The sequence below is a fragment of the Monodelphis domestica genome, chromosome 4 (assembly GCF_027887165.1).
Source record: "Monodelphis domestica isolate mMonDom1 chromosome 4, mMonDom1.pri, whole genome shotgun sequence".
In the NCBI taxonomy this organism is placed as follows: domain Eukaryota; kingdom Metazoa; phylum Chordata; class Mammalia; order Didelphimorphia; family Didelphidae; genus Monodelphis; species Monodelphis domestica.
Genome location: NC_077230.1, coordinates 314,266,408 through 314,554,765, shown reverse-complemented (window position 1 = coordinate 314,554,765; position 288,358 = coordinate 314,266,408). Strand labels below are relative to the sequence as shown.

At 35.3% G+C, this 288,358-nt stretch overlaps 1 protein-coding gene across 2 annotated transcripts; it reads right to left on the bottom strand.

The window, feature by feature from the left end:
• Positions 1-115,938: 115,938 nt before the first annotated feature.
• On the bottom strand, positions 115,939-269,924 carry COG6 (component of oligomeric golgi complex 6). 2 transcript variants are annotated; one of them, XM_016421917.2, is made up of 19 exons: positions 269,670-269,922; positions 265,572-265,715; positions 261,496-261,567; positions 244,084-244,142; positions 236,567-236,678; positions 230,660-230,742; positions 230,206-230,276; positions 228,377-228,470; positions 189,919-190,047; positions 189,742-189,833; positions 186,984-187,048; positions 178,609-178,700; positions 174,496-174,613; positions 154,863-154,994; positions 151,310-151,477; positions 147,594-147,701; positions 143,488-143,541; positions 138,783-138,862; positions 115,939-117,099 (listed from the first exon to the last, which is right to left on the bottom strand). In XM_016421917.2, the coding sequence occupies exons 1-19, from the start codon at positions 269,826-269,828 to the stop codon at positions 117,030-117,032; spliced, it is 1,902 nt and encodes a 633-aa protein (XP_016277403.1). In that variant the 5' UTR covers positions 269,829-269,922; the 3' UTR covers positions 115,939-117,029. The 2 variants fall into 2 exon arrangements, with proteins under 2 accessions (XP_016277403.1, XP_001368233.1); XM_001368196.3 differs by lacking the exon at positions 115,939-117,099 and adding an exon at positions 126,583-127,732 and having other exon boundaries at positions 269,670-269,924.
• Positions 269,925-288,358: the final 18,434 nt, after the last annotated feature.

Here is a 288,358-nt window from a genome sequence, read left to right as displayed (position 1 = left end):
GAAATCCCAGCAAATTGCATACAGGCTTTGGAAGAACTCAAAATGCAATTCAAAACACAATTAAAAGAGGCTGAAGACAATTGGGAAACTAATTTAAAAACTAAGATAAGTCATCTAGAAAAGAAAAATAGTGTCTTCAAAGCCAAAATCAACCAGCTGGAAAATGAGTCAAAGAAGATTAAAGATGAGGCAAAGGAGATGAGAGATGAGGTAAAGAGAATGAAAGATGACCTCCAAAGAAAATCAAACCAGAAGGAAAAGGATGACCAAAAAGCCAAGGATGAAATCCAGTCTTTAAGAACCAAAATACAACTAGAATTAAGTGACCTCACAAGGCATCAGGACACTATAAAACAAAACCAAAAGAATGAAAAAAATTGAGGAAAATATGAAGTATCTCATTCACAAAACAGAGGATTTAGAAAATCATTCCAGGAGAGACAATTTAAGAATCATTGATTTACCAGAAGACCATGACAAAAGAAAAAGCCTGGACATCATACTACAGGAAATTATTCAAGAAAACTGCGCTGATATTCTAGAACAATAGGGGAAAGTGGAGATTGAAAGAGTCCAGAGATCACCTCCTGTACTTAATCCCCAACTGACAACACCCAGGACTATGTTATAGACAAATTCAAAAACTATCAGACCAAAGAAAAGATATTACAAGGTGCCAAGAAGAAGTCATTCAGATACCATGGAACCACAGTGAGGATAACACAGGATCTGGCTGCATCCACACTGAAGGAACAAAAGGCATGGAATATGATATTCCAGAAAGCAAAGGAACTAGGTCTACAACCAAGAATCAACTGACTATATTCTTACAGGGGAAAGTATGGTCATTCAACAAAATAGAAGAATTCCAAGAATTTGTAAAGAAAAGACCAGACCTGAAAAGAAATTTTGATCCCCAAGCACAGAACTCAAGAAAATCATCAAAAGGTAATTTTAAAAGAGGGGGGGGGGGGAGAAAAACAAAACAAAACAAAACAAAAAAGAAACTCTTTTTTTAAGAGAGTCAATAAGTTAAAATGATATGTATCCTTATAAGAAAAGAGGTCATTGATAACTCTTAAAAACTGTTATTTTCAACTGGGCATTAGAGGGAACAGTGACAAACTATAGGATGAAATGAGAAGACATAAATAGGTATATAGATATATGTATGCACAAATACATATACATGTGTGCATATATATATATATGTATATATACAACTAGCCTTTAAAAAAAGAGGTTAATACTAAAAGAAATGGGGAAAGAAACAAAAGAGGGTAAATTCATATGTCATAAAGAAGCTCATGGCCGGAAGGGGGAGAACATCAACACATGGGAAGGGTAAAGAGTTTGGAGATAGGAAATATTTAACTCTTATGTGCATTGAAATTGACCCAAAGAGGGAAGAACAATCTAATCCATTGGGGCAGATTATAGATTTGTGCCTTATAGGGGAGTAGAAGGATAACCAAAGGACTGGTGGGGAGGGAAACAGTACAAGGGAGGGAGAGGGTGTGGGGTAGTTTTAGAAAGACTCCAAAACAAATAAGGGGGGGAATAAGAAGGGAGGGGTGTAGAAAGAGAAGTAATATAAGGGTGGGAACTAGGGGGATTGACTAAAAACAAACATTGGTGTAGAAGGAAATAGTGAAAGAAGAAAAGGCAGGAGCAGGAGTAGAAATCAAAATGCTGGGAAATACACAGCTAGTAATCCACATGATTCCACATGATTATCTCAATATATGCAGAAAAAGCCTTTGATAAAATACAACACCCATTCCTATTGAAAACACTAGAAAGTATAGGAATAGAAGGGCCTTTCCTAAAAATAATAAACTGTATATATCTAAAACCATCAGCAAACATCATCTGCAATGGGGATAAACTCAAAGCCTTCCCAATAAGATCAGGAGTGAAACAAGGATGCCCATTATCACCTCTTATTATTTAACATTGTACTAGAAACACTAGCAGTAGCAATTAGAGAAGAAAAAGAAATTGAAGGTATTAAAATTGGCAATGAAGAGACCAAGCTATCACTCTTTGCAAATGATATGATGGTCTACTTAAAGAATTCTAGAGAATCAACCAAAAAGCTAGTGGAAATAATCAACAACTTTAGCAAAGTTACATGACACAAAATAAACTCGCATAAGTCATCAGCATTTCTATATATCTACACTCATTTCAGCAGCAGGGACTAGAAAGAGAAATTCCATTTAAAACCACCCTAGACAATATAAAATACTTAGGAACCTATCTGTCCAGACAAACACAGGAACTATATGAACACAACTACAAAACACTCTCCACACAACTAAAACTAGATCTAAACAATTGGAAAAACACTGATTGCTCATGGATGGGATGAGCTAATATAATAAAAATGACAATCCTACCCAACTTAATTTACCTATTTAGAGCCATACCCATTGAACTACCAAAGAACTTTTTTACTGAATTAGGGAAAAAAAAAAACATAACAAAATTGATTTGGAAGAACAAAAGATCAAGGATATTCAAGGAAATCATGAAAAAAAAATGCAAAGGAAGGCAGACTTGCAGTCCCAGATCTCAACCTATACTATAAAAGAGTGGTCATCAAAACAATTTGGTACTGGCAAAGAGACAGAAAGGAGGATCAGTGGAATAGACTTGGGGTAAATGACCTCAGCAAGACAATCTATGATAAGACTAAAGATCCCAGTTTTGGGTACCCAAACCCACTATTTGATAAAAACTACTGGGAAAATTGGAAGACAGTATGGGAGAGATTAGGTTTGGATCAATATCTCACACCCTATACCAAGATAAACTCAGAATAGGTGAATGACCTGAATATAAAGAAGGAAACTATAAGCAAATTAGGCAAACACAGAATAGTATACTTGTCAGATCTATGGGAAAGGAAAGACTTTAAAACCAAGCAAGAGCTAGAAAAAATCACAAAATGTAAAATCAATAATTTTGAGTACATCAAATTAAAAAGGTTTTGTACAAACAAAATTAATGCATCCAAAATTAGAAGGGAAACAACAAATTGGGAAACAATCTTCATTACAAAAACCTCTGACAAAGGTCTAATTACTCAAATTTATAAAGAGCTAAATCAGTTGTACAAAAAATCAGGTCATTCTCCAATTGATAAATGGGCAAGGGACATGAATAGGCAATTTTCAGTTAAAGAAACCAAAACTATTAAAAAGCACATAAAAAAGTGTTTGAAATCTCTTAAAATCTTATAATCTCTTATAATCATAGAAATGCAAATCAAAACAACTCTGAGGTATCACCTCACACCTAGCAGATTGGCTAACATGACAGCAAAGGAAAGTAATGAATGTTGGAGGGGATGTGGCAAAGTTGGGACATTAATGCATTGCTGGTGGAGTTGTCAACCATTCTGGAGGGCAATTTGGAACTATGCCCAAAGGGTGCTAAAAGACTGTCTGCCCTTTGATCCAACCATAGCACTGCTGGGTTTGTATCCCCAAAGAGTTAATAAGGAAAAAGACATGTACAAAAATATTCATAGCTGCGCTGTTTGTGGTGGTAAAAATTGGAAAATGACGGGATGCCCTTCAATTGGGGAATGGCTGAACAAATTGTGGTATATGCTGGTGATGGAATACTATTTCTCTCAAAGGAATAATAAAGTGGAGGAATTCCATGGGGACTGGAACAACCTCCAGGAATTGATGCAGAGTGAGAGGAGCAGAAACAGGAAAACATTGTTCACAGAGATTGATACACTGTGGTACAATTGAATGTAATGAACTTCTCCATTAGTGGCAATGCAGTGACTCTGAACAACTAGGAGGAATCTATAAGAAAAGCCACTAACCACTTTCAGAGGAAACACTATGGGAGTAAAAATACTGAAGAAAAGCAACTGCTTGAATACATGATTTGAAGGGATATAGTTGGGGATGTAGACTAAATGAACATCGTAGTGCAAACATCAACAACATGGAAATAGGTTCTGATCAAGGACACAAGTAATACCCAATGAAATTGCATGTGGTCTGTGGGAAGGGGAGGTGGAGGGGAGGGAGGGAAATAATGTGATTATTGTAACCAAGGTTAATGTTCTAAATTGACTAAATAAACTAATTCAAATGAAAAAGAGAGAGAGAGCAGACCAAAAAAAGAATAAAAAATGAAAAAGTAAACGATAGATATGACAGTTACTTTTTTTAATATTGATAGATATACAAGATAGCAAAATGTATAATTAGATAAAGCAGTAAGGGGGGTATTAATTTACATTCTTGAAAAAAATAATTCTAACTGAGCAGGTAGTTTGAGATTTTTTTAAAACCAATGAATAAATAATAGGATAACAAAAGAAATTTAAAAAATGAAATAAAGTGGGAGTAAATACTGTTGAAAATAAAATAATTGAAATCTTTAAAAATCCAGTATTAATAAATGATTAGTTATTGGATCTGAAAAGGAAGACTAGAACCAAATTAACCAAATCAAAAATGAAAACAAGAATTCAAAATGAATGGAGGGGAAATAAAGAAAACTATCAGATTATACAGATTTGTATACCAACAAAAGTAAAATTTGAAATAAGATGAAAAAATATGTGCAAGAATAAAATGTTTGAATGGCAAAAGTAAGAAATATGTAACTTCATTGTTGGTTTATTGGAAAAGAAATTAAGCAAGTTAAATTAATTCACACTGGAAATAAATTACAGAAATAAATTTATAAGCAAATTCAATAAATCTCCTAAATAAGAAGATCTAAATTATTTTTTTAAATAGAGAATGAAGTCACTTCACCAAACCTTTTCAACAAGATTAGTCCTCACTAACAGAACAAATCAGAGAAAAATAATTATAAATGAGCATCACTAATTAATACTGATTTTTAAAATATTAAATTAAATGCTAACAATGATTCTCCATCCAATACATTAAAAATATTCTCAATAACCAAGTTGGAAAACTATTCTTTATAATCCAGGCCTAGAATGTATGTATAATTTAAATATTAGGGACATAATTAGTATGATAAATTATGTTAACCCATTTCAATTCATTTAATAAATATCAATTATTTTCCAGTACTAAGTGCCATAATCTATTCTAGAAGCTGGGAATTTACATAAAAATGAAATTGTACTTGCCCTTAATGAGCTTATGTTCTCCTATGGGAAAATAACACATTTGTAAATAAATACAAAATCCAAGTCCGGTCAACCTCAATTCTCCATTCTTTCTTATCTCCCATATCCATTTTGTTGCCAAGTCATTTCCATTTTATCTTTACAATATTTCTCATATATGCATGATCCCTTTTCTCCTCTGACTGCCACTACCTTAGTGAAGGTCCTTATCACCTCATTCTTAAACTATTTCAATTGTCTACTAGTTGTTCTCTCTGCTTCAAGTCTCTCCACTCCACCATACACTCAAGTTACCAAAATGGTCTTCCTAAAACCAAGGTCTGTTTATATTATCCTCCCATTTGATAAATTCTAGTTGCTATATATTACCTCCAGCATCATATATGAAGTCCTCTGTCCAGTCTTCCTACACTTTATTGCTTTTAACATATTCCATAATCCATCAATATTGAACTCCCTTCTGTTCCTCTCAAATGCCATTCTAATTCCCAATTTCATTCTTTTAAATATGTATATATATTATATTTTTCTTTTTCAGATTATACATGTACATACAATTTTTAATAATCATTTTCTGATATTTTGTGATCCATTTTCCTCCCTTTCCCCCTCCATGAGATGTGAAATAGAATAGATAATCTGTGTGACTGTTTCTTGTTGTTACCAACTGAAGTGTACTCTGACTTGGCTAGAGAGCAGCTACTGGTATGGGGACACACCTGCCTATTTGCAGTGGTGGTAGAGGTACTACAGAGATAGAGAGATATGGAGCCACAGGGGATACTGCTAAAGGGGAATGCTCTAGGTAGATATTGAGGAATGCTCTGGGGTCTGCCTCCTGATTCCTACTGGTGGCTAGTGGATTAATATTTCTCCTAATCTCCTCCTACCCTATCTCCCTCCCTCCTTTATCCCCTCCTCCCTGCTTCTCTCACCTCCCAGTTCTTCTTGAACCCTGGAAGGTAATATGAAATAGTTATACATATGCTATTATATAATACACAATTTCATATTAGTTATATTGTAAAAGAAGACGTCATTTATATAAGAAAAAACTCATGAACAATATAAAGTGAAAAATTATACACTTAAATCTATATTGAGGTTCTATTAGCTTTTTCTATGACAAAGTGGAGAGCCTTTTACATCATGAGTCTTTTAGAGATGTCTTGGATCCTTGCATTGTTGATAATAGTTAAGTCATTCACAAGTGATCATCATATATTATTGCTGTTACTGTGTATAACATTCTCTTGGTTCTGCTCACTTCATTTTGCATCACTTCATAGAAGTCTTTCCAAATTTTTTTACAATTGTCCTGTTTGCCATTTTTACATCACAATAGCATTCCATTATAATTACATACCACAACTTATTGAGTCATTCCCCAATTGATAGACATCCCTCCGGTTTCTGATTCTGTTACCTCATAAATAGCTGCAACAAATATCTTTGTACAAGTAGGTCCTTTTCCCCTATCGCTGATCTTTTTGGGATACAGACCTGATATTGGTATTTCTAAGTCAATGGGTAGGTACAGTCTTATGACCCTTTGGGCAACTCAATGCCTTTTTACTTGACTGTCCTCCATGCTAGAATGCTCTCCTTCCTGTCTTATTTTGTTTACTTCAAGCCTCAACTAAATTAGCCTTGCTAATCCCCATTAATACAATGTCTTCACTCTGAGATCATCTGCCATTTATGCTATTTGTATCTTGTACATACATAATGGTTTGCTTGTAATTTCCTCCATTAGAAAATGAACTCCTTGACTCCAAAGACTGTTTTTGCCTTTTTTGCATCTCCAACACTTAGCACAGTTTCTGGCACAAAGTAAGTATATTTGTTGACTATTATATAAAGAAAATTTGGAATAAGAGAGAAATCATCACTCTGGGAGACAGGAAAAGCCCCTTGCAGAAACTAGCAATTGAACTTTGCCTTGAAGGGAGCCAAGGGTTCCTAGAAACAGAGGTAAGGATGGGAGAACATTTTAGGCATGAAGGACAACCCGTTCAAAGGAACAGAGATACTAAGGGAAAAGAAAGTAGATCAATTTGACTACAACTCAGGATGTTCATTGCTAAACACAGGGAGATCACATAAAGATCCATAAAATAGCACAGCTAAAGAGTGATGGGGATCTGAACTAGGCTAATAATTGGGCTAATGGAGAAGAAGGGAAGAATGGGATAAATGATTGGTAAATAGAAATCAATAAGTCATGATGATGAGAGGTGAGGGATAACGAATCTCAGATAATTTCCCTGGTGGTTAGAAAGATGATTGTGTTCTCAATAGAAATAAAGAAGTTTTTTTTTTTTAATTTTTAATTAATTTATTTTTATTTTTAAATATTTTTCCATGTTTACATGATTCATTTCTTTCCCTCTCCTCTTTCCTCCCCCCTCCCAGAACTAACAAGCAATTCCACTGGGTTGTACAAATTTTATCACTTGATATGTATTTCCATATTATTCATTTTTGCTATAGAAAGATTAAAGTAGTTTTTTTAAAGTGAGAAAGAAAGAATTCAGGAAGTTAGAAGGAGGAGTGAGTTTAGGAGAAATATTAAGTTCTATTTTAGATATGTTGAGTTGATATTTCCAAGTAACATCTAAGTAGGGATGCCCAAAAAGCAGTTGATGAAGCAGGAGAGAGATGGGAACTTGGTATAAAGATGTAGGGACCCTCAACAAAGAGATAATAACTGAACACACAGGAGTTAAAAAGATCCCTGAGAGAGTGCAAAAAAAGAATGAAGAGTGGTGCAGTGAGGAGAGTTGAAGAGGGAAGAGAATAGAATTAGAGCATAGATAGAAAGAGGTTGACCTTGACCAGTAGAATAATCACTTCTGGGAGATAATGTCAACAGGTTTTGAGATGTAGAGTAGGGTTGAAGAAGAATCTCACAGGGAATAGTCTTAGGTTACATGTAAGCAAATTCCCCCATGGAGAGATTAGAGGGAGAATATAGTATGGGAGGTTTAAGGAGAGAAAAGAAGTTTTGGAATTATCTCTGTTGGTTGTTTGATAAAGAATCAATTAAAGAAGAAAATAGAAAATAGAGGATAAAAGGGAAGTACTGCTTTGAGGGTCCAGAAGCAAATAGGGTTGAGTGATTTGCCCAGGATCACACAAATTATAGATGTTTAAAGCCAGATTTGAACTAAGGAAAGTGAATCTTCCTGAATCTAGACCTGGCACTCTATCCACTGTGCCATCTAGCTGTCCTAATATTAGCAACAGTGGTGGTAAATAAGCCAGTAATTTGTAAGAAATATGGACCTAGTGATCTTATTTGGGGAATTTCCTCCAGCACCATCTACCAGTATATTTGATTATTTATACATTTTAGGTGTTTTGTTGTTGTTGTTGTTCCTTCTCCAGATCATTTTATAGATGAGGGAACTGAGGCAAAGAGGATTAGGTGACTTGCTCAGGGTCACACAACTAGTATCTGGGGCGGTAGGGAAAAATCACTGTGGACTGAGAAAGATTCATAAGGTACTCCAACTGAGCACAGAAGAATGGGTGGAATCTGGTTCAATGGGAAGGAAGGAACACCATATCCAAGGTTGCAAGATGAGGTGGGGAGAAAAATAATTTAAAAAGCATAAGATGAAGTTTTTGGTTGTTTCATTTTGAGGGCTTGGGAACTGTGAGGGAAAAGAGATGCAGAATGAAATAGCCTAATGGAATCAAAAGTAGATGAGGAAAATAAATAATAGAAAAGTCTGGGAAAGCAGGATGGGGATAGAACATGAAGGACACTGACATTGACACAGCCCTAGGCATTAGACAAACTATATGAGGCTTGCCCCCAGAAATTTGCATCTGATGTAAATGATATCAAATTGGACACAAACAGGGATGGCTATATTTCAGAAAGGAGAGAATTACCCACAGGTTAAATTTGGCTTTAAAAAAAATATATATATATATATATCCCATGATTAGGAATATGGACTCTAAGTGATCACTCTATTGTAAATACTAATGATATGGAACTAGGTCTTGATCAATGATACATGTAAAACCCAGTTGAATGGCTCATTGACTATGGGAGGGAGGAGGGAGGAGGCAAGGGAAAGAACATGAATCATATAGTCATGGGAAAATATTCTAAATTAATTAATTTAGCTAATTAAAATAAAAAAGCATTCTCTTTATTTACCAAAAAAAAATATGTTTCCCCATGTTCTGTTTCTTAGAATACAGTGAATAAGATCATGCTTGAGAGATGACATGAAATATCTATGCCTTCTATCAAAAATACCTGTTATATATCTCACAGTTATGTTCTGGGAGAAATAAGATATTTATTAAATTCTCTAAGTTCTCTGAATAAATACTGTTGGAAAGCTCTTCAAAATGTAAAAAAAAACTGTCAGATAATAAAATGGAAATAATAATACTAACAATTTTATTGTTGTTCAGTCATATCTGCCTCTTCATGATTTCATTGGGGTTTTCTTGGCAAAGAGAATGGAGTGGTTTGCTATTTTCTTCTCTAGCTCATTTTACACATGAGGAAACTGAAGGGAAAAAGTTAAGTGACTTGTCCAGGGTCACAGATCTAGTAAATGTCTGAAGTCAGATTTGAACTCAGGAAGATGACTCTTCCTGACTCCAAGACTGGCACTCTATCCACTATCACCTAGCTGCTATAATACTAGCAATAGTTGCAGTAAATAAGCCAGTGATTTACTAGAAGTATGGAATTAGAGGCAAAAATCATCTAAGGACTTGTAAGTGTCCTTGAGGTTCCCTGAGGTCCCTCTTTAATTCTCTTAGTTTCTTATTTCTAATTTGGAACTTTAAAAAATAATGACAGAATACCCTCTCTGTTCAAAGTTGCCAGAGAGGAAATGAATTACAGTTCTTATGGCATATCTGATATTTGTCATAGGATCCCTAACTTCAGTCCAACATGATAATCCAGAAAGAAAGAGAGAGAAAAAAGGCCAGGTAGATTGGGCACAATTCTTGTATTCAACAATGAGTCAGGTTATAGCCAAGTTTTTGCTGTCTTTAGCAAGCTTTATCTCAGTGTCTGGGTGGATTGGCTGCTGGATGTTGGCCAGTAGAGGGAAAATGGGGTAAGGGTGTTTCCTTGGGCTGCTTACCCAGAAAGGAAAGAATTTGATTCAGGAAATGACAAGCTAACAATAAAATCGTATAGAAACCATCTTGACCTTTATCCTTAACAATAGGAAAGAGCTGGTCTGAGGAGATTTTGTTGCCTTTGTTACTCAAATGGACATTAAGCTCTTGAGGAGAGTAGGGTTGGAATTTTAAATATAGTATTGGGTAACTCTTTCACCTGTAGGAAGTAAGAAGCCAGTCAGTAGTAGAAGTATTCAGAAACATCAAAGTCCTTCACAAATTTCAGCTGATTCACAAAGAGAAAATATGATTCAGTACACTACACTTATGTATTAGTTCATCCAAATGTGGCAGGGGGGAGAAGGCAGCACAGAAGGAAGTCTATAGAGTATGTGGGAACTTAAGGGGCAACATCGTTTTCCTTAGTATAACATGGATTCGACAGAATAGAGAGATCTAGAAAAGGTATGTAAAATATGTTCTAAAAAAATCAAATATAAGAATAAAGTTAAAGATCTGAAAAATCTGGAGTCCTGTGCATCATCTAGAACCAAGGCAGGGAGAGAGTTCCAATGAGAATTGAGTGTAGCAGAACATGCAGATAGTTATATTTGATGTTTTGTGAGTCCCAACCACGGCCCAGAAGTTTGGGCACAAGATTAGTAGCTACCCCTTCCTCAATGCTCCTATTTCCAATTCAATAATCTTTGCACACCAATAACCGCTCAAAAGTGGAGTCGTTATTCATGTTATTTATTTCCTGGGATATCCTACAACTCATACCATGAAAACACTTTGTGTTTAGTGCCAACCTCCCTTATATGCCATTTCCATTCTTTGGGCTATGGAATCTCCAAAGTCAAAGTCCATGGTCAAGCAGCTGTTTCAGATTGACTCGATGGAAAGATAACCTCAGCTAGAGCACCACCTCTGATTATTCCATTGGCCTTAGCCCAGAAGATATGAATGAGTTAAATTCTATTCAATAAAACCAAATACCTCCCCTGTGCAATGACGTTCATACAGTCCTACTCTGAGGCTTTGTCATGATGTGAAAATAGATACCCTGGATTTCTCAAAGTCTACAGTAGAACATGAGCTCTGGAAGGTTCTACTAGGCTAGGAAGGGAGAAGGGGAAAACATTTACATCACATCTTCTGCATGCAAGGCACTGGGCTTAACGCTTTTGCAAATACTATCTTATTTAATCATCACAGCAACTCTGAGATGCAAGTGCTTTTATTATTCTCATTTTACAATGGAAGAAGAAATTGAGGCAAAAAAAGGTTAAATCACTTATCCAAGATCTCACAGCAAATAAAGCTTCAACTATGGTCCAGCAACAGAATGTATCTGTTGTCCATAGACAAGCCTAGTTAAACTATAGAGAAGCTCATCACAAATTGCCTGGCCACTTGAAGTTGAATTCTTTGACCATAATAACCCATGAGGAAAAAAAAAAAAAGATGCAAAACTGTCCCCAGTTCTTCAGGAAAAGAATAAGAACCATTAGCATTTTAAAACATTATCTTGCTATCATTACTCTAAATGTGAGATACTGGTACAGTGACTAATTAGTAGATAGATACCCTCACAGGGGAAAAAAATAGAATCAATCTTGATATTCTTATAATATATGAAACCAGGAGAAATGGAAAGAGAGTTCACATTGTCTTTAGAAAGACAACTCCCCCCAAAATGCCTGCATTATCTTGTGTTTGTCCAAAGGAAAAAGAAAATGTCATTTCATGAGACACTTGGTTATCTCATATTACAGACAGAGAGCAAAATATGTGAAAAATTCAACATAAATAGGTTAAAAATTATTATAAAGAATGCAAAAGAACTTTACATAATGATTAAATATATACTTTTAATATTAAATTACTTTAATGCAAAGGTAAATGTAGGGTAGGATAAAACAATATGTCTAAAAAGATGGCTCGGAAATAAGATGCTTGCAAACTGTAGAGAAGTTTCTTAATTAAAAATTATATATGTTTTCTTTTAAAAATCTGGATGTATTAGATATGACAAAATCCAGACAATGTTTGATAAAAATTAAACTCATAGTAGACTGGAAACAAGTAATTAACAATGTGGACATCATCTCCAAATCAATCATTTGTACAGCCAGATCATCAATTTTGTGGAGCAAAGATCAAAATTAATAGCAAATTAAAAGAATGAATAAAAATGAGAAGACAGCATACAAGTGAGGTAGCCTGATATATTTAAGAGAACTGTTGATGTTGAAAAATGGAAAATGGATAAAAGAATGGACATCAACACAGACTATTACCATTTCCTAGAAAATTTTGACAAATATAAATTAATCACCACAAAAATCCTAAAAATCACCTTAACCATTAAATAATCAATCTCTTTGGAGAGACTAGAGATAAACAGAAAGAGAAATACTGGTTCAAAATATAAACCTATAAGATCTTATTCAATTTATTTCAATTCATAATAGCTATGTTAAGGACCATATTATGCAAAATCCTAAATTAGGTGCTGGGAATGAATACAAAACCAAATATGAAAATGGACCTATAATCAAAGAGCTTCTTTCATACTGAGGAATATAAGAATACACTGGGTACCTTTTTCATGTATCTTTAACCCAATTTACTTGCTGTACATATAATACTCCAAGGGTATACCTCTCATACATGGGATCCCAGAAAAAAAAAAAACTACTCCAGGCACAAGATACTATATTGGTGAGTATCTACTCAAATTTTACCAGAGGTAGAACACATTAGTTCAAAATAAAAAATACTTCAACATTAAAGCAAACAAGAGGATAAGAAAGAGTCCCCTCTCTATAATGTGCACAGTGGCATAAACTATCCCGTGTGTTATCACACGATCTGTACAAGATGGTACCACAAAAAATATAAATGACAAGGGAATACAGATGGAAGTGTATACATATTAAAAAATACATTTAGCCAGAAAACATGTGTGAGCATCACCCAACTATCTAGTTAACCAGGATTTTATGAAAATGAAAAGAATATGCATGATGAATCTATTTGAAGGAAGGAGTTGTGCAGTCCATGGTTTTCTAACTTGTTTGCCTCCCAAATTAGCCTAATTTTTTTTTACCTATCACCAGCAATCAATTCTCTTAAGTTTATAGAGTAAAATTCTTCTGGGCTACTAGAGGAAGAGAGTCTCTATGGTTGGGGAAGGTCTATGAAAATTCTCTGGTTTCCTGACAGATTTTTTTTTTTTACTGTGAAGGCAGAAGACAAGAACCAGACATGATATATATTGGGGAGGAGGAGGTAGATCTATAGCACCGGTTTTTCACCGTGTTGATTTGGGTTTCATAAGTAAAGTAGGTTGACGTCAGTTTCCCATAATTGTAACAAGCCCTATAGGCATGCCTCATGATGTCTGGCTCTTTTTTCTTAGAACTGAAAGTGTCCAACAGCTGTGGTCTCCCTTTTTCCCATGAAGTCAAGTGATTCCTTTTCTTCCAGAATTCCTTCTACAATCAGTGAGGGTCTCCACATGTGAAAAGTTTCTCTGTTATGAATAGGAGGATGACAATTCCACCCTTGGGATCCAGAAATGTCTAAGAGCCAAAGTTTGAGAGCAACATAACACATGGAGTCTGTAGCATAGCCAAAAATAGAACTTCAACCCCTGGCATTTAGTCTGCTGATCTAACCACTAGACCACATTTTCGCCTTTAATTTCTACTCTGCCCTCCCCATAATCGTCAATACTTTGCTATGTTTATAGCACACAGCATGATTTAAAGAGCCGAACATAAAATCCTCTGTTAGGAGAGGCAGTGGCTTAAATTATTGTCACAGCTGCACTTAAAAGTGAAGTTATTTTGCACCTTCTTTACTGCCCACATCATCATGGGCCGATAGCTTCTCACCAGGACTTTGTGAGGGTGGAGACTTCCAAATAGAAGTGTATAAGCACCAAAGTACAGGAAAAATAACACCAGACTGCTGCTTAATAGTGTAACGCGGGGAAGTCACTTCCCTCCCTTCTCTGGGTCTCAGTATCAGTAAAAAATGAGGGGGGTTAGACTAGATGATCTTAAAGTCCCCCCTAGCTAAGAGCAAATACATGCTTCTGTTATCCTAAAATTACCATTTCCTAAGTGAATGGGGACTATTTGAAATAATGCATTTTAAAGCATGTGGCCAAGGGTTTCACATCTAGGATTGAAATTCAACAATAATCTCATCCTTTTTTTTTTGGAGTGAATGGAAATGACAACATAATTGAATGTGAAAAGCAGAAAATTACAAATTTACATCTTGTCTTATAAAGTAAACACTCTACAAGCTGAGTGACCTAATAAGAACCTGATCTCCTCCAGGAGTGAATGAATGATGAATGAGTAAAATAGCATTAAGCATTATACTAAGTGCTGGAGATAGTTTTTATCCTTAAGGAGCTCACATTCTGATGAAGAGAAGTAACACCTATAGAAAGATCCAGCTTCAGGGCAGATGGACGACCCAATGTTCTTCAGGTATGGTGGTGAGACAGATGAAAATACATCATCTTTAGTGTCATATACAGTGTTAAAAAAAAGTTATTTCCATTTCTGATGTGGTCACTTAATGATGCCTAGGAATTTAGTAGAGCAAGAACACTTTTCTGGATCTTCAGTGACTGCAGCTGATGAGGAGTTGGTCTCATTGCTCAGTAGAGACCAAGCTGTAAGCAGAAATCTGGGGTTGGAGCACTGCTATTCATGGAGCCCCTGAACTCAAGGTGGTGGGATGTCTCTACCAGAATCTGATGGAGATAGTGGTGGTGGTTTGATTTGGTCAAGTGTGAAAATAAGCAGAGCAAATATTGACTATTACCCTAGGCTTCTTGTAATTAATGACAATAAAGATTATATGAACTTTTATTATGACTTTTTATAAGCAATAGAAATACTTTATCATATTTAGCACTATATTCTGGGTGGGTTCACTTCCCTAATTCACACCAGAACTGGTGGGTTGAGTACCCAGAGACCCAGAGACCACTATTTTGGGGTTTCTAGTGGTAACTCTGTAGGAGTTCAAAAGTACCTAGCTATGCTTTTCCCCTAAATATTTAACCAGCAGACTAAATTCTCTTAAAAAAAAAAACAGATACTAATCCAAGGCACAAGAATGGCAGTTACAAAGCATTTTCCCCATTTCCAGAGGTACAGTCTCCCACAAATGTATGGAGAGTCAGAAGACTGAAGGTGCAGGGGAGGCGTAGATATAAGCATCAATTCTTTAGGTCATTGGAGTCTTAAATCAGGACACAAGGGCTTACTAGAAATAGATTCACCAGCTCTTCAGAAACCCCATAGAAAAGCTATATCATATCTAAAGGAAAACTCTTTAGAACTCTAGAAAAAAAGGACTTCCAGGAACTCTGTTTTATTATTTTTGCCATATTTACCCCCCTAAGATTGAGCCCACTTTCCTCTGGATGCTGAATGTATTAATGGTAGAACATGTGACAGATTTTGGAAGGAAGGGTGATTTTTGTACCAGTTCTTTGCCATCTTAGTAAATACACCTTTCTAAAAGCTGCCTTATATGGTTTAATAAATGATATCCAATGGACAATTATGGTAGAAATCATATTGGTAGGGAATCATGAACTATAGCATTAGGAAACTACTTTTCAAGGTTTCCACTAGAACCACCACGAGGGGAAGATGTAACTAGCTCTATAGGGATCTACTATGGGTTTTATCTTTAAATTTTCTTTATTCTGACATTAATTTTTTTTAATTTGAGTTCCAAATTCTTTTCCTTCTTCCCTTTTCCCACCTAGTGATAAAGCAAGCAATATGATACTGATTATACATGTGAAGTCATGCAAAACATATTTCAACATTAGCCATGTTGCCAAAAAAGAAGAAAAGTAAAGTGAAAAAATATGCTTCAGTATGAATTTAGAGTTCATCAGTTCTCTCTGTGGAGCTGGATAGCATTTTTTATCATGAGTCCTTTGGAATCATCATAGATCATTGTATTGATCAAAGTAGCTAAGTTTTTAATCCTTATTATATTGCTGTTGCTATGTACAATGCTCTCCTGGTTTCATTCACTTTGCATTAGTTCATGTAAGTCTTTCCCAGGTTTTTCTGAAATCATCCTGTTCATCATTTCTTATAGTACAATAGCATTCTATCATAACCATATATCACAGCTTGTTCAGTCTTCCTCAGTTAAAGATATCCCTTCCATTTCTAATTCTTTGCCACCATGAAAAGAGCTACTATAATATTTTTGTACAGCTAGGCCATTTTCCATTTTAAAAAAAATTTTTGGGATAAAAACCTAGTTATAGTTCCATTGTTCTTCAGAATGCTTGGAGCAGTTCACATGTGAAAATTAAATTTAATTCTCCCCTGAATGTGGAAATGAAATTAACTCTCCCCTGATTGTAAAGATTAAATTGTAACCCGTAGCCCATTTTTAGATTTAATCACCAAAAGTGTAAACACCGTATTTACAAACTGAGTGGGGAGATCTGCCCATTTTTAGATCTAATCGCCAAAAGTGTAAACATCCCACTTAATCATTAAGTGGGAGGTCTATGACCCACATGTGCAATAGTGGGTGATGAATTAGAATCGACTGACTGCCTCCTGGGCAGTCCTAAGCAAGGCTTTAGGCTATGATTTGTCCATGTAAAAAGTGGAGGAAGACACAGGAAGTAATACAAAAGAAAGTGTCTTTAAAAGGGAGTGACAACTTAATTTTTAATTAATTTTATTTAATTAATTTTAATTAATTTTTAATCAAATGGATCAAATGGGGTGTCTGGGGTGCTCAGGGAGGAGTAGTATCTCTGGTATGGAGGGCTTGTGGTGCCCTCCTAGGGCAGCTCTCCAACCTCTGACCCCCACCTGACACCCAGCTCTCACTTGTGGCTCCCAGTAGCTGCTAGCATGCGGCAGCGGCCACACCCCGGGCAACGGCTTCAACAGGCCGGCTAAACCTTGTGAGGGTAGCCATCAGGTCATCGACCCCTGGTGAACCAGGGCTTTGCTCACCCAGCATGTGAAGACTGCTTCGGCTGAACAGGCAGAAGAAACTAACAAGAAGGTTCACCGGCTGAGATGGCGATGTAGCAAGGCACTGTGGAGTGCTCAGGGCGTGTTGGAGCACAAAGGACAACACGGCCATCCAATGCAGCTGAAGAAGTCTCCAGGTGTAATGACTTTTTGTGCCACTGGACCCAGGCTTCCAACACTGAGAGAGTGGGACTGTCTCTGTGCATCGACTTTTCCACTTAAATCTTCATGCACAAGTGTCTTTGTGCACAAAAACGCACAAAGACAATCATCATCCTCGGTTACCAAGAGACTACTACTACTTTCCTTACAATTTTGGCAACATTGGTTTTATTTATACGTTTTGTACAAATTTTTTTTAATTTTAATTTTAATTTAATAGTCAAAATTATCCATTTTACTTCCTGTGATCCTCTCTATCACTGGCTTGATCATAAATTCTTCCTGTATCTGACAGGTAAATTTTTCCATAGTGTCCTAATGAGATGATAACTTGTGATATCACCCTTATTTATAAAACATTTACCATTTTGACTTTATTTTGGTATATTGTACAAGATATATCCCCAAATGATACAGCTTCTCAAGGTCCTTCATCTCTTGTAACTGAATCTGCTCCTCTTTATTTTAGAACTATGACCCTAGAACTATGGGTATGGGCAGTGGAGTTGCCACAGCACCCAGTCTCACATTCAGTGCTAGCAAAGTGATCTCCTATAGTCTATTTGACCAGTTGCCTTATCCCCTTACTATCTATGGCTTAAGAACTACCAAAGCTGCAGCTATCACTGTCTTCAAAACCCATAGTCAATATTATCAATGGGCCAGTCTCAACCTCAGAGTCACAGACTTCTTCCAATCTCCTAAATTGTCTTGGGCTAGGAAAATGTCTTATCCCAACCTCTTGCTGATTCTGCCAGTCCACCTCAGAATTCAATTTGAGACATTATTTTAAAGTTGTATGGAAAGGAATGTAGGGAGAGCATAGCTATATTGCTTCTTCTACTCTGCCATTTTGGCTCTTCCAGCAAGAGTCTAGGGACTCCATTTGTAAGTAATAGTGTGAGTTTTGATAAGAATCCCCATCCATTTATTTGCACTAGATTTCAAGTCAGAGAACCTGAGTCCCAGTTTACCACTTGCTAGTTGTTTGACATTGGGCAAGTTACTTCTCCTTTTTGATTTTCACTTATAAAATGACACAGTTAAATTCAAAGGTTTCTAAAATCTCTTTTAGATTGAAATTTATGATCCTATGTTGTTTTCCCTGTATATAATGGAGAATACTTGAAGTTGAGGACTATCTTCCTTATTTATTTGAATCTCAGGTCAAATAGAGTGCTGGGTACCTATGATGCTTAATAAATATGTGCTGTTTATAACAAAAACCTCTGAGAAAGATTTAATTTCTCAAATTTATAAGGAGTTAAGTCAATTTACAAGAAATCAAGCCATTCCCCAACTGAGGGATATGAATAGGTAGTTTTCAGATAAAGAAATCAAAACTATTAATAAGCACATGAAAAAGTCTTCTAAATCTCTCATAATTAGGTAATGCAAATCAAAACAACACTCAGATATCACATCACACATAGCAGATTGGCCAATATGACAGGAAAAGAAAATAATAAATGTTGGAGTTATTGGCAAAATTGGAACACTAATGCATTGCTGGTGGATTTGTGAATTAATCTAACCATTCTGAAAGGCAATTTGTAATTATGCCCAAAGGGCTTTAAAAGAATACATACCCTTTGATCCAGCTATACCACTGCTGGGTTTGTACCCCAAAGAGATCATAAAGAAAAGTACATGTACAAGAATATTCTTAGATGTGCTCTTTGTGGTGGCAAAAAATTAGAAAATGAGGGGGTGTCCCTCGGTAGGGAATGGCTAAAGAGACTGTGGTATCTAATGGTGATGAAATATTATTATGCTATGAGGAGTGATGAACTGGAGGATTTCTGTATGAACTGGAAAGACCTCAAAGAACTGATGCAGAGTGAAATGAAAAGAACCAAGAGAACACTGTACAATGAAAATGAAACCCTGTGGAGCTATACAATGTAATGGACTTTACTATTAGTAGCAATACAACAATTCTGAAGGACTTCTGTGAAAGAATACTATCCACATTGAGAGAAAAAAGTATGAGAGCAGAAACACAAAAGAAAAACTTATGACTTATTACTTATCACTGGTTTGTATGGATACATACTTTGGGGTTTTGGCTCTATGGTAAAAATGAATAATATGGAAATGGGTATCAAGTGATAATGTGTACAACCCAGTAGAATTGCTTATTGGCTCTGGGAGGAAGAGAGTGAATAAGGAAGGGAAAGAAAATGAATCATGTAAACATGGAAAAATGTTTTTAAAAATAAAATAATTTTTATATAAATAAGTGCAGTAAATAAATAAATATGTGCTGATTGAATTTTCCTCCTAAATACGTAGTTTTGTTTAGAAGAACTTTAGCACTGGAAAGAAAAGAATTGGAACACAAGTAAGAAAAATTCCTTGTTGGCAAATAATATTGCCAATGATTGAAAGAAATGTATAAAATCCAACTAGTTAACACCCTCACTAAGGTACCATCTTTCTGTTGTTCTTCCAACTGCCTTAAGAAGTGAAAAACCCCATCACCTCCCCTACTTCTGACATTGTGGCTGAAGCTGCCTGTGGATTTTCTGGTTGATTGGCTGCTTAATGTTTGTCCTCGTCCAGGGGCTGCAACCTCTATTGACTTTTCCTTTCCTTAATGATTGAAATAGGTCACAGCAAATTTCCACCTGGGAAAAAGCAAAAGCCATTTCATCATGATGTCATCACTGAAAGCCCTGGTTGTTATTTGCTTATTAGGGTGCTTTCTGCAATAACCCCCCCCCCAAGAGTGGGCTTTTGTTCAGTCATTACTGACTCAGGCATTCCAGATTGGTGCTGCATTATCCAATTAATTGGGGTTTTGTTAACAAGTATAGGCCCCCTACTAGAAGGGGAAGAAAATTAAGGCAAATCATCAGAAATGGCCCATGGCATTCTCCTACAGTGATCATCAGCAATTACCAAACCATTTGTTTCCAAGGGCAAGTTTTCTTCTCTCTCTCACACCCACTCCACCCTCTCTGTCTCCCCTCTTTTTTTTATTAATCTAAAATCTAAAGCAAGGTACATTGATTTACAGGAAATTGCTCCCTTACGTACTAATTCATCATTTACAAATACTACTCCAGGAAGCCTAAGTGCCGAGCTGCTTCTGCTGTTTGAGCCAAGTAAGTCATCAACCATGTCAGTATCTGTTTATAAACATTTTTCCCCCAATTCTGGGATCCAAAGTTCACAAAAATATTTGTTTTAAGTCTTTTCAAATGAGTGGTGTAAAATTCAGTCAGTAGGGCTCTTTTCCAAGAGAACCTGTATTCATTTATTATATTTCTTAGAAAAACATCAGAGCAGCATAAAGAACCAATTAGGAGGCTAGAGCCATTTTCCTAGGAAATGGCCCCAGTTCTTGGCAAATTGGAAAAGAACAAGCATTTTCCCATCTCTCCTTTCATGTGAGGGGTTTGAAAAGTCCCCAAAATTTTCCCAGTGCCACTCAGAACTTACAGACAGACAGCACCTTTTTATTCTCTGTGTGTATTTATTTGCAGATTTTTAAATGTCCATGTGTCATGGAAGAAATGAGCCTTTGGTGACAGGTAGGAAAGTGTGTCCAAAAACCACTTTGCTAAAACCGAGCCAGTGCATTCTTGATTTAAGGGTGATGTGCTCACTGAAGGAAACTCAGATCTTGAGCATTGCCAGTCTTTGCTGTCAGACCTCACCACCACCAGCTCCAAACAGAGACGGCACTACAGTGATGCCAAAACATTTTTCCATTTCTACATCCTGTGATCCAAAGACTCACTGCTTTGGAAATTTTCATTTCTTTCTATTTTATGCAGGGGGCAAGGAAAGAAAACACAGATGTGGTAGTCATTTCTAATTAGTACAGGATATGTCTACCTGCAGTAGTGCAACCAGGTATTCAGTATTGTTGGAGGTTCTTTTTTAGAGCATTTTTTTTTAAAAGGAAAGTGGTAGGGAAGCAGGGGAGCAGCCTTTCCAATCTTACTCAGTGACTTTCCACTTCATCAAGAAAAGCAAATCCAAATGTCGGAGTCTGAGTAGTTCACAGAGACTTAGTGCCTGCCTGGGAGACACAAATTATATAACTGTAGTGAGACTTGACAGAGCTTTGGAATTCTGTCAAAAGGGAAGACTAAGCAGAGAGAAACACTTTCTTGGTCAAAGGTCAAGGCTAGTAGTTTGGGGAATCCATTTATCTCTGCCTCTCTGATCTGATCAGTCCCCAGGATGGAAAGAAAAAGTTTTCCTGTTAGTAGTACCTCTAGTAGAAACTTCATTTTCATTCATAATTCTTTGAGAGTAAGATCTGACCTTGCTTCATTCCCTAATCAATAATTTACTATTTTGCACTCCCCTACACAAGTAACCCACAACAACGAAGAGTTAATGGAGCATGGTGGGCAGTGGAGAGACAATATCTTTACCATTCATTTGTTTAATTAAGAAAATATATTTAAAATGAAATATTAAGATAAGTCAGCAACAATTTATTATACATCTGTTATGTGCCTGTGACTAGTTGAATTGACCTATTTTTCTCAATTACATGATATCTGAACAGTATTTTAAAATACCAATGAACTAGGTATTATTGCAGCAATACCTTCAGTGTAGTTTTCAGAAGAAGAGGGAACGTACTATTTTCTGAAATCCATTGTAATAGCTTCCCAGGTTGACGAGCTCAGGTGCATTCTACTGAGACATTTCTGAAATTTCATCTGAGCAGATCAGATTTACAACTGGAGGTCGTCTAGTTCAAATCCTCTCCTTTTATAGTTAAACAAACTGATATCTAGAGAAGTTTAATGATTTACCCAGGATCACACAACTGGTGGAGGAGCTGAGTTTTAACCTAGATTCCCAGACTTCAAATTCAGTGCTATTTTCACTATTCCTTGATGCCTCCTTCCAAGACCAAATTCAAGTCAACTCGCTGACATGGTATCTCCATAGAGTTACCAGATAAACCAAATTGACTGAGAAAACGGATTCATTTAACTGTTTGATGTTTTCCATTCAGGTGAGCAGTCAGTTGACTAAATTTACCAACCAGTAGTTACTTACAGCTTAAAAGAAATGAGGAGATAGCATAACAGTACAGTGTTGGATTTGGCAATGGTAGGACTTCAACTCATCTCTTGGTTCTGCCACTTACTCATAATGGGGGAGAGGGAGGAGAGGAAAAGGTACATTTATTTCTTTTAAACCTTTCCTTTCCCTCTTAGAATCAAGACTGTGTATTGGTTCTAAGGTAAAAGAGTCGTAAGGGCTAGGCAATGGGGGTCAAGTGACTTGCTCAGGGTCACAACTAGCCTGGAACTTCGGTTAATGATTTCATTGGTCTGAGTCTCACATCTCTCATCTGTAAAGTGGGAGGATTAGACTAGACAAATTTTAATGTTCTATATAGCTCTAATGTGAATTTTTGTCTACTTAACATGTTCCTTCATCCTTTTTTCTCCATGCCCTTTAAGCCTACATCATCCATCTCACTAGAAAAAAAAAAACCTTGTTATCTCTTTTTTTATGTTGTCCCCCTTTTCTCTTTTTCTACATCTGAATAAATTGTGTTATTATTTCATCTTAAAATCTAGTTTTTAGGACATAGGTTTATCTCTGGAATGGATTCCAGGCTTCTTATTTCCCTATTTCCATATATCAACATCATCCTCCATACAGACCCTTTAACTAGTTTACATTTTCCATATTATATCAAATTTGTCTTTGTGAATTCACTTTCTGTTCTTTTTGCACTCACTCCACATTTCCTTTGATTTTAGCATTATTTAATTTCACATTCCTCAAATACACTAATGTGTCACATCATCTACCTTCACTTTAGCCTGAAGGGCTACCTATTTGCTATATTTTTCCTTTCTATCATTTTTCCTGCATCGTTATTCTACATTAAAAGCAAATTATTACTATTTCCCATATTTTACATGAGAAAACTGAAGACAGAAGGCATGATGCATTTTTAAGTGACTACTGTATTCTAGGCATTATATTAAATTATTTAAAAATATCTCATTTAATCTTCACATCAACTCTAGGAGGTAACTGCAACTATTCTCATTTTACAGTTGAAGAAACTGAGGTAGACAGTGTAGGTGTCTGAGACTGGACTTAAACTCAGTTCTTCCTGATTTCAGTCCAGTGCTCTGCCCACTATATCTACTCTCCAAGTTAAAGTGATGATGTGGTACTGTGGGCAGATGCTATTTTTTTTTTACAGTTACTTTTCCCATCTTTATTCTCTTTAGTTACATGTTTAGCTCTCCTGTATGGACATTTGAGGGAAAACAGTTTATGACATCTATACATTTATATTTGCAAATAGTCTTCCTTCTTGTGTTGTCCCACTTCCATGTTGGTCCATTTAAAGTCTTTGGGATGGCTTTTCTTGATTGGATGCTTCCCAACCTTTTTTTTGACATTTTTTTATTTGGTCAATTTCAAACATTATTCCTTGGTTACAAGAATCATTTTCTATTCCTCCCTCCCCTCCCCAGACCCCTTCAATAGCTGATGCACAATTCCACTGGGTATTGCATGTGTCCTTGATCAGAACCCATTTCTCTGTTGTCGATGTTTGCACTAGGATGATCATTTAGAATCTACATCCCCAATCATATCCCCTTCAACCCATGACATTAAGCAGTTATTTTTCTATGGTGTTTTTACTTCCACAGTTTTTCCTCTGAATGTGGATAGTTTTTTTTTTCTCCTATATCCCTCAGGGTTGTTCAGGATCAATGCATTCCAACTAAAGGAGGAGTCCATTGCATTCTATTGTACCACAGTGTCTCAGTCTCTGTGTATAATGTTTTCCTGGTTCTGCTCCTCTCACTCTGCATCACTTCCTGGAGGTTGTTCCAGTCTCCATGGAATTCCTCCACTTTATTATTCCTTTTAGCACAATAGTATTCATTTGTTTAGCCATTCCCCAATTTAATTCCCCTCATTTTCCAAATTTTTGCCACCACAAAGAGTACATCTAAGAATATTCTTGTACGTTTACTTTTCCTTAGGATCGCTTTGGGGTACAAACCCAGCAGTACTATGGCTAGGTCAAAAGGCAGACAGTCTTTTAGCACCCTTTGGGCATAGTTCCAAATTGCCCTACAGAATGATTAGAACAATTCACAACTCCACTAACAATGCATTAATGTCCGGACTTTGCCACATCCCCTCCAGCATTCATTACTTTCCATAGCTGTCATGTTAGTCAATCTGCTATGTGTGATGTGATACCTGAGTGTTGTTTTGATTTGCATTACCTAATTATGAGAGATTTAGAAGACTTTTTCATGTGCTTATTAATAGTTTTGATTTCTTTAACTGAAAATTGCCTATTCATGTCCCTTGCCCATTTTTCAATTGGAGAATGGCTTGATTTTTTGTACAATTGATTTAAATTTGAGTAATTAGACGTTTGTCAGAGATTTTTGTTATGAAGATTGTTTCCCAGTTTGTTATTTCCCTTCCAATTTTGGTTACATTGATTTTGTTTGTACAAAAACTTTTTAATTTGATGTAGTCAAAATTATTTATTTTACATTTTGTGACTTTCTAAGTCTTGCTTGGTTTTAAAATCTTTCCCTTCCCAAAGGTCTGACATGTATACTATTCTGTGTTCACCTAATTTACTTATAGTTTCCTTCTTTATGTTCAAGTCATTCACCCATTCTGAGTTTATCTTGGTGTAGGGTGTAAGATGTTGATCCAAACCTAATCTCTCCCATATTGTCTTCCAATTTTCCCAGTAGTTTTTGTCAAATAGTGGATTTTTGTTCCAAAAGCTGGAATCTTTGGGTTTTACATAGACTGTTTTGCTGAGGTCACCTACCCCAACTATATTCCTCTGGTCCTCCTTTCTGTTGCTTAGCCAATACCAAATTGTTTTGATGACCACTGCTTTATAATATAGTTTGAGATCTGGGACTGCAAGGCCAACTTCCTTTGTATTTTTTTTCATTATTTCCCTGGGTATCCTTGATCTTTTGCTCTTCCAAATGAATTTTGTAATGTTTTTTTCTAATTCAGTAAAAAAGTTTTTTGGAAGTTCAATGGGAATGTCACTAAATAAATAGATAATTTTGAGTAGGATGGTCATTTTTATTATGTTATCTCATCCTACTCATGAGCAGTTAATGTTTTTCCAATTGCTCTGATCTAGTTTTAGTTGTGTGGGAAGTGTTTTGTAGTTGTGTTCATATAGTTCCTGTGTTTGTCTCGGGAGATAGATTCCTACATATTTTATATTGTCTAAGGTGATTTTGAATGGAATTTCTCTTTCTAATTCCTGCTGCTGAGATGTGTTGGAGATATATAGAAATTCTGATGGCTTATGCGAGTTTATTTTGTATCCTACAACTTTACTAAAGTTGTTGATTTTTTTGACTAGCTTTTTGGTTGATTCTCTAGAATTCTTTAAGTAGACCATCATGTCATCCGCAAAGAGTGATAGCTTGGTCTCTTCATTGCCAATTTTAATACCTTGAATTTCTTTTTCTTCTCTAATTGCTACTGCTAGTGTTTCTAGTACATTGTTAAATAATAGAGGTGATAATGGGTATCCTTGTTCAACTCCTGATTTTTTGGGGAATGCATTTAGCTTTTTCTGCATCTATTGAGATAATCATGTGATTTTTGTTGGTTTGCTTGTTGATATGGTCAATTATGTGGATCGTTTTCCTGATATTGAACCATCCTTACATTCCTGGTATAAATCCTACCTGATCATAGTGAATAACCCTCCTGATCACTTGCTTGAGCCTTTTTGCTAGTACCCTTTTTAAGATTTTTGCAACTATGGTCATTAAGGGGATTGGTCTGTAGTTTTCTTTCTCTGTTTTTCACCTGCATGGCTTTGGAATCAGTACCATATTTGTGTCATAAAGGGAATTTGGTGGAACTCCCTCTTTGCTTATTATGTCAAATAGTTTGTATAGTATTGGGATTAGCTGTTCTTTGAATATTTGATAGAATTCATTTGTGAATTCACCAGGCCCTGGGAAATTTTTCTTAGGGAGTTCTTTGATAGCTTGTTTGATTTCTTTTTCTGATATGGGATTATTTAAGAAGTCTATTTCTTCTTCTGTTAATCTAGGCAATTTGTATTTTTGTAAATATTCATCCATATCACCTAAATTGGCATATTTATTGCCATATAATTGGGCAAAATAGTTTTTAATGATTGCCTTAATTTCCTCTTCATTGGAGGTGAGTTCTCCCTTTTTGGCTATCATACTGTTAATTTGGTTTTCTTCTTTCCTTTTTTTAATTAGAGTGACCAATTTTTTGTCTATTTTGGTTTTTTTTTCAGAATACCAGCTTTTAGATTTATTTATTTGCTCAATAGTTCTATCACTTTTGATTTTATTAATTTCTCACTTAATTTTTAGGTTCTCTAATTTGGTTTTCTTCTGGGGGGGGGTTAATTTGTTCTCTTTCAAGTTTTTTGATTTGCATGTCCAATTCATTGATCTCTGCCCTCCCTAATTTGTTAATATATGAACTCAAGGTTATAAATTTTCCCCTGAGTACTGCTTTGACTGCATCCCATAATGTTTGAAAGGATGTTTTATCATTGACATTTTCTTTAATGAAGTTATTAATTTTTTCTATGATTTGTTCTCTAACTGATTTTGGAGAATCATATTATTTAATTTCCAATTAATTTTTTATTTGGCTCTCCAGATATCCTTATTGATCATTATTTTTATTGCCTTATAATCTGAAAAGGTTACATTTATTATTTCTGCTTTTCTGCATTTGTATGCCATATTTTTATGACCTAGAATTGTAAAGGTTAAAGTTATGGTTGAGACTGAATGTAATAATTATATTTGGTTGCCAAGGATTTTATTTATAAAATCCTAATGAAACACCCAAACTCAGCTGGAAATTTTATGGTGATTTAATTGATATAGTGGAGAAGATTAAGAAGAAGGAAGAAGGAAGGTGCTAGTACCGGGTGGGAAGATTAGGAGATCTAGAAAGTAAGGTTTTGAGTGTAAAGGAGGAAAGAATCAGCCTGACCTCCAATGGGGCTCAGCTAAGATGCCTGAACATGAATCAGCTGAAGGGTAAAACTCACCACCAACACTCCAAGATGTAGAAATGCCTAGCACATTCTCAGCCAGAGTTGCCTCTCCAGGGAAAGAGGAAGAGAGAGGAAGTGATGTGCCTTACATGAACGGTTTTACATCACTTTCCTGCATTTACCTTCCCTATCCCTTTTAATCAGGTCTATTTTTACTTTGGCTTTGTCAGATATCATGATGGCAACTCCTGGCTTCTTTCTCTCAGTTGAGGCCCAATAGGTCTTGCTCCAATCTTTAATTCTGACCTTGTGAGTATCTACCCACCTCAGAAGTGTTTCTTGTAGACAACATATGGTAGGATTTTGGATTCTAATCTACTCTTCTATTCATCTACATTTTATGGGTGAGTTCATCCCATTCACATTGAAAGTTATGATTGTCACTTGTGAATTCCCTAGCATTTTGATATCCTCTCCTAGTTCTGTCCTTTCTTCTTTTGCTATATCCTTTTAAACCAGTGGTTTACTTTTAATCATTCCCCCTAATCCCCTCCCTTGATATGCTTCCTTTTCTGGTCCCTCCATTTTTGTTCCCTTCTTATTTTATTAGGGTCTGTTAAGTTCCTTCCCCCCTATCCTTCCCTCCCTTTTTGTACTCCCTTTCCCCTATCCCCCTTCTTTCCCCTTCTCCCTTACCCTGTAGGATAAGATAGAATTCAAGATCCCAATGGATGTAGTTGCTCTTACCTCTCAGAGTTGATTTCAATGAGAGTAAGGTTTAAGTATTACCTATTAGCACTCTCTTCCTCTCCTTCTTATAAGAATATTATTCCCCTCCTCTTCCCATGTGTATCTTTGTTTGAAAAAGATTATTCTATTTATTTTATTTCTTCAAGTATCCTTAGTACCATCATCTATTCCCCCCCACACCCTTTTTCTTTTTTTGCATGTCATTTTAGATCCCTTAAGGCCCCCAGTCTTTTCTTATGAGTGATTCTTCTAATTACTATTGTAACAAATATAATTTTTGAGTTACAAATAGCATTTCCCCATATATTAATATATATAATTTGATCTAATTATAGCCCTTAAAGAAGACAGTTTGAATTTTGAAAAAAACATTTTTCTCCTTTTCCCTCTCTTTCATATTTACCTTTTCATGTTTCTCTTGACCTTTGTGTTTGGATATCAAACTTTCCACTTAGTTCTGGTCTTTTCTTTGCCAATACTTGGGAATCTTCTATTTTATTGAATGTTCATACTTTCCCCTGGAAGTGCATAGTCAGTTTTGATGGATAGGTGATTCTTGGTTGAAGACCCAGTTCTCTTGCCTTTCTGAATATCATGTTCCAGGCCTTGTGGTCCTTTAGTGTGGAAGCTGCCAGGTCTTGTGTGATCCTGATGGGTGCTCCTTGGAATCTGAATTGTCTCTTTTTGGTTTCTTGTAGAATTCTCTCCTTAGCTTGAAAGCTCTGGAATTTGGCAATTACATTCCTGGGAGTTGTCTTTTGGGGATTTAGTATAGAGGGTTTTCTATGAACTCTTTCAATGTCTATTTTTCCCCCTTGTTCAAGAACATCGGGGCAGTTTTCTTGGATGATTTCTTATATTATGATGTCAAGATTTCTGGTTATTTCTGGCTTTTCAGGTAGACAAATGATTCTCAAATTGTCTCTCCTTCCTCTGTTTTCCTGATCTGTCACCTTGTCAATGAGATATTTTATGTTTTCTTCTATTTTGTCAGTCCTTTGACTTTGCTTTATTAATTCTTGCTGTTTTACAAGATCATTGTCTTCCAGTTGCCTAATTCTCGCCTTTAAAGACTGGTTTTCCTTTTCAGTTTGGTCTATCCTGCTTTTTGTGGCTTCCAACTATTTCTCCAATTGGGAATTCTTGTCCTTTAGACTGTTGTTTTCTCTTTGAATTATTTCCCACTTTTCTTGCCATCTTTTTGATAAGCTCCAATTTGAATTCTTCCAGAGCTTGTGGACAATTTCCATTTTTTTGTAATGTTTTGACTTTGTTTGAATTTCTTCCTCTATTTCCTCTGTAGCCTGGGTTTTCCCTCCATAAATATTTTCCAGGGTCAATTCCTTCTTCCTGTTTTTTCTTGTAGGGTGTTTGTTGGTCCTGGGCACAATTAGCCATCCCTGAGGTGATTTTTCCTTCCCTTTTTAGTCAGAAATCTGAGTAAGATGGACAGGTTCTCTGTCTATGGAGTTAAGAAGAAAGGTTTTTGCCTGAGGCAAGCTCTCGAATCTCTGCAGCCTCCACTGTTCACGAGAGTGCCCACGGTCTTTGCTCCCCAGCACACCGGGGTTTCGGGTGTAACTGTTCTCAGGGATAGGTCCCCGGTTCTCCTAGGTAGTTCCCAAGAACCTAGAGGTTCCCCTTGCTCACTCTAGAGGTGCCCCTCACTCACTCACTGATTCTGGCATGTGCTGGCTCTGACTCTGGCTCCATAGGTGGGGTGGGGGAAGGTAGATCAGCTTACATTTGGGTGGGAACTTTTTCACCATCTTATAGTGTGGAAATGCCCAAACCCCACATACCTTCAGTGCTGTGCCCTACTCTAGAGTTCCTCTGTTCTTCTGAAAATGGTTTTTATGTTCTTTTGAGGTAGTCTATTTTGGTGAGTGCTGGGGAGAGGAAACATCCAGAGTCTAGACTGCTGCCATGCTTACCCCCAGATGTTAAATTTAAAGGCAGAAGACATAGGTTCAAAATCTGACTTTGCTATTTACTATATGTATAATATTGGGCAACTAAGTGGAACAGTGGATAGGGTGCCAGATCTGGAGTGAGGAAAACCTGAGTTCAAATCCAACCTCAGTCACATATTAGCTATATGACCCTTGCCAAGTCACTTGATGATGTTAGCCTCGATTTCTTCATTTATAAATGAGCTAGAGAAGGAAATGGCATTCCACTCCAGTATCTTGGCCAAGAAAACTCTAAAATGGAGTTACAAAGAGCTGGACATGACTGAAACAACTGAACAATAACAACAACATGTATTTTTTCATCTTAAAATCTAGGTAAGGCATTTCTCCTCTATAGGCATTAATTTTCTCATGTATAAAATTCCAGAGTTGAACTAAATAGCCTCTAAAGTCCCTGACAGCTTAGAATTATGATAAATTCAAAAGAAAGAAGTGCATAATTAAAAGTTCCAAGCTTCATTCTCTTTGTTCAGAGCCACCAAACACTGTAAATGCTGCAGGCGTAATAGTCTGTGGGGGTGTTAACAATGGATACTCCTTGAAGCCTCATGAGAAATTTTCCCCTTTGACAACCCTAGCTCTTCCTCCATCCTTACCTAAAATCCCTATATTCTCCATTCCCTTTCCCCTGTTGCCCCTCCTTTGAGCCAAAAATGCATTCCATTTGGGGGGGGGGGGTTCCTCAACTGGCCTAAAAAGTTGTTTCTGAATGACATCCTGACCTCTTTCCTACCCCCTCCCTCAATCTTCCTCCCATCCCCAAGAGCCAAACAGGCCAGGGAATAGTTTTTTACATCCATACTGTTTCTTCATTTAACCTTTCTGTCAATCAAGCCCTAACAATCCATTTCAGGTAATAAGAGAAAATTTTGACTGTGGAGATCAGCCACTACTCATCAGTAGCTACAAGAGCCTGCTGGGATTTTGCTCAGAAATCAATTCATTCAGATGTGACGTGCTGATTGAGATAATGAGCTGAAAGATGAAAATTAAGGAAGAGTTGCACTGATCCCATTTCTTTTTCCCTTAAAAAAAAGGGAAAAAAAGCAGAACAGAAGCTCTTCACACTTTCTTTTTTAATTTTCCCCCACCTAAATTTGTGTTAAACTAATGACTGGCCACATGCTATTGGAACATCTCTCCCAGTTGTGGCTTTTATGCTGAAAAGAATGTGACTAGAAGAATGTAACTCAATTACATCTTACAATATTTGCATCTTAAAAGCCTCAGTGGCAACAGTTTTCTCCAAATTGCTTTTATTTTATTCTTCATCACTCCTCTCCCCTTTCTCTTCGATTTTAATGTCTGCTTTTGTTTGAATCTGACAACTCTTATTGGGTATCTGAGCTCTGGTCTTTGGCACACAGACTGTCCCAGTCTCCATTGTTCCCTGTAGAACCCAAAAGGCAACTTTACCACCTTGTCCTATTGCCTCAACTACAAAAGTGGCAGCATTGCCACCCACACCATCCCAAACATATTCCCATGGCTCCATATTCAAAGCACAGTATAGTGAATGGGAGAGGGGAGGCAAGGAGAATATGAAAGGCTTTCATCCTCTGAAGCAATCTCCATCTATTAGCCAGAGAGACATAAATGGTAATCCGAATATTGTTTGCTTTATCAACCAAACAAAGGAGATGTTCAATTACACTATTATAAGAATAAAATGAAGGTTTATTAACTATGAGGATACTGGTGTGCAGGTATGAATAAGGAGAAAACAGTAAACGGTATCCCAAAGCTATTTTGTGATTTCAGATTGGGTTCAAGAGATTTCAAACTCAAAGATGCCAAACACTTTTTTAATCTTTACTTCACCATGTACAGAATTAGGTTTCATCTTAAAGGACAACTTTACAGAAACGACCACAATTATTTTATTAACTGAATGAGTACATTTTGTGGTTTCTCTAAATACTATTAGCACTGTTAGGGGAGGGTGGGAGGTAGGGGTAATAGACTTTGCTTTTTGTCAATGACCAAAAGAAAATTATTCACAATGAGAGGTCTAATTTAAAATGGTAGTGTTAGGGAAACAAAGGGGGCTAGGTTCCTAATAAACTGCACAAAACAAACAACAACAACAAAAAGAGAAATAACAAAGAGAAGGGAAAAAAGATAAAATACAAACATCCAAAAAATAAGAATTAACCAAATTTTAAAATAAGCAAAGATTTAACTTTTAACTATATTAAACTATTATTAAATCAGTTATGACATCAGCAGATATTGATATGGAAAAAGATACCACCGAAGAAATCTTGAAAGATGTCCTATGGATAGTTGATGTCCATCCAAAGATGTTTACGAATTGGTAATGGTGTGAAATACCATATTGTCAAAAAAATGAAGCTACAATTTTTAAAAAACACAAAAATGGATTGAGAGGAAATAACAAAGAAAATGGCTAATAAAGTTTGTGAAATGAAAAACCTCAAAACATCTTGGAAGCAACCACCTAAAATTTTAACTATAGCAAAAAATGAAATTGCACAAAGTGAAACAGCTAGAAATATGAGTTCAAAAATAGCTTGATTATGCAAATTATTAAAAAACATAGATCCTAATGGCAAGCCCAAAAAATCATATAGAACCCAGAAATCTTAGTACTATAGTATTCCATCCCTGAATATTTAGAAAGATGAAAGACTCAAATTCTATATTTCAGAAAATGCTGTAAGAAAATCTCTTAGAGTTGGTAAAAGATAACTAGCAAAATATAAATGGAATCCAAAGGATCTTGATGAGAAAGACTCCAAGATTTAACATGCCTAGACCCCTTTGTTAAATTCAAACTATAATGACAAAGAAAAAATACAACTACCTTCTCCCACAACCCCTCCTCCCCCTTCTTCTTTCTTCTTCTTCCCCTAAAGTTCAGTATTAAGTGCAGGGTGGATTCTTTATGGATATTGCACTTAAATAGGGTATGTACACCTTCTGCGTGCTTTCAGGCAAAGATTGTGCCTTAACATTCTCAATGGTGTCCCTGGGTTCTCCTTCAAGGGTGATGGTTTTGCCAATCAAAATCTGCACCAAGATCTGCATCATTGAGCAATGGTGACAATCACATACACACAGTACTTTTCCACTTACATTTCAGTAGACTTGTCACACCAGAGATGCCCCTATTCCTATGACTTCCTCCTCCAACTGTTGAATTCCTTCCTAGAATCTCCATTTGAGAAAGTGCCCACCTGCCATCTTACTCCTAAGCCAGCTCAACCTCTGACACTCTAGACTACTTTTCCAGTCCCACTCCCTTTCAGCGTCCTTTTTTATGTGTTGTCTATTGCTGGTAGAATGGAGCTTCTTTTCTTTATGCTTCCAATTACATTCCCAATGCTTGGCACAGTGCCTGACCCATAGTAAATGCCTAATAAATGATCTATCTAACTATCATCCTTCATGTATGCAGAATTGATCTTACTGCTATCATTTTAGATTAAAGTTTTACTAATCATCTTGAACCCCAGGCACTATCAGCATTGGTGAAGACATGGCATGTGTGCAGAGCCCACACTGGGAGAGCTGCTCATTCCCCCTCTTCCAAGAGCTCCAGCACTTTTTTTGCAAGCCCCACTCCTCTGTCCAGCCACCCAAAGCAAGCACTTCCTTCCTCCACTCTCTTCTAGATAATCTGGGGGCTCACTGACAGCTTGGGCAATCAAACTGGGGTGGGGGAAGGTTCCCCAACGAGGTTAGATCAACAGCTAGCTAACAAGGAGCACTGAATTGTTATCTTGTCTTGTTTGATTTCCTATTTTGCCTGTGCATTCGTATTGTCGCCCCAACCAGACTGTAAGCTTTTGGAGACCAGGAACCATATCTTATAATCTTTATTTTTTAATCTATCTTTCCAAAAGTGCCTAAAACATGTTATATATAACGGGTTACAATGGTCATTTATTGGTTGGTCAAAGAAGTTAGAAACGTATCCATTTGGAGAGACCAAGAAAAGAAACTTTACAAAAATGTGAGGACTTATTTTAGAGATACTGAGGAAAACAAAGACTATAAAGAAACAAAGGTACCAAAGGACTTCCAAACAGAGCCAATCCAAGTTTTATCAAGAATCTAATTAGAGTTTTGTCATGAAATTCTAAAGCCAGATGAGCTTGATTTGGCTTGCTGTTTTACCAACACAGCTTCTATTTGCAGTAGACTTTAATGTTTATATTGTTTTGGAATTGCATGGATAAAAAGAAACCGACACACTTAAAAAAAAATAAAGAATGTTTTCATTCCTTTTTGAATTCATTTTCTGCGCTCTGATAGAAAAGTCTCCGATTTTCCAAGAGAGATGCAGACTCAAATCTCTCAAGTACTGGGTGTTCCGTTGTCTGTGTCAGCAATGTCATTGGCTCATATAGGGGAGTTGTAGGATCACTGACACCAGGACTGTGAAGGTCAGAAGGGAAGGCACTGACTTTGAAATATTATCTCTTAAACTATAAGAATTTCAGCAAAGCCATCAACAAATTGTTGTTCATAGCCTGGTAGACTGAAAGCACTGTGTATTTGGCAATATTTTTCCATTAACGTTTAAGATTGTTTGTCATCCATATCCACATGAAATGTATATTCATAATCTTTAAGTATAACGATGGAATCTATCCTGATAATAATTCTTAATTGACACTTTGGTTTCTCTGTTTCTTTGGAAGCCCACCTGATGCTATCTAGGAACTTGGATAGAATCTTTCTCACCTAAATCCAAAACACAAGAAATTTCAAATCTTCCTTTTAATTTTTTGTTCTTCTGAAGCTAAACAATAGCAGGGAGAGAGATAATATGAATAACTATGTATAAACATCTTAAGGAACTTTATATTGGACTAGCTGATAATACAAAAATTTTGAAAGATTGTCGGACCTGGGTTCAAATTCTGATTCTTGATATTTGCTATCTGTGTGAACATGGACAAATCATAGGATCAAAAATTCTCAGAGCTAAAAGCTATGAGCTGAACCCAAAGAGGAATCTTTCCTTCAGTGTTCCTGAGAAGGAATCATCAAGTATTCCCTTAAAGCCCTCTATGAAAGTCATTGGACTTGCTGAAGCAGCTCGTTTTACTTTTGGACATTTCAAATTCAAAATGTAGTTTTCTCTACAGTGACAAAGAATCTGCCTGTGGGCAACCTATTGCTTCTGGTTCTTCCCTTTAAGACAATGCAAAATAAATCAAGTCATTCTTTCATATGACAGCCCTTTAAATGTTGGACTTGAAGGCTTATAACACCTTGGGATGTCTTGTACATTAATTATTATTTAGCCATATCTCCTCAATCTTATAATGTAAAGTTGCATTTGTAACCCAGGTATAAATTTTTTATTTATTCTTAAATTAGCCTAATTAGCTTATCACTAAGTATAGGGCTTTATATTATATACTTCTCCTTGTTTATTAGATGGAATCCACATTTTTTCCCCTCTCAAAGTCTCTTTAAATACAGACTTTGTCTTCCAATGGGTTCACAATTCTACTTAGATTTATGTCATTTGGTGACATGAGTTTTAAAAGCAATTTACCTCTATACCTATACTTTCAACAAAGATATTCATGAAAATGGTAAATCAAGCAGAGATTCTTGGAATAATCCACTATCAATTAATCCACAAGTATTTATTAAACACTACTATCTACCGGCCATTACAACAGGCACTGGGGATATAAATACAAAGAATGAAACAAATCTTACCCTAAAGAGCTTACATTCAATCATCATCATCATCATGGTTAAGATTACTCTTTGAGTGTAATCATGCAGCCACTTTTTAATGATCTCAACACAATAAACCAAGCAAGGGAGAGGATAGTGATAATATTATATCCCTTCTTCTAAACATTACTCTTATTAGTATAACCATATCATGGCTTTTGGGAGGGGTATCACATTCCACTGTTAATTTTCATTAAATTCCAGTAAAATTCCCAGATCTCTTTCAGAGGCACTTATATCTAGCTCTGACTCCTCTATACTGCCCTTGCAACTACATAGTGTAGTAAATTGAGCCCTGAATCTGAAGTTAGAAATATTTGAGTTCAAATCCAACCTCAGATTCTTATTATCTTTGTGATCCTGGCCACATCACTTACCCTCTACCTACCTCTATTTCTTCCTCTGCAAAATGGAGATAATAAAAGCACTTACCACCCAGGATTCTTGGAGGAAAAAATGAGGAATTTGTAAAGTGCTTTGCAACTTTAAAGCACTATTCCTTGTGAATATTTTTCTATTCTCTTTTCAAATTCAAGTTATCTTTCATGGTACTGTATCAACTGCAAATTTAATAAGCATATACACTATGCCTTTATCTAAAACAAATAATAATATTAAAATGCACAAGGTCAAGAAGAGATCCCTGTGATGTGCCACTAAAGACCGTTTTCCATACTGATATTTAGCTATTTGTTGTTACTCTTTGGGTCTGGTTTCTTGGTCATTTCCAAACTCATTTAATTCCAAACTATGATCTAGTTCACATTTTTCCACTTATGTTAATAAGGATAATCAGAGGAGATTTGGTTAAATGCTTGCTGAAATTTAATTAAACTGCTCCCTGACCTTGTTAGAAAAGAAAAGAAAATGATTTGTTCTTAATGAAGCCAATAACATGGAATTTAAGCTAATTGACCTATGGTTTTCTAACTACTATTTTCCCAAAACCCTGTGAAAGATCAGAAGCTCAGCATCATCTGCCAGTTCTTTTTATACTTTAAGATGTCATTAATTTATGTAGATCTGGTGCCTAGAATTCATCAAAGAGTTTATGAAATGCTTATCATTTCTTTACTTACCTGGTTTCCATCAGTCATTTTGTTTTGATCTTCCCAGTCTTGTGTTTATGAATTAATTTATATAGTATACCTTGCAAACCTTAAATCACCATATATACGGTACCTACTACTATGACTACTACCACCACTATTACTACTACTACAACTGTTATCATTAACATCACCGTCTTCATTAAAACAAAAATTAAATCAAGAATTAAGCAGTTTTGCCCTTTTTTCCTTTGTCTGTTACCATCATTAAATTCACCCTGAGTAACCAATAAATTTTCTACCTTCTTTGGTCTTCTTTTCCACCTTAACAAAGTTTCCTTTTCCTTTCCAGACTCAGCTCATTCTGGATGTCTCCCCCCCTGATTTTTTTCCTTCTAGGACAAATCTATTGGCCTTCATAATCTGATATTTTTATGTGTATTCTTTTCTCCCCTTACTTGCTCCATAATTTTTATTTTATAGCCCTGGGTTCTCCAAGTGAATCTCTTGCCAGACACCTTCTCCCCAGTATCTCCTTTCACTTGCCAGGAATCTATTTTCTGATTTAAAGTATACTCTTGAACACCAAATCCTTTGGTTTTCATTTTGACATCACTGTGTGTCCAGCTTAGGTTAACACCTGTCCCTCTTACCCAGCCTACATTGCTCACAGCCAATCTCACTACTGTTCAGAATAGGATCTTCCATCTTTTCTTTTTCTGACTGGGGGGCATTTGTCCCTCCTTAAACAAACTGGTGGCCCTCCACTATTAGAAGCTCATCATATAGTGCAGACTTATAATAGATCTCCCATCTAAATGTCAAAGATTATTATTCCTATTTTCTGGACTGAGATAATGAAGGTTAGAGATATTAAGTAACTTTTTTCAGTCCCACAAATAGGAAATGTCAGTGCTAGAACTTGAATCCAGGTCTTTTATTTTCAGATTCTATAGCTCAGAATTCCTGAGCTCATCTGTAGCCTCTCTGCTATCAAGGATGACAAGCCAGCACCCCCTTCCTCAGCTTGCTGGTCACTCTCTGTGATCTCCCTCAGTGATGCCTGATATTTTGTGGATAAACCCTGTGCCAGTATTCTGAGGGAGAGTACTTATCTCAGTGCCTCGAATGTAGTAGGCATTCAATCAATGTGGATTGATTGGTTTCTGCAGTGGAGCAGTAGGGAGGAGAGATTTGTATATATGATGTGTTCTTATAGCCTAGGGCCCCAATAACTGCTTAGATTCTCAGTAGTTTCTTCAAAACAGAGAATACTTTCTTCTAGTAAGTGATCGACATTTGACAAAAGGTTGCTTTTTGAAGGAGAAAGACTGATTAATCCCCAATAATGCTTAAACCTTTTACTCCATAAACTGTACTACCTTATCTTGAGTGAAGGTTGGATATCACTAACTTTTTCATGGCAGGAACTTCCATTTTTACATTTTTAATTTTCCATTCATTTTTCTAGTGCATCCAATTTTGTAGGACTTCCCCAATTTTTTCCTTCAAATTGCACCTTGTTGATTTTCTAAGCACAGCACTGCAAGGCTATATCATCATACCTAGAATCTGAAAGGGCAAGGTTTCCCTGAAGATTTAGGAAATGTCATAGCTAGAATTCATATAGCACCAAGATCTTCTGAAGAATTCTACATATGTTATCTCATCTGATCCTCACAGCAATTTTTAGTGAGAGTACAGAGAGATAGGAGCTATCATTATTCCCTTTCTGCAGATATGGAAACTGAGATTTAAAGGTTAAATATCTGGGGTCACACAGCTAGTAAGTTTCTGAGTCAGAATTCAAACATAGTTGGTCTAATGCTGCTTGATTGGGGAATGAAAGATCCAAATTCAAAGCATTTCAACTCAGTTAAATTTGACAAGCATTGATTAAAACACAAAGCAGCACGCAAGGTGTTGGTGATAGGAACACAAAATTTTTACAAATTACTCCAGCTTTCCAGGTGCACATGTTCCACTGAAAAGATACAACATTTAAATAAATGCAATTAATTTGAAGAAGGTAAGAGCACAAATACTTAGAGAGGTTAGGAAAAGCTTCCTAAAAGTGATGGGAATTGGGTTGTGTCTTGGAGGAATCAAAGGCTTCTAAGAGGCAGGGATGAGAATGGAGAGTATTGTTTGAATGCTGAAGGTAAAAGGATGGAGGGGAAAAAGGGAATACCTATTTTAGAAAAAAATAAGAGGACCAGTATGTCCAGAATGGAGAATGCCCAAAGAAGGACTAATGTAGGCTTGTATCTTACTGAAGGGCTCTAAATGTCTTGATGTATGAATGCCTGAGCTTGTGTGACAACCTATGCATATGGTAGCACTCCTGATCATCAGCTTATTAGTGTCAAATTGTGACAAGTTCTTTCCTTTTCAAGAACAGTTAGAAATGGGTTGATAAATTTTGGATGTAGTGGTACTTATATACCTTATTCAAACATACTGACAGGTCTTAGGTCTCTCTTTTCATTTTTTATTTATGGACTCAAAGGGAACAGCCCCCTGGAGATCTATAATACCTTGCTTGAAAAAATGAGGTCCTCTTCAGTTTCTTCCTACCTCTGAAACTTCCAGTTCTTCAAGCTATACCAAAAATTCCTACCATCCTTGCAAATACTGACCCTGATTTGATGGGGTCCCAAAGAAATATTTTCCAGAGTTTCGATCTCCACAGTAACTGAATATCCTCCATCTCCCCAGCCCTAAAGATGGTTAATATCCCAGAAAAAAAGTGCATGTTGAGAGTGGAGGGAAAGGCATGAAACAACAATAAAGGAAAATCAAAGATTTAAAGATGTTTAGCCTAAAAAAGACTACATTGGGGGCAAGGATGTTAGCTGCATTCCATATAAGAAACTTTTTTAAACTCTGAAATCAGAGCTGTTTCAATGTAGAATCAGTGGGTGTGCATGTTCCATCACTGGAAATCCTCACAAGCAGAAGCTGAGTGACCATTTTCAAGGTATATTTTATAGATGATTCCTGTTCCTATATAATATATATGTATATATATATATATATATATATACATATAATATAGCCAGACTGGTCTACTTGCTATTTCTTTAATTTAGCATCCTCTTCTTTATTGTGTACATTTATACCCCTTTTTCTTTTGCCTGGAATGCATTCCAATTTTTTAATTGGGAAAAGAAAGCCCAGCATTAGGTAGAGAGGCTCCATCATCTAGTTTAGGATTCTAAGGCAGGCCCATACCTAAAAAATCTTCACTGGGGTCCAGGTACCAGGCAGGGCACTAAGGTAGTTGGACATGAGGATGAAACAAATGGATCCACTTACTGAAATTGGGATGCACGGTATTTGATCAGGGAGAAACAAAACAAAACAAAAGTCCAAGTAATAGCCAAGATTTAAAATAAAAGGTGAGAGTAGGACTGGCAATCATGATGGCTTCTTTTTTTTATATATATTCTCTGTTTTAGTTCTGTCATATATAGGTCTAAGTTTTGCAGGTCCTCATTGCCTAAGACTCGTAAACCTCCATCAGAGAAAATTGAGAATCAATGACTTTTTTTCATATTTAGAATTAACTATACAGTTGCTATCATGCTCCACTTGTATAGAAAAAGTCCAAAAATGAAAGGATGTGACATAGTAAGTCTTGATTTTTGGAGATCCTTAAGCAGGAGCTTCTAACCGTGGACTATAGTCTACCAGGAATGGACTTCTGTCGTTTGGGTAGGGAAGTAGAAAACTCAGTCCTCAGAATGCCCTCCTCTGTTCAGTCCTTGTCATTTCAACTAAGCAAAAGTCAGGGAGCCTCATCCTTCTCTGTTAATTGTACCAATTCTGCCCCCTGCCTAGGAATGGAACAGTTGGAAACTTTTGGCTTCCACACCCAGGAATCAGAAACCTTGAGACTCCAAGGCAGCAAAATAAAAAAATATGTAGATTCTATAAATAGCTGAGCTCAATGGATGTTAGAAGTTAAGACACCCCGTCATAAATATCAGCAAGAGCATTCTAAAAATATTTCTTGCCAACTTCTGGAACCTGACAGAAAGCCCATTGGATGGTTGATTTTACATACAAATAAGTGACCTCCACATATTCAAGGATAGACTGTTGACATGTCAGAACTTTCTATCAGAAAACATTTTTTTTAATTTAAATCCTTCCATTTTTAGTTTTTGGCTGCTATCCTTGTCATGCTTGGACTCCGTTGCACCAATGGACACTTATTTATTTCTTCTATTTTCTTTTCAAAATAACATAGGAATGAGACTTTTGTGGGGCATTCTGACCAGGAGTATTTGCCTATTTGCCTATTATCTGAATAATACCCTGTTCCTCCAACAACTGAAATCATGGCACTATGCAGGTTGTAATCAGAATAATTGTATACAAATATAAATAATTATACTGAGAGGAAAAACCACAGCCTTATTTTTTAACATGTGGCTACAGAAGTATCATGAAGCTAGAACAATAAGAAATTATAGAGATATGTATAGATGTGCATACAGAATTCTACTGGATTCTCTGTATTTATTTATTATATATTATCATTATATGTATTTATTATATAGCACTTTCAGATTTGTAAAGCAATGTATATATGTTATCTCATTTGATATTCCAAATTACCCTCGACATTTTACAATTTTAAAATGAGGTAAATGAAACACAGAAGCTCTGGTTAAGTGGCTTGTCCATGGTCCTACAACTAGTAAGTGTATCAGATAGGATTCAAACCCATCCTCCTGACACCAAGTCCAGTACTCTCTATACTACACTAATAGAGATTTATATATACATATAATAAGAGGGGAAAGGGGTTAATTTTTAAAGGGTTGGATTGGATTATTTAAGAGTATGGTGGTCAGGAATTTAATTTATTTCAAAGAGATTTATTTACAATTTATTTACAAAATGTAGGAAGAGTGAAATAAGAAAATTAGAGAGAGGATAAGGTAAGTCTCTCCTAAGGTAAGTTTTTTGTTTTTGTTTTTGTTTTGTTTTGTTTTTCAGAAAATCCAGAAGAGTCAGCTTTTCACTCACCACATATCAGTTCAAAGGAAGAGATTTTAGAACAGCCTCACCAAGAGCAGGGTCTCAAGTCCAGTCTCCACTTCCAAAGAATGAAGAACTGTCCTTCACAGGAAGTCACAGCTCCTTTTAAATGCCCTTCTTTTGCATCACTTCCTATGTCTTCCCCTAATGTTACATCTACTAATCACAGTTGATGCTTTGCTTTAAGACTGCCCAGGGACAGTTAGTTTAATTCTGATTTGTCACCCTTTATTGAACAGTGGGTCACAGACTTCCCACTTAATCATTAAGTGGGATGTTTATACTTTTGGTGATTAGATCTAAAAATGGGAAGATCTCCCCACTCAATTTGTAAGTAGGGTGTTTATACTTTTGGTGATTAAATCTAAAAATGGGCTAGGGGTTACAATTTAATCTTCACAATCAGGGGAGAGTTAATTAATTTCATTTCCACAATCAGGGGAGAATTAAATTTAATTTTCACATGTGAAATGCTCCAAGCATTCTGAAGAACAATGGAACCATAACTAGGCTTTTATCCCAAAAAGATAATGGCAGGGGTTACAATTTTAATCTTACACATATGCTTACACCGGACTCCTAGGTGGTACAGTGAATAGAGTGCCAAACCTGGATTCAGGAAGACTTCATACTCCACTGACTTTTTTAATCATTAACAAAAACAAAGTCTAAGTGAAAGGTCCTCAGTGTATTGGAAAAGGCACTGTATTAGGAGATGCAATGTAATATACCAGCAATAATACTGGAGTTAGAGTCAGAGATTCAAATACTCACTGTCACTTATTATCTATATGACCCTGAATAGGAGATTTCACCTTCCCAAGGCTCAGTTTCCCCATCTGAAAAATGAGGGGCTTGGACCAAATGTCTCTAAGCAGGCTTTCAGCTCTCAATCCATGATACTATAAATCAAAAGGCATGAAAATTAGTTGTAAGTATACTAGGTCTAATGGGATATGCAAAGTGAGGGAGAGGTAAGAATCATAGATAATTTCAAGATGGTATTGAGGTTTTCATGAGCATTGGCAGAACTATGAGATTAGAGACCCTTGAGATCTCGAAGTTGTGAAAAGGAGATTAAATGATACTGTCTGTAGAGAACCATAATCAACCTACCTCGATCCTTACTTGCTTTGCCTGTGGAAGACAACATCATCTTTCCAGACGCCTGGGTTCATAATTTCAATATCATCCTCAAATTCTTCATTCTCTCTCATATTTAATATTCATGCAATTTACAAGTATTGTCAAATCTACCTCCATAAAAATTCACATTCATCCTGTTTCCCTTAATCACAGCCAATACCCTAATTTAGGTCCTGATCACCTTTCTTCTATTCTTTTGCAATGGTGTCCTGACCATATCCTATTTTAAATTTTTTTATTTTTAGGTTTCTTTTTGTCAGATCACATGTTAGCATAATTTTCTTTTTTCTTTGATAACTTATTTTTTCTCTAGTTATATGTAAAATAAATTTTAACATTCACTTTTTAAAGATTTTGAATTCCAAACTCTCTCTTTCCTTTTCTCCCTAAATCTCTCTTATCTCCACCCCCCTTGCCCCCTTGCAGAGATGGTGAGTAATCTGATAAAGATTTTACATGTGCAATAATGTAAGACACTTTTCCATATTAGTCATTTTGAGAAAGAGATCTCAAATAGAAGAAAGTGAAATATAGTGTTTAACTATATTCTTAGCATCTGCCAAAGTGAAATTCTTAAAACACTGATCTATCTATCACTCCTATGCTTTAGAAGTTCAAGTAGCTCCCTCTTGCCTCCAGGATCAAATACAACCTCCTATATACAATCTTTATTTAAAGGACTTCCTTCATAATCTGATTCTATCATCCCCTTCCATATTCATTACACATTGTTCCCCTTCACATATTTTATGGTATAGTCAAGCTAGCTTTACTCTTCCCGGTGTAAAGTATTCCTTCTCTGTCTCTGTGACTTTGCATTAGATACGTCTTCTGCTTGGAATATATGCCCTCTCGCTCCACTTCTTAAAATCTCTAGTCTTCAAAATCAAATATCAGATGTCATCTTCTACATGAGACCTTTCATGATCCCCCTATGTATTATTACCTATCCTTCTCCCAAAATAATCCCTCAGCATCTTACTTTATAGCTGACTATCCCTTCTATGGTGCCCTCTGGAATGCCTGCTTCATAATTAAGTTTCCTTTCATATTGAACTTCTTCCTTTCATATCCCTTCCGTTTTCAGGCCTTGACACCAAGAAAACAGATTCTCCAGCATCCAGCACCATACCATCAAATAGCAACCATCAATTACAGCAAATGGTGAAATTTTGAATGCTGTGGATAAGTTCTCTTATCTTTGCAGTATACTTTTCAGGAATGTACACCTATAGGATGAGGTTGATGTATGCATCAGCAGAGCTAGCTCCATGTTTAAGAGTCTCCAAAGGAAAGTGTAGGAGAAACGAGGAATTAGGCTATAAACCAAACCGAAAGTCTTAGAGACCGTTGTGCTGACCTCATTGTTGTATGCCTATAAAACTTGTTCAGTCTACCAGTACCATACCAAGAAATTGAATCACTTCCATTTGAATTATTTTTGGAAGATTCTGAAGATCACCTGGCAAGATAAGTTACCAGATACTGAAGTCCTTTCTCAGGATGAACTATTTAAACTCTACTGCAGAGAGTAGCTCCTTTGTCCTATTGCCAGTCATTCTGTGCTAAGCTTCAAACCTTAGGAAATCATGAAACTATGCAGACTGAACCCACCTCATATTTATGTTATCTACTTCCAAATGGACTTATACTGCAGGAAGGCAAGTATTCTATTCCTTTCAAATTGATTTACTCTCTCACCCCTACTAATTGTTCCAAACTTTTTTGCCTCTCATGCTTCCTATAGCACTCTTCCTCGACTCATTCAGCCATGACCCTCAACCTGATATTCCACTGAAAAAAAAATTGAGGTAATTAATTAAAGGCTTCACATAATTGACATATGTCTCTGCTATTTCCACATTACTCCAGTGTCATATAAAGAAGTAGCCCATATTTTTGCCAGAACAAGTCATATTTCCCCTTCAGCAAATTGTTCATTCTATTATTCTTTATCATTTCTCTGGCTGTCTCTGTCTCTGTCTGACTCTCTCTTTGTCTGTCTCTGACTCTTTTTGACTGTCCCTGTGTTTCTCTGCCTCTCATCTTTAATATTTCCCTATCTACTGTCTCCTTCCATAATGCCTAAAAATGTCTATTTTTTTAAAAAAGTCCTTACTTTATCCAACCATTCTTATTAACTATCATCTCTCTCATTTCATTGCTAGACTACATGAGAAAGCAGTATGCAATATGTGCTTCCACTTTCTCTTCTCTTCTAAACTCTCTTCAATATTCTTCCAATGCCATTATTCAACTAAAACTACTTTCTTTCAGATTGCCAGGGATCATTTAATTGCCAAATCCAATGGCCATTTTTTAAAGCCAATCATGCTTGACTTTTCTGCAGCCTCTGACACAGTCAACTACCCTTTCCTTCTAGATACTTTAGGTCTTATGGTCTTATTCTCTTTAAGCTTTCCTTGTTATCACTGCTTCTTAATACTAACTGAATGTCTCCCATGGCTCTTTCCTGGGGCTCCCTTCTCTTTTTAATCTATGCTATTCCTATGATGAGAGAAATGTCATCAACTCTCATGCATTCAAATATAATTTTTCTGCAGATTATCCCCAAATTTATATATCCAACCCTAATTTCTCAGCTGAGCATAGTTATGCATCTGTCTCTTAACATTGAATTAGGTGTTTTGTAGTCATCTCAATCTCAATAAATCCAAAATAAAACTCATTATCTTTCACCTTGAGCCCACCCCATCTTCTAGATCTTTTTGATTACTATTAAAATCATCCAACATTCTCTAAGTAATATAGGCTCACAGTTTTGATATCATCCTTGACTCTTCATTCACTAACCCTATGTGTCCAATCCATTGCCACACCTGTCCATTTCTACTTTCCCAATATTTCATATATGTTATCTTCTCTCCTCATATATAGCCACAACTCTAAGTAAGGCATATGGTACCTCTCACCTTCGACTACTGTAATAGCCTTCTAATTACTCTCCTTAGCTCAAATCTCCCTCCATTCCACTGCCATCCATTCTCCACCCAGTTGCTCTGGTTATTTTTTCTATGTGTTAGTCTGATCACGTTGCCTTTATTCTTAATGATCTCAATGACTCCTTATTAGTTCCAAAAGCAAATATAACACTTTCATTGTTAAATCTCTTCTTAATACATTTCCTTCCTGATTTTCCAGAATACATCTTATTCTTTTTTGAGTTTATTTGTTACACTAAAATTCCAAAGTATCTACCACCCTCCCTTCCTTCCCTACACTAAAGAAGCCATCATTTAACAGAAATGTATATCTACATAAAACAGTATCTTATTTGTTTCTATTTATCAGTTCATTCACTAGATGCAGACACACAAGACATTCATCAAAGAATATTTCTATTCCTATATATAATGTTCTCTTGGTTCTTCTCATTTCATTCTTCAAATTTTCGTGTAGGCCTTTCCATGTTTTTTCTAAAATGAATCTTCTCATCAAATATTATCATATAATAATTTATCAAATCATATACTACAACTTGATTAGACAGTTGATGGACATCCCTTCAATTTCCATCAGAAAGAAAATTGTTATAAGTATTATAGAACATATGTAAACATTAGAACATATAGAACATATGTAAACATTAGAACATATAGAAAATTATTACAAGTATTGTAGAACATATGAGTTCTGTTCCTTTTTCCTTGATTACCTTAAGAAATAAACTTAACAGTGGTATTGCTAAATCAAAAGATTTGTAACTCTTTTAGCATAATCCAAGATTGCTCTCCAAAATGGTTGAATCATTTCCTGGTTCCACCAATAGTGACTTTTATTATCTGTTTTCCATATCAGTTGTTTTTTATATGCAAAATACCTTATATTTCCATCTTTTTAAGAAATTCTTTAACTTTGTTTTAATATTTCATGATAGCTTATGTAGTCATTAACTTCTGTTTGGTCCTTTCTAATTCCAAAGAGTCTGTTACTTAGATGAGGTTTTGCACCTCTTGTGCTAAGCTGTTAATTATCTTTCCAGCTCTTTCCTCCAAAATTCTTACTTTTTTTCCAAAATTTTCTCTCTACCACCCTTATTTAATTTATGATATAAATTAATTTCTCTCTTTCTAAAAATGCTTGCTTCATCTCTTCCAAGAATTAAAATTCATCTTGTGGGCAAGCATTATTTTTCTTTGAGATGTTTCTTATGGATGTTTTGGAGTTTTTGTTTTCTTGGCCTTCTTCTTTGGCCTCATAATAGCCCATTCTTTCAGCCTTACTTTTAGGGCTGGCAGGCTCTACATTCTTCTGGAAGTGTTTGTGGCCTTTTATGGTCCTCTGCTTTTTTTCCTAGTGTTTCTTCTACCACACTGTTAGAATGCCTAGTGCTAAATTCTTGAAGAATCACTGCTAGTCCTTTCCTGTGAGGGACTATCCATGATACTGACCCACTTCTATTCCATAGTTTTTGCCTTGATCAATTGTCTGTAGGTCAGGCAAAATTTAGACTAAAAAGATAATCCACTGTGGTTTCTCCTTAAATTTCCCAAACATTACTCAAGTTGACATTCTTTTCTTCTTCGATCTTTGTTGAAATACTTGTGGGAAGGATTTGGGCTCTACTTCTTCCTCCTACCCCACCTTGAATGGGCTTTCAACATAAATGGAAAACATGTTGAATCAAAAGTAGCAACTACAGAAGCTTTGCATTTAACAAAGTCAGCTGGATGATGAAAAAAGATGTCTTCTGGGTTCCTATTAAGGAAACAACTGTACAGTTTTATCTGAAAATGGCTTTGTTCTGTTTGTTCAAAGTGCCTTTAACGGTTCTGAAACTAGGTTTGAGAAATCTCCAGATGGTACAGAAGTGGTTTAATGTGTAGTAGTTATATGTAAAGCTCATATAAGCAGTGAGCTTCAAAGGATAGTGTAGTCATTCCGATAATCATTCTGGTTGTAAAAAAACAATCAAAAGTTTGGAAGCAAGACTTGGAAAAGAGATCCAGTATGATGTCTTTTCTCCCTCTGTCCTTTTTTATTAGTAAAAAAAAAGAAAAACCCTCATTGGAGAGTAAGAAACCATGTATACCAGCCAGATTTCTTAGGTAAATTATTAAAACTATCAGAATGAGACAGCTACCTGGTATAGTACATAGAGGGCTGCTAGATTTGAAGTCAGGACTCTAGGCAAGTCATTTCTCCTCTTATATCCTCATTTCCTAATTGGAAAAAAAGGGATAATAAGAAAACCTACCTCAAAGGGATGTTGTAAGACTCAGGCTATATATACACATAAATGTATGTATATACATAAACATATGTGTACTTATGTATATGTACACACACATATGTATAAAATGCTTCCATTTTTTCAAGAGCTATATAAATGTTGTTTAATCATTTTAGCTCCATCTGACACTTTGTGACCTCATTTGGGGTTTTGCTGGCAAAAATACTGGAGTGGTCTGCTATTTCCTTTTCAAAACATTTTCCACATGAGAAAACTGAGATAAACAGAGCTAAAGGACTTGTCCAAGTTCAGAGAGTTAGCAAGTGTCTGAGGCCAGATTTAACTCAGAGTGATGAATCTTCCTGGTTCTAGGTTTGGGATCTATCCAAGGAGCCATCTAGTTTCCTATATATAAATGTTAACTACTATTATTATCATATTTCTGATGATAGAACTAACAGATAAGAAAACTTTAATACTACCTGAAACCCTAACAATTGTAAGAGACTAGTCAGGAAGCAGAGGCGTTTCAATACCAAACCAACTTGTTCTATAGGTCCCAGTGGCAACAGAACTCTTGAGTAAATTAAGCCAAGATTAAGTAAAAGGCATGAAATTGTGTATATGAGTACATTAAGAATTTCTTTAAGTCTTGCTTCAAATGTGATTTTTTCATAATGCTTATATGTCAACACAAATAATTAGGGCTTAATAACTGTACTATTTTAATATAGAGGTTCTTATTCTTAATAACTCATGCAATTATATAGCTCATGAGCATAAATTTCTTATTAGTCTAGCCTGATAAAATCCACCATCTTGGGGGCAGCTGGGTAGCCTAGTAGATTGAGAGCCAGACCTAGAGATGGAAGGTCCTGGGTTCAAATGTGGCCTCAGATACTTTCTAACTGTGTGATCCTGGACAAGTCACTTAACCCCCATTTCCTAACCCTTACCACTCTTCTGCCTTGGAACCAAATGGAATCAAATAGTTTCAAGGCAGAAGGTAAGGGTTTAAAAAAAATCCACCATCTATATCATGCTTAGAAAGAACCAATCCACTTCTTTTGAAAGAAAGGAATCAACCCTATTTCATTTCAACAAATATTATAAAGTACATTTTTATCACTCATTGAACTAATTTCTTTATTACATTACATATTACATTAGCAAAATTCCAAGATTTATTTCTTTTATGCTTTCTAAAGTGGAATACTAATTCTAAAAAGAAACTTCAGAGGTAGCATGGAAATATCTTAAATTTCTGGCAATGTATCCCACAGAAGATAATTACTTTTAAAAATATCCCTCTCTTAGTTTCTACATTATTATTTCATCTGCATTCATTCTACATTACCATTTATTTCAGTTCAAAAATTCAAATGAAAAATTATCCCTTTACTTCACCAAAAAATTCATTGGAAATGACAATATCATATGGGATTCAATGCCTCCCACAGAGAAAATAAGATTGTTGACTAAATACAATAAAACATAAAGGGTAAATATTTCAGTGAAACATTTGGATTTTGCAAGTTGGGAAAGATATACAGGAAGGAAACAATCTCTCAGGAGTCTAAAGAGTACCCTGAGAATTTAACTACATGAATTTATCCAGGTTTTTTTGGTATGGGCTTAGAGCCAGAATGTTTAGGAAACTAGTTCTGTCGTAATTGTCTTTCTAAATTGCTATAGTATTTTCTCAGTCATGTCTTTCATGATCTTGTCTCTTTAAATGTATTCTATTTCCATTTTCTCTCTTTTTTCTTGTCCTTTTCAGGCATGGATTCTTCTCAAGTACCCACTACCCATCTCCCTATCTTGTTAGTCCTTACAACATCTGCTATTAGATAACTCAAGCACCTGTGGTCCACCTTCCTGGCTCTCTGGTTTCCATAGTACTGACTCATTTCCCATCTTTTTGTTTCTATAGCACTGTTTGTCTTCAAGTGGATCTATTTTGTTTGGGCAGATCTCTAAAGTCCTTTCTGGCTCAAAAAATCAATGTCACTATTTATTTATTATTTAGTATTATATGCCCTTATTTAATTGTGACTTGTCGTGCTGTGTTTTAGATGCTGTCAAGGGAATGACACATTGAGCCCTGGGTTTCTTCCCAGTATTATAATTGATATAATATGAATCCTTGGTCAAAGTATTTATCCTTTTTTGGTTGCTTAATTTCCCCATATTTAAAATAAGTATAATAATACCTCAAGGAAGTAAATAATAAGAATAATCTCTACTTAATGTAAGAATGGGAAAAAAAGGAAGTAGAATGGTTTTTGTATTTCAGATTTTTCTAAAGTCTGAAATGTTTGGGGTGAATAAATTGGTAGAGGAGCAGGAAGAAACAATGACCAAAATTATTGAAAAAATTTTAATATAAATGACAAATGAATTCATCCATTGAATCTCCAATGAAAAGTTCAAATCAAAGTTCACAAGTGACATAAGCACTCCAATTGACAATATAGTGCAGCAATTGTTTAATACAATAAGGACAGAGTCAAAATTGAGTTAGCACCTATAAAATCTCAAGCCAGTTCTACTGTCACCATCAGTCAGCACAGTCTCACAAAGCAGGTCAGTTTTATGGAGACACTGTTTCATGTATTTGATCATAAAACATGTGCATTAACTGAAAATTAAAGAATTTTTATGTGAAAATTTAATACCGTAACATCTCTTATAGTTCTTAAGGTTCTTTATTTGGAGAGTTAGGATATATTTCACTGGTTTCCAAAGGAAAGTACAAATTTTAAAATTTGAATAGATTAAGGACAATTGGAGATCAGTTAAAATATTCAATAATATTTAAATTTTTCTTAAATTTCCAATTTTTTTATTTTAAAAAATGAAATAATATTCCTTTGTGGTAAATGAATAGTTTCAAGAGAAAGTCATTGGAGCAGCTAAAGCTAGTAAAAGCAAAGTTAATAGAGATAGTTTATGTAGGAAAAACACAGAGACACAAAATGTACTTGTAGAATATGCTAGCAAGATAATAGAAATTTCAAAGCAACATATGCGTATACAAATTACGTCTTTCATGTTTCCATTCATCAGTTGTCTGGAGGTCGACATTTACCAGTTATTATTCAAGTATTGATTCTCTAGCTATATATAATGTTGTCTTTGTTTTCCTCATTTTCTTCTTCATAATTTCTAGTAGGTCTTTCCAAGTTTTTAAAAAACTAATCAGTTCATCATTTTTATGGTGCAGTAGTATTCCATCACAATCATATGCCACAACTTGTTCAGCTTTTCCGCAATTGGTGGACATCCCCTCAATGTCCAGTTCTTTGCCACCTTAAAGAGAGCTGTTATAAATATTTTGAAGAATATAGGTGCTTTCCTTTGATCTCCTTGAAAAACAGACCCCAAAGTGGTAGGTCTAAGGGTATACACAGTTTTATAACTCCCTGGACATAATCCCAAATTGCTTTCCAAAACTATTAGATAAGTTCACAGTTCCACCAACAATGTATTAGTGTCCCTATCTTTCCACATCCCCTTTAATATTTGTCATTTTGTCCTTTTATCATTTTAGCAAATCTGATGGATGTGAGATTTCAGAATTGTTTTGGTTTGCATTTCTCTAATCAGGAATGATTTTTAAAATAAGCTTTTTTGAAAAACATGTTTGTTTTTGACACCAAAGGTAATAATTACATTATACTATGAATTCTAAGTGTAAAAAATCTCAGGGGTAGGGGTGGCAGCTGGGTAGCTCAAACCTAGAGACAGATGGTCCTGGTTTCAAATCTGGCCTCAGACACTTCCCAGCTGTGTGACCCTGGACAAGTCACTTAACCACCATTGCCTAGTCTTTACTACTTTTCTGCCTTGGAACCAATACAAAGTATTGATTCTAAGGCAGAAAGTAAGGATTTTTTTAAAATTTCAATGGATCGGAAAATGCTATTATCTCTAGTTATTGATATGGTCCAAATGATGTTTAGTAAATCATAAGTAAAGCAGCTCCATTTGTAAGCAATATTTTAGAACAATAATTTTCCATATCTCTGAAGATTTTCAATTATTCAATAAACTAAAATATGTCTCTTTTGCATTGCAATTACATGAAGTGACAAAAACAGTTAAAGAAAACATTTTATTACTTGTATTTGTTACATTATTGAAACTCATGTTAAAGATTTATTTTGACAATTTATTAATGGCAATTTCATCAAAAGAAATTGGTGATGTAACCGATAGATTTTCAAAAATTAAAATAATATAATTTGAAAACTCATCCCATTAAAAGATAGAAAAGAACCAGATCAGAAAGGTGATACAAAAAAATAAAAATTTATTTCAGTTTCATTAAATTTGAAAGCTTTTCATAAACAAAATCAGTGCAATAAGAATAAAATGAGAAGTTTTCTTGAATGTTCAGAATTGTAAGATAGAGAGGAACAGAGTATAGGGCCTTTGGTAAATGAGAGTGGAAACCTAATTGAGGCCAATGAAGACACCCAAAGGTGAATGATGTATGTACCAGGAAAAGTGGAAAGATGAAAGGATCAAGAGAGAAAGCCTATACCATCTTGGGGAAGGGGGAGGAAAGGGAGGGAGACAATTTGGATCATATAACTTCAGAAAACTTATATGGTAAATTGTTATTACATGTAATTGGTACAATAAAATATTAGAGAGAGAGGGGGGGGAAGGGAGAGAGAGAGAGAGGAAGGGAGAGAGAGAGAGGGGGGAAGGGAGAGAGAGAGGGGGGAAGGGAGAGAGAGAGGGGGGGGAAGGGAGAGAGAGAGAGAGAGAGAGAGAGAGAGAGAGAGAGAGAGAGAGAGAGAGAGAGAGAGAGCGAGAGCTCTAAATTCCATAAGCTAAGAAACCAACAGAGAATCATAACTATAGGAAGAAATAAAACCTCAAGAAAGAAATCAAGGAACTTTGAAGAAATATAGCATGAAGGGAAATAAACAATGGTGGTAGAAGAAAAAGAGAAAATATTTAGAACAGAAGTAAAAGGCATCAACTTTATAAGAACATACATACACCCAAAACATGGGATACACAGAAATGACTTAAAGATTATAAGTCTCCTAGAAACATGATAAAGAAAGAAAAACTTGAATATCATAATATAGGAAAAAAATAAAAGAAAATTGTTCAGAATTTTTGAATGTCAACAACACAGCAATCAAGCAATCAATAAATACTTATTAAGTGATTATTATGTGCCAGAAATTATGCTAAATTGTGAGTATAAAAAGACCAAAGCAGAAATGATCTCTACTCATAGTTTATATTCTAAGGAGATGTTAAATACATATATAGGTATGTACAAGGTATAAAAACGTAAAATACAAAATAACCTTTGAGGGGAAGGCATTACCTTCTGGGAGACAAGGAAAATTAAGCACCTAAAAAAGCCCTAGTGTTTATTAAGTGTGTGCTGTGTTCCAGCTGTTAAATTCTTAAATCACAGAGTCACTGGAGTGAAGAAAACTGTTACAAGACTGGAAAGATAGAAGGAGACAAGTTGCAAAAAAAGACTTAAATGCCCAAAAAAGGAGTCCTGTTTGTTGAACAAAGGGAAAGGTGACAGACATAAATGTTAAGAAAATAATTTCTTGGGTCCAATAAGTCAGTCACTGGAAAGGTTTTTAATATTTTTGTTGTATTAAAAAAAAAAATCCTTCTAGACCTTATAGAAATTCTAGCATAAATATCTATTATACTTTCTTATAGGTTTTTTCTGCTGTGATTGAAGAATCATGTGGTTCTTAGTATGTTGAGTTTTGTATAAGTACACACATGTACATGCACACATGGCCATGGGCATATGAAAATGTGTGCACAAATGCACATAAATACACATGCTCAAACATGCACAGGTGGCAAATGCCAGCTCAGATATGCACACAAACATGGTCATGTTTATAAGTACATGCAAACAGGTATGCACAAATGTGCATATGCCAGCACAAACACAAACGTGCACACAATTGCATATACACACACTAACACTCACCTGCAAAACATACACAGATGTGCACAAACATGTGCAAATACACATACACACTTGCCAACCGAGCTGCTTATACTAAAGCACACACGAACATGAATACATATGTGTGCACATGCATAGAGATGCACACATGCACATACCTACAAACAGGCCCCCTATACAACCAAACAAGTACACATCCACTAGCACACATATGCACATACACACAAAAACACACTGGCATGGACAAACATGCAAACACATGCAAACACCCCTGTATATACATAATACTCAAGCAGATGCTAACATGTACACACAAGCATGCACTCAAAACATGCATATACAAACTCAAATTTGCACATGTGTACAGGTACATGCAAAGACACATGGGTGCCTGCACAAACACACATGACCATATGGGCATGCCAACATACATGCACACACATGTGTATGAATACATGTTTGTTACCTGCTTACAAACATGCACATGTGTATACACAGGCTCCTGCAAACACAAATATGCATTCATACCCACAAACACACACCCAGGCCCACTCAAACCAAGAAGAGATTACTGACAAGAAAATGAAAAACTAATGAAAAATACAGAGAGGAACACAAATATTTGTCAAAGAGTCATTTCTTGGTGCATAAAGAGTAAAAGGTTAGGAAAAATCAGTTCTCAAAAAAATTAAAAGCTTTAGACAACCATATGAAAGATGTCTCCATATCACTAAAAATAAAGGAGAAATAAATAAAAATAATTGCAATTAAGATTTCATGTCATTTACCAACAAACTGCCAGATGAAAAATGAGTCCTAGAGACTTTGGAAATATAGGCACACATAGATTTTAAGACTCCATTTAAATCCCACCTTCCATAAGAGGTCTTTCCTCACACTCCCTTCCACAAATCCGTCCCCAGTATGACTAGTGCCTACCTTGTGTATGTCCACTACTGTTTTCATGTTGTCTCTCCAAGTGCAATATAAATTCCTTTGGGGCAAGGATCATGTTTTTTAACCAATCAATCAATAACCATTTATTCAATGCCTACAACATGTCAGGCACTGTACTAAGAGGATACATAAAGAGGCAAAAGACAGTCTCTATCCTCAATAATCTCAATCAAATGGAGGAACTTGCAATCTTTGTATCCTTAGCACTTAGTAACACCACTGGCACAAAGTAAGTACTTAATATGAATAAATAAAATGATTTTTAACTGATCTGCTGAATTGAGTTAGCCATCCTGAAAAACAATTTGGAATTATAATAAGAATATATCTAAATGTCCATACCCTTGGATATACACCACAATAAGATCAAAGACAGAAATCTCTTGTTTAACATATATATTTATGTTATATAACATATACATTTATATATAACATATATATTTAATAATAATAAGTTATTATTTATAAATTATAAAATTATAATTATAAAATATAGAATAATGAATAATAATAACTATTTAATAATAATTAAGATATATAAATATATTTAACATATATATAACAAAATATTCATAGGAACTTTTTTTGTAATGACAAAAAAACCTGAAAAAAAAGAATTATCTTCCATAGGAGAGTAGCTAATTTAATTGTGGCATAGAAATATAAGGAAATTTTACTGTTCTGCAAAAAATTATGAATGGAAGAATTCAGAGAAATATGAGAAGACTAGTATAAATTCACACAAAGTGAAGTAAGCAGAACCAGAAACAGAAATGTAATAACAAAAGCTTTACAAATGGAAAGGACAACAATAAAAATAGAAAAAATCAAAACTGAATGTTAATTATAATAACCACACTTTTCCCATAAGAAGAATGGAGATTATTCATGCCTTCCCCTTCTTTGCAGAAGTGGAAGATTCTGGGCATGGAACATTGAATATGCTACTGGGTATGGTTGATATGTTAATTATTATTATCAAAAGGCTTTTTAATTTATTTTTATTTGTTATAAAGGATGGTTGACTGGTTTAGGGAGGAAAAAGTGATATATTTAGAAATGAAGACTGTAAAAATAAGAGATATCAACAAAAAAAAATTCAACTTTTTTCCTCTTTCTCCTTTCCCCTTCTTTTTTCCCTACTTGTCTTTGCATCAAAGGGGAGAACATTCTGAGGATTTAATGTTGTCTTTGCCCATCATATTCATTTGATGATTGACAAATCCCTTCATTGTTTGGAAAGTAGATATAGCCTAAAAGAGGAAGGAAGTATCTTCTTAACTTTGACAATCCAGGCCCCTTCCTGCGATTCTAAGAGAGGATTTAAGTCATTAGGTCACAGCTCTGTCTCCAAGAAGAACTATATCTAGACCTATGCTGGACAGATGAGTTTCTAATCTATAAACATCTCAGAAAAAGATAATTTTGAAACCTCCTTCCTATCATGATTTTTTGGTATCAAATTTTATAAAATAATAGATTTAAAAAACCCTTCAAGTTAAAAGGGGGCTAATAAAATGTGGTCAGCAAATGGTGTTTAAGGCTTGCCTTTCTCATTGTCATTTCATCCTTGTGGCTACTTTCCATTAATCCTAATTCTATTTAGAAATCTACTATACAAATCTACTATCCACCTCTAAAGGTGTGATCACACACTAGTGACTAGAATCTCTGTTTCATTCTGGCATATGTCTGTAAAACATGTGTTTTCCTAAATTAAGGATGGTCGTGTGACCATCACAGCTACTCCCTAACCCCAACAATACCTCCCTGTTGCTTCCAGAACAAAATATAAAATCCTCAGTCAAGTAATGGCTTTTGCCAACACTGCCTCCTACTTACTTTTTCAGGTTTACTTCATATTACTGCCCTTAATGTTCTATAATAAATGTTAGTTATTATTATTGCAAATGATAATAAACACTTCATTCCAGGAAAATCATCCTATTATTTGTCCTCACATATGACATTCATTGTCCTTTCTTCATACATTCACACAAGTGGCATCCCATGTCTAGAAGAGGCATTACCTTCTCATTTCTCCCTTGTAGAAACCTTAATTTCCTTCAAAGCACAAATCAGGTGTTACCCCTTACACAAAGCCATTTCTAATCAAAGGAATTCAGTTTTAGTTTCTCTCTGTATGTCTTCATCTCTTTGTATTTATATACCTATGCACAAATGATATCTCCACCCCACCCTCTTCTATTGAATCATAAGCTTTTTGGATAGAGAGATTGCTTCATTTTTATCTTCTAACACAGTTCCTTGGATGTAGTACTTATTTAAGAAATGACTGTTGGATTAAACGTTCTTGAATAGCAAACAAAGGGAGTGAACTGATAGCTAAACTGGGCAAATTTCTTTGATGTTGATCCTCTAGGTCAGGTTGCTGCTACTCTCTATCTCCATCTGGAAAAGTTAAAAAAAAAATATGTTACCTTACAGAGTACAAGCCAATACCTGATTGTCTTCAGGGACAACTTAAGTGGGTATCAAAAGCCAAAGGCACCGCTAAGAACAGGGACATTCTCTGTTTTGGACTCCCTTCAATTCAGCAGAATTACAGTCAAGACTTGGATGTGGGCATTTATCAGATACTGAGCTCTGAGTGGGTGTCCTGTTGAGTTGCACTTGGAAACTGCACACCCAACCTTTGATTGATTAGATTATAATGTCTTGCTCTGGTAGAGCATAAATTCCTTGAGAGCAAGGTGTTTCATTGTATCTGCAGAAGCAGCTAGTGCTATGATGTTGTGATACTTAATGATGTATGGAACTTAAAGAATATATGCCATCCGCAATACAATGATCCAGGACAATTCTGAGGGACTTGAGAAAAGGAATGCTATTCACATCTAGAGAAAGAATGGTTGGAGTAGAAAAGCAGAAGAAAATCTATGATTAATCTTGTTTCTATGGGTATACAATTTGGGGTTTTTATTTTATGAGATTATTCACTTACAAAAATAAATAATTTGGAAATAGGCTTTGAGTGATAATACATGTACAACACAGTGGAATTGCTTGTCAGCTCCGGGATGGGAGAGGGAAGAAGAGAGGGAGACAGCATGAATCGTGTAATCTTGGAAAACTTATGTGTACATTTGTCACTGGAAAAAAGAATATGTTATCTGATCAATTGAATGGAATTGATGATTTGCATGCAGACTTGGCTTTGTGTATAGGCAAACTAAGCAGACACACATTTGGTCTGAATTAAAAGACTCTGGGAAACAAAATAATTCTTCCATTAGATGAATGGTGGACTGAAACCTAAAATTCCATCGGCAACAACCTCAGTTCCTCCATATGTCACATTGCTCTCTGTCTGAGCCTCTGACTCATAAATACAAATGCCCCTGAAAGGGGAACACGTACTCACCAGTAACTTAGTGAAAATGAATATAATCAGATGCTTTTCTCTCAAATGGGATTATTCGAGTATTGTAAGATGAAATGGATCATTCTTAAAAAGAGGAATATAGAAGTGGAAAGTAGGAAGAATATAGAGATGAGGTAATAATAAACAACATTTATTATTATTGAAAGTAGGAGTATAGAAGTGGGGATGAAGGAGTCACCTCAACCAAACCATTTATCAGATCAATCCCTTTTGCCATCCATCCACTTTTGTTCACCTTTGTTAGTCCAGCCCATTGGACCTGTGCAAATTGTTCCCAGAATGGTTAAAGATATCCTAAATGAAAAACTTGGATTGTCTGCCTTTGAAATCAGTGGGCAAAGAACCAGCAGACTTGTGGTGCCTCATGTTTCCACATCTGCAAACTCAAAATACCTGCCAGCAAGCTACCTCAGAGGGATTAAGGTAAGATTAGTACAATTAGGTGTAGAGACCACCTTGTGTGCTTCAGAAGAAAGGTGTTTTAAGGACATAGTTTGTATTACAGATAAGGTCTGTCTTCTTTCAGTTCATGTGCATGCTGTCTTTGTGATGGGAGTAAGCCTGAGGCAGAAAAAGGCTTCAGAGACTTAAGCAGCCAGCCAACCAAAAAGGATTGCTCTGAGGCAGCTATGTGATATGAGCAGTAAGGAGAGTTGAACCTAATCTCAAATTTATAACTAAACACACGCATGCACGCACACACACACACACACACACACACACACACACACACACATATTCCAGGCTCTCCGAGGAAGAAATCCTTAAGGCACCTCTCCCACAATTTTGTGTGTCTCCCAAAAGTCTTTGATTTTAAACAAAAGCTTTCCTCATGAATTACTTTGGGAAAGGGAAAAAAAGTTGACTGAGTCCTCTGTCCTTAATACTAACCAGTTTCTTTATCACTTATCCTATCTGGGTGGTCATTTCCTGCAGATATTTATTAAACCACAGCCTGATCCTGTCAACTGTGAGCCTCTTTCCCCAGTGGGCCTCACAATAAACTCTTCCACCTCCTACTATCTCCAGAAACATGTGTCCTTCACCAGTCCTTTCCTTGTTCTTCCATTCAATGTCAGGATAATTGAAACAGTCAGAACCAGTATTATAACCACCCTTTTTATCTACTCTCACATTCTTTCCTCTGCCTATTCATCCTGCCACAGGGGTCTAGAACAGCTTCCTGTAACCTCAGGGGTAAAGCTTTTTCCCTTTTAACGTGTCCTCTGAGCATGGTTATTTTATGTAACTAGCTTCCTCATCCCTTCTCTCTTCAGCTTATATATCTTCCCTTGCCAGCATGGACTGCTACTGCCCCTCCTCCAATCCTATGGAATCTTTTCTGTCTGTGTCCTGTGATTTCAGGGTGCCTGGCAGCTTCCTGCTATCAGGATTCAGGATTTCTTGAGCCAGGGCTACAGGAAGCTGCTAAGGCAGTATTCATGAAACCTACCTCATTTGCAGCATCCAGTCCATTCTCTTGTACACTCTTTGGCATCCCATTAACCTACCCAGGGTATAGACCTCTGTCCTAGTTTTACTATCTTATCTCCTTTGCTCCCTGAATCTGAGCAAGAGGGAAAAGGGGTCTGAAATCCTCCACATGATGTTTTTCCTGGAATGCCACTTATAACTACTCCAAAAACAGTTGCTCTGCCTTCACCCCGAGTCTAAAGAAAATATGAAAAAAATAACATGCAAAATTTTATTGATGACTTTAGGCTGACTTTCCTGTAGGTCAAAATCTTGGACAAAAATTTTTAAAGTAAGGAAATGCCTTGTACAGGGTAATACTGGCATATTTGTAGTTAATGTTGTAGTCTACATATGTATATCTATTTTAACCTAAAGAATCAGGCTAGGGTAGAGTACACAGTCTTGCATTCAAAACTCAGAAAGGCTTTAATTCAAATTCAAATCCCACTTTATATTTAAACTCTGATGTTTATTAGCTATGTGAATGTGGGCAAGTCATTGTCCAGAGATCTCTCAATCTGTTTTCTCATTTCTAAAATGGGGATAATTTTAGTTATTTGCTATATGTCAGGCACATAACTAAACAAAAAAAGAGTTTATTCCTTAAAGAGGTTTACAATCTAATGGGAAAGACGATACACACACACGTATCTGTACATCTAGATATAAATGTACATGGAGGGATAGAGAGATAGATCTAGAGATGATAGATGATAAATGGAGAGATGGATAGATGGACAAATGGATGAATGGATGGATGGATAGATGATGGATACATAGATACACAGAAAGATAGACAGACATAAAAGATACATAAAGTTAATGGAAGATAACCTCAGAGGGTAAGACTCTGGTTAGAGAGATGGGGTGAGTGAAAGTGAGGATTCAGGAATGATTTAGAGGTTACAAATCTGGGTGAATAAGAGAAAAGTGGTCTCCTCAACAGTAATAGGAAGGAAGAGGGGAAGATTTGAGGGAATAGATATTGAGATCTGTTTGGGACATGTTGAGTTTGAGATTCCTACTGGCCACCCAGGTCAACCGGCAATTGGAGGATTAGAGTCCAGGAGAGAGTCCAGACCTATATATATATATATAAAGAGATCTGAAAGTAAACTAAATAGAGATGATATTTGAACCTAGGGGAACTGATGAGATCACCAAGTGAGATAATGTTCAGACAAAAGAAAACAGAGCCTAGGATAAATCTCAGGGATGCCTATAGTTAGTAACTGAGACACGAGTGAAAATTCAGCAAAGGAATCTGAAATGGAATGTTGAGAAAGGTAAGAAAAAGTGAACATTATCCAAGAAAGAGAGAATATGGTACAAGAAAAGTCAGAGACATGGGAGTCTTGGAGAAGGTGATCAACACTTTTAAATGCTATGGATAGGTTAAAAAGGATGAGGATTAAGAAAAGGCCATTAGATTTAGCATTTAAGAGATCATTTGGTAATATTTTACCTAAGAGGTAATAATAGTAAGGTGTTGAAGGATCTAGAGGAGGAAAGCGACATGATCAGATTTATACTTTAAGGAGATTATCTTGGCAGTCATGTGAAGGACAGATTGGAGACTCTGGTGGTCAAGAGTCTAACTAAGAGGCTATTGATCAGAAGAGACATAATGAGTGCCCAAATCAGAGAAATATTGCTAAGATTCCCAAAATGTTAATCAGTAAGATTTTTTTTTCAATACCTTTAAATGTAGTTCATTCAGTCAAGGTGGTTTGAACTCAGAGCCCAGATGCCCAGTTTGAATTAATACTTAGACCCTGACACAAGTTCAGACTTGTATATGAAGGAATTTTCCAACTATTCTCAAAATACAATAAGCTGTGTCATGAGATGGTGAGCTCTCCATCATTAAAAATATTCAAACAGAAGCTGTACAATCACTAGACATTGATATCATGGAAGAAATCTATGCTGAAGGATGGTCTCCATGATCTCCAAAGTCATTCCCTCCCTTAGGTTTTGAGACTCTAGAACCCCTTTCCATCTATCTTTATATTTTGTCTTTCTTTTGACAATTTCAGGGCTCATTTCCTTCTCTAATAGTGTGAGCGTAGGTGTCAGCAGACAAGAATTTCAAATCTGTTCATTTTAGTTGCTAGCAGCTTTGGTTTGGTTAGCAAGAAGAGGGTAATGACTTAAAGAGAGAATAATTATTTGGGTTTCATTCTCTGAAGTATTATGCTCCCTCTGTGGCCAAGGATCATGGAGACTTGGCTGTGGTTTATTCCCTAAGGGGTCAAGTTCAACCTATTTTGGAGTGTTTACCCACATTTAATACTTGGATGGCCCAGACAACATACTGTTCTGTTCCTTCCTGCCACTGCTCAGAGGACTCTGACTAAGTTTGTTTTATAAAGGAATGCGGCTGACTAGGATGCACAGGGGTTACATAAACACAGAATCTTAGGGTTAGAAGAGACCTCATAGGTCATAATAATAATGATGATGATGATACCTGGCATTTAAGGTCTCAAAGTGCACACTAGATACATCACTGTATTTAGACAACATAGCAATCCTTTCAGGGAAGCAATGATTTTATTTCCCTTGTATCAATGAGAAAACCAAGGCTCAGAGAAGATTTGAACTCAGATCTTCATGACTTCATGTCTTGAATTCTGTCCACTAAGCCATATTGCTTTTCTGACACATTTAGGAGCAGGTATGGTATCTCTGAGAAGTGATCATTCACCCTCTGCTCCCATAAGGAAGCATTCACTCCCTCTTAAAGTATCTCAACACTTTCTAATTTCTCTATTTTGCTTCAGGGCATTACTATATTTCTAATCTTGTCTCCCCTAGGAATTATAATGTCTAAGAATCAGGCTCCACTCTTCAATTTCTCTCCCTCCCAGACACCCATCAATCAAGTGTTATCTGTTCTGCTTCAGCATCTCATGCAACCACCCCACTTCTCCACTCACACAGCCACTGTCCATTCACACATCTCTTTCCTGAACTATTGCAATAAAAGTTCCCTTTCATCTAGTCTCCTTTCTCAAATTTATCCACATTGCAGCCAAGTAGATATTCCTAAAGCACAGATCTGAGCATATCACTCCTAGGACTAAAGAAACTTTGTTGTTTTGTTCAGACATTAAGTAATGTCTAACTCTTCATGATCTCATGGACCACCACTATCCACAGGGTTTTCTTAGCAAGGATACTAGAATAGTTTGCCATTTCCCTCTTCAGTGGATCCAGTGGATCCTTTTGACAGACAATCAGAGGTTAAATGACTTATCCAGGGTCACATAGCTAGGAAGTATCTAAGGCTGAAGTTGAACTCAGAACTTCTTGACTCTGGGCTCAATGATCTTAACCACTGAGCCAGAGCTGCTATCATTTCAATGATAAAATGCTAATGCTTCTGTTTGGCATTTAAAATTCATCACAGCCTGGCTCCAACCTATCCATCCAAACTAATTTTATATTATTTCCTCACATACACATATTAGCCAAATTAGCCTATTTGCTATTCCCTCCCTATACTAGTATCTTTGTACAAGTTTTCCACTATGCCTGGAATTCTCTCCTTCACCTTTGCCTTTAGGAATCTTTACCTCTCTCCAGTGTTTTCTTAACCCCATCACCACCCTATCCCCTCCAAAACAGTTATTTTGTGGACAATTGAATATGGATTACTAAAGAAAAGAACCTGCTTTGATTTTTTTTTATCTGCACAGTGCCTGGTATAAAGTTGGCATTCAATAATTGCATGCTGAACTAAATTAAACACTGTTTTTTCACAGCTTTAATTATTGGGAAACGTGTCCTTACATCAAGGCAAAATTCTTTGTCTGTAACTTCCATTTATTTCTCCTAGTTTTACTCTCTAGGGTAAAACAAAATAAAAATGATCCTTCCCTGTGTTAGCCCTACAAATACTTCCAAACAGCCATCATAGTCTATCTAATTCTTATTTTCTCCAAGGCTCAACATCCCCTGGTCTCTTAATTGATCCTTCAATTGTATATTCTCCCAACAGGCTGGAATTATCAAGGTTTGATTGACATCACCTCATCCAGCTTCCTCTCCCCTCTGATTTGTGGTTTAGAACCTGTAATACCAAACTCCTTTCACTACCTTCCTTTTGAGAGAGAACCTGGACTCATCTCGCTCCACTTTATATCTACTTCTCTTTCTGGTTTCAGCTCCATGGAACAAGATTCTCCCATCATGGTGTCTCCCTCTCCCCACTTTTCTAACTCATTTTGTATGTTGTCTTCCCCCATTAGATGGTAAGCTCCTTGAAAGTAGGGAAAGTTCTTATTAATTGCATCTCCGGCACTTAGCACAGCGCCTAAAACATAGTAGGCACTTAATAAATGTTTATTGGATCAGATTGGAATTTTTCAATGACCTTGCTAAGGTGCGACACTTAGAATCAAACACATCAAACACAATATTGCATCTATAGGTTGACCAGAGAATAGTACAGTAAATCTATCATTACCCAAAATCCTAAACCAAACCTTTTGCTTATCTTAATGCAACAAAAGGTCTCAGATTTATTTTAGATGCCACATGACATACTATTGACTCATACTAACCCTATAATCCATAAAATACCAAGTCTTTTTTTTTTCTTTCCCAAACTATCATCTGGCTAGATTTCTCCTATTTTATATTATAGAAGTTGATTTTCTTCAATCCATGTAGAATTTTACATTGATCAATACTAAATTTAGTCATATTCAATTTACCTCATTTGATCAAATTTTAGTTTGTTTGATGTCCTTTAGATTCTTGACTGTCAACCAATATGCTAACTGTCCTTTCTAATCCCAAAGTATCTGTGTATTTGAAAGCATGACATCTCTGCTTTCATCCAACTTGTGGTTTTAAAAAAAATTAGATTCCTAGGGTACTCTACTTAAGCCCTTATTCCAAGCTGGCATCAGCCCATTGATATGTTCTGTATCATGTATTCATGTATCAGCTCTTTGAATCAATCCTGAATCCACCCAGTATGGACTTATATCATTTACTAAGCATTTATTTACTTATTTTTATTAGCATTTATTAAGATCTTACTATGTGCTAGGCACTGTGAAAAGTGCTAGGGATATAATGAAAGACAAAGTCCTCACTCTCAAGGAGCTCGTGTTCTAATGGAGGAGACAACATGCAATTATGTATACACAAAGCATATAAAGTGTAAATGAAAGGTAATATCAAAGAGCTGCCACTAACAGTGGAGGGGGAGGAGGAAAAATACATTCTTTAGTATATATGTCTCTCTCTACCTTCTCTCAAAGTCTGAGGCTTTGTCAACTATTATCAATCTAGATATATTGTGTCTACAGCATTCTCCTCATCTAGCAAATCTGTCAAAAAAAGAAATGAGGTTTGTCTGATATGATCTCTTCTGATTTTGGTTTTTTAATTAAATTTTCTTTTCTAGATCTCATATTGATATAATTTTTAATAATCATTTCTGCCATTTTGTGACCATGCTCTCCTCCTCTCACTTTCTTTCCCCATTCCCTAAGACAGCAAGTAATATGATATAAATTATGTGAACCTTAAAAATTCTAAGACCCTAATTCATAAGGTTTGGTTAAGACCATTCCCCACTTTAAACAATGAAGGAACTTAGATCAGGAATGTGAAGACCTCTACTCCACCCCTACTTAAGCCTGCTTTAGGGGAAGAAACTCCTTGCTGAACAATGAAAAATACTTAAACCCATACTTATAGTAAGGCAAAAGTTATGAAGCTGTGCCTATTTTTAGATCTAATCAAAAGGGTGCTAAGTACCTATAAAGGTCAGGCAACTTGTGAATTTAAAAGGAGCAAAGAGGTGAGAACTTACTTAGAGGTTTTTCTGGTGTGAACTTAATCAAAAATTTAAGCCTTCTTAGGTGTGAATTAAGAATGGTCTGTCCTTTGAAAAACGTCTACTGTGATTGGTAGATGTGAGAACGTAGGGGAGGTGACATAGGAGAAAATTCCCTTTAAAAGGAGAGGCTCAAGACAGTCTCAAGGCGGACAGAAGAATCTCTGTCTGGAGATGGAGCTGGCTGAACTGGTGTCCCTCTGAACACTAAAATTTTGCATGGACAAATCTTGTGGTGAGTGGATAAAAGACTGACTGATCTCTCTCTCTTAAGGCTGGCCTAAGCTGGCCTAGCTCTTTTTTCTCATTATTCCCTTTTCTTTCTCTCTCTTTAATTCCTCATTTGCATTAATTAAAATCTCTATAAAACCCAGCTGACTTGGGTATATTTAATAATTGGGAATTTTTCCCTGGTGACCACCTTATAATTGATTTAAAAACAAGACACTGTCTTGAAACCATATTTTCTGCGGTCACAATTTAAGGCAACACTCTTTTAACTACCACAGTTTATGTCTTCCACTATTTTAATTATTACAGTTAGGCATGTGCTATCACACAATACATATTTCCATGTTCATCATGTTGTGAGAGAAGACATCTCATTTATACAAGAAAAACACTGATGAAGGAAATTAAGTGAAAATGGCATGTTTTAATCTATATTCAGAATCCATCTTTGGCAGTGGGTAGCCTTTTTCATCAAGAGTTTCTTGGGGATGTCTTAGATGTTTGCCTTGCTGATAATAGTTAAGCCATTCACAAGTGGATCATCCTACATTTTGCTGTTTCTGTGTATAGCATTCTCCTGGTTCTGTTCACTTCATTTTGTATCACTTTATATGTCTTTCTATATGTTTTTATGATTGTCCTGTTCATAATTTCTTATGGCACAATAGTATTCCATTACAATTATATACCACAACTTGTTCAGCCATTCCCTATTGGATGGAATCCCTTCAGTTTCCCATTCTTTGCCACTACAAAAAGAGCTGCTATAAATATCTTTGCACAAGGAGCTCCTTTTCCCCTATCTTTGATATCTTTGGGATGTAGACCTAGTGGCAGTGCTGGGTCAAAATGTATGCCCAGGTTTATGGCCTTTCATGCATGGTTCCAAATTGTTCTCCCCAATGGTTGTATCAATTCACAGCTCCACCAACAGTAATTAATGCTCCAACTTTCACACATCCCCTCCAATATTTTTCTTTTCTGTCATATTAGTCAATCTGATAGGTATGAGGTAGTACCTTAGAGTTGTTTTAATTTGCATTTCTCTAATTAATAGTGTTAAATTTAAAATTAGATCTCTAATAATAAAAATATTATATTTTATGAGGTTTATTAAGGATTATTAGAAATCAAGGATACAAAATAAAAACCATGTGCCCATGGCTGATTAGCCCATTCAAAATCCCTGCACTTAGCTTACCACTATGCTTACTACATCATTGCAATGGAAGAGAAGCAAGCATGGGAGGCATTACTGACAGTTAAATACCAATTGTGATCTTGCCAATGTGGAGACTCAGGTGAGATTATAGTGAATTCTGGGAAATACCAAGGACTTCTGGGGATTGAAGTCTAGGGTTCAAAATCTCCATTTTTACATCCCCCCAACCCCCCAAGGTCTGAGGACGACTAGTCTCTCTGATGGGTCTTGTAAACATACCAACTATGAAATTACAATATTTGAGGATAAGAGGAAAAGTGAACAAAACCAATAATTGCTAGGCACATTGACAAAAAGCCAGTTATCGGGCAGTCCCCTTCAGCATAAGAGTATACATACAAAACAAATGCATTTAAACCCACACAGTTCAAATCACCACATCCCAAAGTTCACTCTGGATCTTCTGGTACAGCTTGTGGTCTGTGGAGGCATCTTGATGGTGTCTTCTCCAAACAGTTCACTTTCTGGATTCAGAGAGGTAGAATGTTTCTTAACCTAAAATTACTCTCAAAAGGAATTTAAACTTTGCAAATTTAAAATAATAATTATTATACATTCCCCCTGAAGAGGGTGATTGAAAAACACAGAAATCACTCAGGGATGCATGGCTGAATTCTGAGGTACATGAATCAATTGGAAGAGAAATCAAAAACATCAAAAAAATCCAAATAGAAAAGATAATTTCTGGATGAAATATAGACTATCAACGTCTTATGTGTAAAAATCCCAAGTAAAGGAAAAATAAATCTATAACAGGCCCTTGAATCAGGGCCCAATTAAAATGATTTAAGCAATTATGCATTTTCCCAATCAGTAGCCCGGACTACAGAAAGTTTGTTACACTATGAAAGACAAAAAAGAGACTAGATTATAGGAACCAGGTAGGAGCCAAAATTGAGATATTTGGTAGAATGTGTAACAAGGAAGACCTGCCTTTAACATATGTTATTAAACAGCCACAACCTCGAACCCCAAACAAGTTCAAGTCCTCTGGTCTTGGCTCAAAATTACATCAATCCAACCAGGATTGGTTGGTCTCTTTGACTTTGTGCTCTATTGGCACTATGCAGTTTAGCTTTGTGCTTCTTTGGCACTGTGCAATGGCTCTTTTTTGTATTCTCTTGTCCTAGAATCAGACAGAATCATTAAACAAAGTCCCATAAATTTTTTTAAACAATGAGTGGCATCATTTTTATAGTCTCAAGCTTTGGGGCATGCATTGATATTATAGCAAATATATTTTAAACATATTATGACAAAATCAAAAAAAGTTAAAGAAAATCTTAATACTGGTGGCATGTGCTTGAAATATAAAAAGGAGAGAAAAAATAAAAACTGAAATAGTATATTTCACAGGCAAGAAAAATAAAATAATAAAAGAGTTTTAAAATTCAAAAATATAGATTATAATCATTGACACACTGTGTCAGCTAAGGAAATATAGAATACAAAGGTTTCTCACCAAAAATGAGATCCATTTCCTCTTCATACCTGGCCATGATCCACTGTGAGTGCAAAGCAAATGATTTTCATAAGGTAACAGTTTTTTTAATAAAGAATAGTTGTACAATAGGTAATGCACATTCAAAGGGTATCAATATCCCCAAAATTCACAATAGCCCAGTTAATTACAATAGCAAACAAACCACTATCATATTTCACATGAGTTGCTGTGTCAGATTTTTAAAAGTCTATGAACTGATGGATATTTGTCACAATTTTTACAGATGTAGCAAATCTTTTAACCTTGGAAAATACATTTTTAAACAAAGTAAAATTTATTTGGATCTAGAACATCATCAAGAAATCTAGATATCATTACAAAATGTGACAGAGGAGGCTAGGAAAAAAAAAAAGAAAACCAAACCTCTGTACTGTTGATGTTGGGTAAAATGAGCTGAGGAGTTACAAATGAGAGATGCCCCTCTTTTGGGAGCCATCCAGGGGTACCATGTCCTGGGATTAACTTCCCAGCTCCTTTGGTATGAGACTGTGATGTCCCATCTAGTCACATTTTTATAAATGTGGGAGGTGGAGATTATAATTGTATTTCACTTCAGTGACTAAAATGGACCTTATCTCTTGTTAGAGGCAGGCAAAAATAATCAGTTGTTGAAAAAGAATCTAAAAATCATGTCTAAAGACTCCTTAAATCAATTTGAGATATTTAGCTCATTAAATTTTTTAAAGGTTGTTATACAATTGTAACCAGTTTTGATGAAGTCCATTCATCTGCTCTATGTGACAATTTACAAAGCCAAAATGGGGGGGGGGGGGGGGAAGCTGTTTTTATATATGGGATTATTCAATAATGTTTGTTCAGTATAGTTATAGGGGAAAAGCAACAGAATATAACAGTAGTTAAAACCCAGTACATTAAAATGACTCAGTGTAACAGAATAGTATTGAATACATTAATATATGAACTTAAAACTAACAAAATTAAATCTTAAACAAAACATTCAGCAAAATGCAATAAAATATAGATTTTTATAAAACATTGGAGTCTGAAAAGTCTTCAAAATATAACCTCCAGTCTCTTTAAAGTTCATTTTTGTTTTGTTTTGTTTTGCTTTTATCCTTTGAGATTCCTTTTTTCAGTACTGTGGAATTCCCCACAGCAAGGAAGAGCATGGGTTTTAGGAATCTCAAATTGGGCAGGCCCAAATGGCAAAGAGTTGCAGGGAGATGAATTACTTCCCTGAATCTCATGTAAGATAAGTAAAAAATATTGTGCTAAAAGGAATAATAAAGTGGAAGAATTCCATGGAGACTGGAGTGACCCCCAGGAAGTGATGCAGAGCGAAAGGAGCAGAACCAGGAGAACATTGTACACAGAGACTAATACACTGTGGTACAATAGAATGTAATGGACTTCTCCATTAGGGTCAATGCAATGTCCCAGAACAACTTGCAGGGATCTAAAAAACACTATCCACAAGCAGAGGATAAACTGTGGGAGTAAAAACACCGATGAAAAGCAACTGCTTGACTACAGGGGCTGAGGGGAAATGACTGAGGAGAGACTAAGTGAACACTCTAGTGCAAATACCAACAACATGGAAATGGGTTCGAATCAAGAACACATGTGAAACCTAGTGGAATCATGCGTTGGCTATGGGGAGGGGGGGTGAGGAAAAGAAAATGATCTTTGTCTCTAATGAATAATGCTTGGAAATGATCAAATAAAAATTATTTTTAAAAAAGATAAGTAAAAGGATCAGTGCACTTAGAAAATCTCCTTTGAATTAGGAAATGCACTGCTCTCTCATAGAATATGCCATACTTGTAATCAACTTCCTGTTTGGAAAAGTCTCTTCCTTCTCCTCGTCCCTCCCCCCCATATCCCCAGCCATGTGGAGGCTAATTGTAGCCTAAGGAAAGAACACCCCAGATTTTACCAGTTGGTTTGTGATTCTGAAGACACAGGGGCAGACTACCAACAGCCTGGGTCCTGGGACTGGGACTGGGCCTGGGGCGATCTGGCTCGGAGGAGATCATTAGAATTGCTGGGTCTGGGACCGGGGCTTGGAGAGTGATCTGGGTCAAGAAGGTCGAGTGGATGGATGGAGACAGGAGCAGGCAGAAGCAGCTTGAGAGCTGAATCAAGAGAAGCATGCGAGGGGGGCCAAAAAGCCTTGGCAGGAGAAACATGGCTTAAAAAAAAAAAAAATATATATATATATATAGGCTATCTTTTAAAGAAAAATTGAGAAGTTCTCATTGACCAGTGGTTGCCATTAACTGTTAATTTTTAAATTATATCTCTAGTAATAAAAATATTATATTTTATGAGGTTAATTAAGATTTAATATAAATCAAGGATACAAAATAAAAACCACGTGCCCATAGCCCATTCAAAATCCCTCCATTATGCTTACTATATCATTGCAATGGAAGAGAAGTGAACATGGGAGGCATTACTGCCAATTAAATACCAATTGTGATCTCGCGTGGAGATTGAGCTGAGATTATAGGGAAGTCTGGGAAATAACCTAGAACTTCTGAGGTTTGAAGTCTAGGGTTCAAAATTTCCATTTTTACAATAGTGATCTGGATCATTTTTTCATATGACTAAATATAGTTTTAATTTCTGCAGCTGAGAACTGCTTGTTCATATCTTTTGACTATTTATCAGCCAGGGACTTGTGTTCTTATAAATTTGGTTAAGTTCTTTATATATTTGAGAAATGAGGTCTTTGTTAGAGATACTATAAAAAAATGTCCACAATTTGTTTTCCTTCTAATCTTAGTTGCATTGGTTTTGCTTGTGCAAAACCTTTTTGATTTAAGGTAGTGAAAGTTATCTGTTTTACATCTCACAATGTTTTCTAGGTCTTGTTTGGTCTGACATGATCCCTTCTTAATGGTTCTTTGTGATCATCACTTCCCTTTTTAAATGTTCACAGAGGAATATTTTTCTCTTTCATAATATGTAATGGAATTATTCCAGGAATGAAAATTCAGCTTACCAGTCCATATTTTTGTAGAGTTCATCCTTCTCTCTTCTGAGCAGGGGAAGTTGAAATATTTGCCCATTTGTTGTCCTGAAGCACCTCTTCCAATTTCTATTCTCCTTTATAATAGTATTAATTTGAATTCTCCATGATAATAGCTAGCATTTATATAAGTAGTTAAGTTTGGGAAAACATTTCCCATATATTATTTTGTTTAATCATCACAATAACCCTGAAAGGAAGGTGTTTTTTTTTTTTTACAGTTTAGAAAACTGAAGGAAATAGGGGTCAAATGATTTCCCCAGGGTCAGACAGTTATTAAGTGTCTGAGTCTGGATTTTAAAGTCTTCCGTACTTCAAAATCCAGAATCAGTTGTGTGTCAGGGCTAAGAGGTGTGGGAAAGAGGGTACCATTTCAGCTTCCTGGGTACTGACTAGCACCACCAATCCTGGAGTTGGTCCATACAGTCCTTCATTCTGAAGGAAGGGTTAACTTCACTTTTGCAATCCTGTTAACCAAATCTCCATGTCTCCATGAGCCAAAAAATGCACAGGTTATGCCGAGCCAATCACCACCCCCCATTCCCATCACCCTATTACTGGAAACATGGGGAGAATACATAATGGTGAGAAACTTCTGATGTTTTCTTATCCATAACCACAAAAGTTTAATGCCATAATCCTTGGGCTACTGTTTCAGCTAAGGTATCTGATTCAGAGCAAAGCATTTCTTAATCTAGTTCCCAGAATTATGCAGATCAAATGAGAGAATATTTGTAAAGTATTTAGCACATTGTCTGGCACATAGTAGGCTTAAGAAATGCTTGTAGACTTGTGGCATAAGCGCATTCATTACCCTCGTTTACAGAGGAGGAAACTGAGGCTGAGGGACATTAAGTGACTTCCTCAGGATCTCACCAATAATAGATTTGATCTTTCTCTCCAATTAGATGGCCCAAATAGAATCCACATTTGAGACTGGACTTCAGGATGTTTTGCTTTAACCCAACATTGTGGTCAATTTGCATCAGGTGCTCAGTCCTTTGGGGCTTTTTATAGCTTCTTCATCTGACGTCACTGTCTGCCAGCCCATTTTCATAGGCAGCCTAGAAGATTCTAAGGCCAGGTCCTGTCCTGGATCAACCCAGGAATGCCTCTGGGAAGTGACCAAGCCTGAGCCCTCTAAGGCTGAGCCAGCCAGCGTGGAGCTTGGAAACTCACCCATCCCAAGCTACTTTCTTTAACTACAAGACTCACTCGCTTCCATATTCCTGTCCTTGAGGCACGGTCCTCTGAGTTCTAGGTTGACTAAATTTGCTAATAAAAGAAGAGGGATTTTTTAACACTTTTATAGCTCTCTGGGCTCTTGAGATGAAAGAGGCTGCCTAAATCCAAAGTCTCCACTATTTTTTTTTTTGCCTCGTACAATGGATACTGTTGTTACATTGCTGTCTGGTAACAGTCATTCCAATCTCTCAGCCTTGGAAATGTTTTCTACTCAGAGGCTTGTCCCAGGAAGGGGTTAAGCTAGGCTGGCTGTGGGTATTTCCCCAAGCTGGGGACTCTGACAGGTGCCGAGGAGAAAAGGAGGTAACAATGTGTCTAGTACATGCATATTGTGGGCACACTTCAGCTATTCACAGCCCAGACAGAGGAAATGAAGGGGGGATGTGAGGGGGAAGCTTGAAGCTTAGGAACTGAATAAAAAGAAAAAAATGGCCCCCAACCCTCTGCTGTGAGTCCTCATGTGATGAAAGGCAGCCTTGTACTGAGCTGTGAGTCAGAAGGGGAAGGCTGTTAAACTATCGCACACTAGATCTAAAACATAAAATAAAAAGGGATTATTTCAGCCCTTTAGCTTCTCATACTACCCAAAAAATACCCAACACTACTCATTAGTAACCTATCTTTTTTTCCTTCTGCTGTCCACAGCTCTTTCACATTTTTGGAATGTATAATGAACATTTGGGGGGGATTTTCCCTCTAATTTTCCAACCTCTCTTTTCTAATTTATCATCTGAATTTTCATCTGCAGGTAAACAATATCTGTAATAGCTGAGTCTTAGTTTGATGTGTGCCAAAACAGGGCTCTAACCCTTTAATGAGAGCACATGTATTATGTAGGAACTTCCCCCTCTCCCCATTCCTCACTTTCCTTTCTTCTTTTTCCCTTTATCTCAGACTCCTAAGGTCTCCCACTTCTGGCTCTTCTTACCAGCTAGGAGATGCTGGGCCAATGGGAAACAGTTTGGGTTTTTTGTTTTTTAAGAGAGGAAAGAGGAGGAGAGATGCAGTTAGATTCCTAAGAGGCCCTTGGAGGAAAAGAATTGGGAACCACTGGTCTAGCTCAATGGCACTCAGTGTTGCAGAAATCAATGAACCTTTTACTTAGTTAGCAGTAGTTCACCTAATGTCCTACATTAATTTGGGGGCAACTTTCCAAGAAGAAATGAAGGGTATGCTCACAGAAGTCCATCTGTTTACTGTGATGAGAGTCATTCTCTTATGCAGTTGTATAGGAAAGGGCTCTGGCTCATCCTTGCTACACTGTCTGGCTCCTCTTTCAATATTATTTTGGCACTAATAAATGTGAACAAAGAATCGATGTTCTTCATCAGTTTTAAGAGCCAAATTGCACTCTGAGAACTAGTGTCAGTCTGACTACTATTCTCAGAAATCTCCTGGCACTTAAAGTGAGAATAAAATATCAAGACAGTGATTATTCACCTTAAAGCACAGGCTTTCTCTAAGTTAAAAGAACAAAGAACCTTCCTTTTTCTTTCATACCAACCTTCTGTGTCTTTCTTTCCTTTCTAACCCCTAAGGAATCCATGGAACTCCAAAGACTTCTCAATTCTCACTTAACACTGAAACTGGTCAGCAAATTGGTAGGATAACAGCTTCAAGGTTGGAGCATGGGTACCAGAAAGTGTCATGAACAACCATGCTTGTTCTTGGCATGTTTCACTTGAATAATTTTTAAAACTTTAAATTAGGAGAATGTCTCAAAATAAAATAGCATTGAAGAGAGAATCTAATTTTGTGTATGAAAATGGTAGTGGAGATTTGGTCATTAAGATTTTTTTTTATTATAGATTCAGAATCAGAAGTGAACTCCAACTTCCTATGACTTATATCCTTCCAATGAAGGGACATTTTACAGTGGACATTCTCCATTCATCTTCCTTTCATCACAAATTTCCCAAAAGAAAGCCAAGCCAATTGATGGAGTCTATGTGTGTGCACCAGATGCCCTCCCTCAAACAATTAAACTATTTTAAGAGATAGTCTATTGCTTTTGAATAGCTCTAATTCTCAAGAATCTTTTCATATGAGATCAGTTCTTCTACTTATGGTCTTGGCAGAAGTGTTAGAGGTAGAGTCAACGTACCTGAATTTGAAATATGACTCAACCTATTGACTCTATGTATGACCTTAGAAAAGTTCTCTGAATCACACATGATTCTCCAATCTTTCCCTCAAACCCAAGAGGGTCATTTTCTTTCTTTTGGACAACTGAACTCACATGGTATTACTCCAAAAACATCTTTAAATAAGATATGGGGGCAGGAAATGTGTGAAGAAATGCACCTTGGGTGTCTCCAAACAAAAGCCCAGCCCTTTCTATAATCAATTTGATTGGGATAATTAATTAGGTAGATAAGAGGCTCAGTGGATAGAATGTTGGGCCTGGAGTCAGGAAGACCCTGTATAACCCAGGGAAAGTCACTCAACCTCAGCTATAAAATGGGGATAATAACAGAACCTTGTGTGGATCAAATGAGGCAATATTTGTAAAGGACCTATAACATAATAGATATTATAGAAATGCTATCCATTATTGTTATTACCAACCACATCTACATTTATAAAATGAGAAGGTGGGACAAACTGTGTAAGATCTTTTCTAGCTCTTAATCTATGATCCTGTCTTTTTTTCTTCCCCTTCCTCTAGTCAATATTTTTTCTAAGTGAAATTCTTATTTCTGTTTATTTTCAAAAACAAATGTTTTAATGAATAGAGTAAAAATTTACTGTTAAAAGCAGCTAAGCCTATATAAACAAATAAAATAAAACTGCTGACTTGTTGACTATATGTATTTAGATATATTTATGTGTAATTTAATAACATTCACAAAATTAATTGAAATTGTAAAATGTCCTCTATACCTAATTTAGTAAGACACAAAGAATTAATAGAAACCTCAAAATATCCTGCAAAATGTTGGCATTAATTTTGGCCAAACTCACATTTCCTCATTTGCTTTAAGAGACTGGCTTACTGGTGTGAAAAAGAATAGAGGTGAAGAGTGGGTGCTTGAGTTTGTATGAGGGTTTTATGAAGCCAAAAGACTTTGGGTAATTAAAATGGATTTCACTATGCCTGTATTCTAAAACTTCCAAATTCAAAATAATTTTCCTGATCTTGGACAGGGAGATTATTGTGAATTTATCCTTTCAATAGTAATTTAGTCAGATCAAAATGGTTTATAATCTATTTTTTTAATCATGGATTTTTATTGATATATTTTTTCTCTTAGATTTCCCTCTGTATTCTTCTCCTTTTTACAGAGAACTATATCCTATTAGTTTCCTTTAATTTCATTAAATATTTCCCAATTAAATATACAAGACTTTTTAACAATATTTTTTTTTTTTAGTTATAAACCGAGAAGGCAAATACTTTGATTTCAGTTATACATGAGGTCATGGTGAACCGTATTAGCCATGCTGAAAAAGAAAACACAAAATAAGACAATAAAAAAGTTTTAAAGTGGGTTCAATCTACATTCAGAATTCATTCATTCTCTCTATGGAGGTAGATAGCATTTTTCGTCTTTCAAAGTTGATCATCCTTACATTATTGCTGCTACTGTGTACAATGTTTTGGCTCTGATCACATCACTTTACATCAATTAATACAAATCTTCTTAGGTTTTTCAAGGTCATGCTATTCATCATTTCTCATAGCACAATAGTATTTCCATCACAATCATATACCACAATTTGTTGAGCTATTCTCCAATTGATGAGTATCGTCTCAATTTCAAATTCTTTGCTATCACAAAAAGAGCTGCAATAAATATTTTTGTACAAATAGGTCCTTATCCTTCTCTTTGATATCTTTAGCATACAGGTCTAATAAGAGTATTGCTGGGCCAAATGGTTTTATAGGATCACTGATTTGTAACCCTAGTAGTTATAAATTGTTGTTCAGAATATTTGGACTAGTTCACAACTCCAATAACAGTGCATCAGTGTCCCAATTTTTTCACATCTCCTCCAGCATTTGTCATTTTCCATGCTCCCCTAATCTGCTTATGATATCACCCTTTATTTAAATCATTTATCCATTTTGGTCTTATCTTGTTTTGGTATATTATGTGAATATTGATCTATATCTAGTTTCTGTCAAATTGCTTTCCAGTTTTCCCAGAAATTTTTTGTCAAATTGTGAATTCTTACCTCAAAAGCTTGGCTCTTTGGATTTATCAAACACGAGATAATATGGTCATTGATTATTGTATATTATGTACCAAATCTACCAATGTACCATTGATAAACCACTCTATTTCTTAGCCAGTACCAGATTGTTTGGATGATTACTACTTTGTAGTATGGTTTAAAATCTGGAACTGTTATGCATTCTTCTTTAACAATTTTTTCCCTGTGATTCCCTTAATATTCTTAGTCTTTTGCTCATTCAGATGAATTTTCTTACTATTTTTTTCTAGCTTTACAAAATGACTCTTTGGTAGTTTGATTGGTATGGCACTGAATAAATAAATTAACTTAGATAGAATTGTCATTTTTATTATATTGGTTTAGCCTACCCCAGAGGAAATAATATTGCTCCATTTGTTTAGATATGTTTTTATTTGTGTGGACAAAGTTTTGCAATTGTGTTCATATAATCTTTGGGTTTCTCTTGACTGGTAGACTCCCGCGTATTTTATATTCTCCACAGTTATTTTAAATACAATTTCTCTTTCTATCTTTTCTTGCTGGATTTTTATTAAGAGCATATAGAAATGCTGATGATTTGTGTGGGTTTACTTTACATACTATAACTCTGCTGGTTATTAATTTGTTTAGACCAGATTTTTACTTGATTTTCTAGGGTTCTCTAAGTATACCATCACATCATCTGCAAAGGTGGCTAGCTTTGTCTTCCCAGTGCCTATTTTTATTCCTTTAATTTCATTTTCTTGCCTTATTGTTTTAGCTAGAATTTCTAGTATAATATTGAATACTAGTGGTGATAATGGCCATCCCTGCTCCATTTATCTTATTGGGTATGCTTCAAGTTTATCTCCATTATAAATAATGCTTGCTCTTGGTTTTAGTTAGATAATACTTATTTTAGGAAAGTTTCCATTCATTCTTTCTTTTAACCCTTACCTTCCACCTTGGAATCAATACTGTGTATTGGTTCCGAGGCAGAAGAGTGGTAAGGGCTAGGCAATGGGGGTTAAGTGACTTGCCCAGGGTCACACAGCTAGAAAGTGTCTGAGACCAGATTTGAACCTAGGACCTCCCATCTCTAGGCCTGGCTCTCAATCCACTGAGCTACCCAGCTGCCTCCTACATTTTTATTGCTTTTTAGGGTTTTTTAATAGGAATGGGTGTTGTACTTTATCAGAGGTTTTTTCTGCATCTATTGATATTATATGATTCTTTTGGCTGTGATTATTGATATTATCAATTATGCTGATAGTTTTCTAATGTTGAACCAGCCTAGTATTCCTAGTATAATTCCTACCTGATCGTGGTGTCTGATCTGTGTGATATGCTGCTATAATCTTCTTGATAGTATTTTATTTAAAATTTTTATATCAATATTCATTAAGAAAATTGGTATATAGTTTTCATTCTCTGTTTTTGCTCTCCCTGGTTTAGATATCAATACCACATTTGTTTCTTAAAAAGAATGTGGTAGGTTTTCCTCTTTTCCTATTTTTTCAAATAGTTTATATAGTATTGGGATCTTTCTTGCTCTAATGCAGATCATTCCTTAAATGTTTGGTAGAATTCACTTGTGAATCTCTCCGGTTCTAGGGATTTTTACTTAGCAAGCTCATTGATAGTTAGCTCTATTCATATTTCTAAGATATGTTTATGTAAGTATTCTGTTTCCTTTCCTGTTAATCTTGGTGGTTTATATTTTTATAACTTTTTTGTTTTGTTTTGTTTTTGTAAATATTTATCCATTTAACTTATATTCTCAGTTTTTCTGGCATATAATTGAGCAAAATAACTCCTAATAATTGCTTCCCTTTCATCTTCATTAGTGTTGTATTCACCTTTTTTCATTTTTTATATCAGTACTTTGGTTTTCTTCTTTCCCTTTGATAAATCAAATTAAGCAATGGTTTAACTATGTTAATGAATTTGTACATGAGACCAGTTTTCTAGTTTAATTTTTAGTTCAATGGTATTTTTACATTCAATTTTAATAATTTCTCCTTTGATATTCAAGCTTTCCCTGGGTTTCTCTTGGCAAGTAGACTTCTATGTATTTTATATTGTCTAAATTTATTTTAAAGGAATTTCTCTTTCTTTCTCTTCCTGATGGATTTTGTTGATAGCATATAAAAAGTTAGTGCTCAATTGTGCATTTTAAATTTTTTTTCTATTTTTTTTTTGGTTTGCATTTCCAATTCGTTGACCTGCTCTTTCTTTTATTTGATGTATGGATTTGGAGGTATATGTTTTCTCCAAAGTATTATTTTGGCTGCAGTCATACCACAAATTTTGGCATGTCTCATTGTTGTCATTGTCTTCAATAAAATATTGGATTATTTCTATGATTTGTTTTTTGACCCAATCATTCTTTAGGATTAGAATATTTATTACCCAATTAGTTTTTGTTTCTCTAATGCTTTATTAAATTAATTTTTGGGGAAAGGGTGTGTTTAATTTTTTTTTATTTTCTCCATTGGATCATGAGGTTTTCATACCCTCATATATGGTCAGTTTTTGTGAAGGTGCCATGTAGAGTTGAGAAAAAGGGATACTTCTTTCTATTCCCTTTCAGTTTTCTCCAGAGGCCCATCATATCTATCTTTTCTAAGATTCTATTCATCTCCTTAACTTCTTTCTTATTTATTTTATGGTTAGATTTATCTGGTTCTGAGAGGGGAAAGTTAAAGACCCCAACAGGTGTAGTTTTAATATTTCCTCCTGTAATTCATTTAACTTTTCCTTTAAGAATTTAGATGTTATCCCATTAGGAGTCTATGTGCTTTATTGATATTATTTCATAGTCTATGTTGCCTTTCAACAAGATGTAATTTTCCTGTTTATCCTTTTTAATTGGGCCTATTTTAGTTTTAACTTTGTCTGAGATTGTGATTGCTACTCTTATCATTTTTACTTCAGCTGAAGCATAATAAATTCTGCTCCAGTATGTTATTTTAACTCTGTGTATGTCTCTCTGTTTTAAGTGTATTTCTTGTAAACAACATATTGTTGGATTCTGGTTTCTAATACATTCTGTTCTTTATTTCCATGTTATGGGTGCATTCATGCCATTCACATTCACAGTTATGATTACTAACTGTAAAATTCCTTCTATACAGTTTTCTTCTGTTTATCTTTCTCTATTTCTTTTTATCTTGTCCATCTTCTAAAGTTTGTTTTATGTATGACCACTGCCTTTTTTTCCTACCCTCTCTTTAATTATCCCCACCATAGTTTCTCTTATTTATTCCCCTCCTACTTTCCTGTTGGGTAAGATAGATTTCCATTGCATATATATATATATATATATATATATATATATATATATATATATATAGTCCCTAGGTTCATGCCCTCCTCTCCATTTTTCCCTGGCAAAGGTCTTCCTTGCACATCTCCTTTATGGTAGATAATTTTTCAGATTCTTTCTTTTATTTCCCCCTTTCCCCAAGATATCTCTTTTTCTCACTAATCCATTTTTTTCTATCATTCCAACAAAACTACTGCCACACTTTTTTTTTTGCATAGAAAAGTTCTTAAAAGATATGTGCATTATCTTCCCATACAGGAAGATATAGTTCAAACTTATTGATTCCTTTATGATTTCTCTTTCATGTTTAACTTAAAAAAGTCCTTATCTTCCATCTTAGAATCAATATTTTGTATTGGTTTCAAGGCAAAAGAATGGTAAGGGTTAGGCAATGGGGATAAAATGACTTTGCCCAGGGTCGCACAACTGAGGTCAGATTTGAACCCAGGATCTCCTATCTCTAGGTCTGGCTTTAATCCACTGAGCCACCTAGCTATCCCCGACAGTTTACATTTATGTGTTTCCCTTGAATCTTGTATTTGAAAGTCAGATTTTTTATCCATCTCTGGTCTTTTATCATGAATATTCAAAAGTCCTCTATTTCATTAAATATCCATTTTTTTTTTGCTTCCAAGAATTATTCTCTGTTTTATGGGTAGATTATTCTTGACTGTTATCCCAGTTCTTTTACCTTCCAGAATATCATATTACAAGCCCTCTGCTCCTTTAACATTGGAGCCGTTAAATTTTGTGTGACACTCACCATGGCATAATATTTGAATTGTTTCTTTCTGATTGCCTGAAATATTTTCTTTTGATCTGGGAGCTCTGGAATTTGGGTTAAAATATTTCTAGGAGTTTTCATTTTGGGCTCTTTCTAATTTGCACTCCGGAGCGAAGATATTAGGGAAGTTTCCCTTGATAATTTCTTAAAATGGTTTAAGCTCTTTCTTTGATCTTGGCTTTCAGGTAGTCTAATAATTCTTAAATTTTCTCTCCTTGATCTATTTTCCAGGTTGTTTCCCCTGATGAGATACTTTACATTTTCTTCTATTTTTTCATTCTTTTTACTTTTTGTTGTTTCTTGATGTTTCATAAAATCATTAGATTTTTTGAGATTTTGTAGCATTTTTTTCCATTTCACCAGTTCTGCTTTTTAGGGAGTTCTTTTCTTTGGTGGATTTTTGTGGCTCTTTTACCATTTGGTCAATTCTATTCTTTAAAATGGTATTTTCCTTGGTATTTTTTTTGTTTCTTTTACCAAATTATTGCTTCCATTTTCATAATTTTCTTGTATCACTTTCATTTCTTTTCCCAACTTTTCTCTACCACTCTTATCTCTTTCTTTAACTCTCCTAGGAATTTTTATTAAGTTTGAGTCCAATTAGAATTTTTCTTTTAGGTTCTTTTTTGGAGGAGGATCTCTTTTCATCTTGTTGTCTTCTGAATTCATGTCTTTGTCTTCCCTTTCATCATAATAGCTTTTCATAGTCAAACTGTTTTGTTGTTATTGTTTGTTCATTTTCCTAGCACATTTCTTGATCTTGAACTTTATGTTAAAGTTGGGCTTTGCTTGTTTTGCATTGGAGACACCTTGTTCCAAGGTTCAATATTTTTCATATTAATGTTTTCACAGCTAATTTCTGGGGTCTGCAAGTTTTGCTGCTTCCAAGGTGGTATAATCGTGGAAGAGGTATAGCCACTGCTCTCCTGGTCTGAGCTTTGGTTTTTTTCCCAGGAAGGATCTCTGGTCTCCTGCAGCCACACATACTAGCATTCTTCTTTGCTATGGAACTGTGACCAAGGTCCTAGCTCCCTACTCTGCCCTGGAACTGTGACTTAGAACTACACATATACCATAGAGTTGCTAATCAACACCATCTGTACCTCGTGCCAGCAAAGGGACCTCTGAAATCTCTTTCTGATCATTTGTCTGACACCCTTACTATCTCTGGGCTAAGAACTCCTGAAGCATCTGCAGCAGTTATTGACACTGCTGCATGTGTGAACTCTGAACAGTCCTATACTCCAATGTCACAAACTTCTCTTGTGACCTCTTTAAGTTTTCTTAGATCATAAAAATGGCTTACCCTGACCCTTTGCTGGCTCTGACACTACAAAATTTAATTTGAGGCATTATCTTGAAGTTGTTTGGGGGGATGTTGGGAGAGTTCAGCTGGATAGATTCCCCTAATTTACCATCTTGACTCTTCCCACCTCAGGTCATATAAGAAGTTTGCTGATTACATCATAGGACTATCTCTGATCATTCCAGTGGTCAGTCAATCAACAAGCATTCACCATTTAAAATTATCTGCTAGCAGCTCATGACATGTTACCTCTGTTGTACCAAACCCTATTAGAATACCTCCATTTATTCTGTATGCATTTGGTATATGCCTATTTATTTATATGTTGTCACCTTCATTAGAATGTGAGCTCTTTGAAAGCTGGAACTGTTTATGTCTTTCTTTGTACCTTCAGTGTTTAGAACAATCCCTGACATATAGTAAATATTTAATAAATGTTTGTTAACTAACTGCTTAATATGGAACAAATCATCTTCAAGGGGCAGGAAGAGTTTATCAACAAGGAAACCTTAGACTCTTAGGGAAATGGAAGACAGTTTGAGTATTTTCTCAGGAAGAAGGGTCATAAGCCAAATAAAAAATGTTGGATCCCAAAGGTTATAGTTTCACCACAAGGGCTGAGTCAGGGGTTGAACATTGAAAATCTGGTCCATAAACATGACAATCATATAGCTTAAAATATTGACTAAAAAGCTAGTTTTAGAAATAAAGATTGAGTGAAATAGCATTACAATACTCTCTGTATCTTGTATCCTGATATAGAATCATCTTCTTTTGTACCTGAGGATCCATTTTAACAATGAGTTTCTCACTTGAATCTTGACTGATGGAAACAGTACCAGTCCAGCCCAATCTTCTCAAGTCAAAAAGGTGTAAACTTTAAATTACTCCACCCTACTTAAAACTTACTTTAGGGGAAGATAAAGTTGTAATCTCCTGACTGAACAATGAAGGTAGTTAGTTCTCACCTTATAGTGAAGCTGGACCATTTAAGCTAAGTCTATTTTTATATCTTAATACAAAAACGTGTTAAGTAACTATAGAGGTTAAATTAATCCCCAAAAGGTCAAGTAACTAACAAAAGGTGAACTTAACAAAGAAGTGTTAAGTAACTCAAAAATCTAATCAAAGAAGGTAAGGACTTGAAGTATGGGCAGTCCTGGAGAAAGCCTTTGATGTGATTGGTAGATGTGAAAATTTAGAGGAAACACAAGGGTGAAAGGTCTATATATTTGGCTCCCTTGCTCTCTCCAAGAAGTTCTTGATTGAGAACACTTTCTTTCCCTGGACAGGTGGATCTGGCTGATCACTTCCTGTGAGCAGCCTGGGCACCAGTTCAATCCTGGAACTCAACCTGGAGGAACTCACTCAGACAGTTTCCTTGAGATGGTCTCCTGGTGAGTGATAAGACTGACTTCCTTTTCTCTTGGGTTCAGAGAGGCCCCTTTGGCCAAGGCCTTTAACTCCTGCCTGGCTCAGTCTGATCTGGAGCAGTTTAAATTAACTCTTTCTTCTCCCTCTTTCTTCTCCTTAATTCCTTCTCTCTATATTAATTAAAATCACTATAATTTCCAGCTGACTTGGGTATTTTATTATTTGGGATATCCTATGGTGACCAATTAATTTCGATTTTAAGTCACAACACTAAAGTTAACCTTTACAAAGGTCCTTCTGTGTGCTCAGCACTGTGCTAAGCTTTGATGATACAAAGAAGGCTTGTCCTCAAGAATCTCACAGTCTAATGGAGAAGATAACACATAAACAATATATATTGTATATCAGGATATATCAGGATAAAATGCAGATAATTACAGACAGACAGACACCAGAAGGGAACTGGGAGATGCTTCTTGCAAAAGGTAAAATTTTAGCTCAGATTTGAAGAGAGCCAGTAAATCTAAGAGGAAAAGAGAACTTCAGATATGGGAGACAAGAAGGGACAACTGCTGAAAAAAGTACAGAGTTGGGAAATGAAGTTTCTCAAGTGAGGAACAGCAAAGAAGTAGTGTCATTGTGTCACAGAGTACAGATAAGGGAGTATAAGGTGTATTAAAATGGGAAAAAACAGGAGGCGCCAAGTTATCAAGGGCTTTAAAAGTCAAACAGGATTTTTTATTTAATTCTGAAGTTAATAGGGAACCATTAGAGTTTATTTATAGAGGCAACCAGGTGGTGAAATGGATAAAGGGTAGGATCTAGAGCCAGAAATACCTGAGTTCAAATCTCACTTCAGATGCTTACTAGCTATATGACTCTGGGCAAGTTACTAAACCTCTGCCAATCCCATTTTCCTTAACTATAAAATGTGGATAATAAAAGAACTTGTTTTATAATGATCATGGCATTGTGACAGTGACAGACAAGGGAGTAAAAGGTACTAAGAATCATGGTTTTTATACCATATAAAATTTAATTTGATCATTGGTATTCTAAATGTAAGATCCTTGTCCATTAACTAATGAGTAGACATATTACTATAAGAGTTGTATCTTGTCAATCTTGACATTATTGGTATAAACAAAACCAAAAAAAGAAAAAAGTTGCAGCCAAATAAAAGGATGTTTCATAGATACTCCTTGGAGAGGCAAAGAAAGGAATTAGTTTTATTGAACAAGAATCATTATTCCTTGATATATTTGATCATCCATTGCAGTGCTAGTAATGAGAATTTCAAAAATATTAACCATAAAAATAATTGCATTAAAATCAGTTGTAGCAGAGAAATTCTATGAACAATTCAATAAAACCAATAAGCATGTCTAGACACTCCATGATTTTGATGTGAACATGAAAGTAGGTGAAAATGAAGCCAGCTAGGTAGCTCAGTGGCTAGAGAGCCAGGCCTAGAGAGGTGATATCCTGGGTTCAAATCTGGTCTCAGACACTTCTGATCTGCGAGACTTTGGGAAAATCATTTAATCCCAACTGCCTAACCTTTACTGCTTTTCTGCCTTGAAACCAATAATTGGTATCCATTTGAAGGCATAATATAAGAGCTTTAAAAGAAAATAGATGAGAATGGAGAGAAATAAATTGGAAAGCATGAGGCAGAAAGAAGGAATGAGAGACACCAAAGACTTGTAGACTACATACAAGCTTCACACCTTTACATAAGAGTTGCTTTCTTTGAGAAAATAATTGATAAATTCTGGACATGGAAAGCAATGAATGCCATCATACAAAGTGAAGATGATTAACAAATTATTAATAGGAGATGATCCCTGAATTACCTGTCTGAGGACAGTCAGACCACAAACTCATAAGAGCAAAGATGATATTTAGTAAAAGCTAGAAGGAAGAATAGAAATAAAGACAAAATCTGTGATTTCACTGGTATGGCCAATTCCCCATGAAGAATCTCCTTTTGCTGCTACAGATCACAACTTGCTCTGCCATGCAAAATCTTGTAGAGTTTCCTGGGACACTAAGAGGTTAAAGTGATGTGCCCAAGGTATATATACAGACAGTGAATATCCAAGGAGGGGATGGCAGATTACTTCTGTATTAATATTTATAGATTTAAATTTTGGCTTTGTTTTAGGGAGCTTTGACAAGGAGATAATTAAATACACATCATAAAAGCAATGAAAACTATAAGGATGAAGTTCAGGGTGCCCCCAAAGAATTTAGTTCAATTTAAAGTTATTAAAGTGCTTTTTTGGTCATTAACATTTATTTAATATATAATATGTAACATAACAATAAAATATTCAATAAATGTTAATAAATATGCTTTTTCAAGAGAAATGAATTCTCATGATAACTATGTCTAAAAATCTATGACTCTTGAGGCAACTAGGTGGCTCAGTGGATTGAGAACCAGGCCTAGAGACTGGAGATCCTAGGTTCAAATCTGGCCTCTTCCCAGCTGTGTGACCCTGGGCAAGTCACTTAACCCCCAGTGCCTAGCTCTTACCACTCTTCTGCCTTTGAACCAATACACAGTATTGATTCTAAGATAAAGGTAAGGTTTTTTTTAATCTATATTTTATTCTTTTTTTTTTGCTCCTCTCCAAGAAGGCAGGTAGTATAATATAGATTTCCCTTTTTATCATGTTGTAAAACAGGATACATATTGCTTACACTAGAGAAAAAATCCATGGAGGAATAACACATAATGCATACATTTAAAAACATTATTTTGGGAAGGGTTCCATAGCCTTCACTAAATTGCCAAAAAGGTCCATGACACCCACAAAAAGTATAAAGAACCCCTGAGCTAGAAAAATACAAGGTATCCCAAAAGTTTTAGTGCAGTTTTAGTACAGTTTTCTAATAGCTTAAATCAGCACTAAGATTTTAGGGCACTCTACCTTTCTCTAATCAGGGGTCCTTAATGGTTTTTTTACCTCTTTTCTTTGAAGCCCTTACCTGCTGTCAATATCAAGAGTAGGCAATTGGTGTTAAGTGACTTGCCCAGGTCCACACAAGTAGGAAGTGTCTGAGGCCAAACTTGAACCCAGGTCCTCCTACTCCAGGCGTGGTGCTCTATCCACTGTGGGACCTAGCTGTCTTGTGTCATGGATCCTTTTGACAGTCTAGTGAAGGCTATGGAACCCTTCCCAGAATAATGTTTTAAATATACAATAAAATATATAAGATTACAAGGGAAATCAATCATATTAAACTACAATTACTGAAAAAAAAATTTAAACCAGGTCTAAAAGTCTCCTGTTTAAAGACTCCTGTACAAGTTCTACTTTCTTTCATTAACTTCTTTTTCTTCTAATTGTGTTTTTCTTTTTGTAAAGCAAAGATTGAGAAGACAGAGTTTAGCTCTCTGCTTCTCTTGCAGTATATTCATTTCTGTTCCTTCAAATGCAGGCATAGTTTTCTAACTATGTGTAAAGGAAGTCCCTGCTTAGAAAACAATTTTTTTTCCAGGCTGTTCTTTAGAAAGGCAAGTTATATTCTCATGCAGGAAGTTTGTTCTACTTTCACTTTGAGCTGTCTTTTGGCTACCTTGTCTCCTTGTGATCCTCTACATAAATCTTGACCCTAAATTTAAACGTGAAACAATGAAAGAAAAGAGACATTGAGGCAGGGACAAAAAAGTGAAGAATAAAATAACTAAGATGTCAAAAGCAATTAGACATTATCCTACAAATATGCAAATATGTAATATTCAAAATGGAAAACTACATCCTCCTCATCAACCCAATAGAGCTGAGTATTATAGACATTGAAGTAAAAGCCTTATCATGCCTCCCATTTTTATTTTTTGTTGTTATTACTCATAATAAGCATTTCAATATAATTTTATTACAAATCACTAAAAACTAACTAGCTAACTCACTTTCTGGGAGTTATCTCCCAATTTTAAGGGTTTAGACTAGTCAGGAAAAGAAAATTCTTGCTTTCTGGTGGCTTGTTATATACCTAAGTTCAATATATCTTTTATTTTCAATCACCTTCCAAATAATTCTGCTTAAAGCTAGTGTCTGTAAACATGGCATAGTTTCAGACAAAAGGCATATTTGCAAAATAAATAATGTGCATATAAAAATCTATGAAAAGTGCAGGATCTGACAATGCAAGTTAAAGTAATTTCCAAATATCCCAGAGAACAGGTTGGATTCCAACTCATTTTAAGTGTCTTTGAGCTTTTGAGCATGAAAGTGAGATACTAAATATGGTTCTTAGATCTTAAAATCCACACTTAATGAGTATCTTTTATTCCTTTCTTAACACCAGAAACTCAGCTAATTGGTCTAACAGTTATAACAAATGACTTTCCATTGGCAAAAAATAAAATAAAATAAAAGGTTTTGAAAAGTGTGCTACATTCATAATGGATTAAATTGCACTCCGTTTTTGAACACATGGATAGTAAGAATTACTTTGATAAATCATGACCGAGGTTATCTTTGGCAGATAAGAATTTGGTGCCTATTTGTGAGGGTTCTATAAATAGCGTTCTCTGAATTTTTCCCCCTAAATATAGTTAGTGATGCAGTCTGGCAGGCATTCTCCTGCAATTAAACAATTCCACATCTGTGAACTGGGCTGAGAATGAAAGCTCCATTGTCTCTGCACAGAATACACCCCAGATTCTAATGGGCTTTTCCACTCAACTACTTTATAATAATTCTATTCCAAACTTTTCCTAACTGTCTCTTGTTTGATCATTGCAGAGCCCAATTTAGCTAATATTTAGACAACACAAAGGATGCAGTGAAAGTAAATTAAGACAGCTTTATAATTTAATTTTCTACCTGGATTCACCAAAATAAGAGTTGCTCCCAAACTTTTAACAATCTATTCTGTTTCCAAAGTACATTTATTTTTATTTAGTAAATATCCAGACATTAGCGAGACCTTTTAAAAATAGGACTGGGGAAAAGACTGCACAAATATGCCAGTATTAAAACAACTCTGCACATGTCAGCCTGGCACCGAGTTTCTGCATTCCGATGAGTACCCATCTACTGCTAATGCAAAGTGTAATTTGGAGGGAACCTTTAGAGCCCAAGTGGCCCCTGTAGATCCTTACCCAGGTAAACCTGTCTCATGACAACAATCTAGAAAATTAGGCAAGTAAACTATTTCTATACTTAAATATTTGTAGGAAAGGAAATCGTACAGTTTTCCCAGTTTTTTGCTTGAATGTTTTAAGTCACTTTTAAGTCCATCCTTGTGTCTAATCTCAACTCTTCATACTGGGGTTAAGACCAGTTCCCTTTTGTGCTGGGATCACTGGAGGAAGACACAGCTCATCAGCTTCTGTCCACTGAATTTTGCTGTGCTTCTTCGTAGAATATTGCCAGCTTCTCCATAGAGCAAGATTCATTACTAGTAATGGGCCAAACATGGATCTTCTTGGCGAAGACAACATACATGTTATTCACACGTGTGTTACTCCCATACAAACATATCTGTACAAACATACATATTATGGCTATACCTATATATGCACAAGTAAATACTTGTGAAGTTCATGGATATACGCATACCTGCATATACACACCCAAAGTCTTCTCCTTCCTTAGCCCAAATCCTAAAGGTTCTGACATTGGTGGAAATCTCCTAGCATCTTCCGAGACTGGAAATTCCTCTTGCTAGAGTTGGATTAAAGTTTGCTATTTCTGTGTTAGTTAGTAGTGTTTATATTTGCACAATATATAATAGCACACATGCACATATGTATGCTCACACACTGACTAGATACCCAATTATTAAGCACATGTAAGTATATTCATGTACATGCTTACGGAGGATGGCTGATAAAGGATAATAGCCACCAGAGGTGCTGGTTAGAGCCCATTATTAGCCATTTAATTCAGTGTAATCATATTCTGTTCCTAGGATATGCAGATACTTCATAAAGTAAAGATGGTCTCCTAGTGTGACAATCAGGACGATTTGGAATCCAATGTCTCTGCTCTGCTCTGCAACCCTGAGCAAGTCAGCCCCTTTGAGCCTGTTTTAGCTTTTGTGAATGGGAATAATAATTAACATCTACCCTCCCCAGATTATTGTAGGGATCCAGAGATAATGGATACAAACTGCTTTGCAAGCCTTAAAAAGCTATGTAAATACTGGCTACTTGTTTTGTTATTTTAAACTGTGGAGGTCTATCTCTTTCCTGGGGCAATCAATGCAAAATGTGAGTGTTTGACCCATTCCTGTCAAACTGCACAGGAACCCATCCAGGTTAGAGACTGGAGAAGGACCCAAGAAAGATCTCAAATGTGTGAAATAAGTTGCTTAATATGAAGCCATATTGGAGGCAGCTGGGTGGCTCAGTGGATTGAGATCCAGGCCTAGAGATGAGAGGTCCTGGGTTCAAATCTGGCCTCAGACACTTCCTGGCTGTGTGACCCCGGGCAAGTCACTTAAGCCCCATTGCCTAGCCCTTACCTCTCTTCTGCCTTGGAACCAATGCACAGTATTGGTTCTAAGATGAAAGGTGAGGGTTTTAAATATATGCATGTATATATATATATATATATATATATATATATATATATATATATATGAAGTCATATCATGAATAGTTAGGGACTAGCCCTGAGAAAACTTCAGGAGTCCCCTAACTTTATACCTGTGTGTTTCAATCACGGACATTTGAAGATGCCTTCAGTGGATCATCACCCAGTCTTCCTTTGCCTGGGGTTCTTGAAAGTCCCTTTAGATAGGGGAGAAAAGGGGAGCAGGGGATGGATAGGGAGAATAACAACTGCTTTGTGCTTTTGTCACTAGTTTGGGGCTTTGCTTGTTTCATTGATTTTTAAATCCATCTCTCCATTGACTTTAAAAGTAGCACGGTGCACTCCGTAACTCAGGTCAGAGAGACAGAAGCTCATATCCTGCTTTGGCTTCTTTCTGAGACAGATAGACAGACGGAGAAGGGGGGGGAGAAGACAGAGAGACAGATGGAAAGAGAAAGGGAGAAACAGAGACAGAGGCAGAGAAACAGACACAAAGGGGGAGAGACAGAGACAGAGTCAGAGAGATTGAGAGAGAGAGACAGAGAGAGAGAGACAAAGAGAGAGAAAGAGAGAGTGGGGAAACAGAGAGAGAGATAGACAGGGAGAGAGACAAAGAGAGAGCAAGAGAGAAACAGAGAGACAGAGAGAGAGACAGACAGACAGAGAGAGAGAGAGTGAGAGAGCTAGAGACAGAAACAGAAAGTCAGAGAGATTGAGAGAGACAGAGAGACAAAGAGAGAAACAGAGAGAGACAGAGAGAGAGAGAGAGGGAGAGAGAGAGAGAGAGAGAGAAAGAGAGAGGAAGAGAGAGAGAGAGAGAGAGAGAGAGAGAGAGAGAGAGAGAGAGAGAGAGAGAGAGAGAGAGAGAGAGAGAGAGGGAGGGAGAGAAAGAGAGGGAAACAGAGACAGAGACAGAGACAAAGAGGGGGGTGGAAACAGAGACAGAGAGAGAGGGAGAGAAAGAGAGAGGGAGAGAGAGAGAGAGAGAGAGAGAGAGAGAGAGAGAGAGAGAGAGAGAGAGAGAGAGGAAGAGAGAGAGAGAGAGAGAGAGAGAGAGAGAGAGAGAGAGAGAGAGAGAGAGAGAGAGAGAGAGGGAGGGAGAGAAAGAGAGGGAAACAGAGACAGAGACAGAGACAAAGAGGGGGGGTGGAAACAGAGAGAGAGAGAGAGAGAGGGAGGGAGAGAGAGAGGGAGGGGGAGAGAGAGAGAGAGAGAGAGAGAGAGAGAGAGAGAGAGAGAGAGAGAGAGAGAGAGAGACTGAGAGATCACCCGATGAGTGAGAGAAGGGTGAAGTTGGCATTTGAACTCTCCTATAAAGGAAGGAAACAACGGTGAAAGGGATATGAAAAGAGGACGCCACTGGCGCCCCACAGGGAATGTGCTTCTCAGTAGCAGCAGCTACAACAGGGCAAAAAGCTTGCATGGATGGGACCTTAGTATGGATCCGGGACCAGCAAAGGCCTTGCCTGTTTTGAAGCACTGGCTGCAGGGTTGCTAGGAACCCTAGGCTAGGCGGCCACCTCCTCCTTGTGCCCTCCTCTCAGAGCACTTTCTTCTTGCTCTGGGTGTGTGGGTGGTAGTCACTCACAGCTGCACCACACCCATGTCTGCACCAATTTGAACTGGCACTTCTTAATGACACAAGTAATTGCTAAAAATGGAACCATGGGGTACTTATCATTTTTTTTTACTTTTAAATTAAAAGGGAAAGTTAAAGGGTGGATGAATATTCATTTCATGAAGTAAAACCTTGCAGAAACAATGAAAGAGAGCAGGGGAATATTGGGATTTCCTTTAAAAATTATATTCCAAGTCTAAAGAGTAGATTTCTATCATTGTTGATGGTTTAGTTACCACATGGCTCTGTAGCTGAGACAAATGAAAGGCTCCCATTGTAGAACCTATTGTCTTGACCTGTATTGCACTGACCCTATGGGATTATCTCTTGACCTCATAATTTTTTAAGGTGCCTTCTGTCTTAGACTCAACTAGTGTGTACTGGTTCCCAAGCTGAAGGGGTAAGGACTAAACAATGGAGGTTAAGTGATTTGCACAAGGTCAAAAAGCTTATGATCATCTGAGGCTGAATTTGAACCCAGGACCTCCCATCTCCTTATCCACTTAGCCACCTAGCTGTCCCACATAATTTTTTGACAAGTGTACTTGCTCAGTATTTTGCCTAATGGATATTACCAATCCTAGAGATACAAAAAGAGGGTTTTTGGTGTGGAGATTTCTTTTTCTTTGTTAAAAAATAATCACTTTAAAAGTTATATAAATGCAAAAAAAAAAGAAATTAATAAACAGAAGAAAATTAATTCTTGGGCAGACAGATTGTTATCTGAGATGCACTGGAACTCTCCAAGGCAAATAACCATAATGTGCAGCCCCACCATGTTTAATTCTGTACAGGCAGATCCCCAATAACGTCCCAACCAATGTAATTCTGCAATTATGTTGTTACTGAATTGTAACCAACCCTTGAAGTAAGGCTGTTCTGGAGAAGTTAGGAAAGGGAAAAAGGGAGAAGAGAGGAAAGAGAAAATTAAATATGAAGAGGGGGGAGTGAGGGAGGAAGAAAAAAGCTTTAAAGCATCAAGGGAAAATCAAGGAGAAGAGAGAAGGAAAAGAGAGAGAAGGTGATTTAACCTCTAGAAATTTTCCTCTTCTCTATTCACCCCTACCATTCCTTTTGTCTCTCCTCTCACTTCTTTAGAATATTATTCATTTCCCATACTTCTGTGTTTTTAGAGATCCAAGGAGATAGGATGTCTTGAAAGGCTCCAGCCTTGGATGCATCTCTACACAAATAAATGTGTGCGTGCATGAATATGTGTGTGTGTCATAAAGACCCTTGAGGACAGGTTTTTTCTTGATCCCTAAACCTAGCATCTAGCACAGTGTCTGATACAAAGGAGGCACCTAATAAATAAATAAAATACCTGTTGATTGATTCATCATTTGATTGACTGCGTTGTATGGTCAGCGTCTCAGAACAATACTGAATGTATAAGTGCCTGTTAAGTCGAAAGGAATTGAATTGTAAAGTTTCTAGATTAGCTTCCTTTAGACACTTTGAACAGGCACTCCTTATTCTCTTCTACCAGGTTTCTTTCTTTTTATTTAAATTTATTCATTCATTTGTTTTTTTAGTTACATGCTATGGGGTCTCCAATGGTCCAATGTCTGTTCTTAACTAAACAGTAGGGTCTTGAGGGGCAAGTAGGTGAGGAACTTTGGCAAAACATGGCATCTCTCTAAGGTTCAACAGTGTTCTTTAAGGGTCAGAGAGCGTCACAATTAACACCCTGTAAGGCAGAGAAGATCTAAAGTCCAACTTGTCTCCAGCTGGTATCAGTAGCCTCCTTAGCTTCACCAAAGTGTCACTAACAGGACAGAGAAATCTCCAGAGGGTTTCACTAGAGGTCCGAAGGCTTAGATGAGGAGCAAAGAAAGGAGGAAAAGAAGAGATGAGGGAGACAAAAGAAGTAGAAGATTAAGTGAGCTATAAAGAAAGACTCATAGGGTTGGGTGGTACCACTTGGTGGCGCCAGTGCCCCAGACTTCCAGCCCGAGCTCTAACCTGTGACTGCTATCCACAGTGATTACCACTAGGGTATTTTATGGCAGTTAGGTGGTGCAGTGCATAGAGTACCAAGCCTGATGTTAGGAAGACCCAAGTTCAAATCTGAACTCAGACAAATATTAGGCGTGTGACTCTGGGCAAATCACTTAATCCTATTTGCCTCACTTTCTTCATCTATTACACAGCCTGGAGAAGGACATGGCAAACCACTCCAGCATTTTTGCCAAGAAAACCCCAAATGGGGTCACAAACAGAGACCTTTAAAATGGCTGAAAAACACCAATATTTTAGAGCAGTGAGGTGGGGGGAGGAGAAGCTGAAAAAAACGAACTTCATACAGCAACCCAAGCCAGTCAGTTTGATTCAGGGTGGTATAAAAGTCAGCCAATTCAAAGGCAGCTTTTCCTTCATCTAGACAGAATTTTTTACCCTCCTTCAGTACATGATTAAATATTCTGTTGATTCCTTGGATAAGTTCACAGTGCAAAAGAAGGAGGTGGATAAGCTTTTTAATTACCATAATCCAGCCTGGCAAATAGATCTTTCCACTTTTCCAAGTTCTGGACGTCCAAACTCGGCCAAGCTCCCCATCTGCTTCTTCCATCCGAGTTGGGGGGATTTGATTCAAGTTCTCACAAAAAGAATAAGAGAAGGCTTGACGAAATGCTTCGCTTTGACGAAGAAAGAGGCACGGCTCTGAATCGGAGTCAAATTTCGACAAACCCTTACTATTCTGGTTTCAAGACTAAAAAAATGTAGACTGGAGGCTGGTCATGTATCTTTAAGAAATGGAGTCGTGACAAAAGCCGGCCTTGTTTCCTACAGGTGGTACAACGTCTTAGCAACCTGGGCTTTTTGGGTACAGTCCAGGAGTGCTCAAAATGTCCCTAATCCCTTGGAGTGGCATTCACACCAGGCTCTCCGGTGCTCTTCCCTCCCTTTCAGTCCCCACCTATTCCCAAGCCTGAGGAATTTCCAGAATGTAGATGAGCCAAGACACTCCCTGAGTTCCGGAATGGGGGGAAAGGGGGGAGGGAATAGAGGCTGAAATTTTATAAAACTAGAATTGGCAAAGTTCTCCCTTCAATGTGCCTGGCAGAGGGAGGGGGAGGCCCAGGAGAGGTGGAGAGGTTATGTCAGGCAGCTGCCATGACTCCATGTGAGAACACCCCCCCAATGTGCTCCTGCCACTCAAGTGCAAGGCAGATGGAGGGCAGGAGGAGGGAGAGCAGTGGGAAGCCCGAGACACAAGCAGCCTTGGGGAAAGGGTGGTAGGGAACCTGCATTTGCCTAGATGGCAGGCAGCAGTTGAGCAGAAGCCAGGGACTGGCATATCAGACAGGAAGGCTGGAGTGCCACCCTCTGGTATGGGTGCCAGGGGTTGCTTGCTAAACTCTGTTGGAGAACTTTCCCTACAGGCATTTGGCATTTGGACCACAAGGTTTTTGGCACCAGGCTCAAGTGATCAGACTGTGTGCCCTGTTAGACAATAATGCTCTCCTCACATTTAGCTCAGCAAATGTACTCAGCACATGAGCTGGATAACTATTTATTTAAAGAGATCCATCTCTCATTTCCCAATTTTAAGAAAACCTCCCTAAAATCATCTGATGGAAACTAAATTCATGGAGATTTGCCTTTTGTTCATTTTGTAGTTATTGGGGATTTTTAAAAAATCATGTGGAATGAATATCTTGTAAGGAAGCAAACTGTGACTTTCTTGCTGAGGAATCTCTTTGCTATGGTATGGTAGTCTGATCATAAAATAATTTACATTTATTCGCCTTAAAAATTGGAAGGTAGGCAAAGGAGCCATTTTTAGTTCCTTCCATAATACTTGAGGGGACTGAATATCACCCAAATAGCTCATTTTTATATAAATCTAAAACATCAAATGGAATGTCTACTTCTGTACTTCCAGTGTCTAGGTCTATTTAGGCTTAAGCCATCCTGTTAGGTTGCCATGTCGAGCTGATGATTAGAATGCAATTGACATAGGATCACGTGGAAAGGAAGTAGAAATCAGCATCGTCCTAGGTGTCTTTACTTATTTTTCATGAAATTAGTATTGGGACTAGAGACTCTTATTTTATTCTGCTCATTTGTTTATGTAAGTAAGTGGTACAGTGGATAAAGCCCTATGCCAAGTGCCAGGAAGACCTGAGTTTAAATTTTACTTTATACACTTATTAGCTGTGTGTCCTTGGGCAAGTCACTGAACTACTACTTCAGTATCCTCAGTTGTAAAATGGGAATAATAATAACACCCACTTGACATTGTTATAAGGACCAAATGAGATATTTGTAAAGCATTTATCACAGTGCCTAGCACATAAGAGGTGCTATATAGACGCTAGCTGTGATGATGATCATGATGATGATTAAAGAGAAATTTCACATTCTTCAGCATAAAATGTATTCTTGAGATATTTTTCATTCATCTTTTCATTATTAAGAGCATGAGTTGTGTATAATTGAAAATCTGTTACCCTAAAAAAAGAACTACATTTCCCAGGAAACCACTGACTTCCTGTCATTAGGTATTTCCTGTAGACAGGGAATAAATATTCAGTGGGTGGTCCTGCTCTCTCTTGCTTGAGTTTGAAGGCAAGGATGGTAAGCACCGGGTTTTGAAATGGCTGATTAGACATGGGCACGTGGTCTTTTGATTTTGTTACCTTTTTATTTCTTTATTTCTAATGATCATTTAATAAATCCTATAAATGTGGTATAATCAAATGTAATGAACTTCTCCATTACTGGTGATGCAATGACCCTGAACAACTCAAAGGAACCTATGAGAAAAACCACTATCCACATCCAGAGGAAACACTGCAGGAGTAAAACACCGAAGAAAAACAACTGCTTGAATACATGGGTTGAAGGCACATTGTTGGGGATGTAGACTCTAAATGAACATCCTAGTGTAAAAAACTACATGGAAATGGGTTCTAATCAAGGACACATGTAATACCCAATGAAATTGTGTGTTGGCTGTGGGAAGGATGGGTGGAGGGGAGGGAGGGAAATAATGTGATTATTGTACCAAGGAATAATGTTCTAAATTGACTAAATAAACTCATTCAAATGGAAAAAAATAAATTTAATATACTCAAAATTATTCATTAAAAAATAAATCCCTTAAAATATAGTATTTTTATTATTTGACATGAATTTTAATTTTTACAGTCGTCAAAATTAATTTTAAGAATTGAAAAAAAATAGTTTGCATTATATGGTAATTAGAGTTTACAAAACAATTTAAATGCATTGTTTCATCTGACCCTTACAACACTATGAGACAGGTATCACCCCCATTTTAAAGATAAGGAAAGTAAAGCTAGCAGATTAAGCAAAACCCAGTCACATACACACACACACACAGCATGTATCTGTTGGTCACTAAAGATGTATTAAGCATCTGCTATGTGCCAGGTTTCATGAATAGTGTTGAGGCTACAACAGAACAGTCCCTGTTCTCAAGGAACTCACAGTCTAATAAGAGATACAATATGCAAACAACTACATACAAACAACATATAGCCAGGATAAATTGGAGATAATGAACAGAGGGAAGGCACTACTATTAAGCAGGATTGGAAAAGGCTTCCTTAATGTAGGTAATATTTTTTAACTAGGACCTATAAGGAGCCAGGAAAGTCAGGAAGTAGAGATGAAGAGGGAGAAAATTCGAGCTAGGAGAAAACGCAAGGAGTCAGCTAACAGAGTATGTTGTGCAAGGATTAGTAAGGAAGCTAATGTTGCTGAATCTCAGGGTTTATGGGAGTAAGGAAGGTAGAAAAAGACTAAAAAAGTGGGGGCAGTGAGAGGAAGAAAGAGGATCTTATATTTGACCCTCGAGGTAGTAGATAGCCACTAGAGTTTATAGAATAACATTGTCAGACCTCCTCTTTGGAATATTACTTAGACAGCTGAGTGGATTGCCTAGAGGAGATGGAGATAAGTAGACCAACCAGTAAGCTTTTGCAATAGTACAAGAGTAAGGTGATGAATGGAGTGGCAAAGAAAAGGAGGTATGTAGCAAGAGACATTATAAAGTCAAAATTGGCAGGATTTGGCAATAGATTGAATATCAGAAATGTGAGAGAGAAAGAGTGAGGAATCAAATATAACATCTAGGTTGAGAACCTGGGTGATGGTAGTATCCTCAAAAGTAATAGAGAAGTTTGGAAGAAGAGAAGGTTTTGGGGGAAAAGATAATGAATTTAGTTTTGGACATGTTGAGTTTAAAATGTCTTCAGAAATAGTGACAAACTAAAAAAGAAACAGATATGCAGGGCACATATTGTCAAAGAAAACCAACAATTAACATTATCTACATAATTCTGTATTTTATTTTGTCAAACATTTCCCAATTATATTTTTACCTAGTTCTGGCTCTATGCCTGAATTTTGAGGCTGATTGCAGTAGTGGACCAGACATTTGAAACCTTTAGTCTACAAGTCATCCAATTTGAGATGTCCAGTAGGAAGTAGGAGATGTGAATGAAAGTACAGAGAGAGGTTAGATATGGATAACTATATTTGAAAATCATCAACATAGTGATAAATGAATCCACATAAATTGATGAGATTACCAAGTGAAATTGCATAAATGGAAAAGAAAAAAAAAGGATTCAGGACAGAGCCATGGGTGATATTTGCCATTAGTAAGACCCGTTTGGATGGAGATTCAACAAAGAAAACTGAAGAATAATCAAATAAGTAGAAAGAAGAGAACAACCAAAAAAAAAAGAGTAATACCATGAAAATCCAACAAAAAAGAGAGTACCTAGAAGAAGGTGATCCACAATGTCTAAACCTTCAGAGAGGTTAGAAAAGATAAAGATTGAGAAAAGGTCATCAGATTTGACAGTTAGGAGATCCTTGATAACTGAGGGATGCACTGATTCCAACTACCCCTAATTCTCTTAATTGGAGATTATTAAGAACAGTTTCAGAATTAATGATTCACCAAACTCAAATGGAATCTTTTTGCAAGCCATAGGAAAGAGGATATTGGTGCAATTTCACAGACTTTTCTGTAAATAACATCAGGAATGATTATATCACTTAATTACATTAGCCAATTAATGCTAAGAATATAACTTTTTTTCATAACTATTCAAATATGTATTTACAATATATGTATTAAAATTCTTGTACATTAATAGTTGTTTGTCTTTTTTCTCTCTTATTAAAATGTGAGTTCTTCGAGGGCAGGCACTATTCTTGCCTTTCTTTGTGTCTCCATACTAAGCACAGTGCTTGGCTTAATAAAAATCTTGTTGATTAATTATATAATAAAAAGGTCAGTGTGTAGCATTTTTTCAGTTTGACCACTATAGATAGTCATAGAGATAGACAAATGGACAGACAGACAGATACATAAAAATAGATATATAGGTAGATGATAGCTATGTAGACAGATAAATGGTAGAAGATAGATAAGTGATAGATATGTAGATCGATGATAGATATGCAGATAGATAAACAGATAGGATAGTTTAGATGATTGATAGACAAGAAAGGAAGGAAGAAGGAAGGAAGGAAGGAAGGAAGGAAGGAAGGAAGGAAGGAAGGAAGGAAGGAAGGAAGGAAGGAAGGAAGGAAGGAGGGAAGGAAGGAAGGAAGGAAGGAAGGAAGGAAGGAAGGAAGGAAGGAAGGAAGGAAGGAAGGAAGGAAGGAAGGAAGGAAGGAAGGAAGGAAGGAAGGAAGGAAGGAAGGAAGGAAGGAAGGAAGGAAGGAAGGAGGGAAGGAGGGAAGGAGGGAAGGAAGGGAGGGAGAAAGAAAGGAAGAAAGGAAGAAAGAAAGAAAGAAAGAAAGATAGAAAGAAAGAAAGAAAGAGAGAGAGAGAGAGAGAGAGAGAGAGAGAGAGAGAGAGAGAGAGAGAGAGAGAGAGAGAGAGAGAGAGAGACAGAAAGATAGAGACAGAAAGTAATAGAATTTTGTCATTTTGGTCATTTGCTTTTTCCACATATGTGTGTATGAAAAGGAACCAAATAGTTTTCAGTCAAAAAAAAAAACACTCAGTTGACCTCTAACTAGCTTCTATAATCATGTAGACTACTAATAAACTGTTCTTGAAAGATTTGGATTTCAAGACAAATACATTTCTGGCCCATCATAGGGACAGCTAAGTGGTGCAGTGGATAGAGTCCTGGTCCTGGTGTCAGGTAGACTTATGTTCAGATTTTATCTTAAACACATACTAACTATGTAGGTAATTCACTTAATTGTGCAAATCACTTAAGTCTGTTTGCCTCAGTTTTCTCACCTGTAAAAATGAGCTAGAGAAGTAAATCAGTTCCATATCTTTGCCAAAAAATAAAACTTCAAATGGGTTCAAGAAGAGTCACTCATGACTGAACCACAACAGTCCTCAATTATTATTTATCTCTCTATCTTCCTGAGGGTTAGGTCTGAGGACTGAATTACTGAGACCTGGATTTTCCAAATTGGTTTCAAGAAGATGGACTCCCAGAAAATAGAAAGATCTAAATCATAACATCATCTGAGAAGAAAAACTACTTGTTCCAAATGTTCTAATTTGAGACAAGTCCAATTTCATAGACAAAAATGAGCAAATTTTACTAGTTGTTATGTGGCATGACGTTACCAACATCAAAGATAAACCATGAACTGTAATTTATTTTATGATAGAAAAATGATAAATTATGAAAGTCCCAGTTGGGCTAGACTTTCAATGCTTTAGATGTTATTAAGAGATGGGGAAAGAATCCTTGTCAAGCCACCTTGGCATAATGGGAGATGCCACCCTATAAAGTAAGCAACATTCAAAGATATATTTGGATACAGTTTTATAAATTCACGACATTTTTATTTTGTTTAGTCATTTCAGTCATGTATAACTCTTCCTTCATTTTTAAGTTCTTAGACTTATTTCTTTCTCCTTCCTCTCTAAAAATGCTTACTTAAAATGTAGCAAAATTCATTATTTTTAGCATCCCCTATTTTTAAAGTTTGGTTGATTTTAACATAATACACCATTATTAGAATGATTGCTATATTAATTCTTGTCTAATTTATAGCAATTTCACATTTCAACCTGTAAAAACCTCAAGTTATATTTAAAATCTTTCTCTCTAAAAGTATTCTTCCACTGAATAAAAAAAATCATGCAATATGCCATGTAATTTCAGGATGACACATAGTTGTGGTTAAATACAATTACAGCCCACAAATGGCAATATGTAAACTTTCCTATTTATAATATCAATATCTAAAATGAAAATTTAGCAAAAAAATAGTCATTGCAACTATTCATCTTGCCTTACTTGATATTTTGAAGGATCTGTGATTTAGACAGCTTACGGAACTTCAAGAATGGGAAGTCTCTCCATCAATGCAAATTCCTACTCTCTATTGAACTAAAAAAGTAAGCCCTTGGGAGTTGCTTAAGGTTTACAGAGTAGAGTAGGGAATAGGGCATTAAACTTGGCAATAGGGAAACCTGAGTTCATATTCCACCTCTAATGTGCAATCGGGTTCAAATCACTTAATTTTTTTGTGCTAATCTAAAAAATGGGGTTGTTGAACTCATTAGCCTGAATCTTGCTCTAGACCTATAATCCTAGGATTTGCTTAAAGTCAAACAGCTAATAAATGTCAGAGGCTGAATTTTGAACCCTGGTATTCCTAATTCTAAGACCAGCACTTTATTATAATAGAACCAGGGAGCCACATAATTGGAGAATTAGAAGGGTGCTCAACATCCATCTAGTCTAACCTATTCATGACTATAACATCCCTGACAAGTGATTATCTAACCTCAGTTTGAGGACTTCCAAAGGAAGGGAAACTACTGCCTCTTGAGTCTAACCATTCTGGTCTTCATTTGTGTGGCATATGTTTGTGTGTGTGCGGTTTTTTGTTTTTGTTTTCTGTAATTTCATTTTTATAGGGAACTTTCGGGTGAGATAACTCCCTCCGCTAATGTAGGTAGAGAGTTTCTTAGAGCACTGAGAGATTGTTATTTGCTTTCATTCTACTTTTGGACATTTCTAATAGTTAGGGCCCAAAAGAATGTCTAATCCCACATCTGCATATCCTTGAAGGCTGTTATCATGTCTCTCCTTTTTTCTAGACAAAACAAATCTAGTTCCTTTCAATCAATCTCATATGACATAACTCAAAGCCTTTCATCTCTCTGTTTGTCCTAGTCTGGGCACTTTCAAGTTTACTAAAATCTTTTAATCACATCCTTTAAATAGAACTGATCACAGTGCTCCATATAAGATGCAATGAGGACAAAGGATAGTGAGACTATTGGCTTCCTGTTCCTAGAAGTCATTCCCATCTCCATGCAACCCAAGATCACATTAGCTTTCTTAGCTGCTATACCATACTGCTAAATTATATCAAGTTTGTCATCTGCTAAATCTCCAGATCTTTTATAGAGCAACTATCATCTATCCATTACTCCCCCATCTTATATTTCATTTTGCCCAAGTTCAAGACATCACATTTATGTACATAGAATTTCATCTTATGACATTCAGCCCAGCGCCCTTGTTTGCCAAGATTATTCTGGATTCTGATGGCCATTCATGGCATTAGCTGTGTTTTCCAGTTTTGTGTCATCTGTAAATTTGATGACTGTGTCCAAGATATTGATAGAAATGTTAAATAGCACAAGGCTAAAATGGATCTCCAGGGGTGACTTCTCTTCAACGTGATCATGAAACTAAATTGGATTTTTTTTAATGTTTATTATTCAAATTTAATTCATTCCAAAAAATATGGATTAGCCTCTTACCATGTTCTGGGTCCAGTGCCAGGTGGCGCTTAGTAGAGCGCCTGGCACAGAGAAAGTACTTAATAAATGCTTACTGACTTGAAAAGTAGTGCCTGTCCTCCAGAGACTTTCATTCAAATGAAGGGAAACAATATATGTACCAATAAGCACCTATAAAATTGAAAGAAAGGTGAAAACTGATACATGTGGGAAAACTGTGCATTTACATAATAGCACTCATGCCTGGCCAAATGAAATTTGGCTTTGGTTCCGAACGTACAGGAAAGGTTGTCAGTAATCAAATCTTTTTAATCCACAACAATCATTAAAAGATTTTAAAATCTTTCCAGAAAGCCCAAGGAGTACAAAGTCCTATACACATTGAAATTCCGCATTGAAGAAAAGCTGCTAAATGTAAAGCAAACATCTTGAAACATGTAAGCAGGATTTCTTTGGCTCCTTTTTGGCTTGCTTCTGTGCCCTTAGATTTTGAATCTCTGGGGCAATATTTCTATACCTAGGTTTTATAAGTAGCAAAAGGAGAATGAATATGAAGGAAGTAGCCCTTTACATGTCCTTGCCCTGGGATCTGTTTTTCCTACCTTTTCCGCCCTTTTGGTTAATTTGTCAAATTGCTAGTGTGTGTAGAACTTTACTTAAGAAAACATTCAAATCAGAGAAACAGTTATGATTACACAGACTCCTTTTTTTTTTTTCAGTCTACTTCACTAGGCAGTTTCTGAAGGATGCGATAAAGTAATGCAATCATTTCCAGCCAAGACATCTACTCCTTAAGCAGCTGGGTCGGGGCACTCCCTTCTGTAGAGCATTGGGGTATATGGGGTGTTTAGGGAGGACTAGCAAGGGAAAGAAGTGGATTGGATCACTTCTAAAGACGGTGAGTGATAAACTCAACGTATCTGTCTGTCTCGGGCTGAAAGGCCCCCCAAATGGTGCCCTCAGACCTGGAACTCTGAGTAACGCAATCTGACTGCTTTATCTATTTACCAAAAGGTTTGATATGAAAAATAAACAAGGAAAGGGTATGGGAAGAAGGGCCAAGGGAATTCCCTCGCTCTGGAAACTAATTTCTCCTCCCTCCAAATCTAAGGGCCTGTCTTCGGTTACTTGCTGCAATCTGCCAACCCACCCTCTCTGTCTGAACCCCCAAATCCCTTGCTCCAGCTATCCTGACTATGGACACTTCCAAAACAGTCTTTGGTAAAGGCAGCACACTTCAGCTTTGCTGGAAAAAGGGTTGCCTGAATGGCTGAGTTTCCAGAGCGAGGGAATTCCCTTGGCCCTTCTTCCCATACCCTGTCCTTGTTTATTTTTCCTATTAAACCTTCTGGCAAATAGATATAGCAGTCAGACGGCGTTACTCAGAGTTCCAGATCTGAGGCCACCATTTTGGGCCTGCCAGCCTGAGATGGACAGAGACGTTGAGTTTATCGCTTACCATCTTTGGAAGCGATCCAATCCACTTCCTTCACACCTCTGGAGTGAGAACCTTTTTCAGGGCTGCTCATTCCCATTTGCTATCTATTTTTCACCCAACCTCACCAGCTGTGACTCCAAAAAGCTGTAGTTTATGCAGTGGTCACATCCCAGTGAAACCATTTCAGCAGAAAAGCTAAATTCGGGGAATGCTCACCGCACGCACATCAAGGCTTCCGTCAGTGGAATGGGCAGATGAGAACGAGTTATTCCAGCAGGCCATGAATATGGCAGAATCAAGTGCTGGGCAGTGCCCAGAACGTGGTCGGGCATGGACGATGCTAAGGTCATCCACCACATCCCAGGCCGCTGCCAGTTATGCTGACTTTTGTCCTGCCACTGGACGTCAGTGACTCTGGAAGAGCTGATGACTTTGTACAACTCGGTCTCACTTAAATCTAGTTTGTGGACAAGTCAAGAAAAGTTATCTCAGTGTATGTAATGCCATATAGTCTATATTAGAAATTGAAGAGTTTATATGTTATGTTATAGAGCAGAGTGGTGGTCAGTCAGCCAGTCAGTATACATTTATTACTATGTAGATAGAACTAATATATAACTCTGAAAGAACAGCAGAAGACAGTCTGCCCTTGAGGAGTGCATAGTCTAATAGGGGAGACAGCATAAAATTATATAGTAGGCATTCAGGAGATGTTTTGTGGACTTGAAACGTATATTTGCTGAAATGGAGAGTCAAAGGATAGAAACCTATTTCCAAAAAAGCTATAAACAATATGGAAAAATGTTCCAAATTACTAATAAAAGAAATGCAAATTAAAACAACTCTGAGTTTCACCTCACACCCAGTGAATTGGCAAATAACAAATGACAGAAATAGTCAATGTTGAAGGGGCCGTGGGAAGACAGGCACATTATTGCACTGTTGGCGCAGCTGTGAATTGGCTAAACCGTTCTGGGAAAAAGAATCATGCAAGGGAAGTCAGTAAACTGTTTACACCCTTTGATAGAGTGATCCCGGTATTGGGTGAATGCCCTAAGGCAGTCAAAGACAGAAAGAAAGGTCCCCTATGGACACAACTCTATCCAGCTGCCTTTTTTGCCATGGCTAAAAATGAGAAACAGAAAAGGGTGCCTGTCATTTATACAATGCCTGAACAAAGTATATTGTATGAAGTTAATGTTTATTACTATGCTACAAGATAAATGGGGAAGGTGACTGGATAGGAATTGGACTTGTAATTTTATTAGTATAAGGAATTCCTGGGTAATTAATACAAGTCAGTCCCTATATTTGATTTTAATGAATTGCTGAGGGGGCAGCTGGGTGGCTCAGCGGATTGAGAGTCAGGCCTAGAGATGGGAGGTTCTGGGTTCAAAGTTGACCCCAGTCATGTCCTAGCTGTGTGACCCTGGGCAAGTCACTTAAACACCACCACCACCCCAATTGCCTAATCTTTACTGCTCTTCTGCCTTTAAACCAATACTTACTGCTGAGTCTAAAATAGAAAGCAAGAGTTTAAAAAAAATAAAGAATTGCTTTGAGCACTGAGAAATTAAATGATTTCTTCAGCATTCCATAACCAGGATCTGTCAGAAGTAGAACTTGAATACAGGTCAGCTTTGAGGCTAGCTCTCTCTAGAGTGCCATATCAAAAACAAAAAAGCCAAGGATTTGGAGAAGCATGAGAATGTGTATTGGACATCCAGGGCAGATTCAGCCATGTAGAAGATACTAGGGGAGCTTGCTTCTGGGAGAATCCTGATGACAACTAGGGAGGTGCCTGGGAGAGACCATGGGTTTATACCTTGTCCCCCTAAACCCACTCTATAGTCCATTTGGCTTCTTGGTATTTCTCTCTCAAAATACTCCATTACCCAACTCATGCATTTTCACTGATATTAGGGGCTATGCCCTGTGCCTAAAACTCTCCTTTCTCAGCTCTGAATTTTGGCTTCCTTCCAGGCTCAACTAAAAGCCCTCCTCCTGCAAGAGGCCTTTCCAATCCCCTTTTAGTGCTTTCCCTCTGAGCCTATCTCCTATTTATTCTGTATAGGTTTTATTTGTACATTGTTTTCCTGATTAGATAGTGAACCCCTTGAGGTCAGAATTATTTTTGCCTTCTTTTGTTATTCCCAAGGTATACCAGAGTGCTTGATACCTAGTAGGTGCTTCATAAATATAAACATAAACTCACACATGGCCATTCTGTGTCTGGTGTGCTCCTCAACTAGCTGGGTTGGGCCCTCCCTAGTGGGACCCTCACTTCTATTTATCCTGTAAACATAGTACAGGGGGCATTTAGGGAGGAACAGCACTTCTGGTGTGAGGGTCTGCTAAGCCCTTTGCAAGGCTGTTCATGGATACTAATGAACCAATTAGCCAACTTTGACAAAAAGTTATTTATTTCATCAGGATTCTCCCAGAAGCAAGTTCCCCTAGCATCTTCTGCATGGACAGATGACATCAGCTGAACCTGAGCCACAACAGAGATTCTCTCACTTCTCCAAATCCTTAGGGTTTTTTGTTTATTTTTAGTATGGCACCCTAGAGAGACCTTGCCTCAAATCAGAACAATCTGGTTCTTATGATCTAACCAAAGGGTAGAGAGGAACATCATTCTTTAATTGGCTACAGACATTCCAAAAGATCTCTCAGCTCTGGCTACTTGCTCTTTGATTTTCTTCATTTCATTCACTGAATCCTGTGTTTACAATAACTGGGGAAAGACCATGCTTTAAGGGGAAAGGCTTAATGGCCGTTCTATCTCCTCTGAGGCTGTATGCCCTACAAGAAATAAACCTTGGTCGTTAGCCTTTTGGTCCTCTCTTTTCTAATTTAGGTGAAGGAAGTATAGTCTCCAACCTTAGTAAGGAGAGTGAGCCACAGGAATCTAGGAGCTGGGATCTAGACTAAGTTTTGCAGCCAATGCAGCATCATTTAGGAGGAATTAGCTTTTGGAACTCTTCCCAGGGTAGCTAAAATAAATATGGACTCAGAGTAATGCTGCCTTTGGATGTAAGCTCAGAGGGAACGATATTTTATAGGAAGTGAGCTAAATTTTGAGCCTACTCCACATAGAGTAGGGGAGATTATAAGGTGCTTTGGGAAACGTTTATGCTTTATTCTTGCTTTAACTTTAAAGTAAATAACTTTTTGTCAAAGTTGATTAGTTGGTTAATCGATGTCAGGTGGTTATTGGCCTCTAACAATAGAAAGAATGCACTGGTGGAGGCTCAAGCCAATGGTAGTAGAGAAGAGAAATACTCCAACATCCCAATGTACTCTAAAATCCTGATGGTAGACATAGCTAATCTAGCTCTGAGAAAGAGGGTCAAAAAATACCTTTTACGTTTGTATGAACTGTTATGAAGTAAATAAAGTAGAACCACAACAATATGCATAAAGGATATCATAATATAAAGAAAACCATAAAACATAAGAGTACTCAGATTAATTGCAATGATGAACAATACTGCTCACTGAAAACAGATGATGAGATATACTTCTATACTCTTGGTAGAGATGGGGGGGGCATTAAAGGTATAGAATGTTGCATTCAATGTCAGGTATGATGATTTAGTTATTTTCCTTTGTTAAGAAAGAGGAATTAGTAAGAAGGGTGTATATTATGAAATGATTGCAATATAAAAAAGCAAATGGCATCCATAAAAACATTTATTAAAAGAAATAATTAATCTCTTTAGAGAAATCAAAAGTAAGTTTTAAGTGTGATGAAAAAAGAATATTTGTTAATAAATCATTTTCATTTTAAAAATTGACTACTGCTCAATAATTAGTTGTAGAAAGTAAGAAATACATATTTTAATAGAAATGTATTTCATACAGTATCTTCAAAGACAATAATTATTATGAAATAATATTAAAGTGGCCAAAAAGAAAAGCAAAGGCTCTGTAGTTCCTTCGACAATATGAATAGATCCACCATATATATCTACTATGGATTGATTTATGGGGTTTACAAATTAGATTTCAAGATTCCTACTGGTAGGAAATTGTATCTCAAATGCATCTGTATAATAGAAAGAAGCAAAGTTATTATCCCAAGATTTCAGAAATTCAATCAATGTTTGTGATTAACAATATTAAAAAGGCAAAAAGACTTGGATTATAGACCCTACTTAACATTTTTTTGTGATTTTGGGGGGGTTGTTTTTGTGATCCTGGCCACATCATTGTCTCCCTAATTAGTCAGTGAGCTCATATTTATTAAGTGGTTACCATGTGCCAGGCCTTCTACTTGCAGTTGACTCCTCTATAGTAAAAATGTAAAGAAAATATTTACAAATACATCCAAAGTAATCAAATACTCTGTAGTCTGTAGGGAGAGCACTAGCAGTTGGAAGGCAGGGGGCATAATTAAATGCAGAAGATGGGGATTGAGCTGCATATTAAAGGAGGAAAGAAAGAGGCAGAGGTAAGGGGGAGCAGTGCTTTCTAGATACTGGACACAGCCAGAAAAAAAAGGCACACAGATGGGAGGTGTGTTATATGAAGAAGAATAACAAAGAAGCTAGAAATGTAGGTTGGGGTCAGATTGTGTAGGATTTTACAAGCTAAACAGAACTGTTTCTATTCTATCCTAGAGCCAATTAGAAGTCCCTGGAGTTGGATGAGTGAGTCATATTATTAGATCTGAGGTTAAAGAAAATCACTTTGGCAGAAGCATAGAGCACATAGCGCAGTGGTGAGAGACAGGAGGCAGGGAGGCCATTTTGGAGACTGGGCATCTAATTTGGAGGTTGGGAGACCAATTTGGAATGATATAGGAGAGAGGTTCCATGGTAAAGTTGGTATCTGGGTGGTGTAAAAAATAGACTCGAATACAGGACTACAATCCCCATGAGCCTTTGCTCCACTTCCCCAGAATGCCTTGTAATCTCACCTGGGCCGAGATCAAGAAGAGATTTAAGCAAAGGCTTTTGAAGGCTTTGGGCCCTTTTGGACTTCCGTTTTGGAGCAGAGGCGTCTCTTCCATGATGTGAGGTTATTTTGTCTAGGCCTCTGGCCTAGGCACATGTTTCTTACTTGTATATTCTTAATCTTTAACCTTTAATAAACCTCTAAAAAATATAATACTCCTTGCAGAGAGAAACTAATTTCTACCTGCCTCAGTTTCCCCATATTCCATAAATTTTAATCTTTACAGTGGGTGATACAAAAATTCAGATTCAAGAGATGTGAGGAAAGAGATGATAAAATCTGGCCTTTTGGATCATGTATGTGAGGTGAGTGAGAAAGTGAGAAATTCAGGATCATACCAAGAGTACTAACTTGGGAGATTGGCAGGATAGCAATATCTTCATAAGAAATACGGAAATTTGGAAAAGGGAAGGATATTGAGAAGAGCATTTCAGTTTGGGGCTTATGGAGTTTGAGTTGTCTCTAGAATATCCAGGATGAAATATCCAAACGGAAATTGATAATATGGGATAGAAGCATATGGGGAAAAATTAGGACCACATACATAAAAAATATGTACATACATACATACATACATAATACAGTTATTGTTGTTCTGACTCCTTGTGATCCCATTTGGGGTTTTCTTGGCAAAGATACTGGAATGGTTTGTAATTTCCTTCTCAAGCTTATTTTACAAATGAGGAAACTGAGGCAGATGGGAGTAAGTGACTAAACCCAGGGTCACACAGCTAGTAGGTGTCTGAGGCCTGATTTGGACTCATGGAGATGAATCTTCCTGACTTCAAGCTTGCCACTGGACCACATAACTAACCCATATACACACGTATGTAAATATAAACACATATAGTTAAGTTATCTTTAAAGAACTCATGGTTACACCCTCGGAGCTGATGAGGTCATTGAGAAGGCGAGAGAGAGAGAAGGAAAGAGGGCCCAGAACTAGGGCATCACCTTGGAGAAGATGCTCAGCTTGGGAACATTACATATAGCAAATTGGATGGATGGAATGGCCATAGAGTAGGAAGAGAATAAGGAGAGTAGAGTCATAAAAACCCAGAGGCCAGAGAGGATCCCATAGGAGATTAAATTCCCCTTTAGAGACACTCCTAGAACCCAAGGTTGTAAGCCACCCTCTGGAAACCTGGCCCATTAATGTTAAATGTGAATTAAGTTAGTATCCTAGAGTGGGAAGCAGAGCTACAGAAGAAATTAAAAGATTTAAAAAGTTGGATGGTTCCATGAATGCTCCAGGTCCACTCTTTTAAAATTAAACTTTTGCTTTACAGTATATTTTATTTTCTAAATTTTGTTTATAACACATACTCAAATTGATGAGATGAAATCATTCCCTCCCAGATGACAGCTATTTTTAAAGCATTGTCAGCAACAAGTGTTTTACAAAAAAAAAAAAAAACCAAAAACCTCAAAACCCCAAAACAGATGGATAAACCATGGACTAAGATATTATGTTAGGATTTAGGATAGAATTAATCTCAGAGGTAAAAGGGATCTGAGGTATAAGTTCAACCCCTTAGTTTCCCAAGTGGGTGAGCTTAGGACCAGAGACTTGCTCAGAAATCACAGAACAGGTCAAGGACACTGAAATCACAAAGAAGGTTCTCTAATCTCCTGGTCTAGGGCTTTTTCCATTCTAATCTTGCTGGCCTTTTTATGTCCACCAGATAATTGTCAGTATAACATGAGAGGTTACTAGTGTCAGTAGTCTTATTAAGACAGTGTGAGTGGCTATATTAACTTAGCAAATGGAGGGCCAATAACTGCAGAGGACTGAAGGACAGTGGAGTGAAGACTGAGGACTCTTCACCAGGTGCTGGTGGTAGAAGAGTGGGAATGGGGAAATCAATATCCAGAGAAGAAGGGTAAGTAAGTAGGAAAGATTGGCAAGAAGATGGGGGGGGCGGGGGAAGGACTTCCTCAAACACCTGCTCTTTGGGGGTATTCTCATTGAGTGGGTAAGGGGGAGGGCACCCTATGGTGCTTGCTCCTTCTGGCCCTCAGGATGAAATCAGATTTAAGAAGGAACTTAGAAAGCATTTCTAGGGATTATTAAGTCTTGAATGAAAAACTGAAGACAGGTGTTGTTTTTAACACTACTGCCAAGTGAAGTACAGGCTTTGGGAGAGAAAAATGGATTTGGCAAGTAAATAGCTGAATAAGAAAATAAATGTGAAGAATGAGAATTATATTTCTGGACCTGGGCTTTATACATGGGAATAGACATGTAGAACAGATTGTTGTGAAGGGTATAGTTGACCAATGGATATTCATTACTCTTCTCTCTTCCCTATCATCCTTGTCTTTGGAGATTTAACCAGTCACACCTTGTTATAACAATTACCTCATTTTTTAGGTTAAGGGTAATATAATAGCCTCTCACTTATATTTGGTCTCCTCTACTGTTTTTTGGAAATTTTATTAAAAGTTAGAAGGATAGGAAGAGGATCTAAGATGACAGATTAGGAGCAGCCACCCAGCTGAACTCCCAACCTTTCTCTCCAAACAACCTTAAAATAATGTCTCAAGTCAAATTTTGGAGCAGCATAGTAAATTTAAAAAATCAAGGTAAATTATTTTTCCAGCTGAAGAAAACTCAAGAGGTAGGAAAGTCTGTCACAGAAGTGAGTGGAGGTCTGGTGGACATATGTTCAGAACCCACACATGTAATAGTGGCCACAGCTGTCACAGGAATAGCAGCAATAACAGTAGCAGTGGCTTTCAGAATTCTCTATCCTAAAATGGTGAGGGTATTGGACAGCTTTCAGAAAGGAATTACAAGGGACTATTTCCTGGCATTGGGTACAAATGGCACTGATTAGCAACTCTATTGTCCCACACAGCTCTAGGTTACAGGTCCAGGATAGAGAGGAGTTCTGGGAGTCAGCCACAAAGAAGCAGGGCCCCTTGTCACAGTAACAATGCATACAGGAGTACTAGCCCCTGCAACTTCATGGAACCAGAGATTCTTCCCAAGTAAAGACCAAAGCTCATACCAGAGGAGCAGTGATCATATCTCTTCCCAGATCACACCACCTTGGAAGCACCAAAACCTTGCAAATCTCAGGATCAAGATCTGAAAACAAATGAAAAAGTCGAAAGCTTGGGACATCAGGGAAACAAAACCCAACTTTAACAAAAAAAATTTAAGTCAAGAAGCAGGCTATGAAAGTAAACAACATTTTTAAATAATTTAATTATGAAAAGCTACTATGGTATCAGGGAAGACAAAGACACAAACTCTAAAACAAACACACACACACACACACACACACACAAATATGAAAACAGCTATAAAAAAAAGGCTTCCAAAAATACTAATTGGAGTCAAACTCAATTAGAATTCCTATCAGTGTTAAAGAAGGAAACAAGAATAGTAGAGGGAAAATTGGGGAAAGAAATGAGAGTGATATAAGAAAAAATAATTAATAGGTTGGTAAAAGAGGCACAAAAATACTAAAGAAAATAACAGTTCTAAAAACAGAATTGACCTAATGGTAAAAGAGAAACAAAAATTCACAGAAGAGAAGAACTCTTTGAAAAATGGAATAGGCCAAATGGAAAAAGAAATCCAAAAATTCACTTGGGAAAAGAACTTTTTAAAAAGCACAATTGGCCAAATGGAAAAAGAGATACAAAACCTCAATGAACAAAATAATTTCTTAAAAATTAGAATTGGGCAAGTAGAAGCTAATGACTCCATGGGACATCAAGAAACCATAAAACAAAATCAAAAGAAGAAAAAAATAGAATAAAATGGAAACTATCTCATTGGAAAAACAAATGACCTAGAAAACAGGTAGATACTATAATAATTAAAATAGTTGGATGTCATAAACTGTAGTGATTAAAATAGTGGAAGGGTTAATTTGTGGCCGCTAAAAGAGTGGATGAGTAAGTTGTGACCACAGAAAATATGTTTCACTACAGTGTCTTGTTTTAAATCAATATATAAGGTGGTCGCCAGGGAAATAGTCCCAATTATGAAATATACCCAAGTCAACTGGGTTTTATAGAGAATTTAATTAATTAATACAATGAGGAATTAAGAAAGAGAAAGAGTAAGAAAGGAATAATTATGAAGGGCCTTAAGCCAACATGGCCTAGACCTGAGTCTTAAGAGAGAGAGATCAGTCAGTCCTTAATCACTCACCACAAAATCTGTCCAAGCAAGAATCCTAGTGACACTAGTTCAGCCAGCCATCCTTCTCCAGAGAGAGATTCTTCTGACTGTCCTCAAGAGACTGTCCCAAGAGCCTGTTTCGAGAGCTCTCTCCAACAGCCTCCTTAGAGACTGTATTCAAGAGACTGTCCTTTTTTAGGAGACTGTCATCTCCATATATAGGGAATTTTCTCTTATGTCACCTCCCCTAAGTTCTCCCATCTACCAATCACAGTAGACATTTTTTCAAAGGACAGACCATTCTTAGTTCACACCTAAAAAGCTGTAAATTTTTGAGTAATTCACACCAGGAAAGCTCTGAGTAAGTTTCTCACCTCTTTGTTCCTTGTAAATTCACAAGCTGCTTGACCTTTATAGGTACTTAGTACCCTTTTGTATTAGTCCTAAAATAGGCATGGCTTAAAGAACTTTTTGTCTTACTATAAGTATGGGTTTAAGTACTTTTTATTGTTCAAAAAAGAGTTTACAACTTTATTTTCCCCTAGGGCAGACTTAAGTAGGGGTGGAGTAGAGGTCTCACATTCCTGATCTAAGAAGAGTTCTCACATTCCTGATCTAAGTAGCTTCACTGCCCAAATGGGGAATGGTCCCAATGGGGAATGGTCTTAACCCAACCTTATGAAGTAGGGTCTAGGAAATTTTTTAAGGTTCACAATACACAGTATAATAATTATTGGACTACCTGAAAGTCACAATCAAAGAAAGAGCCTATATATCATATTTCAAGAAATTATCAAGGAAAACTGCCCACATATCTCAGATAAATAATGTAAAATAGAAATTGAAAAAATTCACTAATCAGCTCCTGAAACAGATGTCAAAATGAAAACTTCCAGAAATATTATAACCAAATTTCAGAGCTTCCAGGTTAAAGAAAATACTTCAGGTGTCCAGAAAGTAATTCAAATATGATGGAGCTGCATAGGAACATGTAAGATTTAAAAGCTTCCACATTAGAGTGAAGGGCTCAGAATATGGTATTCTAGAAGGGAAAAGAGATTGAAATAGAATCAAAGATAATCTACTGATCAAAATTGAGTGTAATCCTTCAAGGGGGAAATGGATATTTAATGAAACAGAGGCCTTTAATGCACTTCTGATCAAAAAATCAGAGCTGAATAGAAATTTTAACATTCAAAAGAAGACTGAAGAGAAGCATAAAAAGGTAGTCTTGAAAGTGTAGTAATAAAGGACTCAATGAAACTAAACTTTGTACATTCCTACATGGAAAGATGATACCTATAACTCTTAAAAACTTTATCATTATCAAGGGTATGAGTTGATTATATTAGAATGATCCCTAAAGAACTAAAGGGGTGAGAAAAAGGGATGGTCTGAGAGAAGGAAGAAGGAAAAGGTAGAATGAAAAAAAAATGTTTTTAAATAAAAGAGTCATACAAGGAAGAGCTTTTACAATGGAGGTGGTGGCACACAGTGCTTAAATCTCACTCTTATTAGAATTGGTTCAAAGAAGAAAGAAAATACAAATATCACTCAGTTGTTTATAGAAATGTAACTTACTCAATAAAGAAACAGGAGGGGAAGGGAACAAAAGAAAAGGACAAATGATAAAGGGGAGGGAGAATTAAAAGAGGGAATGGTTAGAGGTAAAATATAATTTTTGGGGGGCAGAACAAAAAGGGAGTAAAAGAGATGAGGAAATAAAAGATAATGAGATGAAGGGAAATACACAACAGTCATAACTATGAATGTGATTAGGCTGAGGTCATCCATAAAACAAAAGCAGAGAGTAGAATGGATTAGACACCAATATTTGATAATATTTTGTTTACCAAAGATACACTTGAAATAGAAAGACATACACAGAGTTAAAATAAAGGCCTGTAGCAGAATCTAGTATGCTTCTGATGAAGTCAAAATGGCAGGGATAGTAATCATGATCTCAGACAAATCAGAAGCAAAAATAGGCGTAATTAAAGAGATAATTCGGGAAATTGTATTTTGCTAAAAAGTACTATAGAAAAAGAATATAATTTTTTATTCTTTCTTTGATAAAGATCTAATTTCTCAATTACATACTAAGTATAGAATTGAGTCAAATTAATAAAAAAATAAGTCATTCCCCAATTCATAAATGATCAAAGGATACAGTCAATTTTCAGAATAAGAAATCAAACCTATCTATAGTCATATGATAAAATGCTCTAAATCATGATTGCTTAGAGAAATACAAATTAAAACAACTTTGAAGTAGCATTTCACACCTATCAAAAATGACAATTGTTAGGAGTGAGAGAAAAATGAATACATTAACAAATAATTGGTAGAGTTGTGAACTGATCCAACCATTCTGGAAAACCATTTGCCTAAAGGTCTATAAAACTATGGATACCCTTTAAGTGAGCAATACCACTATTAAGTCTATATCCAAAAGAGATAAAAGGAAAAGGAAAAGTATGTATATGTACAAAAATATTAATACTAGCTCTTTTAGTGGTAGCAAAAAGAATTGAAATTGACAGAATCATCATTTTGGGAATGGGTGAACAAATTGTGGCATTTAATTGTAATGGAGTACTATTGTGCTATAAGAAATAAAAAAGGGAGTGGTGGCAGAAAAAAGTGGCAAGACCTATATTAACTGAGTCAAAGTGAAGTGAGAAGAGCTGAGAGATCATTGTGTACAGTAAAAGCAATATTATAATGATCATCAACTGTGAAAAAAATTGGCTATTCTGATCAATACAATGATCCAAGACAATTTCTCCAAAGGACTTCTGATGAAAACATGCTATCCTCCTCGAGAGAGATTGAAGTACAATTTTTTCATTATCTTTTTCTTGCCTTTGAAAAACTATGGCTAATATGGAAATGTTTTATATGATTTTACATATGTAATTGATATATTTTCTGTCTTTTCAATAGGTGGTGATAGGGTGAGGGAAAGGGAAAGAATTTGGGACTAAAATTTTAAAAAGAAAAGAATGCTAAGAATGAATAAATAATAATTTTTTCCCATTGGAGCATTTTATTTATATATATTTTACAGCCTTAGAAAAAGAATCCCAGGATTTTTCCTCCTGTGTGTTTTCATCTTGCTTCCTCATGGTTCATGATGTCAGCTGAGGTTGTAAGCACAATGAACTCAAATTGATGGGATGGTAGCAGATTATTTTAGCACTTTTCCAAATCTTTCAATTGAACATCAAATCTGGGGCTCTGCCCATGAGGTTCATAATAATTTTTCCTACTCTGTGATCATCAAGGATCTCAAATTTGTCAATATAACTGTGCTTCATCATCACAGTTAAGAACTGGACAATTACTTTAGAGCATGGCCTAATAAGAACCTGGAGTTTTCCTCACTTCTCAGTATTGTTGATGCTTTTGAGAGTATTTGCCAGGACATTCATGCACACCAAGGTCACGGAGCTGAAAGATAATGGAAAAGGCAACAATAATAGTTTTAAAGTTAGGATTGTAGTCACAATAATTCACTACTATTGTTTAGAAAAGTTATAAACATTTGGAAGTTTCATTCTCTGCACCAATTTAAATTGGTTTATTTCTAGTTAGTTAATCTCTGGGCAACTAGGTGGCAAAGTGGATAAAGTGCTAGGTCTGGAGTCAGGAAGACCTCAGTTCATATCTGACTACAGACACTGACTAGTTGGTGACCCCAGGCAAGTCACTCAATCTGGTTTGCCTCAGTGTTCTCATCTATAAAATGAGCTGGAGAAAAGACTAGCTAACCACTTTAATATCTTTGCCAAGAAAATCCCAAAACAGGTCATAAAGATTTAGGCATGACTGAAAAAGACTAAACAATAACAAAAACAACAAACCTCTCTCCTCTTTATGATGAGATGAAATTTAGGTTACTGGAAATTTGGGGACAAAGAAATGGGAGCAGAGTATGTCAGAACATCTGTTAATGTACAGGCAGAGGGAGGAAAGTGGGGGAAAAATAGAATTTTTTCTTGACCTTTCTTCAGTTCTTGAAGAGGTGAGTATAATCCAAGGCTTCGGTTAGTCTTCCGCTCCAAGATGAGTGTAGGAGCCAACAGTATTTGATCTTTCTCTTCCAGAAGGCAGACCAACCCTACCTTTTACTTCTCTTTTGCTTATTGCCCATATATTCAATTCTTTCAAGTTAAACTCAGTAAGTCTTGGGTGAGGCTAAGGAAATATACTCCCTTATTGCATCTATTCATTGGTTGAGTTCTCACTCCACCATCTTTGTTACTTGAATAGTATGTGTGTCTATTTAAGATCTCTGAGAAATAAATCAATTCTACTTTTTGGTTCAAAGATCTTCATAGTCCCTTATCCCTCTCAAAGCTAAGAAGCGGGAAATCTTTGTCTCCTTGAACTAAAAATTCCAAAATTCTATTCAGTTCTCAAACCCTTGTTACATCCTCCTCAGGGTTTAAAATTCTGCCCTCTCTTGCATAGTCTGTGCAGTACCAGTGACATATGAAATTATAAAGTATAACTTTAAATTGTATCAATATTAACTCAAGCTTTTCCTCTGAAAAAGCTTGATTTTCTTGACTTTTCCCAATTGTTTTGAAATGGAATAATGTGTTAAGTGACCAAGATAAAACTGGTAAAATTATGTCTGCTAAATTGTATCACCAGGTACTTGAAGTATGAAAGAATGTTAATCCTTAGATTTGTTTATGGATAAGGCCAGATAGTCTTTTCATTAGACTTTAGTTAAGACATTGAGTGTTTACAATGAAAAATACTGAATCTCCTTAAGTCAATAGAGAGCTATCTAATATTTGAAATACAGACTTTGTATAATGCATTTTAATTGATTTTCTAAGGACTGTAGTAGGAAGAAGTCTTAGAGATTTGTTTCATAACTCCACATCATTAATTCCAGATGACCCAAGTCTTCTCCATTCCTATAAGAATCATTAATTATGTATAAACAAGGCATATATGTATATATTTATTGATTTTTTCCATTAAAAACATATGAGTATGAAGTTAAACAGAAGAGGAACAAACTGCTTTTTAGTTATTAGATGAAAGGAAAAGATGGCACAGAAAACATCTTGGGATTTGTTGAGAAGAGTAAATCATCTCGTGAGGCTTAAACAAAAATAGCAAACAATCTTGGAATACAGCATTCATAGAGAAGGCAATCTCAATCCCTACCTAGCTTGCTTCACCAGAGACGTAAAGAACTTCCCCTTAGGTGAAATCTAGGATTCTCTTTGCCTCTCCCTCCGTCTGTCTGTCTCTCTTCCTCTTTCCCTCCCTTTCCCTCCCTCTCTCTCCCTTTGTCCCTCTTTCCCTTTCTCTCTGAGCCCTCCTTTTCTCCCTCCTTTTCTGTCTGTCTGCCTCTCTGTCACCCCCTATATTATATTATATTATATTATATATATATATATATATATATATATATATATATATCTTTCTGTCTCTGTCTCTTTCCCTCCCTCCGTCTCTGTCCTTTTTGTCCATCTGTCTGTCTCTCTCACCAAGTTACCTCTTCTAAGGGAGAGTTCCTTTCTTTCAGTACTGTCATATATATTTCTGATGTATACTTTTTCCCACTTCCATTTTGCTGGTAGGATAAATTCGTTTCTTGGCTACTATGTGTTTTCATTATAGAACCAGTATTTGGTGGGAAAGGGGTCATGCCTTTGCTATAAAGCCTGGATCCCCCAAAATGAAACAGAACTCAAAAGTCAGAATGGACCTGAAGATCGCATCCCCTAAACTAAAAATATTTAAGGGAATAGGTAGATGGTGCCAGTCTGATATCCTCTCTCTCTGAGGAGAGCAGAATGGTCAGCCTCTGTCCTCCACCTCCTGCTTTCCTTCCTGTTGACAATCAGTTTCCCTAGGAAAACGGTAGTGGGTGGAGAGGTTAGAGATAACTATTCTGCCTCTCTTTGAGTCAAACAATGACACCCCTGTACTATGCATGGCACAGCCCATGCCATATCATTACATTTATTTCACTTGTGAAGAAGAAAACATTTTTATTTTATCAAACAAAAAAAGATATTATTGGATAAAAATGTATTTAATATCAATAAGTATTAATAAGCTTTACTAATTCCTGTTATTTTTATATCACAATCCTTCTTACATGTAACTGCCCTCTCCTTTCCCTTACCATTGGAACCCACTTTTGTGATAGAATGTCATAATCTGTCAATCTATTCCCATCTGATACACCTCTTTCTGAGATTTATTACCATTTACACTGAAGATATCTTGTATATACAGACATAGTTGTTTTCAAGTTATCTCTCTTATTAGAATGTGAATTCCTTGAAGGAAGGGACTATTTGGACTTTCCTGACCCCAGAGCTTAACACGAGGAGTGGAACAGAGTTAGCAATAAATACTTATTGACTGACAGATCTACTTCGAAGTCTCAGTTTGGTTGGCTTATAAATAAAATGCACTTTCTGCTCTTTCTCTTTAATTCATTATGTACCTTCTTGCTCGTTTTTTATTTAGTTAATTTAATTTTTTTATTATTTATTGTTAAGTATTTGATTCTGTTCTTTTACAACATGTCATATGTTCGTTGTTAATTTCTATTGTTTTTCCCTAATTTTATCCATTTCTCTATTTTGTAATTTTTCCTTCTGCACCTTAAAAAAAGTGTTGACAATGATTTTCTATTTTTAATAAATCCTGTTAAGTTAATTGGGTTCCTTTGCTCTATGTGTGCCGAGATGTTTTTCTTCACATTGCTATTTCCCAATAACTGACCCCAATTGCCTTGTAATAAAGAAACATAATGAAGTAAACTAAGTTCATCAGCTGTCTTTGATAAGGTATGCTTTATTCTCCCCTATTTTCTTTCACTTCTTTGCAAGTAGAGGGGAAGTATATTTCACCATTAACTTCTTTAAGTCAATTGATCACTGCATTGATTAGAATTCTGATTTTTTAATGTTAAATTCTTTAACAATATTATAATTACAATGATCTATATTGAAAAAATGGTTGTCTTGTTTCTGTCTGCCTCACTTTCTATCGGTTCATATGTCTTCTTAAGTTTCTCTGTATTCTCAACATTTGTCATTTCTTTCAATGCAATGATATTTCGTTGTATCCATATACGCCACATTGTGTTTAGTCATTTATGCACAATTAGGCAGTTATACTCATTCCAGTGTTTTATTACCTCAAAAGTGCTGCTATAAATATTTTCACATGTATAGGACCTTTATCTAGCTTTCATTTCCCTATAGTGCTTAATTTATTGTTCAGCAATTTTAGTCATGTCCAACTCTTCAAGATCCCATTTTGGGTTTTCTTGGCAAATATACTGGAGTGGTTTGCTATCTCTTTCTCCAGTTCATTTTACAGATGAAGAAACTGCGGGAAACAAGGGTCAAGTGACTTGCCAAGGTCCATACAACTAGTAAGTACCTGAGGCCAGATTTGAACTCAGAACTTACTGTTATGAAAGTATATTCTCCCTAGCCATAAATCTGGAAGGCATTTTCCATCCTGCCATTATTTTATGTGAATTTTTGTATTGAGGTTTTATATAGATTTGGAACTTATTGTAGAATATGTTATACACTACTGGCTTAAATCTAACTTTTGCTAACCTTTGATTTTTTCCCCAGCAATTCATGTCAAATAGAGTTTGTGCTTCAGTACTTTGAATTTCTAGATTTATCAAATACTAGACTAATAGGTCTGATAGCTTTTGGACCTTGCTGGATCCACTGATCAATGTTTCTAATTTTAATCCAGCACCAGAGTTTTGATAATTATCATTTGATAGAGTGAAATCTTATTATGGTTCTCTCATTTATTCCCATTTTTTCATTCTTTCCCTTGAGATTTTTGAACTTTTGTTCCTCATGATTTTATGCTTTTGGAAATACAAACTAGCTTTGAAGATTGTTTTCACTACAGTCTATCAATTTTGGAATGTTGTCTCATTGTTACAATTTTATTTAGCAGATCTATTTTCTGTTTCTGTGATCTATTTCCTGGGCCTTCAATTCACATTCCTGTATTTATATTTTCCATTCAAATCTGTATTTTTGTTCATCCATCTTTCATTGATTATGGTTGGTTAAGGATGCATTTATTTCTGTCTTTTGAAATTTATTTCTTTAAGACCTCACATATCAATTTGTCAAGTTATCAAGTATTTATGAAAATTTTTATTTTTTCATATTCTCATTCAGAAATTGCAATAGGTCTTTCAAATGTAATTTAAACAATCTTGTTCAGCTATTTTATTTGGCTTCTCTGTTAGATTTATTTAACTTCAAGAAGATCGTGGATTTAGAACTAAAAGAACATTATTACTTTAAAAGTCAACTAATTCAAATTTTTTATTTTACATATAGGGAAACTGAGGCATGGTGAAATTAAAAGACATGCTCATGATCACAGCGGCAATGTGAAAGGTAAGATTTGAGATTGGGCCTTCCTGACTCCAAATCTAGCACTCTCCTCACTATGCTACACAAATCTCCTTTGAATCCTTTTATTGATGGTATCTTTTAATAGTTTAATTGGTTTTACCTTCCAGAATTTAGATGCTCCACCATTGGGAAGAAAGGAATATAGATAGATAGATAGATAGAGAGATAGATAGATAGATAGATAGATAGATAGATAGATAGATAGATAGATAGATAGATAGATAGATGGATGGATCGATAGATAAGATAGATAAAATAGACATAGACAGGTATAGAGACATATAAGATAGTTTAGATAGACAGACGGACAGACAAACAGGCAGACAGATAAATCAGGTAGTTGCCAATGATACTTTCAGGGATAATGCACTTTCCTTGTTTGTTTCTCTTAACATTATTGGTTTTTGTTATCTTATTTGGAACTGTCATAGCAACTCTGACTTTTTTTAGTCACCTTAAGTATAATTTTTGATCCAGCCCTTTCTCACTGCATTTCTATATACTTTAAATATGTTGTATAAAAATGCATCTTTATTCCCTTATTCACTTCTATATTCTCTTTCGTTTTCACTGGGGGATTTCACATTTAGATTATAATTTTAAAGTTTCTATTTCTCCATTGAACACATTTTTTCCTCTTTTAAATTAGCATTGAGTTTTCTGGTTTATTTTGTTTATAATTTGATTCTAGTCTTCTCCCAACAACCCCATTTCATTCTCTTTCCCAAGTCCAATAGAAAATTCCTTAATTTTGTTATTCTTGTGTTTTAAAGATAAAAATCTTTATCTCCCATCTCAAATAAAACTGCAAAATATAATCAAATTTGTTCTGTCCCATTCACCTAATTTGAATGTCACCAATTTTTGGTGTCCCTTTCCAAAAAATGTTATCTTAATTCTATCTACTCATTTCCTTTGTAGGAAATGGAATGGCACCTTTTTTTTTTAATAGTGTCCCAAAAGTTCTTAGTTCACTTATAGTTGCCTGAAAAAGCCAACACTGCTTCCTCAAAACCTAAGGCATGATAATAAACTTGAAATTTCACATCCATCTTTCATCTTGAAACCTGGCTAGGCTATTGTGCTTTTCCAAGTCACTCCCATCTCTCTTTTCCCTCCCTCTGCAAAGATTTTTCTTTATATTATTCCACCACCAAAAATGCTATTTTACTAATGAGGGTATTTTTAAAATTCTCTTTATATATCCTATTTTTCTACTCATAGTTTCTCCTTTGTTCTCTCAATTTTTCTCAGAAAATATAATATCATTTTTAAAAAAATTTATAACTATAGCCTCAGAGAGGTGAAAGGGTATATTTTCTTGTTTGGTCTTTTTATTGCTTACTGTATTAATTAGAATCTTGAAACCTAGAGATGACCTCTCCCACAATACCCTTTTCCCTTTCTTGTACATGTGTCATTATGTTGACTTCATATTTAGTTTCAGTTCTGCGTGGGCACGCTCTCTCATTTGTTTTTTCTTTCCACATGGGGAGCTTAAGCAGTTTGCTTGAGCCCTTGCACTTTTTCCCTTTTACTTCAAGTTAAGTAGTTAATAAATATTATTAAATATAATACTTGGAGTATTGGATGTTAATTTTCATCTTTACAATTGGCTACTCTGGTAGGACAGAAACCCACAAAAATATAATACTTGGGGTATTGGATATTATTTTTAATCTTTACAGTACTCATGAACTAATTTTTATTTTTATTTGACAAATTTGAATATCACATTCCTGGTTCACCTCAGGTATCTTTCCTTTCTTTCTTTCTCTTAACCCTTAACTCCCATTTTGGAATCAATACTGAGCATTGGTTCTAAGGGAGAACAGTGATATGAGCTAGGCAACGGGGGTTAAGTGACTTGCCCAGGGTCACACAGCTAGGCAGCATCTAAGGCCAGATTTGAACCTAGAACCTCCCATCTTAATTCACTGAGCCACCCAGCTGCCCCCTTATTTTCTTTTTAAATCCTTATCTTTTGCTTAAAATCACATATAAGACAGGAAAGCAGCAAGGCTTAGGCAACTGGGGCTAAGTGACTTACTCAGTCACCCAGCTACGAAGTGTCTGAGGCTAGGTTTGAATCCAGATCCTCTCAACCCTAGGGTGCCAGACCAAGTCCATTGTGCTACCTAGCTGCCTGTCACCTAAGGTTTCTTTTGAAGCAATGACTTGAATTCTTCCCTTTGGGTAAACAACACCTTTTTTTCATTAGTCACTGGCCTCAGTTTTGTAGGGTGTTATTTTGGAAGTACAAACTAAACTTTTTCTAAATAGTATATTGAAAAGGGTGCATTAATGTCTTGCAAACTAGTAATCGTCCTCTATCGTGTGTCTTTAGGTGTCACAGCGGAGCATTATACCTAAAGTCAGGAAGATGAGTTCAAGTATTGCTGCAGACATTTACTAACTATAACTTAGGACAAGTCACTCAACTTTTGTTTGCCTTAGATTCCTCATCTGTAAAATGGAGATTATAATAGTACCTACCTGACAGAGTTTTTGTGAGGATCAGTGTCTGGCACTGAGAAGGCATGATATAAATGTTTGCTGTTATTATTATTTTTATTTTCTTGTTATGTAAAAGGGTTTTTTTTTTTTGCTGTCCTTTTAATCATATAGTTTTTAAGTTTGACATGACATTTCTTGTTGAAGTTAACTTGGTTTCTTTTACAATGGCGTTCTGAAGATTCTCTGAAGTTCACGTGTGGTGTCGACATTCCTGGGAAAATTTTTTATTTTTTCGGAGAGGAAGGCCTATAATCTAGGTTATTTCTTCAAACCCTATCCTGAAATTCAATAGCCATGGTTTGTTGGACTTTCAGATTTTCTTATAATTTCTTTTTATATTTTGCCCAAGACTTTGACTTCTGTTCTGTATTTTTTACATTCAAATTCTGTCATTCTTTCAGAGAATCTAGTATTTGGCGGAAATGTGTTGTTTGTTTTAAATTCTCTACCTTATTGTTAGTTTAACTTATTCTTTAAAATTTCTACTTCTGGTGCCGATTTCTAATCTTTCCATGTTTTTGTTACTTCTTTAAATGATCCTATTACTCTTTTGAAGTATTCTAAGAGTTACTGGAGCTGTTCCATTGTCATTTTCTCCTTCACTTGTCTTCCTATTGGTTTTCCTATGGTGTCCTTTCTATAATGAGACTGCTAAACAACAAATCTTCTGCAACACATACACTGAAATGGACTCATTACTACTGTACTCATTCCCAAACCAGTACTGCTTGTTCTCTGTTCTTTTTAGGCTTTGGCCCATCAAGGGGTGGTGTGCACAGCTGTCCCTGTTAGAAACTAAAGGGTTTCTACCATGAAGCTTCTATCCCCTTTTGCCAGCAACCCAGTTCTTTCTATGTGTTAATGTTGTAGCCAGCTTTGAATTTCTGAGGTTCATCTTCCTCTTCTGAGGCCAACTTTCTTCTGCACTGTTCAGATTCATACACAACAAGCAATTAAGAGGGAATAGTGAAGACACTGAAGCAGGAAATTCCAAAGGGTTCTGCAGGTGAATCTATTCTCCACATTTTTCTTGACCCTCCCGGGAATATCCTCCTTCTTTTGTATTTTATGAGCATAATCAGTTCCAGATTCTTTTAACTTTCTCTCCTCCATCGTCACTAAATTTCTTCTGTGTCAAACAAACTCTACTGGGTCAGTATAGTGGAAGGAGTTGACAGGGTGGTCTTCTTTAAGAATTATCTCTTGATGATTTAATTTCTCCTGTTTATGTTGGCTTTCATTATATCATTAGGTTTAGTAAGATTAAGAGGGAGTAAAGTCTAGTTACCTGTTATTCAATCATCATGTAGCCACTTCAATGAAAATATATTCTAAAATAAAAAAACAATGAAGTTGGAGAAAGGAAAAAGAAGGGAGGAGAGGCAAGGAGAGAAACAGTGAGAAATAGTTGAGGAGAAGTCTTTAGCATATATATCTGAGGAAAATGTGACATCTGTAAGAATAATATCTCATATTAATAAAGAATTTTAATATTCACAAAATGCTTTCATAATAATACCTAAGAGAAACTTTTTTAAATTTACAAGAGTAATAACCATTTCTAAGTCATCAAAGTTAAAAGCTAATTTTGGTATTAATAAATTTGAAATTTTGGTCAAAAGGTCTAATTAAATACAACTTTAAGCAGCTCTAAGGTCTCATCTTTTGTCCTAATTAGTAAAGATTTTTAAATAATAAAAATTTTATGTTAGCAAGGCTACAGGTAAATCAGAACTCCATTACTACCTTTACTATTGGTCTTGCAAATTTGTTAAGTAAAGCTTAATAATTGATGACAATTTATTTATCATTAATATTACTATATTGTTTGTATATTGGTGGATTCTTTGAAGACAATCTAACAATCTGGAAATATAAGAATTAAAACCTTAATAATACCTTTTGATTCAATCATCCTTATGATGTCCCTCCTAGTATTATGACATGATGCAAAAAATTCATCATCTTTTTAAAATATTTGAAGTTCTTTTATTTAAATAATGAAAACTAGAAGCATTCCATAATGAATGAAGAAGAGTTAAGAAAATTGTGGTTTATCAATGTGTCAGAATGTTATTATACTCTTAAAATGATAAATATTAAGATAAAGAATGGAAAGATTTTTATACAGCAATGTACAGTGAAGAAAACAAAATTAGAAGAATAATATACACAATCTGTGACCACATAAAAATAATATTAGCAACAAAATTTTATTTGTACATAGATCAAGAAAAAGCTCAGAAGAAACAAAGAACAAATAAGGTGTTATTGTTATTACTTTCCTTGGAGTTTACATATTTTTTTTGTCAAAACATAAACTATTTACATTTCACAGTTAGGAGGAAATATTCTTCCTCATTTTCTTTGTTTAATTCAATTCAATAAGCACTTATGAAATACCCACTGAGTGCAAGGCACTACTGTATTAGGCAAAGAAGATACAAAATCGAAAGTGGAAAAACAGTTCCTGCCTTTAAGGAGCTTACATTCTGAGGTGGAATACAAACAGGTAAACAAATAACACAAGATCATTTGAGGAAAGATGGATTTGTTGAGGTTATTATTAAGTTTATAATAGAAATTATTAAAAATATCAACAACCAAGATTAATGTTTTCACTCACCTGGGTCTAGAAATAGAGGCTCAATGGCATTGAATTTGAAGGGAACAAGTAGGACTGTAAAACAAGGTCTAAAATCCTACCCCATCTTAGAACAATAGAGAGGTGGATAAGGGAACACCTTCCTATAAATATGTAAGGATGGCTCTAATATTAACAATCAAAGTGAAGTCAACTTTACATGTAATGGCATTAGCTGAAGTGTTATAAAGAACCTTTCTCCTAGATTTTAAATAATATTCAGATCAACAAAGTTCAAAGGGCATAAAAGAATTAGACTGAAGACAAAAAAGCCTTTAATATTAGGCTAATGAAAAATGTTGCCAAATTGTTCAAATAATTCACTCAGGAGAGAAGTGTCTGGACTTGCTGAGGAGATCGGTGCAGAATGGTCTCAGGATCTTTGTATTCATTGGTTGGATTCATCACAGCTGTATACAGTTCACTATAGGCTCTGCAAACTAATTCTGTGGATTGTTTTATGATCTGTTCTCTATAAATAAATAAGCATTATATCAGTAAACATTGCTATTTTAAAAATAAAATGTATGATGAAACGACAAGGTAAGAGGCATAAGCCTGAATCAAAATGCATATAATTCATTTTAATAGAAAATATTTTAAAGTATGGGTCACAGTGAATTTACAAAATTATACTTTAACATACACAAACATGAAATATAATTCATATTTATATTAATAGGACACATAAGAGCAACTACAAATTAATGTATAGTTACATACACATAGCTTCAAAAATAATTTCTAATTATCAGTACATAGGACTTGCCATAAAACAATCTGAATCTGAATTCCAATTCACTATTTTTACTCCCTACGTAACCACAGGCAAATCAATTCATTTCTCTAGGCCTGGGTTTCCACATCTAGAAAATAAGAGGGGGTTGGACTATAATTGATGTGATTCTAAATTTTATTATTTCTGTGATCATAAATATGCGGTAAGCATATAGAAACAATGATGTGACCATCTCAACGATAATGTAACAAATCAAAATAATAAATCTTTAGATTTTTCTACATACCAACATTTTTATGAGCTAAAAATATCTACATAAATCTGTCCATATCACAACCACTACTTCTTGATTCTTTAGCTCCTCTCTATAATTAAGGGTTAAAATAAATTTAGTACTTGCCTGTAACAAATAACTCAAAAGTTCACATGCAAATGAACATTTCTAAAAAAACTCACAACTTAAAAATAGGAAGGTCAGATAGAATTTTCTGCCTTCTTTTTTAGGTTGCTGTAATCTTGCAAATAGTTTAAAAATATACATTCTACTAGAAAAACTTGCTTTTGTTCAGAATATGCATCAACTCCCCCATCTTTATTAAAGACATTCCTTTCCTTCTCTCCTCCCAGTACTAAGAACAATAAACCCAGAAACTTCTAATTCCCGACAAGCTACAAATTACACAGCATAGCGGCTAGGTATTACCAGAGAGGTTTGCCATTTCCTTCTCCAGCTCACTTGACAAATGAGGAAACCAAGGCAAATAGGGCTGAGTGATTTGCACAGGGTCATACTACGAGTAAATGCCTAAGGCCATATTTGCACCATTCTATCCTCGGTGCCACCTAGCTGCCCTTACAGATATAGTCAAGTGCAAATGTGTCTAGGCTTGGTTATGTATGCTGACTTATAAGAGTAAGTTTTAAGAGAAGTTGAAGGTTGTCTTTAAGAGCCTAGCATGGGCACATGCTTAGGAACTCTGGAGAAAGGATTCTGGAATGCAGGGGGCAGAGGAGGAAGAGTTTTGAAGGTGCAACTGTCACTTCCTGTCCAAAGCTGGGAGAGGAAGGAGCCTGCTCTCTGCTGAGCTTTTCAACCCAAATCTGCTTTGTAGAAGAAGGGAAACCTCTCAATTATTCGTGGAGGTACCTTTTTCATGGAAGAACTCATCTAAAAAAGATCTCTCTATTTCTGCTGTTTCCATCAACCCTAACTTAGCAGAAGCTTATCTAAAAGACCTTTGGTGTGCAGTCTGAGGTGTCCACCTCAGAGCTGGGTCCAGCTCAGGATGAACTCAGTCAATTTGAGGTCATCCTTAATCAACTTGGAAAAACCTTTTACCAACCAACTAAACTAACAAGGGAGGATTTTAGTGTAAGGTAGAATAGCGAGTTTGGGGGATATCTAGTCAGAACAGGGAGCTGGTAGGGAGTCTCAAGATCTTAAAGACTCCATCTCACAGTGGTTGTAGGGGGAAGGGCAGAGTATTAGAACTTAGAAGTTAGGCCGTCCTAACCTCAGTTACCCCTTATTACTTCAGTTATCAGAAATTTTGTCCATGTGACTTGAATAATAATAACCCTATCCTAACCTTCACATTCCAAGTAGATGTCACTTGATCTATTATCCATGGAACATATACTTGTTATTTTTCTGGTGGTGGCAACAGATTTGAACACCCAATCATGATTAGACCAAGTAATGTGAAGGCAACAGAGTTAAATGAATGACACTGAGATAGAACCTATGATCATTTGGAAAATAAAAGCATGTAACAAATAGACTGAATTATTACTTTGTTCTAATACAAGAGTCTCCAGTAATTTTTTTAGAAGAGGAATGACTTCATGTCCATAAGCACTGAAACTAAAACTTTTTTAAAATTACACTTTTAAATAATAGTTAACTCCTAACCAAGACTGTTCTAAAACTTTGTAAGTACATTGTCTGCAACCAATAGGATCACAGGATTTCGACTGGGTGTGATTTTAATCATCATTTAGTTCAAACTAGTTCAAACTCCTTTTTTTCTAAAGAAGAAACTGTGGCCCACATTAGCCAAATGACAACCATGGTCAATAACTACTTATAAAGAGCCTATTATGTTCCAGGAACTGTACTACATACTTTGCAAATACTATCTCATTTAATCCTGACAATAACCCTGAAAGGTGGGTGCTATTATTATCCCCATTTTACAGATGAGGAAACTGAGGCAAACACAGGTTGTTACAATACTTAATTGCATCACACAAATGTCTGAGGCTAGATTTGAACTCGTCTTCCTAATGCTCAGCCCAGTTCTTTATCCACCCTGTCATTTTATCTGGTAGTTTACTAGATTAGCCCACAAAAGGGTATTTAATGAAAAATGGAAGTAAAAAAAAGCAAACACTAACATGCTATAATAGAAAATACTACTATTTCTGTACTGCAGTTAAGCAAAATAAAAACATAATAAAGTTGAGTTAAGATACGCACACAGTTAACCCTGTGTTCTCTAAGGTTAGGCTAGCAGCACACATAATCTGGTGAGTACTCTACCAAATGGGGAAAGTTTCCAATATGGCTAAGTATAGAGAAGCTCATTATTCCAAGAGAAGATGACAATTTTTACACTGTGTAATGACGTGGATCCATTTTTCTAAGGTTAATTTTCAGTGCTATCACTTTAGGATATATGGATTCCTCAAGTATTTCTATCAGTTTAAGGCGGAATGTTTTCTATCCAACAGAGGCCTATCTTTGTTACTCCACACACACACACATTTTCTGACTGCTTCCATTCTATGAGATGCAATATCAACATCATAAAGAGACCTAGATTCAAGGCCTAGGTTTCTCATTCACTAGGTTGTGCAACAATGGGCAAGTAACTAATATCTATTAGCCTCAGTTTTCTCATCTGTAAAACTGATGTGAGGATCAGATGATTTTATAATTGTGAAAGCACAAAGTCTACATAAATATATTTTCTTCTTGTTTTTGATCCTTTGCTCTCTTTTCTGGCTTTCTTTTTCCTCAAAATGGGAGCAGAAGGAAACCAAGAAAGCTTGGAAAATTGCTCTGCCAGGCACTATACTAGGTCAACAAACCCATTAAAATCAAGTAGAGAGCCCTTCTGTCCATAGTTGTCCTCAAGCGAGAATTGTCTCACTTCACTATGAAGTTCTCTCAGGGAAGAGAAGCAAGAGGGCTGAGAGACAAGAACTAAAGCTCACATCTCATGCCTAAAAACGTTGGTACCAGGTAGTCTGAAGTTTGGAAAGTTACCATCAGAATTAAGTAGTCTGCATAAGGGAACCAAAGGCAGATCGGTGCCTCCATGTCTGGGGGTGGAGGCTGTAGAAAGAAATGTTCCCAGGAATGGAGAATAGCTCCGCTGTGGAGGGAGGAAAGAAGTGCCATGTCACCGCTGAGTGGCAGGCAAGCTGCTGTCCACTCAGGCACACTCAAAACTCATCCAAGTCCAGATCCCAAGAATTTCTTTCAGGATGTATCCTGGCCTGGGAGGTTCCTGGGGCCATGGCTTCAGATGCTGAGGCAGTACACACTCTGGATAACTAGGGCATACACATCTTGCCACATTCTCAAACCTGCACATGGAACTGACCACATCACTGATATATTTTGATGTCTATTGCTGTCTTCAAATTAATTATGTAGTAAAAGACTTAAAAGCAACTGATGACACTCAGTTATATATATAAAGGGTTATATATGGGTATATATATAAATAAAGGCTAAAGAGAACTAAATTAAACAAATGTTATAAGGAGGAGTCTCTAGAGGAGATTAAATTTATTTGATGAAAGAGAATAATTTACAACTGTTACAATATAAATGGCTGTTTATATAGGAAGCAGCAGGAAGGACCAGTGAACAGTGTTGGACTGGGAGTCAAGGAGACTCAAGTTCAAATTCTGCCTCAGATCCTTATTATATGTTTGACCTTTGCAAAGTTATTTAGCCTGTTTCAGCCTCAGTTTCTTCATCTAGAAAACAGGGATAATACCATTACCTCACAGAGTTATTGTGGAGATCAAATATGATGATGTAGCACTTTGCCCTAAAGTGCTATATAAATGCTATCTATTTATCTAAAAGGCTTCAAGATTTTATGATTTTACATATTCTACTGTTTACATTATCAGTTTACTTCTGGGAACCTTTTCTTTATAGATATTATAAAGATGAATATTTTCTAGGCCTAGAATTATGAATTATTAGTCATTCCTAATCAATAGAGTTCCTAAAGATTTAATAGTTTATATTGCTAAGTTATTCTCATAATTAAGATATGATCTAACAACTAGCAGCAAACAGATGCCTTAGCTTAGTCATGTATTTCTAAAAAGAAGGAGTACATCTGTCCTCTTGTCACTTAATGGATGGGCAGAGAACACATTAAGTAGTTTTCCTTGAGTATTGACACCAACCTGCTTATACACCTCCAACTGTATCACAAGCCAGAAGGCAAATGTAGCTCAACAGTATGCCTCAAGCATTCTGAGCCTGTGTCTAGGATTTTAAATGCAGTGGCTAGTTGCTGTCTTTCAGACAGCTATTTTATTCAAAACTCCAGTGGAGATAGGAAAGTCTAGATATAAGCTAAGATTGCTTAGAGGTATATACTGAAATTCCACTAAAATACTCATTTAATAATTTCATATTTTGTTATATGGTCTCCTTCCTGTCCAGAAGGGGCTAAAATATCCTTATCCCTCCCATATCATATGGTACAGTAGCTACTATAGTAGCTTGATTTCTATACTATACTATACAACTATACAACTACTATAGTAGTTGATTCACTGTTTGAGAAAGGAGAAAAAATCTTTGAAAAGGTAGATCAGTTGCTACTACCCCATTAAAAAGGAGAAAAATTATTCAATCCACTATGAGCAAATTCCAGAACAGAGTGTTGGCAGATAAATTTATATATCCATCTAGTTAAAAAGATATAGATAGTTATAAAAAATGTACCAGTAAAAAGTATTAAGACTACATTATCAAGAAAACTGTTAAACATTTTATTCAATAATTAGTATGGAACTGAAATGGAGATAATATTATTTATATTTCAAATATGTTCATGGAAATTATTTTATTTTAAATTAATTTTTAAATCACTGAGCTGTGATGAGAAATGAACTCCCTTTTAGAACTAGTGTGCCTGTCATTAATCAGAACTTTAGCATTCAGTTGCCATAACAACATGATACAATCTTTATTATTATCATAAATCTAACATTTCTAAAAATAGTTTATTTCAACATTCAGTTTCTGTGATCTGAAAAATAGAGTTTTAGTACAGAATCACAGCTAAGAAGGTAACCATGGTAATAAGAAGGAAATAAAGAAGTCAAAAGACTTTGGTTCAAATCTACGATCTGCCATTTATTTTTGGGGTGATGTTGGCCATGTCGTTTAATGTCTTTGGGTACAATTTCTTCATCTATAAAATGAAGATGGATTATTATATCTTAAGGTCTCTCCTAGAATTAAATTCTATGCTTCTAAATGACTAACCTCTATGAAATTAACAAAGGTCATAACATAAAGTTGAAACACAATATCAAGGCAAGAAATCTCAGTAGATTTATTAAAGGTTATTATTAAAGGTTAAAGGTGATATTCCTATCTGTGTGAGAATACCCTCACTTCCTTGGAGAACTTTTTCCAAGTTCGAGTGCCTAGAGGACAAATCCAAGCTGTCTATGAGTCCCCAAATTACTAGAGAGAACTGAGGGATAAAGTGATCACTTTGAGGGGCTAGACAGAGGGGCAGGGCATGCAAAAAATATCCCTTGGGCACTGGGAAGAGTGGGAATGGAGCAGCTCCCCAAGTGCCAGCTCTGCACACATGCCACTTCTTTGCAACACTGCGTGAAACATTATGGTTAGTTCTTAGGCTCTAGATATTGTAAACCAAAGGGCAGTCATTACTTCATGAAGTAGCCTATGAATTAATGAGCATTTTTTAAAAATGTAATTAATTAATAAATTAATGAGCATTAAATGAGCAATTTACTAAGGCTTTGGTAACAAAGAAAGCACATGCCTTTTTATTTTCATATTATGAAAATTCTAATATTGGTTTAAACCAGTAGGTAGTTCATTTAGCCCAATCTTCCACCTTTTTCGATGAACAGAGGAATATTCTTGGAGAGACTTTGTCCATTGTGTCCTAAGCTTCAAAAGTTAATGCCATATTCTGAATATTTCTTACTTCCCTTTCTTAAAATTTTGTCTATTAAATACCACAGACCAAATGATGTGAGAAGAAAAGGAAGACAAACACAAAGCCATCACTGTTTGTAGTCCTTGAAGGAATCAGGGACAAACCTGGCATCATGACTACAAACTGAGACATTAGAGACCTTATTGACTTACACAAAGGTAAGGGGATAAAAGTCAAGAAGAGGGCAAAAGTTTTGCCTTAGGATCAGGAATCACAATCCTGTTCACAGCATTATTTTGGATAAACTGGTTTTCTCTTCCTTTTTTTCACAGTCTCTGGATTTTGCTTTCCTACTAGATCCACATAATTTCTGGACTTTTGCTTAACTGGATGCTTAGTACTAATACTTCTTGACCTACTTGTTTCAGTGGAATTTATGCCCCCAGTATGAAGATATTGGCCTCAATGAATGTATAATCTGATAAGAGAGACAAAAGTACAAATCATAGGATTAGAGTCATGAAGCTAAAGCCAGAAGGAACCTCCAACGCCATCTCACCTAAGGCCATTTTGACAATCATTTTTCTTTAATATGGCATAGTAGACTTTTTGAAAGAATAGAATATGACTCTTATTAAAAGGTAGAAAAAGAAGAGAAATATAGGAATAAATTTATATTCCCTTGAAAATGAAGAAAGCGCCTTATTTCTGGTAAAAATTATACTACAAGAACACTATAGGAAAGGGAAAGGCTTCTTATCTTTGCAAACTTGCTGAGAAATTTTATATTTTCTTTATGTATTAGAAGACATAAATAATATAGGTTTTATTCTACCAAGTCCTACTAAAAAGATAATGTGGTACAGTGGATAAAATAGCTGGCCACAAAACCAAGAAGACCTAGGTTTAAGACCTGCCTCTTACATATCCTGGCTGTGTGGCTCTGGATAAGTCATTTAATCAGTCTCTCAGTGCTCTAGGACAACTTTTTAATACTATAAGTTGCAGAGAAGATGCCATTCTACTTTGTTCCCTATGTGAAGGAAATCACAAGTTCGGTCCCCTATGAGTATCCGCAGGCTATCAAATTATGAAATTTTAAAAGTCAATTTCCCCCCTTTCTGCTCTAATTTCTGCAACTTTGAATCATGTCTCCCCCATTTACTTAATAATATTTACCAGGTGTGAGATTATCAATGATAGTTATGTGCTGTGGTGATCTTATCCCCTCCCCCTCCTGGGTTGCTGAACTGGTCCATCCACATTTTTCAGATACTAGAGTTACATCTGTGAACATGCTGTATATCAATAAAAGAAAGGGGCAGAGCTCACCTGAGCCTGCTGGTATGGACATGGGGCTGGAGAGAGAGGGCAGGGAGAAAAAAAAAAAGATGCAGACAGAATAGAGACACGTGCTCTGAGAACTTGGAGTAAAAGATGAGATCTAAATCTGTGCTGATCTACCCTTTCTATTAATAAACTTTATGAAAATTAATAACTGGGTAGATATATTAATTTTAGATATAACAGCTAATATACAGTAATTTGGGGCTAGGGCAGGGGGAGCTACAAGAATGATAGCATGCAGGAATCAAAACTAAGGAAATAAGCAGCATCAGAGAAACCAGAACTGAACTAAATTTTCAAGAGTACAACAGCTTTGCTGGGTTTGAAATGAAGAATAGACCTAGGTTTGAATACAACCTCATTCAACTACCTGTGTAACTATACAAATCATTTCATTTCTCTAAGCTTTGTTTCTCTCCTCTGTAAACTGGTGATAAGAAGAGTTCTATTTCACAAGGATTGTTCTGAAGATCTAAAGAGATAATAAATATAAAGCACTTTGCAAATCTTAAAGCATTAAATATAAGGTAATAATATATCTAGTACTTATAAAACACTTTAAATTCATATATAGTTTATATACATATATGTAGACACACATATTCCATTTCTAATTAAACTATTATTGGAAGGGAGGGCAATAATATATATTATATGAAAATATACAAAACTAATTTTCATTTACCAGTGAATAAATAATTAGAAATAGTTTTCAGTTAAAACTTTTCCTCCTTTTGTTTCAGATGGTAGGTAAAAAAATATATCCTGAGCTTATGAAAACAAGAATAAATTATTGTTTCAAAGTAAGAAAGGTTGTTGATCATAAAAATATATTACTAGAACAGAAAGATGGAAAAAATCCTGATTAAAATATTTTTTCCTAAAATGTTCCACATATCCAAATAAACTGAAATTCTCAATGTACTTCTAAAGTAACTATCACATTTGCTGTTCATTTAGGCGAAAAACTAGAGGAAAATCGAAATTATTAACTAAATTTCATTTTAGAATACTTTGAAAATGTCATTTTATTTAGCTGAATATAAAGGAAAAAGGTCAGTTTATTTGAAATTTAATAGGAAGCAATATACTGACAGATCTAAAGGCATTTTAATTTATATTATCCATTGATCTCAGTATTTAAATATTATGTTACAGGAATCTGTATTGGGCTATGAAGCACAAAGCAGAAGTCCATAAAACCAAGAAATTCAGAATTATAAAAATGTTTTGTTATCATTATAACTTCTTAGTTTTCATTTGTGAAATGGGCAACAACATAAATGTCTTCTCTTAATGATAATGAGGTAATATATTATTTTTGTAGAATACATTCATTCTAAATATTTTATGGCAAACAAAATCCTCACATGACATGGCTTTGAGTCTCCTCACTTTAATAACCTCACTAATGCCTCTTTTTCGCCTGCATTAGCTTGCTTGGTTTCACAAAATGTTAACACTCAGAGAACTAAACAGTCTAGGTACAGTCTGACAAATTTAGACTACTTTTCTTCAGATGACGGTAACTCACAAAATTTTGGCAAAGATATAAGTTTTAGAACTGCCAAAATCCTGTCAGCATAGAAGTGTATGGGCTTTAAGCCAATCTTAATGAGACCCCAGAGGTTAAGGAAATAAGCATAACCACTTAAAATGTCCCCTACTATTACTAGTCCCTTTAATTTATATTTAAGCATTGAATCATTATAATCAGTGGAAGAATTCCTTCTAGATAGACTTACTTACCAAGACAAAAGTTGTTCTGTTCTTTGGTTAGAGTAACTCAATAATTTTAAATAATCATTTAAAAATAAATTTATATAAGCCAAAACTTCTAATCATAGCACAACTTAATAAATATCACTAATCATATAATAATTTTATCTTGTTAGTTTGCTAAATTTAAATGTCATTTTAATAAACCTTTATATAAAAATTATTAAAAGTAGACCATTCTAAAAATTTTCCCCGTTCCAGATTATATCATGTTATGAAAGCTTGTCACAATAATACAGACAGTATAAAACAATTTAATATATTTAGTCCCAATACAGGTATTTTGAAAATCTAGTGCAACTAATTTAAAACTGTGGCATTAGGAGATAAAACATTGTTCTTTCTAGGTAGAACCAAGTTTTATCTGGTATAAATGGATGTAATTAAATCTGTGCTCTAGAATTAGAGAATCTTAACAATCAGAAGAGATATAATAGGTCACCCACTACAATAATTAAACTAATGAAAGAATCCCCTCAATATCATCCCTAAACAGATATTGGATATTCAGCCTCTATTTGAATCTATTTGAATCCTTCCAATGACTAGCAACTCTACTTATCAAATCAGCATATTCTATGATTTGACAGCTCTCATTATAATAAAATAGTTCCTTTTGATTTTCTGACCTTTTGCTTTTGTGATTGTCTTTTCTGGAAATATCTTGGTTTGTCAATGCCCCTATTAAAGTGTAATACCCAGAAATAAACACAATAATTCAGATGTGGTCTGATTAGTGCAAAGTACAAAGGGAATAATGCCTCTCTTTCAGGGGGATATCTTTAATCTGTAATGTATTTAAATTGTATAATATCAAATGTTTCATAATGAAGTTCTACAATGGATATACAAATGCACACAATCAAAATAATCTATAAAATATCATACTTAAGAGTATTCTAGTATGAACATAAGATTTGCTTCATTTCTGTCAAAATTTCCAAAAATTCCATTAGAATCTGTTTATGCATGACATCCTGGAATCATGGCTTCAGCAATAATACTTCTATCACTCTATCATCTATCTCTCCATCTAACATCTGTCTACCTATTATCTATCTATCTAGCCATCCAACCATCCATTCATCTAGTAGAGATCTCGAGTACTTGGAGAATAGCTCAGGCTACCAGAAAGCAGCATGGTACAGTAGAAAAAGCATGAATTTTTACTCAGAGAAACCTGGGTTCAATTTCCAGCTCTCCTTCTTATTATAGACTTGACCTTGGGCAAGTGATTTAATCTTTGGAAACCTCACTTTCCTCATCTAGAAACTGAATGGGGACTGAATTAGATAATTAGATAAATAGACTAAATTACTTCTAGCTCTAAATCTACGGTATGAGATGAAATTTAATTTCATAATACCTTTAATGCTAAATTTCTCACAGTTTTAGTAGAGATTATGCCAAAGTATAAATTAATTTGGGCCTAATTAATACTTCAGTGTTTACCCCTTAAATTATAAAATACTTACTTTACTGTGGCACTTAGAAGGAAATTCAGCTGTGGCATTAACAAATTATCTGGGGCAGAAAGATAGCGATCAAACTGAACCTGAAAAAAAGATAAATTATCAAGTGTGACTTCTGTGAAGTGCTCCAAATATATATATATATATATATATATATTCTAAATATTAATTTCTTAAAAGAAATACATTTCTTTTAAGAAATTAATATTTAGAAATATAAACCCCTGATCTGAATAACTTGTCTTTTTATCTTAATATAAGAATTTCTCAACAATGCATATTAAATTTGTTTAAATTCCCATTTTACAAATTATCATTGATATCAGAGATTAATCATCAGTTTCAACCTCCTCCTTCCCCATATCCCCTTTCTCCCCCAAAACTCAAATATTTTTCTGGTACTTTTAAACAAGAAACAAAACTATCAGGCTTCATCTCTATCTTCTGACTTTATAAGTGATATGTTCAATTCAACAAACATTTAATCTTATTTTTATTAATGTTGTATGATTTCATATCACATTCATTTTGAATTTATATCACTAGTACCTCTTGTACCAAATATTAAAAAAAAAGAAGAAAAAAACAATTCAGCAAAACCAATCAACAATTAAGTGGTGGTTCTCCAACCTAGCAGAAGCATTTTCTCAACTCTTCTCTGTAGTCAAATATAGTCACTATAATTACAAAAAATTATGAACTTTTTTTAGCTTCTAATTAACAATCTTGTAAAAGTTGTATATACTGTTTTCCTGACAATGCTTACTTCAATTTGCATTGGTTTATATCAGTCTTCCAATGATTCTCCATATTATTTAGATTCATCATTTCTCATAGTGTAGTAATAATATCTCATTACATTTAGGTATCACAATTTGTTTTTATTATTTCTCAATGAATAGAAAACTTACCAATTCTTTAAGAGATCATGACAAGATCTACTATAAATGTCTTAGAACTTTTACTTTACTTGGAACTTTTTTTTAAGCTTTTGCTTCACATCTTAAGAGTGGTGATTTCTGGATCTAAGGGTATGAACATTAGGTAACTACTTAGCCAAATTAAAATTATTTTCCAGAAAGGCTGAAATAATTTGCAGCTCTAATCACAGTGTATTACTGTACTTGCCTTACCCTAGTTTGCTAAATATTGACTATTACCATTTTTTGTCACCTTTGATAATTTGGGGGGTATATATGGGTGAAACTTCAAAGTTACTTGCATTTCTCTTTTTGGTGATTCAGGGAAAACTTTAATATGATTATTAGTATTATGAAGTTCTTTGGTAAAACCATTTGTTCATATCATTTGACCACGTTAGATGGCTCCAGGTCTTAAACATTTGTCACTTTTTGATGAAGAATGGATAACTAGATCTTTAAAACATTTGAAACAATGATTTTTTTGGTCAATTAGTACTTTCATTTGATATGCTAGCTATAAGGATTTTATTAATACAAAAGCTTTTTAATTTTATGTAATTCAAATTAGCTATTTAATCTTTTGTGATGAACTCTATCCCCTCTTTGGTTAATAATTCTCTCTAAAGCTATAAATGTTAAAGTCACATAATCTTGTTCTTTACTAATTTTATCTCTGTGTGATCTTTTACATTTAGGTTGAGAATGCATTTTGAGTTTGTTTTGATATATGATATAAAATACAGAATTAAAGCTAATTTCTGATAAGCTATTTTGCAGTTTTCCTCGCAGTGCTCATGCTCTCCTAGTTCTGCTCACTTCATTTTGCATCAGTTCATAGAAGTCTTTCTGGGTTTTTCTGAACTCATCTTGCTTATCAATTCCATTACAACCACATACCACAACTTGTTTCCTTCAGTTTCCAATTCTTTGCCACTACAAAAAGAGCTGCTAAAAATATTTTTTGTAAAAGTAGGTCCTTTTCCAAGATCTGTGATCTCTTTGAGATACAGACCCAGGACTACTATTGCCAGTTCAAAGGTTTATAGGTTTATGGCCCTTTGGGCATGGCTCCATTTTGCTCTCTGGAATGCTTGCATCAGTTTACAGTTCCACCAACAATGTACTAATGTCTCAGTTTTACCACATCCCCTCCAAATTTATCATTTTCCTTCACTGTCATAATAGCCAATCTATTGGTGGTGTATATGGTGGTGGCTCAGAATTGTTTTAGTTTTCATTTCTCAAATCTATTGGGATTTGGAGCATTTTTTCATATGACTATAGGTGGCTTTAATATCTTTATCTGAGAACTACCTGTTCATATCCTCTGACCATTTATCAATTAAGGAATGTTTTTATTCTCATAAATTTGAATCAGTTCTCAGAAGTAGAGCCATGTTGAGATACTTGCTATAAAACTTTCCCTCAATTTGTTGTTTCCCTTCTAACCTTGGTTGCATTTGTTTTATTTAAACAAAATCTTTTTAACTTAATGTAATCAAAATTATCCATTTTAGTTTTTGTTATATTCTCTATTTCTTACTTGATCACAAATTCTTCCCTTATCCATTAATCTGACAGGAAAACTTTTCTGTGTTTCCATAGCTGTTTAATGCTGTCAGTTCATTGCTTGATATTTGGAAGCATAACATGGCTTTCCCATTTATTTTTCTAGACATTAATTTTTCTTTTTCTTTTCTCTAATAGTATAACTATAACTCTTGGAGTTTTGGGGGGTATTAGTAAATTTTGTTCTAGCCTCTCATCATTTTGTATGTACATTTATGTTTTAATACCAATATTCTTCTGGTATTATCATATTTTACAAGTCACAAAACTTGAGACTCTGAAAACTGAAATTGAAAATCATTCAAAGAACAAGTCTTGGGAATAGTTTCATCACATTACAAATGAGAAATTATGAATAAGAAGCAGTATAGCAGTATAAAGGATATCATCAAAGAAATAGATGAGTTTAAGAGAGCATTTAGTCATATAGTAAAAGCAAAGGCTAACTACTAGACAGATATATATTTTACTGTCATAATAATAGCTAGAATTTATATCATATTTTATATGTATTATTTTACTTGAGTCTCATGATGTGATAAAACAAAGAAGGCCCCTTTTATATACTTAAAGGATCCCTTGAGGAAACTTCCAGAAAGCTATATACATAAGAGCTGCAGAGGATAGTCAGAGCTGCAGAGGATAGTCAGTCATGGATGGACTGGAGAATTGGAGGAAATACCCATACCAATGATTTAATAGATCTATATCTGAGTCGTTTCAATAGTACTGAGTTGCCAATGCCAATTTTAATATTCCTAAAATACATACAGATTATTGTTTATCTATAGTTGTTTTAAAAGAGAAAAGATATGTAAAAAGCTTTATTTATTCTTTTGTGTACTGCTAAGGAAATGAAAATTTAAGACTGCCTTTTTACCACACTATCATCTTATTATATGTTTCCAAGGAAAAAGAAGTTTTAGAGATCACAGAATCATAAACTTAAAGTTGGAAGAGTTTTTAATTTTTTTCCTTTTATAATTTTTTAACTGAATATTTTTATTTAATTAATTAACTTAGAATATGTTTCCATGGTTATACAATTCATTTTCTTTTGTAGCCAACACACAATTCCACTGGGTTTTACATGTGTCATTGGTAAAGACCTATTTCCATATTATTGATATTTGCACCAGGGTGATCATTTAGAGTCTATATCCCCAATCATATCCTCATCGACCCATGTGATCAAGCAGTTGTTTTTCTTCTGTGTTTTTGTTCCCACAGTTCTTCCTATGAATGTGGATAGTGTTCTTTCACATAAATCCCTCTGAATTGTCCTGGATCATTGCTTTGCTGCTAGTAGAGAAGTCCACTACATTCAATTGTACCACTGTGTATCTGTGTATAATGTCTCTGTGTATAATGTTCTCCTGGTTCTGCTCCTTTCACTCTGCATCAATTGGAAGAGTTCTTAAGAACCACATAAAGACCCTCATTTTTAAGATGAATAAATTGAGACCAAATGAAATTGACTTGCCCAAGGACTCATACAGCAAGAAGTAAGACTTGATCACTCTCCTTTTATTCCCAAGCCAATAATATCCCCTCTCTACTGCCAGGTTACCTCCTGGCCTTTAGTATACCCAATTCCCAAAGTCAGTTAGTATTACAAAGTTTGTAAATATCTTGATATTCTTAAGAATTAAAATATGCATGGTAATACAACTGAGGGTAACCATTAAAGTTATATAATTAGTGGTAACCTTTCAAATATATTTAACTTAAAATTTAAATTATACTAACTTAAAATTTTGAATGTTAAGTCATGTATATAAAGCTATATGCCTACATGTAGGTGAATAGCTATATGTATCTTTGAGTAATTATGCACATTCATGTAACAATTATTTAAGTAGGGCATTATAACTGTCATTGCATATGTCTGTATTGTATACATCTCTGATATATCCATCAGTATTCATTTTTGTTTTAGAAATATGTTTTGGAAATTAGGAGTATAATAGTAATGTATTAGATTTAATTATAACACTACAAAATATGTATATGTATAAGTGTGTATAGGATATAAAGGTGTAAAAACACATGACTCCAGGAAATATCAGCTAAATAAGCATCTTTAAATCAATATGTTATGTGTTATGGACAGACAAAAAAAATTACAAATTATATCACGGAGAGCATCATTAAACAGAAAGGCATTCAGGAACCACAAATGATAATGCTTTGCTATGAAATTATGGTTTTCTTACCATTGCTGCCTTCAGTGAGACTGAATCCAGGCTGGGCAAGTTAACTAAGGGACCCTAAAAAAAAAGCAAGCAAAGGCAATATGATTTAGGTGATATATATTATAGAACAGAGAAAACAAGATACAGTAGATAATGATATAGTGGTCTAAAATCCAGAACGACCTGCATTCCTATGTTTGACACATACTAGATGTTTGATTCTGAGCAAATCAATATACCTTTCTGGTGACTAAGGCAACTCTCTCACACTCTGAGTTGTCAGGGGCTGCTAGGTGGCTCAGTGGATTGAGCTGGTGGCCAGGACTAGAGATGGGAGGCCCTGTTTTCCAATCTTCTCTCTTAGTTGTATGACTCTGGGCAAGTCACTTAACCCTAATTGCTTAGCCCCTACACTCTTCTGCCTTGAAACCAATTTCTGGTATTGATTCTAAGATGGAAGGTAAATATTTTTATACAAATAAGTAAGCCCTCTTATTGCTAGGATTTACTAGTCTGCAGAGCTGTGTGAAGGTTCTAGCCAGGAGCTCCTCACACAGATGAAATCACAGGTCTTATCGAAAAAAATGTTATATAGAACTCTGCCATTTGCAAATTGATCCCTATTCTCTAATGTACAGAAAGAGTAATTTTGTTCAGATTTAAATTATGAGAAACATTACAAATAACAGACTTTGCTATATCACCTCACCTTACTATTCAATGACTCTCAATGATCCCTAAAATAAATTACAATACATGGTCTAACCTTACAACCCCTCCAAAATCTGACTCCTATCTATCTTGCTAGTCTGATTTCATATTATTTCCCATCCTGAACTCTTTGTTTCATCAAACTGTCCTAGTAGCTAGTCCTGTCCTCAATATGCCTTCTTTCTCCTCTCATATCTGTGCCCAAGTGGTTCCTCAAATCTGGAATGTATTCCTTCTTCAGCTCCTTAATTAATACATGCACCTCAGAGTTTCAAGCAGTGGATGGTAGATTGGACTTTATTCAAGTCTGTCCAGAAGCAAGCCATCCAAAGTGCCATATGCTCAAAGAATATAATTTTGAACTTAGGGAATTGAAACACCTTTTGTATGGTTCAGGGGTTCTAAATTGGAGTTCAAAGATAGATTTCAGAAGGTTCATAAACTTGGATGAGAAAAACATTATATTTCTGATTTCACTAACCTCTAACTGAAATTTAGCATTTTGTTTACTTATGAAGGTAAGCAACAGACAAAAGTACTAGTGATCGTCACCAATAGAAATTACAGATATTTTTATATTATTTATAGTTGTAGATATTGCAAATATATAATTAAAATTAATGACTAATACAAAATTATTATGGTTACTAGCCACATCAATATGTGATTGTAGTCTTCCTATCTATTGACTCTATTTCCAAAATAATTGGTTTCCCTTTAATTCCTTTGCATTTTATTTTATGCATTTAAAATATCCTTCTGAAAAGGGGCGAATAGGCTTCACCATACTGTCAAAGGGTCTGTTACATAAAAAGGTTAAGAATCCCTGATAGAGAGTAAAGATTTTAATTTATTTGAATTCAACATCAAATATAGTAAAAATGTAAAACAAGAAAGAATAATATTTTAAGCCAAGGCTTAGTAGGTGCCAAAAACACACAATCCCATTTATATATACATAAAGTTGTTTATCAAATTCCTTCATTATGTATTTTGTTTATTATTTTAAAAATTAATAATTTATATATTACTTATATAATTTAAATTTTTATTTTAAAAAATTATTATTAAAAGGAGTCATTTTAATATAACTCACATTGTAGAATAGCCTTAACTATTTATTTATCTTAGAATAAGTACACTTAATCAACTAAAGTATGTTGTAGGATAAGTAAGCTACCTATCATGAATTATATTTAACTATATAAATGTTATCTGTCACAAAATGCCACTTGTTTAAAATAATTTAAAATGAACATAAATGAGTAATTCAAGGAAACAAAGCTTTTAAGGAATCCAGAAAAAAAACAGACATATTTGTTTAAACTAACTTTAGACTGGTACAAATGTACCTCAATTAAAGCAATAGATGTGTTTCTCTAAAAAGTTGCAATTAAAATATATTTTGTAAATAATTATCACATTTTCCTATTTACATTGTTTTGGAACTGTTTTGTTTTTATTTCTGATTTTCAATTAGATGTAGCTCCACAAACCTTAGTTTTATTAATTTTTATGTCCCCGAGCTCTCTTTCAAGAAGATAATAATTTGTAAATGAACACAAAAATGCACTAGTGAGACTCCTAGTTAAAGAAATCTTGAACACTATAGTATCTTTAGTAAAATAAGAATAATATTGTAATTTAATTAGTCAATCTGTCAAGCATCAGCCAAAAATATTACTGAGTACTTTACTATATTTTCAGCATCAAGGGAGATATACGAGTTCAGAGAATAGGGATTACAGAATCACAGAATTAAAGCTGAAAGACTTTTTAGAATTCATTTACTCCAACCCATAATTTTACAGAGGCAAGCTAGGTGGTGCAGTGGATAGAGTAATGGCCTAGAATCAATAAGACTCATCTATGTGAGTTCAAATTTGGTCTCAGATTCTTCATATTTGTGTGACCCTGAGCAAGTCACTTAACCCTGTTTGGCTTACTTTGATCATCTATAAAAATAAGCTGGAGAAGGAAATGGCCAACCACTTTAATATCTTTGCCAAGAAAACTCCAATGGGGTCACAAAGAGTCAGACACAACTCAAACAACTGAACAATAACAACAAATTTTCAGAGAAGTAAAGTGACTTGCCCAATGATAGAGACAGTAAGTAGAATTGGAATTTAAACACAGTGCCCTTGTCTCTAAACATAGTGTCCTTTCACTGTACCATGTTACATGAAACATCTGAAGAGTCTATGTCAAAGAAAAGCTTTTTACACCTGTAATAAAAAATTAGATCTTCACAGGATTAATGTAATTGTCATATGCTGTATATCAATTTTAGAAGATATTAGAAATTTTTATAGTCTCAATGAAAATAAAGAAAAACTCATTTTTCACTAGAGAAAATATAAACAAAATAGCTGTAAGGATCACCAAATCTAAGGGAAAGTATTTCATAACATTCACAAAATCCAAAATAAAAGACTTTCAAAACTCCCAGACCAAATGATACTAATCATGTATGTTAAAAGTTTAAATAAATAATGCAAAGCCCAATAGGCCTTACTTCATTCATGAATTCATTTTTTAAAAACTCATACCTTCCATCTTAGAATCAATACTGTATATAGGTTCCAAAGCAGAAGAGTAGTAAGAGTTAAGCAATGGGAATTAAGTGATTTGTCCAAGATCACACAGCTAGGAAATGTCTGAGGCAAGATTTGAACTCAAAACCTCCTGTCTCTAGGCCTGGCCTACCTTGAGCTACCTAGCTGCACTCTCATTTTATGTATTCCTAAAATTTTTTCTGCAAAAACAAAATTTCATATACCAAATTCTATTTTCTTATTATTTTGCATTATAGAATTATTTCTACAGGAAAAAAAAATTCAATGAACTGGATTGTAAATTTGGGGTAAGGAGGGTTAAGATGGGAGTACATTATGTAACAGGTCTAACATGCAGTATTCTATAAAATCCTTATAAGTTGGTTGATTTGCTAATTTTGTAGTTGATGTCACTAGTTAATTGAACCATGATGTCCTAAACTAAAGAAGACTCAAACTCATCAAACATTCTGAGTCTAAGGGATGTAGAGGTTTTAAAACTGTTTTTTGATTCTAGGGATCCAGAGACTGAGAGTTGAGTATTTGCACTCTGTGCAGGGCATACTGACAGCAGAAACAACTACTACTACTGTTGCTGCTATTGACATTTATATGATGCATTATGGTTTGAAAAGTATTCCACATACATGATTTCCCTGCTGTCTCACAAGAACCCTGTGAACTGGGTCACAGAGGTATTATCAGATACTTTAAAGAGATGAAGAAATCCAGGTCAAATTGCATTTTACATAACTGGGTCACAGTTCCCACATTTCTAAAATGGTAAAAGTAGGAATAAAAAAAATCTCTAAAATTATGACACTAAATGACCCACTACAACCCTATGTATATTCTCACCTGTTCTGGTTTATGTTGCTGTACAGTGTTATAGATATAACTCAGACCTGCTCTGGTTAACACATAAGATGCTTGCTCATTTATAAGTGTATCCAAATGTGCTTCAATCTGAAATAGAACAAAAAGGACATCATTTTAAAGGATTAAGAGGTTGATGGTAATTGGCTTGATTATGATTCAATTCCAGTTAGTGGTCACTGATGTATCTCCAGGATGAAAATAGCAGGACAAAGTCAGTCTTCTTGCAGCACAAATAGAAATATTCTTACACTGAAAAATAGTGGAAATTTCTGTGCCCAAGATGGGTCTTGGTTGGGCACTCTGCAGAGAGGATTGCCTTGTTGGATTTCTCCAAATGGAAGTTCTCTGACTTCAAATACTACTGAGGATTGTTGATTCTACTTGTGGACAGATTTCATGTTTCCAATAAGAAGCAATATTTCTCCACAAAACCTGTCCCTCCCCATAACTTCTCTACTCCTAGTGATAGAACTATATCATCCTAATCGCTTAGGCAATATCTCTAATATTATCTTTGACTCCTTTTTTCCTTTCAAGTATTCTATCCAAACAACTATCAAACATTTCTAAACCTAGAAGAACTCTCCCATAAATGTCCTTCTTTCAATTTCCAGCACAACTACCTTAGTTTAGGCTCTCATCACTGGTGGCCCCAAAACTGTAATAATCTCCTAACCTGGTCTTCATGTTAACAGCCTCTTTTATCTTCAACTGATCCTTTATTGTGAGAAAGCTTCTTAATGCAAGGTTCTGACACCATATTTTCTCTGCTAAAACTACTTGTGGATATTGCTTCTTGGATAATAAATTCTTTATTTTAGCATTCAAAGTCTTTCAATATCTAATTCTAATCTACCTTTTCAGAGTATCTCATACTAGTTTCGGTCACATATTTTATATACAGTCAAACTAGATTAGACTCCATCCTTGCTCTCATTCTTTCCTTTTAATGTCTTCTATGATTAAAATGGACTTTCTGGTTTTTCTGACTACTGAGATTTCTCATTTCCCTCAGGGTACAACTTAGATTCCACCTCTTCTTCTGTCAGCATTCTTATTTGAAGCTGCTAACTGAAAATGAGAGTGTTTCTTTGTGAAATCTCCTATATCATTGAGACTATGCTTTTCCTTTGTATTTATCCTATTTTGCATTGTATATCAGTTACTTGTATAATCCTTGCTCCCTTATTAAACTGTAAACTCCTTAAGGACAGTCCTAAGTCTTTGTTCATCTTTGTATTCATAGGGTCTCCCTTGCATACAACAGTACTTACTAATTTTTAGATGAATTGGGTTGAGTTCCTATGGAAGGAAGGAAATAAATGAATGAAATTTTAAAGAACCAAAGACTATATTCAGCAACAACTTTGTCTAGACATAAGGAATGGGCTATTTCCCCTTCTTTAAAAGCAGGCAATAGCTCATGGAATTTGGAATTAAATTATTGTTATTTATGATAAAGCAAATGAAGAAAAATAAAATCTGAAACCATCTCATATGAAGATCAATTGAAGGAACCATAGGCATTTAACTCTTGACAAGAAATCTTAGGTTAGAAAATAATAACAGTGATTAAATATGTGAAGGAATGTCATGTAGAAGAGTTCCGCCTCTTCAGAACTAGGATTAGTGGCTGGAAGTGACATGGGAGCAAATTTTAGTTTAATATGAACTTTAAAAAAAATCCTTACCTTCCATCTTAGAATTAATACTTGTATTGATTCAAAAGCAGAAGAGGAGTAGAAGATAGGCAATAGGGGGTTAAGTAACTGACCCCAGTCACACTGCTAGTAACTGTCTGAAGCCAGACGTAAACCCAGGACCTCTTGCCTCTTAATCCACTGAGCTACTTAGCTGCCCCCGATATAAATTTTCTAATAAAAAGTTTCAACAAAAGAAAGGGATGTCTCAAAAGTAGTAAGCTCACAGCTAAGTAGACACTAGATGGCCACCTCTCACATGCCATAAATTCTGTACATAACATAGGAGAATAGAATGGGTGGTCTCTAAGTCCTTTTCCAATTTTAAGCTGTTATGAATTTATGACTAAAATACAAACAACAAGTGTCTGATATTAGAGTATATCAGAGTAAGATTTAAGAGAAAGAATAAAAGTAAGGGTATCCTTACTAAATATATATATATATTTTTAAATCTGGAATTTACATGTGGATATATCTATCTTTTTTGTGAATCTTAAAATTTCTCAGACTCTACCTTAAAACATTTGGTTAAGGTTATTCCCCATTTAAACAATGGAGGTACTTGATCAGGAATGTATTGAGAACTTAACCTTACTCCACCCATATTTAGGCATACCTCAAGGGGAAGATAAAGTAGTAAAACTCCTTACTGAACAATGAAAAAGTACTTAACTCAAACTTATAGTGAGGCCAAGCCCTTAAGTTATGTCTATTTTTAGATCTAATACAAAAGGGTGCTAAGTACCTATGAAGGTCAAATTAATCACTAAAAGGGCAAGCATAGCAAAGAGATGTGAAATACTCAGGAGTTTTAGTCTACCCAGAGAAGGTGATAACAAGATGTGAATTAAGAATGGTCAGTCCTTTGGAAAATATCTACTGTGATTGGTAGACGTGAAAACTTAGGGGAGGCGACATAGGAGAAAATTTCTCTTTAAAAGGAGCTGGACAATCTTGTGGTGAGTGATTAAAGACCAACTTAGTTTTCTCTCTTAAAAGAAAGGCCTAGGCCCTAGCCTTCCTATTATTTCTTCTTATTCTGTCTCTCTCCCTTTCTTTAATTCCTTCATTCGTATTAATTAAAATCTCCATAAAACCCAGCTAACTTGGGTATTTCATATTTGGGAATTTTTCCCATGGCAACCACTTATTTTTAACATAAAATCAAGACACTAAAAATTATCTTTATGCTTTTGGCAATTCAAAGTCTTGAACCCATATTTTCGCGGTCACAGTTTATGGCAACCACTCTTTTGTCTGTAACATTTCTGAAGATTTCAATCTGTTAGCACATATACACACACAGAAGTGCCTGAATAGTTTTGAAAATTTTTGAAAAATAAACCAAAAAATGGAATTTTAAAAAATACCTGAAAAATGTAAAAGATCTTTAACTCTGAAAGGATGAAACACTTTAATCAGGGGGGAAAAATGGACTCTAATTAATTCTTTCTTCTAAATTATTTGAATATATATGATAGCTTATGGCTTTATCAGCTCCTTAAAAATGTATTAACTACCATCAAAATAATCACTATTTCTAATTAGAATTTTTATAGCAGTTGCATTTTATAATTTCATTTGCTTTAAGCATCGCACAGAAGCTTAAATGATAACCATTTGGTTTATAGAACTAGTGTGAATGGTATAACAATTTCTAATGTTTTACCTAACACTAGTTTACACTTAGATAAAAATATATCTGCTCTCTCTAAACACTTCCTGTACAAGCTCCAGATTTTGAGAAGTATATTACATTATTTCCAGTTCAGAGAATGAAATCTACATACTTATTAATTCTATGAAATCAGAGAAGTTGTGTTACAGTTTCCCTAATAACATCCTGATCAAATGTTGTTAACATTTTTTAATCTGCTTATCATTATGCTTGTGTTAGAGAAAAGATTTATTAGCTTTAAAATATTTTAAAAACTCTTATTTTAAGGGAGAAAATTCAATCACATTAAGCAATAATTTTACATTAATACTTACCTGAAATTGTAACATTTCTAGGCGTTTGTCAGTAAATTCAAAGAGTGCTAGTGTTGTCTTCATCATATACAAAGAGTTGACCATGAAAGTAGCCATGTCAGCTGTGCCTAAATTACTAGCAGATACAGTACACATCTGGAGTAAAGGATCCAAAACACATGATAAAACCTAAAAATTGAAAAGGAAATGTAATTTATACATAATTGAGTTTGCAAGTAAGTTTCTCTGCTCCTAGGCTATGGGAATCTAGACACAATACTTCAGTTTCAATAAGCAGGAAATTTGCAAGTAAAACTTCTAAAGGCATGATCCATGAACCTTAATGTTTTTTAAAGTTAAATAGCTGTATGTTCAGTGAATGTGGTACCTTTTTTAAAAAACTAAAAGCATCTTGATCAGCACCAGATCTTAAAGTGTAGTATAAAGCAGTGGTCTTCAAAACAATATCGTACTGGATAAGAGACAGAAGGGTGAATCAATGGAATACACTAGGGGTAAATGACCTCAGCAAGCTAGTGTTCAATAAACTTAAAGATACCAGCTTTTGGGAAAAGAACTCACTATTTGACAAAAACCTGTTGGGAAAAATTGGAAAACAGTATGAGAAAAATTAGGTTTATATCAACATCTTAAACCTTATACCAAGATAAATTCAAAATGGGTAAATGATTTAAATATAAAGAGTGAAATCACAAATAAATCAAGTGAACATAGAATAGTACACCTGTCAGATATATGGGAAAGGAAGGAATTTAAGACCTAGCAAGAGATAGAGAACATTGCAGAATGTAAAATAAATGGCTTTGATTCTATCAAATGAAAAAGGTTTTGAACAAACAAAACCAATGCAATCAAAATTAGAAGAAATGCAACAAACTGGGAAAAAATTTATAACAAAAATCTCCGACAAAGGTTTAATTTCCCAAATATATAAGGAACTAAGTCAAATTTACAAAAAATCAAGCTATTCCCCAATCGACAAATGGTCAAGGGACATGAACAGGCAGTTTACACATGAAGAAATCAAAACTAACAATAAGCACATGAAAAAGTGTTCTAAATCCCTCCTGATTAGAAAAATGCAAATTAAAACAACTCTGAGGTACAGTCACTTTACACCTAGCAGCCCAGCCAATATGATAGCAAGGGAAAGTGATAAATGTTGAGGGGAATGTGGCAAAATTGGGACATTAATGCATTGCTGGTGGAGTTGTGAATTGATCCAACCATTCTGGAGGGCAATTTGGAATTATGCCCAAAGGGCGATAAAAGACTGCCTGCCCTTTGATCCAGCCACACCCCGGCTGGGTTTGTACCCCAAAAAGATAATAAGGAAAAAGTCTTGTACAAAAATATTCAAAACTGAGTTCTTTGTGATGGCAAAAAAATTGGAAAATGAGGGGGTGTCCCTCATTTGGGGAACAGCTGAACAAATTATGGCATATGTTGGTGATGGAATATTATTGTCCTGAAAGGAATAATAAACTGGAGGTATTCCATGGAAACTGGAACAACCTCCAGGAACTGATGCAAAGTGAAAGGAGCAGAACCAGGAGAATATTGAACACAGAGACTGATACACTGTGGCACTATCAAACATAATGGACTTCTCTACTAGCAGCAATGCAATGATCCAGGACAATCCACAGGAACTTATGAGAAAGAACATTATCCACACCCAGAGAAAGAACTATGGGAGTAGAAATGCCAAAGAAAAACATATGATTGATCATGTGTTCAATGGATATGATTAGGGTTTTGATGTTAAAGGATCACTCTACTGTAAATATGAATAACATGGAAATAGATATTGGACAATGATACATGTATAAACCAATGAAATTGCTTTTCAGTTCCAGGAGTGGGGAGGGATAAGGGTGGCAAAAATCATGAATCATGTAACCATGGAAAAATATTCTAAATAAATAAAAAATAAGCCAGTAGCATCTTTGATTTATTTATTTATTTCAAGGGTGCCCCCACATTACATGTAAAAACAATATTTAACAGTCATTACTTTTTTTAATTTAGTCCCAAATTCTCTTTCCTTTCTCCCTCTCTGAGACAGTAAAAACATTTTTCCACCATGTAAAAACATTTTTCCACATTAGTTATTATGTAAAAGAGAACTCAAACAACAACAAAAAAGCCAAAAGCCAAAAAAAAAAAAGAAAATACAGTATGTTTCCATTTTTATTCAGTCTCCATCAATTCTTTCTTTAGAGGTAGATGGAATTTTTCATCATGTCTTGCATTGCTGAGAATAGCTGAGTCATTCATAATTGTTCATCATACAATGTTCTCCTGGTTCTGCTCACTTCATTTAGCATCTGTTCATGTAAGTCTTTCCAGCTTTTCCAAAACCATCCTGCTCATCATTTCTTATGGTACAATAGTATTCTATTGCAATCATATATCACAATTTACTTACCCATTCTTCAACTGATGGCCATCCCTTAAATGTCTAATTCTTTGCTATCACAAAAAAAATCTAGTATTAATACTTTTATACAAATAGATCCTTTTCCTTTTTTTTTAAAATCCTTTTGGGATACAGGTTCAATGTATGGTAATGGTACTGATGGATCAATGGGTATCTATAGACAGTTTTAAAGCCCTTTGGGCATATTTCAAATTGCTCCCAAGAATGAATTAGTCAGTTAATAACTCTACCAATAGTCAATGTGTTCCAATTTTCCCACAACCCCACCAAAACTTATCATTTTCTTTTTCTGTCATATTAGTCAATCTGCTAGGTGTTAGGAAGTACTTCAGAGTTGTTTTAATTTTAATTTCTCTTATCAAGAGAGATTTAGAACATTTGTTTTTCATATGGCTATATTTAACCTTAATTTCTTTATCTGAAAACTATCTGTTCATATCCTTTGACTATTTCTCAATTGTAGAATGAATTGTATTGTTTCTTATAAATTTAATTCAGTTCTCTGATATATTTGATATAGTTTAGAAATGAGACCTTTATTGGAGATAACTGGTATAAACTTGTCTTCTCACCTTTCTTTCTTTTTTTTTAACCCCTTACACACTTTCACCTTAGAATCAATACTATGTACTGGTTTCAAGGCAGAAGAGTGGTAAAGCCTAGGCAATGGGGGTTAAGTGACTTACCCAGGGTCACAAGGAAGTGTCTGAGGCCAGATTTGAACCCATAATCTCTCATCTGTAGGGTTGGCTCTCAATCTATTGAGCTACTCAGCTGCCCCTTTTCCCAGCTTTCTTAAGTTTACCTTTTTTTGAATGAAGATAAAAATGGCTTACTTTTTTAGAAAGTGTCAAAGTACAAAATATAAGTTAAAAATGAATTGGAGGGGTAAGTGAACAGTTAAGTGATCAGTGGATTGAGAGCAAAGCATGGACAGGAGGGCCTGGGTTCAAATTTGCTTGAGACACTTCCTACCTATCATTTAACTCCCAGGTTCCTGGCCCTTTCTGCTCTTTTCTGCCTTAGAATTGATACTCAGCATCAGTTTTAATACAGAAGATAAGGATTTAAAAGAATTTTTTAATTAAAAAAAAATAATTAGAAACATACCTGTACAAAATCTGCTTGACGAGCATCTAGTGGCACAACTGAAGAGTCATGAGATGCCAAAACTTCACGCAATAATGCGAGTGTCTGGCTTAGTGCAGAGCTTGGTCCAAGATCAGGTGGTGGGAGTTCAACCTGAAATGTAAATTGCTCATCATTATAATTACTCAATAAACCTTAATGAACAAAAAAAGTTAGCTAATGAGAAAAATGCAAAAAGATTGGAAATCTTAACATATCAATTCTATTGTTTATCCAAAATTATATCAAAGCTGTATGTTTTGTTCTAAAATTTCCAAAAAATAAAATGCCAACTACTAGATAGTCTCCTTTTTTTTATAGATTACCATGGCCAAAGAAAATTTCATTATCAAGCAGTCAGCTTACTGGTTATATGATTCTCTGTGAATGGTTAGGCTTATACTAAGGAAATAGTCTCCATCTATTCCCAAGACCCTATAACCAACATGGAACTCTGAAGAAGAAAGAAGTAAAGGAAGACATCAAAGAATTGAGTTCCAGAAAGAAAAGATGGCCTGGCCACATGGCAAGAGTGAAGAATGATAGATGAAGACAGTCGTATTCCACAAGTATCTTTGTAATAACAGGAACTTGAGGAAGACCTCCATCATTTTTAAGTAAACTCTTTTGGTGAATCTTTGGAAGTAAAACACAGATGAAAGTCATATAGGATGGGCAAAGATGGATGAGTTGAAATGTGCGTCAGTGGCAAGAACTCCCAAACTGATGAGATCACAGATTCAATTGAGTCTTTCAGTACTATTAGGTTGATACAATAAAACTGTTTTGAATTCAACTGAAGCAATGAAGATTTTTATTACTCAGACTATCTGTTGAAGAATAAATTAAAACATGCTGAGTTCCATAAAAAAAATTATAAAAAAACAATTTATATAAATTGCAGGGTGACATCTTGGTTTCTCTTTTAGTGGGAAATGACATGATTGTGCTATTTTTTTTTTCTTTCTGCACAAAGCACAAGGATTCACACAGCAAGTCATTCATAAATCTGAAAGCCAATGAAATGCCAATAACTACTCATCAGGCTGCAATGTACTCCCACCCCAAACTTTAACTCAATTCACAGATTACAGGGTCTTCGAGGTTAAGGTGATAATTCTAGGACATAAGATACAGGCTAGTAGTATACAATTGGGTGTGTATGCATGGCAAGTCCATTGAATACAATCATTTGCTAGCTGACAGGATGTTAGGATATTCTAATGCCATTTGTGGAGGAAATCAGAATATATTAAAATCATGAATATTAATTGTGGAATGCCATCAGTCTAATATAACACAGACCTTGGAATTAGTTAAAATAGAGAAGATCTTAGATGAATTTACTGAAGAGCTGACAACCTTGATCCTATTAGTATAGGAATACACATTTTAAAAGATTAGGCATATTGAGAATACCTGAAAGAATTCAAGTTAATGCTCTAATCCAGGTACTAAAAATATGATACACAGTTGATTCCTACAAAGAAATTTACTCACAAGTAATGTTGATCAATGGTAGCAAAATTTACAATATAGGTTTTAAATGTCAAAGTATTAACACATATGCATTCGCTCTCCCTCTCTCTCTCCCCCCCTCCCTTTCCCTTTTCCCCCCTCTCTCCTTTCCTCCTTCCCCCTAATACTGGTTCTCTACTACTTTTAATAAATGAAAGTTTAAAAGTTTATCACCTAGATTAGCAATGAGGAGACATTTAGATAGGTAGGTAGTTATAATTTGTTACAAATACATAGTTTCAGCAATTAAGACCAAAAATTCAGTCTGTATCTTCTAAGTTACAAGATGTAAAATAGTGGTACTCAGAATAAAAAAAGGTAAGGGAAAACTTTCTGTTATTAACCAAATGAAAATAATCATAGACATTTTGTAGAGTGGTAGAGGAAAAATGTAAAAGAATTTTACTTTATTCTTTGACTTAAAATAAATTTTAAAAATCTTTTTACCCAAGAAAATAAATAAATAAATGATCAAGAAGACAATTATTACTGAAAGCAGCTCATTCAATAAAACTGTTACCCTATAGATTATCAGTACAGTTAAATTCACTTCTTATGTACCATTTTATACTATAGGTATCAAGAACCATGTCTTAAAACCCTGATATGCTGTTTAGAATGAAGTCAGAGACCATGTCTTATCCATATTCTTAATCTGCAAGTAAATGGCTCAGTGAAGACCTGAATTCAAATCCAGCCTCTCATATCTACCAATTCTATGATCCTAGGGCAAGTCATTCAATATGTTTGCCTTAGTTTCCTCATCTATAAGGTGGGAATAATAATTACCCAGTTCTAATAACTATGGGATAACCAAATCTGGTATTTGTAAAACACATTGAAAACCATAAAGCACTGCATAAATTATAAATAATTATAACTATAATAGCATAGTACTCTATACAACACAGGACCTTATAAGTATTAAATGGATTAATGAATTAATGATTGGGGAAAATATACATAGAAGGAAAGATGGTATTTGAATTGACTCTGATGCATGGCATAGTAGAATTCTCCTTCCTGGATCACTGCCTTGTGGTGGCAGAGGAGTCTGTGTAGCTCAATGAAACTATGACTTATGCCATGCAGGGTTATCCAAGATGGACAGGTCAGTATGGAAAGTTCTGACAAAAGGTGACCCACTGGAGGAGGAAATTGTAAACCACTCCAGTATCTTTGCCAAGAAAACCCCGCAGAGAGCATTAAAATGATAAAAGAGATAAATTGGAAGATAAGCCCCTCAGATCAGGTGTTCAATATGTCATTGGGAAAGAGTGAAGGACAACTAGATCAGGAAAGTTGAGAGCCATAGAATCAATGTTTTTGAACTCTGGTAATGAAGAACTTCTGAGAATCCCTTGGCTAGCAAGGAGATCAAATCAGTCAGTACTTTAAAAAAATTAATTCACAGTATTCAGTGGAAGGTCAAATATTGAAGCTGAAATACTTTGGCCTCATGAAAAGCAGAATTGATTTGAAAAGCCCCTGGCATTGGAAAAGACTGAAGGCAAAAGGAAAAGGGGACAGCAGAGAACAAGATGAATAGAAAATGCCATGGAAACAAGAATATAAACTTGCACAGACATCAAGAGATAGTGGAGGATGAAAGGCCTGGTGTGCCCTGGTCCATAGGGTCACAGAGTCCAATATGACTGAACAATCAAACAACAAAACCATAATAATGGAATTCCCCTTCTAGATCACTGTCTTGTCCTGATGAAGGGGCTTGTGTGTGTAGCTTAGTAAAACTATGAACATGCCAAGATAGATGGGTCCTAATGGAGAGTTCTAACCAAAGATGATCCATTGGAGAAGGAAAAGGCAAGCCATTCCAGTATCTCTGCCTTCATGCAAAGTATTAAAATGCTAAAAGATATTCCATCAGAAGACGAGTCCCTTGGATAAGAAGGTGTCCAACATGAAGTAGAAGACATAAGGGCCTGATGTGCTCTGGTCCACCCAGTTACAAAGAGTGGGATATGACTGAATCTATATAAAATAAAGACTGGAAAGAGTCTTAACCCTTTGACCTGGTCTTGTACTGGATTTACATCCTGGCTCTAACACACTAGAGTAGACAGACTCCACACAGTTCTCTTCCTCATTCAGACACTTGACTTTGACAACTATAAAATAAGAATACAAATATTTGGAAAATCTACCTCACAGTTATTTTGAAAAAAGTACTTTGTAAACCGTAAAATTCAATTCTGATAAGAAAAGAACTGGCAATGACTAACAAAATCAATGTGGATGCTTAGGAAATGCATCAACCAACTTAGTGATGGTTGTTTTTTGAAAGAAGAGAAAATGAGTAGAAAGGAGAGGATAGGTGTTTTGTTTTGTTTTTTTAACCCTTACTTTATGTCTTAGAAGCAATACCAAGTACTGGTTTTAAAGCAGAAGAGCAATAAGGGCTTAAGTGACTTGCCCAGGGTCACACAACTAAGAAGCGTCTGAGACCAGATTTGAACACAAGACCTTATATTTTGGCTGTCTTTCCACTAAGCCATGTAGATGCTCCCTACAGTGTACTTTTAAAAACAAAAATAACTATAATAAATAAACAACTCTCCTTGTTCCCCCACTATTACTTCCATGTACAAGGAAGCCAGCCTTTAGACAAGTACTTACTCAGATGCATTATCATGGGCAGTAAGATTACCTAGTGGATTTTTTAAAAAGTTCTTTTGATGCCTTTTGCCTTTATATTAGCCATTTCTAAACACATCTCTTCCCTTACATCTCCACTCAGTGATCCCACCAGTGTAACAAAGGGAATAGTTAAATAAAACTGACATATCAACCATCCTAACAGCATATGCAACATTCCACATCTATGGCCCACTACACCAACCAAAGGAGAGAAATGTATTTCTTTATCCCTTCTCTAGGGTAAAAAGTTAGCTGTTATAATTATATTGAGTTTAGTTTTGTTCTACTCTCCCTGTTTATACAGGTGTATGTTTAAAACATATTGTTTCCTTCATTCTGATTACATCTAAATAGCTTCATAAAAGTTTTCCCACATTTGTCTGGACATCTCATTGCAAATAGCATAATTTGTTTATCCATTTTCCAACAATGGGCCCCTATTTTGTTTCTCTGCTGTCACAAAAATAAAGGCTATGAATATCTAACCAAGACCTCACCTCAGGAGAGGTAGAGATGGCAGATGAGAGTTTTCAAGTTTACATCTTAAAGTGAACTTACACTGAGTGTGCATGTGTATGTAGAAACAGCAACAAAGATAGCTTTCCAGAATATTCTTTTTGTGCATGAAAAATCCTATCTCTGACAAGTATTGATGAGTTTCCACCACTTGTTCTGATAAGAAAAGAACTGGAGAAAATGAGTAGAAAGGAGAGGACGGGTTTTTCCCCCAGATTTCCCATTGTTTATAAGGCAATAGTGTGTGGAGAAGTTGTTACCTCTGTACCTGCAGCTATGTTTTAGCATCCCTGAATACTGTTACTGGTTGGGGGTGGGGGGAGAAGAAAAGGAGCAGAGAGGCTCACTCATGGTTTATGGTAATGAGCCAGTTCTCATAGAGACAGGGATGTGCTCTCAGAGCCTTAACTGAACTCTAAGAGACTTTTCTCAGAGCCCAGGCCCTCACTCTAGTGCACAAGTGGCCATTAGCTCCTAAAAGAAATGCTTGTTTATGTCCTGAGTTTCTATTTAACTCAAGTTTCCTGAGCCAGTCTCCAAACTCTAAAACATGTTTTAGGAATCAATAGAGTAAAAAGATTAACATTTACTTAGGGTTTTCTGCTCAGGGCTTCACATACTTGGGTATCTTGAATCTATGAGATGGGCAAGCAAGAAATTTCTGGACCACACCTGGAGCACAAGTATCAAATGGGAATTTTATATTCACATGGAAGTTTCAATAAACACAGTATAGAAAAAAATAAATCTTATAAGAAGGAATTATATTTTAATTTTTGTCACAATTTTCATTTTTTAAAGGCTATCCTTTTTAGTACTTTTCCAACCTATGTAAATGTTTTATATCAAAAGTACGTCTTCTGGTTTTTGCTAGAGTCCTAGATGTGCTTGCCTGTAATAAATGGCATTTTCTTGGTCCTTAATAAGGCTAGAATCCTTTAAGAAGAAGTAAAGTCATTTATAAGAAACAGGAAAAAAGAGAAGTAGATCATTTGGAACACTAAAATATCATAATCTGGAGAAAACAAAAAACAAGCCAAAAAAAATTGTTAAAAGAATTTGAAACTGGTATAGACATGAACTGGGTATATGCTAGAAATGATAAATGGTATCAAAATCTATTTTTTCAAATTAAAATCAAACTATCCTGAAACTGAGTTCAAATCAAACTGAGAGCAAGCTGTTCACAATATAATGAATACTACTAATAAGCCATTTCCCATTCACTTTTTATATACTGCTCCATGTTGCAATAATAATAAATTCTGAATAAATATTTACTTCCAGCTGCTATTCCTTTTCTCTGTATCTTTCTGGTTAATTCAATAATGTATCATATATTTGTTGTGCTTTGGTCATTTCATTTCTATGGAAAAAATGTTTATTGAGTGCACATTATGTTCCAAACACTGTATCAGCTGCTGTGGGAAACACAAAGATAAAAAAAAAGACAACCTTGCCTTCTAGAGACTTTACAAGTTAGTGGAGCAAAGGAGAATGAAAAAGGAGTTTGAAGAAGATACAGAGAGCTTTGGCAGTTTAGGAGAGTTTTTCTATAGAACAGAAATCAGAAAAATATAACATTTGGTATGAATCTTGCCAGATGGGTAAAATTTTCAAAAATCAGAGATGATGAGGGGAAGACAGGAGCATAAGAAAGCAGAGTATATCTTAGAAAAGGTGCAGTTAGTTCAGTCTGGTTATGAACAAAAGGATGTGAAAAGGAATGGGGTTATATGAAAGGAGGTGGAAACCTAGGTTTGTGTTAGGTTTGATGAAAGCTAACAACAGTGAATACCAACATGTGGCATTTATAAGATAAACTTTCATGGTTCTCATGGAGCAATAGTAAGTTTAGTGAGACTGAACTGGAGCTCAAGGACCAGATTAAAGATAAAAAAGAAAAGATTTTAGCTGGGATATGACAAGTTCCCATCATATTTGTTGTATTCTCATGGTTGCCAACTGCTTTTGTTTTGAGGGGGAGAATACAATGATGTTTTATCAAAAAGCAACTGGGAAAAATATTCCATTTTTGTATCACCAGCAAATAGCTGCTCACCTACATGTCGAAAGAGACTGCGCTTAATAGGTCTTATGTTTGCTGAATTTAAAACTTTTGGTTGGAATGATAATAAGCATTGTGTTTCATCCTGATCTAATTATTTTTAATTTACTATGAAGTAGCCTAAAGTGTACGTGCTCCAAAAATACTCATTTGGAAATGTAAGCTCAATGTGTGGGTTCCTTTTTTTCCTTTTCTAATATGGATTCTGTTTCATTTTTTTGTTTATTCATTCATTTTTCATTGTGTCAAGATAATTGGTTGGAGAAGCTGATCCATTTTATATTCATGTTAAGGCAAACAGTACAGGCCTAATAAATTTGTTTTGAATTTATATTTGAGCAGAAAGATAAATTCTATATCCATTAGGAAAAAAGAACACTCAGGAGTTCAGTTTAATTGAAGATGTTCCTTTTAACAATGGTATCTAAGGCACTTGAATATTCAAGAGCAAACATTGCCTAAACATAACATCTTTTACCTCTTTGTTAATGTACTATTAAACCAATCATAACTGCAAATTTACCAAAGTACAGATTTTATAGATCGGTAGTCATCTCATTTTAAGATAGGCAATATTTCACTAAATTTTTCCTCACTAAACAGTCTAGTAAGAATATATCTGTTATTTAACTTTGTCATTTACAGTAAAAGAACCCCTTAAAATTAACAGTAAATAGCCAGGAATCATTTTCTTAATCCTCTGGAATTTGGCAGCTGTGAGCAGCAACTAAAAAAATTGAGAGGCACTTTAAATAAATTGCAGTTTAGATTCCAGGGATCTCTTTTCTGTTTAAAGAATCCAAACAAATAGTTTTTAAGTATTATATATTATCTCTAACAGATGATTCTGTACAGGGAAAATATTAAAATATGTTCTATAGCCAAAATATTCCTTTTCTAATTTTTATAATAAAATGTTCTAAATGAAAAAAATGGCATGTTTAATAAATTACTTTAAATACACCACAGACAACTGAATTTTTATATTCATTTTAGTCATCTAAATATAGCATGCCAAAATAATGTAAATAACCATCTAATTAGGTTTAAAGATAAAATAACAGGACCTTACAATTAATGCATAGAAAATGACCAGACAGTGCTATTGAGCTGAGAAAGAAGCCTTCATAAAGGTAAACAAGATAGAACTAAAGGACTCAAATAAAGAGACTTAAGAAAGAGCCATTAAAATTAGCAGCCAGGAGTGAATTTAGAAGTAGCTAAAACTGGGTTTCTGTATTTCTGGTATATTTAAAGTTCCTTCCTTCAGAAAGATCAAATACCTCTACTGAGATATCTCAAAATAACAGAACTGTGGAGAAATATTCTGAATAATGTTTTCAGGGGTATAGTACTTTTTTGAAATAAGTATTTTGAAATAGGGACTCCAATATATATAGTTTAGAGTAGAATAAATGTTATTTAAATAAATATTTTGTGGCCCAATTTTCTCACTTGTAAAATGGTTGATGAATACTAAATGCATACTTCATAAAGGTAATGTATGTATTAACTAGTACATGATCATTTGTTAATGAATAGTAAAGAGGGTAATGGGATATCACATTTGTTAAAATTCCAGCAAAATCAGATATTACATATTTAGTAGTAAAGTTTACATAACTATAAACAAACTAAAAAATAGTCTTTTATAAAAACTTAAGTTGGATATTTCTGAATTGGATAAAATGTTCAAATACCATATAGATCTATTAAATTATTAAACTTAGTATTAACTATCCACCTTTATATTATCCATCAACTATTAAAAATTGCTGAAGAATATTTAGTTCTTTCTTTACTATGTTTGGAAATTATCCAAATGCTTGAGTTTAGGCAATGGCTTATAAAGAATTATATTCTATTTGATTTAGGAGCAAAATCATAATTCTGAGTTTATAGCACTACATTTTTTGTAGCAGTTGCTTGATGAAATGCAAAACACTGAATTTCATTGTACAATTATAAAAGCTAAATGAAAGTCCTGATTCATACTGATTATTACCATATGTGAAAGGAAAGATACAAAAAGCTGTTTTTCTCCACTACAAATTTACTATAGTGTTAAAATTAGCACAAGTTATGCCAAGTTTATGAGAAAACTTTAATAAAAGTAGGAAACACTTTATTCCTTCTTTTTCTTCCACATTAAAACAAATATACCTTCCATTTCCCTCTCTCTTTTTTTTTGGGGGGGGGGGGGTTCTTTTATAGTAGTCAAATGTGAGGTAGGTCAACATCACACCCAAAAGTACGATCAGGCCAATAAAAAGAAATCAAAGGGTAATAAGAGTCATAGTTTTCCAGCCAACAAATGAATTAATTTAGCTACAAATAATCAGGATGTGTGATTTTATCCAATATCCATACAACAAATAAAAATACCAGTGAAAGAATTAAACCATAGCCAGCTTCACTCAAAGGTTCACCTAGCAGAGGCAAATAAAAGAGCTTTCCTAAATGTTTGAAAAGCAACAAAAGCATCATTTCATCATTTCCTGAGGCACTTGGTCATCTTGTATTGGAATGTGCATAAGTATTTGCAGAAGACATTATAATAAATGTAGCTTATGCACCAACATCTTTTCCAAAGGAAGAATGGGGAAAATGTTGGAAAATAATAGATAAGGAATCAAAGACTTATTGACTGCACATTTTCCAACTATACATCATGAATATTTCTACTAAGAAAAAAAATTAGGTAGCACTAAATATGGTAAACACTAAATAAAATCACAGAAAATTTAAAAACATTCCAACATAAAAGAAATGATGACGTAGAAGTCATTTCTGAATCAGTTAGCAATCTTTGTAGATCATAGACTTGGAAGAAAATTTCGATTAACATAAAGCTAGAATAACTTTTTAAAAAGTTCAAAACAAATCTGACCTGACCTAATAAAACAAGTTATTAATGCCAAGAATGATACATTACCAATTTATTACAATTTCATAGAAAAATTTAACTGAGGCAAAGCAATAATAAATCAAAGACTAAAATGCCAAAAAAAAAATGCTTTGGTTCACAAACAACTTAATTACTTATTATGGGGAGAGCTATGCTAGCCATCTCCGGAGCATAAGTAATTTAGAAGTTAATGTTTGTAAAATCTTACAGAAAAGGAAAGTATAAGATTTTGAACAATATTGTGTCATAAAAGGGAGAGAAGTAGCCTCAGAGCAGAATTGACTAGTGCAAAGAAAACTTTGTGAAAGCCCCAAATAAGTAGTTATCCCCAAAGCATTTAAGGATGAAAGTGGAAAGTTGACAACAAATGGAAGATGGAAAAGATCTGCAAAGATTTTTATAACAAGCTTTAAAAAAAATCATCAAGGATGATAGTTATGCTTGGCCTTTAATATTAGTCTAAAATTTCATACTAATAAGGACAAAGATGGGAAAAGTATGCATAGAGGAAATTGGTGTTAGAGACCCCACTCTCTAGCCCAGGGAGACCCAGCTCCCTGGCCAGTACACACTACTGTGGTGCCATCTACAGGCAAGAAGTAAAACTGCAGGCCTTTTTTTAAGTATTAAAAAATTTAAATATAATTAAATAAATCAAACTGAATTTAATAAAATTGAATAAAATTAAATTAAAATTAATAATATTGAATTAAATTGAATAAATAAAACCAAATTAATAAAATTGAATAAAACCAATTTAAGCCAAGCTAATTCAATATAAAATTAATTGAATATACTAATTCAGGAATTATTTCAAACTTAATAATTTTTAAATAACTTATTATTATTACAAATATATATTTATTATTGGCCCTATTGCCTTGCAAATTACTATTGCCTTACATTGATTTCTTACTTAATTCTAATCTAGTTTGATTGCATTCTATAATAAAATTTTAAAAAGCTATGTCTCAAATTTTTTTACTAGGGTAGTTTTGGAATTCTTTAATTATTTAAATTTCTCAGCAGCAATACTTAGAACAGAACATTAATGAGCACTAGCAGTAATAGACTTGTACCACAGTTATTGAACTCCTCAACAACAGCAGTTAGAGCAGACGCCTCACTTAGGTAGAGAAAAAAGGTCCAGGAATTTCCCTAAACAGATTAGGAAAGAAAGGCTAGAAATTTTTCCTCTAAATTCGGGGTCAAAAGACTAGAAACTATGGGAAATAAATAGAATAAAACCAGTAAAGTACCTAAGGGTTCTCCATTGAATAAAGTACCTATGTAGTTGGGAAGAACATGGGTTCCCTAAAGAAAATTGGATGTCAAAAAACGAAATGAAAAAACTTTGCAAAGCCTGGGCACTAAAATCCTTTAACTGGCCAAGGTATGGTTCTTTTGATTTTGAAATTTTAAAAGAAATAAAACCGGCCATCAATAACAAGGAGTCAAAGAAGTACAGTTATTGGAGACTAAGGGCATATCATCTTGTCAAGTCAGCCAAATTCACTACCCCTGAAAATAGCCTGGTTGACTCTGAAAACCCTGACACACTATCTTCACTGTCCCCCAGCCAGTTTGTTCTCTAGATCCAGGCAATTCTGGCTTGACTTCTTCAGCTCCTCCTTTTAAACCCTGGGTTAAATCTAACAAGAAAGACACCCTATCTTCTTCCCAGTCTGCCTGCAAGAAGGCTCCTCCTCCTTTTGATTCAGGCCAGGATTTGACTACTTCCATGCCTCCCCCTTCCATGCCCGTCTCACCTCCCAGCCCACCTTTGGTGCCATCTCTCTATACCCCCCCCCCTTATTATTGTAAATCTTGAAATCTCTCAGACTTGTGAATGTTAAAAATTTCCCCATCAGGGAATTCTTAATTGGAACAAATTCCCTACTAAGAAACATTCCCCATTTTGATGTGAGAACTCGCCAGGATCAGAAACCGTACTTAAGACTGCTTTAGGGGAGAAAACTCCTTGCTAAACAAAGAAAGTACTTGGATCCATGCTTATGGTGGGGCAAGGAGTTCTTTGAGCCAGGCCTGTTTTTAGAATTGATACAATGGGATGCTAGGTACCTAAAAGGGTCGGGCAAGTTTTCTCTTGATGAGATTAGTTGACTCAGCTGTGTTTTCTCTCATTCAGACTTACTGAGGATCTTGGTCAACACAGCAACATTTTTTCTGATTCAGACTTACTGAGGAGATTGGTCGACTTAGCAGGAATTTTGATGGGCAGTCCTTTGGAAAGCGTCTACAGTGATTGGTAGATGTAGGGACTTAGGGGAGGTGACATGGGAGAAAAACCCCTATATAAGAAAAAGCAGAATATCTTGAGAAGAGATCCTTTTGGAGGATCTCTGATGAGGATCGCTTGGGAAGAATCTCTTGAGAGAGGCTCTGGAGAAAGGCCCTTTGGAACAGTCTCTGGCTGGAAGGCTCTCTGGTGAAGTCAGCTGAGATGGAGCTGGCCTGGTGTCACTAGAATCCTTGTTTAGTCAGACCTTGTGGTGAGTGTTAAAAAAACTGACTGATTTTATCTCTTAAGGCTCAGGTCTAGGCCATATTGGCTTGAGGCCCTTCATACTTATTCCTTTCTTACTCTCTCTCTTTCTTTGATTACTCATTGTATTGTTAATTAAAATCTCTATAAAATCCAATTGACTTGGGTATTTGAATAATTGGGAATATTTCCCTGGCGACCACCTTATATTTCATTTAAAAACCAAGACACTGTAGTGAAACATATTTCTGCGGTCAAATTTACTCACCCTCTCTTATATCTATCACAATTTATATCTTCCACCATTTTAACTCACTACAGTTTAAGACCTCAACCATTTTAAATCTCACATCATCTAAGCCTACCTATTCTCTGCCTCACCCCAACCATCTTTCCTCTTGCCTTGCCCGGCTTTTCCCTATCCACTGCCCAAACCCACCATTTCTTCTCCCTTGCTCAATTTCTCCTCCACCTTCCCCACCCCCTCTCCTTCCCTTACTGGCCCAGCCCCCCTCCCTTCTTCTCCCCACCCTTACTCTCCCTGCTTGCCTTCTCCTTCCCTTCCTTGCTCTTTTTATCCTCACCCTTCTTTCCCTGACCTGCCCCCCCATCCTGGCAAGTCTCCTTTCCTCCCCACTCCCCACCCTCATCCCCACTCAGTCCCTCTTCTCCCTGCCTTCTCCACTCGGGATCAGCTTCTCCTCCACCCACCCACTCAGCAACAATATGAGCAACAAGTTAGGCAATAGCAATCACAGAGAACTCAAATAGCAGGCCTTTTCCCTCTAAGGGATATTCCCAGTTATGGTAAACAAGGGAACTTAGTAAGTATTAGACATCATATACCTTTTTCTCCACAAGACATTGAGAGATTCAAAGAAAAAAAAATCCTTCCTTTGATGAAGAACCGATAGTGGTTATTAAAAAGTTTGAAAGCATTTATCAAATTTATAATTCAACCTAGGTTGACATTAATAAATTATTACACATGTTATTAACAGAAAAAAGAATGAAGCAAAGTCCTTTCTCTTGTCAACCAGGCAATTCACTGGCCAATAGAAAACTGATATTGGGACCCGAATTCAGCTAAAGATTGCATACATCTATGACAAGCTAGAAATGCATTACTAAAAGGAATGAGAGCTCATTCTGACAGGCCAAGTAATTGGATTAATATTGAAGATTTGAAACAAGGTGAAAATGAGAAACCACCTCAGTTCATGGATAGCCTTCTTGAACTAGGATGCAGGTATCTTAATCTAGATATTTCTAAGGGAAAAGATGTTAGACACATAAGACATTTTGTAAATAACTGTTCTAGGGATGTTAGGAAATAATTTATGACTAATTGCCCTTATTAGTCCACTATGGATATTGATGCATTAAGAGAGTAGCAGCATATGTCTTTGATGACCTTGAAAAGGAAAAAAGAAAGGAAGCTGAATTAGTAAAGACATTCATTAAAGAAGAAAAAAAGCTGAATTAGAGGAGAAATTAAGGAAAGAAATAGCTGAATTAAAGGAACAAGTAAATGAAGGAGCTATAAGACAGATAGAGGTCATAGCTCTTTTAAAGGAACATAAGAGGCAACCAATGACTTGCTTTTTTTGTGGGAAGGAAGGTCATGTGGCTATGGACTGTAGAAACAAGAACCAAAAAAATAGAAACAGAAGTTGGAGAAATAATAATAATAATAATAATAATAATAATAATAATAATAATAATAAATCCTCTAATAGTATCAGTGATTGTAATAGGGTAAATTATAACTCAGACCATAATGCACCATGCCAAGGAATCTGTCATCACTGTAAGGTACCACAAAGAAATGGTCAGAATGACCAGAGGGATGGCCAGAGGTGTGGCCAAGGATGTGGTCAAAGGAATCTAGATGAATGATGGTCCTCAGGAAGGGAAGGGACTTCAAAGAGTCTAGAGGTGAATTTTAAGCCTTTTCATACCCCACTGCTTTATTGATGTTAATTGTTTCAGTCTGTTACCCTCCCTATAGTGGAAAAGTCTCTGTAAATCAATCTTGAATATAGATCTACACTCAGGAGACGAGGTGTATGTAACTTCCAGTGAATTACTCTAAAAGCTATCAAAACTGGAGAAAAGGTCTTGTGGATTGATTGTTCACATGTAAAATGGGTACTCTCTGCTGACACTGAAGGACTGTATCCTGTCACAAATATTGTATTTATTGTTTGTTTTTAGATCTTATTTTGCTTTTAAATTTACATTTTAATCTAAGATATGATGTTCCATTATATGTTACCTTCAGTTAGTATGTTTTTGTTATTAGCTATATGTTCTGTTAAAATATTATATACACTCACACCATTGATCATGGCCAAGTTAGAAAGGAAATAGAGCTTGCTTTTGAGTGAGAAATCTTTGTCTTGTACCTCTGTTTGGCTGACCCACTGTCACATGAAATGTGAACTATGAATTTCTGAATCTTTTATTATTGTTTTTCTTTATATTTACAATAAGGTATTTGATTATTCTTTCTTATTTTTTGTACCTGAATACATGGAATCAGTATTAATGTTTTTGTTTTGAAGGATGTTTACAATATCTATTAGACCTAATACCAATGCATATCCAAAAGCTTTAGCCTATGGAAACCTGCCACTGGTTAAGTATTATGGGACTTGAACTAATAATTGTCTAATTTCAGAAGAAGGAATCACAAAAGAGCCACTGCAAGTGCAAAAAAGCAAAAGGTCAAGGAAACCAACAATCCCTATGGAATTGATACGGTTCTGCACCAAGACAGAGAACTTGTTTTGTAGTTCGAGGAAGTGGCTATTTGACAAATTCAGACACTGGACTTCCCTGTACCAGGTTCCTAAAAGTACCTCCATTTGACTTTCATTTTGGCTCTCCATTCCCTAAGATTGAAGGTAAAATCAGACAGTGAATCATGCTTCCCTTTTACCTCAGACTTTAGTCCCTTCTCTTTTATAGTATGGCAATTTTTCTATAGCCCTGGCTGTCAATGGGCAAGTGCAATATTGCATCAATTGTCCTGCAAGCTTGTAGGGCATAAGTCACTTTAATTGGGCCTTGCTAGTGATTCAAGGACATGTTATAAATTTATTCTTTTTTTTACTCATAATTTTATACACATAAGATTTTGGTATATATTTTTATCCTGATTTAATTTTTTCTCTTCTATTTGGTTTGTGGTTTTCTTTTGAGAATTGATTCATATACCTCATAACTTAGCCATATATCCCCAGGGTGATTCTAGTGTTGGTCAACACCCTCCTCTGGGAGGATTGTATAATTATCCTAAAATACAAGTTTTAAGACCTTTTAAAGCAATTTTAGGAAAAGAAAATCAACACCTGAATCATGAAAGTATATCTTTTGGAGAAGGTGCCATAATGATACCGATGGAAACCACACACTACATCAAAAGATCCAGAGTGAATTTTGGGATATAATGAATTGCACTGAAGGGGGTTGAACATATTTATTCTGAATGTAAAGTCTTATACCAAAGGAGAGTGCCCCCAATTGGCTTTTTCTCAATGCATCTATCAATCACTTTTTTCTTTCTCCTTTTTCTTTTCTTTCTCTCTTATCCCCAAATTGTTTTAATCCCCTCTATGTAAAATGCGATATTCTATACATCTCTAGTAAGAGAATCTTTAGATGTATAAGCTGGATATGTGGAATGATTCACTGGGGAGTCTTGGCATGTTAATCTCTGAGAAACCTCAAGTGAGGAGATTTTGGCATGTTTATCTCCCAATATAATCACCAGGGGAATTGTTGAAAGTGAATTTCTCTATCTCCATTGTCATTTTTTTTATGTCATCTCTCAGTGACCTGGAGGTCAAATACCACTGAGTAAATCCAGGTATAAATAAGCCTCTGAAAAAAGAAGTTAAAGAACCAACAAACCAACAAGATAGGAAACAATGATTCCATAGGCATTGATCCCCTGGGTGGCCCAGGCAAAGTAAAAAACTATGATTGGTTCCAGAGATGTGACATGTAAGACTTAGTGAGTGGAGAAAAATCTTATAAATTCAGACCAGGAGCAAGTTTGGGTTTTTTGGCATGCACGTGGAGGAACAAAGTGGACCCTTGGTGGACTCTAGCTAGAGGCCCATAATGGTGGCTGCAGATTACAAAGGTTAAGTACCTCTCTACCTCTCTCCTACCTTTTCTTCTCTTTACTACTACTACTACTTTTGATAATGGGAGGGCTTCCTCTCTCCCATCTGGGGTAAGGGGGTGGGCTCACATGTGTGTGAGGGTCATAGTTTTGGCACTTGGCCTCTAAAGGTTCACCATCACTGTTCTAGAGAATATTCTATTGCTCTAGTAAGTCAGCTGACTCAGCTTCTGCCCATGAATCACTTCCTATGTAGATGTCATTCGGAATACAAGGATTCTCTAGTGCAGGCATCTTGTCAACAACATACCATTGATACATCTCACTTAACACATATGGTGACAACAGTGACATGAGCACTTCTATTGCCACTGGAAAGCACATGAAAATGTATTACCTCTATTTCCATTCACAGTCCTTGTGATTATATAGATCAAAATACCTTTCCCTGGCCCATCTCTCCAACATATGTTGTCCCTTATTATAATGTAGTCTTTTGAAATGCAATAATTGACTCCCTTTTGTATTACTAGTTTACATTTGTAGCCCAACAGACAAAGTACCTGAAATATAGAAGGTACTTAGTAAATGTTGGTTGGTTGGTTGATTGATTGATTGATTGATTGACTGAAAAGAGTTTGGCCTAACTATCCACAAAGGAAAAACAAAATAAATGAATTCTTATTGTTCAGACTATTATGTGCAATGAGATGGACAATCCTACAGAGTTGACCATCAATTTAATTATCATGAATGAATGAATGAAAAAGGATTCAAACTATAAAATTATCCTAAGATCCAAGATTTAAAATCTTTTGGAGAAATTTTAGGAAAAGAAAACTGCCAACAATATGAATCAAGAAAGCAAATCTTTTAGAGAAGGTGCCATAATGATGCCTGTGGAAACCACACACTACATCAAAAGATCCAGAGTGAATTTTGGGATATAATGAACTTAACTGAAGGGGACTGAACATATCATTTATTCTGAATGTAAACTCTTATGCCAAAGGGGAGTGCCCCCTAATTGGCTTTTTGTCAATGCATCTATCAATCATTTTTATTCTTCCTCTCCTTCTGCCTTGCAAACCTAAAATCTGTTCTTCATCCTCACTAGGACTTCTAAATTCTTTCCCTTATACTGTCTGTATACTCTTCTCCCTTCCCAATATTGAACCCGTAGGGAAACTGGTTCCATTCTATGCTGTTCTCTCTCCCCCTCACCCTTCACTCCTATTGCTAATCTTACTCAGATAAGCTTCAGTCTTGGATTACTTCCACTTTCCTGCTTTCACTCCTACTCAAGTGCTGTTAAACAAATTTAGGGAAAATTATTCATACAAGTTGATGGACACTACAAATTAGTATTATTGCATAATTTCAAGTGGGCTCTCATTGCCTAAGATAATCCTTTAACTTATCCCTTATCAGTTTATTAAACCATTCACCCCCAGAGCAGCTTCTTCTCCCTTCCTCATCTTACATCACTCAGATGTTTGCTATCACTATCTCCTCCTTTTCTTGATCGTACATTAAGAGATGACCTCTCTTTTCTTCATCAAGGTTAATCTGTCTCTACACACAATGATCTCATTCCATCCCATGTTCTCTAGCATATTCCCTTATCATTCCCACTTTCTGTGTTCAATTTCACCATTTAATCTCTGCTTTCCTACTGTTTTCTACTTCTGCTTTCCTACATGGAGACATGCCCATGTCTCCAATATCCAAAAAAAAAACCCTGCACTCAATTTTTTTATCCCTAATAATTAATGCTGCATATCCTATTTGTGGATAAATTTTCTTGGAAAATCCTTCTAATGTTGTTGCCCTAACTGCCTTTCCTCTTTCTCTCTTAACTCACCACTTTGGCTTGCTGGCCTTATCATTCAACTGAGATTGTCTTCTCAAACATACCAGTGATTCTTAATTGTGAAATTTAATGGCCTTTCCACATTCTTATTCTTTTTGGAAGTTTTTTGGTATACATTTTGATCACCCTTTTCTTCTTGAGACTCTTCTTGACGTTTTCGTCACAGCTCTTTCCTGGTTTTCTGCTTAGTTTCCTGATCACTACTTTTTAGTGTACTTTGCTAGATATTCATCCTACTAAGTGTATCCCCTCCAAGGTTCTGTCTTGGACCTTCTTATTTTCCCCCTCTATACTATTTTACTTGTTGATCTCATCACCTTCCCTGAATTAAGTTGTTTATCTCTATGCTGATGATTTCCAGATCTACTAATCCAGGCCTGACCTCTCTTATTAGTTGTAGTCTCATCTTGAAATGCCTATTTGAAATCTGAAGTAATGAGGGTATAACTGAGGTGGATGGATGCTGTTATCCACCCTAGGGAACTGGGTTTGATAATGGCTGTTTATAAGTATCACAGTTCCCTGTAGTGAAGTAAGGCAGAGTAAGCCTTACTCACAGGGCTAGATCACTCACATACAAGTCTTCAGAACTAATTAGTATAAGAGTAACTGATTTATTGATTAACAAAGGTAAGGAGGGAAGATTTAGAAATGTGGATGCCCTAACTTCCAAGTTCTAATACTCCGCCCTTCCCCCTACAACCATCGTGAGATGGAGTCTTTGAGATCTTGAGGCCTCCTACCAGCTCCTTCTTCTGACTAGATATCCCCAAAAGTCTGTCTATTCTACCTTACACTAAAATCCTCCCTTGTTGATTTAGTTGGTTGGTAAAAAGTTTCTCCAAGTGATTAAGGATGAACTCAAATCGACTGAATTCACCCTGAGCTGGACCCAGCCCTGAGGTGGATATCTCAGACCCTACACCAAAGGTCTTTAGATAAGCTTCCGCTCAGTTAGGGTTGATGAAAACAGCAGAAATAAAGAGATCTTCTTTAGATGAGTTCTTCCATGGAAAAGGTACCTCCAAGAATAATTGAAAGGTTTCCCTTCTTCCACAAAACAGGTTTGGGTTGAAAAGCTCCTTCAGAGCTTTTCAGAGAGCAGGCTCCTTCCTCTCCCAAATTTGGACAGGAAGTGACAGTTTCATCTTCAAAACTCTTCCTCCTCTGCCCCCTGCATTCCAGAATCCTTTCTCCAGAGTTCCTAAGCATGTGCCCATGCTAGGCTCTTAAAGACAACCTTCAACTTCTCTTAAAACTTACTCTTATCTCTATAAGTCTACTATTACAAATCTCAAATTGGATGTCTTATAAGATTCCATCAGGAGGATGGTTGTGAAAAATTCTTTACTCTTAAAAAAATTCAAATAATATAATTTTGTGTTACATAAACAACATATTGACATGTTTAAAACAATATTTCAAAAACATACCTTATCCATTAGTTTACTTGCATGGAGACTCAAGCTATTGAAGAATATTTTTTTGCTTAGCAAATGCATTTCTTCAATGGTGGTCAACAATGTGGTTGCGCTATTTCCCACAATACCACTGAAAAGAAGAATATGTATTTATTTTCACAAATTAGAGCTGGACAACATTCAGATATCAGATATTGGCTATGATGCTTTAAAAGTTTTCATGTGACATAATAAAGAAAAAGGAAATGAAAATGCAGAGCCAAAAATCAAGGAAAGATATTTTTAATGATCTAAAGATGATTAAAAGGATGGTGATCACTTTCCTTAATCATCTTATCAAAAAAGGCAAATATTCTGTACTATCCTTTCTATTAAAAAAATATATGTATTGTGAATCCTTTAGCTGCTTTAAGTCTCCAATTTATCCAAAAGAAAGTTGAGATGCACATTGGAATTGGAGATTTGTCAAAGATGGGGGGGGGGGGACACTGGTAAGCATCCAAACTTTTCATATTATTTGGATTCAGTACAACCTGCAAGGCACAGAGAATATTAATTGCTGTAGGTTTATTTAAAAATTGAAGTTGTTAAAACTGACAAATTTTTCCTTTTTTAGTCATGAGATAAAAAACACACTCAACAAATATTGATTAGATGCTATAATTTCAATATTTTAGAGTATTGAAGAATGGACTAACTATGCATCAAACCCCAAAATTTTGTCATTTTGCCACAAAACCTTAAAATAAGTGTGAATTTTAAAACTATTCCCCCTTAATCAGACCATTCTTTAGAAGATGTGATTTAGCTATTTTCCTGATCAGTAACAATGGAGATACTTTGAATAACAGAATCAGGTCTTGGAAACTCTACACTCTCCACCCTACTCAATTTAACAAGATTTTGAAGGTCTGCATCAAACTCAAGATTTAATTATCTGAGGAGATGGCCTTGAACAGACATGTGCAAAAAAAGGACAGACCTCTGGGCTGTCCTAAGTCAAGCTAAGTCCTCATTGGTACAGATGAGATGCAGAAAAGTGATGGTAAAACATCCATATAAGGCACGTCACTTCCTGCCTCTTTCTCTTTCCCTGGAGAGGCGACTCTGGCTGGCAGTGTGCTAGGCGTTCGGACATCTTGGGAGTGGTGGCAGTTATTGTCTGGGTTTTGGCAGTGAGTTTTGTCCTTTCCCTGATTCAGGTTCAGACATCTCAGCTGAGCCCTTTTTGGAATTCAGGTTGATTCCTTCCTCCTTCACACTCCAAACCCTTACTTTCTACATCTTCTAATCTTCCGGCCCAGTACCAGCCAGGAGGGGGGAAAATTCCTTCACCCTTTCCTTCTCCATTCTTCTTAATCTTCTCTACTATATCAATTAAATCACCATAAAATATGGCAGCTGACTTGGGTATTTTATTATTTGGGTTTTTCATTAGGACTTTTATAAATAAAATCCTTGGCGATCTAAATTAATTATACACTCAGTCTCAGCCATAATTTCGCCCCTCGCATAAGAAAGAAGTTTTGGTTATTTGTGTTAAAGAAAAGAGCTATTTTAATGATAGGAAAGGCTACATTCTGTACACCTTAGTACTACAAGCATTTTCCACCATTATTGTAATTTTCTTTTATGTAAAATTATTTTTAAAACAAACAACCTTTTTATCTTTAAAGATATACAATTCATAGGTGACATTTGAAGGTTAATACATTTTCTTTGATTATTAATATCTGAATGCTTAAGAAATTACAATTATTTTATTCTACCACACTAACATCACATTTAACATTTGTTGATTCTTTACCACAAATTATATGGGTTGAAGTTCAGATTGAACCAAAAACATACTCTGATGTTTTAAAATAACTACTTAGATTTTAGTTTGAGGTTATGGTTATATATGAGTTTGCTCTTACAACAATGACCATCATGGAAGTGTTTTGTATAACAAAAATAAAATGTTTTAAAATGAATTTAAAAATAAAAAAGCTACATAAACCAGAAAACCAAATATATTAGAACCTCAAACTCGCTCTTATGAAAGTCTATTTTAGCATTCAAGTGGACTACTAATAGTACTAACTTGAATGATTCTGTTAAAACCTAATCTCAAGCACTTATTTTGTGTCTATTAAAAATTCAATGATTCACTATTGTCTATGGAATAAAATTAAAAATCATCTATCTGGCATTCAAGGTAATCAAGAATCTGGCAATACCCACTTTTTCACCAACCATTTCATTCTCTATTAATTTTTGTCTTTCAAATATACTTTGTGCTTTTCCCACTCCTTGTCCTATTTGAAATGTCTTCTTTTCCTCTTTGCCTTTTGGATCACTACTCATCTGGTAAAGCAGTAGTATCAAATGAAAATAGAAAGATTCCTTTGGGGTTGCATGTTGACTTACAAAACCACATATTAACATTATCTATGTTGTATTGTAATTTATTTTTCCTAATTATATTATGATCTGGTTTCAGCAGACCTGTGTTGTAAAGTATAATTCAAAATGGCTCTTCCACCATGAATCCTGCCTTGATCCTGACATCAATAGCAATATCTCCCCTAAGACCACATAAAGCACTCTCCTTTGCATTAATCAGTGTGTGTATAATATAAAACTCTATGTTATAATTATCTGTAAATGTGTCATATTCCAATTAGAATATAAGTCCATGCATTCAAATACAATATTTATTTACAGATTATTTCCGTCTTGGACCAAGAGCAAGGAGTTCAATACATGAGATGATCTATTCAATAAATGCTAAATGAACAAATGATTAAATTATTTTATTTAGATACATATTATATATATATATATATATATATATGAGGAAATTCCACTGTAAACTGCTTACAGGTATCTGTAATGCAATAGCAAATTCAAGTTTTGGAGTTAAACATTATAATAGAAGTATACAGAATCATTTAGAGTATTTGACTTCAAAATTTTTCTTTCTAAAAAAATCATAATTTTATTCCAAATGGAATATTCCATAATTCTCTTCCAAATATTCATTAGATATTCATTTTATTTCTACTTCCCACAGGAAAGCAAATATATATGCTCCTTTTCTGAATGAAAAATATAATTCTAAAGAAGTCATTTCACTTTATACCAGAAGTTACTTTAGCAAATACTATAAAAGCTTATTTGGTGAGGGCAAACCTTTTAGAAACTGCTGCCGTGCCCCATTTTCCCCAGACTGGGTGCTATGTCCTGCCCCCTCAGAGACAAGAGTACCCATCCCCAACCCCCTGCCTTATCCTAGAGAGGGGTAGTACAAAGAGAGGGAGTGGCCCAGGTGCTCTGCTGAGGGGAGGAAATAAACCCTACCATTGGGCTGTTGGACAGAGGGGTGGGTGATGAGAAGTTCATGTGGAGAGAAGAAGAGTGGCCCAAACCTTCCACCCAAGGCCCTCTACCTTTCTATTAACTAACTCTGGCAGGCAATGGTGTGCATGCCCACAGAGAGGTCTCTACGTGCCATCGTTGGCCCAAGGACCATAGGTTTGCCATCATGGCTATAAATTGTTAATGTAAAAAGCTTAGATTGCCCTATGTGCTATATGATACTGGAGATGAATTTAACTAAATATTTTGGGAAAGGAGCTATCCAATATAAATAAAATTAATATAAATGAATTATATTATGAAGAGAGCATGCTTTACATATATGGACAGTTCTATAAAACATTATATAAATATCATTTATTATTATTACATTATTGATTTTACCTATTTTCAGAATATAAATTTATACTGCATTAGAACTTAAATTTAATGTAAGATGTGACTTAATCTAAGTTGTGAGTGATACAATTATAGTCAAGAAGTATGAAATTATTTTGTAATAGGTAGTGCAAGTGAAAAATTATAAACGTATAACCATTAAGTGCCATCAATATTTTCAGTGTGTAAAAGAAATGAGGGACAAGCCTACAAAATGCTGGGTGGATCTTCTATGAAGAATCTACAGAAGAACATTCTGGTCAATAATTATATAAAGTGACAAAGGCATAGATACATGACATCTATCCAAATAAAGAAAATATACATGTTGATGATAATCACAGGTCTATTTTAATAGTTAAGAAGTACAGTGATTTTACTTACCTGATTGTATGGTGATAGAATTTAAGGAGGTTAGAAATTTTATATAATAAAACTGCCCCAGGCTCAGCAACTATTACTTGTTCAATTCGGACCTGTTCAAACATTAAAAGGACAGAAAACTAGGCTTTTCAAAAGACACAACTTTTATTCTTAATAATTTACATTATAAAATAACATTGGCAAAAGTGAATATAATATTTTAAACTTGCAGAAATCAAATGGACACCTTAAATAGTTCGGAGGACACTAAGTAAGATATGGAATAGGGGGAAAAGCAGGTGTACTTCACAATAATGATCCTATTCTCTACAGAATTTGGTGGGAGACTATTGTTGCTGGAAATGGCAATTCAATGAGATAATTTTATGGATTAGTACCAAAACATACTGGATTTCAATTCAACAGTGAATAGCAAAAGCAGCTGCTAAATTCCTAATCTACAACAGATGATCACTGGCAATACATTATAGTGACTCCAAATATCTGGAAATTATGAAAATATCTTTCCCTATAATTATTACACCCGATTTCTTCCTTCTTCCTGTTAATAATGATTAACTAGAGATTAGGGAAATGATCATACCTGAAATTAGACCCAATAATTATAAGGTTATTGATATAAATTGTGATGCTACTCAAAATTTACCCCCACATCAAGAAGCTGTCTCTGACTTCCCTCAATTACCATTTCTTCAGAATTTATGAGAAAAAGCTGTATCAAATAAACTTATACTTCTTTATATGCAGTTTAGAAATTGTTTAGTTGTTTCCTATATGTTGTGCCAGATTTGAAACTCCAGGGCATTAAAACATATATACATATATGTTTATATCTACATATAGTTTATATATATATACATATAAAAATATATATATTTATTTATGTTTGTATCACATATTAGAATTTTAAGCACAAAATAAGCCTTCAGCTAAGAATGTTGTATCCTGTATAATCTTAGGCAATTATCACATTTTTATGTCATAATTTAATCAAAAACAGATTGATTGGGGGCTGGATAGCTCAGTGGATTGAGAGCCAGGCCTAGAGATGGGAGATTCTAGGTTCAAATATGACCCCAAATACTTTCTAGTTGTGTGACCCTGAGCAAGTCATTTAACCCCCACTTGTCTAGCCCTTACCACTCTTCTGTCTTGGAACCAATACATAATACTGATTCTAAGACAGAAGGCAAGAGTTTAAAACAAAACAGATTGATTAAAGTTAACTTTTATATATTTATTTTTGAACTCATTAAAAAAATCAGCTCAAAAATTTTTGTTATGCAATTGCTATTAGCTCACATTAATAAGGACATAATATTGATACATTTATTCCTGGCAATATACAACAGGAGCATAAATAAGCAGGGTAGAAAGGTTGGGGGCAGGCAGGAGGGATATAGGAATGTTTTCATTTTAAAATCATACTTTAGGGGTCAGCTGGGTAGCTCAGTGGATTGAGAGCCAGGCCTAGAGATGGGAGGTACTAGGTTCAAATCTGGCCTCAGACACTTCCAAGCTGTGTGACCTTGGGCAAGTCACTTAATCCCTATTGCCTAGCCCTTACCACTCTTCTGCCTTTGAACCAAAACACAGTATTGATTCCAAGATGGAAGGTAAGGGTTTTAAAAAAAAATCATACTTTTAACAGTTGGATATCAGTTAAATCCAGACTAATTTCTCTTAGTTCCTGGGACTAAGTGTCTGTACTAATGTTCATGGTGGATTTATATCATCTAATACATTGCAGAGCAGTAGCATTTTAAAGTTATGGTATTACAACTATTATATTCAAGTTTGCAGTCAGCACTATGTTAATGTTCACAAAAACAATTTGGCCTATCAAGTTTATAGTAAGAAACTGGTTATGCACTATCCAGAAGTGTCAAGATTTCAAAACAGTTCTAAATTGGGAGGAGGTGTCCTATGATTCCCATAAACCCTTCTCCTGCCAAGTTTTTGATGGCAAAAAAGTAATACCCAACAACAATGGATAATTAAAGATTAATTCCCATGTGCTATGGTGCTATAGCTGCCTCAAAGGAACTTAAAGGATTTAGAGCTGGAAGTGATCACCTAGTTAAACAGTACCCCTACTCTTTTTTTCCCCTGAGATAAAGAATCTAAAGCACCAAATGATAAAGTGACTTTTTCAAGGTCACAGAAAATAAGTGATACATCTGGGATTCAAATCAGGCCATCTGGTTTTAGATCCTTTGCAAAAATGAGATCTCTCCACTATCTAAATCTCCACTGATTAGTTTGCCACATGCAAAGAAGAGCAGACTCATCAATAAAAAGGCAGCCTTTTCAAGCAATAGAGAATGAAAAGGAAAAGTGAAAAAAACTGCAGAAAGAACAGTTAAGATTAGAAATAATGAGGGTCACACACAGGTGACAATCAGTAGTAGAGAAAAGAAACAGTGATAAAAGCAGGGATGAGGTGATCTACAGATCCCTCAACAAAGAAACAATCCCAAAAAAGGTCTTTCTCTGAAGAGACTAGTCACCTTCAGGCTAAAACTATAGAATTCTTATTGATAAAATTATTTATAAAATTGGAAGGAACCTTACTGTTTGTTTTATACTTGTTCCTCCAATTACCCACCGGCAAAATGTTTTACTAAACTTTATTTTAATAAAGGACTACTAAGTGACACAGTGGATGAAGAGCTAGGGCCTAAATTCAGAAATACTCATATTACTGAGTTAAAATTCAGCCTAAGACCCTTACTAACTGTGTGACCCTGGGCAAGTCACTTAGCTTTGCCTTTGTTTCCTGACCTTTAAAATGAGCTGGAGAAGGAAACGGGAAATCCTTCTGGTATCTTTGCCAAGAAAATTCCAAATGGGGTCACAAATAGTCAGACTTCACTGAATAACAACATCTTAATATTGTTTCTCAGAATAATTTCCTTTGTCTCCAACATTTTGATATGCTTTTTTATCTTGTTTTTCATCTGACATACATTCTAGATTTTAATTTTTAACTTAATATTTGAAAAAGTTTAATTAAAGTCTTTTGCTTTTACATTCAGGACATCTCTCCACCACCACAAGTCCCCTCCCCTGAACTGCAGCCTCCCTTGTAACAGAAAAAGAGGTTAAGCAAAAAAAAAAAAAAAACAGAACTACCAAGGAACTTTTTTACTGAATTAGAAAAAATTATAACAAAGTTCATTTGGAAGAATAAAAGATCAAGTATGTCAAGGGAAATAATGGAAAAAAGTGTGAAGGATGGGGGCCTAGCAGTACCATATCTTAAATTGTACTATAAAGCAGTGATTATCAAAACCATATGGTACTAAGAGACAGAAGGGAGGACCAGTGGAATAGACTTGGGGTAAAAGACCTCAGCAAGACAGTGCACAATAAAACCAAAGATCCCAGCTTTGGGGTCAAAAACCCACTATTTGACAAAAACTGCTGGGAAAATTGTAGAACAGTATGGGAGAGATTAGGTTTAGATCAACATCTCACACCCCACACCAAGATAAACTCAGAATGGGTGAATGACTTAAATATAAATAAGGAAACTAAGTAAATTGAGTGAACATAGATTAGTATACCTGCCAGATTTATGGGAAAGAAAAGATTTTAAGACCAAGCAAGAGATAGAGAATATTACAAAATGTAAAATGAATAATTTTTATTACATGAAATTAAAAAGTTTTTATACAAACAAAATCAATGCAAGCAGAATTAGAAGGGAAGCAACACATTGGGGAAAAAAGTCTTTATAACAAAAACCTCTGACAAAGGTCTCAAATTTATAAGGAGCTAAAAAATTATACAAAAAAAATCAAGCCATTCCTCAATTGATAAATGGGCAAGGAACATGAATAGGAAAATTTCAAAGAAAGAAATCAAAACCACATGAAAAAGTGTTCTAAATCCCTTCTGATTAGAGAAATTCCAATCAAAACAACTCTGAGGTACCATCTCACACCTAGCAGAGTGGCCAATATGACAGCAAAGGAAAGTAATAAATGTTGGAGGGGTTGTGGCAAAATTGGGACACTAATTACATTGCTGGTGGAGTTGTGAATCAATCCAAAACCATTGTGGAAGGCAATTTGAAACTATGCCCAAAGGGCACTAAAAGACTTCCTGCCCTTTGATCCAGCTGTAGTACTGCTGGGTTTATATCACAAAGAGATAATAAGAAAAAAGACTTGTTCAAGAATATTTATAGCCACACTCTTTGTGTTGGAAAAAAATTGGAAAATGAGGGGGTGTCCCTCAATTGGGGAATGGCTAAACAAATTGTGGCATCTGTTGGTGATGGAATACTATTGTGGTAAAAGGAATAATGAACTGGAGGAATTCCATGTGAACTGGAACCACTTCCAGGTATCAATGCAGAGTTAAAGGAGCAGAACCAGGAGAATATTATACACAGAGACTGACACACTGTGACATAATCAAATGTAATGGACTTCTCTATTAGCAGCAATGCAATGATACATGACAATTCTGTGGGACTTATGAGCAAGAACACTATCCATATTCATATACTGTGGGAGTAGAAACACAGAAGAAAAACAACTGTTTGATCACATGGTTCGATGGGGATATGAATGGGGATGTAGACTCTAAACGATCACCCTGGTGCAAATATTAATAATATAGAACCAGGTCTTGATCAATGATACATACAAAACTTAGTGGAATTGCTCGTTGTCTATGGGAGGGGAGTGGGAGGAGGAGGGAAAGAACATGAATCATGTAACCACGGAAAAATTTTCTAAATTAATTAAATAAACAAACTTAATTTTTTAAAAACACAGTCTTTACATATGACTAAATATACAATACATTCAGCACCAAAGACCTTTTTTTGTTGTTCGAAGTAACAGTTTTTTATAAAGAACAGTAGTACAACATTTAATGCACATTGAAAAGGTATCAATATCCCCAAAATTCACAATAGCCCAGTTAATTACAATGGCAAGCAAACCCACTATCATATTTCCCATAAGTTGCTGTATGGCATTTAAAGAAAATGGATACTTGTTACAAGTTTTTCAGGTGTAGCAATATTTCAACCTTGGCAAATACACTTTTAAATAAAGTAAAACTTATTTGGATCTAGAACATCATCAAGAAATCTAGATATCATTCTGGTGAAAGGGTAAAGTGAGCTGAAGAGTTATAAATGAGAGATGCTCCCTTTTTGGGAGCCTTCCAGGGGTACCATGCCCTGGGATTTAGTTGCTCCACAGCAACTTCTTTTTAAGTGACTTATTTATTCAAATATAACTGTTATATTGCCTTTTACTTCTATGTATTCCATACTGCTTCAGTTGATAAAAATCTTCCTGTTTCTCAAGTTTTTTAATTCATCACTTATTACTCAAAAAAAAAATCTATGATCTATTTGATTTGAAAGTTCCTTCCTACAACCCATCCATGCCTGCCCATTCTTGTCATTTCTTTTTATGTACTAATATTGCATTACATTAATAGAGCAAAGATTTTTCAAACATTCCCCAGGCATTGCAAGTACAATTGTTTTTAATTCTTTGCCACCATAAAAAGTCTATAAAATTTTTGGAAGTGAATACTTCCAAATAACAATTTAGTGAATAATTTTAGACTGGCAATGTAATTCATATTTCTACCAATAGTACACAAATGTGTCTGTCTTCCCACAGTGCCTTTCTCCTGTTTTGTTATCTTTGCCAATTTGCAAAGTGTGAGATGAGAGCCCAGATTTGTTTTAATCTGAATTTCTTTAACTATTAGTGAGATAGATTATACTTCTATATGATCATTTATAATATGTATTAGTTATTATTAAAATTCTCTGGAGAGCTTATCTTAATTTTATAATTTAGCAAAAGGCAGACCAGAAGAAAGAAAAAAAAAAGACCTTGGACCACATTTGGCTAGCTAGCTCTTTCTGTCACCTCCCCCATAAGCAGGGAGAGCCAGCCCCAATCTAGGGGCCTCCTAAGTCTTGAGGCTTCAAGGGAAGATAGCAACTTCCTATACCTTTGGCCAATTTATGCTCTTTGTGAAGCCCCTTTCTTGAGCCTCTCTGACTGACAGCTTCTGATCTCAGTATGGACAAGAGGTGGGATTTCTGGATGCTAGGAGTAATGTGGTCTTCAGGACGGCTGCACAGCACATGTACAGAGTCTCTCAGCAAGGTAGACAAAAAGAGGTAGGATTCCACAAACAGCCTGACTCTGGGAAATACAATCCAGAGCTTTATCCCGAAGATTTTTTTTTTATTTTAAAATCTAAAGGTTGTTTTGGGGGCCAGAAAGGGGTTCAGGCTAATATTAACTTTCCACAAATTCTTCTGAAAACTACCTGTTCATATGATTAGATCAAATTATCATTTATTATCCCATAGCATCAATCCTACCCCTTCTTAAATCCAGAAAGAAAAGAAATGTAAAGAGATGGAAAATCAATCCCCTTTAAACTGCTATTGCTCAAGATATTTGGAGGAAAGTCCTCAGCATTTTGAGAAAATGCCTTGTAAAGAATTTATGGAAGGGTATGCACAAGACTTCATATAAGATAAGACGGTTACCATCTGCAAAAATATCTAAAAGCCAATCATGCATCATTGAGTTAAAAGTTTAATAATTATATAGTATTGTAAAGTGCTAATATTACTGTGATAATGCAGAAAAATTACTATCAATTTTAACTGCAAAAATGATAAAGAACTTAATATATTAAAAGGAAAAAGGAAAATATGATTTTTATCTCAATTGGTTAACATTTTATACTGACAGTTTTAGTTATTCAAATACAATTAATACCGTATTAAAAGATTCTTAAAATAACAAAGGCAACATAGGCCATGAGTGGAGTAGGAATGAAGGATATAATAATTTTTCAGGTCACTAAACATATTATAAACAATTTAATTTGAAGTGAACTTTTGCAAACATCTGCTCAGTGCTCTCTAGAGTTTGGATGAAATGCCATAATGTCACATGGAAGGATTTAAAGTTCTTCCATTTCTGGAAAGCCTACTCAAAAATGGACAGCAATAGGGGAATCAATTTTTCTATTTTAAAATAGAATATACTCCTTATTGTTACTTGCTGTCTTTTTTAACCTCTTAGCACCATATATTAAAATTTCCCTAGGAGATAGTGGATGTCTGACATCTGCATAAGTAGATATCCAGATTTAGAGGCTCAAAAGGGATAAAATGGAATGCATGTAACTAAATATATTTTTAAACTGAAGACCCTAGGGTGCAATTTTATATTTCAGCATTATCTCTTACTTTATGAGTATTTACCATTAATAAGACTTTTCATTGTTTCCCCAACATTTCTTTAATCAAATGAACTAAAGTTAACTTAAATGAAGAAACTAGCATTTAGTTGGTATCAAGGAATTAAGAAAAATGTTAATGCTATGAACATATATATTAGGGCTACCAGATACATAAAAATAAATAATTATATAGTAAACAAATAATTTTATATTTAATCATTCTTTGACTTCTGCTACATAAAAACTGAATACCAAGGTGAATAAATTATAGGGCTAGTGAAAATATTAAAACCATTTAGTTATTTAAAAGTATATTATTAGATTGCATTATCAAAATGAAAAAATAAAATACTACTGCTAACTCAATATCATGGAAAAAGACAGAATTATGTAAACTAAGTTTAAATAGTTCTTTCAAGATTATCACAACCTTTGGATTTCTAGCTTTTTATATGTAAGTTAAAAATAAAGCAAATAAAGAACACAAAGCAATATTAAAATATTAAGAGACAAGTGAAATTATTTTACATTTAGACTGATTATTTTAAACACATTATAAATGTCAAACTTGAACATAATTCATCATTGTTAATGAAAATAGACTAAAAAAGGCAAATGGCACAGGTTCAAAAAAGTCCACAAAGGTCATACATTTAATATGTATTTGACCTTGGAGAACCTCAAGTCCAGCTTCCTCACTTTACAGATAAGAAAAACAGAGACCCAGTGAAGTGATATAATGTGTCTAATCATATAAGTATGAAAGAAGAGTCATGGTCCCCAGAAAATCTCTTAAGAATTTATAGACAGATATTAGTGGTCTCAAAAATTGTAGTATTTCACTCAATATCATTCTGAATGTAGAAAATGCAGTAATTTATTAAATAATAACATTGTAAATATTTAAGTTAGGAAAAATATGATTACAAAAATTTATTGTTATTACTTGCTATAAAGTATCTTATTTAACATAAAAATTGATTTATAAAATTTCAATCACAGAATTAAAATTAGAGTTAATTATTCATTTTGGTTTTTTTAATGAATAAAAACAAAGCTATTAAGTTACTGAACACTAATCTACTGTCCTGGTGCCTAAAAATACACGAAAAAAGATATTTTACCTTTAGAGGCCTACAAACTCCTTCAGTGATATGCCCAACTATTTCTTGAATGTTTTCATCAACACCTATAATTGAATATATATAAAAGAGAAGTTACCATTCATATTTCCTTCTTTGTATATAGGATCCCAAAATTCCTCTAAAATTTTCAATTGTTTCCACACTTAAAAAAAAACCATAGCACTAACACATCTTATTGATGTCAATATCAAACATTTAAAATTACCATGTCTATTTTTCTTAAATTCTCATTTGCTTGGACATTTGAATTTGTTTCAAATCGTATATATCTATTTACTATTCCTAATTTGTATGTATATACTATGTTACTCATAGATTCACAAATATAGATATTATTTCTTTTTGAAAAAAAGAGTAAACGTAAGAGTAATTCTGTGAAATAATTTGTAAAGTTTATTCATTAAAAAAAGATGTGATGATAAACTTCTCTAAAAGTTTCTAAAATTTCAAAATTATTGGATAGGAAAAATTATCAGAGAAACATATACACCTGGAAAAAGGAGTTGAACTGATAATATCAGAATAAGAAATAACCTATGGACAGTCTATGTATTTTATTGATATACATGCTATTTTAAGAAACCCAGAGTGAAATCTCCAGTAGGTAACAGACATATGAAAGGACAAAGATCTGTATCAATTTCTCTTGAGAACCTTAATATGTATTCTATTTACTATAGTGGATTCAGATAAAATAATCAAGTGACATGTCAAAATATTTGACATTCTGGCAGTTTTCAGATGAAAAAATCAAAGCCATCTGTAGTCAAATGAAAAACAAAAAGTTCTAAATGACTCTTATTTAGGGAAATGCAAATTAAAATAACTTTGAGATATCACCTCATACCTACCAGAGTGGTCAATATGATGGAAAAGGAAAATGATAAATGTTAGGAGAGGATATAGGACAATTGGGACACTAATGCACTACTGGTGGAATTGAGATCTATGTGTTCCAACCATTCTGAAAAACAATTTGGAGCTATGACCAAAGATCCTCAAAATTGTGCATACCCTTTGATCCAGCCATACCACTTCAGTATCCCAAAGAGATTGGGAAAAAAAGGGAAAAGGACTTACAAAAATATTTGTTGCAGTTTTTTTTGTGGTAGCAAAGCACTGGAAATTGAGAGCTTGTCCCTTACGTGGTGAATGGGTGAACAAGTGATGGTGTATGATTATGAAGGAATACTATTCAGCTATAAGAAATGAGTAGGATGATTTCAGAAAAAAACCTGACTTACAAGAACTAATGGAAAATGAAGTGAGCAGAAAGAGAAAACACTGTACATAGTAACAGCAATATTTTTTGATGAACAACTGTGAATAACCTAGTTATTTTCAGCAACACAGTGATTCAAGACAATTCCAGACTCGTGATGAAAAATGCCATCTGCCCCCCAAAAAAGAACTGATAAGAGTTTGAATTTAAACTGAAATTTCATTTTCTTTCTTCTTTTTTTTTGAGACCTCTTCCACAAAATGACTAATATGGAAAAATGGTTGCCCAAATATGATCCTAAGGTAATTATAACTAAAAATATATTAATTTTAACAACTTACAAAAAGTGATTTTTCCAAACACTGATTTCTAATCCTGAATCCAAAACAAAATTTTTGAGATTCATATAGTAAATTTTTTGGAAATTTTAATACATGAAACAAATGAAAAATTAATTGAAAATATTTATATAGTAAGGAATATATATTACAAATAAGAAAATATATATTAGGTAGAGAATCTATCAATCACTGAATAAGTATAAAATCAAGAGAGTAAATATATATTTCTGCCCTAGTATTTGCATATTATTTAGGTTATAAAAATATCAGTTTGAAATAAAGTATTAAGTTAATATTGGTATTACATGACTTTTTAAAAAGTTTTCATTTAATAAGGTTAATCATTATAATCAGAAAACCTAAGAAGACTTTACATTTGCTTAAAATACAAAACTTTTATGTAGTTTCCTAAGGAAATAAAGTAATTTCAAACTTCTTAAATCAACTGTATCTCTGCTGTTAAAAGCAAGGTGCTTAGATTTCCGTACTATCATCATCAATTCACTAAAGGTATTTGGACAGGTTACTTGATCTCACTTCCTTTATATATTACTATTTCTATTTGCAAACATACAATAATATGCATAATATATATTTAATAATTAGTCCTATATTGAGCACAATGATCATCCATTACTAGAAAATATCAAAAGAGGAGTTCAAAAAAATTGTTGAGAGAATGTGTAGAAAAAAAAATTTTTTAAGGATCTGAAGAGAAAGAAAAGAGTAAAGAAATCTTAGCCATTTGGGGAACCAAAGTTAGTAAAAGTAGAGAGGTGGGAACAAGCATGGTAGATATAATAGACAATGAAGAAACAGAAAATTGAAATGAATGCTAAATCCTAAAAACTAGAAAGAGAAAATGTCGTTCTTGTAGAATGAACAGAAGAATTCAAAAAAGCATAAAGTAAATTAAAATTGGTATAAAAGGCAATAAGTGGCAGGAAAATATTATAGGCTTTTGACCAGAGAACTGACATAAAGCCAAAATTATAAGATTAGCCTTAAGGAACCTATATGTAATATAACTTCAAGGATTAAAAAAATGGAACCAGAGATTAGTTAAGAAGACATCAAGTAATTAAAGTCTAGTTTACTAGGGTGGTTGCAGTGGTAATAGAGAGAGATTTAATAAGGCTCACAATTATAAATGCATGACTATCTGTGACATTACCTTGTATGGTTACCATTTTTAATAATGCCTCAAGATGTTCCTTTTCAGAAGCAGTAGCTTGATGGAGCCAAGCCAACATGTCTCCCACATACCTAATAAAAACATGTATAATTAAAGATTCCACCTACAAAAATGGGGCGGGGGGGAAGCATTTATTCTCTCCTACTGTCATTATACCTCAAAGGGTCATGAGAATGCATTTCAATAGGTCGAGGAGTCCCTCCTGGGCCACCTCTTGTAAGAGCATCAATAAACCCACGAACAACTGTACTTCTTCTAGCGGTCCCAAATTCATCTAAGGTATACCTGGAAATAAAGAAATATAAAGATTAACATGTAAAATTTTATTTTATTCATCATATATTATTATTCCTTCTTTACTCATCCATGTCAAATCGCCAAACACTCAATAAGATACCCTATTAAAATAAATAGCATTTTAAAACAATTGTTTGTTAATGAGGTCATTATGAACCTGGAATTTTAAACTATGTAAATATAATTTTCTTTGATAGAAGAAAAAGGAATAAGATTTGAAGATTCAAGAGCAGCAACATTAGAAGGAACAGCAGTGAAAATGATAAGTAAATTGAGAAATTAAAAATATAGATAGCTATACATTCATACTTTCTGACCAGACACAAAATATATATATATATATATATATATGGATAAATAGTATTAGCACTTTCAAATCAACAAAATATAAAAAAAAATTCTCAGTACTAGAAATTAATTATTTTAAATGAACTATAATTAGTAGGTATTAGAGTACAAATGTAAAAGTTATAAGAAAACAATCACTTGATACATAAAAATATTTACATATTTCTTCACATCTCATTCACATCAACAACAAAAACTTTTTCTTTTTAAAATAAATTTAATGCAAATCATTTTAAATGTATTATAAAATTTTCAATTGAAACAAATAAAATTAATATAAAATTGTAATTGCTTGAGGTTTTAATTCCACAAGCATTTTCTTTCTACCACCAATATATTACATACTAAAGAGATTCAAATTTAATTCAATATACATTTTCAGACAGCAAATTTATTTTAAAGAACATTGGCTAGGCTGGAAATGAGGAGGGGAAAAGTACATATAAAATATAATTCCTTCCTCATGGAGTTTATACTCTAGTAGGAGTATAAGCCAAATATGATGACAACTGCATATAAAAACGCATACCTACAAAAAATAGAGGCATAAAACAAAGTCCTAGTGGATTAAAAAATGGAAGAAAATAGAGAAAAATCCAAATGCCTGGCTTCTTCCTTCTTCTCAGCTTCCAGTTCTTATTGCCCAAGCCACTATACCGAGGCCACTGAACCTGTCCAAGTTCATTATGAAAAAGAATGCAAATATCTACTGGTAGGTAGTATATAGCCTATATTAGTAAATATTAAAATAGAAATCATTGTTTTCTTTCTAACTCTGATATCTAAAGAGAAAACAACCAATACTAAATCTTAACACTATTCTCTGCTCTCCTGCACCAATAAAAGAGGAAATGGATATTCATTTTTCATTGTTAAGTCATAAAAATGTTAATAAAAATTAAGAAACTTCCAGATAAGCATGTCGGCAGTCTAAACACAGTTTACGTATTCTCCCCAGCACTCACAGACAAGGGCTACCCCAAAAGACCTCAAGAATCATTTTCAGAGGAGCAGAGGAGCTGTAAGTGGGCAGGAGAGTGCAGACCCTAAGTGCCCCTGGGAAGGGGGCACCGAGAAGAGCTGCAAAGGACTGCAGAGAATCGAGAGCTTACACCAGGCAAACTTCTTGCTCCTTAACTCCATACACAAAGAGCCTTCCCAGCTGACTCAGATTTTTGACTAAAGAGGGAAGGGAAAACATCCAGAAAAATGGCTAATCATGCACAGGAGCCTCAAAATCCTTCCAAAAATACCCAAAAGAAGACTGTGACCCTAGAGAATTTTTATGGAGGAAAAACCCAGGCTACAGAGGAAATACTGGACGAAACTCAAACAAAGGCAAAAAAAAAAAACAAAAACCTTAAATTGTCCACAAAACCTAGAAGAATATCAAATGGAGCTTATCAAAAAGGTGGAAGCCTTCTGGAAAGAGAAGTGAGAAATGGTTCAGAAAAAATAAAGAAATCATACCTCAATACCAAAAGGTTAAAGCAGAAAACCAAAAGATTATAACAGAAAACCAGGACTTAAGGACCATAATTGAGCAACTGGAAGCCAATGATCTTATAAAACAGCAAGAATTAATAAAGCAAAGTCAAAAGACTGACAAAATAGAAGCATAAAATATCTCAATGACAAAGTGACAGATCAGGAAAACAGTGGAAGGAGAAACAATTTGGGAATCATTGGTCTACCTGAAAGCCAGGAAAAAACAGAAACCTTGACACCATACTACAAGAGATCATCCAAAAAAACTGTCCTGAAGTTCTTGAACAAGGGGGCAAAATAGACATTGAAAGAGTTCATAGAACACCCTCCACACTAAACCCCCCAAAAAACAACTACCAGAAATGTAATTCCCAAATTCCAGAGCTTTCAAGCTAAGGATAAAATCCTACAAGAAGTTAAATAGAAACAATTCAGACACAAAGAAGCACCAATCAGGATCGCACAAGACCTGGCAGCTTCAACACTAAAAGATCGCAAGACCTGGAACACAATATTCAGAAAGGCAAGAGAACTGGGTCTTCAACCAAGAATCACCTATCCATCAAAACTGACTATTTACTTCCAGGGGAAATTATGGGCATTCAGCAAAATAGAAGATTTCCAAGTATTTGTAAGGAAAAGACCAGAACTAAGTGGAAAGTTTGATATACAAACACAAATATCAAGAGAAACATAAAAAGGTAAATATAAAAGAGAGGAAAAAGGAGAAAAAGGTTTTTTTTTCTTTTTTTATTCAAACTCTCTTCTTTAAGGGCTAAAATTAGATCAAATTATATATATATATATATATTAATATAGGGGGAAAATGTTATTTGTAACTCAAAAAATGTTTTCATTATTATAGTAAATAGAATAATCATTCATAGGAAAATATTGGGGCACTAAAGGCTATAACATGATATGAAAAAAAGGGTGAGGGGGAATCGATGATGGTACTAAGAGATACTTGAAGAAATAAAATAAATAGAATAATCTTTGTCACACAAAGATACACATGGGAAGGGAAGAATAAGAAGGGAACAAAAAAGAGAGGGGCCAGAAAGGGAAGCATAACAAGGGAGGGGAATAGGGGGATTGACGAAAAGTAAACCACTGGTTTAAAAGTATATAGCAAAAGAAGAAAGGTCAGAACCAGGAAGGGATATCAAAATGCTAGGAAATTCAAAAGTGACAGTCAAAAGTTTTAACATGAATTGGATGAACTCACCCATAAAAAGTAGAGGAATAGGAGAGTGGATTAGAATCCAGAATCCTACCATATGTTATCTACAAGAAACACACAGGAGGCGAGTAGACACTCACAAGGTCAGAATTAAAGGGTGGAGCAAGACCTATTGGGACCCAACTGACAGAAAGAAGGCAGGAGTTGCAATCACGATATCTGACAATGTCAAAGTAAAAATAGACCTGATTAAAAGAGATAGAGAAGGTAAATACATCCTGATAAAAGGGATTAAAGATAATGAGGAAATATCACTAATCAACATATATGCACCAAATGGTAAAGCACCCAAATTTCTAATGGAAAAACTAGTAGAATTGAAGGAGGGAATAGATAGTAAAACTATACTAGTGGGAGACCTGAACCTACCACTATCAAATTTAGATAAATCAAATCAAAAAATAAATAAGAAAGAGGTAAAAGAGGTGGATGAAATCTTAGAAAAATTAGAGTTAGTAGATAAATGGAGAAAAATAAATAGGGACAAAAAGGAATACATCTTTTCAGCAGCACATAGTACATTCACACAGACTGACGATATACTAGGTCATAAAAACATGGCATACCCAGACTTCCGGTCAAGATGGAGGCTTAGAGGCAGCGAAAGTTCAGACCTCTGAAAACCCTTCCTTACCAATCACAAACTGAATACTCCCAGGACACCGAAATTCAAACTGAACAACAGGACAGACCCAGGGAACCCTCCTCCTGGACCTGGATCAAAAGGTACGGCCCCCCAAAAGCCAGAACCCTAGATCACTTGGATCTAAGGGGTAGGCAGAAGGAAGGTCCCAGAACCCATCCCCCCCCCAACCCAGAGTGCTGAGCCCTCAGCAGCAGCGGGAACCTCAGGGCCGGCAAAAGGGCCTCAGGGCTGGCTATTCTGAAGGACTCACCTTGAAAGCAACCTGAGCCAGTCTCCGGAGCACCCAACACAGGCGGCAGGGAAACATAGAGAGAAGGGGAAAGCCTGTAGCCCCCTGGCCTGGATCCTTCCATCTGAGTCTCAAGAGAAGTTCCAGCTTTAGGGCACCAACTGAACCCAATCCCATCAGGAGCCCTCAGAGCTTCTGAAAGGACAGAAACCTCAGGGCCAGCAAAGGGGTTGCTCCGAAGGGCTTACCTTGAAAGCAACTTGGGCCAGTCTCCTGGCATTCATCACAGACTGTAGAAGAGGAGGTTTTTTGGTTCCAGATCATTTGGCCCACACCAGCTGAACTTAATCCCATAAGGTGCCCTCAGAACCCAGGGAGGCCAGGACCCCTCCTAACAAAGAGAGAGCAGGGTCTTTGGAAAGAACAGAAACCACAGGGCCGGCAAAGGGGTTGCTCCAAAGGGCATTCCTTGAAAGTAACTTGGGCTAGTCTCAAGACATTCAATACAGATTGTAGAGGAGTTTTTTTTTTTTCCTTCAGGGCTCATTCAGCCCAAAGCAGCTGAACATAATCCCATCAGGAGCCCTCAGAGCACAGAGAGGCCACGACCCATCCCCCTTAGAGAGCAGGGTCATCTGAAAGAACAGAAACCTAGAGGTGGAGTCAACATGGCAGCCTAGAAGGAGCATAGACCTAGCATCCCGGCCAGAGATTTGGAGATCCTCCATATTTGCTCCAGCCGTCCAGGAAGTTTAGAACTCAGAGAAAACCCAGTCGAACCAAGCTGAACTTAATCCCATCAAAAGTCTCCAGAACTCAAGGAAGCCCAGGCTCCCCACCCATCCTCATGGGCTGTTGGACTTTAAGCCAATCAAAAGCCTCCAGAGGACAGGAAAGCTCAAACCCCCAACAACCCTCCCCCAGAGACTACACCAAGAGATCTTCTGTTGAAGCTTCCAAGAGGGGAGACTGATAGAAGCCCCCCAAAAAACAAAAAAAAATGAGAGGAACAAGAGCACAGGCAAATACAGGAAGTAAAGAAGGGGTGAATTTGAGCAAACAACAGAAAAAGAAGAAACTACAATAGACAGCTTCTACTCAGCAAATGGCACAGAGGGGGAGAGATCAGCAAACGATAAACCAGAAATCCCAGCAAATTGGATACAGGCTGTGGAAGAACTCAAAACACAACTAAGAGAGGCTGAAGACAATTGGGAAAAGAACTTAAAAATTAAGATAAATCATCTGGAAACAGAGGTACTCAAACTAAAACGAGAAAATAGTGTCTTGAAAGCCAAAATCAACCAGCTGGAAAATGAGGCAAAGGAGATGAAACATGAGGCAAAGGAGATGAAAGACAAGGTAAAGAGGATGAAAGACGATCTTCAAAGAAAATCAGACCAGAAGGAAAAGGATGACCAAAAAGCCAGAGATGAAATCCAATCTTTAAGAACCAGAATACAACAACTGGAATTAAGTGGCCCCACAAGGCAGCAGGACACGATAAAAAAAAACAAAAAGAATGAAAAAATTGAGGAAAATGTTAAGCAGCTCATTCATAAAACAGATGATTTAGAAAATCATTCAAGAAGAGACAATTTAAGAATAATTGGACAACCAGAAGACCACAACAAAAGAAAAAGCCTAGACATAATAACAGAGGAAATTATCCAGGAAATTATCCCAAGATCCTAGAAAAAGAGGGGAAAATGGAGGTTGAAAGAATCCACAGATCACCCCCTGTATTTAATCCCCAACTGACAACACCAAGAAATGTTATAGCCAAATTCAAAAACAATCAGATGAAAGAAAAGATATTATAAGCTGCCAAGAAGAAGCCATTCAGATACCATGGAAATACGGTGAGGTTAACATAGGATCTGGCTGCATCCACACTGATGGACCAAAAGGCTTGGAATACTATATTCCGGAAAGCAAGGGAACTAGGTCTACAACCAAGAATAAAATACCCATCAAAACTGACTATATTCTTACAGGGGAAAGTATGGTCATTCAACACAAGAGAAAAGTTCCAAGCATTCATAAATAAAAGACCAGACCTGAACAGAAAATTTGATGTCCAACCACAGAACTCAAGAGAATCATCAAAGGGTAATTTAAAAAGAGGGGAAAAAAACAACAAAACAACAACAAAATCATTTTAAGAGACTCAATAAGTTAAAAATGATATGTATCCCTATAAGAAAAGAGGTCACTGGTAACTCTTAAAAACTGTTGCTATCGGGGGCAGCTGGGTAGCTCAGTGGATTGAGAACCAGGCCTAGAGATGGGAGGTACTAGGTTCAAATCTGACCTCAGCCACTTCCTAGCTGTGTGACCCTGGGCAAGTCACTTGACCCCCATTGCCTAGCCCTTACCACTCTTCTGCCTTGGAGCCAATACACAGTATTGACTCCAAGACGGAAGGTAAGGGTTTAAAAAAAAATACTGTTGCTATCACCTGGGCAGCTAGAAGATTTACACTTAGAGGGAACAGTGACAAACTGTATAGGATGAAAGGACAAGACATAAATAGGTATATAGATATATGCATGCATAAATACATATACATGTGTATGTGTGTGTATATATATATATATAGACACACACGACTAGAGCTAAAAAAAGAGGTTATGACTAAAAGAAATGGAAAAAGAATCAAATGGGGGTAAATTTATATGTCACAAAGAAGCTCATGGAGGGAGGGGGGAGAACATCGATACACTGGAAGGGTAAAGAGGTTGGAGATAGGAAACACTCAACTCTTACATACTTTGAAACTGACACAAAGAGGGAAGAAAAATCCAATCCATTGGGGAAGAGAATAGATTTGCTCCCTATAGGGGAGTAGAAGGGTAAAAAATGGACTGGTGGGGAGGGAAGCAGTACAAGGGAGAGGGTGGGGGAGAATTTTAAAAAGACTACAGGGGAAAATAAGGGGGGGGGGAGAAGGAAAGGGGTAGAAAGGGAAGTAAAATAAGGGGGGGGGGACTAGGGGGACTGAATATAAAAAAACATTGGTGTAGAAGGAAATAGTGAAAGAAGAAAAGGCAGGACCAGGAGTAGAAATCAAAATGCTGGGAAATACACACCTAGTAATCATGACTCTGAATGTGAATGGAATGAACTCACCCATAAAATGCAAGCGAATAGCAGGGTGGATTAGAAACCAAAACCCTACCATATGCTGTCTGCAAGAAACACACATGAGGAAGGTAGATACACATAGGGTGAAAGTAAGAGGATGGAGCCAAAACTATTGGGCATCAAATGATAAAAAGAAGGCAGGAGTAGCAATCATGAAATCGGAAAAAGCTAAACTAAAAATAAATCTACTTAAAAGAGATAGGGAAGGTAATTACATGCTGATAAAAGGCAGTATAGACAAAAAGGAAATATCTGTACTCAATATGTATGCACCAAATGGCAGAGCATCCAAATTTTTAAAGGAGAAACTAGGGGAGCTCAAGGATGAAATAGATAAAAAACTATAGTAGTGGGAGATCTGAACCTTCCACTATCCGAACTAGATAAATCAAATAAAAAAATAAATAAGAAAGAGGTAAAAGAGGTGGATGAAATCTTAGAAAAAATAGTTAGTAGATATGTGGAGAAAAATAAATAGGGATAAAAAGGAATACATCTTCTTTTCAGCAGCACATAGTACATTCACACAGATTGATGATATAATAGGTCATAAAAACATGGCATACCCTGACATCCGGTCAAGATGACAGCTTAGAGGTAGCGAAAGTTCAGACCTCTGAAAACCCTTCCTTACCAACCACAAACCGAATGCTCCCATGACACCTTCCCAATAAGATCAGGAGTCAAACAAGGATGCCCATTATCACCTCTATTACTTAATATTGTACTAGAAACACTAGCAGTAGCAATTAGAGAAGAAAAATACATTGAAGGTATTAAAATTGGCAATGAGGAGACCAAGCTGTCACTCTTTGTGGATGATATGATGATTTACTTAAAGAATCCTAGGGAATCAACCAAAAAGCTAATCGAAATAATCAACAACTTTAGCAAAGTTGCAGGATACAAAATAAACCCACATAAGTCATCAGCATTTCTATATATCTCCAACACATCTCAGCAGCAGGAATTAGAAAGAGAAATTCCATTTAAAGTCACCCGAGACAATAAAAAATACTTAAAATCTATCTGTCGAGACAAACACAGGAACTATATGAACACAACTACAAAATACTCTTCACACAAATAAAACTAGATCTAAACAATTGGAAAAACATTGATTGCTCATGGGTGGGACGAGCTAACATAATAAAAATGACCATCCTACCAAAACTTATCTATCTATTTAGTGCCATACCCATTGAACTACCAAAAAACTATTTTACTGAATTAGAGAAAACCATAACAAAGTTCATTTGGAAGAATAAAGGATCAAGGATATCCAGGGAAATAATGAAAGAAAAAAATACAAAGGAAGGTGGCCTTGGAGTCCCAGATCTCAAACTATATTACAAAGCAGTGGTCATCAAAACAATTTGGTACTGGCTAAGAGACAGAAAGGAGGATCAGTGGAATAGACTTGGGGTAAATGACCTCAGCAAGACAGTCTACGACAAACCCAAAGACCCCCGCTTTTGGGACAAAAATTCACTATTTGACAAAAACTGCTAGGAAAATTGGAAGACAGTGTGGGAGAAATTAGGTTTGGATCAACATCTCACACCCTACACCAAGATAACCAAAGAATGGGTGAATGACTTGAACATAAAGAAGGAAACTATAAGTAAATTAGGTGAACACCGAATAGTATACATGTCAGACCTTTGGGAAGGGAAAGATTTTAAAAACAAGCAAGACTTATAGTAAGAGTCACAAAATGTAAAATAAATAATTTTGATTACATCAAATTAAAAAGGTTTTGTACAAACAAAACCAATGTAACTAAATTTAGAAGGAAAGAAACAAATTGGGAAACAATCTTCATAACAAAAACCTCTGACAATGGTCTAATTACTCAAATATATAAAGAGCTAAACCAGTTCTATAAAAAATCAAGCCATTCTCCAATTGAAAAATGGGCAAGGGACATGAATAAGCAATTTTCAGTTAAAGAAATCAAAACTATTAATAAGCACATGAAAAAATGTTCTAAATCTCTTATAATCAGAGAGATGCAAATCAAAACAACTCTGAGGTATCACCTCATACCTAGCAGATTGGTCAACATGACAGCAAAGGAAAGTAATGCATGCTGGAGGGGATGTGGCAAAGTCGGGACATTAATGCATTGCTGGTGGAGTTGTGAATTGATCCAACTATTCTGGAGGGCAATTTGGAACTATGCCCAAAGGGCGATAACAGACTGTCTGCCCTTTGATCCAGCCATAGCACTGCTGGGTTTGTACCCCAAAGAGATAATAAGGAAAAAGACTTGTACAAGAATATTCATAGCTGCACTCTTTGTGGTGGCCAAAAATTGGAAAATGAGGGGATGACCTTCAATTGGAGAATGGGTGAACAAATTGTGGTATATGTTGGTAATGGAATACTATTGTGCTAAAAGGAATAATAAAGTGGAGGAATTCCATGGAGACTGGAACAACCTCCAGGAAGTGATGCAGAGTGAGAGGAGCAGAACCAGGAGAACATTGTACACAGAGACTGACACACTGTGGTACAAGAGAACGTAATGGACTTCTCCATTAATGGCTTTACAATGTCCCTGAACAATCTGCAGGGACCTACGAGAAAAAAAAAAACTATCCTCAAGCAGAGGACAAACTGAGGGAGTAAAAACACCGAGGAAAAGCAACTGCGTGACTACAGAGGTTGAGGGGACATGATGGAGGAGAGACGCTAAATGAGCACCCTAATGCAAATACCAACAACAAGGAAATGGGTTCAGAGCAAGGACACATGTGATACCCAGACAAATCGTGCATTGGCTAGGGAAGGGGTGGTGGGGAGGGGAGGGGGAAAGAAAAGAAAATGATCTGTTTCCAATGAATAATGTATAAAAATGACCAAATAAAATAATGTTTTAAAAACAAACAAACAAAAACAACATGGCATACAATTGCAGAAAAGCAGAAATTATAAATGCAACCTTTTCAGATCATAAGGCAATAAAAATAATGATTATTAAGGGTACATGGAGAGCTAAATCAAAAATTAATTGGAAATTAAATAATATGATTCTCCAAAATCAACTAGTCAGAGAACAAATGATAGAAACAATTAATAATTTCATTGAAGAAAATGACAATGATGAGACATCCTTTCAAATTCTATGGGATGCAGCAAAAGCAGTACTCAGGGAAAAATTTATATCCTTAAGTTCATATATTAACAAATTAGGAAGATAGAGACCAATGAATTGGACTTGCAAATCAAAAAAATTGAAAGCGAACAAATTAAAAAACCCCAGAAGAAAACCAAATTAGAGATCCTGAAAATTAAAGGAAAAATTAATAAAATCAAAAGTGATAGAACTATTGAACTAATAAATAAGACTAGAAACTGGTATTTTGAAAAAACAAACAAAATACATAAAATATTAGTCAATCTTATAAAAAAGAGGAAAGAAGAAAATCAAATTAACAGTATTAGGGATGGAAAGGGAGAATTCACCTCCAATGAAGAGAAAATTAAGGCAATCGTTAAAAACTATTATGCCCAATTATGTCAATAAATATGCCAATCTAGGTGATATAGATGAATATTTACAAAAATAAAAATTGCCCAGATTAACAGAACAAGAAATAGAATTCTTAAATAATCCCATATCAGAAAAAGAAATTGAACAGGCCATCAAAGAACTCCCAAAGAAAAAATCCTCAGGGCCTGATGGATTCACAAGCGAATTCTATCAAACAACCAAAGAACAGCTAATCCCAATACTATACAAACTACTTGACATAGTAAGCAAAGAGGGAGTTCTACCAAATTCATTTTACGACACAAATATGGTACTGATCCCAAAGCCAGGCAGGCCAAAAACAGAAAAAGAAAACTACAGACTAATCTCCTTAATGAATATAGATGCAAAAATCTTAAACAGGATACTAGCAAAAAGACTCCAGGAAGTCATCACGAGGGTTATTCACTTTGATCATGTGGGATTTATACCAGTGTTACAATTAAAATAGTGGAGTTGTAAACTGTAACAGATAAAAGAGTGGTTGGCTTAAATTGTGACCACAGAAATATGGGTTCAAGACAGTGTCTTTTTTTTTCATCAAAATATAAAGTGGTCGCCAGGGGAAAATTCCCAAATATGAAATGTACCCAAATCAGCTGGGTTTTATGGAGATTTTAATTAATACAAATAAGGAATTAATGAGAGAGTGAGAGAGAGAGAGAGAGAGAGAGAGAGAGAGAGAGAGAGAGAGAGAGAGAGAGAAAGGAAATAATGAGAAAAGAGCTATACCACCCTAGGCAGCATGAGCCAGCCTAGGCTGAAAACCCTAAGAGAGAGATCAGTCAGTCTTTTATCAACTCACCACAAGATTTGTCCAAGCAAGATTCTAGTGTTCAGAGAGACACCAGTTCAGCTTCAGCTAGCTCAATCAAGTTCAGCCATCAAGCCCTGCAAGGCAGCTTTGTCCAGCTGACTCCTCCAATTCAGCTTTTCCCAGTTGAATCCCCAGAGACCTCTTTTTGACCTCCTTTTAAAGGAAATTTTCTCCTATGTCACCTCCCCTAAGTTCTCACATCTATCAATCACAGTAGACGTTTTCCAAAGGACAGACCATTCTTAATTCACACCTGAGTAGGCTAAACTTTTGAGTAATTCACACCTGAGTAGACTAAAATCTCTGAGTAAGTTCTCAACTCTTTGTCCCTTGTAAGTCTAAAAGTTGCCTGACCTTTATAGGTACTTAGCACCCTTTTGTATTAGATCTAAAAATAGGTCTAGCTTAAGGGTTGTTTGCCTTATTATAAGTATGGGTTAAGTACTTTTCATTGTTCAGCAAAGAGTTTACAACTTTATCTTCCACTAAAGTATGCTTAAGTATGAGTGAAGTAGAGTTCTCACATTCCTGACAAAGTCACTTCATTGTTTAAAATGGGGAATGGTCTTAACCAAACCTTATGAAGTAAGGTCTGAGAATTTTTAAGATCCACACCAGGAATGCAAGGATGGTTCAATATCAGGAAAACCATCCACATAATTGACCATATCAACAAGCAAACCAACAAAAATCACATGATTATCTCAATAGACGCAGAAAAAGCCTTTGACAAAATACAACAACCATTCCTATTGAAAACACTAGAAAGCATTGGAATAGAAGGATCTTTCCTAAAAACAATATCTATCTAAAACCATCAGCCAACATCATTTGCAATGGGGATAAACTAGATGCATTCCCAATAAGATCAGGAGTGAAACAAGGATGCCCCTTATCACCTCTATTATTTAACCTTGTACTAGAAACACTAGCAGTAGCAATTAGAGAAGAAAAAAAAATTGAGGGTATTAAAATTGGCAATGAAGAGACCAAGCTATCAGTCTTTGCAGATGACATGATGGTCTACTTAATGAATCCTAGAGAATCAAACAAAAAGCTAGTCGAAATAATAAACAACTTTAGCAAAGTTGCAGGATACAAAATAAACCCGCATAACCCATCAGCATTTCTATATATCTCCAACACATCTCAGCAGCAGGAATTAGAAAGAGAAATCCCATTCAAAATCACCTTAGACAATATAAAATACTTAGGAATCTATCTACCGAGACAAACACAGGAACTATATGAACACAACTACAAAACACTTTCCACACAACTACAAAACACTTTCCACACAACTAAAACTAGATTGGAGCAATTGGAAAAACATTAACTGCTCATGAGTAGGATGAGCTAATATAATAAAAATGACCATCCTACCAAAACTTATCTATTTATTTAGTGCCAGCCCCAATGAACTTCCAAAAAACGTTTTTACTGAATTAGAAAAAAAAACATTACAAAGTTCATTTGGAAGAGCAAAAGATCAAGGATACCCAGGGAAATAATGAAAAAAAAATACAAAGGAAGGTGGCCTTGGAGTCCCAGATCTCAAACTCTATTATAAAGCAGTGGTCATCAAAACAATTTGGTACTGCTAAGAGACAGAAAGGAGGACCAGTGGAATAGAGTTGGGGTAAGTGACCTCAGCAAAACAGTCTATGACAAGCCCAATGATTCCAGCTTTTGGGACAAAAATTCACTATTTGACAAAAACTGCTTGGAAAATTGGAAAACAGTGTGGGAGAGATTAGGTTTGGATCAACATCTCACACCCTACACCAAGATAAACAAAGAATGGGTGAATGACTTGAACATAAAGAAGGAAACTATAAGTAAATTATGTGAGCACAGAATAGTATACTCATCAGACCTTTGGGAAGGGAAGGATTTTAAAACCAGGCAAGACTTAGAAAGAATCACAAAATGTAAAATAAATAATTTTGATTACATCAAATTAAAATGTTTTTGTACAAACAAAACCAATGTAACTAAAATCAGAAGGGAAGCAACAAATTGGGAAACAATCTTCATAACAAAAACCTCTGACAAAGGTTTAATTACTCAAATTTACAGAGCTAAATCAATTATACAAAAAATCAAGCCATTCTCCAATTGATAAATGGGCACGAGACATGAATAGTCAGTTTTCAGTTAAAGAAATCAAAACTATTAATAAGCACATGAAAAAGTGTTCTAAATCTCTTATAATCAGAGAAATGCAAATCAAAACAACTCTGAGGTATCACCTCACACCTAGCAGATTGACTAATATGACAGCTATGCAAAGTAATGAATGCTGAAGGGGATATGGCAAAGTCAGGACATTAATGCATTGCTGGTGGAGTTGTGAATTTGATCCAACCATTCTGGAGGGCAATTTGGAACTATGCCCAAAGGGCGCTAAAAGACTCCCTGCCCTTTGATCCAGCTGTAGTACTGTGGATTTATATCCCAAAGAGATAATAAGGAAAAAGACTTGTACAAGAATATTCATAGCTGCACTCTTTGTGGTGGCAAAAAACTGGAAAATGAGTGTATGCCCCTCAACTGGGGAATGGCTGAACAAATTGTGGTATATGTTGGTGATGGAATACTATTGTGCTCAAAGGAATAAAAAAGTGGAGGAATTCCATGGGGACTGGAACAACCTCCAGAAGTGACGCAGAGCAAAAGGAGCAGAACCAGGAAAACATTGTACTCTGAGACTAATACACTGTGGTACAATTCAACGTAATGGAGTTCTCCATTAGTGTCAATGCAATGTCCCTGAATAACCTGCAGGAATCTAGGAGAAAAAACACTATCCACAAGCAGAGGAAAAACCGTGGGAACAAAAACACCGAAGAAAGGTAACTGCTTGACTACAGGGGCCGAGGGGATATGATTGGGGATGTAGACTCTAAATGAACATCCTAGTGCAAATACTAACAACATGGAAATGGGTTTGGATCAAGGACACATATGATACCCAGTGGAATCGCACTTTGGCTACGGGAGGGGTGGCGGGAGGGGAGGGAGGAAAAGAAAATGATTTTTGTATTCAATGAATAATGTTTGAAATCGACCAAATAAAAATAATGTTTAAAAAATAAAACAAAAAAAATAAAAATGAAGATAATACCTGAGTCATTTCAAAGATGTAGGGCTATCCAAAAATGAATAAAATGGAAATAGGTATTAAGTGATAACATTTGTATAACCCAGTGGAATTGCTTGTCGGCTCTGGGAGAGGGTAGGGGAGAGAGGAGGGAGAGAAAATGAATCATGTAACCATAGAAAAATATTTTTTAAAAAATAAAATGTTTTTTAATCTAAAAATTAAAAAAAAAAGATGTAGGGCTATAATCTCAGGCTACAAAGGAAGAACTTAATAGAGCTAGACAAAAATAAGAAAATTAAATTTGAGAAATAAAAGACCTAGAATCTTAAGGGATGAGAACACACCAGGTATCACATCCACAAATCAGATAACCTATTCCAAAAGAAATAACAATTATAATAGTACCTAGCATTTATATGGCACATTAAGGTTTGCAATGCAGTTGACAAATATCTTATTTGATCCTCACTACAACCTACAAAGTAAGTGCTATTATCACCACCATTTTATATATGAGGAAAATGAGGCAGAGGTTAATTGAGTTGCACAAAGCTAGTGTCTGAGGTAGCATTCACACTTTATCTTCTTAACTCTAAGTGTATACTCTATCCACTGCCCAACATAGATAAGAAGAAAAGCAGACTCACAAACAACATCAAGTTAAAACTAGGCAATTTCTTCCAACTACTCCTCAAGCATTTATTAAATGCTTACAATATGCTAGATGTTGGGGGCAGAAAGACCAAATAAAAATGAATAATTCCTTGATCTCAAGGGGCTTATATTGTCTTAGAAGAATTTCCTACATACACAAAACATTCATTTTATTATAACAAACATACAAAAAGAACCTTGAGAATTCTAAGTTTCATAGGAAATTCAAGAAAAGAAATATAACAATTTTGCCAGAAAAAGAGCTTGAGACAGGCAACAGTAGATGCAATACACACTAAAGAACAGGACATTTGTAATTGCAATCCAAAGGGCCTTATGAAAGGGTTTTGTGAAAAGAGCTAAGGAAAAATAAGAAAACATAAATATCACAATTGGGCAGAACTGTTATTCTCCACATGATTATAATTATATCTCTCAATTATTTAAATTAGAATTGTAAATAAGCAAGACCTGATGGCCACTGCTACAAGGCTGGTTAAATGATTTTTAAACAATAACTCAGAAAATTACTGTGGGGGGCAGCTGGGTGGCTCAGTGGATTGAGAGCCAGACCTGGAAATGGAGGTCCTAGGTTCAAATCTGTCCTCAGACACTTCCAGGCTGTGTGACTCTGGGAAAGTCACTTAACCCCCCATTGCCTGGCCCTTACCACTCTTCTGCCTTGGAGCCAATACACAGTATTGGCGCCAAGACGGAAGGTAAGGATTTAAAAAAAAAAGGAAAAAGAAAATTACTGTGTTTTTTTTCCTATTTATATACAGAAATTTTTTTTATTCGTTTAGCAGCTCAATACATTAAGTGCCCAATATTGTCCAAAAGAAGTGATTTTTGGATTTCATCAACTTAATCCATCTAGATGTTATTGCCTTCTGGAAATATGATCATATTTCTTCATTTCTTTTTCTTACTAAAGTATCTGTTCCTCTAGTCTTTGTTATTACAAATATAAAAATATGCACAACTAACAAATAAGTAAATATAAACAGAAATCTAACTTAAGAAACCATATAACTTAAAGAATATGCATAACAAGCAACTTTCTGGAAGAAAATTTGGAAATTTTAAGAAAAATACAATACAAAATAAAATTATAATAACAAGTGTTATAACAAAAAAATCTTATTATAACTCAGATGAACTACTGATAAAATCATGCTTTAAATCAATCAGTTAAACATCTACTAATATGTAGCAAGGCACTATGCCCTGGGGAAAATGAAATAGCCCCTGCCTTCAAGGAGCTTATATTCTGAAGAGATCAAGGAGAAGCATACTGTATCAATAAGTATATACAAGGCATATACAAAACATGTATAATTGTATGAGATGGTACAGTAGCTCAGGCCCAGAAAAAGCTCCTATTGGAAAGTAGCATTTATTTTACTTTTGAAGGAATCCAAGGACTTCAAGATACAGAGATGAGGAGTGAGATCTTTTGAAGTACCAAGGAAAATGAGAAGAAAGATATGCAGATGGGGCTCTATTTCATAGAACTCTAAGAATGCCAATATGATTTGAGTTCAGGAGTCTATGCAGGAAAGTAATATGTAAAAAAAAGATGTAGGAAGGGCTCAAGTTGTAAAGAGCTTAATATTTTATCTTTGAGGCAATAGGGAGCCACTGGAGTTTAGAGTAAGGTGGGGTAATATAATTGGATATATATACTTTAAGAAAATCCCTTTGGCTTTTCACTATGTGCTTAGAGTGAGGGAAAAAGTTGAGGATGGAAGCCCAAAAAGGAGGCTACTACAACAGATTAGCTGAAAGATGATAATGATTTGATCTAGGTGGAGGTCATGATAATGCAGAAAAAAGGTTATATTCAATTAATGTTTTAGAGGTAAGAACAAGACAGAAACTTTTAACAGAATATATGATTCTATACAAATCAAAGTGTCCTTGAAGAAGAGTTCAAAAAGGCAACTAAGGAAATTTAAAATTGAAATTGGGATTTTTTTTGAGAAATGGCTCCCCTTTTGGCCCCCCAAAATAGTTTTCAGTTTAAAAACTACAAAACCATCTCTCCTCCAGGCCATGAAACTGGGTAGGGTCCTCTTTTCTTTTGTCTAGATATAAAAACTAGCAGGGTAGAGACCAGTTCCCTATTTATCTTTAAACCAAGACTTGATGAAGAGTAAGGGAGAAGTTGAGATCTCTGAAGCCCCTTCCTGCGGGCTTCTCTAACAGTTCTCTAATCAGAGATAGCCTAGGGAGGGACTGAGCTCTGACATCAGAAGGGATAATTTATTGACAGGAAGTCAGTCTTTTTTTTTTTTTTTTTTGCTTAGCTGCTTGCTAGGATACCTCTATCTTTTGGCCATGTTTGTGTATGTATGGTACTCTCGCCTTGTCTTGCCTAGAGGCTGATTTTGCTTGAGCTTGGGCTGCCATTCTCTCTCTCTTTGGCCCAGCCTGATTTCCTGGATCAAGTTCTGCAGTATCTGTTTGGACTGTCAGGGAGTCCATCAGCTGGTTAGATTTTCTTGAGCAGCAGATTAATAAATTGATATTTTAAAATTAGAAACACAGCCTCCAGAGAATTTCACATTCACTACACAACTTAAGGATCCTAAGTTTCCTAATGAGAACATAATGCATTAAAATAAAAATATGAACATTATACTGCTGGAAAAAAAACACAAGAAAACTGACTAAACTTTTTAGTACAAAATCAAAATACTAATCAATCTAGAGATGACTACAGATCAGGAAAAACCTACAAAGAAAACCCAAGACATATAGTAATTAAAATGATCAGTTTTAGTAACAAATAACAAATTTTCTAAGTAGTGAGAAGACCTTTAATTGTGAAAAAATCTGAATTAATAAACTAGAATTGCTCTTCAGTCACAAGAAATCAAAGAATATAATCCTATATTCCAAAAAGTAAAAGTTCTCAAGCTGCAATCTAAAATAAATTCTGCAAATCTAAGCTTACTCAGTAATGGAAAAAAGTTGGATCTTCAACAAAGGAGAAAGTTGAGGCTTTTTTGTTTTGGGGTTTCCCCCCCCCAAAAAATGAAAAAGAGCAGCAGATTTTTCTATTTGTAAACACTACAAACTACAGAAACACAAGACGATTAAATAAAATTATTAAAACTAAAGGCTAAGAAATAAGTTCTCATGCATAACTGTTTCCTCTTTTTAAAATAGAAAATAAATTGAACTGAAGGATCAAACAAAAAATAAGAAAGAGTATCATGAAATAAAAGAAGCATCATAAAGAGACAGAGGAAATATAAGGAGTTAAAGATTTAAGGTGAATTCTACCCTGTGAACTTGAACACTAGATACCAAATCTTTAAAGGACTAAGACATTGAGTTTGGCACACAGTCTGGGTCTGGTAAAAGTCTCCTCTATCTAGTCAGTCGTGGATCTCCAATCTTTCTAAACTCTATTTTTCTGCCATGTTACCTTGCCACTGAGATTGCTGTAGCATTCTTTGACCTTGAAGCTTTGGAATTCCTGGCCAAAGACCATGATGCCCAGACTGCTAAGAACTCAATCAACCCAGACCCCTTCAACTGTCTCACTTTTTCCAACTTCCTTCCATATCAACGTATGAATACCAAGTTACTCTATTTTATACTTAATATTCTAGGAACAGTAATCAAATTGATATCATTTTTGCTTCTCAAAAAGGCATGTCAATCAACTATTTCATTGCTTCATTGCCCCATCTCCAAGACTTCCTAGACTAAAAAATTCTTTCCTATGTGTTGTTTCCTCAATAGAAAGCAAACTTCTTAAGAGTAGGTATTGTCTCTCTTTCATATCTGCATCCCAAGGGCTTAGAATGCCTGGCATATAATGTTTAAATTTAAAAATGTTTTTGTTCATTAATTTATTCAATCACAAAGAAGGAAAGAAGACATGAATTAATACCCTTCAGAATAAATCCCATCCTCCCTACAAGTGAATTGGTATGTATCATAGGAAGTAAAACATGGAAAGAAATTATGTGGCTGTGAAAAGTAAGAGGTAATAAGGGGTTGAAATGATATAAAAATAGCACAAGTAAATTCAATGTAGCTAGGTTAAGAAGGGAAACTTTCATTTGGAGAAAAAAATCTATGTATCAAGTATCTCTGATAAAAGGTCTGCCACCCATGAAATACAGGAGATTAAGACAAATATAAGTGATGAAAAACTATTACTAAATGAGTAAAAATGTAGGTGTTTTCCATATGCTGGGCTCTGTACTATTACTATATAGGCACTATATAAAAAATGAGGATATTAAAAAAAGGTAATTAAAAAAAGTCCTACCCTACTTGCCTTCAAGGAGCTTATACTGTAATGGAAGAGATACGATGAAAACAACTATGTACATGCAAGATATATAAAGAATAGACAAAAGTTAAATCTCACTACTAAGGGGATGGAGGTGGAGAAGGGGAACCAGAAAAGGGCTCCTACAGAAATTGAGATTTTAAGCTGTCTGTTGAAAGAATTCTAGAAAACTAGGAGGCAGAAATGAGGGGGGGGAAGGCATTCTAGGGATGGAAGACAGCCAGTGAAATGGCACAAAGATGTGGAAAGGATTGTTATGTGTGAATATGAAATCCCCTATACCCCTCATGATTATATCAGTATCAGCAGTTTTTCCTAATTTAGTTATTTGGGAATCATAGATCTTAAAATTTTCTAAAAATAATCAAGGCATTTTGTAAGCATAATTCTTTTTTTTCTTTAATCATTACATTCTATCTTAGAATCAATACTGAATATTGGTTCCAAGACAGAAGAGCAGTAAGGGCTAGGAAATGTGGGTTAAGTGATTTCCCCAGGGTCACATAGCTAGGAAGTGTCTGAGATCAGATTTGAACCCCAGACCTCCCATCTGGACCACTGAGCCACCCAGCTTCCCCCTATAAGCATAATTAGAAAAATCACACAGAGAGCATAGAGTTTTCTGTCACTTCTCTCTTTCCTCTAGTGGTTCAAACACAGCCATGTTATCAGATTTTACTGGATTTCTGAGGAACTATAGAAATATCTGGATCCTTGGAGAACTATAAATATATCTGGATTCTTGGGGAACTAGAATTGTATCTGAAAAGTTATTGTATCTTTAGTATAAGTTTTTGGGTATATAAGGAGGTCACCCACAAGGCTCAGGATCTCTTGGTCTTAACCACAGTCTGGCTTTATTGTGAGACCATCCCTCTCTCAATAAACCTCTTTCTTTTTGGCTTGGAGACTTTGTTTAACCTTTCTGTGTCTTAGCTAGTAAATTTTCATCACATTTGTGGAAGGAAGAACAAAAGGCAAGTATTGTCAAATCATAAATTGGTAAAACACATGGAAGAGAGTAAAGTATAAGGCTTACTTCTTGTAGAATTACAGGAAGAGGTTAACTTTATTTTTTTAATTTAATTTAATTTTTTCCCCTGGTTCCATGGTTTCCATGTTGTCTCCCTCCCTTCTTCCCTTCCCCCCGCTTTGAGTTGACAAGCAATTACAGTGGGTTATACATAAATTATCACCCAAAACCTATTTCCATAGTATTTATTTTTGTAATAATCTTTTAAAACCAAAACCCCAAATCATATACCCATATAAACAAGTGATAAATCATATGTGTTCTGGATTTCTACTACCACAGTTCTTTCTCTAGATGTGGATAACATTCAGGAAAGGGTTACTTTAAAAGTCAAACACAAAATTTTATCTTGGAGGTAATAAGGAGCCACTGGAAATGAATGGATGGAGGAAGGCAGGGTAATATGGCCAGAACTGCACTTTAAGGACCATTTTGGCAGTTGAATGGAAGAAGGATTGGTATGCAGAAAAACTGGAGGCAGACATGAGATCAAGGATCCATGTAGCAGAATTTGCATTGTCAAGAAGAATCACTTCTTCACAAGAGGCAAGAATGAAGGAGAAAGTGGGGAATGATATCTAAGTGAGGTGAATTGAAAAGGGCAAAAAAAAAAAGGCTCTCTCCTTGAGCCTCAATTTTTTTAGCAAAGTATGAATTCAGGTCCTCATCTGAGACAATGGTAGGAGGGAATACTATACTGAGAGTTAAGGAGGGATGAAAAAGTTAGCATCTCTATTGCAGTGAAAAGAAGTAATAACTGATTATTGTAGTGAAAATCCATTTGAAATTATATAACAAATGTGTAGTGGACCCAATCATCAAGGTTTTGTGATTTATTTCCAGATAGGAACAAAGCAGTGGATGGTGGGAGAGTGTTGAAAGAGCAAAGGAGAAAGAGATGTGAGAATAGAGGATAGTCCTAAGTGAACTGATTCACCAAGGAGCTGAGATAGAGAAGGGAAAAAACAGCCAGTGCAGAAGTGGCAGCCTAGGAAAGAACTGAGGGCTGAGAGGAGTAGAGTTCACAAGGAGAACAAAGACAGGGTTAGGAGTTAAAAGGCAAAAAGAAAGATGTAATGATAGAATTTAGGAAATATGTAATGATAGGATGTTATGATTATTTAAGGGAATTTTATGTTCATGAACACAGAAGAGGAATGCTTATGAATGATGGCAAAGTCAAACGTATGGTCAGTTGTGTACAAACTATTACCCTCATATGAAAGATTGTTCCAAATCACTAAAAACCACAAAAATCCTACTTAAAACAACCCTTGAGGTTTCATCTCACATAAAGGAAATATTCTTAAACTCTATTACCATTTCTAGACACTACCTCTGCCATTATAATTTGATAACCTCCATTCTTTTGGCATTCATAATTCTATCCAAATGTATCAACCAATCCAGATCCTAGCAGAAATTATGTATTTATTCCCTTATTATCTCCACTTTCTAAGGAGTTCAATACGTGTTTGACTAAAAGTGACTAGGTGACATAGTGGATAGAGTCCTGAGCCTGGAATCAAGAGGACCTTAGTTTAAATCCAGCCTTAAGAACATTTACTAGCTGTGTGACCTGTGAATCTTGAAATTTCTCAGACTTGTGAATGTTAAAAAAGTCCCCATTGGGGAATTTTTTATTGGGACAATTCCCTATTGGGACTATTCCCCATTTTAAACAGTGAAGCTACTTAGATCTAAAATGTGAGAACTCTACTTAGATCAAAAATGGGAAAACCTCTACTCTACCCGTACTTAAGACTGCTTTAGGGGAAAAAACTCCTTGCTGAACAATGAAAAGTACTTAAACCCATACTTAAGCCATGCCTATTTTTAAGACTAATACAAAAGGTTGATAAGTACCTATAAAGGTCAGGCAACTTGTGAATTTGCAAGGAACAAAGAATTGGGAAACTTACTCAGAGCTTTCCTGGTATGAATTACTCAAAAATCCACACCTTCTTATGTGTGAACTAAGAATGGTCTGTCCTTTGAAAAATGTCTACTGTGATTGGTAGATGTAAGAATTTAGGGGAGGTGAAAAAGGAAAATTTCCCTTTATAAAAAAGGAAAAGCTGAAAAACAGGATCTCTGGAGCTCTCAAAGACAGTCTCTAAGGAGGTTGTTGAGAGAAGGACAATCTCTAAGGAGGTCTCTCAAGGGAGGCTGACTCTGGCTGGAACTCCCTCTGGGGAGACTCTGTCCCTCTGAATCCTCGCTTGAACAGATCTTATGGTGAGTGATAAAGATATAAGGACTGACTGATCTTTCTTTTAGGGCTTAGGCCTGGGTTGTCCAGGGCTGCCTAGGCCGGCCTATTCTTTTCTCATTTATTCTCTCTCTCTCTCTCTCTCTCTCTCTCTCTCTCTCTCTCTCTCTCTCTCTCTCTCTCTCTCTCTCTCTCTCTCTCTCTCTCTCTCTCTCTCTCCCCCTCCCTCCCTCTCTCTCTCTCTCTCTCTCTCTCTCTCTCTCTCTCTCTCTCTCTCTCTCTCTCTCTCTCTCTCTCTCTCTCTCTCTCTCCCCCTCCCTCCCTCTCTCTCTCCCTCTCTCTCTCTTCCTCTCTCTCTCTCCTCTCCCTCTCCCTCTCCCCTCTCCCTCTCTCTCTCCCTCTCTCTCTCTCTCTCTCTTTGATTCCTCATTGTATTATTAATTAAATTCTCTATAAAACCCAGTTGACTTGGGTATATTCATAATTGGGAATATTTCCCTGGTGACCACCTTATATTGGATTTAAAGCAAGACACTGTAGTGAAAACATATTTTCTGCGGCCACAATTTACTCATCCACTCTTATATCTATCACAATTTAAGTCTTCCACTATTTTAACTCACTACAGTTTACAACCTCAACCATTTTAACTCTTACAGTTTATGGCCATCAACTATTTTAAATATTACAGTTTATTAAATATTACAGACCCTAAGCCTTTTTGTCTCAGTTTCCTCAACTGCAAACTACTCCAGCATCTTTGCCAAGAAAACTCTATTAATGAGATCACAAAGTGTTGGAAACAACTGCTACCACCTCTTGGTTTACTGTCTTCCTCACCAACTCATACCTTTATATTATGGAACTTCAGTATATGCTAATGTTTCCTCAGACACCCTAACCTCCCAATACTTCAACTTATTCCACTGCCATAACCTACTTCCCCATTCTACTTTAGCTACACATAGCTTTGGGCCAAGATCCAGGCCATGGTCACATTTTTAATATTGTCACTAACTACAACTGTTTCATTTCTATGATCAAGAAATCTGAAATTCTTTTATCAGATCATAATCTCCTATTATTCCATCTCATCACAACTTACTCTTGTTCATTCTATTTATTGTTCTCCATCAGGGCTAAAGAGATTGACATACAAACCCTCCACCTTTACAGGCCATCACACTACTTTAGTTTCATTTTCCTCCCTTTAGAACCTCAACTCTTTAGCTTTAGTTCAAATCTATACTTCCCTCTATTCTTTTGTTCTTCTGTCCTACTGTTGCCCATACCTTGCCAAACCTGTGTAACTATCCCCATCCTTCTCTACTCCTATTTACATTTTACTGATTAAAGCTGGAGAAAGTCACAAAACAGTATAAATTGTTTTCATTACCAATTTATATAGTCTAATCTCAACTTAGTCCTCACCAGAGTACAAGGTAATTCTTTTCTCCCTCAATAGATAATGTTTTTCATTTACATGTCAATAAAATTTCTTAACATGCATTTTCTGATCATTTGTAATCCGTGCTCTCTCATTATCCCTTCCACCCCCACCTGCTCCCTAAGAGTAATATAAGCTGTACATATGTTATCATATAATACATATTTCCATGTTCGTGATGTTGTGAAAGAAGACACATATTGCTTACACTAAGGAAAAATTCATGACGGAAATAAAGAAAAGAATGGCATGTTTCAACTTGCATTCAGACTCATATCTATTCCTTCTATGATGGTGGACAGCCTTTTTTTTAAATTATGAGTCTCTTGGAGATTCCTGATTTGTTGATAATAATTCACAGTTGATCATCACACATCATTCTTGTTACTCTATACAACATTCTCCTGGTTCACTATTATCTATAGGATCAAATATCCCCAGTTCATGAGATGCACTCTCTCTTCAACTAAGCCTCTTAACATGTCTATCTTTTTTCTAGGCTCAGTTCAAGTACTACCTTCCATATAACATCTTTCCTGATGCTCCCAACTTATGATTTCCTATCTATTTTGTGTACACACACACACACCTTCCCCTAGCTGAGGGACAAGGACTATTTCATTTTTGTACATGAACCTTTGACAATATTTGACATATGGTAGACCTTTAATAAATGCTTATATATTCACTAATTGGTGGGTCTATACATTGATCCAACCATTCTGGAAAATAATTTAGAATTAAACACTAAAATAGATACCCTATGATTAAGGGATCTGACTATTGAACAAATGGTGCAAAGATATCAAAGACAGAATGGTCCCATATGTATCAAAATATTTTGGGGTCAGATTCTATGGTACCAAAGAACTAGAAACCAAGTAGATATCAGTCAGGAAATGGCTAACCAAATTACAGTATATAAACATAAAGGAAGATTTAAAAAACAACTATGAAGAATTCAGAGAAATATTGGGAGAGAGGTCAAGTACTAAAATTAAAATTTGCTAAAGTGATATTATGAATTAAAGGAAGGCCAACTAACAACAGAAGCACTCATTCAAAACTAAGTATAAGTTTGCTGAAATACAACACTAAAATAATGGGTTAACATATTATTTGTGGGACAAAAGATATTTCATTAGCTATTAGGACTGAAGTTTCTAGGATGTTTTATTGTCTAGAAGAAGATGAGTCAAGTATATTAATCATTAATCAAATATTTATTTAGCATCTACTATATCCTTCAAATATTGTTGGATATCCATTCCCTAATTTATTTTAAATTGACCCAAAGTTCAGAGAAGTTATTAGTATTATAGATCAAGTTTAAAATTTTTCTAGTTGAGTTTCAAGGCAAGGCTGAAACCAACTACATGAAATTTAAAATGGAAAAAAGTCTTGTACTTGGACTCAAAAAGCTCAAAACTTGGGCTACACAAATTGGGGACATCTATCTCAATAAATAATAAAGTGCTATACAAATGTGATATTTTCCTTTTCAGAATTCATTTACAAAGACAAAAAGCTAGAGGTAATATTAGTACAAATGAATAACTGGGCATTAGGCATAAAGTTAAATAACACATTATTTCCTGCCTCAAAAATGCTGAGAAAATAATCTGAGAACAATAAGAAACAAGTAAGAGTAAAAAAACTTTTCCATTTGTTTGACTGGGCTGATTAGCATAGCAAAAGTAAATAATTTTCCAAATCTCATCTTCCTCTTTCAAACACATATGTCTAGGGTTTGTAACACAGTAGGTAGGTACTAAGTAGATAATGGAAAAATTATTAGTGATGCCAGGACCAATGCAACAGCAGATGTCTAGATTCTTGGAAAAGTCTAATATCTCATGGGAAAGGCCCTAAAGGAAGGAGAAATACAACTGAGAGTTGCTCAGAATGGTTAATCTTTTGTCAAGTTTTCTCCTCATTTCCACACTTGTATGTGATATTTCAGGATCTGTCCATTTTGTGGATAAATCTGAGCAAAATAATTTTTAGTGGTCACAAATCCAATGAGAGCTACACCTGAACACAAATTTTCACATTTCTCATTAGAGCTCCAAATACACTGAGTTCTGCACTTTTGAGGTACTGTCAAATAATTATGATTGAAATTTTTTTTCTGATTAGTTTAAAAATAGAAAACTAGACTTCATAATATTCAATTTTGTCTAACAGAAAAATCTACATTTCTGCATGAGTATCCAAAAAATTTTAGTATAGACCTTTGGAATAATCTGTATAAGGAAAATAGCAAGGGGAAGAAAGTATATTCTAAATAAAAAGTTAAGTGAGAGTGAATCAGCTGGGAACAATACATTTTTAGATCCCTGAAAATATTTAGTCTTTTTCTACCACTTAATTATGGTCCATAGTTTTTATTTTTAAAGATGAAGTGAAAATATTTCCTTATACATGAATACATGAATAGAAAAATTCAAATCACATTGGAATTGCTCTATTGCATAATAATTGATGGTATTTTAAATTTACCTTTTCTTTTTTTTTTTTTACATAAAAATGTACCAGGAGGATCAAATTTTAACTTCTATTTTCTTCTCTGTAAATATTAGATATGTTCCATTATTACAAGAGTTAAACCCAAAAGGAATTTCTAAATGATGAACCAATTCCATAAACTAATTTAAATTTATTATTTTTGAGATAGAAGATTAATTATAGATAATGGCAAGTAGTCTTATTCTTAAAGCTCTTTTTTTGTTGATAAAATTAATCATCTCCCAAGTGCTTACTGATTACAATGAAAACAAATATCTTTAAAATTTCCATTTCTAAACATACTCACTGTGGCCATAAGTTCTATCACAAACAAGTGCAACTATTGTGCATGAAACTGTTAGATACTCTAGAAATTTCTATAAAAACAACAATGAAATTAACAAAAAACTAGGATTGAATCTGTAAAATATTATGAAATAGCAATAAAAAGTTTGTTTTGACATTGAACTATACTTTCCTCTATCATTCCTAATTTTCTAGCAAAAACAGACTCCCACTTTTATAGAAAAAATAGTCAAAATTATAATGAATCTTTAAATATATCTGAAGATATTTGAACTATCTTTTCCCACAAACAGATGAAAACTTGCCTAACCAATATAGAGACTTTGTGAAGAGTTGAAAGATACAAAATTCCATTTTACAAATTCAATGGTAAAATTATATTCGATTCTAAACTGTTTACAATTGGAAATGAATTTAAACAGACTTATTTTGCACAACATTTATTTGATTTTTAAGATACCTTCCAATTTTATATCTATGATTTTATAGTGAAGGTAAAATGTAAATAAAAATTTAATAAGTGATGATATATTTCTCAAAAGTTTTTCAAATGGATAGCATGCACATTTATTCTTAAAAAGTAATAAAGAAAAATAGGAAAAATGCAAAGATATAAAACTTTGTTTATTCATAATCACAAATTATTATTATAATATACTCCACTAAAGAAAAGAGAAATAACATCTATTTCTATTTTTAAAATAAAAATCATTTTAAAGTAAAAATAAGGGACTTTTTTCATTGGGACTTTGACACAACATTATTATTTTCTTACAGCTAGAAATCTGACAGAAATGTAACATTAAACAGCAACATTTTATACAAAATAACATCTTTTTCTCATAAAAATGATTACTGAAATGAAGTTCAAATAGTGCCATCTTGTGGTTACCTTAACACTCAACATATGTTTTACTTGGCAATAAGGAATATACTTATTGGGAAAACTCCAACTTGAAAGGGACCTTAGCAGTCACAGGAATCAGAGAGATCACAGGATTTAGAACTGAAAATGTCCAAAGGCATTATCCTTGGTCCAACTCCTCAGTTTACAGAGAAGGGATCTAAGGCTTGCTTAGAAAGGAGAAATTACTTGTTCAAGGTTACATAAATAGGTAATGCTAGCAAAGCCAAGATTTTTTACTCCAAATCCAGTGTTTTCATTGTACCAGCTAAACTGACCAGTATATGCCCATCTCAGCTTTAAAATCTCCAGGAAAGGAAATGCTATTTCTCCAGGGGCACCCCATTTTACTTCCAAACAGTTCTAATTGTAAGGAATCTTTATTTTACATTCAGTCCAAAACTGCCTCTCAGCAAATTCTACCTCTTATTCTTGGTTATTCCCCATGAGATCAAGTCAGACTAGTTAGTCCTACTTCCATATGATATTCTTTCAAATATTTAAAGAGAAGGGATATCCTCAAGTTTCTTCCAAGCTAAACATCTCCCATTGACTCTGACTAACTCATTCATATGTGGCAAGGTCTCCAATTCCCTCCCATCCCAGTCAGCCTCCCTCCTGCTCTCCTTCCCCTGAAGGCACTCTAGCATGCCAGTATCTTTCTAAAATGTGAACCCCAGAATTAAACACAATCCTCAAGACATGCTCAAATACACTGAGACTTCCCTCAGTCTTATTAGCCTATAGTAAGTGCTTAACAAGTGTTTGTATATCAGAAGGACTATAACTGCCACAATTCATTTCATAATGACAGTTTTATGGCTATGATCTTTCCTAAAAGGGTATTGTGTGCTTTTCAGGGCTTCTAAAATTAATAAGTTTCATATTCCCTTTGTGAATGCAAGCAGACTGATAATGCTTATTAGAAAATATATACATACATAACTAAATAGCTATTCATAGATGTACCCATCCCATTGTCCTGCATAATAAGCTCTGAATAAATATTAACTTATTTTCTAGGTCTCTTTAGGGTCTGGAGATTGGCTCAGAAGAACTGAAAAATAAACCAGAAATTAAGGCTCTGTTTTGCTCTGAGGTCCATTAGCAGCTAATGACCACTTGTATAAAGGCAGAAATACCTGGGTTCTGGGAATGTTTCCCAGATTCTAAGCCAAGGACAGGAGAGTAAAGGTCCTTATCGCTTCAAGAATAGGCCCAAAGTTAGACATAGGGTGAGTCAGATTCTCCTATTTCTGTCTCCCTTTATAACTCCCTCCACCAAATATGATATTTGAAGATCCCAAAGCACAGATGTAGGGACAGAAGGATGAAAAAAGAATAATTTTATTAGTAATCAGAACAGATCAAACTCAATATCTAGGTTGGGTGGTATGACACAGAAAGCAAACTGTCTCTAGAGTTACAGGATCTGGATGTATAAATCACAACTTGGATAAAATAGTCACTTAAAGCTTCAGATTACATTTCTGTAACAATGTGGGGATAGGATCATATAGTCTCTGGTGTCCCTTCTAGCTCTAGATTTATGATCTGGTGAAAATAACACAAATCAGCAATACCTCACAAATATTCAGTAAAATTATAGATCACATCAATAGCAGTAGCAAGACAAAAATTTAAAAGTCATTCATCATTAAAAAGATTACAACTTCAAGCCATAAAATCAATAATGAAATATAAATATTATTATATAATGTATTTTAATATTCTTAAGATATACATTTGAATATACACCATAGGAGAATATATATGATATAGACATGAACAAAATAATAATCACAGAGCATAGTTGAGTTACCACCTCATCACTATCAAAAATTCACCACTTCAAAAGAATTAGATTCATACCTCTCTCTCTAGACAGTTCCTATTATTAGGACTCAATGAATTATAATTAACAAACATCACAAAATATATATCTGGGGTAGAATAATATATTTGATTAATGCTCAAGAACCAAGTGAATCAAGAGAAACTAACAGGTGCCACAGATGGAATCTTTCCTACATGAAAAGAAAAAAACCTAAGAAGCCATTCTAAATACCTTTTCCTACACTCTCTACAAACCGATGCCCAGGTCACTTAAATAGGTAATGAAGACCCACCTCAAGATATGAAGTAAGAACTTTTAGAATTATTCATGTTTAGCTTTCAGAAAGCATTATTACTTCTACTAAATCTCATTTGTATATATGCACTCTTTTTTCCTTTATCAAAGGAAAATATTTTGCCACAAGAACCCCTCATTTGGAGAAGTATTTGTCAACAAATGAAAAAATTAATATGGACAGGAGAAATTTTCCTTTTCATTTTAAGAAAAGAAACGCTCAGAAAATTATCACCGAAATGTTGGAGGCGATATGGCAAAATTGGGACACTAATACACTGCTGGTGGAGTTGTGAATTGATCCAATAATTCTGGATGGTAATTTGGAACTATGCCCAAAGGGCTTTAAAAAGAATGCCTGCCCTTTGACCCAGCCATAGCACTGCTGGGTTTGTACCCCAAAGAGACAATAAGGAAAAAGACTTGTAAAAGAATATTCATAGCTGCGCTCTTTGTGGTGGCAAAAAATTGGAAATTGAGGGCATGTCTCTCAATTGGAGAATGGCTGAACAAATTGTGGTATTTGTTGGTGATGGAATACTATAGTAATAAAAGGAATAATGAATTGGAGGAATTCCATGTGAATTGGAAAGACCTCCAAGAACTGATGCAGAATGAAAGGAGCAGAACCAGATCATTGTACAAAGCGACTAATACACTGTGCTACAATTGAATGTAATGGACTTCTCTACTAGCAGCAATGCAATGATCCAGGACAATCCAGAGGAATTTATGAAAAAAGAACACTATCCACATCCAGAGAAAGAAGTGTGGGAACAGAAACACAGAATAAAAACATATGATCGATCAAATGGTTCGATGGGAATATGACTGGAGTTTTGATGTTAAAAAATCACTCTGCAAATGAAATAGGTTTTGAACAACACTCTACACAGAAATAGATTTTGAACAGTGATACATGTAAAACCCAGTGGAATTGCTTATCAGCTCTGGGAGTGGGGAGGGAAGAGGGGAAAGGAAAAATCATGAATCATGTAACCATGAAAAAACATTCTAAATAAATATTTTTTTTTAAAAAAAGGAAAGGAAATGATCAGTGATTCATTCTATCAGTGGAACTTAATACCATATTAGCTTTTTTGACTGCCATGGCACACTACTGAGTCATATTCAAATTAATAGTAAACTTAAATATGCAGATTAGTGTTACATAAGTTTCTTTCACATCACTTCCAAATCCAGTACTTCTTTATCATTATATATCTGCTATACTTTTATGTTGTTCTGAATCTCACAAGTTTTCATTCATATTCAAATAGTTCTGTGATTTCATCAATTTGATTTTTCTCTTACACAATGATGCCCTCAAAAAGACATTCCCAATAAATAACTAAAAATAATTAAATAAAGGATATGAAGAAAAAATTTTCAAAATAAAAACTGTAAACTATTAATAATCATAAGAAAGAATATTCCAAATCACTAATAAGGAAAGTGAAAATCAAAGTAACCCTAAGATTTCACCTCATACCCTGTAAATTGGCAAAGATGACAAAATATGGGAAAGTCAATGTTGGAAGGATTGTGGAAAGATAGGCTAAGACTAGTGCATTGTTGAAGGAATTAGAATAACTATTTTGGAAATCATTTTGGAATGTAGTGGGGCAGACTTGAGAGAGGGAGACTAAGCAAGAGGCTATTAAAATAATCTAGGCAAGAAGTAATGAGGGCCTAATTTAAAGGGTAGTTATATAAATAGAGGGAATCATGATAAAAGAGGTGTTACAAAAATAGAAATAGGAAGATTTGGCAACGAATTATGTATTGGGGTAAGGAAAAATTAGGAGCCCAAAATAATGCCAAGATTATAAACTCTAGATTGTAAATTCTAGAAAAAAGATGTTGGCTTCAAAAGAAACAGGAGGGAAAGCTGCATGGCTCAGTGGATTTCAAGCCTAGAGACAGGAATTACTAAATTCAAATCTGTCCTCAGACACTTCCTAGGTGTGCGACCCTGGGCAACTTTTTTAACCCTAACTAGCCCTTTCTGTTCCTTCTGCATTGGAACCAATACCCAGTACTGACTCTAAGACAGAAGCTAAGGATTTAAAAAAAAAAGAAAAAGAGATGTTTGGGAATTTAAATCCAATTTTGAATATCCAGGAATAAATTAATTGGAGATACATGACTAAAGCTCAGGAAAGAGACTACAGCTAGATGTATTCCAGATATGCTTACCTGTACTACAAACCAGTCTATATATTGCCATTTTGTTCTCAAGGACATTAAGAGATATCACTTTGGAAAGATAAGGCATATTCTAAAAGAGGAACTTTTTTCTTTCATAATACATTTTTATCCAAATCATTATTCTTGGTGAAATCATATACTTCCAAATTACATTTTTTCTTACTTCTCTATCTACTTTTTAAAAGCAAAGTTTCTTCATCTCCTATATCAAGAATTCAAAGTATACTATAGGCATGAAATGTTCTCCTCTTTAAATTTAGATCTTAATAAAACTCTTCTTATCCAAATGTCTATTAACAACCAATAAATAGGCAGTAATTTTATTTAATGGCAAAAAAACTCTTCCCTACACTACATATTAGAATTCAATTTCTTTTAAAATGGTCTAGAAGCAAGAGAGTAAATACAGGGAAGTCCCAAAACTGAGTGCCATTTTAAACTTTAATAGTTTAATAAGCTTTAGTAGCTTATTCTTCAAATTTTGAGACACCCTGCATGACCACAACTATATATATTCTAAAACTGAAATAATATGTTTTATACACAAAGGAGCCCAAATGGCAAAAATATTACCATCCAAATTAATTATTAGACAATCTTATATGTGTAATGTAAGACCAGAAGGAGGTCACAAACACACACACACACACACACACACACACACACACACACACACACACACACACACACACACACACGGGAACTGGAGAGAAAGGGTGAGAGAACTGAAGAAATGGAGAGAGGGAAAAGATTGATCCTCTCCTCTCTTCCCCTTGGGTAAGATAGCACTATTTGTCTTCCTGAAGGACAGAATACGTCTCCTCAGAGATTGAGTTTGGGAGGTGGAGATTAAGGACTGGAGGAGAAAGTCTTAGAGAAATAACTCACTGCCTCCCTTCTTGATCTTAGCTGTTGCTGAGAGGCACATAAATTTCCTGCCTCTGGATCCTCCCAATATCCCAAATGCCTCCTTTCCCTTTGAGACCTAGTTCACTCCTTAGCCCTTGTCTTGAACTATTCTCCCTTTTGGGGAATGGTATGATTCCCCCCAAATCTTAGCTCTCCTTTCTTATCAGAAAGCAAGCAGACTGATCTAACGAGTAACTAACACTTTATTCTCGAGGACACACAGGGAAGGGAGGAGGAGGGTATTTGGTTGAGGAAAGTGGGAGATAGGAATCCCTATAGATTAGCAACTGACCTCCCCCCCAAATCCTGAGGGGTTCAGGCTGTCTGCCTGACCCTCCTTTGGTCAGTTGTTAGGTTTGTCCTTCCTCCTAAGCTAATCTGGCTATGAGTTGAAGTTCAGGACAATTTGGGGAAAGAGAAATCTTCTCAGTAGACAGCTTTCTATAAAGTCCCAATCTACTTTTGTCTTCAGTTGTAACCAGAGAGATTTAGGGGTTCACTGGAGTGTAGTCAATGTCCAGAGGGATCCTCCATCTCAGAGGTCCTCCTCTTAGACCCTCCTTTCCAGGAGATAGCTGATCAGAAGTCAACTGACAGTTTTGAATCCTCCAAGCTCCTCTACTCCTCCCTAGAATCTTGAGTCTTCCTTGCTCTTCCCCTGTTGGGGCTGTTCCTTTGCATTGCTGGATCTGAATTTTTCTCTTCTTTGCAACTTCTCTCTTACATGTGTTAATTATTTATGGACATTAAATTGAAAAACACAACTATCTTACTATCAAGCTACTCTTAGAATTGATCTTATAGATTATGCTGTAGGTAAAACAATATCAAATTGAGTTTCTTCTGATATATTGCATTAGAACCCAGGTATAGTTTCCTCATAACAAATTCTTATTTATCATAAGAAGTACTATTCAGAGGGTCTAATATTATTGGTTTGGATATACTTCCTATGTGTCCTGATGCTCAAGAGAAGTGATCAATAAAGCTTTGGCAGGTCCAGTTTAGCAGAGTTCAGGGGACAGTGTAAAAATGGAGACTTGAATCCAGAACTTCAATCCCCAGAAGTCCTTGCTCCACTTCCCCAGAATGCCTTGTAACCTCACCTGGGCCGAGAGGGAGATGGGGTATTTAACCTGGTTGTAAAAAGGCTCTGCCCCTTTTCCTACTTCTGCTTGGGAGCAGATGCAGCTCTCCACCTAGCAGGCAAGATGTGAATGGTCGTGAAAAGGCTCTTTGGGCCTAGACACGTGCCTCTTTTACTTGCATTTTCTTTATATTTTAATCTTCAATAAACCTCTAAAAATATAATACTCCTTGCAGAGAGAAACTAATTTCTACCTCTATCAGTTTCCCCCTAAATTTTAATCTTTACAGTTTGGAGACCACTTCGGGAAAGCAAAATATCTCAATCTTCTGATTCTTTTCTCTACTTTAGTTCAGCTTTTCATAGCTACTGCCTAGAATTTTTTTTTTAAGCACATTTCTCTGGCCAAGGTTTTTTACCCTCGAAAAGCTGCTGCTCATTCCAGCCATTAGATAGCTCACCCCACCCGGCTCGGCCGCTTCTCCATCCCTGCCTGCAGCCATCTGCTCCAGACCAGTTTGCTGTTTGACCCAGATTGCAGCTCACCTGCTCACCCCAGCTGCCCACTCCAGCTCCCGGCCCTGCTGCTTGTCTGCATTCCTGTCCAGGCCCTGCCCACCCCGGTGTTCTCTCTCGCTCACCAGGCCCACCTGATTTGACCCAGATTGCAATCACCTGGTGACCTGCCTGCCCAACAAACTCTAGCCTTGGAGAAGATCCGCTCATCACTCAAGACTCATTTCTACCAGCTGGTAACAAACGGGGGTAATGGCAGTGGGCAGATTGGGCTCCAAGTGGGTGGATCGGAGCGTAGGAGGGAGAGAGACAAGAGGGAAAGAAGAAATGTTTTTTCAAGCAGGAACTTAAAAGCATGGCTATTTTATAAGGATATCTTTTAATTGCATTGATCCTTTTATTGACTTCACCTGTGTGTCAGGGAAATATTCAGCTCTGTACAACCTTTTAGCTAACTTTGGGGAGGCAGCTGGGTGTCTCAGTAGACTGAGAGCCAGGCCCAGAGACGGGAGGTCTCTGGTTGAAATCTGGCCTAAGACATTTCATGGCCTTGTGACCCTGAGCAGATCACTTGGACCTCATTGCTTACCCCTTATCAATTTGCCTTTGGACAATAGACATTTAAATGGATAAGAACCCAAGGAACTTTAAAGACTGGAGGTTATATAATTTTAAGGCATTTCAGACTCCAATGGTTTATACAAATCTCTGTATTCTATTGCATTTTACTGTTTGCTTTGTTTAAGGTTTAACTTTGTGATTTTAAATTCATATATTACTGCATTCAATATCATTCTGTTACACTGAATCATTTTAATGTACTGGGTTAACTACTGTTAAATTCTGTTGCTTTTCCCCTATAACCATATTGAGATCATCATAATTAAGCCCATATATGAAAAAACAGCTTTTCTATTTTTGCCCTTGTAAGTTGTCACATAGAGGATAGATGGACTTCCTCAGAACTGGTAACAATTGTATAACAACCTTTGGAAAATTTAATGTGCTAAAATATCTCAAATTGATTTTAAGGGTTTTTTAAACATGATTCTTGGAATTTTTCTTAATAATCTTTGGTTATTTTTGCCTGCCCCTACCATGAGGTGAGGCCCATTCTAGTAGTGAAGTGAAATACATTTTATAAGCCTCAAACTTCTTGCATTTCTAAATATGTGAATGGAAGTTGGGTCAGTTAATCTCAGGGCATTTGTACCCCTAAAAAGCCTCCAAAAAAGGAGCACCTCTCATTTATACTCTTCAGCTCACTACTTTACTTTCACCAAAATGATATTTCTTGATGATGTTCTAAACCCAACATGAGTTTTACTTTGTTTAAAAATATGTTTATTCACCAAGGTTGAAAGATTGCTACTTTTGTAAAAATTGTGACAAATATCCATCAGTTCATAGGTTTTTTAAAATGTCATACAGCAACTCATGTGAAATATGATAGTGTGTTTGTTTGCTATTGTAATTAATTGGGCTATTGAGAATTTTGGGGATACTGATATCTACATATTTGTACTACCGTTCTTTAAAAATGAAAAATGTTACTTTGTTCAATTCATTTGCTCATAATTACAGTGGATCATAGCCAGATATGAAGAGGAAATGGATCTCATTTTTGGTGAGAAAGCCTTGCATTCTATACTTTCCTAGCTGGCACAGCATGTCAATGATTATAAGCTACATTTTTATTTTTAAAGATCTTTTATTATTATATTTTTCTTGCATGTGCAATATACTTTTTCAGTTTTTTTTTAATTTTTTCTCTCCTTTTTATATTTGAAGCACATGTCACCAGCATTAAGATTTTCTTTAACTTTTTGACATTTCAGTACCATAAGTTTAAAATGCATTTGTCAATGCATGCCCAAAAAGCTAGAGACTATAAAAATGATGCCACTAATTATTTAAAAAATTATGGGACTTTGCTTAATGATTCTGTCTAATTCCAGGACAAGATATACACAAAAGAACCATTGCACAGTGCCAAAGAAGCACAAAGCTAAACTGCATAGTGCCAATCAAGCACAAGGTCAAAGAGACCAACCAATCCTGGTGAAATTGATGTAACTTTAAGCCTAGACAAAGAGGATTTGAACGTGTTTGGGGTTCGAGGTTGCGGCTGTTTAACATGTGTTAAAGGCAGGTCTTCCTTGTTCCACATTCTACCAAGTATCTCAACCTTGGCTCCTAAAATGTGGTCCCTTTTCTGTCTTTCATAGTGTGGTGCCTTTCTGTAGTCCTGGCTACTGACTGGGTAAATGCATCATTGCATAGATCATTTTGATTGGGCCCTGATTCAAGGATCTGTTATAGATTTATTTTTCCTTTACTTAGAATTTTTACACATAAGACTTTGATAGTCTATATTTTCATCCAGGGTTTTTTCTTTTTTATTTGGATTTTTCTGATAATTTTTTTATTTCTCTTGCCAATTGATTCATATACCTCATACCTCAGCCATGCATCACTAAGTGAGCCTGTGTTTTTTCAATCACCCTCTTAACGGGGGAATGTAAAAAATATCATTATTTTAAATTGCAAAGTTTAAATTCCTTTTGAGAAGAATTTTAGGTAAAGAAAGATGCTACTTCCCTGAATACAGAAACTGAACTGTTGGAGAAGACACCATGAAGAAGCCTCCAGATCACAAGCTGCACAAAAATGAACTTTGGGTGTGGTTGATTGAACAGTTATTTGTATGTATACTTTCATGCCAAAGGGGACTGCCCCCTAACTGGCTTTTTGTCAATGCATCCAGCAATTATTGGTTTTGTTTTTTTTTCTTTTATCCTCAAATTATTGTAATCTTTAAATTGATTATGTTTTTATGATCCTTTGGGGAAGTCCTTCTTCCCAGAGGATCAAACAGGGGAATGTAAAAATGGAGACTTGAATCCAGAACTTCAATCCCCAGAAGTCCTTGCTCCACTTCCCCAGAATGCCTTGTAACCTCACCTGGGCCGAGAGGGAGATGGGGTATTTAACCTGGTTGTAAAAAGGCTCTGCCCCTTTCCCTACTTCCACTTGGGAGCAAACATGGCTCTCCACCTAGCAGACAAGATGTTAGTGGTCGTGAATAGGCTCTTTGGGCCTAGACACGTGCCTCTCTTACTTGTATTTTCCTTATATTTTAATCTTCAATAAACCTCTAAAAATATAATACTCCTTGCAGAGAGAAACTAATTTCTACCTCTATCAGTTTCCCCCCTAAATTTTAATCTTTACAACAGACTATCACTCTATCTCAGCTGTTGCAGGATCAACTTAGTTATCTTCAGAGAGGTTCATAATTAGTAGGGCTAGAGGTAATGGATTTTTCAGCAATAATAATTCTCAGAGACAATTTCCAAAGTTATAAAGGATATGTTACTTGAATCAGTAGAAAGTACCCAAACCAACAAAATTATAACTTTAAAATACTGAGATATATCTAATAGTAACAATAGCTATTTGAAAGGAGGAAAAAAAAACCCCAAGCATTAATTAAGGAAGTCAGGGAAATGTCACACTCACTTATATAATACTGGTCTGTCCTGCAGGGCTTCCATAGCTTGGGTAAGTACTGGAGATATGTCACATGATTCTTGTGTCAAAGTCCTGCATTCACCTAAAAATAATCAACTATAATAATTATTTTGAAGAAAGATTGAGGTCTACAACATGTTCTCTATTTGTAGAAAAAGCCACAATATACTATAATTCTAGATATCTGATTTCACATCAAACTTTAACGAGTAATTATTAAGTTGATAATGACTGCATAGTCCAAAAATTAGTTTACACTTTCAATTAAATTAAACTTTCAATTTGCAATGAATGTTATTAAATGCTTGCATAAGTTTAGATGACCACAAATGTTATGAAGTATATTCCAAACTTCCATCTGAAAGCTAATTACATGAGGAAACTTCAAGTTTTTCAGGTAAAAAAGCACTGTGGAAATCGTGAAGCATTATAATTCCTTGCATATGTATATAGAATTAATTGAAATTCCTGTCTTCAAAACAGAAGACAGAACTTTTAAACAATATGGATTTAATAGATACGTGAATGATAAATAACTGTCAATTGGCGATAAAATTATGGCTACAAAATGGGCTGAAATGTTTTATTCCTTAACTTGAAAAGACTTAAGATTACTTCTTTCTAATTCAATTCAATCCAGCCAATATTTACTGAGTAGCTACCTCAAAAGTATATTAATTTTCGTTCTCTGAACAATCTGATATAGAGTAGATATTTAACAAAATTTTGTTTGTTTGATGGAGTACATGTATATTTAAAAAAAAAAAGATGTCTCTTCCCATAAAATATCCAAAATCTAAATATAGTTATATGAAAAGTTCAAAAACAATTAAAGATTCAAACAAGTATTGGCAGTTACCATAAGTTACTTTATCATTCTATGTCTCAATTTTCCCAATATAAAATGAGAGTAGAATTATAGGGTAATATAGATTTAAAGCTGGATGTTATCTTAGATTCCAGCTAATTCAATCCCCTCTTTTGTAGATGGAGATTCTATAGTTCAGGGAGATTAAGGGATCTGCCTAAGGTCACACTGATAGTACTTAAGAGCTGAGAGTTCAATTCAAGTCGACTTACTCCAAATCCAAGACTAGTTTCCCTGTACCACTATGCCTCCCTAATAAGAAGATTTGCATGAAGCTTTAAAGTTCTCATTATTTCATCTGAGCCTCACAACAGCATTGCAAGATAGCTAAGTACTTTCATTTCTTATGTTGTATGCTGAGGTAGGGAAAAAACTGTAAAACTTAATGTACTACTGAAAAATGGCCTGGAATTCCATAAGTATGTGTTAAATTTTATTATTCAATGGCATTTATTAGGTTGATCTAACAATGCTTTAAGAGATACATTGCACGTACAATGAGCTGGCTTGATTTACAACCATCAAATAAGGTGACAATGTTCTTTATGAGAAAGGTGAGTCACATTTATCAACATATGCCATAGTGAGAAGTCAAAGTTAGAAAGCTTGGCTCTCTTTACCGCTCTACCATTAGGATGTATGTAGATTCAATTGCCTAAGCAGCAACAATACTTGCTTAAATAATGCAAACAAAAAATTTGTTATATTTAAACACCAAAAGAAAAAAAGGAAGATGGAAATCTTTATGAAAATATATGACTATAAATCACAAGACTGGAATAACAAAGACCACTGAGATTCAGTATTTAAATTTTTTTAAAAAACAAAATCTAAGTATGACAAATTGTTAAGACTTTATCTGGAATAATATTTAGTTCAGTGTAAATGGAGTCAGGAATAACTTAATAGGCTTCATGAACCTAGACTCTCTGAAAAACAAGTAACTCACTTTGAGCCCATCTGTAAAGTCGTTCATAGGAAGTTTCTTGAAGTAAGGCCATCTGTTCCATTATTTCTAGACTAAAAAATTTGAAACATTCATTATGATTAAGTGTTAAGCAATAGCTACATTGAAATATCTAACTGAAAAGATGATTAATTGCAATTCAGTGAAACAATGTCTCTGTCACCTTACATGCCTGCTAGTACTTTCTTGTATATAAAATATTCTCAGATACCATCTATTATATAATGAATCTGTTCCCCAAATAAAATTAAATCTTAAATATTTCCAGAGGTGATACATTCGTCTCCTCTCTCCACAAACAAGAGTAAACTATTAAACACTAATTTACAGTGCTAGTACAAACACTATATTTTTAAAGATTAAAAATGTGTAAAAAAAATCAAGATGGCCAAAAGCAATATAAATGTAGGTGTATTTTATTACTAAAGTTACTTACCCCGCAGTTTGTTGGTTTGTTCGCAAAAGAATTTTGACATCATTATGAATTTGTTTTACTCTTCCTAATGCCTTGAAAAAATCCTTAAAATGAAAAAATATGATTAAAGCAATTTCATTATTGCCAAAACTTCAAATACTCAAGCTACAAATATGACTTTAGAGATCACACATTTTTCACCTTCATGAAGTCATTCTAACTACTTTACTACAATAAATTTGTCTCCCTCATCTGATCTCAGATTATCAGAGAAATTCAGTTAAAAGCCAAGCCATTTAAAGCCATTTAACCCAACCCATTGCCAAAAAAAAAAAAATCCCTCTACAACATGCCAAACAAACGGTCAACCAGTTGTTTTTTTTTTCTTGAAGAACTTTTAGAGGACATGATCACTATACATTAACAATTCAATGGATATATAATCTCATCCTCCATTTTCGCCTGTGAAATCTCTATCTTTTTTAATGCAAGGGTGCAAAATGACAGAAACATTCTTCTAGTTCTCTTGGCATAAGAGAGAATTATGTAGGCTGTGCATTAGTTAATCTTCACTTTTGCCATATGACTGATCCACCTACATTTCTAATCATATATCTCTCTTCCCAAATATCCTGTGTTCAAAATGTATACACTTATACAGATTCTTTGTTGGTAACATGCAACCTCTCCTGCCTACCATATGTTTCTCCAGTGCCTAGGGTGACTTTCAATTTTAATTCTTAAGAAACTGATATTTCCATGTTAGTAGCTATATAGCATCTCTGAAAGAATACTTTAGAGTCCTGGAAAGGGACTTTGAAGGCACCTCAGATACTACTAAATCCAATACTCTCATTGTAGAGAGGAGGAAACTGAGGTTCAGGAAAGTTTAGTGACTTGCCCAATATTTTAGAGATAGCCTTAAAGGCAGGATGTGTACCTAAGTACTCTTGACTTATTTCTGGAATAGATGGGACTTTGCTGCAGAGAAAATTTTGGGATCCTTAAACACTGAAATTTCTCCAATGGAATTCAATCCACTCTCCTTTTTACTGATGGTCCTGGTATATTGTCCATGTACAGTGTTGATAAAAAATATGTGTATTTGGATAAATAAATTCTATCTGTTGCTTACCCAATTGTACATCACAGTATGGATAAGGTGGTTTTTAAGTGAGGATATGCAAACTGAACTTTTTCAGTGATTATTGGCCCTTATTTAGAAGTGATCCATCTTCCTTAAAGGCTTTCTTCTAATAAGAAATATCCCATATATATGTAAAAATCATGATTTTGTAAACATGTAACAACAGAGATAACATTCTATCACCTTACTATTAAAATCAGATAAGGTATAGAAAAGAGACATGTTTATCAAATGTTTCTCATTATTATGGAAGATGGTTAACACAGATTCCAAGGGGTCCCTATCTATATATGTCTTACTAATAGATAGTGAATCTTGGATATGCTCCTGATCATGAATGACATTGTTCTGACCTCATCAAACTCTGGAACATGGCAAAGACTCATAAATGCAATTTTTACCATACAATTTAGCACCTGTTTTGTCAGTTAGTGTTACATCATTTGTCATTCCTTCCCAACTAAGGTCCTCAAGAGAAAGAACAATGCTTTTTATTGCTTTTGTATTCCTCAAAAGGATTATTTAATCACAGTGCTGGGCATAATGCAAGCACTTAGTACATACTTGATTACTGATCCCTTAATGATGAGTCAAAAGTTTCTTATTCTATAGAAATATCTTGTGTCGTCATAATTTTCACATTACTTCACTAATTTTCAGCTGGTGAAAGAGACATTTTTCTTTGAAGAGAGCTTTTAGAAGCTCTCTCTTCTCCAACTTTTTAACCCTTTCTAGATGAGAAGCAAACAAGTTGGGCTGCCATAGGACTCCTTTCTATGTAAATGGCACTAGAGTACAGGAGGACCATACATTTCAACAAGCAATATTTTTGTCAAATTGTAACTCACATACTTAGCTCTCCTTTGCAGGAACAGGTTCGGTTCCAGCCAATACGAGGAAGGTATATACTATTACCAAGGTAGGAAGGAGGATAAGGGAAAAGGAAAGAACATACTGACAAGTCTTCAAATAGCTAAAGGACTCTAATGTAGAAGAGTATATAGACTTATTCTGTATTCCTTCAGAAAACTGAAATTGGTAGGACTATCAAATGGAATACTTTGCTACTATAAGCAATGCAACGAACCGGGACAAATCTGAGACTTATGAGAAAGAATGCTATCCACAGCTAAAGAAAGAATTGTTGGAGAAGAAATGCAGAAGAAAAGATGTGATTTATCACTGGTATATATGGGCATATGATTTGGGGTTTAGGTTTTTAAAGATTATTACAAAAATAAATAATATGGAAATAGGTGTTGAGTGATAATATATGTATAACCCAGTGTAATTTCTTGTCAGCTCCAGGAGGGGAAAGGAAGATGGGAGGGAGATAACATGAATCATGTAACCATGGAAAAAAATAAAAAATAATAAATTTTGAAAAGTTGGGTGCCATTTCTTATCTCCACACTGTAATTCCAACTAACCTTGAACCCATATGACAATAAAACATAGCATATTTTGATGACAAACATTAGTAATCATGCTTGCCAGGGTGGCTATCAAATGAAAAACACACAGCAGTCCCCTTTCAAATAAAAAAAAAGAGAATGAACAAAGCAGAATAGAAGAAAGTATATCTCCCTGTGACACTGGAGATTTAGTCTCCCATACATTAGCTAGATTTCTGGAGGACAGTAAGCACAGGGGAAGGGAATAAATGGTGTGGAAAAAAAGACTGAAATTGGAGGGAAATAAACTTTGACTCAATATATGTAAGCATTTTCTAAAAAGAAGTGTTGTCAAAACACAGGATGCCTCCCAGAATGGTGAACTATATTCAAGGCTCCATATCACCCCAAGTTAAGAGGAATGCAGACTGGTTTAGATTTTGTCTTTTTCATTAAAAATAATTCAAGTTAAAACTATGTGGTAAACACAATTATTTAAAAGTTCTGTTTATAATAATACCAAGATTCTGGGATAATACTACTCAGGAATTTGATTTTGGTTTTTGTTGAGGCCTAATAATTTAATCAGTGCAGGGAGTTCCCAGAAAGTAAATTCTCATAACCAGTGTAGACTGGTAAGTATCCTATAATTAAATGGTTTCCTGGGATATTAAGAAGTGATTTGACCAGAGTCACAGGCAATCTGGAACTCAGATACTCCTGACTCCAAGACCAGGTATCTTCCTCCTACACAACAGGACAATTTTTTTTTTTCATGTTAGTGGTAAATTATTAGTTAATGAGCATTTTGGCACATATTGGCCAAGGAATACCATGTTGAATGCTGTAAGGGATTTTTAAAAGTTCTCTCCCCTTAGGAAATCTGCGATCAAGATGAAACAATAAAGAGGAAATAAAATTAGAAAATTAGTCATAACAAATAAAAACAAACAACAACCATATGAGTTATCATAGGAAAGAGTAAATGGAATGGGGTGAGATTAACAAATAAAGGTTTCAAAGAGTTCTTTAAAACTCAATCTGTTTTGGGGGGGTTTGTCTCTTAATTTTTTTTAAAAACAAGAAAATAATTTGGGCCACAATTATTGTCTTATGGCATTACTTTTTAACAAATGGATTAACTAATCAATAAAAATAATAAGAACAATAAATTGAATTTTAAAATTCTTAAGAAAGTCTAGAGAAAGCATGGGATAGTGGAAAGAACACTGGTTATGATAAAATGAAAAGATTAGGCTAGATGGCCTTCCAGTTCTAGCTCAATGATCCCATATTTTTATACAAAAATCTCAGTGAAAGCATAATACATGAAACATTTCTGACAAAGAAAGCTATAGTTTAGTAACTATTTCCTTTAAGTTCTAATTTTACTTGCTCTTTCTTTCCTAAATAATAATCCATGGCAAAGACATATCAAACCAGTCTTGAGCTAATCAAAAATTAATCCAGAAAGTTTTATTGGTAGAAATAGAATCTCAACAATTTATTTCCTATTCATATGAAGTGATGATGCAAAATAAAATCTCCCAGGATGGGAAATGGAAATTCATCTGAATTGAAAATTAATGTCTTTGTAGCTCTTTATCATCAAAGGACCTGATGGGAAATATATTTTTTTTCCCAGATGGAAGGAGGGATTAAGGTCATATGTGAATGTCATTTTTTCCCAAAAAGTTTAATACTGTAGGTCTGTAATATAAGTTTCTTCAGTTTTGATATGTTCTGAAAAAGAACTTTAAAACCTATAAGATTTTTAATATTTTAGAACACATTTCAAGTCTACTTAACCTCTTTTTTAAATACTAGAATTCCATTATATGAAATGTTACTTGAAATAAGTAGGCCAGCAACTGACATTTAGTATTTGTTCTTAATAGCTATCTATATGATTCCAGAAGACTACTGATGAAAAGTACTACCCTCTTTCTCATAAAAAAGTGTGATGGAATAATATGCAGAATGATACATGCATCTTTAGATATGATTCATATTGGAATTTTTCTTTGCTTAAAAATGCTTATTTGTTATATGAATATTGTTTTTCTTTTTCTTGTTGTTGAGGAGGAGGAAGGTGGAAGAGAATTACTATGGGATTTTTTTTAGATTATGCTATATATGCTAGTGTAATGAATCATGAAATATTTAATGAGGGCTGGCATGCATTATACTTTATTAGTTGCTTTAGAGGATCTGAAGAAATAGTACAAGATCTCTGTCATCTAAGATTTTTCTTATACTATAATTGACTGTCAAAGCTATCTTATGGACTCAAGAGCAGCGTTTTGTAGTGACAAATCTCATTAAATGAAATCTTTTTAAAGGTAACTTTGTTGTTAGCATATGTTAATAGAAAAAAACTGCACTGTGTGAATTATAGGATAATCTTTCTTTTGTCCATTGTCTGAATAGCAGGTTTATACATATTGTTTCTTTCATGATTTAGAAACTAGCAGAATAATCCCAGAAATACTCAGAACAATATAAAAGATTTAAAGTACCATGGAAGAAAGATGAAAAATAACTATATTTGTACAAATCAGAATTTAGCTAATCTGTTACAGCAGTGTTTCTTAAACTTTCTGCTCTCATGGCCCCTTTAAACTCTTAAAAATTATTGAGCTCCAAAGAGCTTTTAGTTTGTGTTACTCCTATCAATATTTGCCTTATTGGCACTCTCAACAAAATTAGGGAATTTAGGATAAGGGCTCAGGGACCAAGAAAATGAATTCCATTGTGGCCATGTTGGGTTTCAGTTGTCTATGCAACATCTGAATGAAGCACTATAGCACATTCTAGTTGATGTCTCACCAAATCAGACTGATACAAAACTAGAATAATAAAAATAATCACAGCTCACATTTAGATTGTACATTGTGATTTATATAAAGAACTTTGTGCACCATAAATGTGATTTGGGTAGGGAAACACTATCATTCCCAGTTTATGGATTACCAAAATAAGCACTTAAGTGATTTGCCTGGAGTTACAAAGCTAGTAAGTGTAAGAGCCAGAACACAAGGCCAAGGTCTCATGACTCAAGAGTACAGCACTTTACCACCATGTTGCTAAAGAAATCCTTTGAAAAGAAATTTTCAGGAGGCTATTATTATGTGTCTTAACAATACATACACAGGGTGTTCAAAAAGCGTTAGGCTAGTACTAAGCTATTAAAGCTGAACTCAATTTGTGAATATATACAGTGACCCAACTCTTAAAATAAAATGGGTTTACAATGAATATGAATGAAAAGTAAAAGGTTTACAAATCTAGTTTTTCAGGAAGAAATAAAATCTCTCTATCTGGGGGAAATTTTTTCTACTCTACTAGATACTGTTATTATGCTTTAATTCATTGAAATGGAATTACCTCTGTAATAGGTCCTTCTCTTGTGCCTCTGAGAAGACTCATTTCATCTGAAGTCAGCTGGAATTTAGATAAGAAGGCATCTGCAACTTGAGCTCTTATTTCCAACCTTTGACTAGAATGGGAAAAAAAAAACCAAATGTGATTATTTCCATAATTTTATAATGTGTTTTGGGATGAAATTGATATTTAAAACATAATAAAAAATGTTAAAGGCCTAAAGAATCTCCTAAAAGTTTCTTTTTTCAAAGAACTTGAAGCTCACTTTTTTCATCTTTTTTCTAAATACTTGTTTGTTTCATTTTTCTTTTAATATATTATAGTTGAACCTTGGAAAACTGAACTGGAAGAAACTGAAGACGGGGTAGTACAGTTGGTAAAAACATAGGGCAGGACTAGGTAGGTGCCACAAACTATGGGAAAACTAGTCATTAATCTAGGTGAGAGCTAGAGCAGAACAGACTCAACTTAATGTCTATTTGTACAATGTCTATTTGTCTAGGGAACCTGGGGAAAGACATGCCAAATCACTCTAGTATCTTTGCCAAGAAAATCCCAAAATGGGGTCATGAGGAGTCAGATACGACTGAAATGACTCAAAAACAACACTTTTGGGAAAGTATTATACCAACTGAGAGAGGGAGATAAAATTATAAAAGATACTTTCTCTACTCTCATTGAATCAGGTGGACAATGAAATTTAAATAAATAAGTTTAAAATACAAAACAATACAGGGCAAAAGTAACAGGTCTGACCATGTCACTCCCCTATCTCAATAAACTACAAACTCAATAAACTGGCAAGACCAAATGCAAAATCCTCTCCTTGGAGTTCAAAGTCCTTCACAACCTAGCCACACCTTCCCAGTTTTCTTACACTAACCCCTCAGCACCTTCTCTTTGCTCCATTAACACTGGCCTCCTTACATGAACAACACCCTCCATCTCTTGGCTCTGGGCATTTTCCCTTGCAGTTCCCAAAGCTTGGCATACACTCCCTTCTCATCTCTTGTTCCTGGATTTTTCAAGTATCAAATAAAATCTAGTCTTCTACAGGAAGCCTTCTGAAAGCTTCTTAATTTCAGTATCTTCTGTTAATTATTTCCTCTTTATCCTGCATATAACGTGTTTGTACATAAGTTTGTTTGATGTCTCTCCTGTTAGATTGTAAGCTCCTGGAGGGCAGAGACCTCTTTTGTGTCCCCAGAGCTTAGCACAGTGCCTGGCACATAGTAGAAACTTAATAAATGCTTACTGACTGGTTGAATGAATGAATGCAACAAAGAACTAAGGGTATGTAAAATTTAAAAGAAGGAGGTGTCATCTAAGTTATGTTTAAGGAACAGAAATCAATTTAACAGGTGGGATTAGATAAAGAGAAGCTGTAGAGATTCAAAAGAGTCAGTGAAAGGGATTGTGGTTTTGGATCTCAGGTAAAACTCTAGATTTTTCAGATTTTCATATATAATTTGGTCCTAGGAATGTACATATGCCTATATGTATAGCTCCCTGTAAACACATATATAAATGTGGGTATGAATATACTTGTAATTTTCATTACTAAAATTATACATGTTTTCCAAAACAATTGTCATAGAATATTAGTATTTAAGATGAATAATAATAATTCTAAGATCTCATAAGTCATAATGCTAGACTTAATTTTGCTCTCAATAATACTATTGTTCAGTTGTGTCCAACTCTTCATGACTCCTCCTCTATCTCTTGAAGTCGGTCTAAGTTGATAGTTGTTGTTTCCATGACACTATCCATTTTCAAACTCTGTCATCCCTTCTCCTTTTGCCTTCAATCTTTCCTAATACATCTACATTTTTGGTTAAATAACTGATTCATACTAAGATTTTTTTTTTAACTATTACCTTCTGTCTTTAAATCAATACTGCGTATTAGTTCCAAGGCAGAAGAGTGATAAGGGCTGGGCAATGGGGGTTAAGTGACTTGCCCAGGGTCACACAGCTAGGCAATGTCTGGATCCAGATCTGAACCCAGGACCTCCCATCTCTGGGCCTGACTCTCAATTAACTGAACCACCCAGCTGCCCCCCTAAGATTTTTTTAAATACTCATATGATCAAATGTTCGTGATGAATCATGCTACATATAACAATGACCTCCAGGTGGCAGCAAAGTTATACTTATCGCAAAGTCAATTTCTAAACTATATGCACATATTCAAATATTTTTGGTTTTAAATTTTTATGGGTTGGTTTATGCAAAAACAGAACAAAATCTGTTCACAGGCTATGTTTACTTTATTATATTTAGTTTAAGAACCAATTAGTACTGTAATAGTATTTTAAACAAATTTATAAAACTAATCAAAGTACCTATATTATCCCTTCAGAATAAGTTAATCATTTAGATAGATAGATAGATAGATAGATAGATAGATAGATAGATAGATTACATAGAGTTTTCACATGAATTATGCTGTCATTAGTTATTTAGGCATGATATATATGGCATATAAATGGTCTACACATGTTATATTTTATTTCATATATGCAGAATATCTATATTATTATGTAGAATTTATAAATGAATATATCTCACATCAATTATTATTTACCTATAGAACAATATCATCTATAATTTTTATCACAACAAATAAGGCCATCTGAATTATTCTGAAACTGAGAATTCAGTGGATGGTAGCCCAAAAGAAAAAGAGGTTAAGGGGAGGAGAGGAATGGAGAAATTATATAGCTGAAGATAAAGGTTTTATTTAAAGGTCAAGTCAGCATAAATAAATGTGAGTGTATGCATGGAAACACACACATATGTGAAACAAATGATAACATATGTGTGAAGATTTTTTGAAAAGCAAGAGTATTGTACAAATAAAAATGTTTATCACAGGGCCATAACATCATAGCTTTATAACAACAGCTACCTTGCAAGGCCACTGAGAGGATCCAATGAGTTAATATATGTAGGGTTTTGCAAATCTTAAAATGCCTTGTAAATTATTATTATTGTTGTTATCTTGGCCAACCTCACTTTACATATGAGTCTTTATGATTTGTTAAGTTTTCTATATACACTTTCATACTAAGCCTCCAAACAACCTTATGAGAGAGATCCCCAATTACAGATAAGGAACTGGAAGCTCAAAAAGGTAGTGATATGCTCAAGATCACATGACTACTAAGTGAAGGCAAGGTCCTTGAAAGTAGGCCCTCCAACTCCATAACCAGCACTCTTTCCACAGTGCCATGATGCTTCATATGTGTGTGTGTGTGTGTGTGTGTGTGTATCATATATGGCCTCTTTTCTTGTTGTTTAGCTAAAAAGAACAGATGTTTCAGCACTAGTACACCCAAATCATATAATTTCTGTTTCCTCCTCCATGATGAGGATAATATTTCCACCAGTTATCTAAATACTGTCATGACAAAAGTGGCTTATAAACCATAAAATAACCCAGAAATATTTTCTTGTTTCTAAATATAGTCTGATAATATGATAAGGTCATTTTGAAAATGTGAATGATATAAATTAAGAAATGTAAAGCATCTCTCACATAAATTATTGACTGTCAACCCATGGAAAGAATCTGATCTACAATTTTTTTATCACAACAAATAATGCCATTTGAATTATTCTGAAACTATGCATTCAGTACATTGTAGCCCAAAAGAAAAAGAGGTGAAGGGAGGGTGGGAATGGAGAAACCACACAGATGAAGACAAAGGTTCTATTCAAGAGTCAAGTCAGCATAAATAAGCCAAGCCAACAGATCATGGGAACATGTTACCAATGCTAAAGGAAGAAAATGCCAAGAACTGTTACCCTTAAGCTCTAACAGAATGGCTTCTTAAGGAGGACCAATTTCCAAGTTTTAACTGTTACCATGGAGACAGGGCTACCCTGAGAGAGAATGTCAACTGCTGGGAAAATTATGTTCTTCATGCACTGTTCCCTTGAAGTGAACATAAAAGTGGACTATTTGTTAAGAATAATACCTAGGTACCTTTAAAAAAAAAAAAGAGGAGAAACAGCCCAGACTAACCTTACTGATTCCAATTAATAGTCTTCCATTTCTTTATATTACCCTTCAATATCTTTTTTCATATAGAATCATGACATGTATTTTTGATAGATTAATTTCAGTTAACTACTTTAAAGGATTCTGAATTTTCAAAATGAGTTTTTTAACAGAATTGAATTATGAGGCTGAAACAAAAATAAAATATTAATAAGGCAGCAAAACAATTTAACAGTAACATTTCACTGATTTTTATACAATTATTAGAATTCAGATAAAATGGAAAGCTTTTCAAAGGAGACTCAGGAAAAATATAAAACTAAAAATAGAGGAAGACAAAGCATGTTAAGAAAAAGTTTAATATGTTATATGAGGGGAAAATCCTTAAAATGTGACCAACTAAAACTTTAAACATAAATAGGAAATAGGAAAATTTGTTTGTAATAGAAATAAGGCCACATCAGAAAAGTTTATAAATAAAACCTTCAGCCTCACAAAACTGTCCCTATTCTTTTCCATGACATGAAAATTTGTATTTTTTAATTATGAAAGAAGGATGAGTCTCAATGACAGTAAAATATAGTATTTGTATTGGTCAACATTTCATTTGTTGTTACAGCTTTTACTTTGTTTTAGTTTCTTTTTCTAGGCACAGGGTCGGATAAGCTCATTTTCACGAATGTAACTTGATTAATGCAAAATGGTTTAGCAGAAGATGTTAGAATTTGCACAATGTGATTCATAATAACTTAGCTTTTTCCAATGGAAATGATTATTTTTCACTTCCAGAAGTTTTGAACTCTGACCACCCTGTCCCCCAATAATCACAAGGTATTTGTGAAACTTAACTGTAAAGATTTCTTTATATTCTGATCTCTTGAGGGGTGAACATTTCTCTCTGGATAAGAAACTAAGAATGAGACTGGTTCAGCAAACAAATTAGTCAAAGCCCTGGAGTCTCTAAACAGTGAAGTATGGAGAGTAGAAAAACCAAGGATCTATGTTTAGGTTCCTGAGCTCTTGGTGGAAGTGACCTTTTCAAGGGAGAAGATGGGATTTATACCCACTTTCTCCTTCTAAACACTGACCAGACTCTAGTAGTTCTTTGAAGAGTGGGAAACACCCTATCCATCAAATGAAGGGTTTCTTAGTTGGGGAATTACAGTTGAACTGCATTCAGAAAGGAGCAAAGATATACACTCCAAACAGACAAATGTAAAAAGGCACTCACTCTAAAGGAAGCAGCTTCAAGAAATTGAACTCCTGGCTTCATAGAAGAAAGCCAAATATAGGGAGAAACAGATACTGGAAAATCAGTTCAGCAATACACCCAGTAAAGACACTGCACTAAAGATAAGTGAGAGATAAACAAAGGAAGAACTTATAGCCCTGGAGTACCAGGAAGTGTGAGTTGCTTTTGCCACAAGTATATCCTACAAGTGGGTCTCATTATCACTGGACTCCAAGTTTAAATGCACTTGCTATGTGGAAGTGTGTGCTTCATGTTTATGGAATACTGTTTTGTAGCTACTATTCTTTCAACATTAAAAACAATTTTTTTACTCTATATTTAATAATCACCCACCTACCCTATAAAAATTAGACAAAAGAAGAGAAAAAGAGGATTACATGTGAAAACACAAATGTCATTATGTACAGTAGAATTGTCAAAATCATTGCCCAAGGAGTGTCAAGAGATAAAAATGTAATTTGGAAATGTTTAACAAATAAATAAAAATCAATACAATATTAATTTGTGGTTTTCTAAGTGAATATGTGGCCTGAAGGGATCTGTTTCTATTTGAGTTTGACACCATTGATTTACACCTTGTTTTTTAAAAATGTATATATATATATGGGGGTAGCTAGTTGGCTCAGTGGATTGAGAATCAGACCTAGCGACAAGAGGTCCTAGGTTCAAATCTGACCTCAGACAGTTCCTAGCTGTGTGACTCTGGGCAAGTCACTTAACCCCCATTGCCTAGCCCTTACCACTCTTCTGCCTTAGAACCAATACACATTATTGATTCTACAACAGAAGGTAAAAAAATAAAATTTAAAAATGTTTAAGTGTGTATATACATATATATATATATACATATATTATAGGCATAGCTTATTCTCAGGTATTTCTTTATACAAATGGAGAATGTTTGCATTGTAACAATAATGATGTCACTGTGCCTTTCAAATTATATTTATAAACCTACAACTCAATGAAAAAAAGGTTTTCATTATTACCAGTTCAATATGTCTACTTTTACAGAAACTCTTACCAAAAATTACAAATGCATAAAGTTAATGAAATTTTGAAAACTCAAATGAGTCCTAAAAGCTACAGTTACTCATATAAATCATAAAAAAAAAAAAGAAAAATTCCATGGTTCTTTTTTAAAATAAAAATTGTTATATAAAATCCATATTCTTCAGTTATCTTCCCTTTGACATTCCATTTTTTTTACCAATCTAATCTCTTACAACCAAGACATTGCAGTCTTTAATGACAAGAGGAAAAAGTCAAATTGTGCTACATCACAAATAAAGTGCATGAAAAGCTTTTTGTCACAAGAAAATTTCTAAGCCCCTTAATTTGCCAAGATTCAAGTTAAGACAACCTTTAGTGGTAATGAACATGTGAATTTAACAAATTTATCATAACACATAATATCATGCAAAAACTCAAAATGATTATGTATTAGCATGTATTGATTGTTCAAGTCATATAGATTAAATTAAAGAGATTAAATCATTCTTTATGCAAAAGCATTGTCTGTAGGAGACATGAAATTTCATTCAGATGTCCTCCTAATGAAGTGAGAGCAGGATCTGTTGGCTGTTGCTGAAACATGCAAATTATAACATAGATGAATCATGAGAGAATATAATGTGGAGGAAGAGACACAGCAAATCTCAAAAGATCATACCACGGATATTAAAACTAGAGGCAAGCTTAAGAACTAATCAAGTTCACCTACTTATCTTTGGGGAGATAATGTGACCACTTTGCTAAATAAGAAACTGAGACCCTGAGGTTAAAAGACTTCAAATCTTGTAACTAAATGGAATGGGGAGAAAAAGATTAACTAAGGTGTCTCTTCTCCTATTACTTTGTTTTTTCTATACTTCCCTGTTAATGAAGCAGAATGATATAGAAGATGGACTGCTAGATTTGGAAGTCAGGAAGGTGTAGATTCAAAAACTGCCTTATTCACTTGCCAGCTGTGTAATCCAGAACCAGTCACTTAACCTTTTTTTCGTCACTAATTCCTTTTCTGTAAAATGAGCAAATTGGGTTAAATGTTTTTTAAGGTCCCTTCTATCTCTAAATCTATTATTCTATGGATTAATAAGTTACAGTGCAGTAATAACCAAAGTAATACATGTTGTCATTGCTATAAAATACATTCATTCATTAAATAACTGAATAATCAATGTAATATATGTTATTACTGAGACAAAAATACATTCATTCATTAAATAACTGAATGTTTTAAGTGGAAAATACTACTTACCTTTCTGCTTGAAGTTTAGTAGTTTTTACAATCAAATCTTGAGTCTGTTCCTTTGCTGCCTAGAATTTTAAAGAAAATTCACTTTATCAGTACATTAAGATATATAGCTGTTTCTCTTTTAAAGAAGAATATGAAAAGCAGTGCAACATAGTAGATAGAGAGCTGCGCTGTAAGTCCCACCTATAACATATGCTGGCTGTGTGACTTTGACTAAGCTAATGGAATAATAAAATAAATTCCATCTTTCAGTACAATAATGTAAAATCACTGTGATCCCCAAATCATCAAGAAAGATTTAATTTATTCTGTTTAAGAAGGCAGTAAAAAGAACTGCAACATTAATTTTTTTTTAATGGCTAAAATTTTTAAGTTTGAGCACAATTGTTCTAGCTGTTAATCTCTAGCAAGCTCAGTGTTTCATTGATTATAACTGTATCCCTAGTGCCTAGCACAGTGCCTGGAACACAGCATGCATTTAATGAAATACTTCTTGATTGATTTCTAGTTATCTGAAAATTTACTTCGGTGAAACAATGGTGCCAGATAAATGAAGAAACTGCACTATATTTTGAAATATGATTATAAATTTTTTAAAAAGGGAAAATAACTACTATTGATTCTTAAACAACACAAAAAATTTAAATTTTCTTACCAAATATTCTTAAGTTTAATGCATTCTTGGTTCTCAATTTAAAAGCTATTTTTCTTTATATAAAGGTATACTAAAATATAAATTCTCATTTATATAAAAATAAGAGCATTTAATATACTATAACAGTATGCTTTCAAGTTCTTGTCATCACGGAATCTACTCATACAATTTTTGAAATTTAAACCTACTTTAATTTATTCTTCTCTTTTATAAATATCTTGAATTCCAGAAGGAAAATATTTCTTAAAACTCAAAGTACTTAATTACTTTCTGAAAACAAAAATGCAAATTGAATTAAAAAATAGAGAGGTGGAGAAATCACCTTAGGGTGAAGAGTATATTTATTTGCATAGTGGAAGAAAAAAATGAGAAGAGAATATTAGACAATTTCTTTTTTTCCCCTTTGTCAGGATTTCACAGTATGGTTCATTACTGTGAACTCCCAAACACCCTAGTTACTAACTGTCAAAGAGAAAGGGGGAATCTTTTGCTTGTTATATTTCCTTCCTGGATAAAATTTTTAGCTTGAATGGGCTAAGAGCTATAGATTAAGAGCCACTAAATTGATTAAATTACATATATTCACAGAAAATGCATGTTTCAGTAGATAAGAGTGTTGATCTAGAGACAGAAAAATCTGAGTTCAAATCTGGCTTCAGACACATTATCTGTGCTTTCCTGTGAAAGTCATTTATATTGTTTCAGTTTCCTAAACTATAAAACAGAGTAATGATAACATCTATCTCATAAGGTTGTTGTGATGAGATTCAAATGGGTCAATATTTGGAAAAAGTGCTTAGGACAGTGCCCACCCGCCACATAGTAGGTTCTATATAAATACTCATTCTTTCCCCTTTCCCATTAAAATAAATAGAAAAAAAAATTATACTACAAAGCCAAACACTGATTGGGGATTTTATTCAGTCTTCTGCTTCTACTTTAAGTGAAGCCATGTGATCTAGGGAAAAAGTACTGACTTTGAAGTCAAAGGATTAAATTTGGCCCCTGATATCTATTACTTTGCAACTTTTAGCAAATCATTTAGCATTTAACCTCCATTTCAACATCTGTATTAACTCCACACATCCAATGAGTTGCCAAATCCTGACATTTCTGCCTTCAGTGTTTCTCACATGTCCTTGGAATTTCAAACAAGAAGAAAGGCACAAATCAAAGGAGAAGAAAATTTGTCTAGGTAAAAGAAATTTCTCTTACAGTAACAGAATAAACTTTACTGAGATAAAGAAGATAATCATCATTTAGTACTCTAAATATGAAAGGTCTAAACCAAAGTGAAAGTTCTTAACCAAGTAGTTTCCTGAATACACTCTCAGTAATATTCATCTAAGATACTATTGCTTTTTTAAGTTAATTAATTTCTTCTAATGTTATTTATTTTAAATATTCTCTTAAAATTTAACTTATTGGGGCAGCTGGGTGGTTCAGTGGAATGAGAGTCAGACCTAGAGTATTGATTCCAAGATGGAAGGTAAGGGTTTAAAAAAAAATTAATTTATATTATTTATTTATCATAACTATTTTAATTAGGAAAGTCACTCATATATTGTCACAACTTCCTAACTTTTCATTTGTCAAATGTAATAATAATTCCTAAATGATATTTTAATTCTCTAATGAATTATGAATATGTTATAGTTTAATGACAATCACAGTGAATCATGATGATGTACTATCCTGGTCAGTCAAGACATACAAAAGAAAAAAATAAAGATATGTGTATTTGTTGTGTGCATACAATTCTTACTGGGTGAATAAATGATATATTAATGATGATGATGATAGCAATAATAACAGCAGCTAGCATTGTTGATTTGAAAGTATGGTATGGGGGAAATTTTTTTTTTAACTCTTATCTTCTGCCTTAGAATCAATACTATGTCTTGGTTCCAAGGCAGAAAAGTGGTAAGGGTAGTAATGGGAGTTAAGTGACTTTTCTAGGGTCACACAGCTAGGAAGTGTCTGAGGCCAGATATGAACTGTGTTGGAGGCTCAGTTACTAGGGTATTTAAGGTAAGGATAAAGGCTGGAACAGTCACACAGGGAAATGCAGTTATAGGAGAGATTGAGATCTCACTTCTCCTCCCCCCCCCACTTCCTATTTCCTTCTGTTAGTTTCAACAGTGATTCAGAGTTGGTAAACTGACTGCAGCTTTTAACAAGACTAATCTCACTCTATAATACTGAAAACAGGGATTTGTTTTAAGGAAGAAGGGTAAAGGAGTTGGGGATAGGAGAGAGGGAATTTTGGTTTCCCTAATCTATTATAAATTCAATATGAGTAAGTAAGGTTGAATAGTCTTTAAGGGATATTGTTAGAAACTTGAAAAGATCTTCAGAGCTGTGCCATAAGTATTTCAAGGAAAAGCCAATAACCAGAAAGGTAGAGTAACTCTCTGAGAGCTCCTTCCTCAGGGTCCAAGGAAGAAGGAGATGAGTAAAAACAGTTTGTGCCAGCTTATTCAAACTGCCTTCCTCCTGGCCACATTCTCCTTTGGAATCTTTCTGGTTTACAGCTCTTCAAGCTTCCATTCCTTGCACTTGCTTCCAAGTCTTTCTGTTACAGTAATACGTTCTTAAAAAATCCCCCATTTACTTTTGCACAGAGTACAACCCATATTCTGTATCAGCAGTACTTACTTCTTAATTGTATCTTGAAGAATTCCTAATTGTCTAATCTTTAACCTATACTATTTTAAATATTCCAAAATAAAAAATCCTCATTTGTCTTAACTATTCTGACTAACTATTACTATTCTAAGGTTTGGGTGTAGGAAAGTGGTTTAGGTCATAAGACATGCAATCCTAAAATATGGTTTTGAATATAATAGTAAACAATGTAACAATTTAAACAATATTTTGACAATGCTAACTTTCTTATATCCTAATGATTATAATTTGTTCTAAGCAAAAATTTCTGTGAATGACTGTTACTAATATTATTATGTAGCTTAACTGATATTAATAATGCTATACATCTATCCCTTAATCATCTAGGATTCTCAACTTCCCTAAGCTTTCCCTATTTCTATTAGTAATTAGAATGTCAGTAAAATACCCTAATGTTGTTAGCCTGTTAGTTCATTAGTATTTACAAATGTCTATACAGATTTGTCTATACAGATTTTACATATGTACAGTTATAATACAATCTTGTATATAATTTCTGTATAAAATCATGCAGATAAGAAGACTCTCTTTGAATTTTCCACAGAAACTCTTAAATATATCAGTATGAATTTTGTGTATGTGTAACTATGCAATGTTTTGTATGCTTACCCAGTCCATGAGATTCCTTTCCATGTTGTGCTTATGTATAGTTGTATCTGTGTGTATGTACCCATATGTGAAATTAATATGTATGGCACATTCTTACGTGACCTCATCACCATCAGTTCAAGATTTCAAAGTCTTTCTATGTCTTTAGTGTTGATTGTAGAGACAAACATGTCTTGGGTTTTTCCTCTGTTCAGCATACACATGTTATCTGTCATCTCACCTTGATTGAAGTCCCGTGTTCTTTAACATACAGGAATATACAAGAACCTGCAGGCATGTAAGCTTCTCATTTGCATATATGTAAGATTGATTTTTGTTTGCTTGTGCATGGAAGTAAGGTTTGAGTTCTTCATGCGTGCCTGTCAGTGTTTAGGAGTTGATTCTTCATATGTGGAAGTATGCTTTTCTGTATGATAATCTTCATGTGTGGGTGTATGTAGGATGTTGTACTGTATAAATTTTTTCTCAGGATATATGTTATGATTTTGAAATATGATATTATCTTATATTATTTGATGTTTGATATCTCAAGGGGGTTTCATTTTTTATTCATTTATTCACTTCTTTAAGATGTTCATGTTAAGAGATTCTCTTGAATTTTGAAGTTTTCTTAGAGATAGAATTTTGCTTTTAGCCTATGGGTTTTTGTGTTCTTGTTGGTATAGATAGAATGATACATGATATAATGTATTTTGCAGAGTCATGTCTTCTTATTTAAATAACTTTGTTGCAAACAGAGACCATATTTCATAGGAGCTATAATCCTAATGTGTATGAATGTCTGGAGCTATTTCATCACTGCTTTTGCAATGTTTGTTTCATGTTGTAACTTGTACTCATGTCTTTTCTTTATGTTACTATATGTAATGCTTTCAAGTGTTCTTCTTGTCTTCTCATTCATAGCTTTCCACTTACAGGGACTGTTGTTAAATATTGCTTGGGCTATTGTTGTTGCTATTTTATTCGTCTTCATTGCTGGTAAGGTTATGGGCATAATGTAATTTTACATCATCATGACCACATTGTTGTTTCTTGTGAGATGTCTGAAACTATGAGGTAATATCTTCATGGTATACCCTCCCTCTCTTCCTCCCCCCGGCAGAGATTTGTTTTTAGGTGAAGGTTGAGAGATATGAGTAACCTGTTTCAGTTCTCATCCAGAATCTGGTATTAAAGTCTTTGATAACAGATTCATCCAATGTGGGTAAGTGCTTCAATAGCATTCTAAGTGTTTCCGATCTTCCATTTCCATTACTAGGTGCTTGTACTTGTCATAGTCATGAAGTTATAGTTTGTTACTAGAAATTTAGGTGTTTTCTTGATGTCATTAAAATCCTTAATTGTTGTTTTGTTAGATTTTATATGTAGGACTAGTCTTTTGTTCTCACAAGGTTTTGTGTTATATGTTATCCTATGGAACACAAACAAATCCTGGTTTCAATCCTTCTCCACAGATGGTATTTGTAATATTATGTTGTTGAAGTTAGAGAATAGATGTGTAATTGTATATCTATTTCTCCTTCAATTTGTTCTATAATATGTTTCTTCCCATTCACAATCACTGTTTGTATCGGCAATGTAATTCAATTTCTGTACAAATTCTTCATAACTATCAACTCCTAACATAGCAAACATTTCATCCATTGATAAAGAATCTCCTCTGTCCCATAGGATATCATCATCATCATCATTATATTCATAAGACTTTGTTTGTTCTGGGTCCAGGTATTCACTTTGCTCATTTGTGTCCCACACATCCCAATCTTTGTTAACTCCCTCATAGAGATTGTAAAATTCATAGGGTTCTTACTCTTGATCACTGTTTTGGTCCATTATTATTAGACCATTTGGTATTGAATCATCTTGGTCTGAGTCTGACTCTTGGTCACTGAATTCTGTAATCCTTATGTTTTTCATTGGATTTTGTTCAGTGTCATATAAACCTGTGTCAGATGTTATTAACTCAGATTTTATGTATTGCTATAATCCTGTCACTGTCTTTTATCTTTCCCAAGTTTGTTTTCTATTTGTTTCTCATTAATAAGCTCTAGGGTTGTGTTCTGTGGTGATTAATTTGATGTTATGGGGTTTTCTGCTTCTTGCAGATATGCAATGCTGTTACTAAAATTCACAGGTTCTACACTTTCTTCAGCCTCAAGTTTTTGTTCATCTGACCTCTCTTTTGACTGTGTGAAGGTAGAAATCTTTCTGTTGTTTTTGTTGTTTCTGATGTTATTTTCTGGAAATGGCTTTAGTACAGCAGCATTTTCCCATGTACCACTGGGGTGTGTGTATTCATTCTTCCCCACTGTACTCCATACATATGGTTCTGGTTTTTGTGTTGCTATTAAATTGCTAATGATTCATTTTGCACTGCACTGTTATCTTCTGCCATTTCTATGGTTGAACCAGTTAAATCTTCTTGGCTTAAATCATTTCCTCGTTGATCTTCATTTAAATTTGATTGTATTTTATTTTCTACTACATTGGAATATGAATTTAAACCATCGCTATCTGTAATTTCATATAGTTTTACTTGGCCAGACCTCCTCCCTCCATTTAGAATGTTGATTTCATGGAAGTCTCTTGAACCTTTGGCTATCCTGGCAGTTATTATGCCCTCAATTCCACCTGTATTTTCAAATCTAACTGCTATTTCACTTCCAATACATTGACTATGATCAATTATATCAACTGTATTTTCAGCTCTATCTTCTTTTAGATTTGAAATTTTCAAGTTATTTAATATAGGATGAAAATTTCAGCTTCTGGGTTCAAGCTAGATATTTTTCCTAAGGAAATCTGTACCATATAGCTTTTTGAAGTTTTAATAGGTTCAAGTGGGGTTTTATGTTTGTCTGTGAGTTTCTGTATCTTGTTTATAGCTCCTGCCACAGTTTCTGCAACAATAACCTTAGTCTGTGTTTTCCTATAGTCATTTTGTTGTAGGGAATTGAAATTGTGTTTCACTGTTTCTTTCAATAGCATCTGATCATGTTTATGTGAGTGTTCATGAATCCTTTTTGTCCTAAATTCAATCCCTATGCCCAATTTGCATTGAAAAAAGTTTTCCAAATATGTTTCTATCTATTCTCTGCTTTTTTCCTGTCTGTTACTATGCCCTTACTGTCTGAGTCTCCAATATCTGCTTATATCTGTGCAATTAGATTTTTAATCTTTTTATCTAATTCCTGTACTTGTCTCTGCTTTTCACTCAATACTTGGTTTGATTTGCCACCATAACTTCTCACAGACCCAATAAATTCAGTTTTATGTTCCACCCATGTATTTTCTTTCCTCTGTATGTACTTTTGTTTCACTCCTACAAGTCCTTCATTGCTTGTCACATCCTGCAATACCTTTTTTCCATCCCCTTGTACATTATTAAGTATCTTAAAGTCCTGGCTTCATAAAATTTTTCTGCCATTTTATACCACCTCTGCATATCTTGGTTTAGCTCTGGATTTTATAGCTTCCCTCATGGCATCAATGTCTGGTGCTTCCTGGTCAGATGTTTGTCTTTGCTCTATAATATGTCTTTCTCTGTGTGATTTTATTGTTTGTTTCATGTTTCTTCTTCAGATAACAGTCCTTAATAAGGTGTCCAACCTTGTGACACAGGAAACACTTTCTAGTTTCTCTCTGTCCCCTGCTCTGTTGGTAGGAGAGTCTAGAGTATGCCTTTACGGTCTGTAAGCTCTTAATTTGCTCTATTTCTTCTTGCTTCAATGATTCTGCTGTGCTTTTCACTTTTTGTTTTAATTCATTCATTTCAGACTGCTGTTCATTGTGACTGTCCCATAAGTATGATGCGGCCTCTCGAAGTTCAGAAAGATTGACATTGTCATACTTGGGGAAATAGTTTCTGAAGAATTTTTTCAGATGTGAGTTGTAACCCTGAAGGAACTGCCTCCTCACATGAGCCACAGACTCTTCTGAATCCTTATCTATTCCTATGATAGACTCTGCTGTCTCGGCTAAGCAATCAATAAAGCTAGCAGGATGTCTATACTTTCTTGAACCAATTTATCAAATTTACCCCATGCATTAGGTGTAGACCAGAAAGATTTTATAGCCTGAAGAAGATCCTCCCTGCATTTCCTCAAATAAACCATGCAAGCTGGATTAGTAGAATCAAAGTCTTCTCTCTGCTCTTCAGTGGGCCAGCTCGTCAGGGTGCTGTCGGTTCTGGTCTTATCAATAAATTGCCTATGCTCATGGGGGCTAAATAATTCCAAAAGGAGGAACTCAGTATCCTAAAAATCGGGCTAAAAAATTTTAAACACCCTCTTCAATTCCTTGAGCACTCGGTAAGATTCACAGAGAAATTTTGGAAATCTGCATCAGATTTGATTTCCTGGGTGGAAAACTGTGCACTTTGGAATGAACCACACCTGCACTGTCTGATATATTTGCAATGTCCCCGAGTGGTAATATTTTTTCAGCATCATTGCCATTTTCCTGAGCTCCTTTCTTGTTCTTTCCATTTGTTTTCTTATCCTTCTCCTTCTTTGTCCTTAAGACCAGGATCGAGACTTCCAGTCAAGATGGCGACTTAGAGAAAGCTAAAGTTCAGATCTCCTGAAACCCTTCCTTACCGATCTCAAACCGAATGCTCCTAGGGCACCGAAATTCAAAACGATCAACAGCATAGACCCCGGGAGTCCTCCTCCTGGACCTGGACATGGATCAAAAGGTACGCCCCCCCCCAAAAGCCAGAATCCGAGACCACTCAGACCTAAGGGGTAGGCAGAAGGAAGATCCTATGACCCATACCCCCCAACCCAGAGCGCCGAGTACGAGTCCGAGGCAGCAGAGGCAACCTCAGAGCCCCATGGCCTGCTATTCTGAAGGCCACATCCTGAAAACAACCTAACCCAGTCGAGGGGGCACCCAGACAGCAGGCAAACAGAGAGGGACAGGGGAGCTGGTAACCCCCTGGGAGGAGCCCTCGGAGCTCCGGGAAGCCGCGGCCCCTCCACCTGCAGAGTATTGGAGCTGGCCAGCTAAGGCACAGGAACAAGGGCAAAGCCAGGCTTAGAGCTTGAAAGTAAGGCAACGGAGAAGCATCAGGAGGGTGCCGAGGAGAGGAGGGCAGTAACAGGGACACACCAGCAATTCCTGGCTTCCCGAGAAGACAGAACAACAACTGCATAGAACGGACAATCTGCCTAGGGCTAAAACCTCTGAACGCCAGACAGAGATAAGAAAAGCTAGTCCCCCCCACTCAGATAGAGATGGCAAACTCCACAGAAGCACAAAAGTCCCAAAATTAAAAAAAAAAAAAAACAAGAAGAAGGGGGTGACTTTGGACACATTTTATGGAGCAAAAATACAAAACACAGAGGAGATAGAAGAGGAAACACAAGCAAATGCTCCGAAACCTTCCAAAGGAAATGGAAACTCTCCACAAACCCATGAAGAATTTGAATCTGAAATGATCAAAAAGATGGAAGCCTTCTAGAAGGAAAAGTGGGAAATAATGCAAAAGAAATTCACGCATCTACAAAACCAGTTTGACCAAACTGCAAAAGAAAACCAGGCTTTAAAGCAAGAACTAATAAAGCAAAGCCAAAAGAGCAAGAAATTAGAAGAGAACATGAAATATCTCACTGACAAAGTGACAGATTTGGAAAATAGAGGGAGAAGAGATAATTTAAGAATAATTGGACTTCCAGAAAAGCCAGAAATAAACAGTAAACTCAGCATCGTTATACAAGAGATAATCAAGGAAAATTGCCCAGAGATTCTAGAACAAGGGGGCAATACAGCCACTGACAGAGCAACACCCTCTACAATAAACCCCCAAAAGACAACTCCCAGGAATGTAGTTGCCAAATTCCAAAACTCTCAAACAAAAGAAAAAATCCTACAAGAAGCCAGAAAAAGACAATTTAGATATAAAGGAATGCCAATCAGGGTCACACAAGACCTTGCAAATTCTACTCTGAATGATCGTAAGGCATGGAACATGATCTTCAGAAAGGCAAGAGAGCTGGGTCTTCAACCAAGAATCAGCTACCCAGCAAAACTGACTATATACTTCTAAGGGAAAGTATGGGCATTCAACAAAATAGAAGATTTCCAACTTTTTGCAATGAAAAGACCAGAGCTCTGTGGAAAGTTCGATATCGAAAATCAAAGAGCATGGAATACCTGAAAAGGTAAATATGAAGGAAAGGGAAAAGGAGAAAAATCTTATCTTCTTCTTTTACTCAAACTCTCTTCTATAAGGACTACATTTATATCAATCTATGTATACTAACATGTGGGGAAAATGTAATGTGTAAATAGGGGGAAAAGAAAGACCAAATAAAATAATCTTTCTCACACAAAGATTCACATGGGAAGGGGAGGGGAAGAAAACTCCTATAAGAAGGAGAGGAAGAGAATTTTTACTTAAACCTTACTCTCAGGGAAATCAAATCTGAGAGGGAAAAACATCCAGATACATTGGGATCTTGAATTCTATCTTACCCAACAAGGGTAGGGAGAAGGGAAAACAAAGGTGGGGAGGGGGAGAGGGAAAACAAAAGGGGAGGGAAAGAGAGGGGGGGAAGGGGAAGGAACAAAAAGGGAGGGACTAAAAAGGGAAACATATCAAGGGAGGGGACAAGGGGGACCAATTTAAAGTAAATCACTGGACTAAAAGGTAGAACCTAAGAATAAAAGGTTAGAACTAGGGAAGAATATCAAAATGACAGGGAGTCCACAAATGACAGTCATAACTTTGAATGTGAATGGGATGAACTCACCCATAAAACGTAGAAGAATAGCAGAATGGATTAGAATCCAAAACCCTACCATATGTTGTCTTCAAGAAACACACATGAGGCGGATTAACACCCACAAGGTCAGAATTAAAGGATGGAGTAAGACCTTCTGGGCCTCAACTGACAGAAAGAAGGCAGGAGTGGTAATCATGATATCTGATAAAGCCAAAGCAAAAATAGACCTGATCAAAAGGGATAGGGAAGGTAATTATATTTTGTTAAAAGGGGTTTTAGATAATGAGGAAATATCACTAATCAACATGTATGCACCAAATAATATAGCACCCAAATTTCTAATGGAGAAACTAGGAGAATTGAAGGAAGAAATAGACAGTAAAACCATATTAGTGGGAGACTTAAACCAACCATTATCAAATTTAGATAAATCAAACCAAAAAATAAATAAGAAAGGTGAAAGAAGTAAATGAAATCTTAGAAAAATTAGAATTAATAGACATATGGAGAAAAATAAATAGGGATAAAAAGGAATACACCTTCTTCTCAGCACCACATGGCACATTCACAAAAATTGACCATACATTAGGTCACAGAAACATAGCACACAAATGCAGAAAAGCAGAAATAATAAATGCAGCCTTCTCAGATCACAAGGCAATAAAAATAATGATCAGTAAAGGTACATGGAAAACCAAATCAAAAACTAATTGGAAATTAAACAATATGATACTCCAAAATCATTTAGTTAGAGAAGAAATCATAGAAACAATTAATAATTTTATCGAGGAAAATGACAATGGCGAGACATCCTTTCAAACCTTTTGGGATGCAGCCAAAGTGGTAATCAGAGGTAAATTCATATCCCTGAGTGCATATATCCATAAACTAGGGAGAGCAGAGATCAATCAATTGGAAATGCAAATAAAAAAACTCAAAAGCGATCAAATTAAAAACCCCCAGCAGAAAACCAAACTAGAAATACTAAAAATTAAGGGAGAAATTAATAAAATCAAAAGTGATAGAACTATTGATTTAATAAATAAGACAAGAAGCTGGTACTTTGAAAAAACAAACAAAATAGACAAAATACTGGTCAATCTAATTAAAAAAAGGAAGGAAGAAAAGCAAATTCACAGCATCAAAGATGAAAAGGGGGACAGCACCTCCTATGAAGAGGAAATTAAAGCAATCATTAGAAATTACTTTGCCCAATTATATGGCAATAAATACACCAATTTAGGTGATATGGATGAATATATACAAAAATACAAACTGCCTAGACTAACAGAAGAAGAAATAGAATTCTTAAATAATCCCATATCAGAAAATGAAATCCAACAAGCCATCAAAGAACTTCCTAAGAAAAAAATCCCCAGGGCCTGATGGATTCACCAGTGAATTCTATCAAACATTCAGAGAACAGTTAATCCCAATACTATACAAATTATTTGACATAATAAGCAAAGAGGGAGTTCTAACAAACTCCTTTTATGACACAAACATGGTACTGATTCTAAAACCAGGCAGGTCAAAAACAGAGAAAGAAAACTATAGACCAATATCCCTAATGAATATAGATACAAAAATCTTAAATAAGATACTAGCAAAAAGACTCCAGGAAGTGATCAGAAGGATCATCCACCATGATCAAGTAGGATTTATACCAGGGATGCAGGGCTGGTTCAATATTAGGAAAACCATCCACATAATTGACCACATCAACAAACAAACCAACAAGAATCACATGATTATCTCAATAGACGCAGAAAAAGCATTTGATAAAAATACAACACCCATTCCTATTAAAAACACTAGAAAGCATAGGAATAGAAGGGTCGTTCCTAAAAATAATAAACAGTATATATCTAAAACCATCAGCCAACATCATCTGCAATGGGGATAAACTAGATGCATTCCCAATAAGATCAGGAGTGAAACAAGGATGCCCATTATCACCTCTACTATTTGACATTGTACTAGAAACACTGGCAGTAGCAATTAGAGAAGATAAAGGAATTGAAGGCATCAAAATAGGCAAGGAGGAGACCAAGTTATCACTCTTTGCGGATGACATGATGGTCTACTTAAAGAATCCTAGAGATTCAACCAAAAAGCTAATTGAAATAATCAACAACTTTAGCAAAGTTGCAGGATACAAAATAAACCCACATAAATCATCAGCTTTTCTATATATCTCCAACACAGCTCAGCAGCAAGAACTAGAAAGAGAAATCCCATTCAAAATCACCTTAGACAAAATAAAATACCTAGGAATCTCTCTCCCGAGACAAACACAGGAACTATATGAACTCAACTACAAAACACTCTCCACATAACTAAAACTAGACTTGAACAATTGGAAAAACATTAACTGCTCTTGGATAGGACAAGCCAATATAATAAAAATGACCATCCTACCCAAACTTATTTATCTATTTAGTGCCACACCCATTGAACTACCAAAAAACTATTTTACTGAATTAGAGAAAACCATAACAAAGTTCATTTGGAAGAATATAGGATCAAGGATATCCAGGGAAATAATGAAAAAAAAAAACACATATGATGGGGGCCTTGCAGTCCCAGACCTTAAACTATATTACAAAGCAGCAGTCATCAAAACAATTTGGTACTGGCTAAGAAACAGAAAGGAAGATCAGTGGAATAGACTGGGGGAAGCGACCTCAGCAAGACAGTATACGATAAACCCAAAGATCCCAGCTTTTGGGACAAAAATCCACTATTCGATAAAAACTGCTAGGAAAATTGGAAGACAGTATGGGAGAGATTAGGAATAGATCAACACCTCACACCCTACACCAAGATAAATTCAAAATGGGTGAATGACTTAAACATAAAGAAGGAAACCATAAGTAAATTGGGTAAACACAGAATAGTATACATGTCAGACCATTGGGAGGGGAAAGACTTTAAAACCAAGCAAGACATAGAAAGAATCACAAAATGTAAAATAAATAATTTTGACTACATCAAATTAAAAAGCATTTGTACAAACAAAACCAATGTAACTAAAATCAGAAGGGAAACAACAAACTGGGAAAAATCTTCATAGAAACCTCTGACAAAGGTTTAATTACTCAAATTTATAAAGAGCTAAATCAATTGTACAAAAAATCAAGCCATTCTCCAATTGATAAATGGGTAAGGGACATGGATAGGCAGTTCTCAGATAAAGAAATCAAAACTATTAATAAGCACATGAAGAAGTGTTCTAAATCTCTTATAATCAGAGAGATGCAAATCAAAACAACTCTGAGGTATCACCTCACACACCAAGCAGATTGGCTAGCATGATAGCAAAGGAAAGTAATGAATACTGGAGGGGATGTGGCAAAGTTGGGACATTAATGCATTGCTGGTGGAGTTGTGAACTGATCCAACCATTCTGGAGGGCAATTTGGAACTATGCCCAAAGGGCGACAAAAGAATGTCTACCCTTTGATCCAGCCATAGCACTGCTGGGTCTGTACCCCAAAGAGATAATGGACAAGAAGACTTGTACAAAAATATTCATAGCTGCGCTCTTTGTGGTGGCCAAAAACTGGAAAACGAGGGGATGCCCATCAATTGGGGAATGGCTGAGCAAATTGTGATATATGTTGGTGATGGAATACTATTGTGCTAAAAGGAATAATAAAGTGGAGGAATTCCATGGAGACTGGAACAACCTCCAGGAAGTGATGCAGAGCGAGAGGAGCAGAACCAGGAGAACATTGTACACAGAGACTAATACACTGTGGTATAATCGAACGTAATGGACTTTTCCATTAGTAGTGGTGTAATGTCCCTGAACAATCTGCTGGGATCTAGGAGAAAAAACACTATTCATAAGCAAAGGATAAACTATGGGAATAGAAACACCAAGGAAAAGCAACTGCCTGACTATAGCGGTTGAGGGGACATGACAGAGGAGAGACTCTAAACGAAACTCTAATGCAAATATTAACAACATGGAAATGGGTTCGAATCAAGAACACATGTGACACCCAGTGGAATCACGCGTCGGCTATGGGGGGTGGGGAGGAAGGAAAAATGATCTTTGTCTTTAATGAATAATGCTTGGAAATGATCAAATAAAATATTATTTTAAAAAAATAAAAAAAAAGACAAAAAAGACCAGTATCTTCTTGCCCATTTCGATGGAATTGGGCCTGATCTAATCCTTGTCTTTGCAGAAACTCCTCACACATTTTTTTAACTAGCTGTTCCAGATTTGTGTCTACAACCAGGATTTGAGCTTCTTTCTTTGGTGTCAGAAACTTAATAATGTTCTTGAGATATGAGAAGGTCTATATGGCATCCATGGTAAACACATACAGTTGGGTGAGGATTTGCCATAGTACAGTGTCAGTAGTGAAGGATATAGCCATTAAATAAAAGCAGTCAAATTAGAAATCAGGCCTACAGTGTCCATCAGAATATTAGTCACTGCACTCTACATTAAATTATAAATCCAATAACATGCAAAGACTGAGAGTACCACCAGTCCACAGATTATCTGCAAAAACATCTCTTTTTTCCTTATTTTTCACTGTTTAGGGAAGGGTAAGATCTTTGGGATCTTCCTGGTTTATAGATCTTCAAGCTTCCATTCCTTGAACTTGCTTGCAAGTCTTTCTGTTGTAGTAATAAGTTCTTCACAGAACCCAGGACCTCCCATCTCTAGGCCTGGTTCTCAATCCACTGAGTAACCCAGCTGACCCGATATGGGGAAAATCTTAAGACCCCAGCCCAAGGAGCTTATCCTTAAAAGGTATTCAAATTGTTACTGAGATTTAATTGGCTCAAAGGACTAAGCTTCAGGCAGCTGGCCTAGTATTTTAGTTCCAAGTACAAAAATATCCAGGATCTGGTGTTCTGTTAGATTTCAACTTTAGAAATGTTATCTTACTTTTTCTTCAAAATAACTGTGGGAGGTAGGAACTATTACTGGCCCCATTTTTTCAAATAAAGAAACTGAGGCAAAGTGAGGTTAAATGACTTCCCAAAGTCACACAGCTATTGACTGAGACAAAATTTGAATTTGGATTTTCCTGTCTAGTCCAGAGCTATATCCATTATACCACATAGCTGACTAGTAATATTAATAACAGGGATAAATAGTGCCCTAAATTGTAATGACTATAACAATTATAAAAAGAAATTGTAAACTTTTACATATATTTGTTTCACCAACCAATCACATAACATGAGGAGGCTCTGAGTTTCTTAAAGGCAGGGTACAAGTTTTTGTCTTTCTTTATATCCCCAGCACCTAGCACAGTACATAGTACATAGACAAGCAAATTTCCTATTGACTTATTACCATAGGTTGAAGTTGAGAGTGGTTAAATGACTTTCCTTTGGTCAAAATGCCAAAAAGATGGAATTTGAGGCTGGGACTTCCTGGGCTTCATGCCCAGAATGACTTTTCTTAAGGATCTCTCCCTCTTTCCTGTGTGTGTGTGTGTGTGTTTGTATGTGTGTGAGAGAGAGAGAATGAATATGTGTTTGTATGTACATAAGTAAAGCAAAAGAAAACAGCAAAAACAAAAAAACAAAAATCATAGGAAAATCAAGAAAAGCTAAAAAAAGAAAATGAAATCATTTTTCAGAATATAGTTAATTACAAAAGAATCTATTGTAAATAAATAAGATGCATTAAATGGTATATGGAAAGGAAAAATAGTACAGAAATAAAATACTTCAAAAGGAATTTAAGGAAAGGCAAAAAAGATTTTGAAAACATAATACTGATAAAAGAAATAAACAGAAAGGAAGAAGATAAAGAACATTAGAATGGTATCCTCAAACTTTAAATAGATGTAAAAATGACAATAAAGAAGATAAAAAATGAAAATGTATTATCTGGAATCAAAATAAACAGATCTAAAGATATGCTAAAAAACATTTACAGCTAATGTTTAAAATCTTAATAACTATAAGATTATAGTAGAACTAGCTTTATTATCCAAAACTTTCATAAGAAATTTTAATGAGATAGCAACCATGGGAGAATTAACTATATCATGTTAGTACCTTATGACTATATATGAAAAAATTCCTGACTTAAGGAAAAGATTTTTACTTATTTTGTTGGTTTGCGGAGAATCCTAAAAATATGACTTTAGAATACGGAATGAAGACAAGGGGACCTGATGGCAAATGATACTGGGATCCTAAAGGATCAAAACAGGAAGTAATTAGTCCACTTTGACTTTAGAATTCTAAGTTAACTTGAGGTTCAGATGTTGTTTAGGACAGATTCAGAAGTATTTCAAACTAAACACCATCACAGAGGTATTTTAAAATAAACAAAAAGTTAATTTGGATTATTCTCTAAATAAATTTTCCCCTCTTCCCCCCCCCCACCCAATCTCCAAATAACTAGAATTAGACTTTAGTTTAAACTAGCATACCATAGTCTGGATTCATAATCCTAAAGCCCTTTCTGAAACCATATTTGCCTGACATTTCCAGAAAAAGAAATCACTGCTTCAGTGCAATATAGGAATAAGAAGGAAGATTGCAATGTTCATTACACTTCTAGTAAGCTGAGACTGATTACATAAGGGAATGAGAAAGTTAATTATATAAGATAAAAGAAATGAAAAATTCAAATAGTCCACATAATTGTTTATGCTGAAATTTGCCACACAACATAAGCATAATAAATAATAAATGCATTTATTAAGACAGACACTTGAGAGATGTCTAAAAATTTTATATTACCTTCAGGCGACTTGTCATGTCTTGACAACAGTTACTCATTGCTTGTACATCTTCATTTATACTTTCAAGTTCCTAAAAAATGGAGAAAAATATTTTTTAACTACCCTAAATGCTGCCAAGGAAATATATACTTCTCTTGAAAAGTCTTTCCTATCCACCAAAACATATTTTCAAAATTTCTAATATCTATATTTAGCTACATTTGTATCATTTAAAAAAGAAGTTTGCCCTGAGTAATAGAACAAAATGTATTTATCTTAGCACAGAAGAAAGAGCACTGGGTCTGGAATCAAGGGAACTGAATTCAAATTTCACCTTTCAAACTACATATGTGACCTTGGACAAATCACTAAACCATCTTGAACATTAGTTTCCTCATATGTAAAATAAAAGGAATTGGACTATGTGATTCCTTGGACTCCTTCCAACCCTACATCTATGATTCCATAATCTTTTCTGCTCAGATTGGGAGACAACGGATAATTCCTTATTTAACAAAAAGCACCTAATTCCTCAGGAGCAATTAATAAAGGCCAAAAAAGCAAAGTTCTTATAACCAAGGTCCTTGGCACAGTAAAATGGTTCAGTATGAGAAATAGATAAGGTTTTATCAATAAGAACAACATCAGAATAAGATGTATTGCCATCTATTTTGCCACTACACCCAACTTGACTTGTGGCTGAGGCCTGTTATATGTGTATTCTTCCCCCAATAGAATGTAAGGTTCCTGAAGAGCAGGGGCTGTGTGTTGTTTTTCTATAAAGAATATTAATCATTTGTTTATTAATGACATTTAAAATTTTTTTAAGTTTTACTGAGACCCTCTGCTTTTTCCCAATAAATCTCAATTTTTATTCCCTAGAAGATATTTTATTATTTTTTTCTTTGAGGCTGAGAAAAGGCATTGAAACTAATCAGAATTCAAACACTTTTTAGTGCTCTATTGTTTTTCCTCAGATTTTTAAGTTACTATATTTATATTCTCTTCCTATTCTTGATTACCTCACTTAGTATCAGTTCCTTTAAATCTTTACATAGGAATGATCTTTCTACTAACTTCTGACAAAAAAAAAAACAGAAGCAGAGAAGTTTGGGAGGTTTCTACTCATTAACTTATATTAAATAATTTTGTGTCATATCTATAGTTTCCTTCTATCATCAAAATCAAACTTACTGATTATTTGGGATTTTAAGCTTATTACTACTACTAAGAAAAAGAGTAATAGCTAACACTTATACATAGCACTTATTCTGTGCCAGACATTGTGCTAAGTGCTTTATAATTACTATCTCATTTAATCCTCAAAACAATCCTGGGAGGTAGGTGCTGGTATTCCTATTTGATAGTTGAAGAAACTGAGTCAAACAGAGTATCTGAACTCAAGTCTTTCTGACTCATTCCAGCACTTTCCTCTGTGAAAGCTAGATGCCTCTAATAATTCTAATAACACTGACTACCAATTCTAGAATAAAGTATTTCCTTCTTTTTCTGAATTCAGATTCTCAAACAAACAGAACACAGGTATACAAAGGAAAGAGTTCCAATAACAGAAAAAGGTTCTTCAAAATACTTTAAAATCCCAGTTTCCTATCTCTGAAACTCAAATATAAGTAATTTACTAAGGTGGGCCTGCAGAAGAAAGGGGAAAATGAAGCATCCAAGCAAAGTTACCAAAAAAGAATTACCAGTTTTATATGGTGAACTATGCAACTGCTGAGAATAAAATGAAAAAGAAAACTACTTCCCAAAGGAGATAGTTTGATTGGAAAAGACCTAGATGGATTGGTGATGGAAAAAAAAAAAACCCACCTAGAGACAATCCAGCACCAGTTAAGTACAAACCCCTTGAGAATATAGGAAACCAAGTTTATTTGGCTTATGAAGGTTAGGGAAACTGACAGATAAACTTGATAGGGTTCCTGTCTCTAAAAAGCTCAATCTCTACCCACTTTTCTATGCTCCCCTCATGAGGATGCTCTTCTGGTCTTCTCAAGCCCTCCTTAAAAGCAGAAGCAGGAGAACATTATACATAAAGAATGATATACTGTGGTATAATTGAATGTAATGGACTTCTCTACTAGCAGTAATGCAATGATCCAGGACAATTCTGAGGGACCTATGAGAAAGAACACTATCCACATTCAGAGGAAGAACTGTGGGAACAAAAACACAGAAAAAAAACAACTGCTTGATCACATGGGTCGATGGGGATATGATTGGGGACATAGACCTTAAATGATCACAATAGTGCAAATATCAGTAATATGGAAATAGGTCTTGATCAATGACACATGTAAAACCCAATGGAATTGCGTGTGGGCTACAAGAGGGGGTATGGGGGGGAAGAACATGAATTTTGTAACCATGGAAAAATATTCTAAATTAATTAATTGAATAAAATGTTCTAAATCAAGCCCTCCTTAACAGCTCCCTGATCCATCTAGACCCAAAACCCATCTGACTACCTTGCTAAACTAAATATCCCAGATTGTCTCTAAAAGACTGAGAGGATTCACAGGTGGACTGAGTCCTTCCCCAAGTCTGGGTTTGGCTTCCTAGGTAAAACCCAAAGTCCCAGATGTAAAACACTTTGGTTTACCTTAGCCAAACTGCAACAGTCAAATTGTTCACAGCAGTTCGGGGAAACACAGATCTCCTCCCAGGTATTCCTCCACAAACAAAAACCACCTAGTTTTTCTACAAAACTAGTCAGTTCTCAGGAATTGATGGAGCAGTTGTTCTCCCTTCCAGCTCAGAGAGAAGGCAGTTCTAGAGTGACCATTTTTCTAAGTAAATTCCCCAAACCCCCTTCTGCAGAGCTCCCTCCTTCTAGAATCTTTTTCCTAGGGTTTGTGGCTAAATTCTTCTCTCTTCTTCTTAGAGACAACCTTTGCATTTTTTCCTCTCCCTTATCCCTTATTCTTACAAAACAACCCATTTACAAACAAATGGAAGTTTCAGAACCCATTCTAGAATTGAAATTTATTTTCTTTTTACTGAGATCTTAGATTGTGAAAATTTCCTAAGCCCAAGCTCTGGAGATATTACTTTCCATATTCTAATATATGCAAGAGGTAATCTACTCATAAAATTAAGTCCCAGCAGTTACTTTGAACTAGTCAGTTTCTATTATTTCAAAGCATTTACCAAACAGTAGCAGTTGGTCAACATGCAATCCAAGAACAATGACAGAGTTTCCAAACTACTCAAACAAGTTGGTTCTAACATTTGCTTTAGAGGCCATAATTTATTTAATAAATCAAAGCTGTGAAAAAAATAATCAAAACTGTAAATGTTAGCAACATTCTTTTTTTATATTAAATTTTATTCTTCTATTTAATAAGCAAGTTCAAATTATAGCTTCAATACTGGCAAACTAAAAAATTATACAATCTCCATATGAAAGTAATAAATTCATAAAATAAGCAAGCACATTGCTTCTGTCTTTATTTATAACTGAAGTTACTGGGATGGATTTCATTTTTATGACAACTACCAATGCATTTTCTGAAGTATTTCCTGGATATTTCCCATTAGTTAAAATCACATAAAGGTATTACAGTAATTAATTAATATTACAGTAATACACCTACCTCCCAGGATACAGTAATTAGTGAATAAAAATCTTGTACAATATCATGTTTTATATAATAAGTCACAAAACATTGGTATAAAAAACAATTAAAATTGGTTTCATCTCAAGGCGAAGAAACAGCCCATTTATGTGTGACAGAATAGTACTTCCAACATACTCTGATATTATTTAAGATATGGAAAGTCAAAATAGTTATTCAACACCAATTTTAAAGTAGCTATTCATGGAGAACCACGTTAAATCATAGAACACTTTTCCTGAAAAACCATTCAAGAAAAGCCAGACCAAATATTCATGAGAAAGTCTCTTAGAACCTAAACTAAATCTGTCCAAGCAGCAGTGAAATGTGAAGCTCTTCAAGTACATGAGAAACTAGAATAATCCAAATACATAATTCACAGATACAAAGAAAAAATGAAAGTTTAAAAATTGTAATAGACTGCAAAATAGCAAATGTTTTAAGCAAATCCATATTATACCTCCTTTACTTCCTTGAATATGCTCACAAATTCCTCATTGATGGCTAAACTTCTGCGTTCAATATCTCCACGTAAATTTCTTCTGGTTCGTAAGCTATTTTCCACAAAGAAGGTTGAAAGTGCCTTGAGAGCTTCTAGCATCTCCTAAACAAAGGATAATAAATACATCAAAATCTTATTCTAATAAATGAGCTCTACTTATTTAAAAGTATCTTCTAATTCCAAGGCAAATATTGCCAGTAATTTTTATTATACTAACACTAAATTTACCAATTAGTGCATAAATTAAATCACTTAAAAGATTAATACTTTTTAGGGAAGACAATAAACATTAAGAATTCATTACTCACAACTTCATTACTACAGATTTCCTTAATTTGTAAAAAAGAAAAAAATTCTACATGTGCTAAAAGGAACATTAGAAAAAATAAATGTCATGCAGATGACCCATACTTGATATTTCAAAATGTGACACTGTAGAGACATGGTAGAAATGAGTAACAGCCCAACATTAACAGCATTGAATTCATCTAAAGGAGAAGGTCCAAGCTGATTATTTGGTGTTTTTTGTCACTCTAAAAATAAAGTGGAAATACTGGATGACATTAATTGTGGAAAGGAAAACTGTGAATCAAGCTTTGGCATTTCTGCCCACTGAGATGGAGCAGACAGTGGTTGGAATGTGATCGGGAGGGGGGGTGACAGTTGGAGTGAGAGAAGAGGATTGTGGGGAAAAAAAACTGCTAACTGAGGGGTCTTTGCCCTCTGAACTCAGCTGAGTGTGGAGCAAAGACCCAGAGCTCTATATCCCAACCTGTGGGGACCCCCCATTTCCCCTTCCCAGAAGAAAAAGAAGGTTTCTGTAGGTGTGAGAGCATCCATTAGACTAAAAACAAGACAAAGTAAGCTGCTGAAAGGGGTCGATCCCTTAATTTCAGGGAGTCATCCTGAAGATCCTTTCCATCCCTTGACCTTCCCAAGAAAGACATTTGCCTTTTGTTTAGTATGATAAAGATAGTGACTAGCTATGTAGAAGATAAAGAAAGCTGAAGCTGAGCCATCTTGGTTCAGCTGAAGAAGCAGCAAGGGTCTCCTATTCCCACTTACCTATCTGCTTTCTTGATTTATGCTAATTATTAAACTATTTGAGAAATTGAAAAATCGCAGTCAGATTAATATCGAAGGGAAAACAAAGAACAAGAGGCTGGTAGCTAAGCACAGCCATTAACCTGGGTGAAACGAGAGCCAACAGTAACAGTCTTTTTGCCAAACAAGGGGAACCCCTGGGGTTCAATTACTAGTCAAGTCTTGCTAAGTACTCTTCACTAGTACCCAGAAGTTCTCTCAAAGACACTGGTCCTGTTATCCTTAACCTAACCTTACCTATTATGAATTCTAAAACTATTCCACCCTAATCAGACCATACTTTAGAAGATCTGATTTAGCTATTTCATTTCCTGATCAATAACAATAGAGATACTTGTACTAACAGAATTAGGGCTTGGGAACTCTACATTTCTCCACCCTCCTTAGTTTAACAAGATTAGGAAGGTCTGCACCAAACTCAAGGATTAAGTATTTGAGAAAAAGGGCCTTCAACAGACATGTGCAGAAAAAGCGGACTGACCCCTGGGCTATCCTAAGTCAAACTAAGCTATCAATGGTACACATGAGATGCAGGAAAGTGACATAAAACTGTCTATATAAGGCACATCACTGGCTCTCTTCGCTCTCTTTCCCTGGAGAGGTGACTCTGACTGGCAGCGTTCTAGGAGTTTTGACATCTTGGAGTGGTGGCAGTTATTTGTCTGGTTTTGGCAGTGAATTTGCCCTTGAGCTGATTCAGGTTCCAGCATCTTGGCTGAGCCCTTTGGAATTCAGGCAGATTCTTTTCCTCCTTACTCTTCAAAAAACCTTATTTTCTAGATCTCCTAATCTTCCCACCCAGACCTAGCCAGGAGGGAGAAAAATCCTACTTCTTTCCTTCTTCCTTCTCCTTAATCTCCTCCACTATATCAATTAAATCACCATAAAATTTCCAGCTGACTTGGATATTTTATTATTTGGGATTTTCCCTGGCGACCAATTAAATTTTAGATTTTAAGTCACAACACTAAAATTATCCTTTACACTAGGGGTAACTCTCCTGTGGGTTGAGTGAAAGTGAATTTCAAAGACAGTCTCTCAGCAGGGGGTACCTCTCTCCTTTTACCTCACCAGCCTCCACATTCCCTCTGTCCATTTAACCCCTCCATTCCCTGATACCAGTCCTTCCTATATCCCCTGTACCTTCTTCAATCCTGTAAAAATACCTTCATTTCTACATAATATAATGGAGGAGTTAGTATCCAAAAAAATGTCAAAAAGTTAGAAAAATGGCCTGAACTAAATAATCTGAATATTGCCTTTAGCATGCTTTCATTAAATTCTTGTGAAATTTAGAGAGCTACCCATTAAATGATAGAACATTTAAACAAATGTGGAAATGAATAAATTATTTTAGTCAAAGGGTTGTCAAAAACAAGTTAATGTTATCTTAGGGGTAGGTGTATAGTAAGTGCCCCAAGAATTTGTTCTTAAGCTAGCGCTATTTAATATATTTATAAATTACTTGAAAAAAAAGGCATAGATAAATATGGGCTGATGGAAGAAGAAAGAAAAAGTATAAAGTTATAGTTATGTCCAACATACCAGAAGACAGAATTGCGATTGAAAAAATATTTGACTGGCTAGAACGATAAGTCAAAATTAACCAAAGTTAAATTTAAGAGAAAAAAAAATCTTAGGCTTTTATTCAAAAAAACTCCAACACTCAACAAGTAGGAGGTGTGGCCAGACAGTACATCATGAAAGTTCAGAGAAGTATGGGTTACATCAATAACAGAAAGTGGGCTTAACAGAAGAGATGGAGCTTAAACTGGATCTTGAAAAATAAATTTTCACTCATATAACTGAAATGGGGGCAGACATGATGTGAACAAAAGCAAATTGTCAGGAAAATACAACACAGGTTTAAGATACTATGGGTGAACTAGACTAGATAGAACAGAAGGAAGTTTGGAAAGTTAGGCTATGACACTGTAGATAACCTTCAAAGTCAGGCAATTGAGATCTATTGAAAACCTTGACAAAGGGAGATGGCCTGAGAGGACAGTTTTTAGAAGACTTGTGTGGCAGTACCTAGTATGAGCTGGGAATAGAGAAAGATAGGATCTAGAGATCAGTTAGGCTAAGTGAAGACCCTAGGCATGAGGTTGTAAGAATTAATCTTTGCTTGCCTCTTTTTCCTTATCTATAAAATGGGGCTAAAGATAGTACCTAGCTCCCACAGCTGTTGTGAGGATGAACTAAGAATACTCATAAAGTACTCAGCACACCTTAAAATGCTGTACATATGCCAGCTATTATATCTTTCTCTCTTCTATTTGTTTCATCCTTAATTCACTTTCTTCTCCTTTATCCTCATTCTTTTGCACTGTCCATTCTTCCTGAGGGCAGATTACTTCTACTCTGAATTGTTACCTCTCAAGTCCCAAATGAAAACAATCAATCAACATTTATTAAACACCTCCCCCTACCAGAGAGCCTAGTCTACACTGGGTACCTTTTATAAATGAATAACAGAGCAGGATTACTATTCGTTCAATAACTTTTTCACTCTGGGTAAGTAGATAGACAGAGACGTAGAAGGACAGAAGGACAGATAGACAGATACAGACTCCAGCCACTTGGGCAAATGAAGCGGTTCCGGATCCGCCCCTTTCCCCGCCCCATAACTGCAGGGACAGTGAATGGTATGACTGAAGGTTCCAACACAGCGAGGAGCAAGAGAGAGACTCTGGGACACGGTTCTGGGATGATGTCAGGGTCATGGTTATGGTCACGGTCAGGACTGGTACAGAGATTCAGGAGCCTCTTTCCTTTCGGCTTTCAGCAGGACCCGCCCCCGGAGAGATTCCCTCCCTGCTCCGACCCCAGGCCATATACCTCCTTCTCCCATACCCTCCTCCACCACGCCTGCCCCGGGCCCTGCCCCGCTCCCCACCCCGGGCTTCCCTCCTTTTCCCCCCTCCCCCCGCCTCCGGCGGCCCCAGGTACCTTGTCATTATCCAGCCTTGTCTCCAGTATCTTGTGCAGCTTCCGAGACAGCGGGTTGTTGCTCTGAGTTGCGGCTCCGCTAGCCCCATTGCCAAGACTGCTGGGCGGCCCCGACACCGGCAAAGCAGCTACCTCCCCGGCGCTGCTGCCCTCGGCCATCGCAGCGATTCCTCTCTGGTCAAAGCCACCTCAGCGCTGCTGGAGCAGAGGAAGAGCTTCGGAAACCCGGAGTTGTCGCGCATGCGCGGCAGTGTGTGTGTGGCTTTGCGCATGTTCCTGGTGTTATGGAGAAAGTCCCCGGAAGAATTCTTCCCCTGGGTCTTACTGACTACTCTAAGTAGAGAGAAAGCTAGGATGATGTTTCAGCTTAGTTCAGATGGTTCAGAATGACAGAAAAGAAGCAGAAAGGACCCAGAAAATGTGAGTTCAAGTTCTACCTGGGACATAATTTCTTGTGTGACCTTGAGGAAGTCACTCATCCTCAATGCTCTTCACAATTCTTTAAGACTAAACTTCAGAGGGCAGCTTGGTAGCTCAGTGGATTGAGAGCGAGGCCTAGAGACAGGAGGTCCTAGGTTCAAATATGGCATCAGACACTTCTCAGCTGTGTGACCCTGGGCAAGTCACTTAACCCCCATTGCCTAGCCCTTACCACTCTTCTTCCTTGAAGCCAATACCCAATATTGATTCTAAGATGGAATGTTAAGGTTTAAAAAAAAAAAAGACTGTAAACTTCAGGGGCTTCTACCCAGTTCAATGGACAGAGAGCCAAACCTGGAGAGGGGAGGTCCTGGGTTCAAATGTGACCTCAGACCACTGCATATCTGTGTGACCCTAGGTGAGTCACTTAACTCCCATTGCCTTGGCCTTACCACTCTTTTGCCTCTGAACCAATACTTAGTATCCATTCTAAAACAGAAGGTTAGGGGTTAAAAAAAAAAAGACTAAACCACAAAAAAGATACAATCCAACATTGGTAGAGATAGCCTCCTCACCCCATAATTCCCTGTACCTGAAATTACAAGTTCAACTGTAAAATGGAGTTAATAATACTAACCCTAGAGTGATCAGAGGATCAAATGAGATGTCTTACATCAATTAGCCAAGTACCTGGCATAGAACAGCCAATATATTAATGCTCATTCTCTTCTTATCAATCATGTGTCTTTCTATGATCTCTCTCATCTCCTATCTCCTTTCAGGTTTTATGTGGTAATTTATATACCAAATGGATTTTGCCCTTTATATTCCAACATCTATTGATGTTATATGTTATATTTTCTGGAGCAGGATAGACATGCTTCTGTTTCTTCTTTCCTTTTGTCATAGGTGGTGGAATGACTGCCTGCTATAGCACCTCACACATTTTATACAGGATATATGGACACTTACTTTTTCTTGGAGTTGGCTTGCTCACCTTATCAAAACGCTTATTACACAAAGCCAAAACTAAACAATTAGAAAATTTTAATTGCTCATGGGTAGGCCAAGCTAATATAAAATTACAATTCTGTTTTCTTATTCCGGGATACTACTCTTGCCCTTCCTTACCCAGGCTGACCTTTCTGAAGGAAAGCCTTCCACAGCATCATGTAAGCCATCCCTTTCCCCTTCCTTCTCCTAAGTAAACTCTTTGGCTTGATTTTATATTATGCTAAGGCCTTCAGTTCTGAAATTCTGAACATGCCAGCTAATCTTTATTTTCTAGCTTCTTTTTATAATGTTTTCTGTTCCATCCCTTTTCCATTCCTTCACCTAAGTGAACTCTGTCTTGACATTATATTATGCTGAGGCCCTCAGTTTCTGAAATTCTGAGCCTGCCATCTAATATTTACTTCCTAACTTCTTTTTATAATTTCTTTTCTGTTGAGTCAACACATTACTTATTATCAGCATACACCAGTCTTCCTGGCTTAAAATTTCTTTTGAAACAGAACCAAAATCTGACAGATTGACTTTTAGGTCATGAAAACATTCTTATGATTTACTATTATTGTTAATATCTAGCAAATATATACAACACCTATTATGTGCCAGGCATTGTGCTAAACACTAAAATATTATTTAATTTAATCCTCAAAAAAGTCCTGGGAGGTAGGTGCTGTTATTATCTCCATTTTACTGTTCTCCCCTTCATTCTCCACCATTGGCCAGTTACAAGCTTGTGAGCTATGAAAGGCTTGAAAATCTAGGGTATCCATCAGAAAATTGGATCACAGCAGCTAAGAAAGCTGAAAGGACAAACTAGACCACAAGGAAAGACAACTTCAGCACTCTAAGAGCACCAAACCTGGGAGCCCAGCAGAGAGCTACCTACCCCAAAAGAGGAGAGAATATCCAAAAAGAGAAGATATCAACAAGATCCAGTGCTACAGAGAGGTCAGTAAGGGTGAAGTCTGAGAAAAGGACACTGCAATAAAAAGATAATGGACCACCTTGGAAACAGTATTAATCTAAGACTTGGGAAACAGATGAGAGCTGAGATAGTAAAAGGGAGTGTAGAAAACCTTTTCTTAGGATTTTTGGTTATGTAAGGGAGAACTCTAGGGCTATGCTTTGAGAGCATAGTGTTCTCAAGTGACAATTTTCTGAATGTTAGATGAGATTTGAACATATTTATAGGCAACAGTAAAGGAAAGGATGTATAAAGAGAGGTTGAAAATTAGGGAAGGAGAAAGATTGAAGAAACAAATATGCAAGGGATTTGAGGGGATAGGATTAAAGGTATGAGTATATTGGTTCATCACAGCTAGTAAAAGGTCTACTTCTTTGTATCCAAGATAGAAGAGAATGAGGGATGTGATATTGAAATCACTTTAAAAGACTGATATATATTAATTTAAGGTTGCCAAGGAATTCACTTATGTAATTCCTAAATGAAACACTCAAGTCAGCTGCTAAATTTTTTATGCTGTTTTAATTACAAACAGGAGGAAGAAAGTATGAGAGAGAGAGAGAGAGAGAGAGAGAGAGAGAGAGAGAGAGAGAGAGACAGAGAGAGACAGAGAGAAGGGAGAGAAGGAAAGAAGTTTAAATACCCACTTTGGCTCAAGGGGGCTTTAAGGCCCTGGATAGTCAAGGCAAGGAAAGGGATCAGTCCTTATCACTCACATGACCAATCTGAAGGAAAGCAGTCTGAGGGGCTCCTCCAACTCCAAGCACCAGCCTCCAACTGACTCTAGCCCTCTTCACAGGAAGTCCCTAGAACCCCAGAGGCTGTTCTCTACCTCACTTCCTACGTCTCACATGTGCCAATGGTGGCTCCAGCTTGACCTAGGACTGCCCATAGATCTGTCCTTTTTTTGCACATGTCTGTTGAAGGCCATATTCTCAAATAATTAAATCTTGAGTTTGCTGTAGCCCTTCCTAATCTTGTTACACTGAGTAGGGTGGAGATTGTAGTTTCCAAGACCTGACTCTGTTATTCCAAGTATCTCTATTGTTATTGATCAGAAAATAGCTAAATCCAATTTTCTAAAGAATGGTCTGAATAGGGTGGAGTAGTTTTGAAATTCACAGGGATAGTGTTGAAATTTAAAGTATGGAATTAGAGAGGAGGAGGAGGAGAAGCTCATGAAGGATGGATAGCCTCATTTTTTATAATGAAGTACTAAACAGGGTCTTCATTTCAGAGAGAGAGAGTTTGGGAAGAAATGCTATCAAAAGAGTGAAAGGACAGGTTTATGATAGTGATGATTCAGCTGAGATTTCCTTTGTTCTTTGCCAATTAAAAGAGCTAGGCTAGTTAAAGGAGGATAAAAAGACTGGTGATTTTTGTCACATTTTCTCCCAGCAAAAATTACAGCCTGGTTTCTCAGCAATAAATTTTATCTTTGCTATTCTAAACATGAGAGTGTTGTCCAACTCCAATATGAATCATCAGGTTCTAAATAAACTCTCATTTTCCTTCATAGTACTGTACTGTACAAAGAACTTAAGGCTGTTGTTTTCTAATGCACTCCTCCATGATTACTCAGTCTATTTCCTATAATGCCTGCCTTTTGTCCCCTTCATCTATTGAAGTTGTGATCATCTTTTAAAGCCCAAATCCAATTCCTCCTCTTCATGGAGGCCTTCCTTCATTCTCTTAAAGAGGAAATGACTGTCTATTTTTTTACTATAATTCTCACATTATAGGTCACATCTAGGTCCCCACCCCTCTTATGCAATGACCATGAATTACTTTGTATTATACTTATTTGTGTAGGTATCAGATCCTTCTGTAATATTATAAACTTTTAAGGACAGGGATAGTGTGTTATCTAAGCTTTATATCACACTCTCCACCTAGCACAATGCAATAAATGAATAAAAAATGTCATTAATGTTTCTGAAATTAAATTGAATTGTTAATGAATGTGACTCTTTACTAACTCTCCTAAACCCATTACCACTACTGGAAGAAACAACTAAAGTTGCCTCCTCTGCTCACTTTGGCTCATTTCCCTACACAATGGTCAGTATCTCTTCATAGATTATAATTTGAGGCCATGTATTCCCAAATTATTCAGTAAATCATTTTTTGATAATATTGATTTTGAATAGATAATACCTTTAGGTAAGGATTTTATTGTGAAACTCTCATTCTTGTAATATAAAAGAAAATCATTATGATGAAAAAGGTCTGCTTGTTAACAAACTGTAAAACTAATCAATAACAATGTCATGGAAAAGAAAAGAATACATCAGTAGTCATTTCTAAATTCTGCTGGATTCTAACATTGGTTTTAAGCATGCTAGAAAGAGAATACTGATGGATATAGCTAGTTCCTTCATGAATGCAGATTGATGGTTCAATCAATCAATATTTGACTTGCCATTGTATAACTTAGTTGTTAATAATTACTCTTGACATACAGCTACAAATTAATATTAATGAGATATTCAACAATATTCACAGCAACACTGTTATTAACAGAGTTTTAATTACTATACATTCACTGATTTTAATTTGAAATATTAATTCAGGAAAATATTTTTTATCAGCATAAGGAATAAGGACAAAGGAATGGAAGAATCTAAGTTGATTAAGACTTGGGCATCTGATGTTTTTCTATAAGGATAGGTTATCAGGCAGCAAGTGCCACTGGCCAGCAGTTTGAAAATATTCACAAATAATAGATAGCTTCCCTCATAGCCCTAGGAATTATATTTTTGTTATATTTTTTTCAATTTATGACTAATATATTTTCTGTCAAGAAGCCACTTTACTAGAACAAATTGGAACCTGGTGAAGGAGTATAGTAGAAAGTACTTGGCCTGAAGTTAGAGAACCTAATTTCAAATTCTACTCTAGTATGTATTAGCTATAAGACTATGGACAAGGCATTTAATCCTTTTGAACCTCAGGTTACTAAACATAAAATGAGAATAATAAATGAAAGCTACTTATTATATTAAGTACTTATTATAAGTCACTATAGTATATTAGCTGGAGAGTTTGACTTGGAAATATAAGGGTTAAATTTAAAACAGTTGGACAATAATTTTATGAAATTATGTGGTTACCAATATTTATTATATTTCAAGTAAGAAATTTATTTACAAATATATACAAATAGAAAAAAACAATAAAAAAGAGAAATGGGGGGGTGGAGAGGTTATCTATACTATCTTAATCCAGGCAGAGACTAATTAGCTGTCAAACAGGAAGACTAGTAGTGAATAATCACACAGCCTCCTCCAAGATGGAAGCTAGTCTCTCCAGCAACAAGGAAAGGAGTTAGCCTTTAATTCATCCCATGAAGTAGTCCAGCAGTCAGAGTCCCAAGTTGAAGCTGAGCTCCAAGCCACAGTCTCCAGAGAAGCTCTCTCCAAGACTTTCTCCAGTCAGGAAACTATCTACACAAGACTGACTCAAGATTCATGACTTTTATGGTACTAGCACTGCTCCAAGGGCAGTGTTTGTGGGAACCAGCTCTCATCTTCTGGAGAGGTAAACTCTCATCAAAGGCTTTTAAAATTGCCAAACTGTGGCAGGTAAAATTAGTTTCTCTCTTCTAGAAGTATTATATTTTTTATGAGGTTTATTAAAGATTAAGAATTTGAAGAAAGTACAAGTAAGAAAGCATGTGCCTAGGAGGGCCAAGAGGCCCATTCAATTTCACTTACATCATGAGAGACACATCTGCTTGCAAGCAGAAGTAGGGAAAAAATGAGCCATAGGCTGAGACCTTTTAAATAGTAATTTGTTCTCGTCCTAGGTGGGAACTCAGGTGATGTTACAAAGCATCTTGGGAACTAGAGCAAGGACTTCTGGGGATTGAAGTCCAGCGTTCAAATCTCAATTTTTACATTTCTCTGTTTGAGCGTTTGGGAAAAAGATTTTCCCCATAGGGTAATGGAAACATAATCAATTTAAGGATTACAATAATTTGAGGATAAGAGGGGAAAAAAAGAACAAAACCAGTAATTGCTAGACCCATTGACAAAAAGCCAGTTAGGGGGCAGTCCCCTTTGGCATGAAAGTATACATACAAATAAATGTTCAATCAACCACACCCAAAGTTCAATTTTGATCTTCTTGTGCAGCTTGTGGTCTGGAGGCTTCTTCATGGTGCCTTCCCCAACAGTTCAGTTTCTGGATTCAGAGAGGTAGCATCTTTCTTTTCCTAAAATTCTTCTTAAAAGGAATTTAAACTTTGCAATTTAAATAATAATATTTTTTTACATTTCCCCATTAAAAGGGTGATTGAAAAACACAGGATTACTCAGGGATGCATGGCTAAGTTATGAGGTATATGAATCAATTGGCAAGAGAAATTAAAAAGACATCAGAAAAATCCAAATGAAAAAGAAAATTTCTGGATGAAAACATAGACTATCAAAGTCTTATGTGTAAAATTTCTAAATAAAGGAAAAGTAAATCTATAACAGGTCCTTGAATCAGGGCCCAATTAAAATGATCTAAGCAATGATGCATTTACCCAGTCAGTAGCCAAGACTACGGAAAGTTACCACTCTATGAAAGACAGAAAAGGGACCAGATTATAGGAGCCAGGTAGGAACCAAGGTTTGGGATACTCATCTGTAAGTATTTTCAGAGTGAGTGTGGACACAAGGAAAGCCTATGTCATAACAAATGTTAACATAGTAACCTCGAGTCTTCACACTAGGTTCAAGACCTTTGCATTGGCTTGGAAGTACATCAATCTGTCCTGGATTGCCTTATCTTTGGCCCTGTGCAATGGCTCTTTTGTGTATATCCTGTCCTGGAATCAGACAGAATTAAGTAAAGTCCCGTAATTTTTTTTAAACCCTTACCTTCTGTCTTGGAGCCAATACTGTGTATTGGCTCCAAGACAGAAGAGTGGTAAGGGCTAGGCAATGGGGGTCAAATGACTTTCCCAGGGTCACACAGCTTGGAACTGTCTGAGGCCAGATTTGAACCTAGGACCTCCCTTCTCTAGGACTGACTCTCAATCCACTGAGCTACCCAGATGCCCCCCCATAATTTTTTAAAAATAATTAGTGGCATCATTTTTAGTCTCTAGCTTTTGGGGCATGCATTGACATCACAGCAAAGGTATTTTAAACTTATATTACTGCTAAATCAAAAAGTTAAAGAAATCTTAATGCTGGTGACATGTGCTTCAAATATTAAAAAGGAGAGAAAAAATAAAAAAACTGAAATAGTATATTGCATATGCAAGAAAAATATAATAAAAGAGTTGTAAAAATTCAAAAATATAGCTTATAATCATTGACACACTGTCAGCTAAGAAAATTTAGAATAAGGCTTTCTCACCAAAAATGAGATCCATTTCCTCTTCATATCTGGCCATGATCCACAGTGAGTGCAAGCAAATGAATTGAACAAGGTAACATTTTTCATTTCTAAAGAACAGTAGTACAAATATGTAAATATCAGTATCCCCAAAATTCTCAATAGCCCAATTTATTACAATAGCAAACACACACACTATCATATTTCACATATGTTGCTGTATGGCATTTTTAAAACCTATGAACTGATGGATATTTGTCACAATTTTTTACAAACATAGCAAATCTTTCAGCCTTGGTAACATATTTAAAACAAAGTAAAACTCATTTTGGGTTAAGAACATCAGCAAGTAAAAGGAATAATAAAGTGGAGGAATTCCATGGAGACTGGAACAACCTCCAGGAAGTGATGCAGAGTGAAAGGAGCAGAACCAGGAGAACATTGTACACAGAGACTAATACACTGTGGTATAATCAAATGTAATGGACTTCTCCATTGGTGGTGGTGTAATGTCCCTGAATAATCTGCAGAGATCTAGGAGAAAAAACACTATTCATAAGCAAAGGATAAACTATGGGAGTGGAAACACCGAGGAAAAGCAACTGCCTGACTACAGCGGTTGAGGGGACATGACAGAGGAGAGACTCTAAACGAAACTCTAATCCAAATATTGACAACATAGAAATGGGTTCAAATCAAGAACACATGTGACACCCAGTGGAATCACGCATCGGCTATGGGGGGTGGGGGGGAGGAAAAGAAAATGATCTTTGTCGTTAATGAATAATGCTTGGAAATGATCAAATAAAATATTATTTAAAAAAAAAGAACATCAGCAAGAAATCTAGATATCATTCTGGTGGAAGTAAAATAGTGAGCTGAAGAGTTATAAATGAGAGGTGCTCCTTTTTTGGAGGCTTTTTAGGGGTACAAATGCCCTGAGATTACTGCCCAACTTCCATTCACATATTTAGAAATGCGGGAAGTTTGGGGTTATAAAATGTATTTCACTTCAGCTACTAGAATGGGCCTTACCTCACGGTAGGGGCAGGCAAAAATGACCAGATATTGTTAAGAAAATTCTAAAAATCATGTCTAAGAAACCCTTAAAATCAATTGAGATATTTGGCACATTAAATCCTCCAAAGGTTGTTATACAATTGTAACCAGTTCTTATGAAGTCCATCTATCCTCTATGTGACAATTTACAAAGTCAAAATTAGAAAGGCTATTTTCATATATGTGCTTAATTACAATATTTGTTCAATATGGTTATGGGGGAAAGCAACAGAATATAAAAGTAGTTAAAACTCAGTACATTAAAATGATTCAGTGTACCAGAATATTATTGAATGTAGTAATATATGAACTTAAAATCACAGTTAAACCATAAACAAAAGAAACAGTAAAATGCAATAGAATACAGAGATTTTCATTGGAGTTTGAAATGCCTTAAAAATATAACCTCCAGTCTCTTTAAAGTTCCTTGGGTTTTTATCCATTTAGATGCCTATTATCAGAAGGCAGATTGGTAATGGTTAAGCAATGGGGTTTAAGCAACCCATCCAGGGCCACACAGCTGGGAAGTATCTGAGGCCAGATTTCAGCTGAGGACCTCCTGTCTCTAGGCCTGGCTCTCAGTCCACTGAGATACCCAGCTGCCCCTCCAAAGTTAACTAAAGAGTTGCAGAGAGCTGAATTTTTTTTTTCTGGCATGCAGGTGAAATCAATGAAATTACCAGAACCATTAAAAGATATCCTTTTAAATAGCCCATTGCTTGTAAGTTCCTGTTTGGAAAAGTCTCTTTCTTCTCTCCCTTTCTTTCTCCCCTTCTATGGTCCCCCAGTTCACGTGGAGGCTAATCTTAGCCTAAAGGAAAATTACCTCCCCGTCTTTACCAGCTGGTAGAAATGAGTCCTGGGCCTGGGTGATGAGTTGACTGGGTCTGGGGCGCAGAAACAGGCAGGTAACAGCCCGGGGCAGCAATTGCTAGGGCACAGAAGAGGTCTGCTCAGAGGCTAGAGTTTTCTGGGGCGGGCAAGCGGGTCACCAGGTGAGCGAAATCTGGGTCAAACAGCAAACAGGTCTGGAGCAGAGGCGGGAACACAGGCAGGCATGCAGAAGCAGCTGGGCCAAGCCAAGCTGAGCCAAACGGGAGGGAAGGGCTCAAAAAAAGTCAGAAGTGGAGTTTTCTAAAAAAGCATCTTGGAGAAATGTGGCTTAAAAAAATTTTAGGCAGTAGCTATGAAAAGCTGAACTTAGTAGAGAAAAGAATCAGAAAATTGAGAAATTTCGTTTTCCCAAAGAGGTTACGCCAAAATGTTAAGATTAAAATTGCCAAACTGTGGCAGGTAAAATTAGTTTCTCTCTGCTAGAAGTATTATATTTTTATGAGGTTTATTAAAGATTAAGAATTTAAAGAAAATACAAGTAAGAAAGCACATGCCTGGGAGGGCCGAGAGGCCCATTCAATTTCACTTACATCATGAGAGACACATCTGCTTGCAAGCAGAAGTAGGGAAAAAATGAGCCATAGGCTGAGACCTTTTAAATAGTAATTTGTTCTCGTCCTAGGTGGGAACTCAGGTGATGTTACAAAGCATCTTGGGAACTAGAGCAAGGACTTCTGGGGATTGAAGTCCAGGGTTCAAATCTCCATTTTTACACTCTGAAGGTGTCAACTTTGATCATAGGATTCACAAGTTTCTGGAATTGTCACCAATTGTAGTAAGTGACTTGAGAACTCCTCCATCTAGTTAAAGCTTTTGTTGGTTCAATCCAAAAGTGGACAAAGGAGAGTTAATCCTGTCTTCATAATCTAGTGAGGTACTAAGTAGGGGTACTTAAGTTATTGTTTAACCAAGTGTTAACTCAAAATAGACAAAGAGGACAAAGAATTCCTTTTCACAGTATCAGTAAAAGCTGGATTCAAGTCTTATCCTTTACTCATTTTGACTGTGTGGCCCTAGATAAATTACCTAACCATTCAGTGCCATAGGCAACTCTTTTAAGATTCTAAATAGCAAACTGTTGGTGATTTACATTGGTACACAGGACTTCCTGAAGGGGAATTCTCTATTATAGTTAAATTACAGGTCCAGTATCAAGAATGATTTCCCCACAAAATTATTATGAATATCAAATAAAGTAACAAAAATCACTCAATTAAATGGAGGCAGAGATATTTCTGAGGCAGCTCACCCTGCCCCCCAGGTGCTATAACCCCTCAGGCCTGCATGGTCGTAGCTATTAAAACCTGAAAAAACAAGTTCTCACAGCCAAAGTTCTTAACACTTTCAAGTACTTCTACATGATAAACAAATATGATTATCAGTAGAAATGACATTTTTGTAAAGATGTATGAGAGCTATTTTGCTGATGCACCCTAAAGACTATGGAGCCTTCACATTTGACTTATAGCTAAAAACTATTATGTATGTGATCTCTTCCATTAGAATACATTCCCTTGAGTGTAGAGACTGTTTTGATATTCTGTGTGCATCCCTAGCACTTATAACAGGGCTATGGACATAGTAAAACCTCAATAAATTCTATTTTACTCCATTCATTCATTTATTCTGTAATTACCATCATGTTAACCACCAAAGAAAAATTCTAAATAGAGACTAAACTTATATTAATTAATGATGGAAGTACTAGAAAAATTGCAATTGTAAAACATCATTTGGTGAATTTGAGAAGTATGTAGACACTTTGGGTGCAGAGGTCCATCCCGTTGGGTTTTGTATTAACAAAAGTCCTATTAGTTAACATATAGGATATAGCTGGCCAAGGGAAAATTTGGTGCTCCAAGAGATGATTATTATATTTAAATTCAATATGACATTACAATGTTGGGTATAATATTAGTTACAAGAATGCCCCTAGCTGATATTGAGATATAGTATGAAAGTGTGAAAGCACATCTATAATATTATGAGGCAACCCAATGGAGAATAAGGACAGAAAATCAAGATGAAATCCATTGTCTTCCACAGGAAGAAATTATAGACTACTTCAGGCAAAAGTAACTACAACACTGAGAAGTACTTCCTTTGGATTTCTAGAAAAGTCATTGAGGACCCTAATTTGGAATTTGTTTTCATTCCTGATTGTAATAAATGAAAGTAAAATTACTAAAAGTAATATTAATTCTAAAAAGAGTTTGGTCGCTACTTATAAAATAAACTCTCAAGTCAGGAGCTCTTAACAATTTAGTTTTAATAAAAATGGAGATATAGAAAAAAAGGGAAATGTAGGGAAGAGACAGAAAATATCACCTACCTAAATACCTAAACTGAATCAGGAATCTGAAATACACAGCCCACCAAGCTTCCAAACCCAGCAAAAAACCCTTCAGTGCCCAGCAGACAGCAGAGGTCTGTAAAAGTTAAATTTGGGGTTCAATTCTCCATTTTTACAGCTCTCACTCAAGACTGTCTTCCACCCCAGTGCCAACCCAGAGAGTGAGAGAGAGGAAACCTCCCTTCCTGTGCCTCACCTTTTTACTCCTGTCCCCTTCTGTCATGCAAAGTATGCACATAAAATGGGATGCAAGGTAGGACAAACTTAGGGAGTGGTTTTCTATTTACACATGATCTTGTACCTCAAGGACCAAGCGCTGGCCACACAGTATGAGCAAAATATCCAGCTTACTCAGATAACTGCACATCCTAAATCCAAAGCCCAGTATATGAGACCTAGTTGTATAGCCTGTCCTGGGATATTTGTGGTTTAGTACATATTTTACTTTATTATAGAGCTGAGTAGAACATATGCTTAATCTGTTGGATGATGAAGAAGCTGAATGGGGGCTTTGGAGGGAATGAGTATATATATAATTCTTATTTTGAACCTACATATTTAGCTGTTTTGAACCACAATTGCATTTCAAATATGAGACTGTTACAATCTCAACAGAAAACTTAGTGGTGAATCTTATTTGTTACTGTCATACCCCCTTCCTTTTTTTTCATTTATGTCATAATAAAGATATATATATATATATATACATATATATAATAGATTTTTAAAACAAATGAGAGTATAAAGTGCTTTGTAAACTATAAAGTACTATAAAAATGTCAGTTGTCATATACTAGAGACATTTAGCAAAAGAAAGAAAGAAAGAAAGAAAGAAAGAAAGAAAGAAAGAAAGAAAGAAAGAAAGAAGGAAAATGGAGGAAACTTACTACTATTAGGGAAAGGTGTTGAAAGGTGAAAACACCCTATACCAAGATAAATTAAAATGGGTAAATGACTTAATGTAGGGAATGAAATGCTGATGTAAAGATTAAAATTTAGGGGAGACTGAGGCAGGTAGAAATTAGTTTCTCTCTGAAAGGAGTATTATATTTTTAGAGGTTTATTGAAGATTAGGGATTAAATAGAATAAGAATATTAAATAGAATAAGAATAAGAAAAAGAAAAAGAAGAAACAGAATAAGAAACATGTGCTTAGGCCAGAGAGGCCTAGACAAGACGGAAGTCCAAAAGAGCCCACAAAAGCCTTTGCAATCAGGTTAAATCCCTTCTCGATCTCCGCCCACCTGAGTATTCTGTGAGATTACAAAGCATTTTGGGGAAGTGGAGCAAGGGCTTGTGGGGATTGAAGTCCAGAGTTTGAGTCTATTTTTACACTGAATAAATTAAGTGAACATAGAATAGTATACCTGTCAGATCTGTGGGAAAGGAAGGAATTTAAGACCAAGCAAAAAATAATGAACATTACAAAATGTAAAAGGAATTATTTTGATTACATCAAATTAAAAAGGGCTTGTACAAACAAAACCAATGTAGCCAAAATTAGAAAGAAAGCTACAAACTGTGAAACAATCTTTAAAACAAAACTCTCTGACAAAAGTTTTATTTCCCAATTTTACAAAAAATCAAGCCATTCCCCAATCAACAAATGATCAAAGAACATGAATAGACAGTTCTCAGATGAATCAATGAGCATATAAGTGTTTTAAATCCCTCCTGATTAGAGAAATGCCAATAAAAGCAACTCTGAGGTACTACCTTACACCTAGCAGAGTGACCAATATGGCAGAAAAGGAAAGTGATAAATGTTGGAGGTAGTGTGGCAAAATTGGGACACTAATACACTGCTGGTAGAGTTGTAAATTGATCAAACCATTCTGGAAGTCAATTTGGAATTATGTTCAAAGGGCTTTAAAAGAATGCCTACCCTTTGACCCAACCATACCACTGCTGCATTTTTACCCACAAAGAGATAATAGGGAAAAACATGTACACAAAAATATTTATAGTCTCGTTTGTGGTGGCAAAAAAATGGAGAATGAGGGGGTGTCCATCCATTGGGGAATGGCTGAACAAATTGTGGTATCTGATGATTATGGAATACTATTGTGCTGAACGGAATAATGGACTGTAAGAATTTCATGTGAACTGGAAAGACCTCCAGGAATTGATGCAGAGCAAAAGTAGCATTATACCCAGAGACTTGATACATTATGCCACAATCGAATGTAATAGATTCTTCTACTAACAGCAATGCAATGATCCAGGACAATCCAAAGAAACTTAGGAGAAAGAATGTTGTCCCCATCCAGAGAAAGAACTGTGGGAGTAGAAACGCAGAAGAAGAAAAAAATATGATCGATCACATGGCTTGATGAGGATATGATTAGGATTTTGATGTTAAAAGATCACTCTACTGCAAATATGAAAAATATGGAAATAGTTTTTGAACATTGATACATGTATAACCAAGTGGAATTGTTCATCAGCTCTGGGAGGGGGAGAGAAGAGAAGTGGGAAAAATCATAAATTATGTGTCCATGGAAAAAAGTTTTAAATAAATAAATTATTTTTAAAAAAGAAAGAAGGTGAAAATTGATAGAAATCCATGCAAGCTAGACCCAATAGTTACTTGACAAAAGACACTGTGTAGTTACTTTTTAGTTTGCTTTATATATTGAGGATTTTTTACTCATTTGTTATTGTCTATTATTTATCCAGTGTTCTATAATGTACTCATAAAGAGGCTATTTTACTTCAGAAGCAGCCAGACCTTGTAGATATAGAAATCAGTGAAATATATCCACATATGGGAAAGAAAAGGATGATGATTATTACAATATTGGGAAATTACTCTATAACTCTTTTACAAATTCTTAAGTTTTTTCTAATGTGGGAGTGTCATTTTTTCCTTTTTATGTTACTTTTATTGATGCCTTTTCTTTTTATATCACATTCATTTGCATATATATCCCTCCCTCTCCCCTACCCAACTAAGCATTGTTTGTAATAAAAATTTTTAAATAACTATAAAAAAGCAATCTAGCAAAATCAACCAAAACATAGATTTTCTGACAATATAGGCAATATTCCATACTCATAGTTCCCCATATCTGCAAAGAAGGAAAGTATGTGAATTTTTTTACTCTTTTCCCAGGCCATTTGGTCATCATAATTAATTTTCATTTTCTTTTTTTGTTGTTCTTCTGTTTACATGAAATAAACATTTATTTTCTGTTTAATCTAATATAAATCTTCCTGTTTCTTTAACTCCTTTTTAGTCACAGTAATATTCTATGATTTTTAGTAAATTCCAATGGCTCCATTCACAGAACATTGATTGATAGTGTGCCACATATAAAGGTGAAGGTAAACATATTTTACTTTAATTCAACCCAGAATGATATAAATAATCAAAGGTTCCTAAGGAAAGATGATACTACTTAAGTGTTACCCAGATTCCCCCAGAAAAAGTTGATTTAAAGGTATATTTTGTGATACTTATCCTGGGTATAGTTTATATCTCCCATATGCAAATGTCGCTAGTTATATTTCTGATTAGAGGCAGCATTTTCTGCAGAGATACTGGGTAGTCCACATAATAAGAATTATGAGCAATAATAGCTGATATCTCAAGGAACCACAAAAAAAAAGACAAGGAAGCCAAAAATGTATTGAGACATCAATTTCACTTCAATTAATGTGGATTATGCAACTATCATGTATAAGGCACTGTGCTGGATACTTAAAAAGTTAAGATAAATACCTTACTCTCAAGCTCCTTGTCATCTACAGGGAGGAAGAACCAGTTAGTAAATAATTACAATACAAAGGAGAGGTAGATAAATGAAAAGGAAAGATCCAGATAAAGAGCTATGATATACTTGAGAAAGAAAAGATTACTAATAACTGGGAGATCAGAGGATGTTTCACAGGACTTTAAGCCATCTCATGATTATCTCTAAGTTGAATCTTGGACAAAAGGATGATTGAAGGATAGAGTGAAATTCATTCTAGGTATGATAGATGGAATCAGTTGCCACAGTCAGAGTCTAGCCTCACTCGTGACTTCAGGGTTCTGGACAGGTGGTGAACAATCAATCAAAATTAAAAAAATAAAATAAATAACAAATGGAAGACAGCTTAATCATGGCCCTTAGGCCATGGAATGCTTTGCATCTCAGCTGCTCCAACATTCCCAGACCTGGGATTTATTTTTATACACATTTTCTTGGCATGCAGGTATACAAAATCAAAGAGAGATAATTGGAAAATTAACTTTTACAAGATAAAGGATTTCATCACAGGTGGCTTATTTGGGAGTTTGAGTTACTGATTTGTGTAATTGAGTCACTGAGGCATATTGAAGCTTAGTGTACCTGTACTGTACCTGTATGTATTGTATGGGTCTCTATGATTGATTTCTGTGCTGGCTTCATGAGAAAGTTTTGGGCTTGGCCTGTAACTGCGGTTTTGCTGGGAATTATGCACCTAAGTAAAAGTTAACCCATGATAGTCTTTTGGGATTGTATTTGAGGGTCTGATCTTTTGGTGATGTTTTGGGGAATAAGGGTACATGTGTTTTGCTCTTGCTTTATTTCTTTTGAGACTGGGGGAATAATAATGTCAATTTACAGGTAAGGGGCATTGAGGAAAGAAGTCATGCAAGGGGGATAGAGTGAGCAGTCACATCTCATCAAGGACCACTTTGTGGTCTCCCCAGCTACCATGTATGACTCTGTCAAGGCGTCGTGGACTGATGGCCCCCAGCAATCAGTCAGTTTTTCAATAAATATTTATTAAGCGCCTGTTATGTGCTAGACACTGTGCTAAGTGCTAGGACAGAGTGAACAAATGCATGAAGATGGAATAGAGCAAGATGGCATCAGGGTATGAAAAAAATAATACAATTTGGTTTGAAAGAGAAGTAGCGTGAGATAAGAGTGGGTGGATATATTGGAGATATATTGTGCACTTATTAAACACCTATTTTTCAAGACATTTTGACAGGTCCTATGAGAATTATGAAGATTAAATAAAATTATATCTAATTTCAAGAAAGATATAGTCTGAGATGGAAATATACTACCTATATAATTAATTATAATATTAAATAATGCATGATCATGACACACACAGAGCTAAAATTAATTTGTTATACAATGTTTAAAGAATAGATCTTTACTGATAGGGAGAAATCAAGGAAGACTATGGAATTTATGGTATTTGAATTGGGTCATAAAAGATGTTGGATTTGAAGAGAAGGACATTTGGGGAATGAGGACTGAACTGAGGCTGAAAAGCAGGAAATGTTAATGAGTTCTAACTTTGTTCTCTGAGCATTAGGAATCTCTTGCAAGCTTTTAAACCAGGCATGAAATTTTCAGATATAATTATAAAAAGAGATTATTCTTGCAATGATACAAAAGGTGGATTGAGAGAGGAGAGAGTGAAGTATCCCACATCTATATCTTGACTTCTTGTCTGAGTTCTGCATTGAGATCTGACTTACTTGTGATCAAACTATTCAAAAAATTCTAAAATCCAAGGGCTATTTAGTATTTTTACTTTACTTGTATATAGCTGGTTGCATAGATCACAGATAACCAGATGGCTGCATTTCATTAAACTATATAACAGAGGGATCTAAGATATCCATAAAGGTAGGTGCACAAATCTTATGTCCTTTTTATATAAATAAGTGAGCCCACTAAATTGTTAAGGGAAATCATAAGATAGAATGGTATTGTAGATTCAAAGAACCAGAATTCAAATCTTACCTCTCACATTCATGACCTATGTGACATTGGATAAATACCTTAAAATCTCTGGGTATCAGTTTCCTTATTTGTAAAATTAGGGGTTTTTATTAGATGACCTCTGAGATACTTTCTAGCTCTTAATCTATACACCTAAAATCCTATCCATAAATCTCATGGTTAGATTAAAGGAATATAAAATTATCTCTGTACCTTACAACTCTGGATGTAACTAGCACACCAGGGAAATGGCAATGCCATTGACAGAAGGGTAATGTTGTAAAGCACGTGATGTTCAGCTTAGATCAAGTTCCAGTGGTACATCTCAGTGAAAATGTCCTATATAAAGTTTGAGATGAGGGCCTAGAGCTTGGGAGAATAGAAAGATAGAAGGAAAAAATGATGTTTTAGAAGTCAAGAGAGGATGAAACCCAGTGTGAGGAGGAAGGCTCAACAAAGTGGCATGAAATATGGCAGCCTATATGAAATATAGAGCCTATATGAAATATAGAGCCTAAGACTCTGTGACCATAAGAATAAAGAGTCACTTACACTGCTGCATGTGTGCCTGTTTGAAGCCTTTCTCTTCTAAGGTTCTGGGGCCCAGAGTAAAGTGACTGTGTTTGAGGAGAAACTTTACTTTTCCTATAATACCTCATTTTGTGGGAGTTCAGATAGACCTGTTATTATTAATAATAATTATACAAAACATGTACCTGTAATAGGAAAAATAGTCAATATTAAAATCATATATGAAGTGCCTAACTAATCCTGGTACCACACTAGGCAAAAATCTCTGCTGATGAATTTCAATTAGGGAATTAGGTTTTTCAGAGTCCTTGAATTAATGTACCTCATATAACACAAACTTAACCTTTTGTAGTATGTAAAATTTATTTATGAACTCTGTACTGATGTAGTATTTTACTTATTTTTTTTA

Bases quoted from the DNA above. Each gene is read 5' to 3' on its own strand.
- COG6 (XM_001368196.3), bottom strand. From the start codon at position 269,828: ATGGCCGAGGGCAGCAGCGCCGGGGAGGTAGCTGCTTTGCCGGTGTCG. The intron at 230,277-230,659 runs GTAAGTAACTTT...CAAATTTTTTAG, and splicing joins ACAAACCAACAAACTGCGGG to TCTAGAAATAATGGAACAGA. The intron at 189,834-189,918 runs GTATAATGACAG...TGTTTTTATTAG, and splicing joins CATTCTCATGACCCTTTGAG to GTATGTGGGAGACATGTTGG.